The sequence below is a fragment of the Platichthys flesus genome, chromosome 19 (assembly GCF_949316205.1).
Source record: "Platichthys flesus chromosome 19, fPlaFle2.1, whole genome shotgun sequence".
In the NCBI taxonomy this organism is placed as follows: domain Eukaryota; kingdom Metazoa; phylum Chordata; class Actinopteri; order Pleuronectiformes; family Pleuronectidae; genus Platichthys; species Platichthys flesus.
In genome coordinates this window covers 12,249,843-12,532,590 of record NC_084963.1, presented here as the reverse complement: position 1 = coordinate 12,532,590, position 282,748 = coordinate 12,249,843, and the positions used below count along the sequence as shown (strand labels likewise).

The 282,748-nt window shown below is 41.6% G+C and overlaps 19 protein-coding genes across 32 annotated transcripts in view; 10 read left to right on the top strand and 9 right to left on the bottom strand.

The window, feature by feature from the left end:
- The window catches only part of csgalnact1a (chondroitin sulfate N-acetylgalactosaminyltransferase 1a), a 35,643-nt gene extending 7,955 nt beyond the window's left edge, over positions 1-27,688 (bottom strand). The window contains exons 1-4 of the mRNA XM_062413332.1: positions 27,564-27,688; positions 13,385-14,672; positions 9,405-9,621; positions 6,843-6,944 (exon numbers count right to left, since the gene is read on the bottom strand). Of these exons, the coding sequence (XP_062269316.1) occupies positions 6,843-6,944; positions 9,405-9,621; positions 13,385-14,192 (1,127 nt within the window). The 5' untranslated portion in view covers positions 14,193-14,672; positions 27,564-27,688. The remainder of the gene's footprint in view (positions 1-6,842; positions 6,945-9,404; positions 9,622-13,384; positions 14,673-27,563) is intronic.
- Positions 27,689-31,138: 3,450 nt separating this feature from the next.
- On the bottom strand, positions 31,139-33,289 carry nxnl2 (nucleoredoxin like 2). The gene is made up of 2 exons (XM_062413242.1): positions 32,679-33,289; positions 31,139-31,909 (listed from the first exon to the last, which is right to left on the bottom strand). The coding sequence occupies exons 1-2, from the start codon at positions 32,978-32,980 to the stop codon at positions 31,741-31,743; spliced, it is 471 nt and encodes a 156-aa protein (XP_062269226.1). The 5' UTR covers positions 32,981-33,289; the 3' UTR covers positions 31,139-31,740.
- An 885-nt stretch (positions 33,290-34,174) lies between these two features.
- On the top strand, positions 34,175-35,469 carry gng10 (guanine nucleotide binding protein (G protein), gamma 10). Its single transcript, XM_062413243.1, has 3 exons — positions 34,175-34,408; positions 35,098-35,225; positions 35,329-35,469. Exons 1-2 carry the CDS (start codon positions 34,328-34,330, stop codon positions 35,221-35,223), a joined length of 207 nt encoding a protein of 68 aa, XP_062269227.1. The 5' UTR covers positions 34,175-34,327; the 3' UTR covers positions 35,224-35,225; positions 35,329-35,469.
- A 2,362-nt stretch (positions 35,470-37,831) lies between these two features.
- On the top strand, positions 37,832-43,673 carry btc (betacellulin, epidermal growth factor family member). Of its 2 annotated transcripts, none has more exons than XM_062413314.1 (5): positions 37,832-38,225; positions 38,994-39,101; positions 41,720-41,837; positions 42,118-42,264; positions 42,451-43,673. In XM_062413314.1, exons 1-5 carry the CDS (start codon positions 38,186-38,188, stop codon positions 42,584-42,586), a joined length of 549 nt encoding a protein of 182 aa, XP_062269298.1. In that variant the 5' UTR covers positions 37,832-38,185; the 3' UTR covers positions 42,587-43,673. The 2 variants fall into 2 exon arrangements, with proteins under 2 accessions (XP_062269298.1, XP_062269297.1); XM_062413313.1 differs by having other exon boundaries at positions 37,842-38,225; positions 41,717-41,837.
- A 2,800-nt stretch (positions 43,674-46,473) lies between these two features.
- Positions 46,474-48,241, top strand: rxfp3 (relaxin family peptide receptor 3). Its single transcript, XM_062413042.1, has one exon. The coding sequence runs from the start codon at positions 46,741-46,743 to the stop codon at positions 47,968-47,970; it is 1,230 nt and encodes a 409-aa protein (XP_062269026.1). The 5' UTR covers positions 46,474-46,740; the 3' UTR covers positions 47,971-48,241.
- Positions 48,242-50,833: 2,592 nt separating this feature from the next.
- Positions 50,834-71,328, bottom strand: slc45a2 (solute carrier family 45 member 2). Its single transcript, XM_062413006.1, has 7 exons — positions 70,586-71,328; positions 67,849-68,025; positions 62,018-62,385; positions 60,218-60,361; positions 56,614-56,737; positions 53,243-53,448; positions 50,834-51,106 (listed from the first exon to the last, which is right to left on the bottom strand). Exons 1-7 carry the CDS (start codon positions 71,055-71,057, stop codon positions 50,885-50,887), a joined length of 1,713 nt encoding a protein of 570 aa, XP_062268990.1. The 5' UTR covers positions 71,058-71,328; the 3' UTR covers positions 50,834-50,884.
- Positions 71,329-78,623: 7,295 nt separating this feature from the next.
- amacr (alpha-methylacyl-CoA racemase) lies at positions 78,624-94,392 on the bottom strand. 2 transcript variants are annotated; one of them, XM_062413166.1, is made up of 7 exons: positions 93,967-94,392; positions 92,643-92,867; positions 91,839-92,095; positions 90,732-90,875; positions 87,641-87,801; positions 81,736-81,922; positions 78,624-79,233 (listed from the first exon to the last, which is right to left on the bottom strand). In XM_062413166.1, exons 2-7 carry the CDS (start codon positions 92,696-92,698, stop codon positions 78,824-78,826), a joined length of 1,215 nt encoding a protein of 404 aa, XP_062269150.1. In that variant the 5' UTR covers positions 92,699-92,867; positions 93,967-94,392; the 3' UTR covers positions 78,624-78,823. The 2 variants fall into 2 exon arrangements, with proteins under 2 accessions (XP_062269150.1, XP_062269151.1); XM_062413167.1 differs by lacking the exon at positions 92,643-92,867.
- A 17,410-nt stretch (positions 94,393-111,802) lies between these two features.
- On the top strand, positions 111,803-131,965 carry LOC133975250 (lysosome membrane protein 2-like). 2 transcript variants are annotated; one of them, XM_062413158.1, is made up of 13 exons: positions 111,803-112,257; positions 118,897-119,054; positions 120,156-120,303; positions 120,474-120,665; positions 120,798-120,889; positions 121,442-121,561; positions 125,072-125,250; positions 127,526-127,644; positions 128,114-128,187; positions 128,290-128,341; positions 128,930-129,082; positions 129,247-129,288; positions 129,555-131,965. In XM_062413158.1, the coding sequence occupies exons 1-13, from the start codon at positions 112,135-112,137 to the stop codon at positions 129,663-129,665; spliced, it is 1,563 nt and encodes a 520-aa protein (XP_062269142.1). In that variant the 5' UTR covers positions 111,803-112,134; the 3' UTR covers positions 129,666-131,965. The 2 variants fall into 2 exon arrangements, with proteins under 2 accessions (XP_062269142.1, XP_062269143.1); XM_062413159.1 differs by lacking the exon at positions 129,247-129,288.
- Positions 131,966-133,347: 1,382 nt separating this feature from the next.
- On the top strand, positions 133,348-141,866 carry nup54 (nucleoporin 54). Of its 4 annotated transcripts, XM_062413087.1 has the most exons (15): positions 133,348-133,481; positions 134,489-134,596; positions 135,762-135,845; positions 136,030-136,065; positions 136,607-136,693; positions 137,091-137,249; positions 138,189-138,406; positions 138,502-138,689; positions 138,855-139,051; positions 139,167-139,221; positions 139,983-140,076; positions 140,221-140,328; positions 140,549-140,668; positions 140,883-140,993; positions 141,451-141,866. In XM_062413087.1, the coding sequence occupies exons 1-15, from the start codon at positions 133,376-133,378 to the stop codon at positions 141,577-141,579; spliced, it is 1,800 nt and encodes a 599-aa protein (XP_062269071.1). In that variant the 5' UTR covers positions 133,348-133,375; the 3' UTR covers positions 141,580-141,866. The 4 variants fall into 4 exon arrangements, with proteins under 4 accessions (XP_062269071.1, XP_062269073.1, XP_062269072.1 ...); XM_062413089.1 differs by lacking the exon at positions 134,489-134,596; XM_062413088.1 differs by lacking the exon at positions 136,030-136,065 and having other exon boundaries at positions 133,349-133,481.
- A 377-nt stretch (positions 141,867-142,243) lies between these two features.
- Positions 142,244-150,905, bottom strand: LOC133975535 (serine/threonine-protein phosphatase with EF-hands 2-like). 2 transcript variants are annotated; one of them, XM_062413505.1, is made up of 20 exons: positions 150,324-150,902; positions 149,979-150,044; positions 149,736-149,878; positions 149,529-149,656; positions 148,834-148,888; positions 148,500-148,675; positions 148,251-148,365; positions 148,112-148,158; positions 147,866-148,032; positions 147,704-147,740; positions 147,008-147,157; positions 146,101-146,442; positions 145,790-145,975; positions 145,527-145,669; positions 145,328-145,434; positions 144,935-145,098; positions 144,733-144,820; positions 144,067-144,367; positions 143,437-143,624; positions 142,244-143,282 (listed from the first exon to the last, which is right to left on the bottom strand). In XM_062413505.1, exons 5-18 carry the CDS (start codon positions 148,862-148,864, stop codon positions 144,183-144,185), a joined length of 1,938 nt encoding a protein of 645 aa, XP_062269489.1. In that variant the 5' UTR covers positions 148,865-148,888; positions 149,529-149,656; positions 149,736-149,878; positions 149,979-150,044; positions 150,324-150,902; the 3' UTR covers positions 142,244-143,282; positions 143,437-143,624; positions 144,067-144,182. The 2 variants fall into 2 exon arrangements, with proteins under 2 accessions (XP_062269489.1, XP_062269488.1); XM_062413504.1 differs by having other exon boundaries at positions 149,529-149,878; positions 150,324-150,905.
- Positions 150,906-156,132: 5,227 nt separating this feature from the next.
- On the top strand, positions 156,133-159,965 carry LOC133975533 (bone morphogenetic protein 5-like). The gene is made up of 5 exons (XM_062413503.1): positions 156,133-156,954; positions 157,167-157,315; positions 157,410-157,487; positions 157,822-157,952; positions 158,367-159,965. Exons 1-5 carry the CDS (start codon positions 156,851-156,853, stop codon positions 158,502-158,504), a joined length of 600 nt encoding a protein of 199 aa, XP_062269487.1. The 5' UTR covers positions 156,133-156,850; the 3' UTR covers positions 158,505-159,965.
- Positions 159,966-160,120: 155 nt separating this feature from the next.
- On the top strand, positions 160,121-163,014 carry LOC133975532 (uncharacterized). The gene is made up of 2 exons (XM_062413502.1): positions 160,121-160,589; positions 160,800-163,014. The coding sequence occupies exons 1-2, from the start codon at positions 160,352-160,354 to the stop codon at positions 161,165-161,167; spliced, it is 606 nt and encodes a 201-aa protein (XP_062269486.1). The 5' UTR covers positions 160,121-160,351; the 3' UTR covers positions 161,168-163,014.
- Positions 163,015-165,499: 2,485 nt separating this feature from the next.
- LOC133975626 (bone morphogenetic protein 6-like) lies at positions 165,500-173,713 on the top strand. The gene is made up of 6 exons (XM_062413625.1): positions 165,500-165,677; positions 170,688-171,007; positions 171,378-171,526; positions 171,622-171,699; positions 171,821-171,951; positions 172,656-173,713. Exons 2-6 carry the CDS (start codon positions 170,904-170,906, stop codon positions 172,791-172,793), a joined length of 600 nt encoding a protein of 199 aa, XP_062269609.1. The 5' UTR covers positions 165,500-165,677; positions 170,688-170,903; the 3' UTR covers positions 172,794-173,713.
- A 227-nt stretch (positions 173,714-173,940) lies between these two features.
- Positions 173,941-177,476, top strand: LOC133975531 (uncharacterized). The gene is made up of 2 exons (XM_062413501.1): positions 173,941-174,333; positions 174,544-177,476. Exons 1-2 carry the CDS (start codon positions 174,021-174,023, stop codon positions 174,909-174,911), a joined length of 681 nt encoding a protein of 226 aa, XP_062269485.1. The 5' UTR covers positions 173,941-174,020; the 3' UTR covers positions 174,912-177,476.
- A 1,754-nt stretch (positions 177,477-179,230) lies between these two features.
- Positions 179,231-198,272, top strand: aff1 (AF4/FMR2 family, member 1). Its single transcript, XM_062412529.1, has 19 exons — positions 179,231-179,459; positions 182,664-182,784; positions 183,915-184,751; positions 187,956-187,997; positions 188,745-188,831; positions 189,013-189,046; positions 190,355-190,418; positions 190,622-190,754; positions 190,845-191,855; positions 191,939-192,027; positions 192,141-192,354; positions 192,472-192,566; positions 193,047-193,110; positions 193,220-193,356; positions 193,529-193,600; positions 194,380-194,473; positions 194,647-194,690; positions 194,803-195,041; positions 195,360-198,272. Exons 1-19 carry the CDS (start codon positions 179,407-179,409, stop codon positions 195,482-195,484), a joined length of 3,555 nt encoding a protein of 1,184 aa, XP_062268513.1. The 5' UTR covers positions 179,231-179,406; the 3' UTR covers positions 195,485-198,272.
- A 1-nt stretch (position 198,273) lies between these two features.
- On the bottom strand, positions 198,274-217,578 carry LOC133975351 (macrophage mannose receptor 1). Its single transcript, XM_062413282.1, has 50 exons — positions 217,518-217,578; positions 215,171-215,316; positions 214,949-215,061; positions 214,737-214,867; positions 213,986-214,209; positions 213,765-213,871; positions 213,555-213,673; positions 213,319-213,454; positions 212,655-212,737; positions 212,401-212,520; positions 212,215-212,316; positions 211,974-212,132; positions 211,780-211,862; positions 211,433-211,577; positions 211,288-211,332; positions 211,007-211,174; positions 210,483-210,602; positions 210,184-210,294; positions 210,042-210,074; positions 209,785-209,947; positions 209,192-209,334; positions 208,971-209,105; positions 208,675-208,832; positions 207,985-208,129; positions 207,832-207,886; positions 207,643-207,709; positions 206,642-206,775; positions 206,483-206,526; positions 206,172-206,345; positions 205,497-205,651; positions 205,138-205,251; positions 204,891-205,006; positions 204,230-204,384; positions 203,936-204,141; positions 203,686-203,863; positions 203,384-203,608; positions 203,113-203,282; positions 202,950-203,020; positions 202,135-202,235; positions 201,902-202,021; positions 201,178-201,315; positions 200,941-201,095; positions 200,746-200,845; positions 200,388-200,623; positions 199,926-200,109; positions 199,544-199,792; positions 199,245-199,427; positions 199,033-199,092; positions 198,635-198,780; positions 198,274-198,552 (listed from the first exon to the last, which is right to left on the bottom strand). Exons 1-50 carry the CDS (start codon positions 217,576-217,578, stop codon positions 198,508-198,510), a joined length of 6,531 nt encoding a protein of 2,176 aa, XP_062269266.1. The 3' UTR covers positions 198,274-198,507.
- Positions 217,579-218,992: 1,414 nt separating this feature from the next.
- On the bottom strand, positions 218,993-228,789 carry klhl8 (kelch-like family member 8). Of its 3 annotated transcripts, none has more exons than XM_062413078.1 (12): positions 228,706-228,789; positions 226,212-226,431; positions 226,006-226,067; positions 225,237-225,402; positions 224,270-224,590; positions 223,836-224,022; positions 223,257-223,400; positions 222,775-222,886; positions 222,053-222,221; positions 221,809-221,968; positions 221,096-221,297; positions 218,993-220,769 (listed from the first exon to the last, which is right to left on the bottom strand). In XM_062413078.1, the coding sequence occupies exons 2-12, from the start codon at positions 226,407-226,409 to the stop codon at positions 220,646-220,648; spliced, it is 1,845 nt and encodes a 614-aa protein (XP_062269062.1). In that variant the 5' UTR covers positions 226,410-226,431; positions 228,706-228,789; the 3' UTR covers positions 218,993-220,645. The 3 variants fall into 3 exon arrangements, with proteins under 3 accessions (XP_062269062.1, XP_062269061.1, XP_062269063.1); XM_062413077.1 differs by lacking the exon at positions 228,706-228,789 and adding an exon at positions 227,358-227,753; XM_062413079.1 differs by lacking the exon at positions 228,706-228,789 and adding an exon at positions 227,358-227,752 and having other exon boundaries at positions 224,441-224,590.
- Positions 228,790-230,413: 1,624 nt separating this feature from the next.
- On the bottom strand, positions 230,414-235,479 carry sdad1 (SDA1 domain containing 1). The gene is made up of 22 exons (XM_062413168.1): positions 235,274-235,479; positions 235,056-235,160; positions 234,875-234,973; positions 234,558-234,668; positions 234,226-234,297; positions 234,020-234,120; positions 233,877-233,934; positions 233,719-233,793; positions 233,546-233,647; positions 233,365-233,434; positions 233,162-233,265; positions 232,785-232,842; positions 232,648-232,706; positions 232,491-232,567; positions 232,239-232,336; positions 232,079-232,155; positions 231,799-231,931; positions 231,584-231,678; positions 231,304-231,494; positions 231,070-231,154; positions 230,734-230,895; positions 230,414-230,648 (listed from the first exon to the last, which is right to left on the bottom strand). Exons 1-22 carry the CDS (start codon positions 235,361-235,363, stop codon positions 230,601-230,603), a joined length of 2,070 nt encoding a protein of 689 aa, XP_062269152.1. The 5' UTR covers positions 235,364-235,479; the 3' UTR covers positions 230,414-230,600.
- Positions 235,480-237,048: 1,569 nt separating this feature from the next.
- Positions 237,049-280,866, bottom strand: ptpn13 (protein tyrosine phosphatase non-receptor type 13). 5 transcript variants are annotated; one of them, XM_062412932.1, is made up of 49 exons: positions 280,553-280,866; positions 274,815-274,934; positions 270,979-271,145; positions 269,506-269,571; positions 267,744-267,929; positions 267,431-267,518; positions 264,729-265,355; positions 259,595-259,687; positions 257,326-257,425; positions 255,893-256,106; positions 254,257-254,331; positions 253,975-254,146; positions 253,468-253,618; positions 253,230-253,368; positions 252,906-253,058; positions 252,272-252,454; positions 251,994-252,156; positions 250,846-251,281; positions 250,167-250,273; positions 249,838-249,891; positions 249,181-249,270; positions 248,951-249,058; positions 248,449-248,580; positions 247,818-248,302; positions 247,275-247,406; positions 245,706-245,799; positions 245,021-245,106; positions 244,771-244,939; positions 243,733-243,950; positions 243,537-243,635; positions 243,057-243,433; positions 242,802-242,961; positions 242,523-242,678; positions 242,228-242,399; positions 241,918-242,128; positions 241,681-241,766; positions 241,535-241,596; positions 241,023-241,178; positions 240,562-240,727; positions 240,373-240,462; positions 240,118-240,221; positions 239,961-240,016; positions 239,762-239,868; positions 239,292-239,440; positions 239,119-239,209; positions 238,696-239,033; positions 238,394-238,609; positions 238,236-238,298; positions 237,049-237,658 (listed from the first exon to the last, which is right to left on the bottom strand). In XM_062412932.1, exons 2-49 carry the CDS (start codon positions 274,927-274,929, stop codon positions 237,581-237,583), a joined length of 7,740 nt encoding a protein of 2,579 aa, XP_062268916.1. In that variant the 5' UTR covers positions 274,930-274,934; positions 280,553-280,866; the 3' UTR covers positions 237,049-237,580. The 5 variants fall into 5 exon arrangements, with proteins under 5 accessions (XP_062268916.1, XP_062268917.1, XP_062268918.1 ...); XM_062412933.1 differs by having other exon boundaries at positions 247,290-247,406; XM_062412934.1 differs by having other exon boundaries at positions 248,449-248,544.
- Positions 280,867-282,748: the final 1,882 nt, after the last annotated feature.

Genomic DNA, 282,748 nt, shown 5'->3' with positions numbered 1-282,748 from the left:
GGCAGAACAAACAGGATCAAACCTCCTCTCTCATTCATGTGAGGCCGTGGAACAGAACACGTCGGGGACAGACGTACACGGCTTTGTTGGAGGAAACAGGGACGACCGGAGGAAACGTGGTCGGTTTGTTTTTGCCCGAGGCAGCTTGAATCACACTCCCCATAGTTCCCTCTCACTGTGCGTTTGTGTCTGGGAATATTGTGTATCTGGGTATAATAATGTGTGCTACTGGGAAAAAATACTTTTGTCTCACTTCCACTATTTTAGCCTCTCCCAAAATAATATTTTCTTCTTATCCTGAGTGGCTCTAAAAAACCCAGAGCAACATAAACACAACGCCACTTATGAGCATGTTATTTGTCTGTGTGAAAAGCAGCTCCTGTCAACATTCCAAAAATGTCCAATGACTTCAAGTGCTGTGTGAAATATTCAGGTCAAATGAGGACGCGTCCTTAAACATCTGACTGTGTGAGTTTACGTACGGTCAGTCGGAGTCCAGTCTCCTCGTCCGTCCGCACTTCATGAATCCAAACAGAGTCAATCTGTTCCACAGTCTACACAGAGTCCCAGGAGACGTGGACCCAGCCCACTGGCACTGAACCGTCCAGCACAGATGGCAGAGACCGTGCACAATAGCTCCGATTGTCTCACACAATGTAAACGCAACACCACGTTCCCATGTTGACTCAGTCTCAACTTTAAAGGGGCTCATTTGTCAGAGATGAAGAAAATATTAAAACTCTTTTTGTTTTGACGGAAAAGTTTGGCATTTTGAAGGTTTTGCTTCTTTGCTTTCTGTCTGTTAGAAGTTTATTTAGAAGACTACTCTCTGCTTAGCTTAGTATAAAGACAGATTCTTCTGTTCCCAGTCTTTATGGTCAGCTACATGTATGGTATACAGATCATAGACTGTAAATAAAGATGGACGACATGACAGCCGCCAAAAAGTGATGCCAAATTGTCTGGATCGCCACCTGGTGGTGGTCTGCAGTACAGGTCATAAGATCTTCCTCATCTATGTTAGTGGATAGGACATTGACCAAACTAAAAAGTACACGTCAAACAGGTTTCTGTGATTTTGGTTAGTCCTTATCAAACAGATTTTTGTCCAAGAGATAATCTAGTTTTTTAATACTTATTTGATGAGGTGGACCATCATGATAGAGATAGAGACTTCTTGCACATTCTCTGGCTCCAGGTGCACAAGATGGCAGCGTTCGTATCCAGGATATTTTGGCTTAATTTCTGGATGGCGGGAGGAGGCGGAGAACCATCATCCATCACTTTAAATAGTTTCTACAGACATCTAACTCTTGGCAAGAAAGTAGTACCGAGCTTTTCTGTTATCCAAAGCACTGAACAATTTTCAAAAATACACTTGTGCATGTTTACTTTTTAAATTAAATGAAGTGGGATATTGGTCATTAATCATTTATTGTGATGATATTTCCATGATTAAAATACACTGAGGGCGTAATTGTCGAGGTTGATATATTGTTCATTAATCCCTTAAAGACGGTCTCTGATAGAGTCTCCAATTAATCTAACCTGCATTTCATTGGAGATTCTGTTAGATAAATAGAGTAGATGAATGGTTTATGTGTGTTGGCCTATGTGTGTTACAATAATTCTTACAGACAGACAGGCTCTACTTTTGTGTGTCATGTGGGAAAGTGAGCTTACATCCTGCACTGTCTCTGTTTTCTGTATTACTTTTTATATCCTGCTCTTTTTCTTCCGTCTTTGCCAAAGGCACCAGCACCCGTATTATGGCCTGAAATAGTCAGTTTGTTTACTGCAGGCGTGATGACTGGTACCTAGTAGCGGCTAAATTGTTGAATCTGTGTCAGGGTGAGAAGCTTGTAAAGAGCTGTCATGTTGTGTCTCAGCAGCGCGGCTAATCCTGTTAGTTCTGCTCAGGACAGGCAGCGGAGACCCGATTTCCTTTAGCTTTCCCTGGGAATTTCTGCCTCTGTGTAACAATTTGTGTGTATTAACGTGTGTGGGGTTATTGCTGGAGGACTGACTGCAGGTCATGGTGTCTACTGAATGTGAGAAGACAGTGACTGTAAGCCCTTATATATGCGTGGCCAAAACCAGGCTTCTTTTTTAATCTCAACACATTTCTCAGATACCAGAGAAGCATGCTTGGATTTTTAGCCGTGGCATCGCTCTCTGAATATTAAAGTCAGTCGGCTCATCACTTTGATCCAGACTGAAAATCTCTATAAAACAGATTGCAATTACATTTGTGCAATTATTTAAACCAAAGATATAAAAGTGGATGATGCTTCCTCCCTCTATCCAGAAATTATAATCCTGTGCCAAAGAGTAAGAGATTGCCACTAATAAATCAATCTCAGATGTTTATTAAAACCAAAATCAACGGGTCACAATGAGCTCTTAAACACACATCAGTGTTACGAGAACTAACCAAAATAATAATCTATTTACCGACAATTTAATATTAACCATGTCCCATCGACTAACATGGAGGAGGCAGGATTTATGACCTATACTGTAGCGAGCCACCAGGGTGGAATCAAGACACTGGCTTCACTATCGGTAGGCCATCATGTACTCTATCTTTAACTACCCTCTATGATTCATGCCCCCCGAAGGATAAATCATAATCCTAATGACCTCAGTGATCCTCTGTTCCTTCAAAACAACTTTTTAAGTAATTCATGTTCCCCAGAGGACAAAGGATGGCCAAGGATCAACATGTTAGCATTGCTGTGAACATTATTCCTGCTGATGTTAGCTCAGAGCCCTGCTGTGCACATATCACATATCCACACAGAGCTGCTCGATATCTTGTGGCCCTGTAAAATACATTTCATTTCTAAAACCGAATTCCTCTTCATCGCTCTGTGTTTCCAATACTGGTCAGTGGTTTTCTTCTACCTTGGCATTTTGCATGCGCGCAATACATTTTTAAGGTGGGAGGTGTGTCCTCTCTGGGCTACTGTAGAAGAAGCTAACAGCGGGCTGGGGAATCAGTAGTCCGTGCATGTGATGGAGAGTCGAGCTATAGACTTGTTGTGATCACTCTCAGGCTGTGCCCTCGGGCAAGTTATTAACACTGAGCAATTTGCTGAGTGGGTCCATACTGGCGATCTGCAAAGACACATGCTTTCTCTGATATGAATACTCAGACGTCTTTCTAACCTCCTCTCTGATTTGCGTCTCATCTAATCGACTCATAATCTTCTCTCCGTGACCTTCTGCTGAACATTATCTTCTCGCTTCCCCAGATCTGTCAGAGGCTCCACGGAGAGTCGCTGACCTACGTGTGAACAGAATGAAATGCCACGGCAGCACGACAGGCTCGTTTGAGAGGCTGAAACTTGGTAAGAAAGACAGATCTGAAAGGCAGTGGCGTCTCTGTCTGTCCAAACTTTTCGTCCCTCTCTATTTATGAACACGTCCAGTTTGGTTTGAGATGGTTGTTTAAAGTTATTTTTCCCACCCTCAGAAAATTTGCCTCTGCCTTGCTCTCACATCTACTTTTCACACATCTCCTCTGTTTTCCCCGGAGTGATCATCTCTGCTTCTGAAGCACAGTAATTATTTATATATATTGACGGGTATCTCTTTAGAACAGGTCAACTCATTCTTCTTCCAGCTTTGCACACAGCCTCCCTCTTGTTCTCATTTTCACTCTGTATCTCACATTGTATAGGATCTTTATTCTTGCGTATGTTCAAGGCTCAGAAATGTACATCTCCCCAATGGATTCAGCTTCAGTTCCGGGCTTTGAAGAACAGACGTGTAAGCAATTTCCGTGGCTAATTCTATCTGCCTTAATAGATATTCCTGGTGTCTCCCTGAACGCTTGACTGCAGCTCTAAATTTCCTGAAAGATTGCCCTCGTTACCTTTATTCCATCAGTAGAGTCCCAACTTTCATTCAAATTCGTCAAATACAATCCATGAATAATTTTCTGGGAAATAAAATGAAATCTTGCAGTGTTAAATAAAGTGATAAACTATTCTGGATCTACCCTCTGATCCGGATCCACACCTAAATTTAATCTTCCTTGATCCAGTACTGCATCCTACCACCAAACTAAACGGAAACAACCTCCTTTGCCGGGGTTGGTAAACATTTTTTTTTTTATATCCCATTGAATCCAAGAGAGGGGTGGAGAGGCCATACTTGAAAATTTGCCACAAGAAGTTTATAATGGCTGCTGATAGTCTTGCCAATACTGTAAGGGCTGACAGCTAGGAGTTAGAGCACCGCCCTATTAGGTGGGATTGGAGAGCTCCCCCCCTTTATAAGGAAAGGTGCAGGCAATTACTTTCTCTTTGTCTGATGCCTGGTAGGTGGTGACTGCTGTGTTCGTGCAGGTCAGGGCGACTGGGGGAAGGGGAGGTTTTATTTTTCCGACTTAAATCTAATGAGGTTACTTATACATTCAGTTTTGTTACTATGCCTCAACCCTAATTTCTGTCGTCCCATGTTTGAGAGAAGATTCAGGATTCGCCTCTCACCTGTTTGAGCCGCAGTACAGCGACAGCCATTGTCGCTGTAAAGTAGGGACCCATATTGAGCGAGGTAATATTTAAAAGCAACGTAAAGGGCGATTTCCCTCAAAAGTATTTGGTTGCAGTTGGATGACTGACCTCCTCTCCCCCTCTTAAGGGCCAGACTGCTGCTGTGCCTACACCAGTGTTATCTGGCCACTAGTTTCTGCATTAACCCTTCAATCATTGTGTTGATTGCTTCTTTTTTTTAAAATATTTTATTGTGACCCTGAACTAACCTGTGGTGGTCACTTGAACAGTGTTTGTTCTTGCAGTGTAAGTTGCAGTGGTAGGGATCAGTTTGCTCATGTGGTGTCTATTAGGGTTTGCGATAGAATGTGCCCTTGGTAAGTACACTGCCTACATGTTGTCCTATTTATCTTGAAGTGTGTTGTTTCTCTGTTGTTTCAGTATTTCCGTTTTAGCTTTTATAAACATTAGGAAATAGAAGTTTTGTTTTTACTTATAATCTTCTGTCTTTTTTCCTTTCTCAGGTCCTCATTATTATGTGAACTGAATGCACGTCTCCCGCTCTTCTTGAAGCCCCAAAATTTGATTGTCATGCACACTGAGTTCATTGGGGTCTGGTACGACTCATAGGTTGCTTTAAAGACAGATTTGTCAGCCTAAACACTGTGCCGGGTCACAGTGCCTTTATCTGAGAATTGAAGTGGTGCTTCTAAAAAGCAGAGTGTGTGACTGCATGTGATTCCACAGCAGAAAAAGGACAAACGGCTTGAGGTGACTTGGGAGCGGACGCAAACTAAACCAGTTTCTGGAGGTGAATATAATTTGTGGGAAGGGCAGCGTAGAATCGGATCAGCTAATGATGCCATCACTGCTGGGAACAGATATTGACTTTTGTGATTGAGGACGTACGTGAGTGTGTTTACTTGCCTTCTGAGTGAGGAGCGTGGTTGACCCTTAACTCTTTTAGACACCACCACACCCAGAGAACACTTAATCCTGATATAGTGCTACATTATGTATGTTTTTGCGCTGTCCCAGTCTCAACCTTCACAACATCTTGACAGAAACGGGACTGGAACTCGAAAAATAAAAATGTGTTGCAGCTCAGCTGAACAGATTAGGCAGACGATAAAAAGCAATTGTGATAATTGAATCATTCTTCAACTCATTCATCAAGTAGAGGCGGTGGTCTAGTGGCAGAAACTTGGACTATGGGCAGAAAAGGTCTCTGGTTCGACTCCAAGGAGAAACAACAAAAGACGAACCTGGATTGATCTGTCCAAAAATCCAAGAGAATTCTCCCTACCCTGTCTAGTGCCCCTGAGCAAGGCACCTTACTCCCCCAACATCTGCTCCCCGGGAGCTCTACATGGCTGCTCACTGCTCTGTGTGTCCTGCTCCAGATGGGTTAAAGGCAGAGGATAAATTTACCCACCTAAGCATGAGTGTGTTGTGCATGTGTTTGGTATAAATAAACGTATCTTATCTTAATCTATCCAACATTCAATACAAATTATGTGAGAATTGGCTTGTACTTGGTTTTAAAACTCAACTTGGGGCCGACTGAAATATCTACAAAAAACACTAGTTTGAGTGCGGTGAACATTCATGATCCCAAAAGGAGGAATCCTGACTTTGAATATACCCTAACCCTATTCCTTATTTTACAGAATTGATCGATCCCGAAATACTTCATTGCAATATATAAGTGTGTTGAATATGTTCCTGCTGGCTCTTTGTGTTCTTCTCTCTACAGCCACAGGCTTTGCTTTCTTTATGTTTCATGTGACACTTCACTAGGAGACACGGAGAGACAAAGAGGCTCAGTGTGATACTGGAGATAGTCCGACCGATTCAAGGCCACACAAAAACCCTCAGGGCTGGGAAATCGACAAGCGTCACCATAGCAACTCCCTCGGGGAACTGTGGCTCAGTCCACAGTGGATCTGACTCGCGATCAGCCACCTCCCCTGTGGCGTTGGCGTCCAGGTCCTGCGAGAGGGTTAGCATGAGTCACGGCCGATCACGGGCCTGTTATGATTTATCTGTGTCGGCTGGGAGCGCTCAGCCCCTTGGCATGGGTGGCACACTGCTCCATTATTCATCAGCCAGATGACTGGCTGTGGCACGGTGCCGACCCAGGGTGTGTGTGTTTTGTAGGTGTCGTGAAATGAGAGCGACAGATTACAAAACGTGAGCGGGGTTTCTGTGGCATGTGGGGAAATAGTGAAAGAGTATTTTTCCAGCAGTTATCTTTTTTTTACTTCTTAAATATCTTTCCATCTTCTGCGTTTGTGGCTCCAATTCAATGATCTGATCTTGGCTGCAGTTTCAACCCACCTGGACGTGTTCTCCAGAGTGCTGCGGACTTCGCTCATCTGCTCCTTCCCAAAATACACCACCGTCAGATGGACTCGGCCGTCCTGCCGCACGCACACCTCTCTGCACGTATACACAAACACAAAGAGGAAGGGACAATATGGATGAAAGCATTCTCAAAGTGAGCAGGGGACATTACAGGAAGGAAGAGCACTGGGAACAAATGATAGGTTTTAAACAGGAGGCCTGCAGAGGTTTCAATCTTTCAAAAAATAACTTATCTTAAAAAGTCCAACATTATTGTATTTTTCACTCCCCTTGTCATAAATGAATTAAAAAGTTAATATCTTTGTATCTTGATGACTGTGCCTTTTGTAACTATTGCCTGACATTTATTAACCAAAGGAACAATTAGTCAATCAAAAAGCCTGCAACCCTGACTGTCCTCATTCTGACTCTGTGTTATAGCAGACATTGTGTGTGAGTGCACAGAGACCAGGTGGCAGATGCCTGCGAGTGCTTTGATGGAGACGTGTCAAATGCATCACACACATGCTGAAGTCTAATTCCCCTCCTCTGCTCAGGAGACTCCAGACACGCACACATTTGTCAGAATGTCGCCCAGAAGCACTTGAGAGAAATTATCTTGTAAAACTAGATGAACACGAGATGCTTTAAGATGACTGAGTACGTGCCGAGAATACTGAGTGGTCATGAAAAATCCGAGGCTCTCTATCATTAGAAGTACATTTATTTTTTAGTTTGGGTTATGAATGAAGCATTCCTAATTTTGTCACTCAGACAACAGAATATTAACAAAACATTTCTAATAATTTGATCATGTGTCCAAAATATGCCGTTAAACTCCACAGAGTCTAGCTAATAGTGTTTGCAGTTTGTTGACGCTTGTGAATTCACATATCATCTCTGTATCCTGCACTGGGGAGGCAATTTCACAGTGAATCAAGAATGCAGTCATTTTCGAGCATCTCACAACCATCATCTCAACTCACACGCGCACCCCCACACAAACACACACACACAGTTTATCCTAGAAGACCGTTAATATGTATGAGGGTAAAGAGTTTGCTCAGCCACTTGCAGAGCCTTTCAAGCAAGTATACACTCCTTGCCATGCTTTATATCAACGTCTGCTGGTCTGCCCGGGGGGGTATTTTAATGGGCTGCAACACTGCTACTAAGCAGGATTTACCATGTAAAAACAGCTGTGATAAGCAGCCGTGGCAGCACAATAAATCACACACATTAAAGAGGATGTTGCCTCAGCTGATGGTGAAAGAGTGTGGCGCTGGAACAAGCTGCTGCTGCTGCTGCTGCTGTTCGCTGATGATTTCTGAACGCATTTCAAATTATGATTTTTATTTTAATGACAGCAATTAAGTGATAAAGTTTAATTTGACCCTGCAGCTGCAGGGATCCATGAAAAGAAAATCAAACCTTTGTGCTTTTTCTTTTTCATAAATTCTTTATCGTATCCAGAGAGTATAGCCTGGATCTGTTTGTGATGCATCAAAAATGTATGGGGTCTGTGAAACCTTTCCTGTGAACATGTAAGCTGATTTCAGACATGCAATGAATGTGTAGCCCGGAGGAGCTCTATGTGAAACAGCAAATAATAACTTTATTTGTATAGCACTTATCTGAGCCAGGGAATTAAGTGCTTCACAAACGAAATCCATGGCAAAAAGATGAATGAAATGTCCAAGTAAGTTGCTCCCATCATTTTCTGGAACTTTTCCTGCTCGACCCCCGAGTCTGTCTGAGTGATCCCATGTGAGAGTACAGGAGGAAAAATGTCTGCAACATTCACCGCAAGCGTGTGGGCATAGTGATGAAGTTTTTAACACATGACCCAAAACAGAAAATACAAAGAAAATGCAAATATCTCAGAATGAAAAAGAGGCTCCTTAGGCTACACTTAGAAGATTATGACAAAGATTTTCACTCGGAAGTAAAACAAGAGTTTGACGATAGGCCTGTGGTGATGTGCTGCAGAACACACCACATGTCTGACTTGGGCAAACTCTTGCTGCGTTCCTTTTATATGAGACACATCTCAAATACATGGTATGCTGACCCAATTTCCTGGACATTTTTCTGGAGTTCGTGTCCGAAAATGGCTCTGGTGACAGATGCAGAGATGGGAGCTGTTATTCATGTTCTTGTCTGAGTCATTTAACTCTCTCTCATATTATTTGCATTGTGATTATGCCTACCAGCACAAAAATAAATTAACTGATAACACTGTGTGTGCAGTTTCAAAATGTTAATTACATGTTTCTGCAGAAAAAGAAAAAAAACCTCCCTCATGTTAATTTCCTTTCCTCTAATCCCCTCCACTTCTTGTCGCTGTCTGCCTGATCCCCAATTAAAATGTAAAACTGGAATAAACTCTGGATTTGAATTGCTGAGTATCACATTTATGTGAATTAGTTATGCTGAAAACCTCCTTGAATAATTTGATTACAGTGATGCTTCCGTTTCTGTCACATTGTTTGTGTTACGGTGAAATCGGAAGAAGAGCAAAGAAAACATGATGAGAAGCGGAAGGTTCGGTCTCACCTGAAGTTCTGCATGAACTGTTTGAACTTGTCTGTGCGCCGGGACAGCGGGACAACGATGTTGATGGGGACGTTTGATGTGTCCACCCTCTCGTTTTTCACTTTCATCAGCGGTCCAAAGGGACGGAACAGGACCAGGCGTCTGAATTCATTACTCGACTCCCCTCTGAAGGTCAGCTCGTACAGCGCCCCTTTGTCCCTCTCTGTGCGAGTGATACCTGATTGATGAGACAAAGAGACATGAAGTCAGTACCTAAAAAAACCTACGTGCAAATTCAATGGAACAGTCGGGGAAATTTGCTCATTTTAAACTCTACAGCAAAGAGATGTTTTTAGCTTAGCATAAATACTGAAGGCAGATGGTGAGAGCTAGCCTAGCTCTGTCAAAAGTTCTAGCATGTTTTACATCCATGCTACATAAGGCAGTACCATAGAATGCATATAAAGATGGATGACATGATCGCTCTCCAAAAGTGAAGCCAAAACATCTCAATCGCCGTCTGATGGCTGGCTGCAGTATAGATCATAAATCCTCCCTACTCCATGTGAGCCCATCGGACATCGGCCAAACTAAATAGGTCAAAATAACATTTCTGCCAGTTTAGGTATTCTCATCGTACTGATGTATGGTTAGCAGATTTAAAACGTTAGCATGCTAACATTTACCGATTACAGAAGCTTCATAACACTTGGGTCATAAAATATTCTAAAACTAGTATAATTTTCTCAAATAACCCTGAGGGGGACACAAATATCTGCCACAAGTTAGAGGAGCGATACTGCTACCATTGGCCTTTAATCAATGCAGTTATACAATACTGAACCAAGTTGTGTTTTACAAGTTTACAAACTGTGTTAAGGCTTCCTCTACTTCCATGTTTATGCTAAGCTAAGCTAATGGTCTCTAAGCTCCATACATTTATATTGAATGCTGTTAAATTACATTTGCTTTCAGGGCTTATCAGTCAGAAAGCCTTGAAGGCAAACTTCTCCCTTGAGCATTAACTGAGAGTGGTATTGATCTTGTCTTTGAGCTCTCAGTGAGAAAACATCTTTCACAAAGTTTAAGTGTAATTCATATAATGAGCTTTAATGTTAGACTTTGGTTTCTCTGCCTGTTGTTCCTCTGCCTGTCGTTCCTCTGCGCGTTTACTTTGCCGCAATGATTAGGTTTTTAGGTTTTTATTTCTCCCAGGTGTGGCACTCGTTTAGGTCCCATGAGATTTTTCCATTTGCGTTGGTTGATATCAAATTCTGAAAATTACAATAATATCATTCAAGGGAAAATCCCTTTTAGCATCGCCTCATCAATATTTCTTTGTTCTTTGTGAGTCATCGGTTCTCTGATAGCTACTGTGTGTATAACAACGAGGGCAAATGAGGCAACATGAGTCATTGTCCATGCTGACTGCTGCTGGCCAAAGAGCAATAACTGTTCATACACATATGACACATAAACACTGAGAGAAATGCTATTATGGTGATCCGGACCAATATCCTTATTTCATGCAATACGTCCGCTGGTTTTCCTGTGAGAAAGTTGCTTTTCAATTACCCAGGTACTAGTAGGGTTATTACTTTCAAATTGACCTGCTGAGGTCAATGGGAAGGGAAATGGGGATATGGAAAGTAAGAAGTGAAACCAGTCTGAAAAAGAAATAGAGAGTGAGGAAGAAAACACAACACTGGAGGTGCACAGGCTTCGAGGAGATAAGTAAAAGACCAGACACACACACACAGATAGAAGTCGATCGAATACAATGACGGAGAAAGAGCGAGAACAGATAAGTAGCTGTGGGTAAAGATCCAAAGTCTGATAGCAGCTTTCCGTTTAGGTTGGGGAGCTTCCTGTGATGGGAGGCCTCGATCCCCAAAGGGACGTGATAAGTTTCAGTTTAGTAGATATTTTGAAGAATTTAGACTAAATGCCTTCACTTCCTGTCTCCGTCTTTCTGTCTAAACTGCTTCCCTCTGTCCCTTTCTGTGAGCACAGACCTCAATGGTTGGAGAGGTCATTTTGCATACCTCCACTGTTTGTGTGCAGTTTCAGCTCACTAGCCTGTGTGTGTAGCCTCTGACAGCCGACAGCCAACATGACTGCCTTTCTCCTGTCTGGCTAAAGCTGACAAAAAAAGAAGCTGTGTTTTCCCAATTTGCTTAAAATCGATGGGTAAATCCATTAAAGGGCACTCACTGCGAAATACCAGCAGGAGAGAGTCGCTATTTCATTAAAAGCACGCTGCACTCTCCTGCTGTCTCGCTCAGGATTTTTGGAGGCTGTTTATGTGAATGCACACACGGATGCGCACAAATGTATGCACATCTATTAAGATTGCCGTCGCGTAAACACACACTTAGAACACACAAGACCACACACAGGCTCATGTAGACGTTAGAGGCTCCATAGTGACCTGCGGCTCATTTCCTCTAAGCCAGGTGCACCTCCGCCCACTCACACACTGAGGGATGGTCACCCCACAAGAGGAGATCACACACACAAACACACACACACACACACACACACATGGTTAAGTTCAGCTATCCTTGTTAGGACTTTGCATTGACTTCCATTCATTGTGGACAGCCTAACCAAAACCTAATTTGTCATCTTAAGCAAAACCCCAAAACCAGTTCATGCCCTAACCTTAACCTAACCACACTTCACATCTTACCCATAATCATAACAGGGAGCTCAGAAATGACGATTTGCCTCAGAACCAGGCTTTGGTCCCCATGAGTCTATTGGTCCTGACAAGGTTAGTGTTAATACTGGAAAAGGTCCTACAGAGGTAACACACACACAAACACAAACCCACACACAAACACAGACACACACACATGCAATAATAGCACGTTTGAAGAGATGCTGCACAGTGAATGAGGAGCAGCTGTGTTCATTTCCTGAGCTTGTGATCAGAGCTGAGTCCAAGAGGATATCCTGGCTGCGCCCGTACACGACAACACCAACTTGTTTCTGACCTTCCAGGGATTCATGTTTCAAAAAGAAAACTCCAACAACATCACAGTAACTGCAGGTAGAAGAAGAAACTGAAGTATAGTTATTCTGGGAAAGAAAACAAACTCGTCAATAATAGAAATGGAATACATATGGAAAGGTTCAGGTTTGCAAGACTGTCTCCAAGGAATTATGTTTACTTATTTGATTTTCCCAATTACCTTGTGCCGTCAGGTGTTACGTTATTATCTACGAGACAAAGGGAGGGAGAGAGAGAGAGGAGAGAGAGAGAGAGAGAGAGAGAGAGAGAGAGAGAGAGAGAGAGAGAGAGAGAGAGAGAGAGAGACAGAGACTTCGGTTGCCAGAAAACAAATTAACTCAGACTTATCACGTGTACTCTGATTGGCTGTGGCGATCAAAGATGAAACCTTTAATCATTCCCTGGAGTAGTTGCACAGCGGGTGGTAGAGGTGGATGGTGCAAGAATTGAGTCTATGACTGTTTATGTTTGATTTAGGCAACAGTAGCAGGTTATGGTTTAATAAATATGTTGTGTTCAAGACCAGCCAAAGCTGTTGCAGGTGCAGCAAAACCACATTTTGCCAGAAAATTTCACATTAAGAATCAACCTTTTCCCACTTACCAGGTACTATAATGAACAATTCCTTGTTATATTAATATACATTTTAACGCAAGACACATTATGATTCCTTTTAAATGTATTTATTTTGATAAGAAATGCTTTATGGATATTTCTAGTGCCCTTTTCCACTGATCAAAAAACCCATTAACATCTGGCTTTTGTCTGCAAATGGGTGCGATCGACATCCACTCCCAGGTCAAATGACTCATCTTCTTTAGTTTGCAGATCTAGACGCTGACGCTGCACTTTATGAACGTTATGACACACATCGTATTTCCCAGCGTTGGCCAGAGTTTTCACCCACTTAAAAAACCTGCATACACCCACTAATTTTGGTGTCAAGAGTTGGAAGAGACAAGGTTGAGATTTGAAGTGTTCTTACCTTCTATGAAGTCGGACGGTGCGTAAACTTTGCTACTTTGCGTCTTCTCTGCTGCGCCCCTGCCGTCCTGGGTTGGGGCAGCGTTGAGGCTGTGCAGGGCCGTCTCCAGCACGTCCCCCAGCTCCTCCCTCTTGTCCTTCCTCACCGGCTTCTCCTCAGGGTGACGCGTCAGGCCCATCTCCAGCTGGTACACCCTCTGCAGCGTGAAACTCTCAAATGGCACCACCGCATACTCGCTGGGCAGCCGGATGCCGGCAGTCACCTCAGCCTTTGAGAGCTGGCTCCTCAGGAAGTCCTGGAGATCGGCTTGCTGGCTCTTGGCTCCTTGAGTCTCTCCGAGGCCGCCTCCCTGGGAGCCGACACCAGTTTCCGGTCCCTCTGCGGGGCCTCCTCTCTTAAGGCTCTCCTGCACACCTTTCAGCTGCTGGCTGCGCTCCTGCAAAGCCTCCTTCAGCTGTGCAATCTCTTTCTTCAGGGAGGAGATGTGGTGTCGGTGCTGCTCCTCACGCTCTTGGAGGAGCACCTGGTACGACTGGACACTCGCTGATCCTCCGCTTTGAGCAGGCCCCACTCCGGCTCCTCCTGTCCCACCGGCCCCCGCTCCCACTCCCGGTCCTGTGCCCCCCAGGCTGGGGTGATTTGATCCAGCGCGGGGTAACGCATGACTCAGTGGCGGGTCATCGGAGTGTGGGGGGCTGCAGGTCATCACGTAGAGCAGTGACAGGGAGCAGCAGAGGAGCACCAGCGCGCCCCCAACTCGAGAGACCCAGGTTAGAAGTCCACGCCGCAACATAGCTGTATGTAGCATCAAACCTCACCACACACAAACCCACACACACATCCACACGGAGAATATCAAGTAACCTCACACTCTCCAGCATCTATGATAAGAGTCCATTTGTGATTATGTTCCATCACCCGGCGAGGAGGCGGACTACTTATCGGTATGAGGTCATTTAATCTGAATTAGGTCATTGCCTCTCCACCGCCTGCGATTGTTTTGTCATTGGCAAAATAAATATATGAAGGTCACAAGCGTCTAAAAAAGCACTTTTCCCCTCTCTGCTGCAGCAATCATCTCCATGGTGTGAAAGAGGAGCGTCCCAGACGCTGTTACATCATCTATCACTCATACGTGACTCATCATTTCACATGTGCTCAGTCAGTCCATAACGTCCTCTTCCTGTCTGCCCGCCTGTGTCTCTGATGCACTGAGAAAAAAGGTTTTACGTTGCATGAGAAAGCGACTCCTCAGAGGTCGGCGGGAGGTTCTCCATGTTGCTGTTTCCTGAAGGAGGGAGACAGAGAGGTTTGTCGTCAGAGAGATAATCACCCTTGGCATCTTCTCCTCCACAAACTCCATCTCTAGTGAAACAAATCAGGAACACGCCACGCCTGCTTTAACATGTTAGTTTAGGATGGCAGAGAGTTCAACAGCCGACGCCAAACCAAGCATTCCTCAGGGACGGCAGCTCCTGGAAAACAATGTTGTCACTGATGTCTCTGAATATGAGGCTGTGTGCAGGGCTGTGTGTTTTAAAAAGTGTAGCGAGTTTGTGTTCAGTAGATACAGAGCAAAGAAACTAGGACAAACAGTACCTGCAGTATATATATATATATATATATATATATATACAAGTGGTGAATTACGTGTTATACTGCCAGACTTCTCTCTGTTCATTTCTTTATTTCACTTCTTTATCAACAGAGTGTCCTGGGATACAATGTCTGTTTTTTGAGTGACCTGAAATGACATCCTCGCATATTTAAGACCGTTACATCCATCATGAAGCATGTTAATGCCTCTGCTCTGGTGATGTCCAGCAGCTTGAGACGTTATGTTTTAGGGTTTTCTATGTGTTTCTTTGTCCCACATGATATCTGAAGAGCATCACAAGGATATTTCTTCAAATTTGGTAGAAATGTTCAGTTGGCCACAAAGATGAACTGATTTCGAGGTCAAGGGTCAAGATTATTGGGACCTAACCAGTTAATTTTGGTCTCATTATCTTAAGAACGCCTCAAGACAATCTATTCAATTTGGGCTCAAATGTTCTCTTAGGATCACAGATTAATTGATTAGACTTGGGAGGTCGATGGTCAAAGGTCATGGCGACCTCACAATTTGTGTTTTTGACCTTTTTCTGGAGGACACTGAAACCACCTTCACCTGCACTGATTGGACGGTGCTAGCTGTCAATTACACCGCATCTACGCCCCAATGCATACTGCGCTTCATCGTCCTCATTTTCCTCTAAATGGGACCGCAATTTACTAAAAGAAGATCCTGCTGTATCGACCAAGACATGAAACTAGAGAACTAGATGCTACACTGTGGATGGAAACGTTATAAGTCAAGTGAGAAGTTGAGTCTCATAGACTTGTACAGAGACTTACCTCTTTTATGCAGGTTTCAGACTCGTCCACACTGGCTTAACTTTAAAGACTCATTGTCTATTTTTGTCTACCGTCTGACTTAAAGCGTCATTCTTCTGATATTAGTTTTTTTCTTACTAAGTAAAAGTTTTCACTCTATTTCTCTGAAAATTGTTCAAGTGAAACTATCTTCAAATAGAAAGATCCCTCTGTGGTTGAGAAACTCTTTAACTTATCTGTTTATTTTCAAGGATCACAACCAAAAATACGGATGATATGTCATAATGTCACATACAAATATAGCCCAAAATACAAGATGGTAGATGTTGTCTCATATCTAAAACTAGAAAAGTTATTTCCTGGGAAGTTGTTTTCGTGTTTGAGTTACACTGCGTATCTGTAAATGTATCTCTGTGTATCAGTCTTGGTCTCTTGACTCCCCACACAGTCAGCTCTTTTACAGCGCTGCCAGGAGCCAAGACTAATGAAAGGATCAGTATATGGCAGGAGTGAATACTGGACTGTGCTCCCACAGACGGCTGAATCAGGGGAGACAGGGCGTCTCTCCAACAGGACCTCCACTGACGACTCTGAAAATGTTTGGGGAGAGGACGCTGGGCGGTGGGGGGAGCGGGTGAGTCAGTGCTGGAGGGCGAAATATACCTGCTATACCTGATGGAGCATCATCCCTCATTTAAAGGAAAATCCTTGTGATGTCAGTCTAAGGAGCCATAAGCCCTCATACAAAGTATGGTACGCCATTAATGCAGAGGTGGCACTTCAATCACTTTCTTTGTTTGTTTCACGAGCTGCCCTCGGTAGTCTCGAACATATGCTGGGAACCACCTTTAAATAATGACATCGCTTCTCCTCGATGACTTTGACTTTTCCACTTTCACGACTTCCTGTAACACACGCAGCTACACTTGAACTAATGCCAGAGAGAGTGACCAGGAACCAGCGGCTGAAATGAAAGCAAGCACTTAGCTCTGACATTGTGAAGGTCAATTTGCCTTTTCATTTTTTCCTGGCGAGCAAATGCACCACTTTGCGTTTCAACTACAGTAAACCTCTGAGGTTTTTCAGTCACAGCAGGAGCTGAGCGACGTCCTTATCACAACACCAAAACTATAACGTTCCACAACCAAATTTGTAATGACTTTGAGGCAACTTTCATTCTTTTGAGATAGATATACACTTTGTGACGCCACATAAAACAGGCATATTAGCTTGCTTTCATTATCATTTAATGGAATAGTCATTTATCAGATGCCTGGAAATTTAGAAAAATATAAATGTTAATTATTTGAGTAGCCCATATTCACTAATCACTCTGTATCTTATGCCTTAGCAAGGTGCAGAGCTCTCTGTCTTTAACCATCGAGCCATCTTTTTATGACATTAAGAAGAAAAGAAAAAAACTTGGAAACCTCAGAGAGGGCTGTGTGTGATGGCTCCCTCTCCCAGGACGGACACAATTGAGCAGATGTCGCTTGACCGCAAAAAAACAATCAGCCAGTGTGACTCAAGTGAAAGCAAAAAAGTAAATAAATAAAAGGAGAGTACCAATCAATAGAGCACAAACCTGCCGAGGTCCATTGTGAAACCAAATTTCACAAGCTCATAAATACCCTTAAAAATGTTTTTGTTTTTAGAAAAAGTCTAAAAAATCCCCTTTCTGACACTGGATCCATTCCTCAAACAGGACCTGCTGCCAGATTGAACGGCTCCTTTAATGGCCCATGTCTCCCACTGTGTCATGGAAATCCGTTCAGTGTTTTATATGTAATCCTGATGGAAAATGATTTGTGGATTTTGTTAAATCTATTGTTTCCCCTATGCTTCTTTATGCTAAGCAAAACTAACAGTCTGTTGGTTTCATTTTTCCAATTGCTGCACATGCTTATATATGAAAGTGACATTAATCTTCTCATCTTACTCTCTGCAGGGAAACCAATAAATGTATTTCAACACATGTTCATGTATAACTTCAAACATTTGATTGACTATTGCTGTTGATCTGTTTTCTGTTCAACTACTGATGTTAAACCTGACACTTAAACCTTAATGATGCACAGCTGTATCTGACGGCGCTTTCATTCCCCTGTGACAACTGAGGAGACGCGCTGCTTTTAGAAACAACTGTCAGTCGCGTCACCCAAACACAAAGGAAGCAAAGATCCTCGGTGTGGAGGCGAGGAGATATGAGAAACGGATTCACCGCCGCTGAGAGGAAACTGGTGTGATGGAGATTTATGAGCAGAGACTTCTCGGTCAATCCCTCTGAATGAATGTGTTGATTCGGGCCTGGTTATTTGACTCCCCGTGGGGATAGGCATGGCTGCAACACGGCAACACTGGCTCCTCAATAATCACGATGGATTTTATTGGTGGTGAGATGTCTGAACAGGCGTCTCCAGTTTCCTGCTTTGTGTCACTGTAGCTGTTCTCATCTTTAGTATTTTTTTTGGAATCAGCATGTTTGAGGTGTGTCTTTTACACATTGTTCCATCTGTTTATCAGTTTTCATTGTGTTAAGGAGGTAGTGGTAAATACTCCTCTTTGCACAGACACAATAGCACATTGTAGAATTGGGTGGTGGTTGTTATTATATTCTTGGTTCATGGAAGAGTTTGACCACCAAACATAAAAATTATGATTTCTGGTCCCAACTCGTCATTCTGGATTGAAATCAGGGTGACTTGTTTTTCCATGGCTGACAGATGATGTGTCTTTAATTGATGCCAAACCGCATTTGCTTTTTCTCAAGTGGGCTGACGCTGGATTTCTGAAGTCAACAGCCTTATGTCATTTGATAAACACAAAACACAAACTGTTTTTATATGGATTCCTCAGAGTTGGTTGTCAAGGAATTGTGACCAAGACATTTTACATTTGAGAAATAAACTTGATCTCTGAGTATGTAATTGTAATGTTTCTAAATCAACTATTTGCTAACAAGATATTCTGTTGTTTGTTGCTTGGCAGGTAATTCACAGCGGATTTTAAGAGCCAATTTGCTGAAAATAATTACCTGCTGTTAAAAAACTGGGTAATGAGAGCTGTTAATGAGGTCTGACTCTTTATGGGTTGAAGTCCCCAACTCTCATTAAATCCTTTTTCAATGTAAAAAAGAAAAAAATGTATCTATTAGTTGGTCAGTCGACAACTTTGGTTCAAACCGAAATGATCATGTCACCCTCAGGATGATCAATAAGCATATTGACTTTAACATTTGGTTCAAAGCACCTCAGTGTTCTACATTCAGCTGCAGAGAAATGCTAACATGTGCTGCTGACTATTTGTGATTAAGATTAGATTAAGATTTAGATGCATTTATTCATCCCAAACACATGCACAGACATGCAAAGGCACACTCATGCAGGTAGGGAAATTTAACCTCTGCTTTTGACCCATCTGGTGCAGGACACACAGAGCAGTGAGCGACCATGTACGGCGCTCGGGAGCTGAAGTTGGGGGAGTAAGGTGCCTTGCTCAGGGGGCACTAGACAGGGTAATGAGACTCTTGGATTTTTGGACAGATCAATCCAGGTTTGTCTTTTGTTGTCTCTCCGTGGAGTCGAACCAGAGACGAACCAGAGACCTTCTCTGCCCATAGTCCAAGTTTCTGCCACTAGACCACCGCCTCTCTTAAAGCTTAATGAGGTCGCCCCTGTATGATGTTGCCCCTGTAACCTTAACTCTTACAATTGACACAGTTGAAAAGTATTATTATCATTTTACCCAAAGCTGCAGCTCCCCTTGGATTTATACAATGTGATGGATCATTGTTTTGCTTTTCAATGTTCAACTTTACTGTTTTGGTTAACCCTCATGCATTGTTTTTAGTTTAAAAGGTTATTATCGCTCTGTATACGGCCGATATTCAGCTCAGGGGTTGGTGGAGACCCAAACCAGAGCTAACAGAGAATATATACTAGACTTCCATTCATCAGGTGGGTAGATGCATGGCTCCTAATGAACGCTAGTGCTGCTCTACAACTGAAGGTTGTGTAAATAAACATCCAAGATTACCATATCAACTGAATAGCAGATAGTGGGTTCTTTTGTTTTCGTAACTTGCAAGATTTAAACTTCAGCCAAGAACCAGGGAGATTTCCAGTAAACCCAAACTGTCAATGTTTTCTCCGAGAGGAAATTACACCATTATACTGTGTAAGCTCTCGTGTGGCAACTTGCCACAACAACCCTGCCGTGACTTCGACAGACACTAGGGACATTTATAAATTATTTTAGAGCACATTCGTATTTTCAGTACAAACAACAGGGACAAAATTCAACCCAACATAAAATGGAAGAGCTCCAGTTTTCTCTCTGTATGGGACTGTGACTTCCCTCTCTGACCCGGAGCATGAGAGAACTGATAACAGCTTCCTGCTGTTTGTTACAACCTCTAACTGTCCATGTTCCCCTGACACAGACTCCAACAAAGATCTCATGGAACTTCATTTGACAAACTCTGCTTTGCATAACAGAACTAACAGGTCTACCTACATGCAAAAGAATTACTGTCAAGCCTTGTTTACCAGCAGAGGAACAAGGCAGAAGATCCATTTCTATGGATACGACTTCCTCAGATTACAAAAGTGATAAATGTGTTTTCAGGCGTAACACATATATCATTCTCTCTGCTAGAGACTGGAGCCGGCGGTGCAGGGAGGAGAGTCGGGAGAGGTCAGAGAAAGAGAGATGAAATAAATAATCATCCTGTCATTAAGAAGAATAAAACGATGAAGGGGGAAGAGAGTGATTTATTTGGTGGCTCGAGATATTTCCAAAGCAGAGGTCTCCAGCCTCCAAAACCATTTCCTCCCCTCCCGCTGCAGCTTCCTGCACACAAGGCGGGTGTGCGTGTGTGTGTGTGTGTGTGTGTTTGTGTGTTTGTGTGTTTGTGTGTGTGTATTTGTGTACTTCAGTCTATGTGGGAATAAGTGTGTGTGTTTGTATCTGGTCCATTAGTAGTATTGAGTGAGGAGTGTAAGAGCGGCACGAAACTGCTGTCGCAAAACAGAACGAATCAATTTCTCCTCAGGACTAAATGCCCCATTTCTGTTTGACCCTCGCAGTGGTGCAGCAGAAATCACACACAAGTGACAGGTTATGTACGTTTGTGCCACGGCCGACACAGGTCGACCTTTAAATGACCATCAAATGTGTGAGGCGTTCGAGAAACGACCCTGTGACCCTCTCGTCGAAACAAACGTGGCATCTCAGTCCTGCTGTCGGACTGAGAGAGGAGGCGGGTTTTGCTCTCTGCTGGGGTTCAAGCTCCCTCTTGGAGATATGCACTGACAACACACGGTAAATACGATCAAAGACGGAAGCTACTTGCTGATGCATTCATCGAGACGGTGGGAGTGTGTGTTTGCGGGCGCATGAGGATATGTGAGTGAGAGATTGCATTAGAGAGACCACAGAGAAGATAAGGTATTTCGGCTTTAAAGGGTCATACTATAGTTTTTGCAGATTTCAGCTCTCAAACTGCAAAACCTGCACTTCACATGGTGGCTGACAAAATTCAAATGCAGGCTCGGGAGGTTAAGATGATTCAAATAATTTGTTCCCCCTTTGAAACCATTGCTTTCCATTGCAGCGTATAAAAATCTATTAACGGATTCATGAAACTTGCTTGAGTTGGGTAATCCATTGCAGTGAACATTAATTCTGCAATGAGGTTTTTCAGTGTTTCATAGCGATAAATGCAGAGTTTATCCGTTTAAAGGAGCGATCCAGTCATCACTAAACGCCATAGTGCCCAAAATATCCTAAAAAGGTAAAATAATTTTTGGTGCAATTTGTTTTTTGAGCTTCTCACAGCGCTGATGTGTCCAAAGTACATGTTGGGGTGATGGGAGCTTATGGAGCAATGAGTGAAAACTGCAACTGGTCAGCATGGACTGCTTCTGTTGTCTGCAGGTTGTTTGAAATGAAGATTATGTGCCTTTATCGTAGGATTTAACTAACACACAAATAGACAAAACCATTTACTGCAAAAGCCACTGTTCACCATGATCTCTGGTCAAGTGTATGTAACAACAGTAATGCTGCGACCGCATGGAATCATCTATGTCTGTTTGTCTGTTTTTTTTGGTTTATGTTACCTGGATTACGGCAGAACAACCAAACTGATTTCCCTGGTGGAGGGATGAAGGCCGAGCTCCGAGCCCTGAGGAGCACCCATCAAATTTAGGTGCGGATGTGGATTAGGCGGCGGATCCAATAAATGATGATATAAACATTGTTTATGTTATCAGACAACTTCCACTTGGCGTGCTCCGCCACACGATGCATCTATTGCCCTTCTGTCAGTCCCATGAGGAGGATCCCTCACATCTGGCTCCCTCTGAGGTCTTTATGTTTGTTTTCACTGCTCGTTTTTTATATGAAAAGTGACATTAATCTTGAGACATTAAGGGCAGAATCTGGGTTATACAAACACAATTTGAATGATTCAATGATTGAATTATTGATTGATTGACCCCCTCTTCTCTTTAATATTTTGACTACACTACACAGGCATGTGGAGGATTGATGGAGGGACTTGCTTTATATCACATAGTAAATGAAAGAATAAAAAACATAGTTACTGTGAATGTAATTAATGACATGACCAGATTACTTAAGACACATCTGTGGTGCAATCAATGCAATAATCTGATGCTGAGCTACAACTCTAAACCTAACTCTTTAACTCCTTGTATCAACCATAAATGACTTGTAGTTCCTGGTATCTCCCAAACACTTAATCCTCCTTTCCACCCTAAGGAAACAGTAGACCTATGTTATTTTACAGCAGACACTTGGACTTGTCACAGCAGGAAATGCACATGTAACTATAAATCCAACAACAGTTTAAATGCATTACGTATCAAATTCCAGGGAGCCTGTATTTTACAGTCACAGGAATCTGAAACCATAACCAACACCTCCTCCCTTCTCTCCCTCCTTCCTTCACTCCCTCCCTCCCTGAGTCAAACGCAGCCTTCCTTACACTTTTTAGAATCACCTGTGTTCTCTCTGCGATGACCCGCCGACATGTCGACCCTGGAAAGAAATGTTTAAAGTGACTCTTTGTTCGACCGTCCATACTTGATAAAAGCTCAGATAGCTGTTACTCCAACTCCCCCGACGTACAACACAGGGTTATTGTTTAAAATGTGAGGTCTATTTAAAACGCACAGAGATAACCTCTCATGACACCGTCAGGGGGCATTTTCCTCACACTTGACAAAGACATCACACATCTGCACTCGCAGACTGAGCAGCAGTCAGAACGAGGAGCGGGCAGCAGGTCGACCAATTGGAACTGCTTACAACACATAACTTCACAAGAATAATCGAGAAAAATCTGTCATTCAGACTTGAGTTTAACCACAGAGGGGTTCCACAAGTCAATTAAAGTGTAAACTTACAAAATAAATGGAGGTTTAAATTGTGGATTGGTCCTTCAATAAAAAGCCAAATTCTGCCTTCTCTTTAAATGTGTACTCCCCAACCCCCCCCCCCCCCCCCCTCCCCTTCACATCCATTAAGTCCAACATGTTTACATGAGAGTGCATGGATGCATTCATCTTTTAAACAGTACCCCTCCCCCCTCACACACATCCACTCTCTCACTGCAAACAACCTGACGAGCCGCACAACTCCTCACATCCAAACTCCTCTCCACGTCTACGTCTCTCTCTCCGTGTCTCCCCGCAGTTAAGGTCAAGGGCGTTTAATGCATTGACGTTGGCCTCCGTGAATGTTGAGGGCTTCCTCACAGGCAGATCTGTCTGAACCTGCCCCCCCAGGCTACCACTCTGTAAAACTAAGGAATGTCCTTTGGAGATGGAAACGAGGAGGAGAGATTCATTAAGATACATTTTAAGAATTAGTGTGAAAAAGGGAAGGCGGTGAGAGCGCCCACAGATTACTTGAGGGGAGAGACTAAGCAGTTAGATTAGACACATAGGGTGAGGAGAAAAATAAGAGCAGGGAGTGAGCGTGAGGGAGGGGAGGAAAGAGAAAGAGAGAGAGAGAGGAAGAGAAGGCTTTCTTTGATGTCTCTTGTCCCCTCAGGTGATTCTCCCTCCCTTTCATTAGGGGCCGGTTTCTCCGGATCCTTCCTGTCAGCGTGCCATCTGGAAGGCCCCTAAAAAAAAAAAACACTACCAAACACTACACCCCTCTACTTACTATACAAGCGTCCTGTTTGCCACTCCCCCCTCCTCCCCCCCTTCTCCTTTTCTGCGGTTGGTCCTCAAAGTGTTCCATGTCTTCGCCGTTAGGTTAGATAGTGTGGATGAAATTTTAATGGTCCCCATGGGGAAAGTGGGTCAGTGGCCCAGACAGATGGATGGACGGATGGATAGATCTTCTTTTTTTTTTTTTTTACAATAAACAGTGGATAAAAAGACTTGAACTCCCACTGCAGTTCCCTAAACTCTCATAAACTGTTCTTGTGCCCAAGGGTTTTGTGCAAACTTGCCTACAAAAACCACTGTACACTACCTGCCCAGCAACAAACAGCCAACTAGTTGGTGAACGAACTGGTTGACAAAGAGCCAAATATTCTTGAGAACTGGTGGAGACCAAAACATAAATACAAGGACAATGAATATTGGACTTACATTCATCAAGCGACTTCAAGTAAATGTTACTGTTTTTACCATGTCGAAAACCATTGGCCAATATGTACAATATTGTATATTCACCTAAAAAATGGTGAACCCAATAAAGCAGCTGGTAGATAAAGTGACAAATATTATTGGGCACTGGTGGTGAACAAAACATAGCTACCATATCAGGTGAAAGACCAGCAACACCAATAAACATCAGTGCAAATAAATGCTATGTTGTACCATGTGAAAAAGAAGACTGTATAATATATTAGGTCCAGAAATGGTGAACACAACGAAGCATTAAATAAATAAAGTGCCTAATATATTAATGGGAACTGGTGAAGACCAAAACATTGCAATAAGAACATGAATATTAGAGTTATATTTGTTACTTGACTCCAACTTGATTATTATGTCAAAAAAGACTAATGGCCAATATATAGCCAGTGTCAGTCAGGTTATATATTCAATATATCAGATTTTTATTTATTCCAGCAATATGTGACATATCTTTGCTTCTTCTGAATACTCAATGTACAGAATGCACATATTGTACATATTTCATTTTTGATTTTGTAAATCTTTCGAAGCTTATATTTCTAACCCACAGGAGCTATTGTAACAAACACAATTTCCTCCTGGAATTCATAAAGTATTTCTGATTCTGATTCTGATTCTGATAAGGGACCAGATAGAATTACGTTGTTTGTTCATAGCCCATCTCACAATGCTTCGATAATCACATATGAAGAATCTCTAGTCACTCTGATTTCAATCCAGAATGAAGAGCGGGAACAACAAACCTTGATTTGAATGTTTGGTGATCAAAAGAACAATCTGTGATCCACACCAAAACACTGGTCTCTTCCAAAAAATCCAAAACTATGACAACAACCACCACTAGATAACAATACAATGGGCTGTCTATGCTGACAGGACAAGCTGTCGCTCACGTCTGCATAATCATGGTGCAGTATAATAAATCTTATTCTGTACAGAAAGACACTCCCTTCACATGCCCCGCAGTTCCTGAGTCTGATTTTACAAGCGAGCAATTATGAGTCTCTGATAACATACAATACAACAACATCTGTTCGTCTCTCTGCACATCCTCACCTTTTCCGACTCCATGCCATGTGAGTGTAACAGAGGTTGACTCAATTCATCTTGTGCAAAGCGCCCGAGCTCGTTACTTCCCTCTTCCTCACCGGACAGTCAACCACCACACAGCGGTTATTTCATTACATGCGAAGGTAGAGAGAGGCTTGTGGTTTGGGCTTTTGTGATGTTTACAGCAACAACTGCAGCCTGAAGCCGCTCCACCTTCTGCCGCTGACACCTTCAACGCCGGTTTGCGTGAGTGAAATCCCTCCAGGCGATGTACCCTTCAGTGGCAAACCATTTGATTTAATAGAGTTTTATAAAGTGGCTTCCTCCAAATGAGCAAAGCCAACTGTAACATCATCAGGGGTAATTTGTCAATACGCTGCAGGGACGTTACATCACAGCCATTGAAATGTCAGTGGGTAAATATCCTGAAAGACTCTGTCATCTGATCCGTGAAACATGAGAATGCATGTGGAGTGGAGAACACACACGATCCCGGACTCAGACATGCGCTGAACTCCGCAGAACCTCTGTGTGTTCTTCAGAGGAGGGGCGTGTCAGAGGCTCTGGATTATCTGCGGACGTTCTCCGCCTGGCCTCCTCGTGTAAAGTCAGCAGAAAGTTGGAAGAATCTGATGTGAGAACCGCTGGATTCACCGCAAGCGCATTGGAGGATTTGTTGCTGCTGTGAATGCATCTGTGCAACTGTGTTATTTTGGCCGCTAAAATATGAGTAGCCTTTTAGTGGCTAAATTTGGACCAATGAAATTGCGATATCGTCCAGTCATACAGAACAAAACAAAACAATAACTTGTGCCCCTTATCATGGGACACTGTCCCAAGCCGACACTATTTTTGTTAAACTTCAAAGTTTAAACATTGTGGTTTGCAATTTGCTCAAGATGAAAAACCATATCGCTTTACAAGGAACTATAGCCTCTCTGCACTAATGCGTTACCTTACAATAGCATGGAGTTGGGGGGGAGGGATGCCTTTTTTCAGGCCAGAGCAATGGCCCCCTCAAAACGACTGTGAACGCCCCTGATACACACGGAAACACACGCACACACACACAGTATGGATCACATATACGGAGCGTCTTAAAAAGGGGAACTTTCTCTTCCAGGCACAGAAGCACATATATGTCATCACGTATCACATCATTCCAACTCCAGTTTATCAGCCGCAGAGGGACGGAGGCTCAGTCGTTTACCCTGAGATTATTACAGTGCACTGTAATGTACACACTCTCCAAAGGCTGCCTTGCTAAACAACCTGAAATCCCACATAATCTCCACTTTCATTGTTCCAATATGAGAAAAACAACTCGCAGGCCAAATATTTCCGGGTGCTGGGTGCCTGTTAGTGAGGGCACTAAACAGGATTAGAGCTGTTTCCCCGTTAGAGATCTGCTCTCTCTCTCTCTCTCTCTCTCTCTCTCTCTCTCTCTCTCTCTCTCTCTCTCTCTCTCTCTCTCTCTCTCTCTCTCTCAGTATGCTGTGTGTAGTGGATGTGCATGTGAGTGAGGTGTCCAGAGTGAAGCCGGCACTTTCACTGAGTACATGTCATTTTATTATGTGGAACCACTTCTAAAGGCTGTGGGTGGATTTGTCTCCTCTAATTCCTCCATATCACTTGCTCTCAGGTGACTCACATGTTGACAAGGCGGCTGCTCTCAACAATATTATCTCTTTTACTTTGAAGACAACTTGCCACAAATCCATTGATTAGTTTGTACATAATCTTATTAGGTAAATAGGAGAACACTTAATCACAGACAACAGAAGATTATGTATTATTTCCAGTGTTTGCTTTTATGGTCAGTTTTTTATGTATGGAAAGAATTCCAATTAATTGAATTCAAATTGATAGTTAATTAATTCATGACGCCATATTAAAAGTAGATAAATATCACTTATAATTAACTTTAAGTTTAAATTGAGTGACAACTTACAACAAGCACCCTGTTAAGATATTAGTATTTTTATTAGAATTCATATAGGATGGTTGTATTGGCATGGCTACATCTGTCATATCCCTCCAGTGTGATCCCTCTCCCCCGCTCAGCTCACCTCTCTGCAGCGGGCCTTGCTTCAGTCCATCCCGGGTGGAGGTTTTGTTTCTGTCCCGGTGCTGCGGTCCCGGTCCCCGGTCCCGTCCTGCAGCCGTCCGCCGGTCCACAGCTCACAGAGCGCGGGGAGCAGCTTGAGCGTGTGTACCACCGAGCACCGTGAAGCTGACCGGAGACCGGCCGAGCACCTCCGTAAAATGAGGGGAGGCTGCCCTTCAAAATAAAATTCACCAGCAGTTGTCGCTCAGTAATAAACTCAAACTGCGTGAGTTTATAGTTTATTATTTATGTGATGGTTAAATATCATGGATATAGGCCTTTTAATGACCTAACATTCTGTCCAGTGCACATTATAACCTTGATGCTGAAACTATTTATTCATTGATTTTAATTAAATCAATTTATCTGAATCATAGATTTAGATCAAACCTGCAGTGTCCAATAAATAAATAAAACCAAATGAAATATAAAAGTAGGTCTCAAGGCTGACTTATTTGGGCTTTGGGAGGTGCAGCACTGCATTCAAATACTGTAATATAAACATAATCTTAAGGCTTAAAACTGTGAAGGAATCTTTCTTGGTTCATGACTGACCTGGTAAACATCTTTAAAAATGTATCTGATAAGTGATGTTAGTAGTTCTTCCCCAAGACCCAAATAGCAACCGCTTAAAGGGATAGTTAATCCAAAAATGTGTAATTATGCAGTTTGAGGAAAATTCAAATGTCTGGGTTTTACGGACGCTTGGATGAAACCACAGGAGCAGGATGAAGGTGTTTTATGTTTTTTTCGATTCAATTCTATTAGATTTGGCTGCAACTCTGTTTACCCCTGAAACTCCACAAGTGGTTTGTGGACTCAAACCCTTAGCCCACCATTAACCTATCAGGATAGTGGTGACGAGATAATGAGTGTGTTTTCCTTTTTCTGTGAACTATCCCTTTAATATATAATAGATCATTATTCTTCATTTATATCCTAGCTATTCTGAAATCAGAAAAAATAAACATCCAAGCCGTGATTGTGGATCATGATTGTTGATCCTGATCGTCGTGGCAGTTGATCATGGATAATGATTAAAACTAGATTGCTTAGATGTACAATATGCCCTTGTAGCCGTCCATCAAGTGAGCTGCAGTGTTGTTTTATTTTGAAGGCTTTCAGTGGAAACTCTGTCGCTACCATGTTGAGCTTGACTGGCGCTCCCTCCGTGCAGGTCCGCCGGTCCACCCAGCTCTGCACCTCCCTCCCTCCCCGCCTGCCCTCACATAAAGACGGCCTTGTTAGTTGCTTCAAGACACCGTTAAAGCAGCAGGAAACACTGCTGCCTTTCATTGGTGCAGCCGGACAGAAGTCCTGACTGACTCCCAATGTGAAGTCCACATAAAGATCTGTCTTCATTTCCACTCATCTGAGGCCCTGTGGCTCTCAATCAGGCAGGAGGCAAATATCAAGAGGAGCTGAGGAGACATCACATGTAGTGTCAGTGTGACGAAGCCAGGGAGAACTGTTTCAGTCACACAAGTGAAAGAAGCAGCAACAGTCCAGAATGTTCAAAGCTATAGTTAAAACTTCAGATAAACAATAAATATGATCATAATAATCATAATTTAAATTTCAGTTTAAATCAATCCTGAAACCAACTGGAGCCATAGCAAAAATAATACAATAGGTGTGATCGTTGCGATTGATGTGATCAGATCTCTTAGTTCTAGTTAAGAGCCTATAGCTGCTGAATTTTGTAGCTTGAATTTCTGTATATCATATTATTGAGTTTCAATTATTGATGCATAATGTGTTCGGGAACTTTGAAGTAACTACTGGACATTAGAGTCTCTCAACTTCAAAATAAAGGTTTCAGGTTTTAACATCACACGGGTTGAAGTTGCACATTAGACCATATTGGCCCTCAGTCGAGTCTCAAGGCCCCAAATTAACTTGGTTAAGCTGTTGCCCTTGGCCTTTGACCTATCAGGTGAAAACCTTCCAAAGTAATGATTCCACCAAGGCTGGTGAAAATGTGCTGTTAAGTTGTTTTGCACACACATGCACACACACGCACACACAGGTGTGTCTCCATACGATTTCAGAGGACATTACATTTACTTATTGTAATTTCCTGGAGACTTAATCCAACTTTAATCATAGTAACAACTTGACTCACCTTAACTTAACCTTTACCTTAACCATAACCATAACCTCAACTTAACATAGTCAAGAAATCCAGACTGAAAGTGACTTTCAGGTAATTTATTCAGTGTTTGTTGTAGTTTTTCTTCTCTTCCAGTTACGAACCTTTTGTGTCTTTGCAGCCGTTTGCATCCTCTTGGAAGTTTTTGTATTTTCCTTTGTGTGGCTGGTTTTGTGTCTCTCATCATGGTTTGGATCATTTTACCGCAATATAGTCATTTTTGTGCTTACATGTCTCTGTTGTCCTGTTGTGTCTCTGTAATTGTCTGTAAAGTTGCTTTCACTCTTTGTAGTTTGTTATTTTTTATGTTATTTGAATCCAAACATTTTGCGTCTCTTTGCAGCTGCTGTGTGGTTTTTCTTTGCCTCCCTGTCGTCATCATTATGTTGTTTCACATCTAGTTGTGGTCATTTAATTGACTTTCCAACAGGAAATGATAACAGCCACTTCCTGCTGAGGCTCTGATCCCTCGGGGCCTCTGGGCCTGAGCCACATTGGCCCGCTCACTAATCCATGCATGGATTTTACAGTAAAGTGGGCCAATAAAAACAGTGTAGTATTAGTATCACAGTGCACATACATTATGCTGAAGAAACTCAAACAGTTCAGTATCAGTTACCTGGAGCAGAGTGGGGGATTTAAATTGGGTGAGAAACCACATCATCATGATCCTCTAGTATAAATGAGCAGACGTCAAATCGATCAAACTGCTGGTGATGTGTCTGCTGACATGTATTCACATTATGTAGTCATCAGGTGTAGTGTGTGAGAGACGCAGGGTAAACTGACCTCAAAGCAGGTAAAATCAAGAGACGTGGACACCTTATCAATTTCAAAAATGAAAACATGGTGACCCCGTGTGGTAGAAAATGAAACAGCAACCTTCATAAATCTGAAAAGAGGCACACCACAGGGAATATGATACTCACTACTGTGGATCAGCGAAGTTTGCGTTCTACTGGATAATACACGTCTACTGCGAAACGAGTTGTTATGTCTCTAAGACAATTGGCCTTTGATGATGCAACACGTAAATGAACGGAGCCTCGGGACTCGACCTGGTGTGACATGGTGTTCTTCTGAAAAACCTGCAGCTTCAAATAAAAACAAAGCAGAACGAGCTGGAGACGTCGGCCTGAGCTGGCTCATTATAATGTCATCACACATGTTGGATGTTTTTGTGTACAACGTGATAACAGCAGTGTCAGCCTGCACACGAGAGAAAGGCAATTAGGACCAAGGATGTGGATGTGCCAGCGTGTTGGAAACAGTGTCCTGTGGGCCTTCTGCATTTTAACGATGCAAAGGGGAATTACTCCGCTTGCAAAGTGCGGGACGTAAACAACGACCACAACGTGAGATGCACACAATAAAAATGAATGAAATCCACAGAATATATATGTATATTTTAACAATTAACATTCTTAGCAACTCATAAAAAAACAGGATATAAAAAATATACAGGCAGCTCAATGTAGAACTACAAGTCAAACTTTTGGAAACATACAAAGGCAAGCTCTCTGAAGAGAGGCTGTCTTCACTGCAGGTGGGATTCAGCTGTATGTTCAATTAGTGCAATAGCTTATAAAGAACATTAGTTCAATATCCTTTTTAACAATGCAAATTTACTGTAGCCGGTTTCCATTATTAACAATAAAGAACGGATTTCCTAAAGCCCAACGACAGAGAAGCCTGAGATTTCTCTTAAATGCATAGGATCATTGGTTGAAGACAATTTTAAAAAGATCTAATCATGACTTGTGAGGAGTTCAATCTTTCCTTTTGAAGGATTGTACAGTGCTTCAGAGTTTAAGTGTCCAATATAGAACCAGAAAAAGCAAAAAAGAGAGAGAAATCTAAATTAAACAGATTATTGTGTAACAGTAATGCTTCTGGATCATTCCTATCCCTTTTAGCCCGGACACAGGAATTCTTCACTTTGGTTTCGCTCAGGCCTCGCTGTGGTTCCTTAACGTGAAGTCGTCTCCTAACCATTAAAGTTCTGAAAGACCTCGGCAGCGTCCAGCCAGGACCTGAAGCAGGCCAGGCCTCGGTCTCTGATCTGTTTCCGGCCCTTTTCCGTGATCACGTCTCCGTTCTCCTTCACGATCACCAGTTTGGGCACCGACGTGATATTGAAACGCTGCTTCAACTCACTGAGAGAAAAAAGAGACAGAGGCAAGGTCTACTTTTAAAAAGATACACATGGAAGAACTCTACCGCTGTGCTCCTTCTAAGATGTATATGCTTGAACCTGATGGAACAAGAAGTTGATTTGTATTTACTCATTACTTAAAGTACTGTATTTGTAGTACTTATGTACAAATCTGAGGTATACAGAAAATAGAATTGGCCTCACTTTGACCTGCTATAGGATTAAAAGGCCGCTTGCTTCCCAAAGAAAGATCTTAATCCATTAGCTAATTAATTGAGTTGTTAATTAATGAGGAATTAATCATCAACTCTTTTTAAGGCTGATTCATGGTTTCGTCACCTTTTGAATGGTAAACATTTCAGCTTCTTCTTAAATATTAGGATAAACTGCTTCTCTTTGTCAAATATGATTTTCATCTAACGTGTGCACTTCTATGACACTTTGAATTTGGGGACATGTTCTAGCTCTAGTTGAAAAGACAAAAACATTGTTGTATTGCCATCGAATGGAATTGGACAATTATATTGTGATGATTATGACTTATTGCCTAAAATAAAGCACGAGATGATCATTGACGAGATCAGACTATAAACCAGTTTGAGATGAAGTTTGCGTCCTCAAATAAACCTAATCCCTGACAGGGTGACCCTCACAAGCATTTTACATAATCCGGAGCACAGCCTAAGTCTCAGTATAGACACTCAGTGTTAGAGAGTTCTGTTTGTTGGAGGTTTGACGTTAAACTCGTTGACTTTCATTGCAATACTGACTGTTTGTATTCGTCCGTCCAGGGCAGAGCCAGCCAGTCCCCGTGCATGTCGTGGTAGTACTCCACCATGTCATCGCTGGACTTGTCGGAGGAGACGAACACGATCTCGAACTGTGCCGGAGGTTCGCCCTCCTCCACCAGCTCCGTGTAGAAGTCGCACAGGACGGGGGTGAAGTCCCGACAGGGCGGACACCACCCGGCGGAGAAGTAGATCCCCACCACCTTGTTCCTCAGCGCCTCCTCCGGGTCCACGATGTCCCCGTCCTTGTTGAGGAGGGTCCTCCCGGTGAACACCTCCACCATGTCTGCCCCAGCCTCGGGTCGCACTCCTCACAGCAAGACTCCCAACTTTAGTTTAACTCATTCTGGTCAACACCTCCGCCTTGTTTACCGGTAGGAGACGAAGAAGAGGAGAGGGAGGACGCTCTGATTCTCTGAAGAAGTCTGACCCACTTTCTTTAAACCTTCACCTCTCTGTGAAATCTACTTACATCCGATCCCCTTAATCACCGCCGGACCAATGAGGAGGCGAGAAAACAGTGTTGTGTTCCCTCGAGCACGTGGTTGTCAGGGAGGAGACACTCGTTCTACACCGCAACACTTCCGGGTTGGACTTCCGGGTTGTGCGACGTGATTCCAGAGTGGGACGCGCGGTGAGTTACGTTTTCTCTCGTGAGTCAGAGGTTTACCAACAAAAACGTGTCTGTGTGTATGTGTGTGCGTGTGATCCTCAGTGTGATGAAAACAAACAATGCAACAACGTAACACAACAGCGTGTCAACAAACACAGTTACACTGGGAACAAACTTCATAATAATGTCTTATAATCACAAACTGAATATAAAGAGCTTAAAATGCATCCTTGTTGACACCACAGTGAACATTTCAGGTTTATAGAAGTAGCAATAACCTAAACACACGTACCAATGTACAATAAACATATTCATGAAGAAAGCAAACAAAAGGAAAATTAATAAACACAATAAATAAAACAAAAAAAAGCACAACACCTCAAACAATAGCACATAAACAAGTTATCAAGTCACTGTTGTCACTGATAAATTATCAATAAAAACAAAGTGAAGTTCAACAATAAAAACTGATAAAAGTATGATGAAGGTATAGGCCTAAATATCTTCCATAACGCAAACCCACACACACGGAGTTGCACATTTTCTTGTGACCTATATTTGGTGCCGGAGGACAGAGTGTATTAAGAAGTGTGCTTTGCTATAAAACATAAAGCTCACTAATAAAATGGCATCAAATACATAGGAAAAACAGATGTATCTGAATTCTTGTTATGGGGTCTTAAACTTTTGAAAGCGCTTTAGGAAGGCCATTTCAAAGTGTGTGTGTGTGGGTGTGTGTGTGTGTGTGTGTGTGTGTGTGTGTGTGTGTGTGTGTGTGTGTGTGTGTGTGTGTGTGTGTGTGTGTGTGTGTGTGTGTGTGTGTGTGTGCACGAGGAAGGCAGTGTGCTTCCTTGTCTCTGTAGAAGTGAAGGACTGAGTTCATTTGGAAGGAAACCCAGCCGCTCTGTTCTTGTCCGGCTTTCTCTGCCCATTAGTTGAGTCAACTGCTGCGTTGAAAGAGTGAAGGGACTTTCTTTTAACAAGGAATTCTTCTTTCCCAAAACAATTTCTCAAGAACATGACCTCTAATTCCAATTTATCCAACATGCGACGGCTGGTGGAACAACTGAAGCTTGAGGCCAGTGTGGAACGAATCAAGGTAAAGAAGATATTTAACCGAGAATGGAAAAAGATGAAGAATCAAAGAGCGTTACATGCAGTTGGGGGTTAAATAACTTACTTTTCACAATTTCTTATACTGTATTAATTAAATATGACCAATGGAAATAAGATATTTTGTATTTTATACAAAATATAGATTTTGTATGAGCATGGTCATTTCTTTCCGTTGGTGGACCTACCTATCCGATTTGGGTTGTCGTGTTGTTGAAAATCTTCCTCAAGTATCAAACTTTCTTAGTCCTTTTACGTCGTAGTTCATTATGGAGAACCCCCTCATTATTAGTGTGATGCTAATAAACCATCATCATGTCTTCAAGTCATAAGTTTCTCATTTTCTAACAGGCATTGCATTTAAACATTTAATGAAAATGAATTAATAGTCAAGCTTACAGTAATCCATCAAGATGACAGTTGAAGGGACTGATGAAGTGCAGCTCTTTTCTAGAAGGGAAGTGATCAAAAAGTTAATTGAAGTGCTGACAATATAAAGAGATTTTGCTGCAGGGGCCTTTTCTTCAACTCGGCAACCCAAAAGTAATAATGATCACTGGCTGTTAACTGATCGATAAAGTGTGAGTGAATGACTTATTAATAAATACATCAATTAATGCACGTTAGACCTGTAAAAAAAGGGAAACTCATCAGAAAGTGATACCATGTTCCCAGGTGTCCCAGGCGGCTGCAGAGCTGCAGCAGTACTGTCTGCAGAACGCGGGCAAAGACGCCCTGCTGGTCGGAGTCCCCACAGGCAGCAACCCCTTCAGAGAGCCCCGCTCCTGTGCTGTCGTGTGAAGGTCCGAGTCCACACAAGTTTACTGACTTTGTTTGTGAGTAAACATCTTTGGTCTGTGGCTGACTTTACAATAAGGAGTCAAACGTTTTGCCCTTTTTTTGCAGAGGAAGAAGAAGTGGACACGTCTGTGGCATCTCCCCCAGTGAAGATTATGCTTAGTTTTTTAGGCCATTTTTCACCTCTATTTTAATGTTTTTAAGAGAAACCTTTTGACTATTTTCAAATAAATTTCTTTTTTTACCACATCACTGTACTGTCATTCCATTTCTCAGCATATACCAGTGCATTATGTACTTCATAGTCTATATTGTAACACCTTTTGAAGGCTGTATTAGTTGATCGCTGCTTTACACAGTGGACAGAGGAGCAAAAGAGTGATTAAGCGGATGTTTATAGGCAGGCTCTAAATTACACCCTGTAATCTCTCTGTGTCGGAGCTTCCCGACATCCAGTCTAAGTTAGGAACCCGGCTATGGAGAGGAAACAGGGTTTCCTGTCTCAAACTGCAAAGACACTCTGAACAGAGTTACGTCCCTCTCAGCCTCTCAACCTTACAGCCTTTTGGACGTGTTTATACTCTTATACTTAAGTTCAAGGTTCTAGAATAAAAATTATTATGGTGTAGATATTGCATATATATATATCTTGTGGGCAATTATGCTTTAGTGTTTATAGGTATTTAAGTCATGCCTGATTATTTTATTTATTTGCACGTAAACTATGTCATGCAGATCTTGATTCATAGACGTGTGAAGATGTAGAAAGTCTCAGATTCTGTCTAAATCTGCCTAAAAGACGTCTAGTCAGTCATGGGGTGGCTCTGTGCTTTGTCACTTCCTTTTCCTCTCAGGACATTATCTCTGTACGAGTCTCAATAGTTTTCCCACTTTAGTGCCTCCTTGCCTACAAAACCTTAAAAAAAATACAGAACAACAAGGACATGGGATGTTCCTCCTTTTGGAAGCAGAATTAATTCTTATGTGATCAAAAACATTGAACGTTTGCAAAAAGAAGAACATAAATCGCTACGTCAAATGTATCTTTAATGTTATTGCAGCGTAGAATAAAACTAAAAAACACCAACAAACTAATATTAAAACTTTTACTTAAGCCGTGCTTTGAGTTATATATTTAAGAAGAAGGTATCACAGCTACGATAGCCAAACAGTATATGCTCCTACAATGATCACATAGTTTACAGGAAAATAATGTGATTTACTCAACCTCCTGCTATGAGGAGGTTGGTGGACCAGCGGCCTCTGATCTCAGATGTGGCTTGAAGATAACGAATTGAAATACTGGGCAGCTCACAAGGGGTTAATTTAGTTAGTTTTCAAAGTCTCAGTTGGCAGTTTTCTCTTTTACAATAATCAAACAGATTCGTGCACAGCTTGACGTTTTTGGCACAGGCCACATGTTTTTCATGTTCTCTCTGAGGTTTTTCCATCCTGTTGCCAAAGGGGTCAACGTTTCTCATATGCAGATTTAATCATCATAGGAAAAGTATGCGAGAGGCATGGACAACACTTTTGATGGCTGGTCATACATAGATATTGTAAAAATCAAAGTGATTATGACATCATAAAAACAAGCCAGAAGCTTACAATGTAAGGTGTCAGGACATGTTGAAAGTATCTATTTATTTCATAGGAGGACCAAGGTGACTTGTGCCATCTGCTGGTCATGTTTACAGGATGATATTTTCAGCTTTCAAAATATCCTCCTATTTCCAAATTCAAATATCTTTCTTCATTTAAAGAAACTGAACACCAAAATGGAAATACTCAACTACTGAATTAAGTCCTGGATTTAAAATTATACTTGGGTAAAATATATAAGTTTTATCAGCGCAAAACACTTAAATGATAAAAATCATGAATTGACTTGCTCAGTTTGGGGGGCAGCATGTAACTACTCTACTATTCATTGTTATGTAACAAGACAATTGCCACTGTTGAAAAAATGTGTAAGAAACAATGCTGTAACATTAGGTTACATGCTTTACAAATTTGATTCAGCCAGTCAAATTTAATCAAATTTTCGTTGTATAGCCCATATTCACAATTGGCCTCATAGGCCTTAATAAGTTGCAACATCCTCTGCGTTTAACCCTCGACAAGAATGAGGAAAAGCTACCAAAGAAAACCCCTGCCAGTTAATTCTGCAGAAAAACATCTCCCTCCCTTTGAAATGTGTTGGCGGAGGTACAAAGTGTAATGGAATGAAACTTCTCAGGAAAAGCAAAGATCATTAATCGCTACCACTGAAACGTTCCCTTTAAATATTCCTCCAGCTGAGACATACTCTGCAGGGGTCAGTCTGGATCGAGGCCAGATGTTACAGTGGTGTTACTCATCCTCTGATTCTGTCCCTCCTCCTATTTGTCTGCTCTCTATTGGTCCAGGAAACCTTCAGAAGTCATACAAAAACACTTCATTCAATGGATAAAAGAAATCTATTTGGAAAGTGATTTGCTGTTGAACAGGTTCTTGGCGGTGAATGCTCCGTCTTTCACTTCATTCTAAAAAAACAAGGAACGTTTCGGGTGTACAGGTGCAGCTGCCCTCTGACAAGGAAATAACCTGTGTGGCTTGAATGGAGCTGGTGTTCTCCTTTAAAGGTGTGGGCGGGGAGCAGGGAGCAGAGTTGGGTTTCAGTGCCACCCCCCTTTTTTCTATTCTCACACTCACACTGTATTTGCAGTCCAGTCCCAGTCCATGCAGGGAGCCACTTTGGGCTGCGTGTGCGCTTTGATTAAAGCCTCAGACTTTTCAGACCATGGGTTTAAACGCCATCAATGAAGGAGCCCGACACAACACGTCACTGGGGAACTTTCACAGCGTGTCCACACCTTTTTCAAAGGTCATCGACCTCTGAGAAAGCACTGATCCAGTTTGACTTCTACTCGCCAATGACACTGAACTTTCAGTTTTTGGATGAGCACTTTTATCCTGTGAGGAGATGGCCAAGGTGTATAGACTCTATGTGGGAATAATAACAGGTAAGACTTGTGTTGTTTCACCATCTCACTTGAATCTGTGCTCACTTTTAAACAGAGGGATGTGTTTATAACATAGTAATTATTGTCTAGAATCATACTTGAGTTTTGCAGCCTCAGAGAGACACAGAGTTTACATATGATCACTTATAATACATCTTCGTAGTGACAGTTACACATCTGGGGACATATATATATAGATAGAATGTGACTGTATGGGTTAATTCTGTATTGTTTATACAGTTGGTGCACTTATTCGATAGCCTCATGCTTTCTGAATGGCCCACCCTGTCAGGTTTGAAGAAATCTCTCTTCCTGCTGAGCATTATTTGTAGAGTAGTGTGGGTTAGTAATTCAAATTAACCATCCATGCGATATTTATATATGCTAATCATTGTCAAAACTAGTGCCCCTTATGTGAAATGACACAAGACACGAGGCAGGAGTGGGCGTGAACGAGCGGAAACACCGCTTTCTCTCTAACAAGGCCAGCTGGCATCCTGACTCACTCATAACCCAGATTAGGATTTTGAAAATGTTTATCTCTTAGGTGATGCTATACATTTAACAAATTGGTTTTAATATTTGAGCATTTTGCATCATCTGTTTGTGTGTGTGTGTGTGTGTGTGTGTGTGTGTGTGTGTGTGTGTGTGTGTGTGTGTGTGTGTGTGTGTGTGTGTGTGTGTGTGTGTGTGTGTGTGTGTGTGTGTGTGTGTGTGTGTGTGTGTGTGTGTGTGTGATGTGTTTCCTCTTTGTGTTTCTTCCCGCAGCTCTGGCCTTTTGCAAATACTGCATCGCAGAGGGGAACGCCACCGTGGAGTCCACCAATCCAACTAGAGACGACTGTCATCACCATGGCAACAGAGACAATTGCACAGGTAGATATGGACAGGAGGCGAGGGGCAGGTTCCCCCGCAGGTGTCACAAAAGGCTATTTTTTCCTGGAACGTTCAAGTTGGACAAAACACATTGTTGGATATGAACATGCAAACACAAATTTACACAAGTACATCTCACCTGGAAAGGAAGAAATCGGCAAGAACACAGAGATAGAGGCATTTCATTGTGGAGCTTGTCCAGCCAGCCGGACTGTGTTGCACCAGTTATTCATGAATCCATCATTAAGTTTAAACTTAAAGTCTTTCTAAAAGTCTGACTAGTGAGCTTTTAAATATAGTCTTAAGGAATCTTATGACACATGCAGTGCAACCTCATCAAGACCAATAAACTTTGTAAACAAGAAGTCATTATGGGGTAGTAGAAATCCTAATAATAACAGTTTTAGAAGAACAAAAGATATTTCATGACTTTTGCAGGCTTAAGTGAGAAAATGGTTTTGTATGTCTGCATGTAGAAATAGGCCACGTGTTTCCAGTAAGTTCCGGCAGTTTAAATGATTAGAAAATGTCTAAATGAGCATTTACCAAGCTTCAGGTCAGACATTCAAATTGCACCATACAGGGTCACAGCAGGACACCATTGTTGTGGGGTTTTCCTTTTGGTTCAGTTGAATATACAGCTGTAACTCATGGCTGTTACTGACATTATTCAGTAATAATCTCCACTTAATAAGTCATCGTCATGGTGCAGTGCATTTTAATTCAACAACGTGTAAAACATCACTTGATAAAACGAGGCTAGGACCTCCAAGCGTGCACACTGTCAGGCGACTCAAATGGCAAATGTACAAACTATAATACAATAGTGGATCTTCAACTTTCTCAATCAACAAACCAATAAAACAAAATAGTAATACACAACACATAGCCTAAGCCAATGTAATACTGTCTGGCAAGAAATTTGCTAAAAACAACAATTGCTACTGTATTAGTGTTAGTTTAACTTCTGGTTAAAACTCTGTCTAATTGCAGCTTTCAATTACCTTTAAACATTACGCAGTTAGCGCCAAATCTGATATAAAGTTCAACTGTCTCAGTCATAAATACAACTTGATTGAGGTTAAAGTTGTTAACAAATGTTCAAATTAGAAATACGTTTTATTATAAACATCTTCATCAAAATTCACATTTTTTTTTATGAATTGCTCAACATTTTGGGACACACAAAGTTTATAACACGATTGATAACATTTTAATTTGCTAAACAAACAGCTTTGACTAGCAGCTATAGCTTAACTTAGCTTAGCATAGCATTAAGACTGAAAATGGAGGGAAACACATTTTCATCTCTCTAAAACCACAAAATGTTGCTTCTACCATTCATTCTTTTTAAATATTCAACGGACACGATTGGTATTTATCCTCTCATCTTAACCAACTCTTGTCAAGAAAGCAAATAAACATACCCGAGTTATTCCTTTAAACTTTGTAACTGGATATTTATCTTTTCACCGCTGAGGTCATGTTGCAGTGAACAACCGAAGCGCTCTCCTTGATGTCACCTGAACAGCAGTGTTGTTTTACGAGAGCGCTTTCAACTATGACCTCAAGGGAATGACTTGTAAAGATAGCGGCGGCCTGTGGTTAGTGGTGGCCATAAGGTCAGCGTTATGGCCAACCAGCAGCTGCAGGGTGTGTGTTGCTGTGTGATGGTTATCTGTCTATAGATGTGAAATGGAGTTTAAATCATCATGTGCTTCATGTAGTGAGGAATGATATTAATTGATAAGTGAGACCCGATGACACCAGGCGTTTGCTGGCACTGAGAGGCCCGGCTTCCTCCATGGATCGTATTGCACACGGCCTATTTATATCACGGCATGCCAGGAGGCGAAGAAGTGAGTCAAAGAAGCAAGCTCACGAAACAAGACCACTGAAACAACTTTAGGATGTTAGCTTGTTGCTTTATTAACCAAGGTCAATTGAGAAGATTAACACATGACACTCACACTTATGGTCAAGCGATGACGCCCTCTAGCGAGAATACTTGCTTTTTTCCATTTGGGTTGCAGTTGTGATGCTATTACACTTGTTGTTATCATTGTTGTGTGTATTAAACTGAGCCTTTACCTAACCAAACCCTGCTGGCTATAAAACAGCCAGTGGTGCTGGGTAAATACCTGAGCTTAGCATAAAGGCTGCCTGCAGGGGGAAGCAGCTAGCCTAGATCCGTCGTGAAGTACTAGATTTCACCTAACAGCACCACAGGTGTTATTTTTTGAGGATTTATGTTGTGGGATTATTTGGAGCTGAGATCATTTGTACTTGTAGCCGTCCAACTGTTTCCCTGTTTTCAGGCCTGTGCCAGCTGCAGGCTTACAATGAACAAATAGATACTGCAGGAGAGGGATATTGATCCTCTCACCGCCTACCAAGAATCCAAGGGGATTTCCAAAGTACTGACTTGGTTGGATGCCCAAAGTAATGATGGAGTCATTTGTAACGTCTGTATGCTGCAGTGGATATATTTACTGTCTTTCCCTTCCAAAAACTGCCCAAGAGATCCCAAACATACAGCTAGGGGAGGTGAACTTAAACTGGAACACAAATGCTGCACTTAACAGAAGTTGAATATGATTATTCATTTTCTCCAGTAGACCCAAGAGATACAGAGCCGTGGGGCGGCCACTTCTCAAGATGTCCTGAAGAACTAACGCACTACTGTATCCACGGGGAGTGTCGTTACATTGAAGAACAGAAGGCACCGTCTTGCAGGTGAGAAACAATGGCTGCTGAAAGATGGAGTAACTGACACCTGCAGGTTGGTAATTGTACATTGTTATAAAGTAGAGTAAAGAGAAACCTGGCACAACAACTATGGCGTAAGATGGTCTCAATACAGAATGGATGAAAGAGACACTGCTTGATTGAGGCCGCTTTCATCGTTTGCGTTCTTGCGGTATAATGGGTTTTGAATAGGTATTATCCCTCTATAGTTGGAGAAGCAGACAAACAGCAGGCTATGAAAGTAATCTTTAGTTTTGTCTTGCCGCAGGTGTCACAAGGGTTACATGGGCTCCAGGTGTGGATATTTGGACCTGGACTGGCGGAAAGGAGAGAGACAACAAATCATAATTGCATGCGTCATTGGCGGGCTCGTGCTGCTCATTCTTCTCATAGTGTTCATCTGCGTCTGTTCACAGTAAGCCTTTCTGTGTGTGTGTGTGTGTGTGTGTGTGTGTGTGTGTGTGTGTGTGTGTGTGTCAAACCATTAAGTGTTTTTCCTGATATGTGGAATTATTCCTATAAAACCGATGTTTCTGTTATTTCTGCTGCATATACGATAAGTACGTGGCACCTGGGTTTGATATATTTGTTTCTCCGACAGTCGTAGGAGCAGACTGTGTCCATGGAGGGGCCGACAGAGGGAAGAACGGAGGAACGGGTCAGAGAAGCTTGGCATGATGGATACGCAACCGGTCCCACCAGACTCAACCGCGCCACCTGAAACGAACACTGTGTGAGGAGTTGGCATGAGTCTGTGTGTCTGGGGAACTGTTTAGATATGAGAGGAGCTGTCCTCCATGTGGCAGCTGCTGCCTTTTGTCTCACAGTAACGGCAGCTTGGGGTCTCTGAGCTGGACAGGACGGAGGCCTGCTCAGAGGGAAGGACATTTGTGGATATAATATGTCTCTGGCTATGGTCACTCAAGCTGGAGCACATGCAGTTCACCCCCCTTCTCCTAAAATTGCGCCCTGTCTTGGAGGACAAAGGAGATACCTCCCTGGATTTATGATAAACAACAAGTTGGGGATGAGTGTCTGGGTGGACGTGCGCTGGCAAGGACACTTTTTTCCACTACAGGAAGTTGTAGCCTGCCCCTGCTGCCTGCACAGATCTTTTCATCAATTGTTGCTATACCGGAAAGAAGTCGTGACAGGAGCTGACAGCCAGTGACAATTGATGAGGTTATTGTCTGTGTGGGAGACAGTGAGACTGAGAGGAAAGTGACTTGAGTCTATGTTCTCTTTGGGGAATTATAGCAAGCTAAGAAATCCTTGAAGGTAGAGAGATACAAGTACCAGCAGCTACAGCATGTACTGTGGTTTTATGTGACATTATTTCTACCCTGTTTACTGCTGCTTTTTCTTGCTCTGGTGTCAATTCACAAATGCACAGTCAAAATCGTATTGATCACTTATTCCTCTGTGCACAGCAATGTCTCCACGGAAAACTCACGCAGAATATTGTTACTGGTCAACGCAAGCAATTCAAGAGGAGCCTCACGTATTACTAAAGGCTGCATGTCTGGTACGGCCGAGGAGGACGAGGACAAGGGGAACTTGTGCTGGAGGATTTTTTTGATCTGTATATTTGGAGCCGGCCAGCTCCAAATATACAGATCTGCAGCGGCAGAACAGCTTGGCCTGTGTGCGGAGGCTCAGCCAAAGTGAAAGTGCTCCACTGTATGAAACACTTTCCAAACTGCCGGTGACGTGTGTCTGTGTGTGTGCATTACTTCTGCATCTAAATGTAGAATGAGGACGCTTAAGAGGGAGTCGGTGAAGTCTGCTCCTGCTCTTTCCGTTAATAAATATGTCTATTCTGTATTTGCTGTCCGTTTTAAATGATTGGAAAGAATCGAACAGAAAAGGTCACTGCATGCATGGGCCTTATCTTTGCAGTATTACTACGCAAACAAAGTGGCAAGGAAATGATTGCGCTCCCTTTCAGGTGATTGTACTTTGGTTACGTTTTTTTATTGTGTTGTTGCTATGGTGTTGTGTATAACCACCTTGGGACCGCAGCAAGAGCAAAGACATTCCTGCTGTGAACATAGAGTATCGACCATTATCTCATCCCTGCTCATTGATACTCACACTGTTGCCAATGTATTCTTTAAAACGTGTGTGTGTGTGTGTGTGTGTGAGGAACTGAACCAGTCAGTGTGTGAGGATATAAATGAATGAAACGGATACACACAGCATGTATAACTATTATTTAATGCATTTAACTCAGCTTTACTGTCTTATGTATTATGAGGTGGTTCGTAACTCTTCAGGGGTTTTACTCAATATCTTCATTTGAATTTGAAACTGTTAAGACAGGTGCATGCACACAAAGTTCGAAACAAAACAGAAAGTGATCTAATAAGTTTCACAGGTGCTAATGCACTTTTATTTGTTACCTTTGGATGGAGCCATCTTGGCCGTTTCACCCTGCTTCCAGTCTTTATGCTAAGATAAGCCCAGCTGACCGCCTGCACAGACATGAGAGCTCTGTGGCTCCTCTTATCTAAGTCTTGGCAGGCAAATAAGAGTCTTTCCAAAAAACTATTCATCTCAGTTGCGGGCTCCTGCTCGTTCTATCTGTTCTCCACCAACTGTGTCTCCCTGCAAGCTGTTACTTAATTGTTCACGGTTTTAGTAACGAGCACGTTCGAAATCCCTCTTGAATCTATGTCATCAATCAATACCTTGATGTGTTTGATGTGTAATTCATCGTTGCTTATGATTAACATGTTTTAAGCTTCTAACCACACATTAGTAATGGATTTGGTCAGGCTCTGGTGGAAGTTAATGTGTTTCGCTGTGCGCCAGCTGCAATTCATTTAGCAGAGGCAGGAACCTGGTTGATGTGCTTTTGGCTCCTCTTGCCGTGCACTGCTTTTCCTCAGGATGCCTACAAAACTGAGCTTTTTTCATATTCTATATGCCAGGGCGAATATGAAGTTAACTCGGAGAAGAATTCATCAAAATGAATGAATCAAAATGCAAGAGTGCCAAGAAGTGATGCAGCATGTTTCCCAGAGCTACTGCTATTTTTAGATCAAACTGACATTCAGACAGCTACACTAATCCAGAAGGTTTATGTTCAACAATCTATTCTCTTCTCTGTCTACAACCAAGCTTTTAGGATCTTTGACCTAATTCCAGGTGACCTGTGTGTGGCTGCCATCACAACAGTGACAGCTGTGGAATGCTGGAGTTTCAATATGAGGGGTGTGTCATGCGGAACTTGGAAATATGAGGCTGATAAGACAGACAGATACTGTGGATGTTTGTTTTGGAGCAGAGGTGCAGTAAAAAAAACTCTCTTTCATTAATCTGCCATGTTATTTAGAAACATGTCAAACTGTGACTGTAAGCTCCAGTGGACCTGTTGTGGATATGAGACTTTGGATGACACACACTGATTCACACTGACTGCTAATGACTCCATCTGTTCTCCTGTGGTATGCCTGCGAGCGGCTGGCTGCAGCAGCTGAATGCCGAACACACTGACAGAGAGACACCGCACCTCACAGATCAGCAGCGGACAGGGGACAGGAGCGAGGGGAGTTGTTCGGCCAGGTCATGTGTTGTGTGTCCCTCCCCTGTCCCATGTGTTTGTGTTCAGTTTTTGTAGTGAGTATGACCACCACTGGAGGTCAGCAAAACACTACAGCCCTCACAGATATTTCAATTCACCAAATGCTGATAACTAAGAAAGATACATTTGCTCAGGTAATTTACTAAAGTGGAATTTTACGGTACTTTACAAACAATTCCATTTCAAGCATCCCTTCTTCTTCCAGTTTACATTCCAGAGTTTCAGAGGGATATACATATAGCATTGTTTTTTATTTTCAGTCATTGTTATCAAGTTGGAATGGTCGGATCCTTAGAAATAAAGAAAATAAATAATAATATTTACTGCTCTAAATTTATTTGACATTATGCAAATTAGGTTTGCTGATTCGTTTCATAATGAGCATATTAAACTATGTGACACATCGTAAGTCACTTCTTATTATGACAATGCTTCTGTCATAATAAGACTAAAGCCTAAACACCAGTATAAGTCAAGGACCCTTACTTATACTTTTATACTTACACGAATGTTTAATGCAGGACTTTGGTATTGAAAGATAAATGGATGGATGGATGGATTGAATACTAATAATTGTATATATAGAGGGAAAGGTGTAGTGCCTTGCTTGTTATATATGATACTATATATTATTTGAGCATTAAGCTTATTTGATGATATATTGATCCTTTATGCATGCCATGCCTCACTGGGAATGTAATTTACCCTCCTCAGCTTGTCCGTCCTCTTTGTATATCTCTGGTCACCACCTCATTCTTCCTCAATCCATTGTTTTTATTATTTACTCTCATCCTTACCCTCTTTTCTTTTTTCATCTGTGCCATCATGCAAGGTGAACACTGGGCAACGCTGACGGAGCAGTATGGCTATACACTGCTGTCCCTCGGCCAATGGGAAGTGGGAAAAATTGGAAGCACAATTAAAAGGAATGGATCCACCCACCCCTCTCCCTCCCTCCCCCCTCCTCTTCTTTAACAACATGGCTTCTAATCAGAGCCAGGCTCCTAGTTGGTCACGACGCTTTCTTCACGGTTGAAGTGCTGAAACGCGCGCAGAAAAGCTCATAGCAACATTGAGACCTGATGAGCAGCTCCGATACAGGCGCAGCGATATTTTTCTTTTCTTCCCATTGATTCAAGGAAAGTTGAGCACCGTTTTTTAATGTGGCTATAGACGTTCTTTTTTATTAAAATAGAGGCTTGCCCAAGTGCGTAATATCCAAAGATGGTTCGAGTTTTACAGGAGGTGAAGCTGCTGGATCTACTGGCATGACTTTACTGAATATCACCTGGGGATCAAGTTAAAATGTCTGGGGAATTTATCGGAGGTCTGTACGAAGACTCGGCGGGAACAGGGACTAACTTCAGCTTCGTTTTTAACGCGACCAACCGCTCCACCTCCGCCGACAGTTCCCACCTGTCAGATTTAGGGAAAACGGACTTCGTGGGAGATGGCGCCGCGGTTGTGCGGATTATCATCTCAGTCATTTACTCTCTGGTCTGCGCGCTCGGGCTGGTCGGGAACTTGCTGGTCCTGTACCTGATGAAGTCTAAGCGCGTGTGGAAGAAGTCCTCCATCAACCTCTTCGTGACAAGTTTGGCGGTGACAGATTTCCAGTTCGTGCTGACGCTGCCGTTCTGGGCGGTGGAGAACGCGCTGGACTTCACTTGGCTCTTCGGCAAAGCCATGTGCAAGATAGTGTCCTATGTGACGGCCATGAACATGTACGCCAGCGTGTTTTTCCTCACGGCCATGAGCGTGGCCCGGTACTGGTCGCTGGCCTCCGCGCTGAAGGGCAGGCGGCGGCGGACGCACTGCTGCTCGGCGCGCTGCATCACGGTCCTCATCTGGTTCGCCGCTGTCTTCGCCGCGCTGCCGCACGCAGTCTTCTCCACAACCGTCAGCGTCTCCAACGAGGACCTGTGCCTCGTGAAATTCCCCGAAACCAACGGAAGCGCGCAGTTCTGGCTCGGGCTCTATCACTCTCAGAAAGTGCTGCTGGGCTTCGTGGTGCCTCTGGGCATCATCTGCGCCTGCTACCTGCTCCTCCTGCGCTTCATCACGTCCAAAAACAGCAACACCTCCAGCGCCAAGCGACGCGCCAAGGTCACCAAGTCCGTCACCATAGTTGTGCTGTCCTTCTTCCTCTGCTGGCTGCCCAACCAGGCGCTCACAGCCTGGGGCATCCTCATCAAACTCAACGTGGTCCACTTCAGCTACGAGTACTACACCACGCAGGTGTACGTCTTCCCCGTGTCCGTGTGCCTGGCGCACTCCAACAGCTGCCTGAACCCCATCCTGTACTGCCTGATGAGGCGGGAGTTCAGGAAAGCGCTGAAAAAGCTCTTCTGGCAGGTGACTTCGCCCACCCTCACCACCATCAGGCCGATCACAGCCACGACAAAGCCAGAGACGGACGGACAGGGACGCGTCCTGGTCCCCCTCGGCGCGCCCGAGGAGGCCCCTGTTGTGTTTTATCCTCCGGGAGCAGTGATGTACAATGACAGGAGAGATCTGCCACGAAACAGCACTTAGTCTAAAGTGCCACGGACTGTGTATTTTAATGCTCTGTGAGTTTTATTATATGTGTTAATGTTAATGGACATCATCTCACAGTTGGCAGAGGGGCTGCGGTGTGCGTCCAGCTTGGATGTGCGTAATTGGCGTGAAGAGCGCAAACAGAAACTGGCCTGTAAACCACCATCCTCTCAGTTAATCACATTGGCTCCTGCTTGTCTGTCACTTTGCCCACTTCGTCTCTGTGCTTTGCTCTCAGCTACTCTTTAAAATAAAAGAGGGGAGGGCCTTTTCTCTTGTGCCATATTTGTTTAAATGTCAAATGCGCAAAGTAAAGTGCATGGATAAAAAAGAGCGGCTTGCTGGTCCTTGTCTTTGGTCAGAGGGACAGTGTGTGCTACCGTGGCCAGTATTCATTAATTCATTCGTTCAGTTCGGACCGCAAATGAATCCCTATCCTCATGTTTGAGTCAACGAGTTTCACACCTTACTGGTAATTGATTTAGACAACGTTAGTGAATGCTTAGAGTAAATAATGAATGTGTCGTGAGCAAAACATCACCTGCACACCAAACATTCCAAAAAGGTGATTTATAGCATTACAGCAGTTCCATCACAAACAAACTAAAGTAATGTACATTAGAGATTAGAATAACATTCTCCTACACTAATTTGTATAAACACAAGGAGAGAAATTCCTCATTATTTTACTAATTCACTTTGTTTAATGATTCTTTTCTCAGGGAGTTTGAGTCTAGCTCAGACTTTGTTTTCTTAAATTTTGTAATTAAATTGATCTGTGGCCCACATTGATGTGGCTGGTACCCGTGGTGCATAGCTTGGCTGAGTAACAGAACTCTGAAGTCAAACCGCAGTATCAGTATTCGATAAGTTGCCCTTTTGAGAGCATTTTGGATTTTTCTTAAATCGTGATCAAGCATCTGAAAACTTGCTGTGTTGTGCACACACACGAGAGAGGCCTCATTAAAAATCAGCCACGCAGACGCACATCTGAGACGTAATTGTTTCATAGTTTATGCAGAACTCCCTTGAAATTACTTAAATGAACATAACTTCTAAATGATTTTGGGCCATCTAATACAGCCCATTAACTTCTAATTTGTTTGCTTCCTCATCTCGATCCGATAAGAAAAGAAAAGGGAGGAACTTGCCATTAAAAAGACCTTAAACTCACAATCCTTTATTTTCTATTTCTATTTGCCATTTAAGCAAAAAAAAAGGTTTAAATGGCAAATAGAAAGGAGGAGGCTCAACAAGTGCAAGTGCATATCCCTTTTAAATGTCAAGTTGAGAATAACTTCAGAAGGTTGGTCGATCGACTTAATACTCAATTTTCACATTTCAACCCAGCACAACATTTATCTAATTTCTCTTAGTGCCTGCAGGAATTCAAACCAGTTACTATCCAGTCAAACACACACAGAACCTTGAACTATTGTGGTTTAATGGGATAGGATTTCATAATGTGTATTCGACTTTTTGCAGTCAAGCAGCAACTGTGATTTTTAATAAGAAATGTACAAACACCTTATTCCAAATATCACCCTATACAGGTGGCAAATCACCACAACAATAACACAATATTGTCCTTCTGGAGCTCAGCAGCACTGACCTTTAACGTAACCACCAGATAACAGAAGGTTCAGGACTTAATCAAATGCCATGGTTCAATTCTGTCTCCAACTTTAAGAATCTGATGAAATTAGAAACAGAATCCCATGCATATCTGACGAAGATAGAAGTCTCACCAACCCTTTTTAATATTCCCCACCGTCAGATCGACACAGCTGTAGTTTTATTTATTTTCTTAATTAAGCTAAAGGCGTAGGGGCTAATTTCATGCACCTTCCACAGTCTTATCTGATATCAAATGAACAAAACGCACCTCACACACACAAACACACACACAAACACACACATACAAACACAAAGCATTTAATCTGTTATTGGAGGAAAAATGACTCTAATCATACTTAGAAATGGGAGACAAGCTAATATCTCGATTGATCCCCAGGGTGCTTTGAAATACATTTTCAAACAATTGTAGATATTATGTGGATTTACATTCGAAATTACATTTGATTTGGCCCGATTCACAGCGATTAACAACTGAAGCCTAGGCAATGTGGATGGAGCTATTTGTGGTGTCGTCAAAGACAGCAACTGACCTCTGTAGACGTCATAAAAGAGGGAAAAGAGGCTTTGAAAAGTGAGGGAGCCATTGATTTCGCTCCCTCGGCCTGGAAGCAGAAGCGGAGTTATAATGAGGAGGTAGCAGAGATCATGAGCATTTGAAAAACTCTCAGCAGAGAAAAACAGCCATTAAGTTCCGAGCTCTGCACATGCTGTCCATCATTCTGCTCAGTGAGGCTCAAACAGCAAATTGAAGTTACAGCATGTAGGTTTTGAATCTATAATAAATGAATTGGGTATGGACATTTTCTAGAGTTTTCCCATTTACATATAAAGAAAACGCAGCAGGAAGTATGGCAGAGAAATGCATATATTTTTTCCCTCAATCACATGTTTTTGTTTACAGCACGTTGACTGCAGCGTTTGCCCTTATCGCCGAATGTTCCCAAGTTTCATCCCCTCATCCTCCTCAGCCTCCTTCATGTTCACTCCTGTTGTGTGTTAGAAACATCATCGCTGTGGATTTTACAGATATATGCCCACTGTATTCTCACAGAAGCACACTTGGACCTTTTGGGGGGCTTTTCCCATCAGCCCCAAAGTAAAAGTTATCGAGCCCCTCTGGAAAATTTCAGGAGCATATCAGGAGCTAAGTGCTTGACTGTTAAAATTAAATTAAAGGAATCGATAAAAACATCAAAGGCATTTCATAGATATATTTAAGAATCTTTATTTATTAAAACAAATACCATTTAAAACACATTTTACATGAGCAGAGTCATTCCACGTATCTGATGAAGAGGGCGATGAAGATGCAGCCTAACAGAGACACGGACGAGGCCGAGAGGACCACCACTATAACGCTTCCTGCCAGGTTGACCAGGGCGCCGAGCCCCGCGCCCACGATGATCTGAGCCAGCTGGACCATGCAGGTGAGCGCGGCGCAGTCCACACCGGTGCCCCGTTGAGTTTCTTTGAGTCCCTGCATCGCCAATTGTTCCTGGAAGAGGGGATGATTGGAAAAGAGGTGGAGGGGGAAGAAGAGCGATATTTGACGTTATTAATCACTCCAGAACCAGAGATGTCCATGGCAGAAAGCAATCAGTACTGTGGGGAAATGGATTCGCTGGCACCTCGGGCGATTAAATGTTGAATGTCATCACCAGCCAACTTGATTTAGCTTAACAAGGAATTAATTGAGCACATGAGGACCCATCAAAGCTGCTATTGACATTTTTCAACAGCAGCCTAATTGAACTTATTGTTTTCTTAGTATGATCTTTATTGGATTATTCATTTTGCAGTGGTTTTATGAGCAGCTGTCAGTTGCCAATTATTCCATACTGTTCTGAATGGGAGTAACTTTGTATAAAATGGCAAATGAATGAGTTCCAGTTGTCATCCAGCAAAATTAAGTTATAATTTTTTCAGAGGCCTTTAGGAAAAATTGAAAAACCCATTTTCTTCCAGGTCTGCACTCTCCTGATATAAAAACACACTTTGATAAATGCCAGAGACTTGGCACGGGGAGTTTTAAACATGAGCTCCACAAATTATGTTGGGAACCACGTCTCCTGCAAACCTCTGCTGCCAAAATTGTTGCAGTCAATAGTAGCCTCTAGTATGGTGCTCCCAGTGTGTCAAGTACACTGGGGATAAACTGGTCAATAGCTTCTGTGACCAAAACCGAAATCTGGATGTTTATATTGACAGGTATATTGAGCTCAGCGTGTGAATGGGCAAAAACTATTTTTTTAAGTTTACTGCTATATAGTAAAATATGTATATGTTGCATAGTAATGTTTCAGAGATCTTTAGGTTGAATCCATGTTTAATATAAATTTAAGCATTACATGATCAAATAAAAGTTTGCATGTGAAATCTTTGTCAGCTGTGTCTTACTCACTTACTCTCTTTTAAATATAAAAATGTTGACTTGTCTATTTGGTCCTGTCCTCATTCTCCGCAACTACATATTTGAGTTGTGCAACAACGTTTACATAGTAACACCGATCATTATATCATGTCATTTTATGGTTGTTATAAAACCTGTTTTCCTGGACAACATCATTATCACTGGTTGAATTATCTTAGTGTAATAAAGTAAATTGGTTTATAGGGGCTATTAACTATTTTTTAGATATGAAGGTAATTTGAGCCATCTCAATGAATTACTCTTCAGTCAGGGAACATAATCATGAGTAAGGACTTTTGTTGGACTGGAGGTAGTTCTCTAGGGTAATCTCCGCTTTGTGTTGAGACTCAAAGCCAGGAAGGGACTTGTGACAGACAGCCTCCAGTTGCATTGTGGGAAACCTATGGGAAACCTGAACCCTAAAAGTAGAAGGAGTATTTACAAATGAAAAGCATTGGAATGGATATACATATCCTGCACGCCTGCTGTATATATCCAGATCGGGCAATGGCAACTTTCGCTTGGTTTATCCAATTAAGATGTAGGCTGTGTCTCTAATGATATTTGCTTGATCCTCCCATATGATTTTTTTCAATCCTAGTTTGAAGCCTACTCTACATAGGCTGTAAATGCTTTGTAAATTATGAAAATGATTATTTGTTTTTTAAAATAGTTGTAAATTAATCCACAACTCATTGCACTTCTAGTAGACATTCTTTATATGGCTCCCTTTGCTTGTATTATCTGTAGTGTTATGTGAATCAACACCTTTGACTACAGGCTGCCTCCTAGTAAACACCCTTTAGAAATAAACTGACTGACAGTCATGGGTGAAAGGTTCCCGGCTGAGCTTTTGGCCCCTTGCTGCACCTTGCAACGTTCTTTGATGTGTTTTACGAGTGGGTCCTTGGTTTGTGGTTAGTTTGATGCATGTTGATTTGAACGTGAATGTACAGTCCTGAGGAGTTTTGGTGGGTAACAGTGAATACAAAAATATAACATTGTTTGTTTTTAAGAAATCGCCGCAGGCCACTGTCACACTGAAGAAGGCTTAATCGAAATACTTATGCATTTTTTCCTCTGTCGTAAAATGTGTCATTGAAAACCAGGGCTCATCCTAACTAATCTGAGAGTTGCTCACATCCCAGCTCTCTTTATGTCTTTGGTTGTCTTTTGATCATTTGCATTTAAACCTTGAAAAGAAATAAAGCATCTCTTTACCTGTTCTTCACGCTGATACTCTGCTATGAGGTTGAATGGGATGGTGTAGAGCGTACTGGACATGACACCGAACACGGTGCACAGGATGAGCGTGGCAATGATGTTGGGGAAGAGGCCAATCAGGCTGGTGCCCATACCGAACACAAAGTAGCCCATGAAGTATAATCCTTTCAGGCCGATGTATGGGAGAAGCCAACGCTGCACATCTGAAAACACACAAACACAGAGGAGGTCACTTATACGGTGTTAAGAATGGTTGGCGTCACCTGGGCCCAGTTTAAACAGAAACTAAACAACCATTAAACAAATGCAGAACTTAACACATGAGGGTTCATGACTCAGCAGTTTACAAATTGTCAGTCTGCCTTCCGCTTTGAGGTCTTGACTTTACAGTTTGCACAGCAACTCAATACATTCCACAAAGTGCTATCCATCCATCCATCCATCCATCCATCCATCCATCCTGCATCCATCCATTGACCCAACCCGCTTATCCTTTGAGAATCCTTGAGGGCTGGAGCCAATTCCAGTTGACATTGACTAAGAAGTAGTCTCGGCTTGTTTAGTACATCATGTGAAAATCACTGTCACCTTGAACCAGCTCAGAAATAAAGCAGTTTGGCCTGATAGTCTACATGAGAAAAAAAAACAGAACAGTCATATATTCTCATTGAACAGCCAAATCTGATATGACTGACAAAGGTCTTCATCAGGTATATTCCTGTAAGACACCACCACAAGACAGCAATTTACACTTTCACAAGAAGAACAACCGATCACATGTGATCTCACGTGTGTTTCCAAAAATGTAAGTCAACTGGAGGTCTCTAAACTGATGATTTGAATTGTCAACTTTCAGGGGGCAGCTGTTGTCCCTTATCGCCCATGTGGTTTAGCTTCTGCGTTAAGCCATGTTTGGTTTATGGTAATTTAGTTTAACAGACACATGTGATGTGGCCATAACTATTTCAGTGTATGTACTTGGGGTTCAGTGTATGTACTTGGGGTTCATTATGAAGCTGCAGAGGGTCAGAGTACAGCTAAGTACGGGGCCCCTCATACTCGGCCCCGGACACACTGCGAAAAAGAATGTGGTCCTGTGTGTCCCTCCCAGTCCACCTCTGAATGTGATGTTAAGCCTCTTTTCCACTGGCCTAAAAACCCACTAACACAGTGACATCTGTCTTTTTTCTGCAATGGCGTATGGATGGATACATTCATCCTCTGCTCCCAGGTCAGATGTCTCTGTGGTGAAAACAGGTTTCCATCTGCTCTAGTTCTGATCGACGGTGATAGAAACAAGACACCCTGGAGAGTTCACTAACTTCTTCTTTACTTAGAAAGTCTAGACGCTGCACCTTTTCCGGCAGAGCGTTATGACACATACTGAACTCCCGTGCATTGTCGCGTAAATAGCCGCGAAGTTTTGTGTTCTTATTTTTATGTGTGTCTCCGGCACAACGTTGCACCGTGCAAGATGCAACTCTGGCAAGAGCTTTTCAGTTTCTGGCAAGTATATGACATCGAACATAATTCATCAGTAAAAAAAAAAACATAGGGCAAACTCCTGTTGTGGAAATGGGAAAAGAGTCAATCGCATTTTTTAGTGAGTTTAGTGCATAAATCCACTTATTATGGTTTTAAAGAAGTATGAGTGATAAAGTCTCAAATATGTCCTCCATGCATCTTGGGTGTGTTCATAACTTAGAGCTGTGACCAGATCCCTCAGGACTGATGTAACACGCCTCTTGTATGACTGTGATATTTAATGAAGCCAAATACGAAATTCAGGGAATTAGACTTCGTCTTTTTTTAGCACTGCACCTCTCTGAGATGTTGCCATAGTGTTGACGTCCCTGCAGCATGAAAGCTGACTGGACGTGTAATTGACTGTCTAGAGTAGCAACAAAAACTTCAACAACCAGACTATGAATAGAGCCAGACCCCCCCCCCCCCCTCAGGTGCAGCATCAATGGCTTCATTATTTGTCCAAACTGTTATTTTCCTTACTTTTCACAATATAGCAGACATTCTGTTTGGACTTTAAATCAATACATGTCAGCCCTCCTCTGGGAAAAAAGTCTTTCATTCAGGCAGCGACTGCTAATGGCAGGCTGACGCATGTCCTGCAAGAAGAGAGGTAAGTGATTGTTGCCCGTAGCGACATCGTTTCCCCACACTAGCTCATCGTCCTTCCCAGGAGCAAATGATGTCGCTGCAGGATGGGCTGATTTTAATTAAGAGTGGCTTTAATGATCAATGTGGAAACAACCACCCACACCATTCTCCCGCCACTCAGCCACACAACGGCAAGAACAATCAAGTGAGTCTCTTCGAATGATTTGGTTTTCTGTGTGAGTTGGTCGTGAACACAATGTGATTGCGATGATACCGTGCCCCTTTTTTTTTTTTGTCTCCTTCGAACATTCACATGGCTGGTGGAGAAAGAAAGAGAACCCGAGGATTCAATAACAGCTTGGCTCTAATTTTGATCAGTGACTTCAAACAGACCCTTCTCCGTAGCCGATCAGACCCGGACGGTGTTCAGAGGGAACATTGAGCCATTCGTCTTCCTGACGGAACAGCTGGAGGTCGTGCAGGATCTGAATCCACATGAATGATTTTCTTTGTGTTTTGTGATTTGCATCTACTGCGCATCAGCTGCTGGACAACCTCCCTGACATTTTGCTGGAAAAGCATATTCTGACATGAGCCTTTTTCCAGGGGTGTCTTTCATATATGCAGAACGCAGCAGGGGGTTCTCTAAACATTTTTGTTTTGCCTCCATCTCTAGACATTTTACCAGGTGGGCTGGCAGAAAAAGCAGCCCTAAATCGGGATGCTCTTTTCACCCTACACTTCCCTTTTGAGGAGATATCTTCATGTTGATAGCTGTTCGACACCCCCCTCCTCCCCCCTTCTATTTTTTTATACCTTCCGTAGTGTTTTCTCTTCCCAACCATTTAATCCTAAATTTCATGCCACAAAACGTGTGTTCCCATCAGGGCTGCAGAGCGTCGCTTCCTCTTCAATGTCCAACCATGTGACCATACTAACGGTCCTGCGTGGCCTGGAACAAACTGATTAGAGATGCTCACCAGCTCATCTGAACCCTTTTTAAGTCTTTGGTTGTTTTCCTGGCTTTTACCCCACATTTGCATATTCTTTTACAACCTTCAGTATGCATGCTGGAATCACATATCAATCAATCAATCAACAACAACACATTTATCCACGTCATGAGTTAAATTGGTGATATTGCTTTTTTTACATTTGAGAGCATTAGATAAAGAGCGTCTCATGTTTTGAGGCAAATTTCCACATAAATAGAGGTAATTCCACATCCGTTCACTTGTTGCACGTGTACTTACAGGAGTAGAGAGCTGACGACACAGCGTTTATACACAGTCCCCAGCAGCCCACCTCTACTCCTCTCTCATATGTGGCGTAGGCTGTCGAGTTGTGCTCTGCGTAAGGGTTTCCCCTGTATACAATCTGCAAAAAAAGAGGAAAGAAGACAGTGGTCATTTCCGGAGGAGAAACAGTAAGAAGGCTGCTATATACATTCAGGGTCATTACTTTCAATTACTGGTGCTGGTACAGAGGAAGAAGGCAAGCGTCTGCAGCACATTGGATTAACAAGGGGATATTTCAGAGGAGAGGAGAAATACATTTTAATCTAGAGTTGCATTAGTTCTTGAAAACAGAGCTGGGTCGCAGCAGAGTTAAATTACCGTGTAATGTAAAATGCATGGTGCTGTTTATGCGGTGCAGTAACAAATAAGAACACACAAGAGCATATAAAATATATATATGTGTATATATATGATACATTACTGCAGTGTAACAGAGAAAAAGAAAGATTGAAGTGTGAAGAAGGTTGCTCCACTCTACAGGGATTTGAATGAGACATTTTTTTTTTTTTTATCTGACCCCTGTGACCTGTTGACCTTTGTCAAGTGCACAAACCCGAAAGTTTTATATGTTTGAGGAGTTTGTATGTTCTCCATGTGTTTGCGTGGGTCTACTCTGGCTTCCTCCCACAACACGCTAAGCTGCATATTGTGGGAGGAAGCCAGAGCATTGGAGACTCCCAGTCGCCGTAGCTGTGAATATTTGTTGTCCAACGTGTTTAATGTACAATGTCCAAGTTGTAGCCTTTTAGTGTTGAATCCTGTCACTGAACCTACATCAAATACCGAAAATGCAGTTTTTGCTGGTACCTTATTCTTACAGGGACATAAACTAAAAGTTATATTACAGAGTACTACAGCTGCTTTAAAGCCAGATAATCATAAAAGCTGACGTCTAACCACTGAGCTTCTCATCTAAATATTGGCCGTCTTTTTTTTAACCAACTGGAGGCGCATTCCCTGTAACTCAACATGGGAGCCACCTGCTACATATTTCTTATCCACGATAACAAGGTCTGCAATTTCAGATTTTGAGCCGGTGCATTAGGTGTTAGTGAAGCGTGGCGTTGGCTGTTGCGTCGCAGCGTGAAGTGCATCCTTTGATCAGCATTCACACTGTGACACCCTGCAGCATTTCTCCTTATTTTTACGTCAACACAGGATTACACATACATAAAGGCAGCCCCCCACCACCACCACCACCCTGCTCCACCTATCTCCCGCCACAGAAACAGGGATTAATGGAGCATGTCACTCACAATTCATCTCATTTCATTGTGTCACTTTGCCTTATTTGAGTCGTGTTAAGGGACGACAAATAATGATTATCTCATAAAGGTCGACTGTTAATAATTAGCTCATTGTATTTAATACCTGAATTCTAGTGGAAAATTACTTGATAACACGAGGCAAATAAAGTAATTTAACCTGCACATTTGAGTTGATGGAAACACTCCAGATTCAGCTCTTCTCCCCGGGCTGCTTCTGTGCTTATGAGAAACATCTGCTCTCAGGTTTCTCCTCTGATTGACAAATTCTCTGGTTGTCGACAAATTAAATTGTCCACCCCTCGTCTCCTACGCATGTCAGCAGTTGCGTGACTGTAAGATGCAGAATTTAACTGCACAACAGCTGTTAGCAAACACAACAAGGTCGGCAACGCACGCATCTGATTATTCAAGTCGCGTTCTAAGCTGGTAGCCGTGGCTAATGTCGCCTTCTTCCTCCAGAAGGGGGTCATGTGATAGGATGAAAACACCATGTCAGGAAGCGGTTATGAGCATCCAGGTCTTCTTTCCCAAACATCCCCTGACTAAAACTCTAAACGGGAACAGCAGCATTTCCGACTACTCGTGGTTAAGTATCTGTAGCAGAGTTAAAGGGTTTTCGAACGAAAAAGTAGTAATAGGGATGTAGCCTGAGCACACTATGCGTCACTGTCTGGTGATGGGGGGGTTGCCGCCTCTTCATCTATCGGCTGTGCTGTCTGAGCGGGGCACACAGAATCATCAAGGCCTGGAGCAAACCAGCACTCAGCCTGTTCGCCAGACAGAAACGGAGTCACCCAACTGCAGCATCTCATTACGAAACAACAGGTTGATGAAGCGCCTCTATACCTGCAGGCCTTCAGGCTCCTGATTAACCACTTCCAACACCTCAGTGAGCAGCTTATCTCAACCACTGATGTATTGGTTACTACACCTGCATGCTATGAAGGACTCAGATGAGACCATGTGCAATCCCACTGTATATAGAATCCTTTTTGTGCCTCATTATATATCTCTTACTTTTTTGAGATAACGCCTATTTCTATTATTAATGATCTATTTCTTTGGTGAGGTTATGGATAGCTGTTCAAAACACCCCCAGGTTATTGTGGTACAGTTGTTCTTGAATTATTATGCTAACTGAATATGCTAATTAAAATGTAAAATTCAGATGCCTTGTGAAATTTGAAAGATCTTAACTAATGATCACGTTCATGATTAATCAATGAGTTGTTTTATCTATCAGGCGTTAGGAAGTTTAAACTTTCTGTCAAGTGCTCAGCCTGTGTGTGTGTGTGTGTGTGTGTGTGTGTGTCAGGCTGTGTGTGGTCACCTATCCCCCAAAACTCCTCCGGTCTCTATACTTCCAATCATGCCATCCAAATATAGACCAATCCAACCTTCACCTCATCGCCAACGTTGTTCAAACTCGTGGTTAAACGCTTCTGTGTTTTTTTGTCTCCTAACATGAATTTAGCGTGTTCAGGATTCCTTCAGCCGGCGTACTGCACCACCAACGCAAGGCAACATCCACAGGAACACGTTTTTGTTTCAAATGTATCTCTGTGTCCTGGCACGTGCATGCTAATGAGGCAGATGTCTGAAAAAGATCCAATCTGAAAGCGATTGTGGGTCCCTGCGTCATCGTTTCCAACTTTAGAGTTTTCAGACCAAAATGGGGCCAGCAGCGATTCCAAAGAACCATCGCTCTGTCTCACCCTTCCCTGAAACACTCCGAGATGACCCTGAACTCTAGAGCACAGACTCCTGGAATCACTTTAGTCAGGTGCCTTTTGGTAGTTGAGTAAGTTCACATATTGACTTGGTTTACACCTTTTCAGCTGTTGTTAAATCATTGTGTTTTTCCTTCCCTTCTCTCCACTACCTCTCATTGAGTCGATCCTCTTTGTAAAAGCTGAACATGAGTCTTGAAAATGTTTCTTTCCGCCCTCTAATGTGCTCGGGTAAAAAAAAATCCTATAACAGTTTCTCAAAGGTGCCATAGGTGACACTTTGAAGTGTCTACTTTGGTCTGGTCTAAAAATATTCCCTAACAATGTGGAGGAGTCACACTCTGGAGGCTGACACAAGCACAATGCATTTTTAATTAACTGATTATAAAAACTAAAATCATGAGCCGTAAATGACAGCGACACTAATGACGGCAATTCACTCAAGTCTCTTGGAGTGAGTGGGAAATGAGCAGTGATTAGGAGCCTCACACAGAACACAAACAGGCCGGCGGGCCATTTGTCATTGACCCTATGCTGCAGACGCACACACAAAATCCGTACCTGTCCCATGAAATCGGTGAAGAAGAGCATGTTGCAGAGGAAGGCCGTCCATCCCAGTAGGTGACTGACACACAGGCAGCGATAGTGGCTTGGCATGTTCATGATGGCTTTCATCATCGACCGGAATGTCATCCTCTTCTGCGCCTGCAGGTAGACACGCAAGCATCACACACATCACTGCCAAGAGCAACAACACTAACAGGATTATTTAACAATTATTTATTATATGTATATTTATGTATAAATCAGCCCTATCTCCTAGCCCCTATTACTCTAATGGTATTTACACGGCAAGCTGCGCTTAATCACACATCTGACGACAGCTAAATCAAAACACTGTCTGCCCCCTCAAGATGTTCAGCAAAGGAATGAACAACGATCTCCGATGAATCACACTGAGGATGTCGCCCAAGGGTCGGAAACAGTATAATAAAGGATTAAGAGGCAAACTTAAAATGCCGGAAAAAAATATCGACAAAAAATCCCTCTGAAACACTCGATCATGAATCACAAATCACCCAGAAAGTCTTTTTGATTTGTGAAGCACTAAATTAATAGAAAGACGAGGACTATCATTGATAAACGATGGACTGTCAGAGATGATTCATCTTAACTCGTAAGATCCAAACTCCTCTGGTACACTCTTCTCTTTATAGTGTTTATTGAAGCTCAGCTAGAAGGGATTGATGATCGAGTTTATAGAATAAAAAAGATGTAATATATCAGTACACGCTGACTAATTCCATGCATAATGCAGGAAATTGTCTCACTGGGTTACACCCCCCATTACGACATGAAAGATTCAGCAGGTTATTTGAGGAGTTTTGTCCTAAGGGAAAAGCCTCATTAACCACTTGAACTTGGAAAACTCCCTAATATTCACATTTCCACCTGTGAGCGGCTTCAAACTTGAGAATATTTTTGGTGGTGGAGATAGTGAGACGGGTCTTATGGCCTTGGCCCTATTTTCAGAAGTTCATGATCCCCAGAGGATGGATCCTAATGGTTTTGATGAGTCATTGGTTTGACATCTGGCATTTTTTGTGTTACTGCCTGGTGTTTATGGCAATCCAATCAGATTCCGCCATGATCTCAATTAGCCAATCACGCTGTTGCTGCCAAACTTGAAATCTGTTCTCTCTCTCTCTCACTGTCGGCTGTAATGGTCTAAAGGGGTCTGTCTGTATTTACCTTCACAGGACAGTTGAGTCTGTATTTACTTTCACAAACAGATTAATACATTGCAGGCACAGCCGTCAGGGACAGTTAACTTGCCCAAGGACACTACGGCATGCAGAAGTAAATTCCACTCCACCTCCCCAGCCCCAACCGCCAGCTGTCCTTTCAGTGATTCACTGCGACCCTCCTAGGTCCCTTCAACTCCCGCCAGTGTCTGGACCCCATTAGGATTACATTCACATTGCAGCCAGACCCCCATTCAACCTGGACATCTCGAGGGGGTCTCAACGACCAACAAACTCTCATTCACCTTTGCTTATTCTCCATGGCAATAAAGTTTCAATTTTTCAATTGAAGTCTCGCCTGTTTGAAGTATTGGAATGATTGCAATGGAAATTTACACAGACATTTGTGTTCCCCTCGGCGTGACTCCCTATCATCACTGTGTCAGGACTTCACACAACTACACTGCACGTCCGTTCTCTGTCCTTTCCCTGCACATGCAATGCATTTCTATGACCAGGGTGAGCAGTAGTTCAGAAAATTGAATGACGAGTTTGACCTAAAGAAGAATTGAAATATTTGTATCCAGAGAAAATGTTCACCCTGCACATCACATACCTCTTTGTTCGGCTGCTTGGCACTGGAGGTGACAGAGTTGGCTTCGCCCAGAGCAGAGAACGACCTCGGCCTAAGGTCCGGGACCGACGCCGGGACGACGGTGGGGACGAGCTCTTTAGACATTGATCCGTAACCATTGCTGTGGGATCCCAGCGCGCGCAGGGCACTGGAAGATGACGAGTCGCTGGCCGATGGGTCCTTGCCCAGAGCCTGCTCTGGAATACTGAAGAGGTGCACAGTGAGGAAGATGCCCCAGGTCAGCGCTGCGAAGAAGTAGATGACTTGATACTCAGAGCCCAGCAGCTGCCCCAGCACGGAATGACCCCAGTCCATGGCCCCCACCAGGTAACCACAGGCCCCGCCCAGGCCTGAAACGCACACAGGCAGAGGTTAAGGCCCCATGCAGATAGAAAAATTGCAATTATTACAAAGAGAAAATACGCCCTCAGATGCTGCTATATCCTATATATCCTATACTCTTCCAGTATATTTAATAGAGGCAACTATAAGGAGAGTGTGGTCCTTCACGTCAATAGAATGAGACACAGCCTCAAGGCTACATGGTGTCTGATGGCATGTTTAGTAGAATCACAATTCTGTTGTGGTGGTACCTGACCTGTCTTGTTGTTGCGGAAGCATTTCTATTATGAAAAGTTCTCCTCAGTGTGTGTGTGTGTGTTTGTGTTTGTCTGGCAAGTACTATCGTATAATCCTACACCTTCGGTCGATAAACTAGATCAACAGTTTTTTTGTTCCACTTTGGGGGAACAGGAATATGTATAGTGAAGCTTATTTTTGGATATTCTGCCATCAATTCACAGGCTTGTTCTTCACATTTTCTTCTTCAAAGTTTATTTTGCAGTATTTGTAGTTGTTTTTGTGTAGTTGAGTCTTCGTCCTTCACAGCCGTAAAAAACACAAAAAAAATGGAAATAATAATGATTGAAGTGCATTTATAGTTCTGTCACAAAAGCACTTAATTTGTTTTCAAGGCAGGATGAGGTCAATATTGAACCGTGGATTTGTCGAGGGTAGTTCTCTTAACCTTGTAATTACTGTTGCAACATTCTCCATTGTGATGCTCTCATAAACGCTCCCATCTTTTCTCCAGGTACACCAGGTTCATAAAGAAATACCGATCTGCTCAACTGAAGACTTTTAATTGTCCGTTTATCCTTTGTTCACACAAATCATTGTAGATTCAGAAAACAAAGCGAGTGTTTTTCCTTTTTTTTATATTATTTACAGTAGATGAAAAAATATAAATGACACGTAGTAGAGCAAATTCATCCTCAAAGACCAAACATTTCACCAAATGTATCTCACTATTATCATAGAAAAATTAAAGGAAGGCACGAATTATTCTGATGATCTGCACCAAACTTTTCAAACTCATAGATCAAAATAATAAATGAATGGGCAAATAAACACAAAACCGAAATCAAGGAAAGTAAATATTTGGAAAACGTTGAGGACACTGAGGAAAGAGGTTAGAGTTTATGGTTATGGGAAAGTGTGTCAAAATGTTGAGGATATTGAAGAGATATTGATGGAATTAAGATTTTTCTTTTTTTAAGAAAAATTGAGGAACAAGGTTAAAGAAAGAAAATGTTGACAAAAAACGTGGCTGAAAACTTGAGCTTCGCGGGTCAATGTATTTGATTGATAGCAGCGATTCATCAAGCTGCTGTCCCCTGAGCAGCAGGCCTCTACAGTCAGTAACTGTTGTGTACTTTTCTACATTACAGTCCCGTTTCACTTGCCTCTGCATGACCTCCGTTTGTGTGCGGCGTCACACACCCCACTGATTCAGGATCCGTCTCAGCTGTCTTTCTGTGTCTCTGATGTCCTCTTGAGCACAAAACTTTCAGCCCCCACAATAGCTCCGACGTTTTTGTGTTGCAGCACAATAGAGCAAAACAGAGACATCGCTGTGACTCACTGTGAGCGAGGAGGAGATTTTAAATTCTGATCCAGGTGCAACTGAATTTAAATAGGCCATCAAAACTTCAGCAGATTCACACAACAGCAGCAAAAACTGTTTCCTGTAAAACCTAATGAAGCTCACAGTTTTCACCTTAAGTTGCTTTTAAGGGGAGAATAACAAACCTTTTCAAAGTTCTGGCTTTACAGTCCAGAACTTTGTTCACACCAGCACACCGGTGAGGCTATGATCAGGCTGAATGTGCTTATGGATAATATGATTGATATTGTCTCATTGTGAATGTAGCAAGATATAATAATGGCCTTGTTTACCATGTCCAGAGATGTTCAATTCAACTGAACTGACAATATGCTGTCACCATGATGGCTAAAACCCCACAATCTCTGTTCAGACAAGCTTTTTAGTCATTTCAGTAATGACATCTGTCAATTGAAACGCAAGTTACCATTCACATGCCATTCAGATTGTCTGCTCTGCATTTGGTTGCTCAGTTCCCGAGGCTCGAAACGTAATGGGGAGAGGTGTGAGAGCAGGGAGTTCTTGATGAGACGGAGCTGGAAGAAAGATGTAGCAACACTTTGCATTCAGCATTGGTGGTTGTGTTGTGAAAGATAAGACCCTATCTGGAAGCCAACGTGGCAACTGCCAGCTGTTTCTGCTCGTCCATACTAAATGCAGCCGCAGAGTTTTCCAACAATAACCCGGGCACCAGCAGAATTTCCAAAAGTTCTGAAGCGGTGAGGACGCCGTGCCAGGTGAATTTGAAAGTCAACCTTATTCACTTGTGTAGCATATGAGCTTATTGCTTTGCAAGGCAATGCAAGACTGGCCAGCAATGCATACACAAATTTGAACTTGCTTTTGGCAACATGGAATACAGGTATAAAAAAAAAGGTGGTGGGTTAGTCTGAGTCTGAACCTGCTGTGGATACATAGAGGAGATCATTATTTTATTTTCTAGGGTCCTTCTTTCCGAATTTCCCGCCTCCGACATTTCAGATACAAATAACAACATTGGTTGAGAAGGTACAAGATCATTACAAACATCTGGAGGGAGCAGGCTACACAGCAGCGGGTGAGTGTTAGTACGCCGACTGACGTTCTCGTTGTTGAGACGACTTTGAGCAGTTTGTTTACTTTCTGAGAGTCTTCACAGTTTGTCAGGAGCTTTGAGCGGCATCTCACTAATAACAGTCAACTCTGAAAAAGAGTACTTTGCTTCCGCCACTATATGCAATCTACCGCATCTACTGTTTGTTTTCCACTTTATTCGAGAGTGTGTTGTTTCGGTTAGAGAGCAGGATGATTACACGGTCAGATTTTGTAATGTTTTTGTGTTAACGTGTGCTTTGTGCTGCTCTCAAACTGAGAGACCACGCTCTTGAATAAATAAAATAAAATAGAGGGTAATAAAACAACACAGAAGCAGGCTGATATTAACATTATAAACAGCCCTTGTTCTGAACTCAAAAGTTTTAACATGAGGCTGAACGCACTAGTGAACTTAACAAAGTCAGAATTTCCGGCAAATATCACAGCAGTTCACTAAGGTGATTTATTTACTTACTGATGCATTCAAACAGTGGAGCGATAACTTCACTTTGACAATACGATCGAGTTTTAGAGGTTGAAGTCATTATGCTTTGCAGTGATTTGTTCATAAACCAAAGTTTTGGACAGATTCAAAATGTGGCCAGATTAAACTATTGATACTGTCACGAATGTGTCCACCTCAGGGTGGCAATAGATGAAAAGGTAACAGGATCACATACGTCTTTAAGATTGTGGTTCTGATTTATGAAAATCCATCAGAGAGATAGACCCTATTTTGGTTTAAATCAAAATGGGGATTGGGGGAAATTGATGATGCCATCCATAGAATGATTCATGGATCTTCATGAAAAGAAATCGTGTGTGTAAATTGCGTTCAGATCCAAATAAAAAACCCGGATGTAAGGAATGTGAAAATGGTTCCACGTGTGCTCCATCTTTTGTGTCCCTAACGTGTGTCTGTAGAAAGTAACCAATGACCTGTGCGCTGTTGTCAGAGCCTGTGAAAGTATTGCTAATAGTGTTTCACAACCGGAATTTACTCCCAGGGTTCAGCGCGCTTGATTAGCCTTATGGAAAAAAACAAAACAGTACATGAATCACTGAGTAACATACCACAGCTTCTTGCTCCCACCTCCTCAGACCTCACATGCCAGCAGTGCAGGGAGTCATGTGCCTGGCCTCTGTCTCTCCCTCAGCCCAGACCCATGACTGCAGCACATGACTAGCTCAGGGCTGGATTACAGCCTGCTCACACCACCCAGTGCCTGCTGATAGCTGAGCCAGTGCACACACCAAAAACACCAACACCAAGCAATGTACGGAATTACGTTTTCTTAATTCTCTACGGTTTCCCCTCATTCGAAACATGCAGCATCCGTTGAGGTTAGGTGCATCACAGATAGAGTTTGAAAGGAGAATATCAAAATATGACTTTTCCCACATGACAGCTGTGTTAATCACAGAATTATGCAGCCCTCAGTTTTCTAATTCTAATTTAACAGTATTAACTCAGCTCGTTTTTGCTAATCATATACCTAGTGAAATATTTTGCTGTTATTCAACTAAGTGGGGTGGAGTGGGTCCTCAAGTGGCCAACTGAAAAACTCTTTAAGAACAAAAAGAAAAGATGCATTTGCTGTGTCTCATCACAGATTAAGAGTCTATTTATCAACCTCACTACATGAAGGGAGGCGGGCTGATGGGTTGAACAGGGGACAACATGTAGGCATTTATCTGTATCACAGTCGCTGGCAACTCCTCTCTCTCTAAACCCACACGATGAAGGGAGTCCCCTCAGAAAGAGTGAGATTCCCTGAGAGATTTATTATAAAACGAAGCGTTTATTTATTCTAAGCCGTAAAACCAAGAGAGGGTATATAATTCACAAATAAGTGTATTGGCAAGATTTCAGTGACAACCTGGATAAACAATTATCACATTCTAATGTGGAGCAGCCGGGTGCAGCAAGCATGCCAGCAAGTGACAAGTGAAAATGTCTAAAAACGCATTTCACAATGATAAAGAAAGCGACAAAACCAGAGGTGAAAACCCTGATGGAGGTTAAAGTGATTTCAGAAAAGGAGGGAAGCTGAACCTGGGAAATAATTATCTGTGGTGTCATCGTGCGGAGTGAGTCCTCTCACACATACTTGTCATCCTTTTAACGTACATTGATATTTAACAGCAGATTTAAGTTAATTCCCATTATTCAGGAAAAGGATTAATGCTTTGTATATTTATTTGATAGTTTTTAAACTACGATAATCATTCATTCTGTATAACATAATGCAACGTTTATTCTGTATTCAACTTGTGTCCTCCTTTTAGCTTATGGTAGCATTTTGACTACAATGTGCTGTTAAAAATAGCTCGTCATCAGTGCTCTCATCTAACTTGTGTAAGGAAAGTTACAAAAGCCCGAACTGAAGTGACCTTTGTCCTCTCCTTGCCTCTTGTAAGTAGACTAAGTAGACAGACATGCAGCCAACACACAGACAACAACACAGTTTCTTGAAATCTTCACAGTGTGTGCTACCTCCGCCCACATGCCTGTATTCAGTCACACCAGATCCAGCTGAACTCTGAGAACGGCTGCCATATGCTGGTCTTGAGTTTAACGACACGCTCTCACCTAAAAGTTGCCCAAAGGGCAATATTACCACTGAAACACTCACCCAGCAAATAATGAATGCTGATTTATTCAAGGTTAATCCATCAAGATGCACAGCGTAAACAACCACGGAGGAAATGCTGGTCGCAGAAATAATCATAAATAATCACAGATAAACGCAATGTGTGGCGGAGCAGCAGCAGCAGCTATTAAATTACAGACCTGTTAGGAGCGCGTGGTAGTGCAGCCCTCGCTCCTTGTCCTGATGCGAGCACACGTCAAACAGATAGGCCTTGATGGGCCCGTCGATGAAGTCGGCAGCGAAGTCAAACAGCACGACGCCGAACATCACCACCACGATGGCCCATACCCTCCTCTCCGACCTGTCAATCACCAGAGCTGCAAAACAGAACGAAGCCGAGGATTTAAATCATAATAATAAGCTCAGCATCAATATATTCATTTTACAGAGGTGTCAAATGTTTCCAGGTGCACTGGAATGAATAATCGACATCACCGGAAACAGGAATCCCAGTGGAAACGCGCAGAGACAGACAATGTGAACAGCTCTCACCCCAAAGAAACCAATTATTTGTGACGGGTGACAAAAGTAGAAGCCTGACTGAGGGATGGCCAGTCGAGTTCTCTGTTCTCTTCAACACAACTGGAGATCGCTACAGAATTATAATCACCTGCAAAGCACATGTAAATTAAAACAAGAATTTGTAATTTTCCACATTTATACTTCTAGATTAAAGTATAGAAGAGTGTGATTAGTTTGCATGGGTTTTCTTGAGTCTAAATATCCTGTGGGTGTGAATGTGACTGTGAATGGTTGTTTGTCTTTATGCCTCCATCCTGTGATTCACTGGTGACTTGTCCTGGTGTAACCTCTCGCCCAATGTCAGCTGGAATTGAAGCCAACCACCAAGTGGATGGATGGATGGTTGTTTGGTTAGTTATTTAATTGGTTGGTTGGTGGGTGGGTGGTCAGTCGGGAGCTCAGTCAGGCATTGGTTGGTTTGATGGATGGATGGATGGAAAGATGGTTGGTTGGTTGGTTGATTGGTTGATTGAGAGCTCAGGCAGGCGTTGGTTGGTTTGATGGATGGATGGTTGGTTGGTGGGCTTGGTTCGGCGCTCAGGCAGTCGTTGGTTGGTTGGTTGGTTTGATTGATGGATGGATGGTTGGTTGGTTGGTTGGTTGGGTTGGTTGAGAGCTCAGGCAGTCGTTGGTTGGTTGGTTGATTGATGGATGGATGGTTGGTTGGTTGGTTGGTTGGGTTGGTTGAGAGCTCAGGCAGTCGTTGGTTGGTTGGTTTGATGGATGGATGGATGGATGGTTGTTGGGTTTGGTTCGGCGCTCAGGCAGTAGTTGGTTGATGGTTTGATTGATTGATGGATGAAGTAGGTTTCAAGTCATGAAACTCAGTCACAATGAGTTACATCAGCACCTCCTGACACGCTGTCTCTTGGAATCTGACCCATTTCTAGGAAATATACAATTTAAAGACCTCAGAGCAATTCATGTGCAACAAGAAGCCGTTCTTCTTTTTCTCTCAGATTAAATGGAGGGGCAGCTACAACAATGCAAACATTATGCCACACATGATTCCTGCAGCATTTACGACAGCCCCCCAGAAACCCAGAGAATGTAATCAGCTTATCAGGCGTTCGTCAGGAGAAGGGAAATACTTCATCGTCCTCATGATGATGATAGAACATTTCAGAAAGTAAAAGGGACCTTGATCCGCCAGACTAATTAATAATTTATTGTAGCCCTAAAATCACAACTAGTATACTTTGCACATTTCATTCCTAATTTTCATGTGTAGCAGGCTGTTAAAAACTACATTTCGGATGATTTAAAATCCTGTCCAGTAATTTTCTCTCATCCTCTTATCGTTTAATTAAAAGACACGATCAGGATATAGCTAATGATGTGTTTTCAAGCCCCATGATCCCAAGTTAACACCACCAACTGTGAAAATCAAAAGTTGGCGAGACATGTGAATGTGCACTTAACTCCTCTGTGATCCGGCGGAGCTGCTCAGCGGGAACCAAATCGGCACCACAGCAGCTCAGCAGTAAATCCACTCACTTATCTTCTTCTTCTTTTCTTCTTCTTTTCCAGAACTTCATGACTCACAACTTTTTTTCTTCTTGTGATGTCGCCCGGGCCCCCCGGCAGATTTCCATGTAACGGTTTGGGTGTTTTAAACGTTATCAGCCACCACTTCAAAGTGAAGGCACAATGAGATTTCCCCGGTCATACTTCACCATCTATCTGCGCTGCATCGGGCTCACAACAACATGTTGAACTTCGGTCACATGTTACCGGTACTAGCCTGCCAGAACATCGCAGCCTAACATTTAACAAGTTTAATCTTTCTTTAATTTCCCTGATGGTGTGTCTGGTTTTTCCCACTGAGAGAGAACAGACGCTGGTACAGTTCGGAGCCTGAGCCTTAAAAAGTCAGGGCGATAAGACGAAGCCCGAGGGCACAAACATAAAAGCTATAATCATTGTATCAGTGAGGGGGGAAAAAATCCATTAAAAATCACAGGCCTTAACGATGGTACACAATGGCAGAAACCAGCTGATGTTATGCGAGGGTATGCTGACAGAAACATCAAGATAAAAAACGCTGCACATTTACGAGACAGGTCACAATTCCTATTTTTTGCATATTTCCAAACAAGAGCAGAATTGAGATCAAAGTGCTGTCAAATTTCCACAGCGTCTTCTGCAATGTGACTGTTTCTCCGAGATGAAAAGAAATGATTAATAATTCTCTTCTTATTTCCCTTCGATCAAAGCAACAGCCGGCTCCAAAACAAGAACCCATTTTCTCATATGACAGGACAAAAAATGTACGGCAACTCCCACCCTTTCCCCCACTGTCTGGCTCTTGAAATGACAAAAAACACTCCCAACCAATCCCAACCGATCCCTCACCTGAGACGACAGCATCTCCATTGAGGAACAGGGTGAGTCCCATGAGCATGAGGATGCCCAGGACCACGATGTAAGGCCTTCGCCGGCCCCATGACGAGCGGCAGTAGTCACTTGCCGAGCCTATGATGGGCTGTAGCAGGAAGCCCAGGATGGGGCTGAGCAGCCACACCAGGCTGTACAGGCTTTGGGGAAGGCCCACGCTCAGAAGCACCGGTGTGACAAAGGCCGCCTCCACGGCGTAGCAAAATTCCCTCCCAAACATGACCATGCCGTGAAGGATGAGGCGGCCCCGAGAGCGCCTCAGGGGCTCCACGGCCCCAAAAACGGCGCTCTCGCCACTGTCCATGTAGTCCTGTTTGAAGCCAGTGTGGTCTGTCGAGTACTGGTCCAAGGAAGAGGTGATGTGTTTGCCAGGCTCCGGGACCTGGCAGGCCTGGGGCCGCACAGACTGGTCCTCTGAGAGAAGCGTCATGGATGAGAGCGGGGAAAGAGGGATGCAAGGAGAGAGGGAGGAGGAGAGAAAGAATAAAAAAAAGGAGAAAAGAGGAGATTTGGATAAAAGAACGGGACAGTGTTGTGGTGCCCCTCTGAATCAGCCAGGTGATGAAAAAAACAGGCCAAACGCCCAGAATCCTCGTACTGGTGCTGAGCTGATGCTAATCCTCCTCTCTACTGCATAGCTGAGCAAGGAGTCCACACGGCTTTACTTTACACTCAGCTCTGAGCGGAGCAAAGTTGAACTTAATGAAGAGGAGAAGGAGAGGGGAGGAGAGAGGGAAGTGGGTGTTTTTTGGAGATTCTTGGAGGTCTCTTGTCTTGGAAGCACTATAGTTAAGGCCAGGGGCGGCTCGGGGCTGTGTGTCTGTCACATGTGTTGTGAAAGGGTTATTTATTCTGCAAACAGTGGTGATTAGACAGTGGTAGTCAATTGTTTTAATGAGTATAGATGCTGCTCTTTAAGACAGAAGGCCATTACCAGTGTGTTTTATTACTTTAATTTGAACTTTAAAGGGCATTTTTTTAACAGTTATGATTTGAGGGGATGGGGGAATGTGGGGCCTAACATGTGTGGCATAAACTTACATGTACACTTTAATGTTTAAAATGAAAAGAAATTGTCTAATAATGTAAATTTCTGCAACGCCTGTTTTCATAATCTTTCTGAAATGCTCCATTTTCACTCATCAAGAAAAAGACCAGCCTCCTCTGATTGGTCAAATGACACACTCTTTCGTGATTGGTCAGCAGCTCAGAGCACGTGTGGCAAACGTCATGCCACTGACCTTGAGGCTTCCCAAACAGTCGTACACACTGACACCACTTTAGCCACGAGAACAATGGTGCCGGCTCTGCAGTGACATGAAACTTGTGATGTAGATCATAAAGAGGTGAAAAAAAGCTTGGAATCCAAATGAGGTATTTCTGACATTTACGGAGTTCCTTTGGGAGAAGTCAACTCTCTTTACTTCAGACTTTGGGAATTTTTTCACACAAAAAGCTGCATACTACATACATACAACTATACTGTGAAGAATAAAAAGAAATGTACATATATTAACTACCCATGTGTAGGGTATGCATTGCCCCTATGAAGCCAAATTATATGGAATTGAAAAAAAGATTAAGTATAAATACACTTTTTATTTTCCGAAGTTTGAGATCAAGACTTATTATTATTTATATTATTATTTTAACATTTTTGAATGTGCCTGATTTGGCTCCATATGTCTCCAGTGCGTCTCATTTTAAAGGTTCAGCGATTAAAATCGAGTGACATCTAGTGGTGAAACTTTGCGTTGCAGCTGAATACCCCTCACCTCATCTGCTCCTTCCAAACATGAGAGAGAACCTGTGGTAGCCTTCAGCTGTGATACACACTCTAAAGGTGTTGAGTTTGTCCTGTTTGGACGACTGTGAAAAGAATGACAGCCTCAAACGAGGACCCGTTCCTGAAATAAAGTATTTATATATAAAGGGCCTGTTCCGGTGTAAGGAGCACAACAATTCGTACAATTTAGATGAAAACATCACTAGGATTATTCTTAATTCGATTTCTGCCAATAGATCCCTTTCACCTAAATCCTCCACACAGAACCTTTAATGTGCACAAAGAATCTCATTTTTGAGTGAGTGGTAGTGGTAGTGGTATGTGCGCGCATGTGTGGTCGCATGAGATTGCTCCTTCTCATGTGGTCTCGTAGATCCTAAGAAGTGGGCCAATCCATGTCAACAGAGTCAAGAGATGAGGAGTTTTTGTTGAATGTGCCATGGGATCATCATGTGCTCGCTTGAGCTGTAGAGAAGTATGATGATGCAGAGGAAATGCCTCTGTGGACACAAACCTACCGAACAATGATCACTGAAGAAATTCTAAACTAATACAAAAATAAAATGGCAGTTGAATGTTTATAGGGACATTTTTTATTACATAATTACAGTTTTAGTAAGCATGTGAATTAAATACGGAATGGAATTTAAAGAGAATTAATTCACATTGTAATTAACTGATCCTCATCAAAGTTGACGTTCATGAGTCGCATGTGCCCCTGCGATGCAAGGAGCTGTTTGCCCCTGAAGCCACCCGATGTGCAAATTCTTCCCCAAACAATGACTTCACAAGGGCTCTTCTGTGGTGTGTTCCAACAGCACTTTAAGCTAATCAAGTGATAATGCATGTGATCCCTGTGGAGGGATGCTGCTCAGAAACAGAAAGGTGGGAGCAGTCAGCAGGAAGGAGGAGCAGGAGGCCCAAGGAGAAAAGATCTGTTTTGTTCCTTTAATGCTAAGGTTGGGTGAGGAGGAAAATAGGAGAATGGCTACTCATGTGAGAGATACCTCAGTGCTGACGCCCTGACCCTCACGTGGTCTCCGCTCCAGTTTCTGATCCCCCTTCTATCACCATGGCTGAGCCCGTGAGAAGTGGCACAGTGACTGCAGTGAGGGATCCTGAAACGTTTCAGTCTTTCTTTAAGAAACAAATATTGGTTACCTGTGCACTATGTTAAGTAAGTATATAGTTAGTAAGTATTGAATCTTGAATATCTTTTATAATTAAAATGGAAACTTTTTGCAATTTTTTATAGACCAAATAATGAATGGTCAAACCAGAAAAATAATTTTGAATTTTGATAGAAAATAAACATGTAGTTAACATAGTGAAAAAAAAGATCACACTATTGCTCCTTATTTAAACTTATTCTCACTGCAGTATATGTGCTAAAAGTTGAGTCTGACAATTAGTCTGTTGCTAGAGTGCTTTAGATGCTAATAAGAAGTTCCTAGCCACCAAGATTAATTCCTTGCCCAATGTCAGCTGGGATTGGCTCCGGCTCCCCCTGTGACCCTGAACAGATTGATGGATGGATGGTTGATGGTTGGCTGGGTGGCTGGCTATATAGACACACAACATACATGGTGAAAACTTCTAAGCTTAAAGGGATAGCTCAAAAATGAAAGTTCATACACGATAAGATATCTGCAGTTACTTGGTTAGTGGTGAGTAGTAATGAGTGAAATTCCAATTTCTGGGTGAACAATCCCTATAAGTTCTTCGAGTAATTGCCATGTCTGCTCCATATTCTCCATGAAAAACTCACTGCTTACTGGAGATTAAAACACAATTCAACTCACATACACATTTAAGGATTTGAAGCCGCCACTAATCTCCCGCTATGCCCTGGGCTTGGCCTGGCAAGGTGAGAGTCAGGTGTCCTGAATCACACAGCGGACATTCCTCACATACTTGTGTGCCTTAAGGTCTCACACACCACAACAGAGTGTGTAGTACCACCATGAACAAAGCCGACGGCTGATGGCGAAAACAGCCTGGTGCTAAAGCGGTGGGAGCGATTATGCCGGCGTCTTCGGCGACACATGACGCTCGGCTGCACGCTCTGAGGGAGATGAAGGTTTCTTCAAAGGCCATTGCGGACCACAGCAGTGCCCATAGGTTGCTTAGTGACGGTCGGTGATCCGTGTCCATGCTGGGAAGAAAATTGTGGATCAATTTGTGACCACGTCCAAAACACTCAACACAGAGAACAGCAAATTGGAGAGATATGACAACCCATTCCAACATAGCATGGACAAACATCAGCTTCCAAGTACGTTCGACCTGAAAAGTAAAGTTTGATGTTTTCAAACTAGCACCAAGAGACGTTTAGCTTAGCTCCGCATGGCCTTGCCCATAGTACACAAAGCGGCATCCATTGGCTCCAGCTAAAGAACATTTCCAGCATATCTTCAGCAGCTCAAACTGAGACCAGGCCATTATTTTGTGTCCTTTGATTTTTAATTCAAGTAACCTAGTGTTACGTGACATAAATAATTCCCATAAAACCTCAAATCGTTGCTTTCACATTTCACTTTTGGACGGAGCCAGACACGAGTTTTGAATCTTATCTTTAGTTATCTACGTTCTCATCTATAGCTCCCGGCTAAAGATTGAAAGGTTAGATCACCAATATTACATAAAAGACATTTTGTCTCTGCTCAGCTGGTATCTCTCGATAAAAAGATAATTGTAATGTTATATAGAGATGCTTTGTGGTATTTGCCATTGACAAATGGCCCGTCTCCTGCAGTGTATGGATCTTAAAGCAGAGGGAGTGATGAATAATGATCAGCCAATTGTAGAATGACAAGTACAAAAAAAAAAAAAATGCATTTCACTGCTTCTCAGAGCTTAAAGTTTTGTGTGTAAATTGTTTCCAGTCAATCATCCAAAACCCCTTTTTAATACCTTATATATGTGATAAACAAATATCTTAGAAGCTGGAAACTGCAAATATTTGACAAATAACTTAAAATGAACTGATCATTGAACAGGGTAATTTTCTTTATATGTGATCCTTCCACTCCAAGCCTTGAGAATATCAACATTGGAAATGTTTTATATTATTCAACATATTTACTGAGCCTCAATTATGCACACAGTAGCTTGGGTGAGAGACGATGATTGGTTTGCAAAAGTAACTCCACGGGAAACGTGATTGCTGGAAAATGTATTATTTATCTGTTGGTCAATCTATTAATTTGTCTTTAATCAAGACAGAACACAGCAGGATGAAATCCAGCGGAGTCTAACGCTGCAGAGGGGAAGAGGAGGAGAGACAGTTTTATAATCCTAAATTTCACTTTCTGAACATTTTGATATTCCTCTCACCCAAGAAACCTTGGCCAGATCATCTCCAACTACGTCTTGTTAGAAACCATCAGGGACAAGGCATAAAATGTTTTATTCTCCTGTGTGTGTGTGTATGTGTGTGTGTGTGTGTGTACGATCCAGCTTTTTCAAGTTTTGCACAAATCCAAGTGCTCCTTTTTCATTCATATCTGTTATATTGAAGCGAGCCAATGAAAAAACATACAATTTCTGCTCATTTCAGGGGTCAGCTTGAGTTTACTGATTATTCAGAGCTTAAAAAAAATTGGCTCATGACAATATGCACAGTGGAATTAACCGATAATCTGCATTGTATCCTATTATTACCTAAAACCCACGGGCTTACCGCCCAGCCACAAAGTCAGTTAAAAGTCATTCCGACCCTTGGCGTCTGTCATGTTGTTCCAGTGTGCAGCTGCTGCCTGCTTCTGTGCAGCCATAATGGAATGTTTTTTTCTGTGCTCACTTCGCTGAATCTCAAATATGCTACTGGTTTGAATTTAAATGTAGCTCCTGTGGGGAAGGCTAAGTTTGTGTTTTTTTCATAAATCTTCTCCACTTCCTTTCACTCTCCAGAAATGAAGGGAAAAACACGAACACTGAGGTTGTGCAGCAGTGTACACTCCACGATCATCCTCAGCAGCCAGCCACCAGGTGGCGATCAAGACATTTTGGTTTTACTTACTTACATTAAGTCTATGTAGTTTCAATAATCACAGCGCTGGATGTTGAGTGTGTCGCCCTTTACTTTGACTTTGAACATACACTCATCACATTTCATTTCTTTAATTGTCAGAAGAATTCCTGACCCACTGGTCCTCAGTCATTTAATCATTCAAATCTTAGGCAGCACCGACTGGGCTGCATTGAATTACTAATGGAGACCCCCCATAGTGATGTCACTCACTGGTTTATGCAAAGCCATGTTGAAGGCCCATCTGCATGCCGAAGTATCCTTGTGCAAGATGCTGAACCCCGAATGGCCCCCCCATAGAATAACAAAATGCTGCGAATAGATGCACTGTATAAATGTGTGTGTGAATGGGTGAATGTAAAACTGTACTGTAAAGTGCTTTGAGTGGTCATCAAGACTAGAAAAGCGCTATATAAATAGAAAACCATTTACCATTTAATTGGAGGAGTTGGGGCTGTGGGGCCTGACTGGGAGCTTGAGAACAAGGAGTGAACAAGCTGTCAATCACATATTATCACGCCCGACCTATACCAAGCTTCATCCTCTATTTGACTCTCAACGGGAGCATAATTCACTGTATTTGCATCATGCTGTACTGCAGAAGATGTTAAACTAGACATGATAAACAAACTCTATGAGAAAATGTTTACTGATGTTATGTATCAAGATAGAAGTAAAGTGATTTTCTTATGGAATAGACTTAGAGAAACTCATCCGTCGCCCCCTGCTGCACATTCGAGAGAACACAGGTTTCAAGCACGTCCCCATGGGTTTCACTTTCCATCTTTACACATAGCTTGACTGAATCAATTACAAGTATTAACATCAATGACATGTTGTTACCGTTCATCCAGGTGACTTCAAACTTGGTGGATTTGTAACTGAAGACATCAGGAAGTGTCGTATAGGTTTTGTGGATGAGGAGCTTTCTAGAGAAATCAAAGGAACAAGAGCTAAACAGACAGATGGAGATTTCTGGAATTAAGTTTTTCATACTTTAATTATTGTTTGAGAGGCAGTGCAAACAGATGAATAAGCTGATCTTATCATTTCTGCCAGAGCGGCTCAAGCCTCTTAGGCTTAGACTTCACTTGTATAAATGTCTTTTAATAAAATATTGATTATTGACTTAAATCACAGCCAAGCTAAAAAAAAACATAATCCTTAGGTCACCTGTTGGTTTTACTTTATCTTTTTTTTATTTCATTCTTTAATAATACTCTATTGCTAGTCTTCATCCGCTGTTCATTTAGTGACCTTGAATTTAAACTCTGCTGAACTGTGTTATCATATTTCCCAGTGTAAAATTACAACACTGTAGAAAAACTTTATTTTTCCTATCTGCACTTCCCTTGTTTATGTATAATAATACCTGTGTAGAATGACAGGTGGCATCAAATTCATATTTCAAAACGTACGTCATTTAATCCTCCCTTTGTCTTTATACATAAACCAGAACCATTTTGTATGTAGTTGAGGCGAATGAAGAGAATAAAAGATTGTGGGAGCTTTGTTGGGTGTGTCCCTTGCTCTCTTTGATCACTCTGTGTTGATGCTGCTGAATTCATGATTAGGATGCTCTTATTAACATATTCATGTTTGGGCTGTCAGACACAGGGAGGAGTGCAGAACTTGATTTGCAGCTAATCAAGATGACCTGGTATGCGCGCACACACTGTCAACCTACTGTGCTGCGGATGAATTTATTATTCTGTTGTCACAACATCAGCAGAAAGAGGCAAGCATAAACAGAGGGAAAGCACAGGAGCTGAGCTGTGAGCTGGGCTCATAGGCTGTACATGAAGATGGACGACCTGACGGATACCTGAAAGTGAGACCAAAGTGATCTGGAGGCTGGCTGCAGTACAGGTCATAAATAACGGCTCCTTCTTGTCAACAGATGGGACATGGACAAAACTAAAAAGTCAAAGAACCCTTCAAAAAAGTGTTTTCTCTGTACAGTGGGAGGAAGTAGAGACATGACGTCCATCTTTATTTACAGTATATGGTCGGCTGGAATAAAAACAAGTGAACATAGAGAAAGTTTCATGTTTAAAGGCTTTGCAGGGCTCATAAAGATTTAATAAGATCTTTTTAAAAATATGTAAAATGCGGGCTTATTACCTGGTTCATGATCATATCGCTCAGTGTGTGAAAGAATGATGGAAAACCAGTAAAGATATGTGCAAAAATTATGATTTATTCATTTGTTTAGTATTTTACTCAGAAGACGGCATTGCACTAAAGGATAGAAAAGGCAGCAGTGAAAATGGTATGATTTATTTATGAACATAGCATAGTTTGAACGGCATCCTCCAGATCAATTATTTATACAAGTTAGAGGATTATTCAGGTCTGGATTTGACTTGTTCTTGTTCCTTTAAAGCTTCGCCTTGGCAGCATTACACTCTACAACCCCAGCTGCGAGCATCTGCTTTATCTCTGCTGATGTAAAGCCGTACTGCTCCAAGACCTCGACCGTGTGTTCCCCGATCCCCGGGTCGGAGGTGAGGCAAGGCACCGCAGGAGTCCGAGAGAGCACGGGGGCTGGGCGGGGGCTTTCCTCCCCGTCGGAGTCCGTCATGAAAGAGGCTCTTTCCTGGTTATGTGGGTGTGAGCTCACCTGGTCGAAAGACAACACAGGTGTCACACAGGCGTCCGTCCCGTCAAAAATCCCGGACCAGTCCGCCTGGGACTTTGAGGCAAAACGCTCTGTGAATATCCGTCGCAGCTCTGGCCAATCACTGAAGCTCATCTGAGAGGGCAACTCTGCAGGGTCCAGCTCTAAACCTGTGAAAAAGGAAATGGAAAATCACGAGTCTATAGCAGGACAGGATGTAACATGACAAATGTCTTAGGTCTCAGAGAAGTGGGCACCTGCTGTTCCATCCTGATAGCCTGTCAAATTTAGAGTGCACAAAGTCGTTCAGGTTGAAGGTAATTTTTTTCCATCTGCGTCAGCAAAGTTCAAGTTATCATTTCTTCCCACGAAGTGCAGAGTATTCACTTAACTGAACCAACATTTTATCAGTGACCACATTTTTTAAACTGTATATTTGCTACATTCTGATGTAGGAATGTCGGTGGGAAGGAACATCATGTGGGATTGAATGTGACAACGTACAGAGGACAGGACCAAGACAGTATATCTGTATCTACCTTACAGAGGTACTGCTTGAATATTTATACATTTGTTTTGTATTACATTATTGAAATTACTTTAGAAAAGCCTTTTGCTGTAATTCATTTCAGTAACGTAGACTGTTAAAGTAAGAGCTGGCGTTTATTTGGTTGTACTGAGAAATTGAAAAGGTAAAAAATTGGAGATATATATTGTAGTGATATCGGTGGTTGCAGGTACTTCCATCAGTGTATCATGTGACAGAGTTTTCTTTTCTCAGTGTACAAAGATGTGCAGTATTTAACGTGTGTTTGTATTTTGGATGTGACATTATCTGTTGTAATTATGAGCAGTGTTCTGAAAAAGTGAACTCATTAAAGAGGTATTAGGTTAGAGCAAGACTCCGGAACATGAAATGATTTGTTTGGGCTGAAGAGAGCCAGCAGTGTGATCCCTTCTGGGGGTGAAGACTGTAGCGTAGAGGTTGAGGGGCTCATGAACCTGTGATACCTGCTCAGGATGCAGAGCATTTCCCAAACAGGCAAACGCTGTAACCATCCCACCACCACCGAGAGGAGAGACTTGCAACATCCCATTCTAAGTAGCTCTGTAGCAAAGCATTGCTGCTCAATAAACATGTTCATCACTGCTAACATTTGCTAAAACTTTGTGTATTGACGTCACTCCTTGCCTAATGAGCATTTTACATTTACGTCTTTCACTGAAGTGTGATTGACATCCTGCAGGTGTCTTCCCTGCTTTTAGAGCTTAACAATGATGGATCCCAGCATGAGACTGGACACAGTGTTCCAGTCCAAACAGCATTTGTTTGGCTACTTCATTAATCTTGTTGCTACTGACTGAATTAACAATCTCATCAATATGTCCATAGTTGTCAGGCAGGTGGGGCACAACTTACTCTAAGCTGACTGGGTTTGTTAATGCTATTCACTTACTCAGGGTAACTCAATAGTGAAACTCCTTCAATCCCCTGGTCGTACAGGGAAGAGAAATAACTGTGTTATCCAATTTATTGAATGACACTTTCCAAAAAGGGGCCCAAAAGTTCAGACACCTGTGATGGAACAGAAGTTATAACCAGAAGTCACAAGGAGGACCTGGATAGCAACTGTGGACGAGGTGTTTTGCGAGAGGATCAACAGTTCGCAAGAGCCAGCACACGTCCACATCCTGAGGGTGAACAGCACCTTCATGCTGCCTTCATGCTGTATGCACATCACAGTATCCTATTGATGCATACATGTCACGTTTCGAACAGTGACCGGTTGCATAGGAAAGGCTTTTTGTTTCAGACGTCAAACTTTAACAATTCTTTCACGGCCAGGCGATGGGGGTTGAAGCGTTTGTTCCTCTCATGCTGTGCCCTCGCTGTGTCCTAGTCGTTCCCCCTTGGGGTTTTCTTATTGTCACTGACATGGCACAGCACGAATTATACAAGCCAGCACTGTAATAGGTTTATATATATTAGAATGCGTCTCCACATGTGATAGCTTACCTCCCTGCTCTTTATGCAAATAACCATGTGTACCCTGTCTGTTCACAAATAGCAAATGATGTTGCTTTTGTCCACTAATTGCTATGACCGATGTGTTCTTTGTCAACATGTGTGTGTCTGTGTGAAGGGAGAGAAAGAGCGAGGGGGACAGCTAAGTGATGAGCGGCATCAGATAGCAAATGTTACCCTTTTTGAAGAAGAAAATCTAAATCAATATGCGGCGGTCAGTGTTAATATTGTGGTGGTGGCCACAGATAAGAGAAGAGTAAAAATACATTGGGTCCACTGGGACTGTAGCCGGACAGAGGACGTCAGCTGAGTAGGTGGTCCGTCGATTGTGGACCAGGACACATTACAATCAATCAAATTGTATTTGGGTAGCCCATATTCACAAATCATAATTTGCGTCAGGGATTTTTTACACGGTGGGCCTTCCTCTTTCCTTAACCCTCGAGTACGGCTAGCAAGAAGTACCGAAAAAAACCTGCAGAGAGAGCCCCATGTGAAGGATCCCTCTCCCAGGACAGACAGCAGGGGAATAGTATGGAACAGAGCACGTCAACAAAATAACAACATTTACATCGAGCATGTGTGTCAGGAACAGGATCCCACAAGTTTATTCCAGATATTCACTGCATATTTGTATAATACTCACCTTGCAGTAGCTGTGTGTAGAACTGTGGTTCTATGGCACCCACAGCCATGAATTTTCCATCTGCAGTCCGGTACGTATCGTAGAACGGCGCTCCACTGTCCAACATGTTCTCCCCTCTAGGGCGGTCCCACATCCCAATACGACGAGATTTCCATATAAAAGAACCCACATAGGCAGCTCCTTCCACCTGAGTGCAGAGGAGGAGAGGAGAAGGAGAGAACACAAGGTCAGAGAAGATTTGGATTAAATTAAATTATAGCATAATATATAAAATTATACTTTCTATGGAAAGTGAATATAAAGCGCCCTGTGTACGCTAAAAAGAAGAGCTGTTCATTTAGTTATTCATGTGTTACTCTGCAGGCTGCCATAGCCGAACAAGGAGGGTATTTCTGTGTGTGTGCGCGTGTGTGTGTGTGTGTGTGTGTGTGTGTGTGTGTGTGTGTGTGTGTGTGTGTGTGTGTGTGTGTGTGTGTGTGTGTGTGTGTGTGTGTGTGTGTGTGTGTGTGTGTGTGTGTGTGTGTGTGTACGTGTGCAAAGTAACTCAAGACATGGATGGATTTCACTTACTTATGATTAACTTGTGGTGCGGCTTGGTCAACTGATAAGTTCAATAAACACATGGTCTGAAAAGCCCATTTACCGAGATATCACTGCCGGTAAAAGAGCTTCTTTGGCAATCTAGAGCCTTTATTGATTCACATTATTTCCCCAATATATGACAAGTGACGTCATGAAGAAGTCACAGAGGAAACCCTAAATCCCAAAAGCATTTTGGAAGTAGAATGGCACTCAGTAGAGCACATACCTCAGCACAGGCAGCTTAAATTCAGCACATTGCACAAACTCATAGATCAGAGGACCATAATTATGCCTATAATAAAAAAAAAAAATCCTTTCACAAAGCTAGAGGGAATCGCTAGAGTCGTTTCTGCATAATCCAGCTAATTGACAGAACAAGCAAATGCAGATAAAACCCTAGTCATCTCGGTGGAGGTAATTATACCATCCTTTATGACATAATACACAAACTGAAGCTTATATACTGTAGATTCAAAAATATATTTTGGGATCATATGGTAGGAATGAAATAAGAAGGTCAGAAAATGATGTCATATCATATATTTGTTTGACATTGCAAGATTTGCAAGACATTTTTCAACATTTTCACCAACTTCTCAGAGAATAATTCATGGCTCTTGATGGAAAAAAGAATCTGACACATTTAGGCGACTGATATCTATAAGGGTGTGAAATGTGCTGCAGCTTGATTTAATCGAAGGTCACTGTTGGGCAGAATTATACGCGCTCTATTCATTCATTCATTCATGCATACATACATACATACATACACAAGAGTAATCTCAATAAAAATGCAAACAACCTCCTGTGTTCTATTACATACATTTTCACAGTGTAGCAGAACTTGATATGCTTGAGTGGATTCCAGCAGCAGATCAAACAAGCAAAAGATTTGTGAGTATATAATATACCCAGACGGTGAAATGTCAAGCTGCTGTAATAACAATAGGCTGTGGCCCTGGTTCAATACTTAGGAAAGATTGGAAAAATACTGCATTTCAGGAACTATTCATTCTCCTGACATTGACTGGGTTCTCGTCAATGTCTTTGAGTCTTTCATATGTTCACAAACATCTCTGCTGCAGCTGCTCAATCCATGAAAACACCTCGATCAGACCAAGGTTTATCAAGTGCAGATTCAAATGATGCTCTTGCTTTGATTTCCCCGGTGGGACAGTGAAAAAAAATAGCAAAAATCACTGTCCCTGAAAGAGTCAAGATGTCGTTCTATGCCGCACCCGAGCGAGGCTGCAGGACTATTTTCACACGTGCTGTTGCTGAATGCAGCCCATTCAAATCACTCTAGCCTGTGGCGTGCGTGCTACTTATCGAAAGAACTGAAGACCAGTCAACAGAAGGTGGGGGGGTGTAAATGTCTGAAGAAGCAGCACACACTGGACTTTATAATGGCTCAATTACTTTGTACTTAACTTGCTCCTCCGTGACTCATCAGGGACAAAGCACGGAGGGGGAAAGAGCTCTGACACTGGTCAGCACCTCTTAAGGGAATAATAAGCACGCCTACTTGGACAGAAAAAGGCAATAATCTAGTAGCTAACATTTGCTGTTAATTAACAGAATGTGACTTATAGCAATTAACATGGACAAAGGTACATTCAATATTCTGTCTCTTTTCAATCTAAAAAAAAATGGTGAAATAGTGAAATATCTGGTTCTTTAGCTGCTAATGCTCCACAGTAACCGTGCCTATCTGCTGGTTGGTAATGTGAAGGTGTACAGGGACATCTTAGAGCTGTTATTTTTTGGGAGGGCTGAAATCCCCTACACACTTTGCATCTAAATGTGCTAAAAGGTGTGAGTTAAGGTTTAGATATGAGTGTCAGTCTTGTTTTAAACTTGCTCAGTGGGTAAACTACCTTGTGTTCTGCCAATGCACTGGCATACTGGGGTGGCTCTCTCATGTCTTCAGGATGAAGGATTGCTGAGTGGACTGTATTAATATAATTAATAACGTTCTTTCTTTAAGGGCTCAGGTGGCGCTGTCAGATCTTTGGAGCACATTGTGTTAAAAACGTGTGCTCAGCCCTGAAGCGTCATGTTTGATAGTTTTGACACAGATGGTGCAGTAATTACGATTGCATCTGACTATGAAAGTGAAATGTTTACGGACAACATATTGGTTTTCTACCAAAATAATTGGTGTTGCTGTATAATTTCTATTTGTAGCAGCTACATTGTTTTAATGCCTTTTTGAAGTTGTGGGGACTCACAACACTTGATTAAGGTTTGGGAAAGAGGTTTAAGCTATTATGAGGTTTAGAAGAGAAAATCTTCCTAGTGAAACATATTTATCTGTTTATTTATCTATATTACATATTTTAACTGTAACCATGATCTTTCCCTACAGGACCCTGGTCTCTTTAATAACACTCCAGCACTCTATTCACGCACCATCTAGCCCAAATACTTCATTGCGATTCTGCAGAGGTTCATTAAAAAAAACTGTTTTGTTTTCCTCAATGGGTTAAAGATGATGTTTCCAACGCTGATTCCTGCCAGGTATCATTTTTGAATTAATTTCCTAAAAAAGTGTGGGCTCTTGATTAATTCATTGTTGTGTGCACACTGTGTAAACTCTCAATCTCACTGGGGTGAGGCCTGTTATAAAGTAATTTTAACAGGAGGTGAGGGAATAATGGTAAATATGAATTAATTAAATTACTTAACAATAAAAAATAACCTAAAAGGGTCCTCAGTAGAGTGTGTACCTCCTCCACAGAACATTCCAATTAAATTCAAGCAAGCCGCAGTAAAAAGGAACCCAGAAATATATTAGTCCTCTAAATATGACAAAGAAACCAACCCGTGGACAGGGGTGAAAACATAACCTCTTCGGTGGAGGAAATAAACAGTATCTTAATTTACTTTTATGTCTGACAATCTCTGCAAAAAGTGAATATTATAAATCCTATGAAAGTTCAAATTCAAGGCAGTGCTGTTATATTGAAATGCAAAAGTTTGTACCTGATAAAGTGGCTGAAAAGTGACTCCAGGAAGAGAGATCTGAAGCCACATATTGTAATTACATCATCGACTGTTTCACTCAGACCCCGTGGGCGAGTCTAATGAGTCAGATAAAAGACCTGATGCAGACGTCCTGTAGGTGGTCGAAAGCATTAAACTGTATCTGGTAGTGTTTAATATGCAGTTTATGCCTTACCACCTATCATGCTGGGAAAATCATTATAAAAATGAGAAGAACTGGCATAGATCTGAGGGAACAAGGTGGAGAGTCCAAAGGTTCCAGAGACAGCAAACTTGGAGATGTAGCTTTTATCTGATCACTAGAGGCAACACTTCCCACGCTCAATTATGAATATTTATATTAAATAAAGTAATGCAAGCTTTAAAAATTGAAAGTCAGTTGTAAAGAAACAAAAAATAGATAATAAGTTGTCAGTACAGTGTGTTCTATCTATCATTTAAAGGGGGGGGGGGGGGGGGGGGGGTGGCAGTAAAACAGAAACTGAATTCTGCATAAATACTGTATTCATCATAACCAAACAAAAGTTCACATGCTCTATATACAACTATATAAAGCACATCCACGTAAATGTATTTTGTATACTGCTATATATAAACTAGGGTGTTTAAGTCCAAGTGACAACTGACTAGTGGCAGAATAATTGGACTATGAGCAGAAAGTTACGGTCATCGGACTGGAAGGTCGCTGGTTCGATTCCTCGCTGTGACAATACACCATACCTGCCAGGACAACACCCGGATCTGTTCCAAAGTCCAAAGAGCACTCTCCCTACCCCCACTGTCTAAGTGCCCCTGAGCAAGGCACCTTACTCCCCTAACATCTGCTCCCCGGGCGCTGTGCATGACTGCCGACTGCTCTGGGTGTCCTGTGATGTTCACCAGACGGGACAAAAGCAGAAGACAAATTTCCCCACTCTGCATATTGTGTGTGTGTTTGGGATCAATAAATGTATCTTATCTTATCTTATCAAAATTTGAGGTAAGAATTGAGATTTCATCCAAAAACATATTTTACGGGGCCACCGTGATTGTGACCTTTGACCACCCAAAGCGTTTCCCATTAACCATCCAGACTGTGGTGTCTGATGTTTTTTCCCGTCCATGCAGACGGTCAGACCTCGTAGTTTCCGCTGCAGTAGTGGAACCAACGCAGTTCCTTATCACACACGATAACTTATCTTTCACTCTTCACTCCGTGTACCTGCTGCACGCGAGAGAGGCCTTTGGGCGCAGACACTCCCATGACTGCCATATTGGAGAGATTATGTGGGAAACATTGCTAATTGAACATTTGTTGCCATTTGGAAGGATTCTCTCAATGTGTTGTTAAGATAACACGTTATAGAGCAAAAAAAGGGGGGTTTGTGAGGTCACAGTGACCTTGACTTTGAAATCTAAATTAGACTCATGTTTTTTTTTGAATTGACGTGAATGTTTGTGGCAGAGGTAATGAGATTCCCTACTGGTGTTTCCGATACATCACGTTGACAAGAACATGAGGTCTCCATCGACCATTGGCCCCCGAATTGGAATAAGTTCATCTTTGAATCCAACTGAAAATGTTTTGGCAAATTGGATGAATCACTAAAATGTGATGTATGGATGGAAAGACAATCACAAAACATAATGCCTCTGGTCACACGGCTGTCGCTGGTACAGAGGCAGATAAAGAGGGAATTACTGAGAGTTTTTCCGAAATTGTAACTTCCCAGCTTTTTTTTAGCCAGTGGAGGTCAGAAAGCAGAATTCACACACATTTCAAATAGCTTCACCAAGGGCTTTTTAAATTATCCAAAATAAATTATCAGAGTCTCAAAGTCTGCGGCAGCGTAGTGCCCCATCGCCTCAAAATATCCTACACTGCAATACAGAATAAACATTGTTTGGGTAATTACTTCTGATGCTTTTCTGAATTGTAAACTCTTGCCTCGGAGGAGCATAAAGTTCTTTGTGTTGTTTGATGAATCTTCCACTTGGTTTACACTTATCCTCTCACTGGTACCCGTAGCAGTACAGCCCCATTAACGCAGCACCTTGCATACAGTCTGTGTGCAGGAGGGCGGCTGTCAGTTTGATTGTGGCCTGACCCCGGCCCGAAGCATTCCCCGTCTGCTTTTTATGCAAAGCGTCTCCACTGTAAATTTCTTAAGGTGCATTTTTGCTGACACCAGTCGAAAAAAATACCTTAGCATATTTGGGGAAAGTTAAAAGAAGACAACGTATCTATCCGTGTTTCTATAAAAACAACACGTTCTGTGGAGCCGTTGGTGAATCAGTGCCACAGCACACGTTTACTACAATCTGATAATGTGTTTACCATGCTCGCATCGATGATCTGTCCTTTCCCAGACTTTGTCCTCTCCAGCAGCGCCAGGACAATCCCCAGGGCGCAGGTCAGGCCACCGCCTGCAAAGTCTGCTACCAGATTCAGTGGAGCGTAGGGCTTCTCCCCGCTGCGACCCAGCAGGGATAAAAGGCCTGTTGGGGAAAAGAGAAGAGAAGAGCTTAACACAAAGTGGAACGACAGCCTCGCAGGAGGAAGAGTAATTGAATTGTGGCCAGACCAATAAAAAGGAGAATCAGTTAGTCGTAAGTGCCTGATTGAAACCGGGAGAGGGGCAAATAGAAACTGAGGGAAAAACAAAAACAAGGCAAGGTTATCAGCCCCTGAGAACAGAAATGTTTTTATTGTGAATAAGGCAGCGAAGCTCTAACAGGACACAATTGTAAACAACACCGTCTAAGATTTGATATTTATCAACCACATAAGTAAAGTGCCGTCTACTTAACTTGAACTTTCTTTACTTTCTTCTACTCTGGGAGTGAAAGATGTAAACTAACTCTGGCAGGTGTCTGCAAAAACCTTGCGGCCCCTCTACTTTAAACCTCTTTTACACTAAAATCAGCAGGTATGCGTAGGTTCCTTTAAACCCGGGGAAACACAGCGAATAACTTGTTTTCAGTTGTCAGGGGAGAGAAGTTTGTCTTTCGGATTATTTCCCACAGTGACTTGTGTTCAAGGTCAAGAATGCACCACATTCCTACAAAATAACTCATTCTGTATTCCCATATGTTTATTTATAGTTATTGATTACCGCTCTGAATATTACTATTGTAAAATTTAATAATTGATCTTAAAATGTCACAAGCTTGTTTTCAATGTATTAGCCGAATGAAGGTAGCCTGGATGCCAGACGAACTTAGCCCCTCCTACAACATTTGAGGTCGGAAAGTTCGGTCTGGAGTCGCTCCGTTGGGGAGAAATTATGCCCGGTTCGAAAGTGACCGGACCAATCAGATTGTCAGGGCGGGCTTTATACGATTATGGACAGATGATCAACGGTAACGTAATCAACCACGTCATCAAAGTGCCCTTGGGTTGAATTCGTTTTCAACAAACATGCCTGCCGCTGGAGAGCTGAGATGTGTAGATGCTGCCATTGAGTCTGTTTCAGAAGACATCGACAGCGCATTCATTTTGAAAGAGGAACAGAGAACGTGGAGGCGACGCCAAAGCACCGCGCTAATCCCTATCGCCCCGGCGCTTGGCTGTTCACACCGGACACTGAAGCGACGCTGGACCGCCGGGCAGCTCTAATAATATCCCCCGTTGATCCAGTAGATTAAAAGCATATACTTACTTGTTGCTCCAACATTAAGCAACAGCGTCCCAACATTTGTCTTTTTTGGTGTTGTCTTTATACAACATGTTCCGAGGATCATACAACTCACTGCACTTCTCCACTTCAATTATCAATTTAATGTCATCCATGTTTAAGAACGTCTCCACTGTTTGCTCCGTTAAATGTCTGGTGTCGGGGGTAAATTACGTATTCTCCACTCAAGCCTATGTGGAGAATACGTAGCCCCCCCCCCCCCCCCCCCCCCTCTCTCGTTTTATCTTTATTACTGCTTGTGTGGCTGTAGTGGATGGGCAGAGGAGGACATTTAATAATGTCAATGGTAAAATTAAAACTCCCGGACAACAGAAGGGGACTTCAAAGTATGGGATGCATATTTCATCATTTATGTCATATAAAATATGTCATCAATATAGTTTAAGATCGTTTCTCCGTGGGTTTCCCGGCGCGATACACTCGCGTCAAGTGCAAAGAATAGTCTAGACACCAAAACGATCGCTGCACGGCGCTTCAGCCTCCAGGGAGACCCGCACAAAGGTTTAACATGGGAGTGGATAGGAGCCAGCTGTTATTTAAGGCTTAGCTGCGCTTAAGAGTCGCTTCAGAGTCCGGTGTGAACCCTGCGTTAGTAAATAACTCACAATGAGTCGCTTAACATACGTCACATACTACGTTGCTCTGATTGGTTGAAGGTCTATCCAATTGAGACAAGAGGCTTTTTCTTTTCTGGTTCGGTTGAAACACGCCCCTTTATCACAGCCCAATGGAGCGGTATCAGACTCACATTCAGGCTAGAATGAAGGTCATTTTTAAAGCAAAACTTCCTATTGGGGTTGCCCGGTGAATCAACAACTGACGGAAACATTTATAATGGGACAAACAGACTTTATCAGTATATATAAGGAAAGTATAAAAAGGGAAAACAAACCCTCATTAAAACCTTTAGGTTTGTAGTTGTGAGGGCTGGGTCGGATAAAGGGGCTTGTCCTGGTTTACTGAATAGCTTTCATTATTTAAACTCAGTGAGTATTCAGAAAGTATTCCTCGCTTTGGCTTTGAAATAACAATATGGCTGGGGTACCTGCATAACACAGTGGTACCTGAAGAGATGTACATATATGTACGCATAAGAATTTGTTTTTTGTTATCAAATATACATTGTCACCGGAACATCATCCGCGCTTCACAAATGGTCACGTCTCGGACAATCCAGGAAAATATCCAGAACCAATATTCCGGACGTTTCCTCGATTTTTCCGGCCGTTTTCAGAGTTCATGTCTGGAAACAGCTTCAACGTGTCATGCACTTAATGAATATTTCACTCAGTTTTTAGCTTTGAGTTATATACAAATTTTAAGTTGTAAACTCATGACGGGATTCAAAAGAGCTTAACTACAATAAGTAGATTTGAATTTGACAAAATCAGCCTGTGTGAACTTTCCAAAAGTCAGGTTTTAAAATGTCGGTGTTTCCAAAAAAGTCAGGCTTAGTGCAGAAGTGATTAGACAGGTACAGGGAGAAATCAAACCATGTGAAAGAAAAGGTTGAATTCCTGCAGAGAGTCAGTAGAGAGTTTATTGTGTTGACATTTGAGCAGGAATTCAGTCTTTTTATTTCACACGTTTCCTAGGGTTATTAAAAAACCAAGAACGGTGACAGTGAGTCACACCCTTCTTTTCATCCGTATGAATACCTGATGCTGTTCCATGAACCTGCGATCTAATGTAATATCGGTGAGTATTGAGTCTCCACAAGTGTGTTATTACCCGACATGGCGAGGTAGTTGATGTCATGCCCAGCTGCAGTGGCATAGGAGCCACTCTGTCCATATCCAGTCAGCCGAGCGTAGATCAGACGAGGGTTCTCCTTGAGCAGCTCCTGAGGTCCGAGGCCCAGCTTCTCCATCACACCTAGGCCGAGACAAGGAAGATGTGAAAATATAAATGTTATCTCCATGATGAAGATCATAGAGCATCTGGGTATACGCTGGCTCTCTATCGGTTTAAACCAGGTCGTCGTAGCCTCGCTTTAGATCTTGGATTCATACAATTTTCTTTCTTCTAAAGTCTGTGAAATGTGACAGAATATGCATCATCATTAAATATGACATTCTCTTCTCGGGTGGATTCATTTAGACTATTTGAGCATGAAACAAGCAACAATTTAAGGAAAGGCTAAAAACATTACTGTGAATCTTTATCTGTGGAGGGGGGCCATGATCCCAAGCTGGGAAAATATCAATGAAAAAGACTCATTTAAACTAAGCAAGGCGATCTTCTATCTTCCAGTTCTCGCCATCTCTTGACTTGACCAGCTCATTTTCTCTTTTCATCTCATCACAACCGGACATCTTGCACCAATCATCTGTCAGCTGTCATAGTTTCAGATGTTCTCTCTCCACTCTCTGTCATTCAGCTGTCGGCTCAGCTGAATGACAGCTGAGTGACGTAAACTCAGCTGTCAGAATATGGACAGAGTGCACCCCCCCCCCCCCCCAACCCACCCATTCCTGCACCATGCCGAGACGTCCCTTTCACCCATCCAATCAGAAGCCCCTCATGAATCTCCTTGAAAAGCAATGCACATAATTCATAGGCCTGCTTCCAAGGTGTTCTGCTTCCCTCTGGGGTCTTAGTCTATTCCTCTGTTCACAATCCATTTGATTTCAATCTAATTGACTTAATTATTATTTGTTCCTCTACAACTCTCTCCGGATTTAACTTGTATAGAGTAATTAAAGCTATTTCCAACTCGAGCAGTTACAAAATGTTACACATCAGTAATAGCGAACAACGTGATGTATATGATTATACTGTACTTTGGCCCTAAAAAAGGACTTTGCTTTAGGGTCACGTAAGCGCCAGGGGACTGACCTTTACGATAGGGCTCCAGGACCACATCAGACTGGACGCAGAGCTTCCTCAGCAGGTCTACGCCCTTCGGAGTCTTCAGGTTAATGGACACAGATAGCTTCCCCCTCGCCTGTGTGTCCAGAGCCATGGCGACCTTGGTCCGGTCCACACGGATCACCTTGGCCCCGAAGTCGGCCAGGATCATGCCACAGAACGGTGCTGGAGCCAGGCCCGCCAGCTCGATTACTCTCACACCAGCCAGCGCCATGATGAACGGACTACAGGGTAGAATATAAGAAACACCTCTGAGTACAATGTAACACAATGCAACACCACAGTTAGGAATTTCACAAGTAAATACTATTATTAATGGGAGGTTTCCACAGCAAAATATTTTTTTACAAATAGCTGAAACAAACAATTATCCCCATGACAGCAGCCCTCTATTCTGCCCTGAGCCTCGGGTTGCCTTGTGTGTGTTCCTTGATAATTGCCTCTGTGCGAGCTTGTTAGACCGAACGCTCCTATTGTAGATATATTTGTATTATAGTATAGTATTTTGTATTATTTGGGGTATATAACATGTGCCTTTAAAAAGTACGAATACTTGGCACCCAGACCAGGTAAGAAAAAATAAATGTGTAGTATTGTCCAACCAGTGAAGGCTGAATACTTAAATACTATAATATATATATATATTTTTTATAGTGTTTTGATGCAGGTTGTTGACTTGCAAAGGGTTCATGCATTATGTATTCAAACGCAGGGCTAAGATATTTCAAAATCTGTTGTTGCGAGTCCAGGGAATCCTGTATCCGCATCTACCAGAGGGTAGGAGAGAGATCAAGGCGTTGAGGGCGTGTAGTGTTCATTATGATCATAATGGGATTCCCCAGGCACCACTGGGTGTTAATCTCCTGCAGGCCGGACAGTGCGGACCCAGTGATGTGCTCTGTGTGCTGCGCACCACCCTCCCAGGGGCCTTGGGATCCAAAGCAGAGTTTCCAAGAAGAGATGAATCAACGAGAAGCTCTTGAACTGAGAGGATTGCTGTGCAGATAGACATCTCTTTGTTAGTTAGATCGTTTTGAGTGAGAGTCGAGTTTATTTACAAGCTAAAAAAAAAATGAGGGTGGCGTCTGGGTACAGCATGCAGGGACAGGACATGACCTAAACACTCTCCTGTGGATAATATCTAATAAATGTTTGTGTTAAGTACATCAACACTGGTGCAGGCCGTTATCCCCAGAGCTCTCGAATCTAATTATCTTTCCATGTTGACATTCGTCTGCATCTGTGTATGTCACCTCTTTTTTCATCCTGAGGTAATCCTACTCTGATCCGTCCACTCGCTCACTGTGTATTTTCCAAATTTGTTCCTTCTGTATTCTCACATGGGCTCACTGACTCATTGCCCTAAACTTTTTCTTGGGCAGGAAAAGTTCAGGAAAATGTCTGGAGAAAGAGACTTGGACATTTCCTTCGTCAAATGAGATCGGACTTCAGAAATGCTGGTGGTTTAAAGACAAATGGTGGTCACACCAAATACTGATATACTGCACTACAAGGTAAAGTGGTTTTTTTTTTTAAAGCATCCTCACTTTTCTCTTTGCAGTTTGCAACCTGCTGTAGAAAAAAGAGCAAACACAGAGAAGTTATATTTTATGGTTTTCTATCGTTTCACCTACAGCTGCAGGGACTTTAAACCTGAGTAAAGTTCAAGTCAGCTATCTCACTTTATTAGGTCCAAAGTGACAGACTTTAAGAAGTGCTGCAGAGGTTTGTTTAGAACCCTGTTTGTTCAAATAGTTTATTATTTTTAAAAGGATTATAAAAGACACATGCACTTAAATGCAAACTGCTCTCCTGCAGATGTTTTTAACAATGTAATATTGTTGTGTTAATTGCCAAAAGAAAGTTTGAGAGGAAACCAATGTTGCATGTTAGAGCAGTATTATTATGGCAGTAAACATATAGCAGTGAGTCAAAGTGAAGCCTCTGACCACAGTTCAGTCTCACCTGTGTTTACAAGTAGAGGACAAGACTCCTTTGCTAGGAGGTGGACTGTTTGTTTGTTTACATGTTATTAGACTATATAAACATATAGCAGGGAGTCGAAGGGAAGCCTCTGACCACAGCTGAGTCTTACCTGGAATTATAAATGGAGGGCAGGACTCCTCTGCTGCAGGTTTACAGCACGTACTGTTATTGTGAGTCTGCTGAAGGTGGAGTGATCTGGATCTGTCACAGTCCCGGCGGAGGAGCACAAGGTAGCGACTCAACCACCGCACACATACAGCTGACGGTGACACACGCTTCAAACAGCTACTATCGATCAATCCGCAGTTTGAGGCACTCACTTCCGCTACACAACAAGTGGTGGAGCCACAGCCTCCCAGTGACCTCTGGTTTCATTCGGGCTCTTCTGTCCCCCCAGTTCTGCTCAGCTATCGTGCTTCTGGATATAAACAGCTGGAGGTTGAACCGGAGACTCCGTGGTGTCGATACCCAGAGCCGACTCCGCCGACACGGGAGTTATTCGGTCGGCGCCGGTGAGGGAATAAAGTGCACCCTGTTCCTGCGTGACTGCCGTGACGTCAGCGCGATGGTGGAGAGGCTTCTGGGAAATTGAGTCTTTTATGATTTCACTTCACTCCAATTAAGAGAGAGAAACATATTTGACTAAAGCTACTTCTATTATGCCGATTTGAGAAAAACAGCACATTTAATTACCTTTATAATGATTTTGATACATAATTGATGTAATGAAATTAAACTTAAATATTAGATAAAATTTGGAAAATCTGGATTTGCTGAATATATCATATCATCGATTGCATAAGATTTGATTAACTTCCAAGAGCTAATAACAACATATTAACACATAATACAGTATAAATCATATATATATATATATATATATATATTTAATGATACTGTCATGTTAGAGCAGTTGGAACAAGCTGCCACGAGACATTTCCTTGGGATAAATAAAGTCTTATCTTATCTTATCTTATCTTATCTCGTCCCTTTCCCCTAAAATATATTAACATATTTATATAATTTATAACTTGATAACACATAGTAAATAAGCCAATATCTGAAGTGCATGTGATAATTAAAAATCACTTTAAAACCAACAAAAATCCCTTCACTTAAGACTGATGTACTGGGCATCGGCTTTGTTCAGACCTGGTATTAACATCTGTCTGAGGTGATTTGATTGAAGGTGGACGGCTGTAAATACAGATGTGAATGCACCAGGAAGCATCAAAGAACCATTTAAGATCATGCGGTGACATTGTTGCGTCCTGGCCAGCATTGAAGGATCGGCAATACTCATCTGACATCCTCTGACCTGCAACCGTTTCATCATGAACACAGAATATTTTTACACTTTGTACTGTTTTCACATATCTTGATTTATTTGTGTCCTCGACCACAACATCAACACTGACCAGCACATAATGATTTTCCATTTTTCTATTGCTTTTTACTTTTCTTTCATCAAAGTAAAAGCCACACGCAGTGCATTGATCCGCTCAGCATCTCCTTGCCCCCTCTCTCTCTCTCTCTTCACACAAGCTCATTTCTGTCAGTGGACCAATATGTCTTTGTCAGACTGACTCAAAAGAGCATCACAAGTATTTGCGACCAGAAATTAATTACGTGTTTATTTTCCGTACAGAGCAGGAGAGTGATTTCAGTGACAAGTGTTCACAAAGATGCATGTGGAGACACGTTCTCATGCCACGTGGGAACTGATGAGCTGTGCATACGTTGATTATTATTTTTAAATGGGTACATAGAGTGCATTCAAAAAGACAGTGATGCCCTTCAGCCCTTTTTCTGTTTTATTTGATAAGATCAGAAAAGTTAGAAAACGATCCATGTGAAATAAATAAGTAAATAGATAAAACAAATAAATGATTTTTCACAGAAGAAGAAAAATTGACCCCAGCAAAGGAAAAACAATCACTGACCTTTCGGTGATTTTGTATATTCAGGAAGTAACATTTTAAACAATTGAAGTGATGAGGAGTGCGAATAACTTTAATTATTCTGTACCCTGGCATATCGCAACGTGATCTATTTTCACTTGTTCAGTGGATGGTATTCATAAAACTTAGTGGTATAATTATTACTCTGCAGTGTATCTCCAAGTGAGATTTAAGGCTGATTGGTCAGAGATCAAGTCGACAATAATGTGATAATGATAATTATACATTCTCCAAGATATCTACTTAAATAATAGATCCAGAGAGATAAACCAAAAGTTATACTGGTCAGGAAATGAGTGCCCATCATTTGATATCACTCCAGATATATCTGCATCCCACATGACTATAGTCACGACCCTAAGGATTCTATAGATACTAAACTCATTTCAGATTATATGTTGGTATGATCATGTGGCAATGCAATATCATAAAGACCTCACCATGGCATTACTGCAATATTAAAAGGTTTTATTGCTTGAACTGGGTATTTTCAGCGTGTGCTGGGTATGTCTCCCTCCCTGATGTTTTTCATTTCATTTCATTCCTTTAGGTGCATCAGAGGAGATAAGAGAAATTAACTTTATAGGAGCTGTGGCCTTTTAAAATCCCGTTCCTGCTAAAGAAATGGATTTACCCCTGTGACTCCCTTGGCTAGATAAGAGAAAGTTCCATTTCCTTTTTTTTTCAATAAAGCCCCTGCTGTGCAATTAAACACAATAAACATCCCTGCTCACCGTATTGTTTAAAAGAATATCATGAAATGTATCGATTTTTTCCCATCTTGATCCTATTTTCCAGATTCATCAGTGTTCTGTAATATAGTGACTCAGCAGAAAGTGTTTTTAAAGAGAGATAAATGCACGGTGGCACTTTTGCCATTCATTAATCCACTGCTCGGTCTCATGTCTTACTTCTTATATTGTGTTAGTACTCAATTTAATTAAAGGTTATTTATTCATGGCAGAGTCAACAGCTCCAGGACTCTGACTAACTCATAAGGGCCATATTAGAACGCATATTACATCTGATAACATATATGCTCTTGGTTTCATTTCCTTAATTTATTTATTTATCTATTTTACAAATATACTTTCCATTATGGTGACAGAGCAGGGGCAAACAAAACACATCAGACATGCACAGCAAAAGATAATTAACATAAATCCATTTGTTTGATCTGTGAGCAAGTTCTTGTATTGAATCATGGGAATTGTGACTTTGATTTTCTCTTAATCCTGCTTTTATATTGATTTCTCTGGTGGGGATATTGATCAGGCTGCACTTGTCGCTGACATTATCGGAAGAAAAAACAAGCCTCCCGGAGATGGATAACAGCTGTGCTTATTCCATGGTTACCAAACACCTAAAATGAATGAAATGTCAATTTTTACATAACCCAGATGGAAGCCGACGTGGGCGGACACCAGATTATGCCAGATTTACATGGATCATTTAAAAAATGGCAGATATATATTGAAGAGCGATTGAATGGTGTGCCTGCTGAGCGTGTTTTTCCCCAGCACTTTCATGAAGAAAGTTGAGTGAAGAAAAGAGATGAAAGAAAACGTGTAGGCCTCTTTGTGAATGAGGGGAAATTTAGTCCTCACATTCAGCTACTACCTAGCAGATGATTGCAGCTCGCAGCAGAGTTATCGCTTATGAGTCACCGGATTTATTGAGTCGACTGTGGCAGCCATCTTTGGCATGAAAACTAAGCTTTAAATGAGGAAAAAGGCACTAAATTATAAAAATGTATAGAGAACGATCGCTCCTCTATAGACACCACTGCAACACATTTAAAACTGAACCAGATATCTCCTGGTTGACAGGAGAAATGACTTTGATCTGCACAGTCAAGTTGTTGATTTTCCTTCTTCGTTATTCTGACGAGTGCAGCACCCATTAATTCTAAACCGTCCTGTTTGTGACCCTCTGCTCTCTCGTCCTGTGTCAGTGCTCCGGAGCTGCTGCAGAATTATTCCATGTCATTAGTGAGTCCTCCTGAAACTGTTCAACAATACAGTGTCTTTTTATTGTAATTGTGCAGTCGATAAGATGTACGGGAAATGGGCAAGACATGCGACAGACAGACAAATGTTTGTGGAGTTAGGAAGATGAGCCATGGATCTTCTTGGTTTTAGGATCAACACACACACACTTAATCCAAGGAGATGTGCTGCTGCTGCTGCTGCGTCTCTTCCTGAAAGAAAAGTGGCTCCGGATGTAGGATGTAGAGCTCTGTCATCTGCCAATTGAAGGTTTGTTGCCCAGTCCTCAGTCCCTCTTTTCTCTATGCGGTTGATTAAAAATGTTGTATAAGTGACGAGTAATTCAGCCGTGTCACAAAGCATTTCCTCCTCTACATTCACAATTGAACCCCCCTCCTTTGTCCTGAGGTTATTTAGAAAATAGTTTAGTTTTTTTTTCTGAAAATAACTAATTTATATTCATTTGCAGTAGATAGAAGTTGTTCAGGATGTAGGTGGACGTGAGTAAAATGATAACTTAGCCACTTCGGGTGGGCGTTAATGTGATGTATTTTGATATTCTGGTTCAAATTCAGTTGAGATTCACTCACATCATGCAGTCCACACCTCTCTTTGCGGATCAGGAGGTTCATTAATAATGACGAAATATCAAGGAATTACGAACTGTTCAAACTCGGAAGATTTGTGCTTCTATCTACTGTGTTTATTATGTTCGCATATCGTAGTTACCTGCAACTTCACCTGGTCACTGTGGTCGGCTCGGCTCAGTTTGTCCATCTTAAAACAAAATGTCCAGTTGTCTGTTTTGTAGCTGACTGCAAATCATCGAAATACAGAAACTTTGAGATGATTCATAATTTGTGCCTGCAATAGCAAGTGAGAGAGAGTAGAGGAGGATGTGCTATGGATTTGACTCTGCTTGGAGACAGATCTGACCCTGCGGTGTACAAGGAGGACTTCCTTTTCTGCAGGAACAAGACTGGTTTATCAACAAGGCTACGTGAGCAACCAGGCCCCAGTGGTCCATAGATCTGCAGGTCCCTTTATCAGCCTGGTTTCACTGGAGTACAGAGTTTTATTAATCCAACTGACAATGTGCTCGGGAGAATACAACTCTAAAACGGGATAACAGGGGCCAGGCTGCTCAGTTTTGTCTGATTGCACCCAAGGACTTTATTCAGTTTTCAGAAACTATTAAAATTAATGCAATAACTGGGATAGAGGTTAATGAAATGTTTTGAGACATTAAAAATGTATCAAGGTACACAATGAAACGAGTTGGGTGAGCATTCTCATGGGTAATCAATACAAATACCGGGTATTTGAATTGCATTAGGCTTCGATGTTAATAATCTACAAGAGATGCGGTGACTCCCTTCTCTAATCATATCATTACTATGAATGTACATGTAAGTAAACATAAATACTCACAAGGAAAGAGAAAACACTCATATATATCTGCATTGCAACTGCTGAAACTACATTGGCTTATTCAACTTCCCTTCATTAGCATCAAAGGATTCTGGTGTTACACGTATTCATCGGCAATTAGCAAATCTTCTGATTCGAGAAGCTCTTCAAACGTTTCCATTTGCCCTGGCAGGCTTTACTTAGAGGACTGATCTACAGCATTGTGAGTCACACAAAACCAGACTTTGCCGAATGGTTAAGACTAAGCACCAAGGGAGGTATTATGGAAATTGGTCCAATTGAATATGCATATATAATATATATGTATAATATATGTGTACACATGTTTATGTATATATGTTTATAATTTATATTAAAAAAAATGTTTCCTCCTCTATAGGTTATTGTTTTAGGTTTATTTTACTGGGGCTGATAGGTGTACTTTGCGTAACAGGGTGCTTTTGTTCTTTAGTAACAATTTTGACTGTCATCAAACTCCATTACTAAAACATTTAGTCATTCAGGAGAGAGTATTGACTAAATCAGAGTTTCATGAATTGGTTTTTCGACTCAAATTAAAAGGAAAGACAAGAATGATAATGCAACTAATAACACAACAAATGCAAATTACTAATTTATTGAAAACCATCTTATTGGTGTGAGCACATTTGTGGTAAAAGCTCCACCTTGGATTTGGAAACTGTCCCACAGGCCAACTGACCGTATGAAGGAAGGTTGATCCTAATACATGCTCGTCATTCAACTAGAGGGATAGGGTTTAAAAAGCTAAAGCCATTTGCCACAGTGGGTTGTTTCTCCACTAAGGTTAAACTGCGTGGCCCCTGTTACACCACATCAACAGCTCCGACTGGAGTCAGATCCTCTGGTATGTTTATGGTACGACAGCAGCACGAAGGAGCACAGGCTCATGGGTCGAGTCATTTCTGTAGGGACACTGGTTCCGGGGCCCTGCATGGATCTGCAGAGCCAGGGGCTGGAGGTGAGGGCCAGCTGATAGGATAGGATGCTGCAGAGCTCTGCTGCCCTCTGTTGGCTATGCATACAAACCAAACTGTACTTTGCCAATGAGTGTTAAAACTGATAATCTCTATTTTACCTGCAGGTGCGAAGGCGGACTTCAAAGCTCAGTGTGAAGTGTGTGTGCGATTTGACACTAAGAAGGATTTGAGAGCATCCCTGTGGCGGGTTAGGGAGCCTCCTAGCGTGTGGTCGCTTGCCTTGATGATGCAAAATGATTGGGTGTACCTTCTTCATCATCAAAGTGTTTCACAGTGTTGAATTCAGATGCATGACAGGGATGCACTGCAGCCTTATTGGTAGAAATGGTCAGCTCATAAAAGTCAAATGGTGGATATGAAAAGAATACGTTTTGCATAAACCAGTAGCAGGTTTTCCCAGTTGATGTGAGGCGATGAACCAAATATACGTTCGGTTACCTGGAGTGTAATTTGTGTAACGAACAGGAAGTATGTCTTTTGTTTAAACCAGATAAAGCCAGTGTCACACAAAGCCTGGTCGATTAAGAAACGTTTTTCAGAGGAGTACTGCACATGGAGACTTGACCCAAACCCCATCCAATATAATACTTTTGGGATGAACTGCACAACGACTTCAACTTGTAGAAAGTCTTGAACATGGGGAGTTGAAAAAAATATTAGACGAAAACAAGACAAGAGCATTAGGCTAAGAATTAGTTTTCTTATTTCATAATAATAATAATAATAAAAGAATACAGTTTAAAGGTCGAGCAGCTCAATGTTTCATTTAGAAATACTGTAGTGCAGCCATTCCCTAACTTAAGAAGGCTGCGGCCCAATTTGAAAACTGAAAAATTTGTGTGGCCCACCCACACCTTTAATCACTGTATGATCCACACACAGGACTAGAATCATACATATTATACATTTTATAACAAAAATAATTGTACATGAACGCAGGCATAAGCAGTGCAAATCCATTAACATCCACACTTAATCGTAACAATTTGCATATGGAGGACCATACATGACATAAGTAAAAATAAATAAATAAATAAATGTATAAATAAATACAGAAATAAATAAATAAATGAATAAATAAAAATGGAAATAAATAAATAAATACAGAAATAAATAAATAAATATGTATATACCAAAAGAAATGTCAAAAGAAATGTCTTAAATATATTTTAACATTTATTTTTTCCCTGATACATTTCCTTTGCATTTGCAGTGTCCTTATGCTAATGAGAAAGGCGGGCCTAGCCGCAGTCTCATGCAGGATTGGTCACAGGAGTGTAATGATCCAGCCCTACTACTTCTGCCTTTCAATGCTGGTGTCCAGTAGCTGTTTGGGACGTTGAGCCAGTTCACACTTAAAATGAACTAGTTCAAGTTCAGAGGGTTAGTTAAGGTTATTTTTTATTGGGATGATTTAGCTGTCAGTAGTCCTGACTGTGAGCGTCACGTCTCGTGTTGTACTGAGCACAAGGAGCGAGCCGAGAGGAGGAGGAGGAAACAGAAACTCCAGCTCGGTACAAACCACCTGCCGCCTCTGCTCTGAACATGAAGCCGCTGATCTCTGAGCAGATGTGACCAGAGAAGCTCTGTGTTTTCACTGTTTCCACTGTTCCACAGAGTCACTAACTGCCTGCTTCACGGTGAAGAGCTCAATCTCAGTCACTGCCCGTGTCTCTGAGCGAGTGTGTGGCGGAGCGCAGGGGCTGTGTGTGTGTAGCTCAGTTGACCAATCCTGCTGGAGACTGAGGTTAGGCCCGCCTTTCTCATTAGCATAAGGACACTGAAATCGAAAAATAAAAGTTGGAATAAATGTGGAAATAAATAAATAAATATGGAAATAAATGCAGAATTAAATAAATCAATGTCTTAAACTTATTTCCACATTTATTTATTTATTTCCACTTTTATTGCAACTTTTATTTATTTCCACATTTATTTATTTCCACATTTCAGTGTCCTTATGCTAATGAGAAAGGCGGGCCTAACCTCAGTCTCCAGCAGGATTGGTCAACTGAGCTACACACACACAGCCCCTGCGCTCCGTCACACACTCGCTCAGAGACACGGGCAGTGACTGAGATTGAGCTCTTCACCGTGAAGCAGCCAGTTAGTGACTCTGTGGAACAGTGGAAACAGTGAAAACACAGAGCTTCTCTGGTCACATCTGCTCAGAGATCAGCGGCTTCATGATCAGAGCAGAGGCGGCAGGTGGTTTGTACCGAGCTGGAGTTTCTGTTTCCTCCTCCTCCTCTCGGCTCGATCATTGTGCTCAGTAGAACAGGAGACGTGACGGTCACAGTCAGGACTACTGACAGCTAAATCATCCCAATAAAAAATAACCTTAACTAACCCTCTGAACTTGAACTAGTTCATTTTAAGTGTGAACTGGCTCAACGTCCCAAACAGCTACTGGACACCAGCATTGAAAGGCAGAAGTAGTAGGGCTGGATCATTACACTCCTGTGACCAATCCTGCATGAGACTGCGGCTAGGCCCGCCTTTCTCATTAGCATAAGGACACTGCAAATGCAAAGGAAATGTATCAGGGAAAAAATAAATGTTAAAATATATTTAAGACATTTCTTTTGACATTTCTTTTGGTATTAACATATTTATTTATTTATTTCTGTATTTATTTATTTATTTCCATTTTTATTTATTCATTTATTTATTTATTTCTGTATTTATTTATACATTTATTTATTTATTTATTTTTACTTATGTCATGTATGGTCCTCCATATTTGCAAAGCAACCAATGTAAAAAAAACATTCAGTGCACATAGGGTATTGTTAAACAATATATTCTTACTGTTTGTATAATAGAGCACAACAAGGATATCTGGGAGAAGAAAAACACAATGAGGAATAATCAAATATACATAAGGCGTTTCAGCCTTTTTTTAAAAGATGCTCGAGGCTTGGATAAATATTGTCCCTGTTTAGTTTCTAAACGGCGGCGGCGCACTTTACATGGTCCCAGGGTCTTGTTAGCTTCCATCTCAGCACTCAGCACACACACAGGCTTTGGGGTTGTCCTCTGGGCCTGCGGACAGGTTCTCACGGGATTCCTTTCTGCGAGTCCTCTTTTTAGTTTTGAATGATTCAGTTAGACTTTCTGATTCCTCTTCGTCATTAGAAGCTTTCCTCTGCTCCATCTTACTCGACCCAGCAGACAACAAAGTTCTCCCTCACCTATGATTCCCCTCTCATGATGCGTTCAGGTGTTAATGTGAAGGTCAGATTGCTATATAGAATAAAATAAGTACAATGTGGAATTTAAATGTCATGTCATTGTTTCATTACCTGCTGTGTTTTTTTTTTAATCAATCATAAATGTTTGGTGGTATTAAACGCTTACTAACAAATCTGAAACTTTTTTATCCAATTATTTTCTGATGAGCTCTCACGGCCCACCTGCAGTGGCTTCACAGCCCATCAGGGGGCCACGGCCCACACTTTGGGAATGACTGCTGTGCTGAAATTGAGAATTAGTCCAACTGTGATAAACGGATTAAAAAGGACATATACATGAACTAACTAAATGTTGTTGTTTTTTTTGCTTATTTGAGCAAAACGGATCTAATGATTTAATGTCCAATTTAATATATTTAAAAAAAATGATTCTGAAGCAGCAGGCTACTTTGTTAAAGCTAAGATACTTTTAGCATAGTCTGGTGTTTCTTATTATGATCAAGTTTAGCTGCTATTGTATGTGGTATTATAAGATGAATTATGCGTGGAGCATAAAATTTGATTTTAATTACAGGAAACTGAAGAGGTTGACACTAACTTTAATTTAGTACACTATAAATGTTTCGTAATTTCAGAAAGTCTTCAGAAAGTCAGTCTTACTCAAGTGTTTTGCTGTTTTATATATCCGGCAGTGTTTCAAAAGCAAAGTGCTCATCCCACTAATGGTCCCTAATAGGGTCTTCTAACTGCGTAGCAAGGCAGAGTTCAGCATGGCTCGAGCTATTTCCTGACCCGCACACATGCACAATCACTTAAAAAGTACAGTAACCGATTCTATAAATATCATTATGCATTTATCTGTCTTTGTCGAGCAATGACGTTCAGGGCTTTAATGTACAAGCCCCTAAGTCCAGCTACTTCATTGGAGTTAAGTGTGAGTTTGACACTACATCACACATCGTAGCATATATCGTTGTTTTAGTTTAACAGTGAATATAATAGCACCTGTCAAGTCAAGTCAATTTTATATCATAGGACACTTTTTTATAGAGCTGGCTTGTATTCTTTATAATATAGTTTACAGAGATGAACCATAATAAACATGTGCGCAACAATTGCACTATTCTTTAATTTATAGTATGATTATCATTGTTTCCCTTTAAGAAAGACAGGATGTTGGCTGATTGCTCTCTCTGTCAAAAACTTTCTCAAAAGCAACGTTAACAAGTACGGGAGTGAGAGGAAATTAGCTATGGCTCCCAGAGGATCACTTATAAAAACTTGAATGACACCGCCGGACCTTTCCTATGTTACTGCACTGAGTGCTAATGTGTGCCTAATGGCTGACATTGTTATCAAGCAAAAAATACTTGTTTTCACTCAGTTTGCTATGGATACTTGACATTTTTTTAACCTTTTCCTGCCGTATTGCTATGAGACCTAAATGTCAATTAACAAGCAGTAGTGGAAGTTCCACTATTCTAAAGTAAAAGTGCCCAAAAACAAGGTCTTAAAGTATTACATTCACTTTAAAGTAAAGTAACTTTGTGTATCAAATTATAATTAAACATTCTGAAGGGCTGGGTCCCTCCAAAGTTTCATAGAATTAATCTAAGGGGTCATGAAATGATTAATGATTCTGTGACACCCATGACCTTAACCTTTTTTCCTCAAAATATTACCATCACGTTGATGTTCTTAATCTTGATCAGTATTACAGCTGTTGGATAAAAGCCACAGAGTTTCTCTCTAAAATATTAAGCACCATCTATTAAAACATAATAAGTAATAGCACAAGTATTTAGTTCTTGTTGGACATATCTCTTCTATGTCCAATGAAGGCAAAACAAAGGTTAAATGTTTCAGCAACATTTACATGAGCCCAGTAATCTAAACTGAAACTAAACAGACACTCCTGGTGTATGCTGTCACACCCTGCAGTAAAAGCCAACATAAACTTTCACTTAGTTATAAAGTTGGTCATAAACTTTAATTCCCATCGATGTGAGGAAAACTCAGCTGCAGTGTGTCATATTTACCTGTTAGAGGAAATGCACACCGTTCAGTGATGTTCATTGTATTTAAATAAATGAACAATGGACTTCCTTGTGAATTTGAACTTGTATTCACATTTTTAACTAATATTGACCAATGCAGGTTTTTATCAGCAACGGTTAAAGGTAGAAATACCTCAAATATTTGTCTAGGTTCAAGGCTTGTTGGGTTTTAAAGTTTTGCAGAACTGAAAACACTAACCTGGAGGCATTTGTCTTCTTTCACTGCAAGGTATCAGCATCTCTGACAGCAGTTATTCTCTACTGATAACTTCCTTCTTTCCATGATTCACACAATGGTCCTGGTTAAATAATTTGAATAAAACATGAGCAGACTATGCTTAAAAGAGCAGACAAGTTGAATAGACTAAAGATATGACGTATATGATATAACTAAATCCAAGGTATGGATAGGAAATGATTGTATGACTCTATATTTGGCTTTGAGGGCTGATGATGAGCACGCTATCTATTGTTATCGTCTGTTTTTTTGTTCATAAAGAAATTCTACCTTGGTGTTTCCTTGGCGTGCGGAGCTCAGGATGTGCTCCGAGAGGTCTAATGTCATAGGCACCGACATAAACCTGTCCCTGCTGCTGAGGAAAACAAGACCATAAAAGAGAGGTGTTCAAAATGTCCATTACGGTAAGGGGATATTTTCACTAATTTTTTGTCATTGATTTCCTTTCATATATAAGGGTTTTCCATAAGAAATCTGCCCCTCAAACGAAGATACAGACATGTGGGATATTTTTCCTGCAACCTAATTATGTTTTAAACTCAGGGCTGGCTTACATTCTCACATTCTTTTCATAAGTAGAAGTACAGATAATTGTGTGACTTATATTTTGATAACTCGGCAAAACGAACACAGTTGTTTATAGGCCACCCAAAATAGGACTGTTTTCCTCTTGTGTACAACCTGCACAGTGCTGGTACAGAGAAAGAAAGACAGAATCTATGTGCACAGTCTAGTTAAGCTGCAAGCCAAATTCCAGACAGAATAATAAAGACTGAACTGTGTTGATTAAGTCCCTTAAGTCCCTGCCCTGACGATCAAACTCAAGATGACTAAGGCTTATTGAGGAGGAAGTGAAAGTTATAATTAAGATCATTAGCGGTACAGCCCCTCGACCTGGCCAACCACGGCAGCCCGACCATCCTCTGGGCCTCGCAATGCACACGCTGTGCGTAAAAGCGTGCGGTGCACCAACCCCCGCTGCTCATGCAATGGATGGGGAATGTCTTGCTTCTCCGAGTCTGTTCCGTCGTTGTCAGCAATGTTTCCTGTTTCCCTTTCTTCATCCATGTCGCTGCTGTTATTTTTCTCTGTATCACAAACTGTCCGCTCACTCGACCCCTTCTCTCCCCGGTTCACTTCCCCTGTTGTTATGACGTCTTTTACGTTGTGTCTTCATCCGTCGAGGTTGAAGCAAGTAACGAGCCAGATTTGAGAATGTAAGGAGTAGAAAGTACAGATATTTGAGTTCAAATGTAGGGAGTAAAAGTAAAAAGTCGTCAGGAATATAGATACTCAAGTAAAAGTACAGATACCGGGAAAATCGACTCAAGTACAGTAACAGAGTGTTACTTTTGCACAATTATGATCTTGGACATACTGATTGAGCAACAGTCAGATCTCTCCAGACTTGTTTAGTATCGAAAGGGCTTATTAAGAAAAGAATGTTTATTAGACAAATACTGGACTATTTACTGTTTTGGACATTTTTGGTTGTTGTTTATTTATTGTTTTTTTGATATGTCTGTACAGACAGCCAAGCTGACTAACGACTCAATACCATATTCATATTGTCGGTGCTGTGATGGCTATTATTAGATATACTATTAAATCAGCAGATGAGAATATCGCTTATTGTTTTAAACAAAACAATTGTTTATCCACAAAGTAAATAAAGCGGCCCTAGAACATACTTAATTGGAAATGCAGACAGCTTGTAACAATGGGGCCAGATGTGTTCTGCTATCAGCTTGGCCAAGTTGAGACAAAGGTCATCTCAAGGAAAAAAATATTCAGATGCTGGATATGTTTAGGTACATAACCAAATATTCAATGTAATAGAGATGTATATTTAAAAAGTAAAAGTAATTATTAATGTGTTTCCCTGATATCCCTCAAATTCTTTATTAAACGGTCTAACAATAGTAACAAGGGTCAGCATCAATCTGTGTCAAACAAGTGTCACCTTTGTCTGCGGTGGGTGTGGTGCAGTAGTAGTCCGCTCCAATGTTTCCTATCCTGTCTCCTTACAGTGCGTGGCAAAACATTAGGAAGTGTGATAAACATACCGTCCGTGGAAAAGGACATGATACATCCTGTACCAAGACGATCGGGGCCTCAGAGTGGAACAGGGGTGATGTAGGATATGTAACTTTCCCACATGACATCAAAGTAATATCATGTTTAACCTCAAGGTATAAGACACGACAGCGTGTGTGTCGATTAGACTTGAATTTACCACGATAGAACAGCAAATATGGCTTCTCCTTTCGGAAATAGATTTTAAATTTTCAAATACAGATATCCCTATGACGTTTATTGTGTTTATTTCATCATTTAAAATGTCTCAAAGTGCTGCATATCGACTCCATGCAAACAGGTTGTTGGCTAGATAAACATGTTGAAATAAACTTCTCATACCTTGTAAAGCTTCCAGTTTCCAACTTCAGCAGACTGTCGATGGTAGGTTATGGGCAGGGAGCTGCGTGGTTCGTTCTGAAGACACTTAAATAAGTTATTTTTTCGAAAGGCTATTTTGACTTTCACACTACAGGTGTCCTCTCACAGTCTCGACAGCGTAAGAAGTGCCCATGATGATGTGTGAGAAGAGGACAAATGTCTCTGACAGATTGTTCTCAGATCCAGTACAATCTGGATTTTTTTATCAGGATGAGCACAGAGCTCAATATTGTAGTGAAGCATTGGAGTGATAGTCACAAGAGAATGATCGGTAACAGTAGTGGCAGTATTACCATGGTCTGACATTTTGTGCAAACAGTAGCATTATTCAAAATTGTCGTCTTCTACCACGCATGGTGGCGCCGCATCCGACTAAGGAACGCTTTGTTTGTTGGCAACGCCATGCAGCATTTCTCCAGGGACCCCCCCCCCCCCCCCCATGTATCTTGTATGACTCTCAAAGATCAAGCAAGCAAAGACCCCCACCTAAAATTTCACAAAAGGTTTACAAAACAGAACACCTGTCTCAAAGATGAAGATAAAAATCTACCAGCCAACTCATTGGAAAGATTTCCTAAGATATACTGCACTATCCCGGAAGATATCTGTATACAGTAGTGTTTGACCTTACAGCTGCTAATGTGTACATAAGAAAGACCTGTGTTATAAACACCTTTTCCTTGACATGAGTATGAGCTATTCTTACCTTGGCATTAGACCCGAATACTTAACTTCGCTGTGGTCTTAAATTAACCGAGAACCACGGCCAGAACGCCTGTGTGTACACAGCTCATCAGGTCAGACACAATGAGGGGTAATAAATGAGAGAGCACAACAACCTACAGTATGTGCATGGATGGACCTACAGCGACTTCAGGAGAAAATGACTGAGCTGGGTATACACAGTACTTTCTCTTTCTTTTGATATATTTGTTTTTGCCACATTTATTTTTTATCCTTATTTAACAGAAAGTCAAATCAATTTGCAGCAGTAAACAAACAGGGGACTGATCCAACTCAACTAACAAGATAACTAATAACTCGATGGTGGGTGCATGGTGTTTTTTTAAATCCACTCAAGCTTCTGCACAAACAGATAAACAGATGTAGGCACCAAGCCTGCTCAGTATATCCTCTGCATGTTTCCCAGACTGTTATCTGCTCATGCATGTGCACTGTAACGATAAGTAGTTACGCACTGTACAACTACAGTCAGTTATTCTGTGCACGTTGTAGCCACTAGTTCTGTAGTGTGTTACTGTGTGCAGCTCCTGCACATAGTTTGCAGGTGATGCATTCAAGGGGCTTTAGGAAGCTACGTAACTACTAATAGCTTGAGGCGATGCATCATAAGGGACATCTGTAACTGTGTTAACTACTGAAATATCCTGGGTTACACCATTATCATTATGGTCGTACCCTGGACCCAAATTCAAATGTCTCCACAGGTTCACTGCTTTCACTAAACACTGTGTTTATGTCAATTTTATTTATTCATCTACTTCATCTTTATTTATGACTGTTGGAAGAGCAAGAGTAATCACCTGCACCATTAAAGTAATAAAAGGCTGATTTGGGCATTGGTATAAGCAACACAGCTACAACCCATTAAATTGACAATGGGTGTGTTAGTGTGCGAAGGATCAAGCATTGACAATGTCAATAATATTGGCTCTACCAAGGCGGTTCGGGCACCGAATCTAATTCTGCTTAGGCCCCCAAAAAGGCTATGACCTGCTCTGGTTGCACAACATCACTTTCCACAAGAGCAGAGTGAAGTGTATATTACAAGAGAAATGGTCAGATTCATTGAATCCAACAAAGACCCACTACAAACACGACTTTCCAGTAACTTGAGCCTGTAATTTGGAGGTGGTTAAACTCTACGTATATATCCTATTACATCAGTCATTGTTTCCTTGCACAATGGCAACTGGAAGTGATTACATTTTCCTGTTATGTTTAACATAAGTGTGGTGTTTACACACAGCTGTTTTAGGCTAAAGACGCCTACACAATGCAAACTACAGGAGGAAATCCTGAGACAATAGGCATATTTCCTATAGCCTATTTATAAAAGAAAATTAGGACAGCAGATGAAAAGAGCTCTTGATTATTTTTCAATTGTTATTCTTTGAAGTTATGGTCAGTAGGTAGCCTATATTTTGTCTGTGTTTTGTCGTGTATGAGTTGAGTTATTTGCACTGTGGCTATTAGACAAAACACCAGTGGTGTATAAAGTACTTGAAAGACATACTTGAGTAAAAGTATGATATGAAGTATAAAAGGAAAATGCCTTCAGTCAAAGTCTTAAAGTAGCCCATTTAAAAAGTTTTCATAGTAGGCCTACACAGAAACAAAATATTCCAAAATGGTTTTCTCCAGGCTTAATATCTATATATATATAGATATAACAAAACATATAGATATGGTGTATAAATTAAAAATTGTTGAACCCCAGATGCTGAGGTTCAAATAGTATTGGACTCATATTCAGATTTGAATTTGTAATGAGTAACTAGGTGTCCAATGTCGATGTAACGGAGTAAAAGTATATATCTTTTCTTTCAAATGTATTGGAGTAAAAGTGGAAGTCATGATAAATATAAATATTGTGTCTGGGTTTGGCCTTGTCCACTCTACACCACCTGCTGAGCACCAAACAGCAGACAGATACAACGAGTGGTGTATTTAGGTTTTTAAGTCCCAGAGAGATTTACCTCTGTGTTTCAGGGTCGATGACACCATGTCGGATGTGTTGCGTTGTTTCACTGATTCACCTCAGGGCTGTGTGGTTTGACCTTTATACATTCTGCTCACCAGCAAAAGCAGAAGTCCCACAGTATACAGCTGACAGGACTCATAGTCACAGGTTGACCCTGATGGAATATCCTCTTCCAATGAAGCCAATGGCTGCAGCATTATGACTTGACTTCCTATTAACTTATTACAAACAAGATCAGGTCAGGGTCACACTGAGTCAAATTGGCCACCATTGGTATTAAGCCGCCTGATCTATTGTCTTCAAGAAAGCAGTTTTAAAGGCTCCTTGCACCTCAGAAACAATGCAAAGAGAAACTCTTACCAATGTTTTATATTTTACAAGCCTTTAAGGTAACCTGTAGTTTTTCTGAGGTTCTTAACCCTAACCCTAACAATGGAAATACCTCAACACTACTCTTGAGTGCAGTACTTGAGTAAATGTGCTTGATATTTGGAGTTCCTCAATGTGGTGTCACATTTGTCGCACATTTAGCAGCATGTGATGACACATCAACTGTGAGCCAGATCACTCTCTACTCGACTCCCACTGCTTCCTTGCCTTGACTTGTGTGTCTGCCCCCCCTCCATGCTTGACCTCATACGAACTTTGCAAAACAAAAAAATCCTCTTGTTTGCACCAGACCATGGTCCCAGGTGCAGAGCCATGAAGTTTTGGTCTCACAAAATGTTGCTCCTGCAGGCGCCTTAATATCCCATAATAACTCCCCACATGAGTGACCCAACCTACCCCCAAGCCCCCACCACATCACTCCCTCAGCACACTGGTCTGGACCAATCAGCGCTTCCCTCGCTCGGCGGGAGGGTGCGTCTGTAGGACCGCTACAAATACGGCGCGGCTCTAGTATATGTATCGCTCACGCGCTCCCGGGGGTCGCCACTCGAGACGCAGAGTAGGGACCGCGTGGTGCACGACTTCGTTTTAGAACCGAGAGAAAACACACGCAGCCGTGCGCGACTCGGGAGCTACTCCAACAACTCCCATCGGCACTTTTCTTTTAAAGCGGCTCCTCGGACAACACTGGCCAAAAACTTTATTTCAACTAAAGAGCATCAGCGGGGAAATAAACCAAGAGCAGAGCTGTTCACCCGCAGCTTTCTCGAATCGGCGTCTGAGGACTGAAGACAAGTCCTCCTCCGTCCTCTGAGGGTCTCGTGCAGCACCTGCAGCCATGACACGGAGGTCCTGCGCGATCTACGCGGTGGGGACCATCTGCGCAGGTCTGCTGATCACGGGCATCGGTCTGTTTGTGTTCCAGACTTTCCGCACGGTGATGCACAACCGACTCAAGAAGGTAAACAAACAAACAAACAGACAGACAGACAGACAGACAGACTGATAAAGTTCACCCTCGTGTCTTCGTGACGTGTGCAGGGGCAGTACGTGTGACTGCTCTCATGCATCCGCTCTTCCGATGAAGTGAGAACAAGCTGAGTGTGCGATTACAGACTGCTGAGAATGATGAGTTCCTTCCAAATGACTCTTTTAAACAACAGAGCTTAAAACAAGTTTTGAATCTTAAAATGTCTTCAACCAATTAAAAAATCTAAAGTATGGCTCAACTTTCTGATAAGGCACCATTCATAAAAGCTTCATAGGCTGTAATTTATAGGGTTATTAACGCTGATAACTAGTTTATCTCTCGTTAACAAACAGTATTTGAGTTACCAGGTTGAAAATGGAATACATTTTGTTCGGATAACACTTACAACAGTGCTCGAAGACACTTTACAGGATTACAAATAACAGTAAGCCGATATAAACAATCATTATCACTCATTGAAATATAAGATACAGGTCATAATCATATTTTAAAGCAAGTTTGGGAACTCCACTGTATTCTGCCGGTATTCTACCAGTATTCTTTTTTCTCTATGGAGACCATAGGACTGGTCCATATGGCCGAAAAAAATCTAGTTATAAAATCTGAGGTCGATCAATTATGTTTTAGTCAGGTTGTGTCTAACACATAATTGGCTAAAGCTGACACATAAGTCAGGTTTTGCCATTGTTAATAAGCCATTATCAGCAAAGTCAGTCGCCTATGAGGGTTCTACAATAGCCCATCAATCCTGTATTTATGAACTTTAATAATCTGTTTACATGTTGATTTTTGTGCAAACAGGTTCTTCTCAAATCCACCTGGAAAGCCAAGCATTGCATATTACGTAGTATTTACATATGTTGCCTTATCAGACGGTGACACGAAAAGGTTTGCACCTCACCCAGTCACACCATGTACTGTTTGCAAATAACTAGGTTAAGCTGGAGGTGTGTGGCTGTACTAGTGCCAACCTCTAACGCTCACTAGGATACAGAGACGTTCGATCTCACCGGATATCTTCACTATTGATCAGTCAGCCGGTTAAAGTCTTTACGTTTAGACGGTGAAGATTTAGGAAAACATGCCTCTGGCTTTGTGGAGCTGCAGATGACGTCTTGTTGTGTTCAACTAAATCGAAGAGTAATCAACTCGTAATGAATATATGACAAAGGAAGTAAGAAATTCTTCTAATTGTAAATGGTTTGTATTTATATAGCGTTTTTCTAGTCTTGGTTACCACTCAAAGCACATTTTTTTCTATGAGGGGAAATTAGGGGTTCAGGATCTTGCCTAAGGACACTTCAGTACGCAGATGAGGAAGACTTGGATCCAATTGCTGACGAGCGCTCTACCCTGTAGAATCAGAAAACATGGCCAATTAGTTATTTTCCTTTCCCAATTAACTGAACTGATTTGACCAGAAAATACAAAAAAAAGTTGATTATTTTGTGGGAACATACTAATCGGGTTGATGAATTGCAGCAGCAAAACCAACTTGTCAGTTTATTATAATTAACTATCTTGTAGTTCTGCAACTGTGTGTTGGGATTTCTCATTGAACTTGACAGTGTGTTGCTCCTACAAGTAGCTCAACCTCCCTCGGATGGAGGAGGAAAGGTCAAGGGTTCAGTGACCCGCACTGTGCAGCCAGACTTTCTCTTTCTCACACTTTGATAACCCATTTAGAAACAGTGCATCTTTCAGCACAATGCGTGACCTTGTGTTGAAACACTTCCTCTGTTCCCAGCAGACGGTAGATCCAGGACTCCTGATGAGCCAGTGGTGTGGACTTCTGCCCTCACTACTTGTCATTATAACATGAGTTGGTTCATAGTCATATTCCAAAGCTAAGAATAAGCAAAGGGCTGGGTCAGAATTGCTTGTTTTGGTATTGGTTGGTATTTTTTACCACATGTCAAAAGAAAAAGCTGCTGAGTCGGCTGCTGAGTCGGCTGCTGAGAGCAAATCAGCACATCCCGAGAAAAAGACTGAGTTCCTGTACTCATGGGGAGTTTTTGACTACGTCCCTGTAACGTCATGCATCAAAGATGAAGTTTGAATTAAGTCAGGCTATGGCAGGATTTACAAAGCCTCACCTTAGCTGCTTTCAGATACGCCCTGAAGTCTGGACATTTTACTGGGGGAATTTCCTGGAAAATATTATTTCAGTGGTATCTGAAAGCAAAGAAATATTTGAGTGGGAGTCTGTAGCATATTCCCTTAGCTGATAGATATCCATAGCACAGTTACAAACCAAAAATGATATGTTAATATGCAGCTAAGATTTTCTCGAGCATAGGTATAGATCATGATGACATGTTAATATCTTAAGGCGCCTTGAATCTTAAGTTCAAACCTTTAAGTATTATCTACAGATGTGTTCAGTGTGTTTCTCCTTGTCTGAACTGTCCTTGAACTGCCTATGGAATAATCAGAGGAGAGATGGTTTGCAGCGGATCCTTAAATCTTAAGGTACGACACATTCCCAAATTTAGGCAGAAGGCCCGGTTGTGTGACATCATTTTATCTCTAGGTTTGTAGTAAGCAACACCCCTATAAAACGCCTTGCCTTGCTGAGTCAAGTCGGATTTTCACTATTCGGCCTGTGTGATTTCTCCGGGCACACCATGGTGCCCGTCTGACCTGTGAAACTTCTGTGTAATAAATTCTGTTATGCTGCAAGTTCTGGGTCTGCGTCTCCTCTCTTCAAACACCGACCTCAACAAGACCCTGCTGCTGGAAAGATACGATAAGTGCATTTGAGAACACAACAGGAAAACGAGTGGCCGTGTTCAAGACGTTTCTAACACCACAAGGATGTAAAACTGAAAAATAACTGAGAGAAAAAAAAAAAGAGATTAAAGAGGTTTTTGCTGATAAGTGGTTGATGACACGAGGGTGAATTTGATGCAGTCGTGGCCTTCTGCTCAGCTGGTCACTGATTTTAACCTGGTGAACGGACGTTTGAATTTGTTAACATGAGGGCTCTCTTGCAGGTCTCACTCTTTTCTCATTGGGCCCGCTCAGTTTTATCCTGCAGCTCTCAGTTCCTCCAGAGGTGCAGTAATCAATGAACGTTTGTTGCATCAATAAACATGCAATGGACCCTTCTGTTCACTTTGTATTGTTTCTCATTCACAGTGCTTCTAATTGTTTTATTTTAACTGTTTCCTATTCATTGACCTGCATTATTTATTTCAACTTGTAAAGCCCCTTGTAACTGAGTTTTGAAAGGGGCTCTATAGGTAAAGCTTATTATTGCTATTACTATTTCAAAACTAATCATTGTAAATTTCAATCCAGAGGTTTCCTGGATTTCCAGTGTTTTAGATAGGGAAGTTATCGTTCCCAGAAGGTTCAGTTAACTTTGATAACAGAGAAAAAAAAATGCGTTGTTGGCCTGTATTCAATATTATCATATGGCACACCTTCATCCTTATTTTCCTATCAAACCGGCCTAGTGTGTATCAAATGGCTTTTATCAGAGGCTTATTGACTTTAGAGGTCAGGAAACGTATTCTCAAGGTCTTCCTGGTCAGGGAGTTGGTGGTAATGCTGAGAACAAAGCGACTTTAAGAAAACGTGACCTTATAGAGATGTTTACGGACAAGCGAAAACCTTCTTTTAATTCTGAAAATGTTTACATTTTTTCCACATTTCTAATGTAACAATCTGAATCTGGCAACTTAACGAAGAAACCACCTGGACTGGCGTAAGATCCCCCGACATGTGTTCAAACGTGATAAAATGCTGCTGATGTCACGACCTTCACCTTTTTGAACATGTCATGCTGTTGAAGTTCATGCAGTGGCAGGCAGCAGTACAATCTTCAACATAGACAAACAGTTGTTTTATTCTGCATGTAACCACGACGTGTGGTTGATTTGATCATTACTGCAGTTTATACTTTGACAGACACATAGGACCAGGTAATCAGGTTTACACGAGGCTCTCCAGTCACCAACTAGTAAGTGCTTATATCACAAACTAGTTAACAAATTCTTCCATCTCATTATTCCTTCTTGCTAATTACATAGGTTATGTTTTTGTTTGTTTGTTATTTAGTAGGATTTTTCGCAAAAATAGCTGGACGGATTACCACGAAACTTGCTGAGAGGATGTGGTTTGCGTCAGGGGGGGAAACATAAAAATGTTAGTGCGGATGCAGCAAACATTTTTTTTTCTTTCTTTAACGTTGAGACAATGTGTTTGTAACGTTCACCGATTTCCCAGGATATAATAAATGGATCTTGATGAATAAATCAGGCATGTTTATAGATATATCGGAAAGAACCCGTTACATCTTGTGCTCGATCCAGACCAGTCATTTTTTACACATTTTCTTCAAATTGTAAGATGATATTTTCATGAATTTCACAGGAAATAATCCATGATATTTATGAAGTGTGTGAAATTTGGTGCAGCTTGATCGAATTTAAGATGACGGATGGACCTTGGCGAGGAATGAGCTCTACTGTTTCTACATAGTTTAAATCTACAGGGTCAGGGAAACAGGATCTAGGTCCCAAGCACAGAGTTGTGAAAGTAGTTTCCCTCTCTCAAGAGTATTTATTACATGATAGTGTCAAAGTCCATTTTGTATATATATTACAGCCGTATCAAGTTACTGCCTTATCCCGGTTGCATCAGTTTGAAGGATCTCTTTCACACTGCTTGGTTTATTGGGAAAGTGTCTGGATTGGCAGCCACTATTATGAAAACGATTTTTGCAGAACATATTACACCAAAAGATGCTCTGGGTCATTTAGACATGGTGAAAGAACAAATTCTTACAAAGAGAAATAATGCTTTGTGCCAAATTTTGCTTTAAGCTAAATGCTTATCGCAGCATGCTAACGTGTTGACAATTTCAATGCTAAGATGCCGATGTTTAGCAGATGTTATGCTAACTATCTTAATCGTTGTTGCCGTGCGAACAATTAGTGATGAGCAAATAAACACATTGTGACCATGTCCATTTGTGTAATCCTCATCTGACCGTGACTGTCTGTCCTATTTTTCATCGCATTCAATTATTTTTGTAATTTCATTCAATCGCCAATGATTTTTTCATTCTGGTCCAAACTGTTGTTATTGAGACCAGCCCGTTTCGAGAATGCAAAGCCTGTGCACCACGACCGGAGGATTTGAAGAATAGCCTCTTGCTGTTGCCAGTGTTATTCACACCTATGTGTTAGCCCGTCTCCACATCAAAGAGGTAGCATATTGTATTTGTTTATTCACCTGCTACTTGTGTTTTCGTGTGGGGAGTGGTGTAAACGCTGAGATGAGAGAGTTTCTCTGTTCCTGTTTTCCACGCGGGGTTCCGTGCAGCGTGCTGGGCGGCTTGCCATGGCAGGCCGAAGCCTAAAGAGGATGACATAGAAACTCCACGCTGTCCCTTCCTCTATCCAAGGTGACAGCTTTATTGTCCTTGACTACTCAGCTAAACTTGTGTCTCTGAATAAGTATGAGGGAACCCGGAGGAGGAGGGGTCCGCCGCCCCGAACTGATGGCAACCATTGGTTGGCTGTCTCTCAGGGGATTGTTTCATGTCTAGATCTCGCTTTCAACTTTAACACAAATCCGACACAATTAGGCCAACGCCAGATATCCTCCTCATGTGTCTTGTTGCTCACGCCAATACTTGCCCCCATCTTGCGTCTCTCACTCCCTGTTTTCCAGAGTCTCGACAGATTCCTGCAGGTGAATCAGGGCGTCGTGGACCGGAGGCGGTGAGATCTGTGGAGACACAGAGTTTGTGGCTGCGCTTCACTATCGGGGGCCTCATAACGCCCGGTGCTGAGGAATGTGGCTCAGATGATTAGGGTCGCGGTCCCGTGCAGCCAGTGGGCACGCAGCTCTCCACATCACATGATTTGTCGGTGCCCCCCCCCCCTCTCCAATGTAGCCCATTGTCAGTAGCAACCACTGACAATGCCACTGTGAAAGGGTCTCCCCCTAATACCATTCATGTGTGCAGCCAATGCGTTTGTCTTAATCTCAGGCAGCCTCTGCCCTCCGTGACCCCCCCCCCCCCCAAGGATGTTTTTGTTCCATGGCTTGTTTTTACTCGGAACAGACTGTGGAGACTCCAAACTCAAAACACGTGTTAGCTCTTCACCAAGATTTCTGCACCTTTTTAACACACCATCGCTTAATAGGGACAGTGCGAAGACTTGACAAATGCAAAAATCAGTTCCAGCCTACAAATTAATCAACTTTCCTTTTCAAAGGCGTTCTTCATTGTTAGTGATCTGATGCAAAAAATCCTTGAATGACCTTAACTGGATTTAAACTGCCTTTTTATCTTCCCATCCATTCATTGATCCTCTGCTGCTTATCCAGCTCCAGGTTGTGGATAAATAAATATCAGTCCCCTATCTTTCATCTATATCCATGAAGTATTCTCTGGTAAACCATCATCAAAAGGTGAATGGGTTCTTCCTTGAGTGATGCCCCACCCCACCACAACACTAAACAGAAATTGGTTGTGTTTTCTTTTACATAAACCGACGAACCACCAAACAAACAGATGAAAACACGAGTAAACTCCTGTTAATGCTGCTGAATTAAATGGGCATCAATATTCTCTTTACGTTTTAACAGGAGCTTATTTTGGTTGAGGGCAGCCGTGTGTTCGATTCCTGGAAAACCCCTCCCCCTCCAGTCTACATGGAGTTCTTCTTCTTCAACGTGACCAATGTGGATGAGTTCCTGAAGGGGGCCAAGCCAGAGGTCACCCAGGTCGGACCATACACATACAGGTAGGAGGCGAGTGCTCACCACTGCTCACGCAGAAGTCTCACCGGCTCACATGCGTGTCTCTAGTGAAATTTATGGGTTTCAAAATCTGTAACACGTCGTCAAATATCAGTGGTTGCATGGGCGGGAGGTGATGATCTTCGCGGGTCAGCCACCAATTCCACTGATTCCTTGGGGATCACTGTAAGATAGATATAAGGCCTCAAAGATAAGTAAAGAAAAGAAATGGGTTTGCATAATTTCAACAGCACATGTTCCCAAATCAACCCGTGTAGCTCTTTTATATATATTCTCTCATGTCTTCTTGTTTGGTTCACATCTGCAACAAGCCATAAAGCCTCCTGCTCCTCAGCTGCTGCTTCTTTTGCTTCAGCTTTTGTGTTCTGTTCGGTCCCTATCCGAGCAGACAGCTGTGTATCTATGGTATGTTTCCCACATCCTGCTCTGTCTGTCATGTGAATCCTTTCCCCAGATACTTTATTTATAGGTTTTGAGGTTACAGAACAAATAGCAAAAACAGAAACACTTAAGTAGTACAGTCACACCGGACCCCCACCCTCAGGACCCTGGTGGAAAAGAAAACCAAAAAAAAAATACTAGATATAAATAGGTTGCTGATATGTACACGTCATCTCTTTTTTTTTTAAATAAATGTTATATATATATTTTTTTATTTATTGAATTCTTTCTACTTTTATTAGTTGATTAATGTTTTAACGTCTACATACATTTTTTCGTTTGTTAATATTATACATGGTATTTCTACTTATATTTATTTTGAATTATTGACATATTTTTACATGTATTCAGGTATTTCTGTGTCCGTATATCATTGAGTTAGACGGGCTTAACTCCGTCTAAAGCCTGATTGGTTGCAGCCATGTGATCATCAGGTCTACTACTCCTGTCCGGAGTTGGGTGGCATTCGGGAGCTTTTGCCTTTAGCTCAGTATTATCAGCAGCTTAGCGAAATGAAAGTTGCTGCTGCTCAGTTAAACCTAATGACGCCTGTGATATTAACCTAAATTCCTTTTAACTGCTCTGTGACGGGAGCAATTCGAAAAAAAACGTAATGAATCGGATGTCTTGTTGTGTTTGCACAGGGAGTACAGGTACAAGGACAACGTGACTATGGTGGAGAATGGCACGAGGGTGTCTGCGTACAATACCAAGAGCTTTGTGTTCCTGCGGGAGAGGTCGGCTGGGGATCCAGCTGTGGATCTCATCACCACGGTCAACATCCCGGCGTGGGTGAGTCGTGACACTTAAACAAACAGAGGAAAGTGCACGTCCAAGTGGGGGAAAGTGGAGTGTGTTTTCTCTTACGACGTGCATGATTTACTGCATTTTGTTTCCTCAATCCCACGTCGCCCTGCATTAACATCTCCTGCACCACTCTGCGCCGTTTTTCCCGTCTGCAGGCCGTGATGAACAAAGCGTCTGTGAGTTTCTGGAAATCGTCCATGGCGAACGTCATGATGAACGCCGTTCGATCTGGCTTCTTCACCAACCGCACCGTGGATGAGCTGCTGTGGGGCTACGAAGACCCCCTGCTGGTCCGCGTCAGCGCCAGCGCACCTGAAGTGGGGAAGGTCTTTGGCCTCATGTACAAGGCATGTGCACCGACACAAATAATAACAGCTGATCAACCCCAGCTGCACTTTTTTTGTCATTTTCTTCTTTACGAAAAAACGAAGATGTATGTAGTTTTTTTTTAAATGTCTTAAATGTTGTGATCTATCCAGAAAAACGGGAGTAACGACGGGGAGTTTGTCTACCACACCGGGGAGCAGAACTACATGGACTATGGCCGGGTCCAAACGTGGAAAGGCCAAAGGTAGAACTGTCGCACCGTCGAACAAACACGCTGACGATACTTCACTGGGTAACCTTTGGGTTTAAACCTTTGGGTTTCTCAAATCTGCTGCTTTTTGCCAGTTACAGCCGAGTTTGTTGTTTGTGTGGGCTGGTAGCACAGAACACAGGACGTCCTAGTACTTGGAATGCCTTAATAATGTCTTTTAAAGTGACCCTTGCGAGCCCGTTTTGCTGTCTCAGTTCCCTCGGCTTCCGTTCCCCTGCAGCAATTCTCTTCACTACTCCTGGGAAACACTTTTGAGATAAATACATCTTTCATTAGCAGAACATTGTCATTTGCTGTTACCAAGATGGGGTTGATAAGAGGGAGTTTTACTTTTACCCTGATAAAAAAAAAAAAACCGTTGTCGCTTTACAGAAAGTGTAGATTTCTCAGAAGCATTTCGCCAGTGCCCATTGAGAGATACTCTGTGTCAACTCGATGCTTGTTTTAACTGCATAAAGATTCTCCTGATGCCGCTTTTAAAAAGACATGAGACGCTCACGCTTGTGACACAATGTTGTTCTGCAGCCAGCTGACGTTCTGGAAGACTGACGACAGCAACAGCATCAACGGATCTGATGGAAGTGCTTTCCATCCCCTGCTGGAGAAGAATGAACGTATTTACATCTTCACCCCGGACCTCTGCAGGTAAACCCCAGCACCACAGTGTCTCGTCTGGGCTCACTTCAACATTGAAGACATTCAGGTCAAAGTAATAAGCCTCCAGTCTTCCTAGCCACGTGAGCGATACACTCCTTGGACTTTTCCCCTAGCGCCACCAGGAAACCTGAATTAAAAGTTTTTCCAATACTTTGATTTACGACCGAATCCCGTCAGAATAACTGTGCTGTTTTGCGCTAATTAGCCAATGAGAGTATGCAAGCTGAGACATTGAAAATAGTAAATCATAACCTACTAAAAATCTGCAATTCAGGAGGATTATCCATTAATATAAGTAGCCAGCCCATAGACTGTATGGATTTTTGGGGGATATGATGCATTGTTAAAAATTTGCCATTTATTTGACAGGGAAATGTAATTTATCCTAGATATTTTCCAGTTTAGCCATAAACTTTAAGATAAATATCTATAAATAAAAAAAGAAAACACAAATACAACCGAATCTATCGAAAATAAATGCATAGAAATCGTTAAAAACATGAAATCACATCTTTGTAAAGTTTGTATTGATCATGGTAAACACAAATAACGATAATAATAAACTACACTTTCTTGTGGAGAAAACAACATAATGACAATATTTGCAACAGCTGTCACATTTTTTATATTTTGTTATAGCATAAAAAGTTTGTTATTATTATAGTTATTATTAAGTTATATTAGATATCAGTTTATATTAACAAATATAAACAATATAAATAGCTCCCGGTAAATCTCATATTGGCCATTGATCGGGCTCTAGTGTTTCCACTTGCATTGTGTTTGTCCTGCTGTAACCTCTTGGCCCATATAAAATGTTACCTGATGGTGTGGTCATAAGTTCTGAAGTGATGGCTATATCTGGTACACGACCTAAACTAAACACATTTTGGACTGTCCCCAACAGAGCGGGGGGGGGGTCATATCTGGTATGGTATGTTCAAAGGCTTTGGATCCCAGGGATTCTAATCATAACATCCTGCTCACTTACAAACAGCTCCACAGGTGACCTGTGTTTCCTCACTGACGCTTTGCTGCCTATATTATAAGGTCTTATTAAAAGATGGAACATTTCCAGTATACACAGAACGGAAAGGCTGACAGAATGAAGAAAGTGGCAGTTAAGAGTTAATGGTTGCCAACAAGTGCATTACGTGGGAAAGAGAAGCTGGAGAAGACTCTGTCCTCGAGCAGCTGTAACAAACTATTTCCGTCATGTTTTTCTTGTGAAGTGGCCTGAATGCATCCGCCCAGTTGTTCAAATGTGGAATTTCACTTCTCAGAAGGACCTTTTCCCAGGCATGTTTAGCTCCAATGCTCTTGAGGACAAGGATATCTTCAACGGAAGCTCGAAAGTTAAAGAGAATGCGACTCACAGGGCAACTAACGGATGAATATTTCCTTTGGGTTATGCTGTATTTCGAAATAAGTGGGCAGGCTTTACTGGTGTTTCTGCTGATGATGAGAGCCTCTATTTTAGAAATTAACCTTGACCTAAATAAAATAGCACCGTGTGGACATCTTAACCTTTTTATTGTTTTAGCATGGAAAGAATCCATCGGACTGGTTTTAGCCTTTGACGCGGATTGGACGCGTGTCAAAAACCCCTCTCCCACATGCTTGCTGAACTCTTTCACCTAGTTCTCCATCGCCTGGTGGCTTCATCACTGTTGTCGGTGTTACTGGACTAAAGGCAGAAGGCAGCTTCCCTGTTTCCTGTCATTTTCACCATTATCTGAAGAGTTCAACGGAGTCATGTGTGCTCACCCCTGACACACACACCTCGACACGGGGATTTTCCGTCCCTGTAGGAGCAGCGTTGAAACATGTGTTTAGCTTGATGACATCTGGGACTGATCTGCAGGACACATAAGGTGCTAGAAGAATTTGCGTCTGTGACCATGTTACAGACAGCTGAGACACAAACCTCAGATTTTTGACTTATTGCAGACAGGTGTCCTCGCTCTAATAGCTTTTGCCACATGTAAATCTTTTTCATGTAGGCGTGATCTTTTTCAAATGTGGTTTTCAAATTCAAATTTATAGGCGCCTGATTGATTTCACAGAAGAAACAAGAGCAATAAAACAGAAGCAAGGTTTTAATTCTCTCATTCAAAAAAGAGAAAGTCAAAACAAACAGCACAGACTCAGGCGTTGTCCACACTACATCTTTTAGAACAGACATTTTCCCTCTGTTTTAAAACAGAATCTGAGTTCACCCGACCTTCAATATACTAAATATCTCCATCCAGGTAATGTCATAAAAAACTGATTAAAATCGTTCAAATGAGCATGTTATTTACTCAGCTGCAAACTTTTAATTCAACCTTACATTTCACAGAGCCACACGGGGCACATGCAAAGTATCGATTTCCAAATGCTCTGTTTTACATGATACATTTACATTTACATGATGAGACAGATACACAGAAACCCTTGTTTTTGGAAAATCTGCCATTTGGAATGTTTCCAATGTGCTTCTGCTCTAATGCAAACTTTACAACTGTAGATATTACTCATACTACTACATTTTTACATCTCTCCCCTGCCCCCTTGCACCTGTCTGATCTGCTGGGCTGTTCGGAATCTTGGCCCCCACACACTGAAGGGATTTACGTCCCAGAAAAAGCATGTTTTTGTTTTTCTGACATTACCTGACAATGTACGTCTCTCATGCCCGGCAGCACAAGGCAGAGGCCCTCCGTCCTGCTCCGGTGAAGAGACACATCAGTCTTTTGAGTTGGCTTCTCCAGCGAAGGTCAAGGGAAAGGTCTTTACAGTATTGTTGCACAATTGGTGGGCTGCGTTAGCCAAGACCCGAGTCCTCCCCGCCAGTTGGCAGACGCTGTATAGGCCCCTTTGTTCTGGCTGAGAACCGTCGGGATTCTCTTGACAGGACAGAGCAGCAGATACCCAGCACACAGCTCACAGTAATGGGACTCTGTTGGAAGCTGTAAAACACAGCAACTTAAAAAAAAAAAAAAAAATTGTATTCCCACTCCCAGTACAAAAGGAAAGTTCAAAATCAACCCACACTATTAATTAGGTATTTTAGAGTTTAGAACCCCCCCCAACATGATTTCATCCATTTTTGTCTTTTGAAAGTCAGTCATATGTCTTTAGTGTTAACAGAGGTGCTTTGTTCAAAAGTTCCCTTTCTTGTGATTCACAATTTGTATCAATAAAAGTGCAGAGGTTAACTGAGTAAAACTATTTACAACAGGGAAGTTCATTTCAGGAAGCGAAATGTTTCCAAATTATTATAAATCATTTCCGAAAAGACACATATTTCAACACAAATCTAATAGAGTGTTCAATGTTTTTCAATTCAGAGTGTGAATGGCATTTTCCATTAGCAACTCATGGAAACATAAAAATCAGAAAAGTGCCTTCTTCAGGATAAGGTCAATAGTCAGATTATTGGTGTCCTGCTGTTAAAATGCCTGCAGGACTATAAAAAGCATGTGAATTAATCTTTAACTGTTGAACTGTCTCCAGGTCGATCTACATGGAGATGGAAAAAGAAGTGGAGGTGAAGGGAATCCCGGCGTACCGCTTCACGCCACCGAGTTCTGTGTTGGCCAGCAAGGAGGAGAACCCGGCCAATGAGGGTTTCTGCGTCACCCCTAAGGAGTGCCTGGGAACGGGCCTCCTTAAAGTCAGCCCCTGTCGGAACGGTACATGTCAGCTTCTACAAAAATATTTTCTCTCTATCGCACTTCCACACACAGTCCCTGTTGACACAACTCAGGATTTATCTATTCCCCTCTCTCCCTTATCTCATGCATCCTACACAAGACCAACACAACTTTACTTTGAAGCTCCTTAAGATCCTTGATAATTGTTGTTCCTTCCTTTTTATATTTTATATTTTTAACCGATAACTAGGGACACAGTAGTTCTTACATGTCCTCCTTTAGTCTTTCTCTCCTGCTTTCACCATTGCTGCTAATACTCCTTGAGTGACCCATGTGACACAGCTCTCTCCACACCTCTGGCACCATCTGACCATGACTGGCCTGGTAGCCGAGGGGGCGGTAAGCCCTGTCACCTGATTCTGGCCTGGTATATGACCAGGCATTGTCTCAGTGGCTCGCAGTTGTCCTCAGGTTCCCTCTCATAGACCAGTACTAGCGCTTTGAACATGTTTTCTAAATGTACTTAAAATACTGAATAATTTTTTTTTTTAAATGTATTTTATTACCTTTGTAGGACCTTTTTTACTTTGTTTGGGTATTAAGAGAAACTTGAAACGTCTTATTTTCTGGTGTCGAATAACTGTTTTGTTTTGAACCTGAGGACAAATCGACAAGTGCAAACTAGTCATTGCAGAACAGCGTGAAAAGATTGTTGACGGTGATTAGAACAGACGTGGTGCATTAGTGCGTGCGAGCTGAATTTCATGGCGTAATGAAACGAGAGGAAAGCAAAGGCTGCGGTTCAGATAATCATTCATGAGTTAATTGGGTTAAAAAGAGGCGCAGGCACTGGTAAACTTTCAATCAAAAATAAAGTCCCAGTGCCGACCCGTAAAGATCAAGACCAACATGTTGGATCTAAAGAGTGAGGAAGATTTAGTGCGGCTTTCATGTGTTTAGGAATAAACACAGTGATTAATGGCGCTGTTAAGTACGGCAGTACAAATATGTGCATGTGTGCGTGTTTGCCCTATGTTGACCTTGAAGGTCGTTACAGGAACAACCTCTCAGTTGACTCCGGGTGTCCAATGTTTTTGTCGAACGTCAGTTGCCAAACACGGGAGCAGGAAAACGCTCACCTCTGCCCCACTTCAACAGCACCAGCCCCACCACCGCGTAACTGTGCCACTGTCTGACCCTGCTGTCGCTGCACACACACACACACACACACAAAGCTGGACCACAGTCCATCAGAGTTACTGAAGTCCAAAATATGCACAAGTGGAATTTCACCAAAAATGCCTTCATCAAGCGTACTGTTGCTTATCGCGACCAAGACAATGGTGTCGAAATACAATTTGTCTCCGGTCGACGTTTGGAAGAAGGAACTCAGCAAAGTTTACAGGAGTCATTAATTAGTTTTGTGACAGAACCGGGGAGTTATGTTCCATTTATGTGCCCATTGTTTATATCCATTGGAAGACTGACCTGGAGTCACCCGGCTCGTGTCCTCAAGATGAAGGTCAGTTTATATCTCGTCATCTTATCCCGGGGACTCTCTTTGAGGTCTCTCCAGTGTCCGGATAAGATCAGCAGGAAGCGTGAAACCTTTGCTGTCAGATAGGGACAGGGGAGGATTTGAGCCGCTCCGTCGTAGTGTTTATTCTCCGTGAGACTGTAGATTAAGGCTGTCAGTCTTCTCTCGCCATTCCAATCTCCTTTCTTATTAGTTCTATTGTGGGAGTTCTATTAAAATTGAGAGTGAACATGATGTGTGAATCATACCATCGACCGTGCACCTTTCAAAAGAGTTGCAATGTATATATCCAACGAATATGTCCATACATCCAGTGAAGTGCAGTTTTTTCTCGTGGCCGCTCTCTTTTTCTCTCTCTCTCTCACATTGTGTGTATGATCCCTGCTTTACAAATCAGCATATTAACTCTTAAAGACTGATATTCGTAACGATATAATCACTCTTTCCAGGTGAACCGTAGAGATCATCTTAGTATTGTTGGGTGCTACGTGATGATATGTATGTTGACAAAAGAAGTCTCACTGATAAATATGTGAATTAGCCAAACTGACTGTACCGTGAGGAGACATCTCACGTCCCTCCTGTCACATTTAGTTTTTCATGTCTCATCAAACCGCAATTAAAGACGGGGCAAAAGTGTCACAGAGGATGAAGAATGCAATTTGTCAAAGTCGACGACGTGAGTTTTGTTGTGGCTCGTGAAAGTCACTTTCGTTTTTTTTGTTCATCTCAGGGTGATATTGTGTCTCCTCTAAATTCCCTCTCCTCCTCACGCAGGTGCCCCAGTAGTCGCCTCCTTCCCCCACTTCTACCTGGGAGAGGAACGATATGCGGCTGCCATCAAGGGGATGTCCCCACAGAGAGAGCATCACCAAACGTTCCTGGACCTCAACCCGGTAAGGTCAGCGGGCCGCAGGTGGTCAGCGTCAGGAGCTCAGATTAGTAACATTCCTGCATTTAGATGCACTGCTACACCATCTAGTGGCATATAAGCGTTACTACATCATCTGCATTGTTCTCATCAATATCCTCATTTTACTCTAAAGACTGTTTGTAAAGATGGACAACAAACAAATAAAGCCAACGTGTCTTGATCGCCCCCTGGTTGTTGGTTACAGTATAGGTCATGATCCATACCGAGTGCTACTGCGTAGACTCCAAGTGCACAAGATGGCAGAGCTGGTAACATGGATACTTAGGCTTCTTTTCTGAAAAATGGGAGGAAGATGCGTTGTCCATCTTTGTTTGCAGTCTGTGCTTGACAGTCAAATAAACTAAGCACATGCATACTCTCATTCTGTTCCACTACTACATTTTATTAAGTTTCCTGTTTTGTTTCACATGCTTATTATTATTTGCCCACAGACCACCGGAGTGATTGTACGTGCAAACAAGAGAGCACAGATCAACATCTTGATCCAAAAATTGTCCGGATTCCCGTGAGTAGCTGCACCCAAACACCAGCCGAGCACTGTTAACTCTGTGTGTGAGTCTGTGCTGTTTGATGTATGACGGCGTCAAACTCCTTTCCCTCACAACAGGAAAACAAGAGGCTTCAATGACACAATCTTCCCTGTCATGTTCCTCAATGAGGTAAGAGACATCAAATAAACTTAATAACACACACACACGTGTGTCCTCTAATTGCTGGGACATCATCCTTTAGTTTTTCTATTCTTATGCAGAAAATTTTAAAGTTATCACTTGGACTCAATGATGAACTGGTTAGATTTCAGAGGTCAGAGGTCACAGTCTCGAAAAAAATTTATGTAGAACGAAACTACAGTGGTTGCCAGAAATGTACAACCACAGTATGGTTATTCTAATTGTTTCTAAGTGTATTACTTTTAAGCTTATATATTTCTATTTTATTCTATACTATTTCATATTTATTCCGTTCTTATTTACCTGTGTTTATTCTGAAGTTGGGCTGCTGTAAGAACCAAATTTCTCTTATAGGAATCAGTAGAGTAAAGGATTTTCTGATCTTATCTTATCTTCTTGTTGTCCAGACTTAATTTATCGTATCATGTTGTGTCCTGTGTTATTTTATCGTGTTGTGTTTTGTCCTATCTTATCTTATCTTATCTTATCTTATCTTATCTTACCTTATCTTATCTTGTCTTATCTTATCTTATCTTACCTAATGATGCATCTGTGGACTTGTCTTTTAACACACAGAGTGTGGTCATAGACGACGCGTCCGCGGCGAGAGTACACAAGCTTCTGAGTATTGTCAAGGTAGTGTCCAACTTCCCACTCATCATCGTGGGCCTGGGTGTCATCATGTTCTTGGTCCTCGTCGTCCTCCTGGTCATCGACCGCAGACAGAAGGTACCACACCTCTTCACCTCATTTCACTTTAACGACTCACACTTTACTGGCTTGGTTTCTAATATGCAATTAGTGTTCATTTAAGTGTCACTCGTTCAGTTGCTTTAACCACACACTAATGGCTCCGTGCATGTGTATTTGTCACTGTGTGTGTCTCTGTGCAGAATGAAGTTAAGCGCATTGTGTTTACCAAGGCTCAATATGCTGTAAGTTACTTTGCTTTGTTTATCTATATTATTTTCTGCCTAATTGAAACTAATGTCTAATTTGATGTATTAGTTATGTGTCTTAGTGCAGCTTGAATCCCATGTTTCAGTTTGCAGACAGACGACTATCCATGTCTATGAAGCTTTTCAAGGACATAGACTTTTTTTTTATTATCTCCAAAGCTCAAGTGAGATGAGAGTTCTAATGTTGCTTTTTTTTCATCCTTGATCTAATACGGTTTGTTATTCTCAATCTAAAACTACAGACCTCTGCTGAAGAGGACACCTCCTACTCTCCGGTCAACGACAAGGAGAAGGACGATTCCCAAAATGGAACCTTTATTGGTTTGACAGCGAAAGCCGACCCACAAGCCTGAGCAGAAGGAGGGAGGGGAAGATTAGAGAGAAGCTTTGTACATCGACAATCTTCACTGTTACAAATCAAGGTTTGGGGTTTCTGGAGAGAGAAAAACAATCCACCATGGAAAAAACGTCAAAATCCTTTTTATAATTGGAAATCTGTTTGTTTTACTTTCGGGGCCGGATGGGGGTAGAGGGCAGAAGATAGTTATAGTCTCTATATATAGACTTTATATAAAGATAGACGACATGACGGCTCCCCAGAAACCAAGCCAGAGCTTCTTGACCGGTGGCTGCAGTGTAGGTCATAAATCACCGCCTCCTCCGTATTAGTGGATGTGACATTTCTGTCATTTTAGGTCGTTCATATCACACTGGTGTTTGTTTTGCAAATCTTTTCTGTTAAGTTTGGTTTAAATTTGCTATTTGACGCTATAAAATTGGTTGAAACATTATGATTGACAGCTGAGACTGACTGATCAGTCGAGCATGTGCTACTGCAGCTCTCTACCCCCAATCGCTACTGCGCTGTTCTTATCCAGGATATTTTGGCTTCATTTCTGGATAGTGGGAGAAAGGGGCGACACGTTATCCATCTTTATTTGCAGTCTATTTTCTGATACCTACAGTGGCGTATGTACTTAGTTTTACTCATAGAGAACTGCCTAAGGTCTAGGACTCAATCCTGGGTGTGACAGGCTACAGTACTTCTCACTGTTGGGTTTTAATCAGTTGCTGATTGCGTCAAGTTCTTGACGACCGGCTGCAGTCCTGATGGAGAACACACACGCTGTGTCCGTCCTAAACAAACGAGACCCGCCCTTTATAACCCGAGGCGTGGGATGATTATGTTTCATACTGTAGCCTCACCTCGTTCTCTGTTTGCCAACATTTGTTTCTTGTCTTGCTCTGAGCTTTTACTGACTGACTACACAACAGGGCATAGAGGGGGATTTGGGACCACAGTCATGAGATCCAGATTGTTTCGTTTCTTGGGATATCATACCTCACTCTCAGGGGGCCTCTGCTTTGATACCGTCACAGCAAGAGAAAGGAGAAACACAGGCAGCACGTGTTCTCTGAAATCAATCCAGTATTACTATCATTCACTTTCATTGCAGCCTCAAAGTAACATTTGATTGGCTCATTATTATTTTATCTATATGTGCGTTCTACTTCGTTGTAGCCGTACTTGAAAAGCCCTTCGGAGCGCGGCGTGTGTGTGTGTATATACAGTCTAAGATGTCCTGAACTGCTCACATTCCTCTCACTGTATGATGGGAATGAATATCAGATAAAACGCTGTATATTTTGGATACTTAAATATTTTGGAAAATAAGACATCCTTCTCTTTTTGTTTGTAAATGTTAGTGTAGAAATGTGTTGAATGAAGGATGTTTTGAGTCAGAGCTTCACATTTGTCTCCTAGTGCCATATCACAATCGGGATGATTCTGAATTTAAGTGTTGATGCTACAGTATTGTACAATAGCTGTATCAAAGTGTAATTCAACTTATTATCGTTTCATGGAAATGTGCTTTTATGATGCTGTTGTTGTGGCCTTACTAGTATCTCTGGTGCTGAATAAGACACTCAACCCTTTTTAAAATTGTTACAGGGTTTATGAAGGATGCGGGCGCTTCCGTGTGTCCAGCCATAGCAAGTCAAAAAACGTGTGATTGATCAATATTAAGAAATGCTGTTACTGTGCCTTGGAAACAATCAGTGTTACTGTGTCACGTTTGCCTTTATGGTTTTCACATATTCTGAGAAAAAGAGTTCCTACATTTGAACTGTGATGGGGTCCGCGTTTATTTCTGCTTCTTCTTATAGTTGGAACATTTTCTAAACAAGTTACTTCAGCTGCAAACAATAGTGGAGAAGCTGTAAAATGTTTCACTTAGAGACTTTTTGCTTCCTCGAGTGATTATACTGTTTGGTGTGTACTTAAAAGTATGCACATATTAAAACTGAACGAGAATAGAATTATTTTTTTCGAGTGCATAAAGTAGTTTAATAAATTCACATGAGTAATTTTGATGATTAAAAAAAAAAACAAAAAAACAAACACACTATAACTTGATATTAATGTAGTGGTGAAATAGGATGAGTCATTTTTGCTACACAGATAAAAACCAAAACAAAGGAAGCAGAGTACAGCTTGTACACAGCAATATTTTGTGCCATACTTCAGATTGTACTTTCAGAAATGATCCAGAAAATCATGTGTTGTTCTGATTGTCAGCCATTTTTTCAAGCTTTGACTGTTAATACCGTTTAAACTGTGTGCACGAGAAATAAAAGTAGTTTCAATAAATGTGTGTTTTCATCATTTATGCTCATTGTTGTGAAGATAGCCGTTAGAAATCCATATGATTACATAGGAAAGGTAGTGAGAGATACTTGTTTAAAGTCTTTACTGTATTGTAATGATATAGTTTAAGTCATTTTTCAAGTAATTATAGATTTGATCAAGTTTCATCAGCTCACCTGAATCAACATGACATGTCGGACATTGAACAATTCCCAGCTTCAGCTTGAAGTCCTGTCTACATGAGCCTAAACAAAGATGTGCTACACACAGCACAGTATTGCACCATCAGACATTCTCTACTGCTGCACAAGTTTGATTGTGGATTCATTATAAATGATTTCTGTGATTAAGGGCGGTTTAAAAAAGGAGCTGGGAAATGGAATATATTTGAAGGTTGCAGAATCATTCAAGATACACAGCAGAATAAAAAAGTGTTTCTATAATCATTATTTGGTGTTACCCTACATTTTCCCGCTGGCAGTTGCTGTGTCATAATGATCACCCTTGTGACCCTAATTGAGGAAGTAAACAGTCATTAGCTTTGTCTGCTAGGATGTCAGTATTGCATCGGATGTAAAGCAGTTTTTTTTTGGTGAAATTTATGTTTCGCCATAAACATTAGCAGTGTCTTCTTCTCTCTCTAAAGATGTATGAACATAGGAATACATATATATTTGAAGGTTAATTTATCATAATGAAAATTAAATCAAACTCAAAATCTCCACTTCTGTAGCTCTTACATATCAAATCTTCGAGTTGCATTCATTTCTATAATCTAGAGGTTTTTAGAAGGGGTTTGTTCATGTTCACAGCCTCATTTATAGAACAGTTTAATTGTAAAACAAATACAAATATTTAACTATCAAGTATTTAAATATAGAGGGCCAATCCTCGGGTAAAGAAACAACAATTCGTACAATTAGATGATCACAAACTTGTGGAAACCTCTCAATGATTACTTTATATTCAATTCCTGCCAATAATTCCCTTTCACTTAAACATTACACACTGAACCTGTAACATTCAGTCTACAGTACAGAGCCAACCCCTACATGGTGCCTCTGTGGCCACTAGAGGACACAGAGGAGCCCTGAAATATCCTACAAGAAAGCTTGAAATGTTTTTTCTTTGTATGTCATTTGTTACTATACTCAAAAATATGTTTTATAACTATTTGTCCAACTACTGCTGAATACTTCAATCAGCTCTCACTGCCTCGGTCAGATCAACAAAGCTGTCATTTAAACTTGACAATAATCAACAGTATTGGTGGTGCCCAGGCAGCGGGGCCCTCACTTACACTTCTTCTTATAGGGCCACATAAAGGCGCGTGCGGGCCCTGGTGCTGCTGACCCCTGCTGTAGCTTGTGGACACCTCTCACACCCTGACCACAGAGGTCGCTGATTCAGTGAATGGTAATTGCATCAACTCAAGAGGAAAGAGAAGAAGAAGAACTACTTCCGGTGACAGTCAACATGGCGTTTAATTTTGGCGGTGCCGCTGGCAGCACAGCCGCAAGTGAGTGGGTTTTAAATACATTTGAGAGTATTTCAATGAGGCTGGAGATAAGCTCCGCTTTGACCGCGAAGGGGGCGTCGCTCCGGTATGTTTACATTAACGGTAAATGTAAACAGTTAGCCATTAGCTCACATCGAGCTGCTGTAGCATGAGCATCAGCTACCGGCTAATGATAAACTCCACGGGGAATGCTCGCTGCGATGTGACGACACGTCAAGTTTACTGTACAACCACACATGTAGTTGCTCCTTCTCAATTTAAAGTCGACCAGTTAGCTTTTATTATTATTATTATCCATACATTATTCGCTGTTGTGGTTAGCAGAAGCTTACGAGTTGTGTTTATCAATGTGACGTAGCGTTTGTGGTTGATTGGAAAAAGATGAGCGAAGTGATCAACTGACAGTCGTATAACACACAGCATCATCTGTGCTCTTGTGAAGGACTCATTTGTTGTTACTCGTTGTGTTAAAGTAAGCTAGTTAACATGTATTTTTATTGTTATTCTTACATCGTTAGCTTAGCTGTTTTTTTGCAATCACTCTTTAACGAGCTAGTGTTTATCAATGTGAGCTAATGTTTGTTATTGATTAGGGGAATCCTGCAGTAGCTCCACTGTCTCAGAACACCCAGAACCCACAGCATCATCTGTGTTCTTGTGAAGGCCACACATGTTAGACAATGTCATTTTAAAGTAGGCTGGGTAACGAATATATGTTAATTTTAGAAAAGGTGTTGAATTAAACTTTATTTAATCAGGCGGTCACATTGAGACCATGGTCTCTTTTCCAAGAGAGACCTGAGAAACAAGAAACATTCACAATCAACAACGAACAATTAAAGACGAGCAGCAAATACACTTATTGCCACTTGCTAACGAGCTAATGTCAATTATCAATTTAAGCAAAGGATTGTTGTAGATTTTATAGTGATGAGTGTAACGCTGCACTGTAGCTGTACTGTCCTAGAAATCCCAGCATTCACAGCACTCTCTGTTTCCCTACAAAGGCGCCCCCGGGTTTTCATTCGGTTCATTTGGTGCAAAGACCACAGCATCCACAGCGTTTGGCTTTGGCCCCTCAGCCACCACCACCACAGCCTCATCCGGATTTGGCAGTAAGTCCACTTCCCTGATCCTGATCCTCACTGCCAGAGGTTCCTCCGCTCCCTTGTGACCCGTCGTCATCACGGCCTGCATGGCGATCAGAAGTCACTGGAGAGACATACCAGTGGTGCTGTCTGAGCCACTGGGTCAAAGACCATTGGTAGCAGTTGGGAGTTAACCAGATGTGTAGTTGAGTCAGATGCCATCTTGAGTTATCTGATCTGAAGTGGTCAGATCTAACTTATGGTCTTACTGCACCCAACCGTGTCCTCAATGCATCCGGAGGTCTGATCATTCAGACTACATTAAGGGGCTGGTGTCGGACCCATGTGGCCTCACTCTTTTCACTGTGTAAACGCAAAATCCGTGCTGGGCCGCATATGAATGATAACCTACTCAGCTGACGTCCTCTGCCCCTCTACAGTTACACAATGAATCAAATGTATTTTACGCTTCTCAGTTTCCTTACGTTCATTTGTTTATGGCCAGAATAGAATGATAGATTTCCTTACATAAGTGTTTCTTCGTAGCAAAGCTGCCAGAGATTCATTCAGCCCCTCCTCGCTCTTTCTCTCTCCTTCTTGTGTCCACACACACAGAAACATTGTCATTGGACACATCTGTCAGCTAAGGCTGCATAAAAACAATGTCCTTTTGTCTCTGTTAACACAAATGACAGACGTAATTATTTGCATATTGAGCATGTGAGATCCGATCACAAGTTGCCACAAGAGACACATTCAGGACACATTTTAGTGTGATGTAAACACATGTAATAAAAGCTGTCTTCTTATGATGTGATCACCCAGAACAGATGTTTATACCCGTTCTGTACAAGGGCTTCATATTGAAGATTTAGATGGGCATCTCTGCAAAGCCTCATCAGTCCTGTTTTTAGTCTAAAATAAATGCATATTCTCAATAATTGTAAAATCAGATATTAATATTAGATTAAGAACATAATTGTGGTTTGCAATATAATATTTGGCCTTAACAAAAGATAAGAAGAGCGAGACCATGAATGTATTAAGGTATAATACAGCATAATATCTGTCACAGTAGAAACAGTACGAAGCGAAACAGCTTTTCATATCAGATGTTGCCCATTTATTTTTGTTGCCAATACAAAACAATGTTCACTAGTTGCACTCAAGTGAAAATGTGTATTCTCTGAAGCTCTTACAGCCCCTGGATTTGGGGCAGCCACCAGCACTGCTGCTGCACCAGCCACCGGATTTGGTTTTGGCTCCACCAACACTGGTAAGATACCGTACAAAGTTATTTATAAAGCATGTGGGTTTGATGTTATTCTTGAGCTCTATCTTTTTTAAGGCACTTAACAACTGTTGTTTACAGTCACTAAGCCCCTATTATTCCTGATGACCTGACCTCTACTCCTCCATGTCATTCTCTCTTTCTTGCTGCCTGCCTGCACTGGTTGCAGGATTTGGGGGGCTGGGAGCTGGAAACACCACGGCTGGTGGGTTTAGTTTTGGGGGGTTTGGTTTAAATGCCAACCCGGCAGCAATCAGCTTTAATGTGGGGTGCTTTGGTACAGCAACCACCACTGGCACTGTATTCAATTTTGGTAATAGCCTGGCTAGCACAGGTAGATGACCTTTGATTGATTACTCTGTACCGTCTGTGCCTGTAAACACACATTTCCATCCATATTCACGTCTCTGGTGCAGTGATTTGTCATCTCACTCAGTGATTTATCTCATCACACATGATGCATTGTTGTTTCCATTTGCATGAAGAGACACAATTTTAAATGATGCACCAATTTAATTTGATTGCTGTTGATAGCCACTCAATTTTCACTGTAAATGTAAGACAGAAGAAAAGTATCAAGTAGGAAATGGAAAGAAAATTCACTTCTCCTTTTTATGAAATGAAATATGATTATTTTTCTACTTCTACTGACATCAAATAGTCTGCAATTTCATTCTGTCATTCTCTCGCCTCTTCTTGTGTCTCGTCTTCTGTCTCATTTCGCTTGATCTGCTCTGTTTTATCAGGCACATTCGGTGGCTTTGGAGCGACTGCAACCACTGCTGCTGCACCAGGGTCTACTTTTAGCTTTGCTGCTCCCACCAACACGACAGGTCTGCTTCCTTCATATGTCTTTAATTCAACATAACCCCTTAAGATATAATGAGACTAGAAAAGGTTAAATCATGGAAATTATTGTTATTGCGTAATCCTGCTGACAGACAGACGGACGAAAACGCTACCCTCTCTGGCAGAGGTCTTAGGACACCATTCCAAGAATGCAATATTTGATCCCTCAGTCTTCTTGACCATTCTCCCAAAATGTTGCTTACTGCCTCATGCTCAGCTTTTAATTTAAATGGCAACATGTATAGAAGCTTCCACTAGATGTCTCACTCACTCCACCCCAACATGAGTCCGTTTGCAGTGATCCTTCAGCAAAACCGGCAGCTTCTTTCTGTAGACAGTGGATTATGTTTTCTCACTGTGCTGGACCACACTTCTCTTTAGGAGGCCTGTTTGGTAACACACAGAACAAAGGCTTTGGATTCTCCTCTGGGCTTGGCACTGCAACCGCGCCCGGGACAACAGGATTTGGGACGAGTTTAGGAACATCTGGTCTTGGAGGGTTTGGAGGCTTTAATATCCAGCCAACCCAGCAGCAGCAAGGTAAGAGATCAAAGTTCCCAATACCACTTTTAGTGTCAAGATTTAAACATGCTAATGACCAATGTTTGTAATCTCGCATTTTAAATCCAAGCAAAGGCTAATAATTATGGGGCGACGCGGTGATGTCATCGACTATGTGAATACGCCGAATTGCTTTCTGGCGTCAACGCGTCGTAAAGAAGGTGTCCCTGCCTAGACAAAACATGGATTCACCAGTAGAGCATAGGCCACCAATAGGTGGACCACAGTCCGCATCTGGACCCGGACGCTGTTCTATACAGACTCAGACCTATTTTAAGATTTTGACGCAGCATTCTATTTTATTCTGGCAACTTTTCCTGTATTTACGGTAGTCTTATTTTAACATGTGCAGCTTTTTTCATTTTTACGGTACTAAATCCTGGCCGCACACACTAGATTCTACTTCTCTCGCTGTATAACAGAAACGTTAAAGCTGTTTCGTTATTATTTGTTAAGATTGTTCATATGGTTCATGTTGTTATATATTTAGAAAAAAGAAGAAAAGGGGAAACTCAAACTAAATCTTTTTTTTACTTCTAGAATTAAGCATTTTATTTTATGTTTTTTCAAAAGCTCTTTATTTTGTTTTTAAATGGAAACCTTATTTTACTTTAAACAAGAAAATAATGTTTATTTGTAGTTTTTTTATTATTATTAGAGTACCATCCAGTTTAATGTGAATATTAATAATAAACATTGTGGAAATATAATTGAATTGTACTTTCTTTATTTATTTGAGTCAGTTTTGGACTTCATACAGACATTTACCATGCATCTTAGACATGCTGTTTCTGACCTTTGCTTGAGAAAATAGGGTTATAAGTTCAATAAAATATTAATCCAGCAATAAAAGATAATAGTACATAGACATTATGTTGTTTCAGATAATATATTTCTACATCTCTTCCACTGCATCAGGAGGCTTGTTTGGCCAGCAGCAGAGTCAGCCTCAGCCCACTCAGCTTTACCAGCAGGTCACCGCACTGTCAGCGCCCACCTTGTTGGGAGATGAGCGTGACTCCATCTTGGCCAAATGGAACCAGCTGCAGGCTTACTGGGGCACCGGGAAGGGCTACTACAGCAACAACAACCCACCTGTGGACTTCACCCAGGAGAACCCATTCTGCAGGTTCAAGGTAAAAAGAAGGAGTTCACTAGAGAAGTTGCAAGTGTTCTTTGGTTCATTTGAGGTTGAATAACATGGTAGTGGTCTGTGTCTTGTGTTTCTTAGGCAGTGGGCTATAGCTGTGTTCCAGTCAGCAAGGATGAGGATGGTTTAGTGGTTTTGATTCTCGCTAGGAAGGAAGCTGATGTACGAGTGCAGCAGCAGCACCTGGTGGAGTCTATCCATAAGGTGCTGGGAAACAATCAAACACTCACTGTCAATGTGGATGGTGTCAAAGCCCTGCCGAATGACCAGTAGGTGTTTATAAAATGTCAAACGGTACTGCTTCTACACATATGGTTTCCACGTCACTAATGCAATTTAATGGGGATTTTTCAGAAACAATATTAGACAAATTTGGATTAATATCAGCTCATTATTTACGAGGGGTCTTCTTTGATGTGTCCCCTGTCCCCCAGGACCGAGGTGATCATTTACGTGGTGGAGCGTTCCCTTAATGGCACCTCCAAGCGGATCCCCGCCAGCACACTCTTCGTTTTTTTGGAGCAGAACAACGTCAAGGTCCAGCTCTCACAGATCGGAGTGGCCATGTCGGTCACACGCACAGAGTTGTCTCCAGCACAGCTCAAACAGCTGCTGCAAAATGCTCCTGCAGGTACAAGTGTTATTCGTACACATGTTCCTGTCGTCCTCTCACTGTTTCAACAAAATGTTGGTCTGTGATTTATTGCATCTTGAATTGTAAGCAAGATCTTGTCTCTTCCTATTAGGAGTGGACCCTATCATTTGGGAGCAGGCCAAGGTAGACAACCCTGAACCAGATAAGTAAGTCAATTAAGAAAATATATTCAGGCCATAGTGTATGAATAATGTGTAGAGGGGAGAACAGAAAAAACAAAAAACTGAGTTTCTTGAAATCTTCCAGTTGCTTCTTTTAATCACCCTATCAAAATCGTATGTCCTATGACACCGCTTTACAAAATAAAATGTGTTAAGCGAGACACCATACTGGAAACCAGATCAAGCAGTTCCAGTATCTTAAAACCTCCCAAAGAAATGTATAGTTATCAGAAATATTTTCACATATATCAAACTAGTGTCCAAACAGAGCTTTAATCAGACATTGGACCACTGGTTTGACGCACAGTCAGAATGACCACAGTTATCAGAGTAACCCATATTAAAAACACTAGAATTTTCCTTTAAGGGCTGATTTCAATGAGGCTTCACGTCTGTGCAGCGGCCCGTGTTCGATTCCGACATGCAGCGCTTTGCTACATGTCTTCCCCCGCTCTCTCCCTGCTTTTCATTTATTTGTATAGCCCGTATTCACAAATCAAAATTTGCATCATAAGACTTGGCAGGGTGCGATGCTTGACCCAAAATGGTTCAAAGCAATGTTAACTCCACTTGATGCCAAATATCATAACAGGAATATGATATAGACTAGAGTATTAAAATAGTGTTTAACACCCTTGATTGTTCTTATATGGTGCCTGCCCAATGGTCCTTAGACCATGAAATCCAGTCAATGAAAAGCTGCAGCCGCATTTTATCACTAAGAGTCTTGTGGTGTTTTTCTTCAGGTTAATCCCAGTTCCTATGGTGGGTTTTAAGGAGCTCCTTCGCAGACTGCAGACCCAGGACCAGATGACCAAACAGCATCAGACAAGAGTGGATGTAAGTCAAGTGAAAACTCTGCTGCTTACTTCTCTAAATCTTGAGTGGAAAAGGCACTGGACACGGTGAATACAATTTAAAATCTGTGAGAAAACGTCCTCCCTCTTTTCACTCATGAACACACATGCATGTATGGCCCTACAGATAATCTCCAATGACATCAGTGATCTGCAGAAGAACCAGGCCACCACAGTAGCAAAGATCGCCCAGTACAAGAGGAAACTGATGGACCTCTCTCACAGAGTGCTGCAGGTAATCGCCTCTTTTTTCTAACTTGATTCTGTGAACATTTGTTGGCTGTTGCTGCCTCTTCTTTTCCAAGATTGGTAAGATGAATTGTGTCGACTACCATGATGACCTCACAGGGTTTGAATGAAGGCCCTGGTACCGTCTTCTTTATCTTTTCTGCTTCAATCATTCATACATATTTATCTCTCCTCCTCTTCCTCCTCCTCTGCTGTTTTCTTGGCAGGTGCTGATTAAACAGGAGATTCAGAGAAAAAGTGGTTACGCTATCCAGGTGGATGAGGAGCATCTCAGGGTGCAGCTGGACACGATTCAGTCTGAACTCAATGCCCCCACACAGTTCAAGGCAAGTGTTTCTAACCTGTAGCAGTTTCTAGTTCACTCTGCATCAAGTACTGATATTTTTATTCATTAATCAGGCTTTTTTCTCTTGAAAGGCTATTATTAAGTACACAATACTGCAGTCACACAATCAGTAAAGTGTCAATATATTTTGAGAATGCTGTTGGGCTTTGTGCTGCTGTTGGAGATCATAGTACTAATTTTTTCTTATCTTCCAGGGTCGTTTGAATGAATTAATGTCGCAGATCCGGATGCAGAACCACTTTGGAGCAGTGAGATCGGAGGAGCGCTACAGTGTAGATGCAGACCTTCTCAGAGAAATCAAACAAGTGAGATTATTTTTATCATCCCATTAGTCCTGTCTATGGTCTGTATTTATCAAGTTATTCCAAGGAAAGCTGCTGAAAGTTAAAAAGAGCAGCGGTTCCTTGAATGTTAATTACCTTCATTGTGCAAGTGACATCCAGTTTGTGCTATGGGTGATTAAAGTGTCATTATAGGTTCTGGTGTTGTAGGACTTGGTGTATATTCAAGTAACAGCCAATAAAAATGTCACTTTTTCTAACCCTAACCCTAACCCTTACCCTTACCCTAACCCTAACCCTAACCCTCCCCTCATGGGATACAGTATGTGGAGCGATGCTTGCTAGCTAGTTCAGGCAGCCAGCTTGAGCGGCGCTGCTCCAATCATGTGACATACCTCACACTCCACAATCATCTATAATGTATTTTATAAAAAGGTTCTGGCCTCAACTGAACCACTGTTGACTTTTCTCTCACTCTCAGCACTTGAAGCAGCAGCAGGACGGTTTAAGTCATTTGATCAGCGTCATCAAAGACGACTTGGAGGACATCAAACTTATCGAGCACGGGCTGAGCGACAGTGGGCACTTGAGAGGAGGCGTCCTGAGCTGATTCTACACAAAGGGCATCTGAACATTTTCCATAGAAAGATCTGTTTAATGTAATTACTCAGGACAGGTCCTACTGTCTGTACCAGCTTAAGGTAAAGACTCAACATCTAATAATAGCTGGCTTCCCTTATGGCTGATCAGATTAAGGATATGCGACTATACGTATGCCGTCATTTAAACAAGACGTGGGATTGAGTGTGTCATGATTGACAACATTGTAAATACATCTTTGTATTTCCTTTTTTATGCTGTTTAGAATATTATTAAAATTTCATTTACATTGAAAAATAGTCTCTCACTTCATCTCTTTCCTCATCTATATACTTGTTTTTATTCGGAAGGTTGTAAACATTTGCAGTTGTCGTCGCTGTGTTTACGTCAGGAGGCTAACCCTTTCCAACACCTCATCAAAGCAGGGCTTGAGTTGATAGGATTCATGTCCTGGGCTCACGTCCTCACACGTGTGAGAGAATGATTGGCAGTTGAACTTATTAAGCAGCTTTCAAGGATGGATAATATCACCTCACGCAGAAGGGTCATCCCCCTCCTAAGGGTCTGAGCTACATGCTGGTGTTGAGACCACAGGTAGAAAGAAAGTAAACTTACACATTTGGTGAAGTAGTTGTTATACTGTATTGTTATACTTCAAATAACCAAGACCACAAAATAACAGTAATAACTAATATCAAGTAATGGATTGACAACACACCCATACGTTGCTGTGAATTCTAATTTTTGTTGCCACATTTAAGTATTTTGTTCTTTTTAGTTAAAACTTTTCTCAATGAACTATTTAGTCCTTAAAATCGTGAAAACTCATCAAATCTATACTGAAGGCATAAAATATCATTTTTGACAACTGAATGTTGGGAAGATTTGACCCAGTTAAGCGTTAAAAATTACTTAATTGAATAATATGAATACATGAATACATTTCTGCTGATTTATTGAGGAGGTACGACACATCACAGGAGACGCCTCAAGAGGCACAGGCTTGATCACCTCAGAGAGGCAGAACAGGAATATCAGGAACCTCTTCATCGATGTAAAGTTGTTTCCATACTGTCCTCCAGCCTGTTAACCACCTACTCCAGGATCCCTGTGGTCAACATTCAGTTGAATGTCTGATCCAAAACAGACCTGACATAGATGTGGAGCACAAAGGAGTTAGTTTGTTCTATCAAAGTGTTCCTGGCGTCTTCAATGCTGCCATTGTTAAGATATTTGTGAGTAATGAAGTCAGACAGTGTCTCCATCTCCTGCTCTGTGACTGATCCCCTGCTTAAGGAATAAGAGTGGGTTCAGTCTGTTCACTGATTGGTTGCGGCTATGTGACGACTTTCACAGTGGGCTCTGGCGGGATGGTGCCGCCTGAGGTTGAACCTTCAGTCTGGAGCTCCACAGCTGGTCGGTCCGGAGGACTCACTCTTTGTCACGTCAACAGTTTTTCTCAGTTAGAGAATAATCCTGTGTGACGTCTTCTCCTGCTTGGAGAGAGCATCCATTTGTCCAAAGTGAGGTTCCATCACTTCCTTCGCTGGGACTTTCTCCAGATCCTGGCTGATGAAGTGGAGGAGTTCCCACTGACACTGAATGTGAAGTGCCGACTGAGCGACGGGAAGCTTTCCCCTTAACAAGCTTCCTCTTCAGTTGATCAGGGACCCTCTCGTCCCTGCATCTGATCACTCCTGCCTCCTTCTGGACCTGAAGAGATGGAAACAATGAGGACACTTTATTCAGACAAACTCAACACAGTCAACAGTGATCATGCTGAATATCAGAACAGGTAAAAACTGGTAAGGAAAGAAGGTAAGCGACAGTAATAAGATTAGCTTCCAGTCAAAGATGCATAACTTACTGTTGGTTTGTCTCAACATGGCCTCTCTAAAAAATCAGCTCCACTACGTCTGTCAAACTCTCCTCTCTGTCCACCGTCACTTCTTTCAGCTGTGCCCTCACGTCAAAGGTGTCGTTATTGGGCTTCTCTTGCTTCTCTTGCTTCTCTTCAGCTTAACTGTGGTTTGGCTGCATCTTCTCCTCAATGCTCTGGGTGGAAGAAAGCCAAAAGTTGTTTCCACCTGAGAACAAAGCGGCAGCAACGACGGCAAGATGACGGCTCTTCTTCCTCTTTTTCGTTTTCCTCGTGGAGGCTGATAGCATGGTCCCCATGGCAACAATAAACTACATTAAGGATCAGATGTAAAATAATAAACAAAAAGTGAACGGAGTCATTATGGGTGTGATGACTGTAATATAGGAGCAAAGACAGGATCATGTATTTTATGTTTTTTTTATTACATAACTAAACAGGTAATCCAGAAATTTTGCACAATCTCAAAAAAAATGTATACCTTACACTTCTTGGATAAACATGATTGAAAAATGCATATTGTAAAATAATTTGATCAGCCAACAGTCTAAGAGGTAAAGAGGTAGAAAAGGTCTAGTATGCACTCTGTTAGCCCCCCCCCCCCCCCCCCCAGCTCACACAGATGAGATGCTACTGGTTCTGAATCCCCACAGATGAGTGTCCCAGTGTATTTGTGGCAGTTCTCAAAGCAGCAGATCAGCAGCTACAGCAGCTTCAGCTCCTGGTCCAGCCTCTCAGGTATGTGAGGAGAGGTCCACCAGCCGGAAGGCCTCCATGAACTCATTGATGTCGATGCTCCCATCCTTGTTGAAGTCGATGCTCTGGGCCAGGTCTGCGATGGCCTCGCCGCTGATCTCCGTCTTCAGATGCGAGCTCAGCAGCTTCCAGGTCTGACGAAACTCTTCGAAAGAGATCGAACCTGCAAGGCGACATGGAGTCCATGGTCATAGATATGATCCAGTGCAATTGGGCGTGGATTTAAATACAAACATGGATTGTGTGGATTTCCATGTGGTTCTGTATATCTCTAGTTGTATCACTATATGGCCAAAGATACACAATGGATTTGGATCATAATTTAAGGCCCTGTTTAGGCATGCGTTCCACTGTGAATCGTTTTTTAGTATCTGAGGAGTATGTCAATCTCTTATAGGTACACCGCTGTGGTAAGACCACATAGAAAAGCAGGGGTGTTATATTCCCAGCCAATGGAAGGAAAGCCAGGAAAAATCAGAGAAAGCCAATGAGGGTGTGTTTGAGAATTAGGCTGAGCTTCTTACTGACCAGAATGATCTGTGTCTATGATTCGAAAGATGGTTTCCAGGTTTGAATGGTTCTTGTACATAGTCTCCAGGATGCTGGTGTCAGATATCTGTAATGGAATAGGCACATTTATAACTATTATGCAGTTCTGTGTGTCTAGGATGAGAAACAAATGAAGAAAACACACACACACACACACAGATTCCAATCAAGTTAGACTGACCTCTAGTTTGGGCTCAGTGATGGAGAGCTCCCTTATCCACTGCTGGTAATCTACCATATTGTACTGGGTGCTGCTGACAAGCTGAGGGCGGAGCACCCTCCAGGGCAGACCCAGCTTCAGCGCATTCTCTGTGGCACTGGCCCAGTGCCTCAGACTGATCATCCCTAAGACACGTAACAGAGCTAGGTTATTGTTACTAAACCACTCTTTACATCCTGATACACTTATAAAATTAGTAATAAACAGACTGTATGTAAAGATGGACAACAAGACTGCTCCCCAGAGAAACTGGAGACATGTCGTACATCTTTGTTTACAGTCGATAGTAATGACATTATATTGTTTTATATCAGGGTGTTAAAATTAATCTTTACTGCTCAGTGTATTCTTTACCTGTGTTGTTAGGATCAAACTCCTGGAAAGCTCTGATGAGATCTGACTTATGCACAAACAGTTGTTCCCTCAGGGCCCGTAGCGCTGATCTCTCCGTCCAGCCAACACTGACAAGGAACACGAAGAGAAAAAAACAATTGAATTCAACTGTATAACTTGGAACAACTGGGAAAACAAACGGTGAAATCCTTATCTTAACCTTTGTCTCAGGGTGAGCTCTCTGCATGTCCGGCTGGCCTGGTACTGAATGAAGTGTGGGACCAGGTCAGGACCCATTCTGATGTAGGCTCCTCTGTTGCTGCCCTCCTCATAGTAGTTTGAGGCCGAAAATATTGTCAGCACCTGGATGCAACACAAGACTCTTGGTAAATGCTAACTTATTAACAGTAGCAGCAGTCCAAGGCTACACATACTTATCTCTCCCTTCAAAAATCGATGAGCTGTGTGGCTGTTTGTGTTCACCTTGCGGTTGTGGCAGAACTCGTAGCCGTCCTGTTTGCACTCATGGGAGCGGATGAGGAGCTGCAGGTTGTGTCTCCTCAGCACCTCCTCAGTGACGTCTGGACCCCAGTAGCAGCCTCCACCTCGCACCTCATTGGGAACGCAGCCATTTTGGGGCATGGGGTCACTCCACAACATGTCCACTATCTGGTTGGATGAACCACATATGGGACAAACCCTGCATGTTTCAAATCACCTGGCGAAGGACTGTCAGAAATGGTTTCCATCAACCCAAACAATTGGTGTGATGGATTTTCTTGCCCCAATTTTACCTGTTTCCACTCATGCTCGTCTGTCTCTGTTGTCGCCCTGCACTCTGGGTCAGAGTCAGATCTCTGCAGCTCACCATAGGGCTGGTCAAACCCAGCCAGCCTGCGCCTCCTCTTGAGCTCCTCCTCCACCGACCAACTGAGCTGACGGCTCATTGGCAGGTTGTGCAGGGAGCGGCGAGGTAGGTTATACCACTGAGGTGGCGACGAGCGGTGGTGGCTAAAAGAGCACACTCGACGCCTGGCTTCCACTGGACCACTAGCTTCTCTGTCATTGTTGTTCATGGTTTTACCACCGTTTACTGCATGATGGGTCGTCTTCGGAGGCCTGAGGGCCGACACGTACTGCACAAATTCAAAAACACACACCTTGATCACACAAACACATCTGTCTGGGAAATGTTCTGATAATATCCCGAGATTTGCAGCACAAAATGTATTAAATTAAAGGGGACATACTCATATTCAGGTTAATAATTTTAACTTTGTTTACATACTCAGTTTACTGTTACAGTTTATGTTCATTGCTGCAGCTCCTCTTTTCAGCCTGTGTCTGAAACACTTGGTTTTCAGCTCCTGTCTCTTTAAAGCCCACCTCCTGTTATTACCCAGTCTGTTGTGATTGTTCAACCGCTTCCAGGACGTGTATGTAAAATCAGCCTCCTCTCTCACTTTGCTTTGTTAAGTCGACGTGACCGACTAGCCGTTTGTCGTGCATGTGAAGGTTTGGCACATCAAAAATGGTGCAGAAGTATCAGCTGGACCACCAGCTTTTTTTTGAGGGGCCTCAGCGTTTTCTGAAATGGACTTTGGGCTTTTTAACTACACAGTTACTGAGAAAAAGCCTATAGCGCACCAGAAGAAAAAACATAGTATGTCTCCTTTGATTGATGCCGAAGTCCTCTCTTACTTTGTGTCTGTCCACTCTGGCTATCATGTTGAGGTCTGTCGTGTCGGAGATCCCTCCGTGCACTACCAGGACCTTATGATCGATCACTGTGGCCAGGGGCAGCCAGCTGAAGATCTTCTTGAGAAGCTTCAGGATCTTCTTGCCATGCACCTGCAGACCAAGTCATGAACTCAATATCTTATTTGTGTGTCTTTTGTCATGAAGTTTTAGTTGCTCTTTGAATTGTAGTAACTTTGGTGATCTGGTTAAAATATCAGTTTGTCCAGTGTTTTGGTTCATGATCAAATACCTGCAAAACTAATGACCTTGTCCTCAGCTATGCTTTGTGTTTAGTGCAAATCAGGATATGGTAGCATGCTGGCACAAAAATGCTATATATCATACTATACTACATTTGCAGCCAAACAGAGCTACTAGCATAGTTCTAAAGTCTTAGTAAATGGCATAAAAATATCAAAACCAGCAATATGCTAGCCCATCTCTAAATAACTTCTGTAGCACCTATGGCCATTTGTTCCTTTCGGAATTCATAAATCTTTAAAAACAGCTCACAAAGATAAAGATTTCCAGGTTTACTGAGGGTACTACTCAAACTAATACTTTATTAGGGAATTAAAGGATAAATAGTTCTTCCACCATAGAAGACAGAGTGATGTCCTTAAATAATGTGGTTAAAGCTAAATGAATAAGACCTACCCTGTATTTGCCCAGAACTTCTTTAGTGAAACCATATCTGGAGAATACAAAATAAGCAGATTAGTGTATTCATCACCTGTAGGTTGAATATAAACAGAATGCTGGGTGTATAAAGTTGTGCGAAGCATTACTCGGTATTACTAGCACTATGGTCCTCTGTACCTCATGTTAACAATGTGGTCCTCATGGTTCCCTCTGTTAAGGTGCACGTCATTGGGGTAGACCAGCAGGAACCCAAACAGGATGAGCAGGATCTCCAAGGAGTTTTTGCCCCGATCCACAAAGTCTCCGTTGAAGACATACGGTTTCTCGGAGGACGGCAAACCATTCTGGACGGATCAAGTTCGAGGTCTTAATAAAGGTTAACATCGCTCACTGACAACGTGCTGATGTGCATACTGTGAACACCTTATAGAATATCAACAGCAGGTCCTCGAGGTGCCCGTGCAAGTCTCCTGGGGAGGAACGATAAAGTGTTGATGATCAAAATAATGTATGAGAAAATAAAGGGACAAAGTGTGTCTGTGGAAGGTCTGCTGCTCTGTACCGCATATGGTAATCTCCTTCGTATGGCAGGTGGAGACATGATTGATGTTGGTAAGAATTCTCAGGAGTCTCCAGGTCTCTCCGAGAAGCTGCAGAACGTAGCGAGCATGGAGCAGCTACTGGGGGGAAAGGAATCAAGTATGAATAAACAGTGCCACAGAGAGAGGCAGATACGTTTCTGGTTTCAAAGCTGAAACCAGAAACCAAAAGCACAGAAAGCAGAGTGACCTTTCTGTGCCCGTGTGCCTACTTGTTTGTGCTTGAAGGCCTCCACCAGCTTCGACACCTCGCAGAAGGTCATGGGGAAGGTCAGGTGGGGGCCGGCATAGCTGTCTGGCACCTCGACGCTCTCGCAGCAGAAATACCTCTCCCACTCTGTGTGGTGGCAGATTTCATTCTCGCGAAAGATGTGCGATATGAGGTTTCCTGCGTAAAAAAGCCAGAGAGGGGAGAGAGAAGGCAGGTGGGTTCAGTTGCGGCAAGGGAAAGCCACTTTGCGGTCCTGAGCAGCGGCGAGCTGACTGTCAGTTATCTGATGAAAGGTCATTGAATTAGAACAGGAGCTGAGATCTTCGTTGTCTTACTCTCACTGCTGGCTGGGGTGAAGTGGTGCATCAGGAAGCCAAAGAAATTGTAGAGCTGTAGGACGAGATGAGAGAAAATGAAACAATGAAAGAAAAATGTCAGGGGTGAAAAGCTTCTCGGACAGCAGCTGTGTGAGGCTGTGTAGTCAAGGCTAAATAATACAATTTGGGTCAGGGTTAGATGGTAATTAATATGTAAAAGTGTGCTATTGTGCATGAGGAAACTGTTCTTTTTCTAATGACAAATAAATCATCTTTTTATTTGCGGATTCTTAAGCCTGATCCGTTGCTCCTATTTAAGCCAGTTTCTTAGTAGATGAATTTAAAAACATGACATGCTGGTGCTTTCAGATAAAGAGTCAGGTGATCACCGAAGTGATTTATCCACCATGGACTCTGAATATCTGTAGAGTGTCATTGCAGTCCGTCAAACATTTCACCATGAACCACACATGTCAGCTTTATGCTAGTGCTAGATGGAAAGGTGAAGGGATCACCCCACACATTATCATCAATCCTCTGGAGACCATGAATGAATCATGGCCTTCCATCCAGTAGTTGTACAGATATTTTGCAAAGTGGTGAACGGACATTGTTTCCCATCGTCTTTCATCCACCATGACGCTAGCAAGGCTCAGATTACAGCTAGTGAAATGGTCACATCAAGGATCAGTTCATCTTTCTTATGTGCAAACCTTAATCTGGTCCTGCTCTCCTGCGTATTCAATGGATTGGAAGATGTTCCACGTGCACCTGCGTCTCACCTCCAGCCGGGCCACGTACTGACGGTACCAGCGCTGGATCAACAGAGCCGCCCTGATTGCTGGGAAAGAGAAGAGGAGAGTCAATGCTACTCTTCCTCTGTCATGTTGCAATGCTTTCATTTACTGTGTCAGACTCACCAGTGGCAGCTTCACAGAGCGTAGTAAAATGAATAGAGAATGCAGATGTTCTGTGAGTTAACTCAAATAATGCATTAGGTTTAAACACAGGTGTAAAGACATGTGGGAATAAAACTGATGTTCACCTGGAACTGAGATGGTCACTGAAAAAGGGAACAAGAGACAATTATTTCAGTGTTCAGGACATTTCAGGGTAAACTTTGTTTGACTATTCAACAAAATGTTTGTGGATAAAGGGAGCACCTCTGTCACATTTCTTCAGCCGTAATTCCGATTTTCGCATGCCACTTCCCATGACCCTTGTTTTCACTGTCAGAGACAAAGATACTTTGTGAGATATCTGACCTTGAGTTTTTGCAACCTGTGAATAATGCAATAATAGAACAGTAGAACCGATTTTCCCGTAATTTTATCATTTTCATTTCAGATGAAGTTGTTAAGAATGTCTATTTTGAATAATTTTAATAAATCTAATTGTTATTAGTTATAATTACTGGATTTTTGTTTCTTACAGCATCATTGCAAAAGTATGAAGAGAATCATTAGTTTAGTCAAGAAATGAATGTTTTCAAATCAGAACATCCTTACCTGCCCTTGCTACATTTTTTCCATCCCTTCCTCTCACTCCCTCAGACACGTTGTTTATTTTCTCCTGCAGATTTTCCAGCCACAAATCATCTGTGGGACTTTTCCACTTCCCACACACAGCCGCACCTGTCCCAGTGTCTGTAAATCTATTGCATGTCCCGTCCCTGAAGCTACACACTCACAAAAGTCAGAAACAAACACACACTGGTGAAAATGCTCATGAGTTGCTGGGAGAGGTGTCTCGGACAAACCCTGTGATCACTTGAACAAAACAACATGCAAAGTGGATTAGGATTAAAACCTTACTACGCCTGGCATCTACGCTGAATAAACAGATGAGCGCTCTGATAAAGGGCAGCAGCTGCTTTGAAAGCAGGTTGTGTCGAATCAATGTGAATAATATGACAGCTGCTACTGCAATTCTACTTTCCCTATCTCCATGACCAGTAAGCACTGGTTAGAATGATCCTTCTATTCCCAATACATGCATTCATGTAGGTCAGGGGTTTTCAACTGGTTTTGTCACAGGGACCACCATTCTAACTAGAAAGTAATCCGCGGCCCACTGATGTGCCTACGCGCGCGCGTGTCTATGTGTGTGTGTGCGTGTGCGCACAAGTGGATAGAAGGAAGTATTAACATTTGGTTTTCCATGTTGTTTTATTTAAAACCTGTGTGTCTAGAGCTCTCCTAAGAAATTGTTTCTCAACCAGCGAACATGGTAAAGTTGACAGTTATTGCAATTAATTGTTTTGGCTATTATGCCAATTTATTTTTCTCATTACAAAGTATTTGTTTTTCACTCTTTTGTTTTATTTAAGATTTTCATTATTTATCTGCCCTTTTGGGCCTTCTTTTTGGGAAAATCAAAATTCCCATCATACAAACTACATCTCCAAGACCTCCTAAGAGTTTTTCTACCTAGCTCAACCACTCTTCTACATCTAACTTTATCACACAAGCACAGGGGAAAACTACTGGCAGTTTTTAGCCCTAAGCCGGTTTCAAGGTTCCCCTCATCACTTTTATATTATTTTAGACATATTTTTCTTATTTTTCTTATTTTTCATGATATTCAAGAGTAATCTGGAAATGTGTTGAAATATCAAAGCAAATTTCGCGGACCCCCTGCAATGCCGTCGCGGACCACCAGGGGGGCCGCGGACCCCTGGTTGAAAACCCCTGATGTAGGTAACAGAATAAATATTATTTGAAAACATATCATGTGCAATCATTGTTTATTTCACTCGTCCATTCTGAACACAGCAGAATATGTAGCTTCAGATGCTTCAGCTGCAGATGCTGATGGCCGTGTTCTGGTTCTGCTTGACCTTGATTGTGACCAGTTAGTTTTTCAGGGTTGTTGACATGTCCAAACAGATGGTGGGCATAAGTGTCTGTCCACAAAAACAGCCGGGGGAACAAGTGGATCAGGGAGGATGCTCAGAAAAAAGAAGTTGCACTTAAGGTTAATAGGATCTTCCCTAACACAAACAACATCCTTTCACCCCTTTTGGCAGTGTCCTGCAGTTTTTGTACAACCTTGTTAACTATATTATTTCAATATCATGTGAAATATCCAATATTCATAACTCCTTTGACGATCACTACCTACTGCAGCTATTGCTTAGTTTCACTGTCACATGTAACTTGTTCATTTTATTCTGGTTTCTATTCTTATTTCTTTAGGCACTGGATCTTCATTCATCTGCATAAACAATGTTTTTATTTCATTTATAATGCACTAACTATATATTTATATTAATTTTTCACTCATATTTTCCGAATTCAAACTTTTTTTGTTTTACTCACTCTTCTCTATTTAATTAAATATTGTTGATACTGTCATCTTGGAGCAAGCTGGCACAAGGTTCAGTGTGTAGAATTCTGGGACATCTAGTGGTGAAGTTGCATATTGCAGCAGAATGCTGCTCACCTCCCCCCCCCCCCCTCCCCCTTCCTAACCTGTGGTAGTCTTCAGTAAATATAAACTCACTCTAAACTATAAAATCTAAACAGTGTTTAGTTTGTCCAGTCTGGGTTACTGTAAAAAAAACAAGATGGCGGCCTCCATAGAGAGGACCCGCTGCCGATGTAAATATAAAGTCTTTACATCTAAAGGGCCCATTCTAGGGTAAAGAAAACAACATTTTGTACAATTTAAGTTAAACAAACTTTAGTGAAAACCTCAATAGGATTATTTTATATTTGATTTCAGGCAATAGATCCCTTTCACCTAAATCTTACACACTGAACATTTAACAAGTAGATGAAAAAAAACACAATTCAGACTAAACCTCCTGGAGGGTGTCGAAATAAGATATTTATTGAAATAACTAATAATTAACTAATCCCTGATGCAATATTGAACTCTGTTGATAGCAGCCTATGAAAAGTCACAGAGCCTTTTTACAATCTGACCCTACATTACCTCATCAGAAACAACGCATTATGCCATTTACAAAGTTTTTAATACAGGACATTTCAGCTATAGGCTCTATTTGCATCTTTGGTTTAATTTAGATAGATATTATAACTCTGCTTTCCACTCACCCGGTTCCTGTCTGTTAGTGTCATTTAATTCATTTATTAAGTCGTGCGTAATTATTTATTCCACAATAAATAACTTTTATTGTGACTTATAAAACATTGGGTCCCTTTACTCCTCATTAGCTGATTTGTACCAGTATTATATTGAATTACATTGTAATACCTGTTCCTGTTATTTTGTCCCGCTGCTGCACTAATAAAATGAATATCTGGTTGAACTGATATGTATTTCAAAATGTATCTCTATAGTAAAATGTCCTGTCCTCCTACATTAAACCCAGCTTTATTTGATTTTTTTATGAATCCATATAAGATTAAACATCCATGAAAAGGAGCAATCTTCCAAAAACACCTTGTGAAACTCCCAGGTTGTGTTTGTGTGTGTTGAAATATATTTCAAGAATGCCATCTCTGTTGTCTGCATCGTGAATCCTCCGCAGTCCTTCATCTGTGCATAAAGGCTCTTTGTGATCCCACCATGCAGGAGCAGCTGCTGTGTGCTTTGACTCCCCCAGTGTAACTGTGGTGTCCTGTCATTTTAGTTTGTTAATTTCAGTCTGTGTGTTTTCTATTTCCTGTTTTATTTTGTAGCCTTGCTCTCACTGTCTTGTTTCAGCTTCTCGGTGTCTCACTTCCTGTCTTTGATTGTGCTCTCCAATCCTCATGTGTTTCACCTGGTGTAATTGCCCCGGCCTTCCTGCTCTGTATTTAAGCCTCTGTTTCCCTTTGTCTGGTGTCGGGTTGTACTCGTTGTTTCCTCCACACGTCGAGAGAGATGGTTTGTTTGTTCCTGCGGTTTCGACCAGCTCCTTCTGCTTCCTCATTCCTTGTTCTCAGTGCGCCTTGTCGCCAGTGTTACTTTTGTAAGTGTTCTTGTTTTTTTTTTGTCTTGTTAAAGACGTTTTTGTATATTAAATCCCCTTTTTGTTATAACCTTTGCATCCTGGGTCCATCTCCTCCCTCAAACCGTCACAGTAACCACACAAGGAAGTCGTGGGAGAGCTGAGGTACTCAAGGCCTGAGCTCAATCATGTGTGTGTTCATAAACAATATGGCTGAGGATACTGTATATTGTTATAAGAGTCGACAAAACCCATAAAAAAAAGGTTGTTGAAGATTTATAATACATGTATAGTATCTTTCTGAGGCATTTCTCTTGTATTATTATTATTGGAGGGGGTCAACAGCATATTTTTCTATCTTTGTAGGGGTACTTGAACTCTGCACTAAAACATCTGGATATATAGGTTTTTAGGAAATATACTCAAATATAAAGAATAAATATATTTGTTTGTTTAAGTTGTGGATGACTACACATTCGTGACTATTTAGTAGCAGGACATTACATTCAAAATAACTACAGTGCTCATGTTCTTCATCATGAAGGAGTAAATAAATATATTTATCAAGTACTATCAAGTGAGCAGTATAATGATTGGTTGGTCAGTTGGTTTGTTGATTTATTTAGTTAGGATTTACTTCTTGACAACAACAAAAACCCGCAATAATTGTGTTGCAGTGTTTTTAGAGAACTAAAAGGAGTGTTCCAGCATAGAGAAGCTGAGCTGATTAAAGACCTTTGGTGCAGAGTCTCACAATGTTGTTCAGACATGTCAGACATCTTGGGCAAGATCTCAACACGTATTTGTGATATGATGCCAAGATATTTTACCGAGGTCACCAAGTGCTTTGGGGTTATGAAAGATTTGACTGTTGAAAAATAAATCAGTTCTTTGTTTATGGAAAAGTCCAAAGGCAACAATCCAAACCTCCAAACTTCAACCTTTCCGAACTTTATTAGATTCTGATAATATAAATACTGTAGAGCTGGTTGAGAAGGGGCCAGTTTAAACTCCTTAATATGCAGTAAGGTAATTTAATCCTGTGGTCTGGAGGTGGGTAAGGGGTTGTGAGGTAAATACTGGCATGCGACAGATGAACAAGTTCTGCTACCTAAATGTGTATTCATTGTTTGGTCTTCAGACCATTGTTCATTTGTTGATTGATGATTGAATAAGATCATCTGAGTGGTTTAGAGGAGGTGTGTCTCCTCTATAGAATTGCTTACAACAGACATCTGAAACAAGACAAGAGGCCTGCAGCCACACACTGTTGTTAAATGCATTCCATGTTTGAAACCAGTAAGATTGGCAACAGATATATGCATTTATGCAATATAAATCTGGGAAATTATTAGGGACTATGACTATCAGATACATGTAGTGGGGTTCATAGCACAAAGTTATCTTCATTTAACTGAGATGTAGGTATTTAGAACATTCTTTTTTTTATTTCAGCTTTTCATAAAAAGTTTGCTGGTTGGCAGTTGGTTGGCTGTTGGTTGGTTGTTTGCTTGGTTGGTTTGGTGGCTGGTTGCTTGCTTGGTTTAGTGGCTGGTTTGTTAGCTGTTGGTCGGTTGGTTGGTTGGTTGGTTTGGTGGCTGTTGGTTAACTGGTTTGTTGGTTTGTTGGTTTGTTGGTTGTTTGGGTGGTTGGTTGGTTGGTTGGATGTTGGTTGGCTATTCGTTGGTTGGTTGGTGGTTGCTAGCAAGATTATGCAATAAAAACATTGTGGAGGGACAGGGCCAAGGCCTGGAAAGAATCCTCTAAATTTGAATGCAGATCTGATCTTTTTTTTACTGCTGCTATTCTTTAGCTATTTTGAATGACATAAAAATAATTGAGGAAATCAGACCACTTCCCTGTTTTCTTTTATCTGTGTACTATAAGAACTAGAGGATTGTTCAGTCCTGGCCGAGAGCTAGGACAATAAAGTGAAGACACTGCCTGGATCTACATGTGCTACAAAAGACAGTTTTGCAAGTCTTGTATCAGCTCGAACCGAGCATTCCTTTGGCACTGTTAGCTATCTTAGCTGAATATCTAGAGCAGCATTCAAACTGGGTATTATGGGCTGCATGGAAACGTTTCATTCTAGCCCCTTTTTAGGCCTCTCTGAGAAGAAGAGAGAGCAGCTCAGGACTTTGGACCATTTCTCATGGTCCAAACTGGCTCACATAACTGTCAATGCTGCCAGGCCTTTTCAATTTTTTCCCTCTGACTTTCACATATTAGAATCACCTTCAGCAATCATTACTTTATGTTGTACATTTCTTTTGTCCAGGTCCCGTCCTTGAATAAACACTATATTGTAAAATATTTATCAAGGGAGATTTCTGCCTTTAATATCAGGCCAGAAAAGGGAGTTGTGATAGAAACTGATAACTGCCCATGTGCAGAAATGAATGGACAGCTTGTGTTTCAATGTTTTGAGACCTTCTCGTGGCAACATGTGTAAAAATAGGCTGTCTTTGTTGACTTTGCGCAATTCTCTGGAATCCTTTCCCGTCTTTCAGCCAAGATTTCAGATGTGTTTGTGGGCTGTGCTCTCTCTAAATGTAGATTTGGGTTCATTTGAAGGGTCAGCCATTTTTCAAACCCACACAGCTTTATTAAAAAATGCAAAGATAACAATCTATTATACTGATATTGATGAATTAGATGATTTCAACAACCTTAAAGCCTCAGTGCATAAAGGAAATCAGAATGGTAAAACTGTGTGTTGCAAGGAATAGGGTAAACACAAGCTTTACAATGTTGTCATTTGTGGATCTCTTGTCATAATTCAACAAGTGTATTGTGGTATGAAATGTCCTCATGTGGCTTGCCATATATCTTCTTTTTTTTCTTCTCACCCCTCATTGCTGAGTGTATTAACGTCTCTCTCTCTCCTGGGTTGTCGTCCTCTTCTCTTTCACACAGAACAGGGGGACAAGAAGACAACAATGTTAAGTATCTCAAGGCCAAGCTGGGCTACAAGAAGATAAAAACCCAGGTTCCCAGGCCTTGACAAGCAAAACGTTGCGCAGCATCCTCATCTCGTCACTCCTATCTCCAGCCTCCGACCAGACGGACAGAACCAACTGCAAGCGACCTCTTTTGCCTGACTCGAAAAGCTAATTCACCCAGCTCATCACCATGTCCTTTGCGTTCACCGTCTCCATAATGCTTCTGGGCTCTTCGGCTGTGGTTGCGTTTGTCTTGCAGCCATCCAATGAAGAACCTGCAACCTCTGCCATCAGGTCAGTATCACACTTGTTTACACACACGAAAAGTATGAATCATTCTGTCACGTCAGATAAGTCATTTCCAACAGCTGCAGTGCTCTAGACTTGCAGATGACATTGATCTGTGCTGATGCATGTATGATGAGGCATTCACATGCATTCTGTAAAACACTTCTATGTGTTTCTATGTAACCCGTTTTAATATTGTATTTAAATGTGATGTTCAGTTGCCATGGCGAGTCATTGGAGTCCATCAGGAAGAGTCTCCTTAGGGCTCTCAACCTGGAGGCCGAGCCTCGGCTTCCTGCTGGCGGGCTGCACGCTATCAGAGAGCAATGGCAGCGCACCAATTCTCACAGAGCCAAAGTTGCTGCAGGTGAGTGGAATCCTGCACTCATGATGACCACAAACAAAGTCACACTTTTCCAACTTGAGCTGGATTCCTTGTGGCTTTTTTCCTGTTGTTGCAGCTGCAGCAGCCCCTGACTCACGTGATGGAGAAAACCGTCTGAGGTGCTGCTCCGTGGCCTCTGAGATCTTCATGAAAGGTACCAATTCAATGTGTGTGGATGTAAATGACATATATATATATATATATATATATATATATATATATATATATATATATATATATATATATATATATATATATATATATATCTTCTCAGAGAGGCCTAAAAAGGGGTTAGAATGAAACGTTTCCATGCAGCCCATAATACCCAGTTTGAATGCTGCTCTAGATATTCAGCTAAGATAGCTAACAGTGCCAAAGGAATGCTCGGTTCGAGCTGATACAAGACTTGCAAAACTGTCTTTTATATATATATATATGTACGAAAAATATAACAATAATAATAACATAAATTATTTTGTTTGGTATAGATCTGGGCTGGGAACACTGGGTGATCCATCCCTCCAGCCTCACCATTGTTCAGTGTGCACTCTGCAACCGTGAGATGAACACCGTGCAATGTCCATCATCCCACACCAATGGCCAGAAAGCCGACTTACAGGTATATTTCCCTCAGGTGTTAAAATACTAAAATAAAAGTATTTATTGTGCGAAAATAAATAAATACCTGCAAACCCTGGTTATTTCCATGTTCCACTGCTGTGCATGAGTTTATCTGTCTGTTGCCATTAGTTATGCCTGGTTTGACTCTGCAACCACATTTGTAATTTAATTATTCTCACTGGCATTTGCCCTAATATTGGTCTGATTCATTCATCTTTTTAAATTTGTTTGCATGTTATACACTTGATTTTTCTCTATTAAACTTTAAGTAAATGTCTATTATTTCATTAATTGTCTTCAATAAACTGAACTTTGCCTTGTTTCGGTCTATTTGGACAGTTTCTTCACTCTGAATAATTACAAACCGTGTCACAATGCCTGACTCCTCCACCTCTCTTTGTTTGTTCTGCAGGTCCAGGTGCCATGTTGTCAGCCCAGCTCCCAGGAATTGGTGCCCGTCGTCTATGTGGACGAGTCCAGCACTGTCGTCATTTCCTCTGTGCAGCTGACCCGCAGCTGCGGCTGTGGACCTGGAGCCAACAGAGAGTAAAGTTGTTTTCCTGTCACATCTTTTAGCCACTTGGAACGTAAACAAAAAATAGAACCGTTTAAAGTAGAATATACCTCTAGGTGCAGGCCTATATTCTCTTACAAACACTTATGTTGCTTTTTCAACTCTGAGCGTGGGAACCTAAGTTTTGCATTCCTGTGCCTCTGCTCTAGCCAGAAAAAAGAGATACAAGGGCGTAGCACAGATTTTTCGAGTCACTCGACCACAAAACTGATTTACAATTATATGCTCTTTTAATAGCTGTGGTGAGAGAAGGGGATTACTGAGCTCGATCAAACATGACTGGTCTCAAATTACAATCTATTTCATGTGATATTGTTTTTAATAAAGAGTTACCAGTTTGATTTTGCAGGTGAATAAAAAAGATAATTTCTGCAGACGAATCCAAGTATTTCTCTTGCAACAAGTTAGAAACAGAGATGTGAAATGCAGCTGACACCAGTTTATCTTTTAAACAGGTCATGAGTCCACAGTGTTATTTATAGTCACTAACAGTCACCTAGTGTCCCCTCCAAAAAACTGAGACAGTCTGAAGCCAATCTTCTCTCTGATCTGTTTTCCTCACATGGAAATCAATCCCAAACGGCCAAATTGCATCATATTAAAAATAGACTTAAAAGCAATAAATGAAATACAGGCTCGTAGTTATGATGCTTAGACATTTTGCAGAGAGATTAACAAGAGCATATTATCTTCAGATCAAACTCCCTGCACCTAAAAGTCTGGCTAAATTAAAAACATCTGTTTCGTACTTTTCCACAAACCTCCATTTGCAATGTTCCATCTTCATGTTTTTTTTTTTTTAAAGGACAATGCTGCCCCCCTCCCAAAAAACTGGGACAATGAAAGAATAATTATTAGTTTTATGATATATAAAATGTTTGCAACAAAACAAAGTTGCTTTGTATCTATTTGTGGGCAAAGAAACATCTGCATTTAATCCTGATAAATACATCCAAGTGTGAACGTTTCTATATTTCACATTGCATGTATTCACATGGTAGTGATCTGTAATTTTCAGTATTTAATCATTAAGATTTAATCCTGGCACACAAAAGTGGCATTCAAATGAAATGGGGTTATATCGTTTTTTTTTTGTGTCAGTGCTATTATTGCTTCATATATATAATGTATTAATCCTTATCATATTATCCCATGTACACAACTTTAACAGCTCACTTCTCATGATATTTTATAGTTCTCAGTTGTTTGCTTGTATTCTCCCACTCACTTCATTGAGTTACCTCACCATTCACTTTTCAAGTATTGTTTTTGTTTTTTATGAGTGAGCTGTGAGTCACCTGAAATGAATCAATAGACTTAGATCGCATGCAAAATGTTTTATTGTGCATATATCTATGATTTAGCATCTTAATCATTTGTACAAATCAGTGATTTCTCTTTGGCATTTTTTGAATAAAGATAATTGATATCAACAAATTTTCCTTGCTTGGTTTTCCCTTTTATTTGATCTTTTGTGAAATCATTTCCTTGTGACAGTAATTTGGGATTTCATGACATGGCCAACGGTTACATGCCACGTCCAGAGGGAGGGAAATAGCAGAGGAGAAAATGTTGGCACTGAAAACCAGGCGTTGTTCAGGGGAAGAGAAACTTGTTGCGCACTTTTGAACAAGCCTTCAATATATTCAGTTGCTGGGTGTGCGTCTGCACTCTGAGCTTTTATGAATCTCCCCCTGGCTGCAAAGGACTATACTTATGATTCTCAAGTCGTGCAGGCAAGAAATTGATTCCAGATTACGGAAAAACAACTGATCCACGAGAGGACAACAGGATTTGGGCCTGCAGCTCAGCATTGACAAAAAATGTCAAAATATGTAATTTTGTGGATGTGTGTTGGTGTACTGTCCACACTTTTGCCGGCTGTGGGGGCCGTTGAATGTTCGAATGAGATGGAAACACAACTGAGACTGAGACCAAGCCTGAGCTCCAGAGCCGGGCCACAGCTGACCAACTGCTTACTGGAGTGCACCCGGATGACATACTACAATAAACTGCAAATTCAGGACAATAACAACATACGGCTTAAAGACTCCACAGAAGGTAAGCAGCCTTGGAGACATTGTCATTGAGGGTTTGCTGCAAAATAAAATCTTGTGAGAAGCGCTTGTTCTAAAAATAACCAGCGCTTTGTGTTGAGACTATCAAGTGAGTCATTATCCTACGTGAGTGACTGGCATTGGCCTCTGTTTTGTTAGTCTGCATATGTAACTATCTGCTGTGTGATGGCCTTCATATATCATCTCTTCACAGGAGACCTCGGGGAATACTGCTGGTCTAAGGAGCTCAAGTGTACCCTGGGGGAGAGCTTTCTGCGTGCCTATGTGGTGTTGCCCATGGATATATCTGCTGCTGGACACGAGCAGTTGGAAGTGATAGCCAGTGCCCCCGTTGCCACCAAACTGCACATACACGCCAGCCCCACCACAGTCCCAGAGAGCTGCGGCCTGCGTTACGATGTCACAGAGCACTTCGGCACAGGGGAGTCAGAGACGTCATTCTGCGTCAAGCTCAGCACCCAGGAAGACATCCTGGGGGACAGCGTTCTCAGATGTCCCCCCTATCTGGTCACCTTCTGGAAGAGAGGTCCAAACCAGTCCAACCAACAAGGTGATGGATAAAACATCAGCGATGGAATAAGTTCTCAGAACTTTTACCTTGGAAAAAAAGCACTACTGCATTAAATTGTTACTTTAGTACACGTATGTAAGTACACGTATGTAAGTACACGTATGTAAGTACAATCTATAGCCCAAAAGTATCTTGTTATACTTCGATATGATGTATTTTTTTTCTAAATCTTATTAATGAATTTAGGTCTAAGCAGCTTTTTACAGTTGTAGTTTGTTGAGGTTAAGTTGATTTATAATAATTGGATATAAGGTTGCAACTAATAATGATAGTTATTATGTATTAATCTCCTTGTTTTTTTCCTAATGGATTAATTGTCTTTTCCAAGTTAGAAAACATCACAAATAGCACAATACCATTTTCCAAATCTAAATTATCAAACATAAAAGCAAATTCTCACATCTGCGATTGTGACAAAACTGTCATTACAGAATGAAAATGACACAAAAAATAATTGGCAATTAATTTTCTGCCAAACACCTAAACAAATTTTACATAATGTCATAAAAAGCTATGCTTATATGCAAAACTCTGCATTTGTTAAAAATCTATAGTTATTAAAAACAATCAAAACAAAACACCTTATCAATATCACAACATAAAGTATTATTACGTCGAAATACAGTATTTAATTACAAATACTTCAAATTTGTACTTCAGCACAGTGCTTGAGTAAAAGAGATTATGGTTACATTCCACAGCTGTTATTGCAAGGTTAACTGAACACTGGCTGGTGGTGGGGGTTTATTCAACATGGTTTATATAAGCTATTAACTTTATAAGAACTGCATCTGAATATGTTAAAGTTCGACTTATATTATAACCACAACCAACGACACAGACAGTTATTGGTAAATCGATGCAGGATCAGAATGTAATTTATTGAGATGCTACTAAGATATTGATAATGGGCCCTCTGGAGGTTTGTTTTTGTATAGGTTCAATTTGAACTTTTCCTCTTTATATTGTTCTGTGTGACGGATTTTGTTGACAAAGGATGTTTTTGTTATATTTACTTTATGTACGTGATGCAGTAATATATCATTTTGCTTCTTTTATTTTATGGTCAACATTAACTTTCTTTGGATGTGGTTTTCTAAGACAGATGTTTTGGACGCCGAGTAAATGATGTTTCCTTTATGTGATGTTAAAAGAATGTTCTGGTTTTAAAAGTCCTTTTTTGATCACAGAAAGTAGATTTATATCACTTTGCATGAATCTATGTTACAGACGAATAGATGTTCACCAGAAAAGCTGCAAGGAATGGTTAGTGTTTTGTTAGATGAATTCACTGGCAATAAGAGTCATGCAAAAGGTCCCTGTTACATGAAGAATGTAAGTATGAGATGTTAATTGTTGTAGGTGTGCATGTAAACTTTATTTTCCTTTTACACTACCTGTTTATTGTGTGTCAGTGTTATAATTATTAAAAAATTACATTACAACCAATGCATACCTGATTCCTTTTACAATTAACTGCAAAACAAATTAACAAATACTTTTTGACAAATTGTGTGGGAATCTTCTGAGATACAAAGTATTATTATATTTGGAATACTAATAGTGCAAACTATCTGTGTGTATCATGTGTTTGTCTGATTACTGTTCACCTGTATATTAGCCTGTGTCACTGTGTGTTTGCCTGGTTGTGATATTATGTGAAGTCTCAATCATCCTGCCACTGATCGTGTGCTCAAAATGGAAACATGAAACAAGAAAGCATGGAGTACCACCTACTGGCTTTTAATTATTTCATTTTTCATGACATTATAAGGTAAACTTTGTTTGACTATTCAACAAAATGTTTGTGAATAAAGGGAGCACCTCTTTCACATTTCTTCAGCCGTAGTTCCGATTTTCTCATGCCACTTCCCATGATCCTTGTTTTCACTGAAGGAGACAAAGATACTTTGTGAGATATCTGACCTTGAGTTTTGCAACCTGTGAATAATGCAATAATAGAGAGGTAAAACCTATTTTCCTGTCATTTTATCAATTTCATTTCAGATTTTGAAGTTGTTAAGAATGTCTATTTTGAATAATTATAATAAATCTAATAGGTTATAACTTATAATTATTGGATTTTGTTTCTTACGGCATCATTGCAAAAGTATGAACAGAGTTATTAGTTTTATCAAAAAATGAATGTTGCCAAATCAGAATTTTGTCCATCCCTTCCTCTCACTCCCTCAGACACATTGTTTATTTTCTCCTGCAGATTTTCCAGCACTAATCATCTGTGGGACTTTTCCACTTCCCACACACAGCCGCACCTGTCCCAGTGTCTGTAAATCTATTGCATGTCCCATCCCTGCAGCCACACACTCTAAAAAGTCAGAAACAAACACACACTGGTGAAAATGCTCATGAGTTGCTGGGATTAAGATTAAAACCTTACTACACCTGGCATCTACACTGAGTCAACAGATGAGCGCTCTGGTAAAGGGCAGCAGTTGCTTTGAAAGCAGGTTGTGTTGGCCTGTGCCATCAATGTGAATAATATGACAGCTGCTACTTCCACCCTACTTTCCCAATCTTCATAAATGCATTCATGTAGGTAACAGAATAAATATTATTTGAAAACATATAATGTGCAATCATTGTTTATTTCACTCGTCCATCCTGAACACAGCAGAATATGTAGCTTCAGAGGCTTCAGCTGCAGATGCTGATGGCGTGTTCTGGTTCTGCTTGACCTTGATGGTTACCAGTGAGTTTTTGAGGGTTGTTGACATGTCCAAACATATGTTGGGCATAAGTGTCTGTCCACAAAAACAGCCGGGGGAACAAGTGGATCAGGGAGGATGCTCAGAAAAAAGAAGTTGCACTTAAGGTTAATAGGATCTTCCCTAACGCAAACAACATCCTTTCACCCCTTGTGGCAATGTCCTGCAGTTTTTGTACAACCTTGCTAACTATATTATTTCAATATCATGTGAATTATCCAATATTCATAACTTCATTGATGATCGCTACCTACTGCAGCTTTTGCTTAGTTTCACTGTCTCATGTAACTTGTTCATTTTATTCTGGTTTCTATTCTTATTTCTTTAGGCACTGGATCTTCATTAATCTGTATAAACAATGTTTTTATTTAATTTACAAAGCACTATATATTCGTATATAAATTTTTCACTTATATTTTCTCAATTCAAACTCTTGGGTTTTACTCACTCTTCTCTATTATATTATATATTGTTGATACTGTCATCTTGGCGCAATTTGGCACAAGGTTCAGTGTGTAGAATTCAGGGACATCTAGTGGTGAAGTTGCATATTGCAGCAGAATGCTGCTCACCTCACCCTCCCCTTCCCAACCTGTGGTATAGCCTTCAGTGAATATATACAACAATATACAATCTATAACTATAAACTATCAAATCTAAACAGTGTTTAGTTTGTCCAGTCTGGGTTACTGTAAAAAAACAAGATGGCGGCCTCCTTGAGAGGACCCGCTGCCGATGTAAATATAAAGTCTTTAACTCTAAATGGCCCATTCTAGGGTAAAGAAAACAACATTTTGTACAATTTAGATGAAACAAACTTTAGTGAAAACTTCACTTTGATTATTTTATATTTAATTTCTGCCCATAGATCCCTTACACCTAAATCTTACACACTGAACATTTAACTAGTAGAAGAACAAACAAACCATTTCAGACTAAACCTCCTGGAGGGTGTCGAAATGAGCTATTTATTTAAATAACTAATAATTAACTAATCCCTAATGCAATATTGAACTCTGTTGATAGCAGTCTATGAAATGTCATAGAGCCTTTTTACAAAATGACATGAACAATCTGCAAAAATAGGGTAAACTAACACTACTTTACGTCATCAGAAACAACACATTATGCCCTTTACAAAGTTTTTAATACAAGACATTTCAGCTTTAGGTTCTATTTGCATCTTTGGTTTAATACACATAGATACTTGTATATCTGCTTTTTACTCACCCGGTTCCTGTCTGTTAGTGTCATTTCATTCATTTATTAATTCGTGCGTAATTATTTATCCACAATAAACTAATTTTATTATAATTTAAAAAATATCGGGTTTTACGTTGGTTCCCTTTACTCCTCATGAGCTGATTTGTACCAGTATTATATTGAATTACATTGTATTACCTGTTCCTGTTATTTTGTTTTGTTATTTGGTTGAACTGATATGCATTAAAATGTTTTGTCCACCTACATTAAACCCAGCCCTATTTATTTAGTTTTTATAAATCCATAAATGATTAAACATCCACGAAAAGCATCAATCTTCCAAAAACACCTTGTGAAACTCCCAGGTTGTGTTTGTGTGTGTTGAAATATATTTCAATAATGCCGTCTCTGTTGTCTGCATCGTGAATCCTCCACAGTCCTTCATCTTTGCATAAAGGCTCTTTGTGATCCCACCATGCAGGAGCAGCTGCCGTGTGCTTTGACTCCCCAAGTGTAACCACACGAGGAAGTCGTGGGAGAGCTGTGGTACTCAAGGCCTGAGCTCAATCATGTGAGTGTTCATAAACAATATGGGTGAGTATACTGTATATTGTTATAAGAGTCGACAAAACCCATAAAAAAAGGTTTTTGAAGATTTATAATACATGTCTAGTATCTTTCTGAGGCATTTCGCTTGTATTATTATCATTGGAGGGGGTCAACAGCATATTTTTCTATCTTTGTAGGGGTACTTGACCTCTGCACTGAAACATCTGGACATTTAGAAAATCTACTCAAATACAAAGAATAAATATATTTGTTAGGGACTATTTTAAGTTGTGGATGACTACACATTCGTGACTATTTAGTAGCAGGACAGTACATTCAAAATAACTACAGTGCTCATGTTCTTCATAATGAAAGAGTAAATAAGTTTATTAATCAAGTACTGTCAAGTGAGCAGTAAAATTATTGGTTGGTTAGTTGGTTTGTTGATTTATTTAGTTAGGATTTACTTCTTGACAACAACAAAAACCCGCAATAATTGTGTTGCAGTGTTTTTAGAGACCTAAAAGGCAAATTCCAGGAGTGTTCCAGCAAAGAGAAGCTGAGCTGATTAAAGACCTTTGGTGCGGAGTCTCACAATGTTGTTCAGACATGTCAGACATCTTGGGCAAGATCTCGACACGTATTTGTGATACGATGCCCAGATAATTTACTGAGGTCACCAAGTGCTTTGCGGTTATGAAAGAATTGACTGTGGAAAAAGAAATCAGCTCTTCGTTTATGGAAAAGTCCAAATGCAACAATCCAAACCTCCAAACTTCAACCTTTTCCAACTTTATTAGATACTGATGATATAAATTCTGTAGAGCTGGTTGAGACGGGGCCAGTTTAAACTCCTTCATATGCAGTCAGGTAGTTTAATCCTGTGGTCTGGTAGTAGGTTAGGGGTTGTGAGGTAAATACTAGCATGGGACTGATGAACAAGTTCTGCTACATAAATGTGTATTCATTGTTTGGTCTTCAGACCATTTTTTATTTGTTTATTGATGATTGAATAAGATCATCTGAGCGGTTTGACTATGACTATCAGATACATGTAGTGGGGTTCATACCAAAAAATGATCTTCATTCAACGGAGATGTAGATATTTAGAACATTCTTGTTTTCTTATTTAAGCTTTACATAAAAGTTCGCTGGTTGGCTTTTGGTTGGTTGGTTAGCTGTTGGTTGGTTGGTTAGTTGGTAGGTTGGTTGGTTGGTTAGTTGGTAGGTTGGTTGGTTGGATTGTTGGTTGGTTGGTTAGTTTGTTGGTTTGTTGATTTGTTGATTTGTTGGTTTGTTGGTTTGTTGGTTTGTTGATTTGTTTGTTTGTTGGTTGGTTTGTTGGTTTGTTGGTTTGTTGGTTTGTTGGTTGGTTTGTTGGTTTGTTGGTTGGTTGGTTGTTTGGTTGGATTGTTGGTTTGTTGGTTTATTGGTTGGTTTGTTGGTTTGTTGGTTTGTTGGTTTGTTGGTTTGTTGATTTGTTGATTTGTTGGTTTGTTGATTTGTTGGTTTGTTGGTTTGTTGGTTGGTTGGTTGGTTTGTTGGTCTGTCGGTTTGTTGGTTTGTTGGTTTGTTGGTTTGTTGGTTGGTTGGTTGGTTGGTTGGTTGGTTGGTTGGTTGGTTTGTTAGTTTTTTGGTTTGTTGGTTTGTTGGTATCGTATATTTGATGCAGCCGAGAGGTCAATGATGTTGTAGAAGTTGTTGATGATGAAGGAAGGATTCCGGGGGCCCAGTAGTTTCAGTGTAACAAAGTTTATTACAAGAAATTACAGGTCGGGACGGGCATCTAGATACCCGGAGACACACAGCCAATAGTGAAAGTCTGACGTGCTGGGGTCTTACACACATTTATATAGGGAGTTTGGTTCCACCCATGACTTCAGGTAAAACACATCCCACATGGGATTTCTGACTAAATAAGGGCCTGTTTCTGTGTCCGAACATGAAGACACACAGATCAGGAACATTCCTTCTTAACCCATCCATTAGCTGGTCAGAGATAATTCCCTAATTCAAAAGTAATCCCAAAAAGTCAGAGTGCAAATAACACGAACACCTGGAGGACTCTCAGAGAATGTCTGAGAGTCCAGAAGTATATAAGCCTGTCTTTGTGTTTAAGACACGTCCCAACATGGTCTACTCTAACGAATATACACCACATTGGTTTGTTGGTTTGTTGGTTTGTTGGTTTGTTGGTTTGTTGGTTGGTTTGTTGGTTTGTTGGTTTGTTGGTTTGTTGGTTTGTTGGTATGTTGGTTGGTTGGTTGGTTGGTTGGTTGGTTGGTTGGTTGGTTGGTTGGTTGGTTGGTTGGTTGGTTTGTTGGTTTGTTGGTTTGTTGGTTGGTTTGTTTGGTTTGTTGGTTTGTTGGTTTGTTGGTTGATTTGTTGGTTTGTTGGTTTGTTGGTTTGATGGTTTGTTGGTTGGTTTGTTGGTTTGTTGGTTTGTTGGTTGGTTTGTTGGTTGGTTGGTTTGTTGGTTGGTTTGTTGGTTGGTTGGTTTTGTTACTTTTTTAGTTTGTTGGTTTGTTGGTTTGGTGGTTTGTTGGTTTGTTGGTATGTTGGTTTGTTGGTTGGTTTGTTGGTTGGTTTGTTGGTTTGTTGGTTTGTTGGTTGGTTTGTTGGTTTGTTGGTTTGTTGGTTTGATGGTTTGTTGAGTGGTTTGTTGGTTTGTTGGTTTGTTTGTTGGTTTGTTGATTTGATGGTTTGTTGGTTGGTTTGTTGGGTTGTTGGTTGGTTTGTTGGTTGGTTGGTTTTGTTAGTTTTTTAGTTTGTTGGTTTGTTGGTTTGTTGGTTTGTTGGTATGTTGGTTTGTTGGTTTGTTGGTTGGTTTGTTGGTTTGTTGGTTGGTTTGTTGGTTTGTTGGTTTGTTGGTTGGTTTGTTGGTTGGTTGGTTGGTTTTGTTAGTTTTTTAGTTTGTTGGTTTGTTGGTTTGTTGGTTTGTTGGTATGTTGGTTTGTTGGTTGGTTTGTTGGTTTGTTGGTTGGTTTGTTGGTTTGTTGGTTTGTTGGTTTGATGGTTTGTTGGTTGGTTTGTTGGTTTGTTGGTTTGTTGGTTGGTTTGTTGGTTGGTTGGTTTTGTTAGTTTTTTAGTTTGTTTGTTTGTTGGTTTGTTGGTATGTTGGTTGGTTTGTTGGTTTGTTGGTTGGTTTGTTGGTTTGTTTGTTGGTTTGTTGTTTTGTTGGTTTGTTGGTTTGATGGTTTGTTGGTTGGTTTGTTTGTTGGTTTGTTGGTTTGTTGGTTTGATGGTTTGTTGGTTTGTTGGTTGGTTGGTTGGTTGTTTGGTTTGTTGGTTTGTTGGTTTGTTGGTTGGTTTGTTGGTTTGTTGGTTGGTTTGTTGGTTTGTTGGTTTGTTGGTTTGATGGTTTGTAGGTTGGTTTGTTGGTTTGTTGGTTTGTTGGTTGGTTTGTTGGTTGGTTGGTTTTGTTGGTATGTTGGTTGTTTGTTTGGTTGGTTGGCTGGTTGGGTTGTTAGTTTTTTGGTTGGTTGGTTGGTTTGTTGGTTTGTTGGTTTGTTGGTTTGTTGGTTGTTTGGGTGGTTGGTTGGCTGGTTGTGGGTTTGTTGGATGTTTGTTGGCTATTCATTGATTGGCTGGCTGCTGTTAGCAAGATTATGCAAAAAAAAGTTGTTGGAGAGACAGGGCCTTGTCCTGGAAAGAATCCTCTAAATTTTAATGCAGATCTGAGACTAAGAGTGGAGCCAAGATTTGTTTAGTTTTTTACTGCTGCTATTCTTTTGTTATTTTGAATGACATATAAATAATTGAGGTAATCAGACCACTTCCTTGTTTTCTTTTATCTGTCAACTATAAGAACTAGAGTATTGTTCCGTCCTGGCCCAAAGCATGCACTCTAACATCAGGGTATGATAGAGAGAGAGCTTGGACAATAAATTGAAGACACTGCCTGGATCTACATGTGCTACAAAAGACAGTTTTGCAAGTCTTGTATCAGCTCGTACTGAGCATTCGTTTGGCACTGTTAGCTATCTTAGCTGAATATCTAGAGCAACATTCAAACTGGGTATTATGGGCTGCATGGAAAAGTTTCAGTCTAACCAATTTTTAGGCCTCTATGATGAAAAGAGAGGGCAACTCAGGACTTGAAGTAATCATTCCTCGCAATTTCCCATGGTCCAAACTGGCTCACATAACTGTCAATGCTGCCAGGCCTTTTAATTATTTTCCTCTGACTTTCACATATTAGAATCACCTTCAGCAATCATCACTTTATGTTGTACATTTCTTTCATCCGGGTCCCGTCCTTGAGTAAACACTGTAGAGGAATAATATTGTTAACATATTTATCAAGGGAGATTTCTGCCTTTAATATCAGGCCAGAAAAGGGAGTTTCGATAAAAACTGATAACTGCCCATGTGCAGAAATGAAAGGACAGCTTGTGTTTCATTGTTTGAGACCTTCTCATGGCAACATGTGTAAAAATAGGCTGTCTTTGTTGACTTTGTGCAGTTCTCTGGATTTCTTAATCATCTTTCAGCCAAGATTTCAGATCTTGAGGGCTGTGCTCTCTCTAAATGTAGATTTGGGTTCATTTGAAGGGTTCGGACATTGTTCAAACCCACACAGCTTTAATCAAAATTCAAAGATAACAAATAAACCAGAATGAAATGACATCTAGAATTATCTTGAATTGCAGCAGTTTAGCATATTTAGAAGGTTTCGGTTTGGAACACATACTGCTTTAATGCAGAGCATTTAAGTCAAAACACAGATACTATATCTATTAAACTGATATTAATGAATAAGATGATTTTAACAACCTTAAAGCCTCAGTGCATAAAGGAAATCAGAATGGTAAAACTGTGTGTTATAAGGAATAGGGTAAACCAGTGGAACACAAGCTTTACAATGTTCTCATTTGTGGATCTCTTGTCATAATTCGACAAGTGTATTGTGGTATGAAATGTCCTCATGTGGCTTGCCATATATCTTCTTTTTTTTCTTCTCACCCCTCTTTGCTGAGTGTATTAACGTCTCTCTCTCTCCTGGGTCGTCCTCCTCTTCTCTTTCACACAGAACAGGGGGACAAGAAGACAACAATGTTAAGTATCTCAAGGCCAAGCTGGGCTACAAGAAGATAAAAACCCAGGTTCCCAGGCCTTGACAAACAATACGTTGCACAGCATCCTCATCTCGTCACTCCTATCTCCAGCCTCCGACCAGACGGACAGAACCAACTGCAAGCGACCTCTTTTGCCTGACTCGAAAAGCGAATCCACCCAGCTCATCACCATGTCCTTTGCGTTCACCGTCTCCATAATGCTTCTGGGCTCTTCGGCCGTGGTTGCATTTGTCTTGCAGCCATCCAATGAAGAACCTGCAACCTCTGCCATCAGGTCAGTATCACACTAGTTTACACACACGCCCGTATGCAATGAGTTATTGTATATTGTAGGGCTTTAGATTTTATGCAGGGAACAATGAAAACATTCTTACCCACAAAACATTTTGAAACATTTTGTCAGGTCAGAGAAATAATTTCCATCAACTGCAGTGCTCTAGACTTGCAGATGACATTGATCTGTGCTGATGCATGTATGATGAGGCGTTCAGATGCATTCTGTAAAATACAGTGTTCCTTTTGTTATTCAGGGCCGCAATGAATGTCCGGTTGTTTGACTACAATGTTAAATGTTTGATATTTTTTGTACTTCTATGTGTTTCTGTGTAATCTATTTTAGTATTGTATTTAAATGTGATGTTCAGTTGCCATGGCGAGTCATTGGAGTCCATCAGGAAGAGTCTCCTTAGGGCTCTCAACCTGGAGGCCGAGCCTCGGCTTCCTGCTGGCGGGCTGCACGCTATCAGAGAGCAATGGCAGCGCACCACTTCTCACAGAGCCAAAGTTGCTGCAGGTGAGTGGAATCCTGCACTCATGATGACCACAAACAAAATCACACTTTTCCAACTTGAGCTGGATTCCTTGTGGCTTTTTTTTCTGTTGTTGCAGCTGCAGCAGCCCCTGACTCACGTGATGGAGAAAACCGTCTGAGGTGCTGCTCGGTGGCCTCTGAGATCTTCATGAAAGGTACCAATTCAATGTGTGTGGATGTAAATTATATATATACATATATATATATATATATATATATATATATATATGAAAAATATAACAATAATGATAATATCAATTATTTTGTTTGGTATAGATCTGGGCTGGGACAATTGGGTGATCCATCCCTCCAGCCTCACCATTGTTCAGTGTGCACTCTGCAACCCTGAGATGAACACCGTGCAATGTCCATCATCCCACACCAATGGCCAGGAGGCCGACTCACAGGTATATTTCTCCCAGGTGTTAAAATATTTATTATGTGAAATAAGTAAATACCAGCAAACCCCAATTATTTCATGTTGCACTGCCGTGCATGTGTGTATAAGAAGTAAACATATATTGTAACATTGAAGTAAATATATCAATTCAAATCACATCATACCTAACAATGTTTCTACAAAGAGCAAGCACCTGACCTGTCTGGTTGGATTTGGGAAATGGGGGAAGAGGAAAAAGAAAGAAAAAGTGAATAGATATAGAAAGAAACAATTTTGTGACTGTTTAAGTACATTGAAACTGATATATTACTCTGTTATAAATACGTACTTTAGTAGATGGTTACTTTTCACTACTGTCCCTGCAGAGCTGGCTGCAGAGTGTATCTGTCTCTGTTGCCATTAGTTATGCCTGGTTTGACTCTGCATCCTTTGAAATAAGGTTTTAGAAATACCACATTTGTAATTTAATTATTCTCACTGGTATTTGCACAAATATTGGTCTGAATCAGTTAGCTTTTTAAATTTGTTTGCATGTAATACACTTGATTTTTCTCTATTAAACTTTAAGTAAATGTCTATTATTTCATTAATTGTCTACAATAAACTGAACTTTGCCTTAGTTCGGTCTATTTGGACAGTTTATTCACTCTGAATAATTACAAACCGTGTCACAATGCCTGACTCCTCCACCTCTCTTTGTATGTTCTGCAGGTCCAGGTGCCATGTTGTCAGCCCAGCTCCCAGGAATTGGTGCCCGTCATCTACGTGGACGAGTCCAGCACTGTCGTCATTTCCTCTGTGCAGCTGACCCGCAGCTGCGGCTGTGGACCTGGAGCCAACAGAGAGTAAAGTAGTTTCCCTGTCACATCTTTTAGCCACTTGGAACGTAAACAAAAAATAGAACCGTTTAAAGTAGAATATACCTCTAGGTGCAGGCCTATATTCTCTTACAAACACTTATGTTACTTTTTCAACTCTGAGCGTGGGAACCTAAGTTTTGCATTTCTGTGCCTCTGCTCTAGCCAGAAAAAAGAGATACAAGGGCGTAGCACAGATTTTTCGAGTCACTCGACCACAAAACTGATTTACAATTATATGCTCTTTTAATAGCTGTGGTGAGAGAAGGGGATTACTGAGCTCGATCAAACATGACTGGTCTCAAATTACAATCTATTTCATGTGATATTGTTTTTAATAAAGAGTTAACAGTTTGATTTTGCAGGTGAATAAAAAAGATAATTTCTGCAGACGAATCCAAGTATTTCTCTTGCAACAAGTTAGAAACAGAGATGTGAAATGCAGCTGACACCAGTTTATCTTTTAAACAGGTCATGAGTCCACAGTGTTATTTATAGTCACTAACAGTCACCTAGTGTCCCCTCCAAAAAACTGAGACAGTCTGAAGCCAATATTCTCTCTGATCTGTTTTCCTTTCATGGAAATCAATCCCAAACGGCCAAATTGCATCATTAAAAATAGACTTAAAAGCAATAAATGAAATACAGGCTCGTAACTAAGATGCTTAGACATTTTGCAGAGAGATAACAAGAGCATATTATCTTCAGGTCAAACTCCCTGCACCTAAAAGTCTGGCTAAATCTTTTAGGTCTGGCATCTGTTTTTTACTTTTCCACAAACCTCCATTTGCAATGTTCCATCTTCATGTTTCTCCAAGTAGATCGCATGCAAAGTGTTTGTATATGCACAAAATTGTGCATATACCGATGATTCAGCATCTTAATCATATGTACAAAGTCACTGATTTCTCTCTTGCATTTTTTTAATAAAGATAATAGATATCAACAAACTTTCTTTGCTTGGTTTTCCCTTTTATTTGATATTTTGTGAAATCATTTCCTTGCGACAGTAATTTGGGATTTCATGACTGGCTGACGGTTACATGCCAAGTCGGAGAAATAGCAGAGGAGAAAATGTTGGCACTGAAAACCAGGCATGGTTCAGGGGAAGAGAAACATGTTGTGCACTTTTGAACAAGCTTTTAATATATTCAGTTGCTGGGTGTGCTGCTGAAGTGGAGACTTCACCTATGATTCTCAAGTCTTGCAAGCAAGAAAAATGTATCCCAGATTACGGAAAACAACTGATCCACGAGAGGACAGGATTTGGGCCTGCAGCTCCGCATTGACAGCACAGAAAATGTTTGTCATTTTGTGGATGTGTGTTGGTGTACTGTCCACACTTTTGCCGGCTGTGGGGGCCGTCGAATGTTCGAATGAGATGGAAACACAACTGAGACTGAGACCAAGCCTGAGCTCCAGAGCCGGGCCACAGCTGACCAACTGCTTACTGGAGTGCACCCGGATGACATACTACAATAAACTGCAAATTCAGGACAATAACAACATACGGCTTAAAGACTCCACAGATGGTAAGCAGCCTTGGAGACATTGTCATTGAGGGTTTGCTGCAAAATAAAATCTTGTGAGAAGAGCTTGTTCTAAAAATAACCAGCGCTTTGTGTTGAGACTATCAAGTGAGTCATTATCCTACGTGAGTGACTGACATTGGCCTCTGTTTTGTTAGTCTGCATATGTAACTATCTGCTGTGTGATGGCCTTCATATATCATCTCTTCACAGGAGACCTCGGGGAATACTGCTGGTCTAAGGAGCTCAAGTGTACCCTGGGGGAGAGCTTTCTGCGTGCCTATGTGGTGTTGCCCATGGATATATCTGCTGCTGGACACGAGCAGTTGGAAGTGATAGCCAGTGCCCCCGTTGCCACCAAACTGCACCTACACGCCAGCCCCACCACAATCCCAGAGCGCTGCGGCCTGCGTTACGATGTCACAGAGCACTTCAGCACAGGGGAGTCAGAGACGTCATTCTGCGTCAAGCTCAGCACCCAGGAAGACATCCTTGGGGACAGCGTTCTCAGATGTCCCCCCTATCTGGTCACCTTCTGGAAGAGAGGTCCAAACCAGTCCAACCAACAAGGTGATGGATAAAACATCAGCGATGGAATAAGTTCTCAGAACTTTTACCTTAGAAAAAAAGCACTTTAGTACACGTATGTAAGTAAACGTATATAAGTACAATCTAGAGCCCAAAAGTATCTAGCTATACTTTTATATGATGTATTTTTTAGATCAATCTTATTAATGAATAAGTGTGCAAGCAGCTTTTTACAGTTGTAGTTTGTTGAGGTTAAGTTGATTTATAATAATTGGATATAAGGTTGCAACTAATAATGACAGTCATTATGTATTAATCTCCTTGTTTTTTTCCTAATTGATTAATTGTCTTTTCCAAGTTAGAAAACATCACAAATAGCACAATACCATTTACCAAATCTAAAAATTATTAAACATAAAAGCAGCAAATTCCTACAGCTGCAACTTTGACAAAACTGTCAAAACAGAATAAAAAATGATACAAACAATAGTTGCCAATAAATGTTCTGTCAAACATCTGAACAAATTATACATAATGTTACTTATTCAATCTAAAATAAAGCATTGTATTTCATAAAAATCTATGCTTATATGCAAAACTCTGCATTTCTTAAACATCTTTATTTAATAGATACAATCAAAACAAAATATTCCTCATCAAAATAAAAATTTAAAGTATAATTACGACGAAATACAGTATTCAAGCACAAATACTTAGTACTAAATTTGTAGTTGAGCACAATGCTTGAGTAAAGAGATTATAGTTACATTCCACAGCTGTTAAGTACAAGGTTAACTGAATACTGGCTGGCGGTGGGGTTTATTTAACATGGGTTTATATAAGTTATTAACTTGATAAAAACTGCATCTAAGTATTTTAAAGTTCAATTTATAATATAACCACAACAAACAACACAGACAGTTATTGGTAAATCGATGCAGGATCAGAATGTAATTTATTCGAATGCTACTAAGATATTGATTATGGGCCCTTTGGAGGTTTGTTTGTTCTGTGTGACGGATTTTTGTTGACAAAGGATGTTTTTTTTATATTTACTGTACGCAGAGTAAACAGTATTTATGTCTTTCAGTCTCCTGTAGGTGACGTTTAAAGAATGTTCTTATTTTGAAAGTCCTTTTTTGATCACTGAAAGTAGATTTGGATCACTTTGCATGAATCTATGTTACAGACAAATAGATGTTTACCAGAAAAGCTGCAATGAATGGTGAGTGTTCTGTTAGATGGTTTCATTGGCAATAAGAGTCGTGCAAAAGGTCCCTGTTACATGAAATAAACAACGTAAGTATGAGAAATAAATTATTGTAAGTGTGCATGGAAACTTTATTTTCCTTTTACACCAAATGTTTATTGTGTGTCAGTATTATAAATATTAAAAGGTTACATAACAACCAATACAAACCCGATTCCTATTACAATTAACTGCAAAACAAATTAAGCAAAACAAATGAACAAATACTTTTGGACAAATTGTGTGGGAATCTTCTGAGATACAAAGTATGATTATATTTGGAATACTACTAGTACAAACTATCTGTGTGTATCCTGTATGTGTTTTCCTGATTACTGGTCACATGTATATTAGCCTGTGTCACTGTGTGTTAGCATGGTTGTGATATTATGTGAAGTCTCCATCATCCTGCCACTGATTGTGTGCTCAAAATGGAAACAAGAAAGCATGGAGTACCATCTACTGGCTTTCATGTGAAATAACAGAAATACAGAAATATTGTACTCAACACTCTCCAACCACTGGATGGCAAACTAGTCATAGGGCAATATTGTGTGTGTGTGTGTGTGTGTGTGTGTGTGTTTGTGTCTGTGTGTGCAACCAGCAATGTGTATCAAACACTAGAAGGTACTAGTTTTCTTAAGCTTTTATGCAGTGGATAATCACAACTTATGATGTCATCATTAAAGCCAAATTTGTTAAGGAACTAATTTTATTTCGGATATAATTTTATCTCCAGGATATGAGCAAAACCATATTAAGAATAAAAACCAGGATATGAATGTTCATGTAAACATACATATATTTGACTCTATAACAACTATTAAACAGTCACAGAAATCGTGTCTTATATAATCGTACACTTACAGTCAAGTGCACATTCATTGGCACATGTCTATCAGCTGTCCTGAGCCTCTGCTCAGGTCTAAATGAAGGATAGTGGTGTTGGTATGCTCTGTTGGCACACGCTCAGGAGCTTTGTAACATAACCACGCATGGTGAGTGTCCAGTAACTGACCCTTCTCCAAAGCCTGAGTTGCAAGAACAGCTACACGAGGACATGCAAGCTAAGTGTTTTTTTTTTTTAACCCCAGGTCAAACTGCTTTCTAAAATTTTATTGTTGAAAAGCTTTAAATGATTTCTAGGTTGTCTGCTGCAGGCCAAGAGTAGAGCTGGTCATCAAAACTGGTACCACAGCTTTACGGTGTGTCAGGACAAGTGAGGCCTGCTTCGATATGTTTGGTCAGAAGAGTGAATCCCTGCTGGTTTCATCAGACCTGTGACTATGTGTGACACTGCACTGACAACCTATAGAAATGTTGGGACCAATGTTTTGTATATGCTAAATTAAAGCATTTTTGTGACCAAGTTTTTTTCCGTATTTCATTCATTTTGGAGGTAACAACTCATATAATGGTTTCATAAAATAAAGTTACTAAAGTTACATCTATTTACTTGGGCAATCCCATAAACCGTATGTGCATTGCTGTAGATTCACATATTGACATAGAATAAACAAAAATAACCCAAATTTATAAATAAGCAGATCATTTCAATGATACATACACACATATACTCAGGATGAGACCCGGTATAAATTAAAGCATTGATATTTGTTTTATTATATTTGGTGTCATTATAAATTATAAATAAATACAAATTTCTTGATACAGTCAAAATGTATTATGATTCCAGTTGTACATTGGACATGAGCTGAGATAAATATTGACTTATTAAATTCCTATTCATTATGATAATATGACAGCAGGTGGTGAATCTGCCATTTACACTGGAGGCCAACTTGGAGCCAAATTTTTTGGGGGTTTTATGCTATTTAACAGTTTTACTACAAACTTGACTTGACACAAGAAAGAAAACACAAATACAAACACATATGTAGAACTTGAAATGAGAAAAGAAAATAGGGTATTGTTACATAAAGTATAAATCTAAATGCATTTTTCCTGCATTGTTTATTCTGTTAAATAAAACTTAAAACATAAACACTTATATCAATATGTCTGTGAGGACTCATGTCAGCTGATCGCCAATTGATATGTTCATATATGGATACTTTTATAGCTTTTAAGGCTCATTGTCTATTGGTAGTGTGTGTGTCAGGACCTGAATGAACACTAGCAGAAATCGGCTTAACAAGTAAAACACAAATACAACCAATCATGCTTGAAATAAGAGAATAAATATTTGTTTGTTTTGTTAATAAAACATAAAGATAAATGCACAGTTTCCTACATTTGCTCTGTATAATACACGTTTTAATATTAGTGCATATCTGCAAACAGGGCCACTAATATCAATTTGTCTGTGAAGGCTCATACTGGTAGATATTAATAGACTATATACACATACTATAAGAATACATTCTTAGGCTGGTTGCAGTAAGAACCTGAATGATCCACACCAAGAATTAAGTTAAAAAAAAAAAAAAAAATCTATGTCATTTACTTTCAAGGTTTGTATAATTTAGATTTTTCCATTTTTGTGATGTTCAGACTGGGACAGTGATGGGGATGGACTGAGACAGACACTGGGACAGTGATAGGGAAATTGATGGGGACAGACTGAGACAGTGATGGGGACAGACTGAAACAGTGATATGGATAGTGATGGGTTCAGGTTCAGGCTGAGACACTGATGGGGACAGATGGAGACAACTGAGACAGTGATGGGTTCAGGGACAGACAGGAACAGTGATGGGGACAGATTGAGACAAATGAGACAGTGATGGGTTCAGGGACAGACAGGGACAGTGATGGGTTTGAACCATAGACTGTAGGTCCAGACTGAGACAGTGACGGGCAAAGACGGTGTCAGACAAAACCAGTTCTGGTCTTATGCAGGTAAACATACAGTATGTAATGACTGTACCATATCTGGCACGCAGGGGTCATGGTTGAAACTCTGGCCAAACTGAGGTAGTAAAGAAGAAACTTTGATTAATAAAGATCTCAACGGGAGGATTTGTCGAACTCATGACACATTTTAAGCTTTTGCGGTGAAACGAGCGCTTCAGGGGTGTTTGGTGACATGTGTGTGCAGCATTGAGTGTATAAATCCCAGCCTCGTCCCCGGGCGGCTGAATAGAGTAGAACAATCCAGCAGCACCAGTAGCGGCGGCGGCGGCTGAGACAGGATCGACCCGGACACAGCTCCACTGTTAGCAGACAACTATCGCACCCAGGCGGCCTGACAGTCGCTTTAAATGGACGGAGCCTCCTCAGCACTGGGCGATGTGAGCGGCTGAGCGAAGCGGCTCGGTGAGGACTGTCACAAAGCCATGACAGCCAACTTCAGCTGCGGGGAGAGGCGCGCCATGGCATCCCAGCCGAGGTAGGCAGACACACAGCGGCGGCGGCTGCTGCTAGCTGCTAGCTGCGGGACGTTAGCCTCCCCAGCCCAGACTGGTAGTAATTAGCCAGGGAGCGTTTTAGTCTCACACGCACACACACGCAGTCAGTGTAGCTGGGCTTGACACCGCATCAAAAGTGGAGTTTTATGTAGTTCGAAACTCAGTTCAAACTGCGAGGAGTTGTTGTTGTGCTTTAGCTTGTTCGTGTGTCCGGGCAAGGAGCTGGAATCTGCTGTGATTTCCACCAGCTGCTCTGTTTCCACCGCACGATCTAAGCAAATTCACGGTTAAAGTTCATGTCACGGACCCACGGTAGTCTCTCCCCCCCAGTGTTGGAATAACTGGGATTCAGTTGGAAAACCGCAGAGCTCAGGGTTGAACACGGTGCTCAGTGGCCGATACTTTCATTTAACAACGATCTAAGCAGGACCTGGTCAAAATACCAGGACAACAACATGGAACGATATCGATAATAATCGCGATGTCGGTGTCATGTTACAGTTTTGACTTTAAAGACTCAAGCTTTTAAACTCTTCTTCATGAGCAGAGAATGATGAACTGCAAATCATTTTCAAATCAGCCAAGTGGTATACCAATCTTACTGTGCTTAGACGATGCATTCATATATCCATATTTACTGTACCTTCTGATGCATTGCGATTGATTAACATTATATTGTTGTTCTTGTTGAGATTGTTTAGAGTGCAGCAGTGACCGCCCACTTTTAAAAACAGTTCTGCTTCCAGAGGTATATTTCCCATAAATTTTCTCCCTCGACGTTTCAAAAAATCCATCAGATATAGATTTAAAATTGAATTTCAACACTTCAACACTGACATTGTTCGAACGCCACTCCAGAATGGCTGTTGCGCCCTCATAAAATTCCTTCTCATTTTTTTCCATCGACATGTTAGAATATCTTGCAGAAATTGATTATTTCTTCTGATAGAAGTTGAAATACGACAATTATTTCCCACTAACAGTTTCTCCTTTGACATCACAGAAAATCCGTATGAAAATATTTTTTCTGCCATTGACTAGAATTAAAGTATTATGATTATTATGATTATATTTTAAATGTCTGAAAGAGACAAGTAAGACTGCCCACTTTTAAAACAGCTCTGGTTCCGACAGTAAATTTCACATCCCTAACCCTGCTCCCCTGAAATTTCAGAAAATCCTTTTATATATATACATATATTCTTTTTTTTGACGGAGCGAAGCAGTGACTGCCCACTTTCTGATCAGCTCTGGCTCTACATGTATATTTCAAATTATTTTTCTCCATTTATGCTTCAGAAAATCCATATGACACTCATATTTGCTCTTCAATAAAATTAAAAATAATTATTGCTATTGTTTCAGTGCAACTGTGTCATGCATGTGCTTTATTCTGGTCGTTATTAAACCTTTTATCAGTCAGCTTTTTGTATAATAGGTAAACTGGTATCCTCTGGGTTCTGTCATTCACCATGTCAGGGTATCTGCAGGTAGTTTCCTCAATAAGGCCTTAGATGGTATGGAAAATCGTACATTTCATGCAGCTGTTTTGGAAGTTTTAACTGTCGTGCACAGAAACTTTTTTTTTTTTTTTGTATCTGTTTAAAGACAGCCTTAATAAATACTAGGATTGCCGTGATGGTGGATTGTACAGCTGGAGGTGGTTTAATCCTGTTAAGTGGAGTTTCAGTCAGTGCCATCAGATCTGCAGCAGACATTGTTGCTATTTCTAGCCACAGTAGCTTGGAATCTCATAAAATCATAATCAATGAATTAATTAATTGAAGGCCTTTATTGTCCCTACTGGTTTTCTGAACATAGGAAATGTAATAAATTACATATTATGCAGCCAAACCCAGACTCTAAATTCAATTAAATTGGTTGTTAATTCAGCAAATGATAACTTGTTTTAAAGGAACATGCTTCTTTTGCGGAGCTTTACAGTTGTATGGTTTAATCTTTGTGCTCTCTTGTTAAAATACAGATTTTTTTGCAGATTAAATTATTATAGGTTGCTCATTGTCGAGATTTAATCATGCATGCTAATTCTGGACAGTTTTGTATCAAGCTAATAAAAAAACTCAAATGTATCTCAGGCGCAGTTTCTAATATATATCCGATATATGTAGATGTACTGCAGTGCTTACGCAATATATAAGCACAGTGAGAAGGTATAGCACATCTGTCTCTTATTTGTAAAATGTTTTTTTTTGCTTCCCTCAGGAACAAAACATCTGTCTTTAATCTTGAAAAAATTTTATTTGAATATTTGGCCATATTGCTCAGTCCCATCATCAGTACTGACAGTCGTCAACAAAACCTATGTTTCATGTTTGGTTTTTAGGACTAGACAGTGTCTGAAATACAGACTCGTTACTTTCCCCCTGGGTCTGTGTGACTTGGCAATGCCACTTTTTGATGTCCTTGTAGCTGGTCCAGTCTCTCTGCTACCATAATGAGTGAGTGCTCATCTGTTTGGCTCAGTCTCAAATCTGCATAGCCAGACTTGTTGCCATGGAAGTGTCCCTCTGGGAGGGTAATCAACACTTTATTTTGGCAGGAAAATCACAACATTTCGAACTGTAGATTCAAGTGTTCAGTTCACGCCAGCATATTTAAAGGGGGCTGGCTGCTGTTCCACAGTATAATTTACAAAGAGTAAACTATTTCTTTTTACCTTTGGCATCCTATCAAGAACAATATTTGTTATTATCCATTTGATGCATGTACTGGATAGGCAGCTAGTCGCCTTTGGGGACTAGAGAGAACAGATGTGAATGTTTTGGTGAATCCTCATGGCATCTGTGAGTCTAATTACACTTGTCTAGATTTGATGGGCACTCTCTGCTCTCCCCCTAGACGCCGCTGCCGCGCCCCTCAGGTAGATAAGACTGTGATAAAGATGCCATTTATTTGCAGTCTCTAAATGTTTGGTATCGTCAGACGAAAAGTCCTTATTCTGAGGTTTATAAGAATTTGAAGTCGTTATACAAAATCTAAAATCCAGATGTAAGGAACAGGCGATTCTCCCATCAGCCACCAAGACTAAGAGCATGTCATTCATGTTTGTGTGATTGATGGATTTTCATTTAAATATGATATCTATCCCCACCTCTGGCATTTAAAAGGATAATTGTATTTATTTAGTGTCATAGTGTAAATGATCTCAAAAATTATTCTTTTAGTGTATACAATGAAGAAAGGCACCTTCTTCGTCTCCGAGCATGGAAATTGAGGAACCAAGAAGCCAGCCAAGCCAAAGAACTCAACCCTGAGAAAGTGCCTCTCTTTGCAGAACCATATAAGGTAAGAGGAGCTGATTGTAACTGTTGTAACAGTTCAATACCACAACAGTACTGTGTGCATTTCTACTACAACTTGTGAGGAACAGTTAAACTCTGGCGCAGCCTCATGATTGTTGGTCCAGAACATTAAACATATTTACTGCCCAGTGATTAATGATCAGGTAGAATGCAATAAATATGCTAAAGGTTTACTTCAACAATTGTTATTAATGGAGAAACAATGAGAGACTAATTGGAAAATGTATGGTTTGGTTTCAGAGGTCAGTCAAAGACAAGGATATTTGCTGCAACATTTTTCGGGCAAATGGGAAATGAATGATAGTTACAAATATAATGTAAAGCAGCAATATAGATACATTAATTGTACTAGTTTCTTTCTTGAAAACCATGATGAATAATGTTTTATTCTTTACTAGAAATCGCAGTGCTCTTTCCTATGTATTGGCCAAATGTAGAGATTTTGCAAAAGAATATCAACTTTACAGTTTGAATAGATGGATATTTTATTTGCAGAGGAGCTGGCTGGATTTCCCCCCCAATCTTGAGTTATGGCTATACTCTTCTTCTAAAGCTACAGATGAACTCCCTAGTCTACATAAAAGAGCAGAAAAACCCAGGGCAAACAAATAGAGCAGCAAATCAGTAGCTGAGTGCAGGTGCACAGTAATATTTGAAGGAGCCTCAGATGAGCTTATCAATGTTTTTTTCAGCTTCCTCTATTCCTTCATCTGTAACAGTGAAGGGAACAACATATATATTTTGAAAAATAAGGAGAACATTTTGGTGACATTCCAAGAACCACACGGTTGTTTGTAGATAACATTAAAATCTTTGCGTTGAAATTTTTTTCCTGTAACAAGTATCAGTTGAGAATACAAGGAAGTGCAGTCAGACAGGGAAACATTTTTCAGAGACTCCAGAAACACTGAAGAAGAAATTCAGAGAAAACATCAATGAGGAATTTATGCTTGTTTTCATGTGAAAATGTACTCTAATCACTAGGGTGTTCCGCTGATTTCTTACAACCAAGGACTAAATATGTTGTAATCATGTTTAAAAATGAACTTTTTTTTAACTGAGATACCTTGTTCATCTTTGCCACAGCTTAATGTTTGTACCCTCTCATTGTAGACAAACAAAGGAGACGAGCTTTCCAATCGGATCCAGAGGATGCTGGGCAGTTACGAAGATGTGAACAATCCATGTCCCCTCACCATCGAGCCTTCATCCATTCCTAGTTATGTAACTGTCTCGCAGTCAGATCAGGGTCAGACATACACAGATAAATCAACCAAAGGTCCATTCCACAACCAGGTCCATTACATGCCACCCTTAAACCAGAAATGCCCCTCTAGCAGCAGTTACTCCTCCCAGCCTATGACGATGTCCGCATCGTCTTCTCCACACGGACATGGACATGGACATTCATCCACTGTCTTAAAGACTTCCTCGAACCACAGTCATCCTGGAAAATCAGGGCATCAACAGAAGAAGACTGAAGTCTTCTCTGATGTCAAGGTACACTTTAGCCTTCCCCAGGAAATGTCTGCTCAGTCTCCTGATGTTAAGCCGCAAGCGTTCCTACATTCCAGTAACGACAACAGCACTGACACCAAGGATACCTTTGATAGACATCAGCATCAGGAGTTCTCAGACCCTCCATCTGGGTCCACCAGCACCATGGACTTTACCATGCTGAACATTAAGCTGTCTCCTAAGGATGCAGCTGTGACTCAAGCCACCAAAACAAACGCACTACCCCCTCAAACTTTCCCCCCACTCCTGTCGTCTAAGCAGCCCAGCGTAGTCATGAACCCCAAGCCAACAGCCTATGTGCGCCCCATGGATGGTCAGGACCAGGTGCTCAGTGATTCGCCTGAGCTGAAACCTTCTCCACAGCCATATGCACCATTGTTAATCAGCAAGTCCAATCTGGGGAAAATAAAGATACTGCCACAGTTCTTGGAGGTGAGTGTATTATCCTAGGTCTAATAGAAGTGAAATTATATCTTATTGTCTAAAATGTAATATTGGTTGTAGAACAGGGCAACAGTTGTTATGATGAGAAGATCAACAGCACATTTATATCTGTACGGTAAATATAAAGCTACAATCTATAGGCAGTTAGCCTAGCTTGGCATAGCTTGGAAATGGAGCAAAGTGTGTTTATTATTAGTTTTAGGAAAACGGTAGGTGGATATATTTTCACAGACCCAGGTTTTTCTGATGCCTCCCGTTTCCAGTCTTAAAGATTAACAAAGCTATGCAGGTGCTGGCTATAACTTCATGTTTAGTACACAAACACAAGTGGTATCAAACTTTGACCAAGCCATTCAATGGAATTTTCCAAAATGTTGAAACGTCCTTTTTAATAAAATAGCAAGAGGGTTAGAATGAAAACCAAAGCCTATCTCTAAACTAGTGGAGACTTTAAAACTCCAATTGTGTATCACCTTTTAGAGGTGGCTTAAACAGTATAACAACTTGAATGGCAGTCAGTGGAGTGCATACTGTACCTCCACCAAGGGTAAACAGTCTCCTTTAATTCAAACATGCTGCACCCAATTTCACACACTCCAAAAAATCTGTAACCCTAACCCATATTTTTTACCCCATCGAGTCGGAATTATTTCCTGTGAAAATGTTCAAAAACTCCACATCTTGCAATGTCTTTCATACCCACACATACGTACATATACATGCACTTAATGTTGAACCCTCTTGCTGAGGTCGTAGGTTTGGTTGCAACCTGGCTCTGCTATGTATCTTGTTCATTCTCCTCATTTTAAGCACACAATCGTGACAATAAAGGTAAAGTGCCTAAAAAACATCAAAACATAAATGAAAAATGTAGCAAAATGTACACAACCCAAGTAACAGCTAGCTCAACTAGATTTTTAATGGGGTCTTTGAATAATATTTTCTTTAATTTAGTTGTAATCTGAAAGTTTAGTTTAACTGTGGCTTATACTTCAACTACACAATTCAGTATAGACCTGTACTTAAGCATGTAGAATTTACTGCAGTCCAAAATATGGGAATGATTCCTGCTATTTGAAGAAAGTGGTTTAGCTTTTGAAGGACTAAACTTACTTGTTCAATAATGGATGCTCTGATGTAGTGCGCATGATTGTGATATTTCTTGAAGCTTGTGTGGTGCTTCCAGGAACTGTGGGGGAGGTGGTTTAACAAGGATAGTCCTACCGATAACTTCTCTGCACTCATGTCTGGGCTTTGAATATACCGTGCATTAGTCCACGAGCGTTTTGTGTCTGCTGATTCCAGGCTGGTCTGTGAAGTCTCCTCGTAGTTTGGCTGTTTCTGCTTGACTGCTCAGGCATTTAAAAAAGGCCTTGGACTCTATTGTTTTGGAGTATTTGGCTGAACTCCAGTTCAACTCTATTCATCCCTTCCCTGTCACACGTAAACACACACACACACATTCAGCCCTTGCACCTGCAGCTCTCTGCAACTCCCCCTTACTCTCCTGCAGCAGCAGAGCAGTGTTGAATTTGCTGCTGTTTTCGAGGCTGGGACTAATCCAGTGCAGAATAGCTGAGCAGTGACTCATTCCCCTTTTGCTCACAAGCCCTGAGTTCACATCTGGACTCTGTCGTGCAGTTTCTCTCTGAGGATGAGTTCGGGCAACAATACATGACAGGGAGAAGTAATGTGTTTAGCAGTTGTGCTTTCTACCAAAATGGATCAATGTAGCTGTCGGGGGTCAGAGAGCAGACTTCCTTGATCAAACAGTGTCGAGACAATATCAATCAGGAATCTAGTTTACTGTCCGACTGGTGTGACCAGTGAAAATGTGTGATGGTGATACTGAGCAGATTATGTTTGCATTAGCATGGATATAATCACATTACTGCGTGGTTCTGGAGTGCATAAGACATTTTGTGAAGCATATAAACAAAACAGAAAAAACTAATTCCCTGCTTGATACCTGGATTTTACATTTCATCAAATACCAACCTCAGATCAGATACCAGCACATTAAAAAAACTTTAACAGTTGTATATACTAACCCTGTAGGGAAGAGTTTAATGCTATCGTTGTTGAATGGCCTGACTCAGGTTAAACCCTTTGAATAACAAATACAAGGAGAGACTGAATGCCATAGAACTTGTTTTATCATCCAGATAGACAGTATTTGCAAGTGGTAGTACAGTGCTGCTGCTGTAATGGAGCGGTGGAGAAGAAGTGATTTCCAGGAAAAGAACATTGCAGTTTTATCTGAGTGAAACTAATAGTATTAGTTAGCATGTTTTGGTGGTATCTGGGGGGCATTTCGGCATCTGAATTTCTCATATCAATACATTGTTCCCAGAAAATACATTATATATATTATCCACCATGCATTTTTCAGCATGTAGTCTCATTTTCTTACTCACTCAGGTGCATAGCATACTATAAGTGGTGAGCCACCTGCAATATATGTTTTTTGTGTGTATACATGACCTTAGCTGCCTCTGATACCCTTCACCCCTTGGATCAGCAGAACAATAAATTATCTTTGTCACCAACTTGCATTACTGCTCTTGGGGCCCATTCACTCTGACCTTAACTCAAACATTGTCCATTTAGAAGGAAAACCCAAAAGAGAGGTCTGAAAACAAAGTGAAACGCAGGCTGTTGACTCATTCACTCAGTGTTTATGCGACGTTGGGGTTGGCCTATGCTGCTGCCTGAATCAGGTTATTGCATCACTGTTTGAGGTTGTAGTTGGTAGAGATGTTGTGTACGACTGCTTTATGTTGACAGATGTGTCTAAGGTTTTGTTCACTCCGTTCTATTAAGGTTAGTTGAGGATTTTTATCTTCTCTGGACTGCCAGTGCTTATAGGCCTGTAGCACAAGGACAAAAGTGTACATCTTTGACATTCTAGATAGAATAAATTCACAACACTTTAAACTAATCTGTGCTTTTACTATGCTGTATGTACTGTAATTTCCCTAGAGATTATATCCAGAGATTATCTGCCATGAATCAGATTGTAAGATAAATGACAGCCTCTTGTAATGCAAGTGAGGAATCTGAGATTGTGAAAGGAATATTTTATGTCTGTTTGATTTGTTTCACCCCCATATTAAATCATCATTTTATAATTGCACGTATATTTTTCATGGTGATTTCAGAAACTCATATTTCTTTCGTTCCTTTCTACAGACAAGGACAAATGAAGCTCAGTGTGTTGAGGACATCTTGAGGGTAGGTTCATCTGTTAACATTTTAATTCATGACTCACTGCTGTCCTACATCTGTAATTATGGTAACAGCCTATTTTTATCTCACATATTAGTTCAAAACACATCAAATAACACCCAAAACTGTGCATGATAACTGACTCTATTACTGTGTATGCCACCCAACCAAGTAGAATTCACACACATGCTAGTAAAGCTGCTAAATGCTATGCACATGCAACTTTTACTAATGCAAAAATGATCCCATTCCAAATAATATATCAAATGATATCAATATCAAACTGAAATTGACAGTAAACATACATGTAAGACCAAACAAAACTATTGGTAGCACTCACTGATATAGAAAGGAGAAAATGGAGTGAATTAAGTATCATATAATCTAAAAGGTGGATAAGTTAATATTTCAGTAGATATTTGTTTATTTTACATCATTTGAATAGTTTTGGTTTGTTAAAATGTCAATAAATTATTGAATCAAGATGTATTATGAATTAATTCTCTTGGGAATAAATTAATTTCAATAGCTGCTGATAAACTTTTCTGTAGCTCTACTATTACAATTGTCTCCTTTGGTTGCTTTACAATATTATCGTTATCAGTGCAGTAATTTGTTTTATGTTTTTTATATAAAAGTGTGAAGAGAGCCCATCTGCATGAATTACTGTTGGTTATATGAAGACAAGCATCTGTTTTGTAGTTGGACTTTGTTTGTTGGCTCCTAACACATATGACACTCTTTATTTAACAGGAAATGACCCACTCATGGCCTCCTCTTCTGACAGATATACCCACAACGAGCATAGACAAACCCTCCAAATCCCTGTTCTCAGCCAAGGTTAGTTCCCAAAGGTTTCCAGTAATTGAAATCTATCTTGATATCATGCATACTCGTTCAACAAAGGTTGGTAATTGACTAAGTTATTAGTTCAGTGTAAATGTAGCTCCAAGGGTACAAACTTAATTGAAACATATCTATGTCTTATATTAAAGCTTGTTTTGTTTTTCTGTCCAAACAGGAAGCAGTGCACGTCTCTTCATGCCCAGGACAAAGTGAGTAATGAGGGAAGTGAGCAAAGTACAAATCAGGCAGAGAACAAGGATTAAAAAATAAATAAATAAGCAATCAAACATCGAATAGGAACAAGGATTGACTCTTAAATGTCCGTAGATGTTTTTTAGCAGACATATTGATTAGTCATCATATCACTTTCTCTTTTCGACCTTTTAATATTCATGGTTTTAAAGCAGTGTCTCTGTTCTACATAACTTGCTTCTTCAAAGCAATGTTTCTATGGTAACTTGTAGTGCCAGATTCCCTTATTCTGTGAGTTGACCACAAAATGCCAGAGGAGAGAAACAGGCCTACAATTTGATCTCAAATTAACATCATCTCGGGGAGAAGAGGCTGGCATATCGCAGAGAGGAGGGGGAACTTTCTTTAAATCTCTCACTCCTTTCTTTTAGGACTCTTCTTTTTTTGTTAGACTTTTATTGTTTTAATCCATCTCATACTGTACCTACTTCAGCTCATTCATTCCTCATGTTTGCTTAATGAGTCGTTGACTTTAAGTGCTTCTTCTGAAAAATGAGTCGGAACTTCTCTTTACATTCTTCGAGCTGTTTAAGTACACACCAGAAAATCCAGGGTGCTTTATTTTAGGGCTATAAACCCGCCCATGAAAATGGAGAAAAACAAAAGCTCATGTTTTCTTCATTCAGTGATCACAATACGTGTTAATTTAACAGCGCAACATATGAGTTCAAAAGCCAGACTCTAGTATTCAGAGTTAAGATACACTTAAACTTTGTGGTAAAATTCAACTGTCAAACTTTGTGGTAAAATTCAACTGTCAACCAGTGTTTAAACAGCATATTTTATCATCAGTCAGCACTACTTCAAGTCACCTACACTAAAAGAAGATGTTTTCATCCCTGTCCGTTTGTTTGTTGGTTGGTTTGTTTGGTTGTAAGCAAACAAAAACAAGACAAAACATCTGAATGTATTTCCACTTGGTGGAAGGATGGGGTCAGGAAAGAACAAATCAATTTTACTGTAGATCTGGTTCAGGGGGCGGATCCAGGATCAGTTTTTTTCACTTGCTTAAACATGGTGTTTTTTTTCAACATTTTCACTTGTTTTCCTGCCATTGATTCTTAGATCTTAATGAAAAAATATCCTTGAATTATGTCTATTTGCTTAAGGGGCATTTTAGTTCACTACTGAAGATTAGTCGGAATCAGGTTAGTCCGTAAAGTATTAGTGGGGGAAAAAAGCTCAGATGCAATGAGTGATCCACATTAGTGTTTACTGACATGTACTTATGTTGCCTCCTTTTGTTTGTTTGCTTTTCTCTCCAGAAAGTTGTGTCTCTCCTTCTCCTCCTACAGATCCACTGCAGCACAACCAGCAGAGCGCCTTATCGTAAGTGACTTAGCTCCTCTATAGGACATTTTGTTTGCTGTCATTTTAAAACACCACAGAAGATAAGGAACTAAACTTTCAGGCCCAGCCACTGGAATTAACTGAACTTAAAAGAGACTTTTATACACTTGCAGCTTCCATGCAGTTTAATAAAGCTATAAAGACTTATATATACCTATAAAAATTTGTCTGTTTTCAACCAGCCTCAAAGCTGCGGCACATTCCAGCGGGGTAGAGTCAGCCAGCTCTAGCGACTCAGAGAGCACCTCAAGATCAGAGTCGGACAGTGAAAGCACCACAGGAGAGCCCCCAGTGAGCAGCATAGTTAAAACTGAGGTAAATTCTTGTTAGTTTGTTCGCATTAAAGGTTGAATGTACATTCTCAGAACTATTTCTTTTTGCTCTTCCTCGTTTGTCTTTTTGTAGCCTGATGCTCCAGCGGTGAGCCGTGGTGACTGGCAGTTGGGGAACTGGATCAGAACCAACCAACAGAACTCGAGCACTGACTGTCAAGGTGGTACGCATGTCTCTGAGAGCCCCTCTCACAAACGACTGTTGCCCACTCAAAGCTCCAAGCACTCCAGCGTAGAAGTGGTCGACCCCACCAGGGATTCTAAGCCTCAGCTTCCTACTCACAAAAATGAGCTTGGTGACAACCATGCAAAACTCCAGCAGTGCAGAGAAAGCCATCAGGACAACCATCACCAGCAGAGTAGCAAAAAATGCCCTTCTGCTGATTCCAGGAGACCGTCATGCAAGACGCACTCCTTGAAGCCAGCAAAGGAGGGCCGCCAGGATCCCATTGAAGCAGCCGTCAGGGTTAAGTGTGAGGACGTCGTAGCCACAGGAGGCAAAGACCTGGGTTTCACAGACAGGCCCAAGGTAAAGACGAAAACAAGACACTGCAAGAAAAGCAAGGATGGTGACTCTAAACATGACAGCAAAAGGACTTCTAAACACATGTCCCTTGACAAGCGGAAGGTTGGATCCAAGCCTGAAGTCAAGGTGGTTCTGAAAAGTCTTTGTCAATCTTGTGGGGTGAAATATCCCAACCCTTGCTCCTGCCCCACACAGACTCCTGCTCAGCCTGAAGAGCCATCTCCCGACCAACCAGTAAAAATCCCCTGTAGCAAACCCAAGGCAGAGACTATCTGCCAGAAGGGAAACAAGAGACCTAAAAAATCATCCCAAAAACACTCAGAGAAGAGAGCGCAAACAGCCAATGGTTCTCAGGACCTCCACAGGCCTCCCATATCCCTGCTGGTGAGGATCGATCTAGGTCTGCTCTCAAGGGTCCCCCAGACATCCGGCAACGAGCAGAAGATACCCAGCAACGCAAAGAGACCAGCGCTGGTTGTCGAGCCGGATGGAGGGGGCGGTGATGTCTCTATAACACACAAACCCAGCAAAAGCAGCAAAAAAAGCACAATTCCAAATGTGAGAAAGGTCCAGGGCTGAGCATGCGTTTACATAATCAAAGTTCTGTTTTAATTTATAATGTGTGTTTTGTTGTCTTCTAGGTTGAGGGAGACAACAAAAATCTACCAAGGAAGAAAAGGCGGCTGGAAAACAAGAATACCTCTTCAGCACATCCTTCTATCAAAATGGAGTAGGTACCCTCAAACAGAAACCTCCTATATTTGTCTGCCACAGGTAAAAGGATGGCGTCTATGTTTGAGTCAGTTCAGTCTGATCACACAGGCTCTCTGGTCTTTTCTGCAGAAGCTCCGGCAATCCAGCTGAGGATCGGGAGACAAAGAAGGCCAAGAAGAAGCCTGTGTTAACAACACTCAAAGACTCAGCTAAAGACTCAAAGATACACAAACGCTGCTCTACGGAGACACTGGAGTCCAGTAAGGAGGCTGCAAAGAGCAAGGACTCCGGCAAGCACAAGAAGAGGAGTGAAAAACACACAGAGCGCCTCCACTCTGAAAAGGTAACTGTCAACACACGAGCACCTGCTGTAAGCATCAAATGAGTGTATTGCGTTTTAGTGATTTCTTTCCAGTGGAGAAGTTTATTAATTAATTTTTCCACGACCGAACGTTTCCAGCTAAAGCCTCCAAAGTTCTGCCCCACGGTCCCATCGTCTTCACAGTCCAACAAGGCAGTTTTGATCAATAGGCCCTTGCTCAGGTTTGAGGACAGGTGAGATTTCCTTTAAGTAGAGCTGTTAGAACTTTAGTGAACTTTTGATGTTTTATAAAATCTTGCGGCCCCTGACCCTAAATTGCTGTACGTTCAGTTTAGTCCAACAAAAACGTCTGACATTGTAATGACAGATTTATAAAGGACAGAGCTGGTTTTAGCTTTGAACAGAAAATTTAAACATGATTCTGGTGGTGGTTGTTACTGACTATGACTTATGGTAGGACTGCTCTCCCACTTTGAGTGTCACACTCATCATTATAACAATGTTTTCACAGTGAAAAGCTCAATATGGGCACAGGTCCCTCTCTCCTGTCAATCAACTGCAAATAACTCTTCAATACAACCCAACTCATCAGAGATCTATAGAGTCTATATACAGTTTTATTCTAATCAAATTGGTGCCACAGTTCTAATTCTCATTTAAATGAATCTGTTGTTGTGTTGTTCCTCATTTCGTTCTGGTCCTTTCTCCTGCAGGCCGTATCCAGTGAAGCAATCCATAAAGGAGGCAAAACGGCTGAAGCACAAAGCAGATGCAGAGGTGGGGTTCTGTTTTGGTTCTGAATTTATTTTCCAAACTGTAATGAAATATGAACAGGCCTTCAAATAAACAATAACTACTGCATTTGTTTGTTGCTCCTTCTCTACAGTCAGATAAGCTCAGTAAAGCTTTCAACTACCTGGATGCTGTCATGTTCTTTGTTGAGAGCGGCATTGCTATGGAAAAAGATCCACAGATTTCTATGTCTTCCTACACCATGTTTGAAGAGACAGTCGACCTCCTCAAGTAAGAACCAACTTCCATTATTACCTATAATTATGAGTTTGAATCTTTGCAAAACCATATAGGCTCCTCCACCTTCTCGTGGACACATTCATTAAAATGTTCTTGTTTTAATTTCAGCTGAATGTTTTTGCTCCATAACTGCTTTTGATTTGTGCATTTTTCACTCTCACAGGTTTATCCTGAAACTTAAAAACACAGTGGACCCTTCTGCTCCGCCCTCAGAAAAGGACTTTTTAGTTTTATGGTAAGTGGATGCTGAATGTGCTGTTTCCCCTGACATCAGAAAATCTAATGAGGTTCCCCTAACATCACAGGTTAAAGCTTTTAATCCTGGTTTTTAACTTTTATATTTGTTTTGGCTCTTGAGGGCCGTATACATTTACATTGACTAATTTCAGAGAGGGTTTGATTGAACTAGAGTTTGTGGAGCTGTTCTGTTAATTATATAACAGAACCTTGAAACATTTCTGAAACATGATGTTGTGTGCTAGTTAGTAGGTGCCAGTGTATCGCTTATTTAGATGGACCATGTAAAAAAAAAAATCATCTTTTTCAATATTTATGACAATAACTGCTCGTCTCATTGACACATGATGAGTTTGGCACATTGGCTTTACAACATAAAATTAGCTTTATTTCCCTAATATCACTTGATATAATATTACCACAAAATGCTGCAGAGACAGGAAATCCCAACGTTTTAATAAGAAAACAAATGACATTTGCGTCCAGGTGGATTTATCCTCGCAGTTGAATGTTTTCTCTTTGGACACTTCTGTGTTAAGTGTAGATATTGAAAATATTTGTGTTACTAATATACATGGTTTTGATTGTCTCCATAACCTTTAATGGACAAGCTGGATGGATGCATGCGTGGATAGAGGGATAAACAAAACATGATTACAACTTAATACGGGCTCCCTGCAGCTAATAGACAGTGTCCTATACTATATCTTTTGTTTACTGTAATAACTTATGTGAATCATGAATCATTATTGAATGACAATTAATTGTTTCTTGTAGTTTGAGGTGCCAGTCTCTCCTGCAGATGGCCATGTTTCGCCACAAATACAAAACTGCACTCAAGTATTCAAAGACACTGACTGATCACTTCACTGTGAGTATTAACACATTGCCACACTTCCTAAATGACAGGATTATTTAGAAAATACTTGGTTAACAGATGTGTTAATTAAGTAGTTGTACTGAAGTAGAAGAGCAGCAGTTATACACGTTGTCAATCCAGGAGTTAGTTTTTATTTTGCTTTGCCATTTATATTTCCCTTTAAGAATTCTGCTCAGGCAACACATGATCCTTCTGTCTTCACATCAAGGTAAGTCATCTATTGGCCTTGTTGCATTCACTTCCACATTGTGTAAAAAGTCGACAGCTGACGTCTTTTCATTAACACTCCCCTCTGTGTCGCACCTGTCTCCCTCTTTTAGTGCTGCAGACACCCCGTCCCCGATGCCTGACATCCCGTCTCCTGCCAGCACATCCACAAGCTCAGGTCCCGGATCCAACCACAGTGGCAGCGGGTCGATAGCGGGCCCCCTCAGTGGCATGGTGGCGGTTCCCCAGGCTATAGAACAAATAGCTTTCACCTACGTCAAAATCACCTCGTTATTCGTAAGCGCTCATGACCTCTGGGAGCAGGCGGAGCTGCTGGCAGATAAAGGCAGCGGTAAGGATGGATGGGAAAGAGACGGTGTTACATGTCATGTGTTAATGGGGTGTGAATGCATCTGTTCTTATTCGTAAAGTTACACTTATGCTTAAGTACACACTTACTTGTTTACTTGTTTCCCCCTGTTTTTATAGCTACAAGTAATCAATTAAAAACCAAATTTAGTTCCACTTTACAATCCACTAACAATGGGTGAGGTGGATTTCTGACCGACGCTTCTTTCAGAGAGGAGTTAGAAACCGTGTCAGTCAGTGTTGTATTACTCCTCAGGGGAATGAGCTGCTGTCTCACTCATGGTTTTCATGTGTGTTGTAGGTTTGCTGACGTCGCTGGACACGGTTATGGGCCCACTGAGTCAAACCTCAACTCTGAACACTATGGTCCGATATACACGACAGGGCGTCTACTGGCTGAGGCTGGACAGCCAAAAGGTAAAGTGACCAACAGCCTGCTCCCCCTGCTGGACACCTACACCCCCTGCTGGACACCTACACCCCCCCCCCCCCCCTCCGCCTCCACTTCACTTCAGTGTGCTTCACCGTGATCCCCACCTCAACTGTCCCTCAGGCGTCTTGTTCCTTTCCTTCACAAGGACGTCGCTTTACAAACACATGGATGTCAACTCATGTTTGTTTTTAATGCTTACACAACACTGAACATTGCACTCGCAATTTATTCTTTTCTCTAATGTTCACTTTTGGAGTCTCTTTATTTCTCTCTGATTTCATGTCTCGGAAGGTTTAACTTTCCTCCTTGTTCCTCTGTCAGCTGATGTTATGGAAATGTCAGGGCTTTATTCAAGAGTTACCTTAACTAGATCTGGATTGAAATCATCAGATTAACTCAAAGTGCCATTTGGTGGTGGTGGAAGCACATTTGACGACCTGAATAATACGAAAAACTATAGGCACTTAGATCATTGTTCATTTTTTGATTCATCACTTCCCAACAAATTTTGTTTTATTTCTCTTAAAAAGAGATTTAAGAGATTTTCCCTGCTCCAGTCTGAAAGATTGTTTGATTTTGGTCACAGGGAGTCTTTCTTTCTCCCACAAATCTGGATCCTTTTGTATGAGACTCATGAGAAACCTAGTTTGCATGTCACTTTTCATCAAGTCAAATATTACTGACAAAAAGTTCATGAAGTTGGTTGCAAAAGCACCAGAGTGTAACTTTAAGTCAGCATTACGTTAATTCATTTCAGCTTGTTCCTTGTTTGCTTCAAATTGTCAATATTTTCAATGCCGTCACATTTCTCGTGCAATAAGAATAAGTGCATTGTTAACAAAAAACAAAAAAAAGTGCCATACTGGTGATGAGACATAAGATGAAATACATTCACTGCATGTAGTTTTGATTATGTGCAGATTAATGAGACAAAGATCAATCTGGACACAGTAAATTCAAACAGAGCAGAGAAGCTCCTTTTTAATTTATGTAATTTAAGTAAGCATTGTTGTTTAAGGTCTGACCTCTTTGCTCCTGAATGAAATGTGTCTCATTTGCGTGTCGGAGCGACTGATGGTAGGAAACCTCAGAGACGTGAGAGACCGGTGACCCGTGTTGCAGATGCTGTTTCTGGCTGTAGCACTGTCGGTAGTAATGACTGAGGGTGACTTATTTGTCCATCCAAAGTTGAATTTATTTTATTCTCATCATCCCGTTACAGAATTTGCACTTTTGCCCTTTTTTCAGTAAAACATCTTAAATGACAGGTTCGTTTTTCTGTGTTTTGTCCTAAAATCGATTTTCACATCTTTCCATTTGTCCACACTGTCTGTGAACAGATCCGTTCTAAAGGGGAAGATAAACTTCAAAGTTAATCCTAAACTATTATGAGGCTTGAGCAGCCTGAGTCCAACAAACCTAGGAGGGCATTTTGTAAAGTGAGACCTCATAGACCAGAAATAATGATGGTGTGTCCTCTTTCTCCCATTTAAAAGAATGAGAGGCTTCGCATGGAGTTAAACTTTGGTGAACCTTGACCTACGATGTACACTTTGCATTCATGAATGTGTGACTGTGTCATAGGAAGGATTCTTTATTCAGTCAGTATGAACAGAGGGAACCAGTATTTCACTTCGGTTTACCCATGGGCATGTTGGTATTGTTTAAATATAGAATTTAAAAACATTGAACTTGGCCTTTTAAGCACAGATGTGTCTTACAGCAACTCAACTTTCCAGAACCCCCAAAAAACGGAATCATGACATCCCTGACTTTGCGTACACACAGTTGTGGATTTAATGGTTTTAATTGGCTGCGTTTATCATGGACGACCACAATCATTTAACTGAAAAGAAACTACATTTGTGTTCCCTTGTTTGTTTTTGCACTAGTAGGCTGCAGCCCTACATGTTTCCTACACTAAAGTTGAGAAGAATAAATGGCCAACTGTAGCTTATTTAAAAAAAAAAAAAAAAAATTAACACCTTTTGTGAGTATTTCTAATTAATTAAATTTGTACAGAAAAACACCACGTTCCCGAGACCGGCAGGACTGTGTTAGTTTTCACTCTCTGTTTGTTGTATCTTAATTCTCAGCAATAAAGTCTGAGCTTCTTTAGCTCAATATTTGAATCAGTGGATGTCATGATCTAGTTGTCGTTGGGTCTTATTGATTCACTGGGGGGTAAATACAATCAGTATAAAATCAACTATTCGAGAAAGGAAACATTGGTTTAGCTAAACACATTCAAATATTGAATTTTTCTTGAAATTAGCCTCGTAAGGTTGGGAGATTTAGTTGCCCGACTCAGTTCATGTGTGTCCATGTAATTATTGGCAAAAAAGGGCTGAGCAAGGACCACAAAGTGTTCCTGGATTTATGTTTCTCCTATTCACGATTGTTTTTACCATATGCCACGGAAGGAGAGATTATGTTTACATACATATGATTACATATTGTATTGATCTTTACACTGCACAAGAAGTGAAAACGCAAAACCTGGCATTCGACATTCATGACTAGTGCAATCTTTTTTTCTTTTTTTTTTTTTGATGTGCCTGGGTCTTGTCTTTCCAACCTGTGGCTTTGTTTTCATCACCGGGTGTCGGTGCTTCATTTCTGAATTTCTCTGAAAACAAGTTTACACTTCTTGTCCAAATTATCATTTACTGGAAAAATGATCACATAGGTTTTTGAAGGATGCTTTTTTTTTCCTTTTTGTGAAATATGTAAAGAATTTGTGTTGCAGTGTACACAGATGAATTAAACACTGGAAATGAACTCATTGTTGACTTTTCTTTTACTCCACACAATTTCATATTTGGTGGTGAAAGACATCAAACTAAGAGAATGTATGGAATTTTCTGAATGAGTCTTGACATGTGTTGCAATAATTCCTGGAAACATGACATGTTCTAGTTTATAAAGATACCTGTATATACAATAGCATTTCATCGCATGAAACTACATTATTACTGATTTGTTTAAATTCACTGTACAAAACTTGGATGGTGTTTTATGTGTCGGAGTCTCCTTCGAAGTTGGGGTTGTTGAAAGCAGGCTGAAAAAAAAACAAGAACGACAAATTTGGGCACATCGTTCTCAACACTGAACCAATCCTTCTTGGCTGATCGATAACTCACCACATCAATGACGGTGACTTTGCGCGTTGGCAGGCTAATGGCGCTTAGTTTATAACCGCGCACCCTGAAGAGGTAGAACAGCCCTCCAGCTATCAAGATGAGCATCACCAAGGCTGCGATGACGGCACCGGCTATCACGCCTCCATCTGTACAGAGACACAGGCGTCGTACACCAGACAAGTCACATGATCAGCAAAGACGTACGATTTATCCTCGAGGGACCATGAGTGTCGGGTTTTGGGCAATGTATCCAAGAGTGACATTTTAGTGTGGATCAAAGAAGCAACGGAGAAACGTTTGCGATCCATCAGATTGGTTAAAACTCGAGTTATCAAAGCAGGCCAAAAGAAAACACACACATGTTAAGGAAGTTGGATTCAGCACTTTTTCACACTTACCGTTGACACCTGGACCATCGGTGGGGAAAATCGGATTCCCGCCATCATCTGTTGTGTAATCTGAAAGAGAGTGTTACAAGAATCTGTTTAGTTTTTCATCAAATCCCTGTAAAAAATCTTTTCTTTAATTTCCTCAGAGCCCTGAAAACAGAAATAAAACACAGAGCCTTTTATATTTCTTTAGAATATATAGATTTCCTTCTTCTCCTTACACTGGCGGTGGCGACACGCGAACCCTCTCTTCTGCAGGCAGTTGTTGTCGTTCCAGCGCCCGTCGCCATACATCTCCACGCAGTTCTCCTCGGCCACGTCCCCGGGGTGAAAGGCCATGTTGGGTTCACTGGGAGCCCAGTTCAGGAAGCCCAGAGACGTCTTATCTGTCCAGCCCCAGCCAACTGAAAAACCCAACACGCAAAGGTTCAGGCGTGTATTTGTCATTTATCAGCCATCAGTTATCGTCCATGTCGGAAAGACGAGGTATCGTGGTTCCTCTGTCCACGGCTGCACTCACAGTTGCGGTCCCTGGTGAGTCCGATCCAGATGTTGTGATGTTTGGTATAGTTGAGGTTCCTGATGAACTCCACCTCCGCTCGGCTGTGGATGGACGCCAGCTCTGCCCTGACTTCCTGGCAGTAGTGTCGGGCGTCCGGCCAGGAGAAGCCCGTCTGCTGGTTGTACACAAAGTAACAGTGGCGGCCATAGGGGATCCAGAAAGGCAGACACTTCCCATCACCAGGGACGGGAGTGGGTGGCGGGGTCTCTGAGGAAGTTACGTTCAATGAACCAGTTTTTATCAACAGTTCAAGCTTTAGACTGTGAATCAAAGCTCCGGATCCCTGTTACAGAACCAGCTGGGACGGAGAGGGAGGGAAAAGCGAAGGTGTGAGTTGTACCTGAGGAGATCTTGCAGATGTAAGGCTTGGCCTGGTCACACTTGGTGTCGTTCCAGGTCCCGTGGAACCCGCGTGACGCGTGCATGCTCACGCAGCCCTCGTCCTTAATGTTGCTCGGCTCTCCTGGGCCCCACTGGGTGAAAAACACGGGCCAGCCGTCTGTCCACGTGTACGAGCTGTCATCCTGCATCACAAGACAGTGGGAGCTTTGTTTCCCCCTGTGAAGTCGTTTTCCTAGTGAAACTTGATGGTATAACTTTGTAAATAACTAAGATAAGATAAATGCAGTACTTTAACTTCTGATTGTTATATTGTTTGTTAAGAACTGAGATTAGTTGAGCTTTTTAATAAATAAAAATAAGGATTTGAGGATATATTTGTTAGCAAGGACTCTCCGTTTTCAGGGGCTATAATTAGTTTTAAGTCTGTAGGTACTTCAGTCTGACTGTTGTGTATTTCCACCTTGCGCCTGAGTCCGATCCAGGCGTCGGCTCTGCCCTGCAGCACCACTCCCGCGACGAAGGCCTGGTCGTAGCTCATGTCGATGCTCGCCAGGTTCCCTCCCTGGTGCTCGCAGGCTTTCTGAGCCGCGTCCCAGGTCGCAGGCTCCTCCACCAGCTTGTAGCAGTTCTGATACCAGGAGACGTAGCCCACCGGGCAGGGGCTCTGGGTTGGGGGTGGAGGCGCGATGCTGCTGGCTGACGTGGAGCGAGATGGAGAAATATATATTTTAGTTCGGGCCTGAACCGGGATGATTTAGCTGCATCAATGATTTAAATTGGTTTTAGGTGGATGAATGACGACTGGGCTTGTTACTGACATTTCTGCCTGTAGCAGATGAAGCTGTGATTCTTGTGACAGGCGTCGTCGTTCCACTTGCCCGTCACCAGGGGGCCGTGACTCAATGCCACACAGTGTTCCTGTTCAGAGAGTTAAAAGCTGAAATGTAATATAGTTTGAACCTGCTTTGCTCCACTTATCATAGAAATAAAGCAGGTTATTAAAGAATCCTCACCGTTCCTCCTGCATTGTTGGGCTCCTTGTCTTTCCAGTTGGTGTAGAGCACTGGGCTGACCCCGTCGCTCCAGGTGTACTGGTTCTCTGCCAAGAGATCGGACAGGCCGATCCAGGTGGGGAGCTCCAGGTCCCTCAGGTAGCTGGACACAAAGTCTACAGGAGACGATTAAACTATTGAAACACTCTGAGCTGGACTCATTCATTCTTTGAGAGAGTACTTCCCTTCTGCGCTCACCATTCTCATACTGGTCATCAATAACCGCCAGCTCTCCGCCTTGGTCTTTGCACCAGCTCCGGGCGAAGGACCAGTTGCCTTTAAGATCATTTTTCTTCCCTTTGAACAGGAAGCACTTGTCCTTGAAACGCATCCAACCTGCGGAGAGCGAAGGGGGAAAGAAGCAACTTCCAGCTAACAACACATACGTCTTGACTCCTGTACACAAAAATTGTGTATGTGAGACAAATGATTTACATCTGCTCGTCACTGAGAGGTGGGCAATGAAGATTAAAGCTTAATGTACAGACTACGTCGTTTTATTTATAAAAAATATACAAAACAATATCCAACATCATCCCGAAGTGTTGCTGATTATTTATTTGAATTATTGATTATTGGATTTTATCCCATATTTTGTCTCAGTAGCAGCTGGGAACTGTAGTTTTTAGCAAACACTGATCAAACAGTAGTAGATTGTGTGTTTATTCGGAATCTGTTTTCTGCAGAGGATTAATACGTGACACACTGACGCTCTATGGCTCAGAGGGATGAACTGGATCAGGCCTTGATGAATCAGAGGATACATTAGTTAGTTAGTGGATATATTCTTTTCATGGTATTTACTGACAATAAGAATAGATTATATCAAGTATGCATATCTATACATATAATCTGTGTTGTTTTATTTATGAACTATATCAATTTGTGTGTTTTATGTCTCTATTTAAGATGTGTATGTTACCTTCAGGGCAGTTCCCCTCCCAGGGCTGTGTGGGTGGAGGAGGGGTGTGGTTGTCTCCGGGGAGCTTCTTGCAGACGTAACCTGCTGCGGCCCGACCACAGTTGGCATCGTTCCATCCACCTAAAAAAAAACAGAACTCAGTGTAAATACCCAGCGGGGGGGGGGGGGGTGTTAGGTAAACACGCACAGTTCATAAACAGATGACTTTCTGATTATTTAGGAAATTTCAGTACCTTGATGTCTGTTCATATAAGCACACTGCTCCTCCCCGTTGGCGTTGTTGGGCTCACCCGAGGCCCAGTGAGTGTACGTCACAGGGGAGTGGTCCATCCAGCTGTGAGGATAAAACACACACATCTTGGCATTGACCTTTTGTATCAACGACACAAAAATATACATGGTTTCTGGAGCAGATCTTGCTTTGTGGCTTATAATCATACAGTTTGACTTGAAAACCACCCCTTGAGGAAATGAATGTTAATAACAAAGGACTCTCGGCACTTTAACGTGACACAGTTCATCCAAATGTGTTGTGAGTCTAAATGACTTTTCATTATTCACTGTAGAGCATCTAAAGAATGTCTAACGTCACACCTTCATCACAGTCCACACGTTCAAATCTGAGCTGTATGATGCAGCAAAAAACTGCCCTCAGTACAGCAAAAACTTCTGCTAAGGCCCGAGAATCCATTCAAATTAAAACAAGTCTTAGAGGTAAGGCCACATTATCGTAGCAAATAGAGCTAGAAACCTGTAACAACCACCATCCTCGAACTGGGAAAACAGAGAGGCTGAAAAAACCTTCTCCTCAAAGGAAAACGTCCTATCCCACGATGTCAAAGTAAAAGGGAAAGAATTCCCTGAGCCACACCACATCCTTCCACTCAATGTTGTGGTATTAAATCCAGTAATTTTTGTGTAATCCTGCTCACTAACAGACAAAGAGCTGCAGATGAAAATAAAACCTCCTTTGACAGAGCAATTTTTTTTTGATTTTATCATTCCCTTTAAATTTGACCCAAACTAAATCCCGACCCTTTATACATACAGGTACTGTCCGTTCGCAATGCCGATCATCCTCAATCCGATCCAGGCTGCAGTGACACGCCCTGTCCCCACCTGGAAAAAGAACATGCAACATATTCAACATATCCAACATATTCTACTGTGCATTTGCTGTGTAGAGGTTGTGAAATCAATCCAATGAATACCATGGTGTTGACGAAGGCCTGTTCCTCTTTGCTGTGGATGGAGACGAGCGAGGCTTTCTCATGGTAGCAGCGCGTGATGGCCGTGTGGAAGTCCACCACGTCGGTGTCGTTGTAGTAGTAACAGATGTTGTTGTTCTTCCTCCAGCCAACGTTGGTTCCGCAGTCGGGGGCTGAGGGGTGAGGCGTGAGAAAGAAAGTGTGTTAGAATTATAATGTAAAATAGATCTGGCCTTATAAAAGCAGAAACATGACTTGGAGGGGAAGAGTTTACCTGGGAGTGGAGGGGGGGGCACGGGGGGCAGGATGGGGGTCCTTCCCTTAGTGATCATGCATATCCAGTCCTGGTGAGCGTCACAGTTGAGGTCGTTCCACCAGGAGGACGTCCCATTGGCGCTGCTCACCATCTCCACACAGTCCTCGCGGTCCTCGTGGTCGTTGGGTTCCCCGTGGCCCCAGTTGGTGTGGGACAGAGGTGAGCCGTCACTCCAAGTATGACCTAGAAAGCAGTCTCATTATTTGGATCCCCATAAGCCTCCACCGGGGTTCATCCTGTGCAACACGCATCCTACCCACCTCCCTCTGTGGGGTTGTGCTTGAGGCCGATCCACTTTGTGCTGCCTTTGCTGTACAGAGACAGGAACTCCTCCTGCTCCTGGTTGTGGATGCTGACCAGATCGGCCCCTCTGGACACGCAGTCCTCGTGTGCGGCTCCCCAGCTCTTCTTCAGGGACCAGTCCACATTGTGGAAGAGCTGAAAGCCAATAAATCAGTTATCATAAAGACATTTTTGGTTCTACGGTGTTTCATTTTCTGCCCGATTTACCTTGTAACAGTTCCTGAAGTGAGGCAGGCCCGTCCAGCCCTCAGCACAGCCCTGCGCGGGAGGAGGAGTCGGGGGTCTGGTGGGTGGGGTGATGTCCGGCCTGGGTCTCTCACAGATGAAGGCGAGCTTCTCAGAGCACTGCTTGTCATCCCAGAAACCACCAATCGGCCCGGTTGTCATAGCGACACAGGTCCCATCCCCGCTATCTACAGATGGGGTAAAAAAAAAAGGGAAAATCAGGGTTTTTCCCGCCGTGTCCCCCTTGTCCTGTTCTGGTCGGTGTTTGTTGTGTACCTGGCTGGTCTCTGTCCCAGTGAGTGAAGGACAGAGGGGAGCCGTTGTCCCAGATGTAGTCCACCCCTCCAGATGTGCCTCCGCGAGCCCGCAGGCCCAGCCACCACATCCCTGTTTTTCCCGACAACTCCACGGTGAAATGCGCCTGCTCATAACTACAAGGGAAGAGGAATTTGTCAGTGTGATAAAATCTCATAAACGAGACTGTATCAGCACTCATAATGGCCATTGCAAGAGTTTAAGTAGAAAAACGTAATTAAATAAGAAGGAATTATTGAATTAATTGAAGAGATGATGAAGGACAGGGGGTGCAGGTGAATACAAGTAAAACAGAAAGACTCGCGAGGTTGCCATGACCTTTGACCTCCAAATTCATGTCATCCTTGAGTCCTGGTGAATGCTTGTTTTCAAAAAAAATCTAAATTGACCAAATATGAAGAGATCTCTAGAGGTGTCCCTGAGATACAACGTTCACAAGAATGGGACGAGCGGACAAACTGTCGCCGGCTTGAAGGCATTATGCTTTTCAGGATGTCTGGGTCACGGATCTTCACAAACAACTTAAATAGCTAAACAATGAAGTCTTTCAAAACAACCGTTGCAGAATACTGGTGGTGGGAAAGACATCTCTCCTGTTTGAACTGGCTCTTTTCAGACTTACATGTCTCCGATGTGCAGCAGGAAGCCTTTCTGCTCCGTGCAGAAGACCTTAGCATCCGACCAGCTCTGGGGGGTCTCCTCCATCCAGTAGCAGGCGTAGCCGTAAGCATCCCACCCCTGATATACGCATTAGAGTCATGAGCTTATTACAGCCCCCCCAACCCGTGCACACAACCGACACCACAGCTATGAATAAGTATTGTGTAAATCAGTTTCTGTTTAAAAGGCATAAATAAAACACGTGGTACCTGAGGACATCCGTATTGGGTGGGTTTCACGGAGGGCAGGGGGTAATGGTCTTTGGGTGTTTTGCATATGTAGGTGTTGAGCTCTGAACAGGAGGCGTCGTTCCATCGTCCAGTCTGGAACAGAGAGAGAACAAAGGACTTGATTTTCACTGCAAAAAATGAATAATGCGGCGGAATTCTATGTGTAGTGTAAATCTCTCTCTCTCTCTCTCTCTCTCTCTCTCTCTCTCTCTCTCTCTCTCTCTCTCTCTCTCTCTCTCTCTCTCTCTCTCTCTCTCTCTCTCTCTCTCTCTCTCTCTCTCTCTCTCTCTCTCTCTCTCTCTCTCTCTCTCTCTCTCTCTCTCTCGGTCTCGTCTCACCTGGTGTAACATCTCAACACAGTTTTCGCTGAAGCCGCCGTGGTTGTTGGGTTCCCCCGGAGCCCAGTAGGTGAAGGTGACCATATGCATGTCCGACCAGGCGAACATACCCGTCAAGAACAGGTCGTTCAGACCGGTCCACACATCATTGGTAGCTTATGAAGGAAGAAATGGTAAATTATGGTTGACTTAAAGCACTTTTCTCATTGTATCTGCAAAGCGCTTTGCGTTACAGTCACATGACCGTCAGGGGCAATTTGAGGTTCGGTGTGTTGACCAGAGACTCTTGAGCATGCGAACTAGAGAAGAAGATGAACGGACACACTTTTAAGTAACCTTTTGTTAGAGTCATATTTTTTTTTAAGACAGACATGCCTTTGGTTTAAATAGATTTTTTTATTTTTTTTATTTGAACTGCTATATTTATTCATTTTAATTATTGTTTGGCCAGGCGTTGGCTGGGACTATATGACCTGTAATTGTGTATTTTTTCTTCGATACTTTCAGACATTTTGGAACCATTTTTGTCGATGCTTCCAACTCTTTGTTGATTCATAAATAATTCAAGTTTAAACTGTCCTTAAAACCTTCACTTCTACCTCCGTTCAACAGTCTCACATCCTACAACATCATCTTCACATCAAACCAGATTTCCTCTGTGGTTTTTCACCGTACCCATGTACATGTAACTCTCCAGCCAGGTCTGCTCAGTCATGGAGAGGATGGAGACGAGTTCAGCTCCCAGGCTCCTGCAGGTGTCGCGGGCATCGTGCCACGTCTTTCTGTCTTCGAATGGTTTGTAGCAGAAGTCCCCGAACTCATACCAGTCCGGCCCAGAGCACCTCAGCTCTGCAGAGGACAGAAGAGAAGGGAAAATATACAACACACAAAACCTTTAAGTTTTATTTAAACATATATAAATAGGGCCTGTTTAGAGGAAATACAAAACAACAATTCAAATGACTATAAATGCATGGAAAACTCACCCCCATCTGCAAATATGTACGATACAGCATAGTCTCCATCGTATCTTGAGAAAGTAAACTCATTAATGAAACCTCACTGGTCTGTTGCAATAAATTACCAAAAAATGAATTAAGGATGAAGCTCAAGTTTGAGCCTGGACTCGACTGGACTAGACGTACTGTCTGGAGGTGATGCCGTTCCTGGTGGAACCGGGGTAGAGGTCCTGGCCCGCAGCTTTCAACAAAGTGCATTCTCCACCAATTTCGTCTAGTATCACTCCAGCGTGGATCGCTGCTGCACAGATGTTTGAGTCCTGTTGCGTAGAATTTTGTGCTGGATTTAAACTCATCAAATCAACCAACACAGAAATTCTACTGCACTCATACACTGACACTTATGGTAAACGCATCCAAACCACCCAGAAAGGGGACGGCAAAGGAGTACTCGAAATTAGGGGAAGAACACATGTGGGCCTACGTCCGGTTTTCGAAAAAAACTGTTGACATGGAGCCGATAAAAAAATGCATCATTGAAAAAATGATTTCTTGCTTTGAAAAATCTCTTAATCTATACTGTAAAAATGTTTGCTCTTCAGTATATTTAAAGTCAGAGAGGTCCTGAACACAGGCATATCAGTCTCACTCTGAGGTTATTGAGCAAAGTGTTTTTATAGAACTTGGAAATATCCTGAAATGAACTGATTTGATTGTACACATGTTGGACTTTACTTTGAAAAATGTCTTAATCTATACAGTAAATATGTTCGATATTCAGTACATTGATATTTGAGAGGTCATGAACACAGGCATATCAGTCTCTCTCTGGAATTATTGAGCAAAGTGTTTTTACAGTACTTTGAAATATCCTGAAATGAGCTACTTGAAGCTAAAAATGTGTGACTTTTATTTTGTCAAATCTCTAAACTGATAGAGTCAAAATGCTATTCATAAAAATGACACGTGCGACGATATATACTTCTTGTGAATATAATCCAATCCATTTCTTTTTCAGTTATATATTTTGTATTTGCTCCATGTCAACAGTTTATTTTGAAAAAAACGCTTTGGATGCGTTTACCATAAATGTCAGTAAATGCGCGCAGTAGAATTTCTGTGTCGGCTGATTTGACCACAGGGACGCGAGTGTCGGCTGGCTTGAATCGCAGTAGAAAGTCACCTACCCCACGATACACAGAGGTGCCATAGACGCTGTAATATGCCTTGGCACAGCCCGCAGGACAGTGGACACTGACGTAGACATGAGATTTTTATAATCAATACAAATATCAAATAAATATCATTGTAACACAAACAGATTAGAAATGTCACATCAGTACATGTGTATAAATATTATTTCAGGTTCCACTTACGTCATTCGATCATTGGCAAGGTTGAAGTTGGGCTTTGTGACGCATGCAATCGCATCTGTTGGACCACAAAGCCTTTCAGTGTTTACATGTGAAAGCACAGGGCAGTATCACATATCGTTTTCACAATTTTGCTGGTAACAACAAGTGTCTCACATTCTGGGGTGCATCCCAGGACATCAAATCGAAGGCCCGCCTCTCCGCTAAAGTCCAGCGGGAGGATACGGACGTACTGGGCTACCAAAGGTGAACCCAGAAGCTGAGTGTCGGGGGTGTTTCTGTCTGTTGAACCTGGGAGAAACTAGAAAGAAGGGAAGTCCAGAATCACCACCTGTGTTCCTCCTTCACTGTTTGGCTGCTAAAGTAACACTGTGTATCTTTTAGTCAGCAACAGCGCCCTCTGCTGCCACACACGGTGAATCATTCTCCTGGGCTCTGTGTCAGAGCGATCAAGTGGTTTTCAATCCTATCCACAGCTTCCTGAATCAAAGAGCTGCTGCTGTGATAAAGACAGCAAATTCTGTGTAGAATTCTTCACATTTGAAAAGTTTCCTGGCTGAGTCAATTCAGATTTTCAATGACTTCTGAGCTGATCTACAGTTCAGCATCACTCTTGATTTCCTGGGCTTGATTCTGACTTACACTTCTTCCCTTCTCACATGAGATCGTACCCACTCAACAAAGTTACATGAAGCTAAGAAAGCGGGACAGGGTGAGGAGAGGGAATGAAAATGGCCCAGTTCTCTCAGTTCCAAGTCAGTGAAGCATCAGACTCATTTTGAAGCTGCCATCTTCAACCTCAGCCCCTGGCAAAACTCAAGACGGTGTTAGTCTCAGTTTACTCACCCGCCCGTCGCCTGTGTAATCAGTCCAGTTTGCTCCGTCCATACTGTGCTGGATCTTGAATTTAGTGAGCCAGTGGTCATTTTGAGGACAACCCTGGATCACTACCCCTGTCACCTTTCTGGTCTGGCCCAGGTCCACCTGGATCCAGCTGGAAGTTGCTGGAGAAATAACAGTTAATGTTAGATTGACTTGATGACACCAGTTTGTCCCATTTTCTGACTTAAGCTGAACTTCAACAGAAATAAAGAAGCTATTTGGTGCCAAAAAGCAAAACAGTACTTCACATGTGTACGTACGGTTTCCTGAAGGCATCCAGCAGGAGTTCCCATTCAAACGGGCTTTGTTGGGAGTGAAAGCCCCAGTGTAGGAGGAAGCAGAGAGCTGGGAGTCTGTGATGTTTCCATCCTCGACACCCAGGCCGTGAAGACACACTGGGAGCAGCCGGATCACAGCACGTTAGAGGATCTGACTGATGAAGGACAATCCCGATAGGACAAGAACACGAATGGGAGACTACCTTTTTGTTCACAGCTGTAGACGATCTCCATGTATTTGGAAACGGCCGGGCAGGGGTCCTCCTCCGTGTGGGCGTACACGAAGCAGAAGGGTCGGTTGTCACACGACTTCCTTACCATCGGGAGGACACCTTCCACTGTGCAGCTTTCTGCACAGATTGACGAGAACGTTTGGTGGAGCAAACAACAGCAGAGGGGAATCATCAGGATTTACATGAAGCAGTTAGTTACCAGTCAGGAGGCAATGACACACACTGACAGCTGGCCTTTTAATGGTCTCTTTAAACCTTTTGGGATTTTAGCTACTAACGTCTTATAGTTCTGTTGTTCGACTGCTCACCCGTCGTTCGTCACAATCTTCACACGCCCGCCCTTCCCACAACAAATCCAATTCAAAGTCAAAATCCCACCATGACCAGGCCCCCTTCTTCTCCCACCTCCTCTCACCTCCTCTCACCTCCACTCAGCATTTTCTGCCCCCTCCCTCTGGAACTCTCGCCCCAAAACAAATCAGAGACTGCACTTAACCGTCCGAGCCATGTGGATTTTACATTTATAGTGTTTTTCGCTTTTATCTGCTCTGTGTTCTCTGAACCTATGTGTAGTTCCTTTCGCTACAGCACCTGTTGATCCACCCAGATGTGGACAGATGTCATCACTCTTCCGTCCGTAGAAGGCGGACTGGATGTTGATGACACTTTCTTCTGGACAGTGGAGGACGGCGGAGGAGTCCTGGCACACCAGCGCTGTCATGAAACCTGTAGCAGCCAGACGTTACCCATCAAGTGAACTGTGAACCGAATATAACTGATCATAACCCATTTAATAGCAATAACAGTGAGGTATCATTACCATCGTGGGGTGGAGGAGGCTCGGGCAGGTTTCCTGACAGGAGAAACATCAGTATGGTTTTAACAAGATTTATCGATACTCTGTTTATTGTCTTAGTTTTCAATTTTGGACCAGTGGCAACATTGTTTGCCACACGTCTCACCTCTCCGCTTGCAGATGTATCCTCTGTTGTTCTCACAGTTGTCATCATTCCAGTAGCCACTGTTAATAACTATAGAAAGGCAGTCTTCCCCATAGTAGTCGTCTGGGTTACCTGTGAAAGAAGACAAAAAGGAGGAAGAGAATCTGAGTCTTCCTCACACCCCTCTCTCCATCTCCAACTCTTCTCAATCCCCCTTTCTCATCTGATAACAGAAGGGGAACGATTTTCATTGATTTCTCCAAGTGTCTGAATGAACTATCACAGATATTATGTGAGATATATTTGTGTTTGGTATGAACCTGCGCTCCAGCGAATGTATCTGAACGGAGAGCCGTCCATCCACTCCCAGCCGCTCTCAGTGATGGAGTCATGGCCGCCCATCCACAGTGAGATCCCTGTGGGACTCGTCTGGATCACCCCTGGGTAAGATAACAGAAATATATTAATGCAATCATTCAATCTATCCATCCATCTATCCATCTATCCATCTATCCATCTATATATCAATCTTTTATAACTCTATCTTTCTATCTATCACTCTATCTTTCTATCTATGTTACCTGTGATGTACACTTTTTGTTCATGAGCAACCCAAACCGGGTCTGATCATGAGATTAGATTTCCTGAAGAAACAATGACATTATAATAGGCTGTAATATTGAATGTTCTGTATTTAGATCCTCACCCACCTGATAAGTATAATAAGACATTACTGGACAGACACAATAAGTGTAGATATGTAATATGCACTATGTCAATGTATAAAAACAGGCTGAATTCAGAAAATAATAATAATTGGAATAGAGACGTGAGGAAGTGGCACCCTGTATGAAGGCTTGCTCGTAGGGATCAGTGATACTGATGAGGTCTCCTCCCTGGTTGACGCAGTCGGCTCGAGCCTCGGCCCACGTCCTCATGGACAGGTAGTTGAACAGGTAGCAGTAGTCGTTGAAAGGGTCCGACATCCAGGAACCACATTTATCATTCCATCCTGCAACAAATTTAGCAGACAGCTTTAAAATAGACACATCCAGATTAACACACACGTTTGAGCCGTCTCTGAAGAAGGCTGAGCTTTAACGATCAGTGTAGTATAAAGGTAACCTGGTCCAGATGTTGGGGGCTGGGGAGGAGGTCCTTGTCCCTTGGCTGTGAAGAGACAAGACAAAGATGAACTCCAAACTAGGATATGAATGCAACAAGAGGCCCAAGGATTGAGCATCAAGGGAGAAAGATGAGAGGATCAGACCTTTTTTGCAGATATATTCCTTGGTGGCAGAGCAGATGTCATCATTTAGTTTGCCAGCTTCAGCGTGAGTCATGCCTCTGAGGTGCACACAGTCCTCGTTATCCTCCGAGTTATCGGGCTGGTTGGATTCCCAAAGAAGGAAGTCCTGAGATCCAGAACAAAAATATATATTAAATGCTTTATCACAAGCAGCATCAGTCTTTGCCAAGGCCTTTTTGAACACAGACAATTGGACAGAACAGGCTCTCCGCAGGAAATCCACAGATTTGGATTTGCATTGCTCTACAAAATTAATTAGTGATTCATTTTTCCAAAAAGCTAATATTACTTCTGTCTTTATCACTCACTGTTGGAGTTCCATCGGTGTACACAAACTGGTTTTCAACATTGATGTCATTCAAACCGACCCAGGACTCTGCCGGCATGTGAGCTGCAAAAGAAGAAAAGAACAAGATCAGCAAGTTCATTTAAAGGAACAGTTTTTAGCTCCTTCAGTTTTTCTCTCCTCCATATGGACCATATTCTCTCTTTTGTAGCTCACCGGTCAGGAAGCTCAGTTCTTCCTGTGAGTGGAAGCTGGCCAGGTGACCCTGCTCTCTGCTGCAGTGGGCCTCAGCATCGTGCCAGTTCTTCACCATCTCAGTCTCGAAATGATAGCAGAAGTCCCCGTACAACAAGTGTCCAGGATCACAGTGGGAATCTGAAGCAAACAAATTAAAAGGTTATTGACAAACCTTTAACGAGACGGTGTGCCAAAAATTGTTTTATTCAGTCCGACTGACCAGGAGGTGAGGTTGGTTTCGTATTCTGTCCACCCGTCATCTCACAGACGTAACCCAAGCTCTTGAAGCAGTTGGTCGTTTCCCATTTGCCATCATAGTTTCCTGGAAGAGAACGTGGACTCAGCTGATGTGGACGTCAGAAGACGCCTCGGTGTCAGTTTAGAGCTGGAAGAGTGTGTGTCCTACCTGTGAAGATCTGTCCACAGTCCCAGACACCTGCAGTGTTTCTGGGCCAGCCGGGACCATAGTTCGAAAAAGTAACTGCGGATTTATCCACCCACCTGAAGTCTCCATCCTGGTCTTTATCTGGTAACGTCACAAACCAGAGGGGGAAAAGACATTGAAGGGGCGTGTTCACACATCACATTTACTGTGAAGATAACAACGCATCTTTTCTATGGTTTCATGGTGAGCATTAAAACATTCAGTGTGCAGAGAACCTGATAAACCGATCCAGATGTCAGGGATGTCCACTTGGTGAAAGTCTGGAAGTTTACCGTTTATGTAGAACTGTTCTTCTTGACTGCAAACGAGGAACGGGAAAAACATTTAACAGCAACTCACTATGTGATTCAGAGATTACAACCATGAAGATTGTGTCCTACGACTGTAGAGTGGATACATTGCAGTACAATGATACATTGAAACTGTTGCTTTAAATAAGCTTTCATTGGGTGATCTCCCCATGGCCTTGTCTAACTAATGTGGATATTTTGCAAAACAAACTTTTTCCTTTGCGTTTGGTCTCCTCCACATGACAACAGCGATATAAGTAAAAGACCATTTTCAAATCTCTACAACTGGCTGAGGAGATAAGTTCACATTGTTCTTCTCTGGTATTTGATGAATCAACTCCTTTATTGCCACCTACTGGACTGGCAGGCTTGGTTTGAGCGTTTGCAGTCAGTTTTGTGTTCCCGTCTCAATGGAGATATTTTATAACACAAGGATCGTGTTAATTTTGACTTATTTATTTATTCGCCACAACAAATTTAGGGATATTTAGGGTCTATAGATCCGCGCAATTCCCTGAGGATCAGTTGGAGACCAAAGTAGAGCGAAAAGTAGAATATTAAAACTGTTATCCATTGTGTTCTTCCTTACCTGTCTATAATCAGCAGGTGTGCCCCCATATCCGAGCACTTGGTGAGGGCGTCGTGCCAGGTGGTCAAGAGGTTGATGTTACTGACCAGCCAATAACAAGAGCCGGCGAAGCTCGACCAGCCATCGGGGCAGATGGCTGGAGGAGGAACACGACAGGAAAAAGATTATTTTACTTTGATCGTATCACCGGAGCTCGACGACTCTTATCTGTGTAGTTCTCAAACGAGCCAGCTTACTGTTCAGTGGTCGTTTACACATGTACGGACGCTCGTATCTGCACACATGTGACCGCCACTCCCCGAATCGATCCGACGCATCTTTGATTATGGCAGCACATGAGCCCGACTGTGTGTCACTGTCAGAGAACAGACCTGTTTAAAGCATGACTGCACAAATGGAAGGATGAACGGAAACGACAGGTGTGTGTGTTATACGTCACATCTTACACTGTAGGTTCACCGCCGGCCCAGTTTGTGTAAGCCTCTGTGTTAGCGTCACTCCAGGTGAACTGGCTGTTTCCCACTTCAACTTGACAGGACATCTTGTTGCATTTCTGAAGACACAAAGTGAATCTTCACACTGATTCATAGTCAATTTTAATGCAACGATACTGAAGGAATTCAGGGAGAAGAGAAAGTGAAGGTTCTTTCGCTGGTTTTCCTCTCACCAGTGTGGAGAACCCAATCCAGAGGTCAAACCGTGACTGGTCCAGTGTCCCTGTGACGTACTGCTCTTCGGCTGCGGAGGTGATGGACAGCAGGTCCCCTCCGTCCTGCACGCAGTCGAGTCTGGCTGCTGACCAGCTCTTCCTCGTGTCGGCCTTCAGCTTGTAGCAGTTGGAACCGTACGGCCTCCACCCGTTGGCCAGGTCACACTGTGGCCCAGGGTTGGCTGCGGGGGGGAAATATAGTGTGATTAATCCTGTCAGTGAGAGAGGTCTGAGTCTATCAGCTTTTCCTTTGGCGGGTTCGGTCAAAATCTAATTCAGCTTTTAAAAAAATGGTTTCATGTTTAAATGATTGAACATTTCAGACCTGAAACATAAGGTGAAGTTCAAAAAACAATCAAATGTCCTGATTGTTCCAAACAGGAAGTGTTTCAATCTATTACTGGCTTAGCTTTTTTGTTTTGTGATTTCATAGGAATGCAGAAAACCTAAACACAAGATGTATTTGGTAGAGTTTAAATGTACCCTATCGTATACTTTAATCAATCAATTATAAAAATTAAGGTTATTATATTTGCCACAAGCTGAAATTAGGTTCGAAAAGGTATATTTTTGTATAGTGAAGTTAAAGTTCTTAGTCAGCCTGCATGAGATTCAAGTTTGTACAAGTTTTTGTAGAAGAGGGTGAGAATACACAACGACAAAGAGGGAAAGGGTCTAAATCACTATGGATACTAGTGGGCGGACTTACGGTTGAGGTGCTTGCAGATGTATTTCCTCGCCACGCTGCAGTCTTCATCGTTCCATTGTCCAAAGCTGGACCCGACCACTTGACCACAGTCCTCGTCGTTCCAGTTGTCAGGCTGGCCTTGCCTCCAGTCTCTGAAACAGCAGAGAGGAAACCAAACTTATAATGTACTTTTGAGTTTCGTGTGACATGAGAGATTTAAGAGTGTTACTTACGATAGATACTCGATGAAAGGACTCCCATCGCTCCACTCCCACACGCCCTCTGACACTCGGTCATTCAGGCCAATCCAGAAGCTGTCTGTGCTGATTTGTGTTCTCACCCACAGCTAGAGAAAACACACCCGGCAATACATCAACCCAGTGTGAGAAATAACAACATGTGGGATGTCTGCGTGTGTGTGTGTGTGTGTGTGTCTGTGTCTGTGTGTAGCTCACCCTCTCATGAATGTCCTGAATGCTCATCAAGTTGCTGTTCTGCTCCAGACAAAATGCATTGGCGTCCAACCAGGACTTTGTGTCGGTTGAGAAGAAGTAGCATTTGCTCTCATACTCCCTCCAGCCCTGCTGACACTGACCACGGGCTGAACATACAACAAAAGCATGTTTTTGTTTTGTTTTTTATTACAAAAGAATTTAAAGTACAAAAGAACAGAGCAAAGTAATAATGTAAAGCAGCTCATGTTAAAATATATACAAATAATAAACGATATTAGATGACTCTTTGTGAATTATCCCCTTGTGGACGAATGTCGCGAATTCGTCCTCAAACCCCATTCCGGTCTTAATGCCGCCGAGGTGACGATTGTGCCTAATGGTGCAAATACTACACAGACCAAGGAAGGTATTGGAAGCACTCTGCCGCCATCTAGTGGTCGGAGTGGAAAATATATACAAGCCCCTTGGGACTGTGCAGCAAAGTTATTTTGAGGTATTAAGCTGTATTTGAAATACTGTGATGATGGAACAGCAATGATTGTACAGAAAAATATGTTGTTATTCAATTTCAAGCAAAAGCAGCATCAATCTACATACCAGAGACCGGAAAATGTGTTAAATTAAGGTTATGCCCCAGTATGCCTAATGTCGCTTATTTGCATCATATCTTAATTTCATATCTATTGTATATGATATATTGAAATTAACAATCTCCAATTAATTAAGCATCTGTATGACAGCCAAAAACATAAATAATATTTTTTTTATATAATTGGAAATTAATTCAGGCATTAAGGGGTTATGTTGAAGAAGAAACGAGTTATGTGTTTTATAAATGTCAACAGCAGCTTTCTGAGTAAAAGATAAACATATTGCCTTCGTTGTGATGTCTTAAGTTTATATTTCTGTCCAAGTGTTTGTTTGCTATTCAATGTTGTATCAATAACATATTTAAAAATGTTCATGTTAATCGAGGGGGGGGGGGTTACATCTAAACTGTCTGTTGATATAATAATAATATTTGGGCTTTTAAAAACCAACCACTAGTAGTAAATGCAGACTTGTGTTACAGACATGATGGGGTATTTTAATCAAAGAAAATCCAGGATGTGAGTAATCTGATTACTTCCGGTGGCTGATCAGTAAAACAAGAAGAAGCTGCTGATGTGTTATTTCTCAAGATGGTGAATGGCAAACCTCAGCACCGCACACAAATATTTGGGTAATGTTTGACTTTAACAACTTTACAGACACTATAGAGTCACATGTTTAGCACGAGAGAAGCTGCTCTGGTCGCCTTCTTCTCCACCTGCAATGATGAAGACTAGGAGGTCTGATACAAAATAAAGTGAGAGTTGTTTTTTAATTTGTTTAAACTATTTCACAATCTAAGATCTTCGGTGATACAAATGCGTCATCTCTATTTTCTGATAAGATGATTCATTTCTTTCAAATTTCACTCTAAGCGTTTTGCATTCGCTTGAAAAAAGTCTGTTTTTCTGAGATAAGTTTTCTTAAAAAAAAGAAAAAAAAATGAAGACCATGATAGAATGTGTATTTTGTTTCATTATTTTCAATTTAATACTTTTATCAAGTAAATCATCCTCTTGAAAAATAAACATCATACAGCTTAGGGACTTATACAATTTTTTTTGTTTTGATCGACTTGATTTATTAGTCAAATTAAGATTATTGCATATTTTTGGAGCCGAATCTTAGTTTTATAAATTGTTATCAAATCAAATAAAAAACTTCCACTTGCTGTAAAAGTGCAGCCATATACAGGGGACACAAAATAATAACCTTAGGGAAAGACTTTTTATTTATTTTCAAGTGAATGCAATACGGCTTTCATAGAAATTACTAATATTGTAGTACTTTTTTTATTTCTTTCCATCTTATATTGTGAAAAACACAACCCTCTTTTAATACTTTTATCAAGTAAATTATCATGTTGAAAAATAAACATCATATGTGTTTTTTTTTAATTGTGTTATTTAAAAATTGTGCAAACACAAACATCATACAGCTTAGGGACTTATACAATTTTTTTTTGTTTTGATCAACTTGATTTATTAGTCAAATTAAGATTATTGAATATTTTTGGAGCCGAATGTTAGTTTTATAAATTGTTAACAGATCAAATAAAAAACTTCCACTTGCTGTGAAAGTGCCGCCATATACAGAGGACACAAAATAATAACCTTAGGGAAATACTTTTTAGTTATTTTCAAGTGAATGCAATACGGCTTTCATAGAAATTACTAATATTTTATTACTTTTTTTAAAGTTTTTTTATCTTTTTTGATAATACCGCACTTAAAATCAAAGAAACAAAGAGACTCACCACAAATAAGAAGAGCAGCGAAGCAGAGCAGCTGCAAGAGGTGTCTTTGTCCCCCATCCATTTGCACTAGTTCTATATTCACCTCTCAAGGTGAGTTACTAAACATCCTAATAGAGTTAATGTGGTTTTTCTCCAAACTTCTCCCAGAGTCTGGCAATGTGTGTGTTTGTGTGTGTCTGTTTGTGTCTGTGATGTGTTCCAGCTGCCAGTCATCAGACTTCTGAGCATCTTCTCTTTGGTTTGTCTCTTTTCAGCATCTGACAAGGGTCCAAAGACTGAAAGCAGTAAAACACAGATGATAGACATTTTGACCTCTTGACTCATTTCCTACAACCTGCTGCCGTTTGTCACCAAATAAAAACATTAGTGCCTGAAAACAAAGTTGTTATTTTCATTCCACTGTCTGCAAGATTGAGGATAAAACCTTTGACAGTTACATATAAGAAGTGTGACATAATGTTTATATTTTAAGAACAATATGGCTAATTTGATCCTTTTTCATTGAAATGAGTGACTCTTTTCTTGTGTCTTACGAGTATTAATAGAACTTCTAAATAAATAAAAGGTAATTCCTTATGTTTACTAAATCACAACTGTTGATAATGAGTTGCGTGGTAAAGGCCAGAGAAGTGAAAAGACACATTACATGATGAAACCACAATGTCAGGGTATGTAAACAATATGAGGAACCGTGTGGATCTCAATGAAAAACTGACGAGTGTAAATCCCATCTGATACAGTGAAACCACAAAGTCCAGGAGTTTATAACAACCTCATGTCAGCTGTCAATAAAGTTCATACTGTGGAGCCTCTGCCTTAAACTGTTACTTTTTAACTCAGTTTAATTGGACGTTAGAAAACCATTATCATAAACTTAAAATCTCATTTATACAATTTGTTGTATTGATTGTATTGCTCAGCCGACATATCACTTTGACTTGAGGCTTTAAAATGTCTAATGGTAGAAAAGGTAGAATATTACGAATTGTCACAAGGAAGAGAAAGAAACGTCAAGATGACAACTAACACAAACTGTGTTTTAAGGCTGAATTTTCACAGATAAACGTCGAGGAGGACGTGTTTTCACTGCTGTTAGCTGGTCTTTGAGCAGGATTGTGCAAAAGCCACTGAAAGGATTTGGTACAAGCCCAAGAAGTACTTCTTCCCTTTTGGACTGGATTCATTTAAGATTGTAGATTTTAGATTGTAGAAGTTTCTTTTGCAGATCAGGTATAATGCTCCAGATTATGTGTATCAAAATAAGTTTTTCTGATCTGTGCTTGGCCTCAATATATGTACATGCAATATGTTGATAAAGCAGCTGATCAGCCCTAGCAGACGAATGCGCTCTCAGATGAGGCTCTAGTTTCATAAAGCTGCAGGAACTCGGCCGGCGAAGGTTTTTCAGTTTGTTCTCAGTTCCGACTGGAAGGAAACTGTGCCTGTTACTGGGGAAAAAAGAGGAATCCCACCAATAAACTTTACACGTAACTTTATTGTACCAATTTATTCCAATACCATGTGAATAAAAAGCACAAGAGGGAAGCAGCCAAAAGGAGGAAGAACAACACAAAGTACAGTCAAATTTACAAAAGACTCGGTCTCATTTGCGAACAAGGTTGGCAACATCAGTTGTGGAGTAAAAAGTTCTGATAGTATTAATAATGATAGGACACAAATTGTGCAATTATGTCTATACCTCTAGTATAAATCGTATATAGAATTTCTGTTTTATAGTCATGACTCAGCCTTTTCTGAAAAAACAAGTGTTGCTAGAAATTATGACGTTTTTTCATTTAAATGACAGAAACAGGCGTGAGTGAAAAATAAGCATCTTCAAACTCAAGACATGAATAACATGAAATTCTCCATTTAGGACAAAAATATACTCAGACTTCGTATCTATTCTAGGAAAATAGTGCACAGCAATGGATTAGATAGTGTCATAATGAATATTACCAAGGATACACCCATTTTATAATACAAAAATGTCCATATATTAAAATATAACAGAACCGTCTGCAGAGACAAACCTCAGCTGAATCTCAAACACATATGAAAACTCTGACTAAGATTACTGACAGTCCAGCTATCGTCAAACGCAAATATTAAATTGAAATCTGCCGTCACTTTGATTACATTTCTCCACAATAATGTAAACTGAAAAAGAAGTGGGGACGTGCATCGTATTGCTCTGATCGGTCCTTCACTCTCGGCTTTTTAGCTGTCAAACGTTTCTCACACCTGAGGACGAGGTAAAAGCGGCTGACGCATATTGGTTTGTGTTTGGCACTTGCATCAGCTCGATTCCCCCGGTACCTTCTGCCCAAGTGACTGACTTGTCGAGTCAGCCATTAATGATTGTTCAAACACATTAACAGTCCCAGCTGCTGTGATCCAGCTTAAAGCAGCTGGACCTGCAGATAGAAACAGTCCTTTAGATTCAAATTCACCATAAAGAAAAGAACATAGGAATCTTGGAAATCTATTTGACTACTTTATCCTACTTGACACTGATTGCTGATGAAAGTGTTACAATTCCACACGCTGCACTGCAAACAAGGTGTTGAATCCAGTATGCCTAAATTCTTTCTCTGAGAATAAAGAAACCACAAAGCAGAGCCAAAGAGAAATCCAGAGATAGTCTGAGGCAGTAAACATCGGAAATCTTTTCATACTGGCCCACTACATAGCCCATTATCTATTATGTGCACGGTTAAGGAACCTAGTGGTCCTGATCCGAGCTCAACTCTCACCTTCGAAAGGTTAGTCGCAAATATTCTGACTCCGCTTCTATTTTCCCTTTTTTCTTTTAAGTCAAAATTATGTCGAGAAAGTAAAACAAAAGAAAGTACAGTACAAAATACTACATCACTGATTGCAAATAACACCAGCACGGGTCGAGAACAATGTCTTGAATGTGTCAGAGAAGATTTGTCAGGCGTGAAATCTCTCTCCTATTCCTCCGTCAGAGTGCAAACTGAACATCAGCCTTCACCAGTTTGAGGCCGATGCTCAGAGAGTGTTGACATGAACAACGTGTGCTTCTTGTGCTGTGTTGCCTGTGCAGTGATCAGAGCTGATGGCGACCGGGCAAGTCGGCCGCCTGGCGCTGAGGGGAGCGGAGGTCACATGCAGTTGACCACGTTGCTGGAGCCCTGGCCGACGTCCCTGATCTTGCTGACGTGAGACTTGCAGACGGCCACGCCGGCTCCGGCCCGGCAGTGAGACACTGATCCCACCAGCTCCCACCTGAACGGCACACACACACAGATTTAAAACAACACTCCGAGCGGAAAACATATTAACCATCTTAACTCTTATAACTCTTATTTAAATGAAAGCATTGTAATTATTCAAGTATGTATAATGTTTTAACTAATATTATATTTACACCAGTTTAATGCTCAGATAATGTCATTGTGATTCTATTGGATACTTAACGTGTTTTGTACTGATGGGTTTTCACCAGAAAAAGGTTCTAACTATTAAAAAGAGCTATTTAATTATCACGCAATGAAGTTTGCTGTACGTGAAGAACACATGCCATCACATGTCCTCATCCATCGCCTCCTCACCTGTTCATTCGAGGCTCAAACGCCTCCACTGTGTTCAAGTAGATGTTCCCATTGTGGCCCCCGACTGCGAACACTCGCCCCATGACGGTGGCTACCCCAACTCCACCGCGAGGGGTTGTCAGCTCCGACACGTACTCCCAGCGGTGCATTCGAGGGTCAAATCTCTCCACGGAGCTCAGGGGGGAGTTGTCATCAAAACCACCTTCGGAAAGTGACAAACAAGGTAAAGGGTGTTCCAGCAGGAGAATGACGGGTATCATGATACTTCACAGAACGTGATAAGGACACATGTTGCCAGAAAAACATCATGCTCAGGTGGAAATGTTTGCAAAAGTGTGAGTTGGATTATGTTGAGTCATTCAAAAGGCAAAAGGCCACCACAGACGTTTGAATGAACCTTGAATGACTCGTCAGATTCAAGTGGAACAATAACAAAGATCTCATCTTTAAATTTTGTGAATAAGTTACCAGAAACTTTTGTCTTGCCCACATTTGTGTGGTGCACTTAGGCCTATCACACGGGTGTAAAACAAACAAACACCAGTAATACGAGCAGGGTTATCAAATCAGGACAAATTACATCTGCAAGCTTCTGTATACGGCTCCAAAGAATGTAATCTCTCCACAAATCAAATCTGAGGAGAAGAGAATAACTGGTGTTTGGAATCCAAACCGACAGACCTCCGTCTGCTTAGTGAATTTATTTCCCTCACCCACGACATAGAGGCAGCCATTCAGTTTGCTGACTCCATTCCCGGCCCGCCGCTGGCCCATCTCGCTGACCTCTGTCCATTTGTTGAGGTGAGGGTTGAACCGCTCCACGCTGGAGAGTGACGCCACGCCGTCGTTGCCTCCCACCGCGTACACAAAGCTCTGGCATGAAGAGGATACAGAGCACTGTGTTGATACCGTGCTAGACATCAGTCATAACTTATCGTCTTCCCTCTTCGGTCTTACCCCCAACGCCACAGATCCCACCCCTCCTCTCGGCGTGTTCATCGGGGCCACGGCGCTCCAGCAGTCGCTCTCGATGTCGTAACGCTCCACGTCGTTGAAGCACGAGTTGTCGTCCAGGCCTCCGATAGCGTAGATGGGACCTCCGAGAGCGGCCAGGGCGATGCCCCTCCTGAGAAACACACATCCTTTTTACCCAGCACTCTCAGTAATTGTAAGGGTGCGTGGTAAATGGTAAATTGGAGGAAATGCAGGTTAGCTATAAATTATTTCGTAAAGTAAATCAGACTTTCCCTGAGGTGGAAAAGGAGGAATATCTTTTAAACGAACAGGAAATAACGAAATGAGATTCTGCTCAACACAGGAGAGTTAACAGCTGCCATCGAGCCAGCAGTATGAATCATTTCCAGGCTTTCAGTATAATCCTTACATTACAAATTTGAAATGACTTTGTCCAGCTTAGTGGATGTAGCCCCAAGACAATCCGACTGGCTTTGTTCATTTTTGGCAAGCTCCACCGCCGCGATTTCAAGATGTGTAAGATTCCTTCTCTCGGGCACGGTGATGCTCAGAATGAGAGATTACATAGGAAGCCGAGGGCTGTTGTTAGAAAACTCGGTTTTTCCTATACAGATTCAAATCTGAGTGTTGTTCTCACATCCATTCAGTCTGGAACGCTTTGGGAAAATCTAAATTAACAGTCACTATATTGCAGCATCATGTACCTCTTAGTGTTCATCGAAGCTTTCATCATCCATTTGTTGGTGAGGGGGTCGAACATCTCCATGTCGCCTAAGTGCTCGTTACCATCATGGCCTCCAACAGCATAGACTTTGCCTACGAGGGTAAATCAACGGATATGAAGATGAGTCTTTATGATCGTGTGAACAGATCAGCCATTACAAATAATGGGCACGATTTTATTTCAGAATAATCTATGAAAAAGTAGCAATTAAAATACAAAGAACACAAAGAATGCAATAAAACTTAACAGACGATAAATGGTAAGTAATACAATACAATTTAAGACGTTTTTGCTATAAGACAATGGGCTAAAATGATTACGAGGCTTTCATAATAAAGATGTATTTTAAGAAAAGAAACATTTTACTGATTCTGCAAGCCCCCAATATGTATTATTTACATTTACATAAACTGTATATAGTATCCGTCTCAATATATATAAATTTATATATATTTCTCTTACCTCCGACAGATATCACACCCACATGACGTCGTCTGCTGTTCATTTCTGGGCCGAAAAACCAGCTGTTCTTAGTGATGGAGTAGCACTCGATGCTGCGAAATGGATCACCTGAGCCCCCCCGGCCACCCACACAGAACAAAACCCCTAAAAGAAAGGTAAAAAAAAAAGATGTTACACATCTTACACTTTATGTTCATAGAACAGCTGAGGTAAAAACATCAAATACATTTAGAGGCTAAACCTTTTTTTTTTCCATTCCACAACTAACATTGCTGTGGGGATAAATTTGGATAGAAAACAAAAGAAATAAACTAAGGAACTCATGGACAAATGTAAGATTAGTGTGGCTAATGAATGGCAAAGATTCAAATTGGCTCTACTAGACTTACTTGGGCTTTTTCCACTTTATGCTTTAATTATACAAATGAGAGTAAACCTTTTAAAACTCAAGCATCCAGACATACAGTGTCATGAAGATAGTTGTGTTTTCCTTTAGAGGAACAAAAAAGTGCTGAATGTTGCTACAAATACCATAAAAATGGGTAGTTATTCAGAGGCCCAACCCAACCATAAAAGTACCTGCAGTGTGTTTCCGGGGTACGGTGTGGATCGAATACTCAAAGTCAGGCACCACCTTGTTGCAGAGGTGGAGGTGGTAGTTCCTGGCTTCGTCCATCAGGTCACGACAACTCAAGTTACCTTTGATCATCTCGTCCTTCGCCACAGTTCCAGTCAGGAACTCGACGGGCAGCAGGGGGAGGCGCACCTGAGGGAACCATCATATAATGTACTGTGATTGTAAAAAAGGTTACATAAAAGCTGCACACGGTTTATGCAACACTTATTTCATGCACAGTTATGTAGCTTAACGTTCAGTTAATGAGTAAAAGTGTTTATGACATAGGAAGTGTTTCAAAAGACAAATCCCAAACATGCAGAGAGACAACAATGATAAATTAACATTCAGCCCAACCAAACCATATCCTCCTGTTCCAAGTGATGCCGCCTCTAACCTGAGACATGATCTCGTCCAGCCAGGCCTCGTGGTGCTGCGGGTTTGCTTTCAGCCATTTCACTGCGGCGTTATACACCTGTGTCTCTGAGTGGATATTGAGCTCACTCGAGGACAATAACGTGCGCAAGTGCTGGGGAGACACACAAGTGAAGTCCTCACACTCCACTACCTCGATGAAATGCTCGCAGGCATAGCGGTCGGCCATGTCCATCAGGTCCACACGATTGTGGCTCTCGGCAAAAGTCCGAACTGCCAGGCAGTTGGTGGGGTGGAAGTGGGCCTTCATGTACTCACAGCAAGCTCTCGCCACCAACTCCACCTAACAGAGTCAGGCAGTAATGGAAATCCCTCTGTGTGTAAATGGTGTTATATGGAAAGACTCTTGTAACATTTGAAAGTGCTGAATGAAATGTTTGGAGATCACTATACTTCCATAGGACATATTTACATGGAAACCAATATTCCGACATTAACCCGATTAGGACCATAGTCTGAATGAGACGCTGTCCGTTAAGCTTTTTTAGATCATCTTTATCCAAATAAGGTTTTACTCAGAAAGCAATAAAATAATTAAGAGTATTCAGACCTTAGTCACATTGTGTGGATATGTATTGCATTACAAAGTATATATGGAGCATTCTGCGACACTGTAATACAGCAGTTACCAGACGCATGCCCTGGGTTCAAGTGTAAACAAGTAGTAGGAATTGTAATGTCCATAATGTTGACATGAGTCACAATTAGACTCTGTTCTGTAACATGTAAACACAAATACGGATAGAATATTCTATAAGCAACTCAAGTAAACATCATCATCAAAATAGATCTTATTCAGGTCAATGGTCGGACTAATGCTGTCCATGTTAACATAGTCACTGACCGAGCAGAACTCCTTCAGTCAAGTCAAATAAGGAGACCACTAAGCTCACACTGCCTGTTGATTGGTTACATGTGTGTGTGTTTACCTGAAGGATGCAGGCAGCATAGAGCAGTGGCTGGACATTGTCCACTGTTAACGTGAGCTTGGAGGAGTAGGCGAAATGCACCAGGTCCTGGATGGCATCCCCATCAAAGTCCTTGATCTCTATCAGATTCTGTTTGGCCTCAGACATCTCTGACAGGAACATGGCCCTGCAAGAAGAAACATCCACTTAGACTAGGACGAGGTGAAATACAGGATCAAATCATCTTTAAGAGACTGCTCCACTGATGGCCACTCGTTAAATATGGAGGTCACCACGTTACATATAATTTCACCCACACTAAAAGTTTGTCCAGACTTTATATGAGTGCTGTAGCAATCAATGCATTTTAGTTGATATCGAATGTGGTTGTTCTGCTATTACAGTGTGATGTGTTATCTATATGATGTGATGTATGTTTTCTTCCAGATTTAAACATACAAGAGAGAATATGTGTCATGTTTCCATCAAGGCCTCTTCATGTAGATGAGCGCAACAGAAGAGTCTTTGATTTTTTTCCTGACACTGAAACTTTTCATCAAGCCTCGAGAGTTTACAGACAGATCTTTAATGCATTCATTTCAGTGTGTTTAATCAGAGCTGAAAGCATATCCAGCATGTGATGTGTGGTGTTTAGAACTGCTCCCATTAAACCACTATGGAAAATCAGAGTCCATAAGGAACTAAAAACTACTTTCTTACACTTTTTGCTGCACTGAAAATTCATAATTAAGGTTTCAATGTTAAAATAAAGGTGACAAATTGAACATACCGGAAGTAAGGGATGACACAAGCCAGCACCAGCTTGTGACATGGTATCAACCTGCTGCCAACCTAGAGAATAGACACAAAAAAACTGATTTTTGCAGCTATTTAGAGATAGTGGATAAGATAAGATGCTTTTTAAAATCATAGAGTATCAGCTGTGACAAAAGAACGAGACAAACTTGTCACTTGAGTCCACGCAGGGTGACTCACCTTCAGCGTGACGTCGCAGAGCTCCCCCACTTCATAGAAGTGCCTGAGGGAGTTGTGGAAGTCCTTCCACGCCTCGTGAGCCTCGAAGACAAAGGAGCCATCGGGCTCGCAGTTTGCTTTCGGTGCCTTGTTTACTGGCCGCTTCTCCTTGGGCTTCAGTTGCTTGGCATGGTCTGGCACCACATCCCCTGGTGCCATAGCTGGCTACAGGAAACAATACCTACAGGAGAGATGAACCACTTATTAAATCACACATTGGAAACTCACTGGATTGTTTTGCTCCTCTGTAGGAGATATTGTTTGCTGACTTAAAGTAGTATAGCTGTATTAGGTTTCATTGAAACTAATGGTTGTTTTAACTTAACCTTTCTTTAATTATGGTAAAAACAACACTAAATTGTTAAACATATGCCCTAAAATATTTAGGATCTCACTCTGACAAATTGTAGTCACAACTTAGTTGTATAGGTGCTGTAGAAATACATTTGTATTATTCTATTAATAAATGTGAACCAAGATATTTTGCTGCATGTCCCTGGAACCGAAACAATTTGTCCTTGAAAATTCTGACATTCATTTGAGTGTATTTTTGTGTGAAAATGTATTATTTTCTAATTCCTTATGTGATGGCAAATTTAAAATTGATGCGTTTTGATCCTTAGATCCTAAGACTTATTTAAATCCAAAAACTCTGATAGGCATCTTTTGATATTTTTCAATCTGGACATATAACCTAGAGCCTAGAAGTACTGCTTTTTACAATATAGTTACATGGAGAGGTCGTTAACAACAGTATTCAATTATTGCCCATGGAAAAGTAGGCCAGATTTTAACAGCACCATGCAAGAACAACTCACTGTCTACAACGAGAAAACACAACTCGGTGCAAATAACATTCTATCCGCTTAAACGGAGGAGACAAAAGGGGAACTGCTGTTAGGGGGGATCGCCTGCAAGCCGAGCAAGTTTGGTCAGTAGCAGCCCCCCCCCCCCCCCCCAACACCACCACCACCACCACTTGCAGTGTCACTTCATATTAACTCATTTAGCGAAGACTAATGCAAAAAGGGGAAAAACAACAACGAGCAAATCACTCCAAGATTAAGTAGCACACCAACAGGGCAATCAAACCATAAAAACTCCTACCTATTGCTGAGTCTGATGAAAAATCTCCACAGAGAACCGATGAAGTGAGAGCGGAGCGCCAGAGGCCGAAGCTCCACCCACACCCTACAGATGATGTACTGTCTCTCTCTTTGAAGCTATGCCTCTGAAAGTGAATAGACTCAGTGTGTCGCCCCCTCATCACTAGTCCCCTCAGCTTTGAGAGCTGAGAACATCCAGTCCCATCAAATGCACGGATTCCACTGCTGCTCCACTTTGAAAGCCCGACGACAGATTCCTTTCTCGATACTGTTTACGCTCTCAGCACATCAAGCGATTTGTAATACTCGCGTTCTTCAAATACAGACCCAGGATGAGTTGGAGCCCTTTTATAGATGGTAACGTCATCAGACAGTGATCTATTATTTATTATGAGTAAGTGGAGCGAGAGAGTCAATAATTTAAAGGGATGTATTGCGCAACTGCCCCACTCCGCTGCGTACAAATGGGAAAAACCATAACAAGCACCACTTTGAACATCCTTCTGTGCATCTTTGTGTCCGGCATATATAAAGAGCGATTCCCACTAGGCAACCTGCACGCAATGTTAGACATAAAAAACGGATCTGAAGGAATATTAGAGTCCCAGAATATCACTTTTCGATCATTGAGGTACTATTTGCTGGTTTACAGTGGTGCATCTTAACAACTGGTGTATGCAAGCATTTAGATCTAGCTGATCAAACAGGTCCTCACTGCTCCACCATGTATCACACGTGTTATTATATCAGGTCATGAAGGTGTGTTATGGCTTATGTTTGTAATAAAGTTGATAACTTTGTTCAGCCATTACTGGACACTGGACGATCTGGGGTTGATTTAAGTAAATATTAAAGACAGCAGCTTTAATACAAAGACAGCACATGATCTGTTTACTGTGAGTGACAGCTCGCACCTTCAGACGTCATTCAGAATAATCGGGCTCATCTTATTATTTCAGAGTGACACCACCAACATGCTCGTACATGTATTATAGACAGGGTAGCATAGCATAACCATCAACAACAATGTGCACCAGCAAACACGGGTCAACATTTAATACAGTAAATGAGTGTGGTTGTGTTTGTGAGTCACTGGGTTGTTAACGTTACCCACATTCACAGCTAACTATGCTAAATGTGTCTTTGTGACATATGTAGCTAGCTAGACCTCAGAGTACACTAGTGCTTGGCTTGCTAGCTAACTGTAGCTAGCAGGCAGGCTAGCACGCGCAGCTCACGTTCACGATTTAACCACGAGTTTAGCGAAAACACTGAAAGTGCGAGGCCACAAGCGACGGTGAAGCGTCGAGGAGCCTCGGTGTGTGGAGAAATGTGTTTAACTTAGATACCTCATGTCGCAGCAGCGAATTAAGATGCCGGCTTCTCTGAGTGGAATGTTTGTTGTGCTTCCAGGTGCTTCATGGGAAGTGTAGTTTTACAGCGTCACCTGAAGGATACAAAGTTTTAATATCCAGTTCTACGATGCTACCGGAAATATACGTTATGGCCAAAGTAATGTTACTAAGACCTGCACGGGAGTACACATTGGAGGTACTTTTACTTTAATCAAAACTAATTATTTGTAGATCTAATTTAACATATGAAAACATGAATAGAGCTTATATCATATGATGCATTTGTGACATCACATCATACGAAGAATCAACAAGAGATGAAATAGTTTTGTTGTAATGAGTACTCCTTGTGCTAGTTGATGGGAACAATATGTAATTCATTTGTTCACCGAAAATAAACAAGAAGGTTTTGCATGAATTTTCTGAAATACATTTAATGAAAAGTGTCCCACACTGTGATTCTTGCAAGGCGTCAGAAGCCATGGCTGGAAACTACTGGGTTATTCTCTAACAATAGCTTTTTAAAGCATGTTAAATCATCCAGTATCTAAAATCCAAATATAGAAAAGTAACTTTTAAGTACGGCTGTCAAATATATGTAGTAAAGTAGAGAATACAATACAATACATAATATGTACATCTTCTTGTTATGCTTAGGAATGAGCAGGTGGTGTGGCCTAGTGGGTAGAATGGTCGTTCTCCAACAAGAAAGGTAGGGGGTTCGGATCCCACTCTTCCCCATCTGCATGCCCAAGTGTCCTTGGCAAGATACTGACCCCTAAAATTGAAAGAGCGTTAAACATCTATTAGTCCTTTGTTAAAAAATGTATGTGTGCCATACACCAGGGCTACAGCTGGTTTAAAAGTCCTAATGCTGAGGGGACAATGATCTTAAAGAGGACAGAGATTGAAGCATTACAATAATTTAACTTCAGCTTCAATGTAATGAAACATGTCACAAATGTTTTTTCTGTCATTAAAACCAACTTATTGCACAAAACTTTCACTCTGCTCTGTTGTAAAACACACACGTTCACTGTTTATTTTGTCTTCGATCTCAATGGACAGATTTTAACAAACACTGACATTAAAAAAAAAGTGTATAACTTTACAGAACGTACAAAGTGAGGACAAGCTAGACTGTCATAACACTTGTTATATAATTATATTGGCCAATAATGTTTCCCCTACACATTAACGACACCGTCACAGACTGATTAATCCGGATCTGAGCCGTTTACTGTTTATGGCTGCTGTGTGAGCATTTCTCTGATCCACCTTAAAAACACTAATCAGAATTATTGTAATCAAGTCATTATTATTTCAATCTTCATTGAAATGTAGCCACTAGTTATTCATAACAATAATAAACTCCTCAAGTACATGGCTGCAAAACTGAACTATCACATTCAGCTAAAAACTGTCCTTGTACTAGTGTGACTATATATTACACCACAGTTTATATGAATGGGATCAGGTCAGTAGTTTGAAAGTAAATATTTCTTCTCTTTTTCAATGCCTGTGATCTAATGAACAAAAAATATACATTTTATCATCAAAAATCAGAGCTGCTTTTTGCTGCCTGCATGGAGCGAGTAGAGCAGATCAAAAAATATACGGGATCAATTGGCCATTTATCAACGCAAGAAAAACAACAGGATAATGATTTTTCTCCACAATTGAATTAACATACTCACGTTCACACAATTAAAAAGTTTATTTCAGAACAGAGTACACCTATGCAGTTCCTCCACTGAATATAATACATTAATGAGCTGACATAGTTTGCAGGCCACTGAAGGATGAATAATATTTGACATAGTCAAAGATCAGGGTTGTGACGACCATCATCATCATCATCATCATCATCATCATCATCTCCACGTGTCCTAATGGTGCTGCTTCTTCCTCTTCAGGAGAGCATCTCGTAGAGCGATCTGAAACACAAAGACCAAATATCTTTAGTGGAAATGTAAGAGTGAGTACAATCAAATGGAGCAGCCGCTCGGTCTGACGTGTTACCTGTCTGTCTCTAAAGGAGCGTTTGCCCTTGGTTCGAACGTTCTGACTGTGTCTCATCATCATGAAGTTCTTGGTCTTCCTCTTCTCCTTGTTGCTGGTGCTGGCGTGTGAGTTTAGTTTGGAATGCTTCCTAACAAAATCCTTCCGGTCGCCTCGTCCCTCCTGGAAAATCAAACACATCCTCAGGGGTTTTTATATTATTATTTAGACAAAACAAATAATGTGAATAATGAAAATGTTGTTAATAGTTTTCCCCCCATTTTATAAACTGAATAAATGAGTCACTGGTTTATCAGCTGCTTTGGTATCAGTCCACAGTAAACACAGGCTTTTTACCATTGCTGTTGCCAGACGTGTTTCCTTGTCTGATTTGGGTTTTTTATGCAGTTTCTCGATGTTTCTCAAAGTCAGCAGCTCCCCCCTGCAAGATTCAGAAACAAATACAAAAATATATCAATTCTAATGGATAAACCTGACATAACAGTGATGACAACCTTATTTCAAGGAGTAGGAGACGACAGAGAACTGCCTTTAACATGAAACAGTTCATCTTTGTAACATCTCTTTCACCTGTTGTCCTCTTCATCGTCACTCATCACGATCTTCCTCTTCTGGCCCTTGCCCGGCGCATTGTTCACCTCCTTGGCTATCTGCACCATACGGATCTTCTTGAACTCATCCTGCGTGAGGAGCCGGCTGCCACTGACGGCAGCTGCCTTCGCCTTTCGTTCCTCCACCGGAATACTCTGAAGCTTCTCCGCCTGAAACAAGCACAGGAAACTCTGACATTAAAACAAAGTTCCTGTGTGTAATCTTACCCCAACAGCTCAACAAGACCAGTTACTCTCACCATTTCTCCTACGTCTTCATCAGCCGAGTGGTGAACGTCCACCCACTCCCCGTCTTCATCATCATCATCACCTATACTGGCGCTCTCCCAGCCTTCTGTTGTACAACAGGACAAATATGCATCCTTTATATTGATTATCCATCATCTCATACACAAACTCTATTAGATGTTTTTATCTTGTAGTTAAGATTAGAAAAATTCAATCAACTGCTGACCTCTGTCCTCCTCTCCCTCTTTCTTCTCCTCCCCTTCCACCTCCAGGACTTCAGCTCCAGGGATGTAGTCTTTAGATTCAATTTCTCCGTAGTCTCTGATTTTAGCCTCTGTCGACGCCTCTGTGGGTCTCCCCTGGTCAACAAGAAGCACATTCAAAGTTACAGAGATGTAGCTTTGTCACAGTAAGAGTTGGAGATTCAGTTCCAAACACGCTCCTCAGCAGTAGGTGAGTAAGCAAAAGGCATTTTTAAAATTCTTTCAAAAATTCATTGTACTCACCCTGTCCCTCTTCAGCAACATCTGTGGATCCAGATTCCTGAAGAGCTGGATCAGTCCCCGAGCCGACATCATCACATCTGAGGGGAACACAAACACACTGTGAGTGAATGAACACACATGTGCATGATGTGGTCGATATACAACGTGTAGAAAAACTCACTCTTGTCTTTGTGGTTCTTGTACAGAGCCAGGTCCTGGAGCAGATCTTCGTTGATGGCGAGGGGACAACGAGCGGTCAGTTCCTTGATGGCATTGATACTGGAGCACAAGGAGAGGAGAACTGTGCTGTAAATCCATGAAGTAATACTAAGCACTGTAGTTACAGCTTGCTTTTCTCTACGTTTTCCTATCATATAATCATATTGACTCTCATTAACTGTAACGAGAAAAAGGAGACATGGAAGCCTCTTACCCCACACACATGACCTCCCCAGAGTTTCTGTCAGTCACAAAGTTATTTGCGATGGTCATGATGACGGGTTCGATGACCTGCACGAGTAGGAAATACAGCGTTAACAGTGCTCAAGTGTTTATTAACTGACTGAATCACGGTGTAGATCATAACGTACCTCCGGAGGAACGAGCTGGTGAGACGCCTGGGCAGCACACAGCAGAATCTTTGTCACTTCTACAAAAGAGCAAAGACGGTTTTAGATGTGTCATCAGCTCAGGTTTTAAAACGTCATTATCGGAGATTAAGTTTCACCTCTTTGATGAGGCTGAAGAAACCTCTGGATGAAGGGATAGAAATTAAAGAGGAAGAGCTGTAGATGGAAAAGAACAGAGTGTAAGAATCGATACAGAATATTCCATCTATAATTCTATGTAATATGTCCACACAGCCCAGGTAGACACATACACAACAGCTAGGTTTATTAGCAAAATAATGAGTTAACAATATCAATCAACAATAATTTGTCCCTCCTCGTCCCCCTACAAATCGTCTACTGCAGCTTTATTTGAGGTAACTTCCAGCATTGGTCTTTGTATCAGAACCGTTTTTTTCTCTTTATAAAAATATCATTTAAGAACATGTTTCCCCCCCCCGCTAAAAATAAAAATAACAACATGATTAGGCATTACCTCGTGGATTCCAACCAGTCTGGATATGAGCTCCATCATCATGATCTTCACCTCGAAGCGCTCCTTAGAGCTTTCCAACTGTTTCAACAGTTTCTCTGAGAAATCTTTACAAATAAAAAAGGAGATATTAGATAGTTGTGGTAATGTTCTAAATGACATCGGACATATTTATGTGGTACTGTGAAGAGGGGAGCTGAGCTTACCTTGAGGATCATGAATTAGGTGAATAGCGGAAAAGTTGAACACCTCCACTTTAGCCTTTTTCTTGTGTTTCTGTTCAAAACCACACGAGTATTGAAAATTAAAACAGTGACCTCAGTTTTCCTGAACATGTGTGTAAGAACACCAGTTGTGTGTGTGTCTTAGTAGTCACAACAACGGTACCTTGAGAACTTTCATTGCTTTTTCCATCTTCTTCTTGTTTTTGGAGGTTTTCCTGCCTGTGGAGTATTTCACCATCACATCTCGGGTTGTTGGTCCCTCTGGCTGGAAAACAAGATGGACTATAAGACATGTTTGTGTCTCTAACACCACTAATCGAAGGCTGTGATGCTTACCTCTGAGTCTGAATCGCTGTCGTTCTTTTCATCTTCATCTTTGCCCAGGAAGAATTTAAGACCTGCCACAACGATCTAGGGACGGGGAGATGCAGGTGAGCATACATGTACAACATCGTTTTTTTTAAGTGACGGCTGTCAAGTGAAAACAAACAGACCTTTGTCACTTTACAGAAACACGCCGTTGTAATGACGTTAACTGTTTTCGCGTCGTTCCTGTGAAACAAACAAAAAGACGATCAGGTCAAGAACTCCCCTCCGCTTGACAATCTCTCTTCAGTGTGTAAATCGTGACTCTCACCATATGTTTCTTTTGTAAAGCTCCGCCATCACATCTAAAGAGATCTTGGCTGCGATGGGATTACTGTCTCTCAGCATGGTGTACATGAAGTTCTGTAATGTCTGAAACACACACGACACGATAACAAAGGGAGTGAGTGGTGGCTGTTTGAACCCAGACCGTCACATGTGAAGTGCACAGGGCGCGATTGCGTTGTTTATACTTACTGTGTTGACCTTGTTGTTTTTGTGCTTTGCGTTGATGTTTTTGATATCAACAACAATGTGTGTGTACAGTGTCTGGAGAGAAAAGAGGAAACAACACAATCAGAGAGTTACAGCTTATTTACAACAAATACATACTTTTAAAAACTTACTTACAAAATACTTAGAAATAGGCAATTATGTATTGATAAACAGAAAATACTACAACCACATAAAAATCGAATGACCATCTAAACCCGCCTTTCTTTACTTATAAGGACAGACTAGACTTGGATCTCTAATAGGCTGTTGGAGCTTGTTCCTGCTGTAGCTGTTTGGGGGCTGAGCGCTCTCACCTTCCTCAGCAGCTTATCGTGACATCGCAGCAGCTCAAAGAAGAGCTCCAGGAGACAAGTGGGGTCGATCAGATTCTTGTTCCTCAGGAGAATCAGAGCTTTGCAGAAGGTCTTACCAGGAGAGGAGAGGAGATGGGGGGGTCACACATGTGAACAATAACATGTCAGTGCTATGCGACATACATATCAACAAGCTCCATTTCATATCAATCAAATATACTTTCTTGTCCCCATCGGGCCAAAGCGAGAATAAAAATGTAAGCATTGCACCTGCCCTGAAAACACTTGAAAATATAATATGTATATAATATCCTCACCATTCTTAAGTCAGGCTGCAGGACTGTGTGGAAACTCAGCAGTAACCCGGACAGCTCCTGGGGGAAGCCGGACAGCTGCTGCAGGTAGCAGTGACTGACCTGAGGGACAACAAGTCTCCTGTTAGCACGTTTCACATCCCTGATCAGCACGACTCACTGCGAACACACGTTCATATGTCACCTGAGATAAAAACATGACGAGCTCCGCCAGCTCCTTGTTGGGTTTGTCCGGCTGCAGCTTGAAGATGTGGACATTGGACTGGTAGTGTCGGAACTGCTGGGAGAACTGGAGCACACACACAGGAACACAGGTACGAGGGTTTAGTGACAAGTCTAGGAATAGAACATGCGAGTGTGCGAGCTAGCAGCTTTAGCAGCCTCTCGGCTAACAACACTCACCTCCTCTACGTACGACTGCGGATCCCGTTTGATGAGGTTCTGCAGTTGTGGTAAGTTGTTTGGCAGTTTGTTGCTCTGTCGACCAGACATGGTTTAAGATGTTTTAAGAACCCGTTCTATTGAAAAAAATGATAATACAGAACTTTTCACAAGATAAACGTGGCGACAGTGCGGGCATCCATTAAAGGTACCAACAGGAAGCAGCGTAACGTCACGTCCGTTTCATTAAAAGGGGACGTTCGTGTTTTCTATGGTCCATGATCACATTATAGAATCATTAGTGTAATAATTGGTGCATCTGTCTCCCCACATGTGAACGACTTTGTTGTCAGTGATGAGCAAATCATTTCTCCTTCAAATGTCCTGTTTTATTTAATCAACCATCCACAACCCAGAGATATTCAGTTAATCAAAGTTTAAAACTGGTAGCTTTACGTTTTTTGGCACTTTTTCAAGAGTTGATCGTTCAGTTGTTCAATCAGAAATGGTCTGTCAACCAAATTATTGAATACTGTTGTAGCTCTTAGATATTACCGATATGAAATCAAATATATACTAAAATCAGGATTGCTCAAACCTGGAAAGTACCAACTATAAAATACAATTTCAAAATGGCCACTAAATGCAAAATAGCAGGCGTCCTGTTGCTTTTTTCAAATTGCACCTCCAGACGTTTTTGTTTGTCTGGTCATGGTATACATGTGTATCAATTTTGTGAAGATCGGTCAATATGAATGCAATCCAGGGATCTCGGGGGGCACCGTTGAGCTATTTTGCCACGCCCCTTGAACATTTCTCCAGAATATGTACATTTTCACCACTTTCTAATTTTCTGCAAATTTTGGTAAGAATTTTAGCATGTTAAAGCCAATTCATTTGCCTGAAAAAAAAAAAAAAAATAATCCTTACAATTTCAATAGGGCCTCACTGTCTGTCAGTGCTCCGACCCTAATAATCCTTACAAATATACTTATCAAGCCACGAGAAATTTATTTTGTTTGTCTGGTAGAGTTGGTATGATCCAAAAAACTATTGTACCCCAGGATGTCAAGGATTGATCTACAATAAAGTGATCGTGACTTAGCTGACCTCCTGCACTACTCCGGTGTGCACTACTCTCATTCCATCCACCGTGTGCCTATGACTGCATACTGTGTGGTACTGTGTATGTTTTGAGTACTTATTATTTTGCGTACTTATATGTTCTGTCTACATATGTTTACATTGGGGATCAGAGAGAAAATGCATTTCAAGCCTATCTTTGTCCTGTATGTATGTCAGATGAGGCATTAAGCTGACTTTGACTTGACTCCTGCTCTCTGTTACAGTATTTTCAGCCAATTACATCCAGTCTTCCATCAAATAGCTTCAAAGTGTAGATTCATTCAGGGCAACTATGTGTAATCAATACATATACATCCACACAGGTAGCTGTAAAGTATAAGTTAACTGATTATTAAATTATCATGATTGTTTTCGGGAGCTGACAATGTAAGAGTCACTTTTGAAGAATATATATTAATTTATGTGTTCATATTTCATGATATCTACACAGACAGTGTATAAAATATACATGTATGTTAATAATTAAGTTTTGAGAACGTTTGGATGAACAAGGTTGAAAAGGGATGGAAACTTCTCTACAAATCATGAATGGAAACAGTAAGGCTCCACTTTCTGGGTCATTTCAAAACTATTCCAAAAAGGTTGACGTGCAAAGTGACAAAAAAACTGAAATTGTTTTCCTTTAAATGAAAATGTCTGCTATGCACCATTTAAAATGTATCCAGTTTAATTTTCAGGAGATGAATATGTACACTTTTAATTTCATCATTTACCTAAGGCAGTGAGCAATTACTGTAAAATAGATTTACAAAGCAAATACTGACAAAGTATTCTGTCAAGGCATGTTCCAGCATTAAAATAGGATTCATATTACACAAGTACAAATTTGTTCCACATAAAATATGAGATCATTGATCACTTTTATAATTATTTTAGAATATCCAAGAATTGAAAAAAAAAAAAAAACATAAGTGTTCTCTTGTAGGTGACAACAGGAAATACAATCAGCAGTTCTCGTAAATGCATTGACAGGGAGTAGCAGCCAAAGAGAGAAAACTCAAAAAAGCAAACATAAAAATATAGACTTCTTAAAAGGATTTGCTCTCGAGGAGCCGAACATTTTAAGGCATTTTAAAAACATGTAGTGTAAATTTGGCAATTTCTGCCTGTGTCAACTCTGCATTTTAGTTTTGCTCTGGTGATAACAGTCGCCCAGCACGCGTTGTCGATATGTGGCGTCTCCTATCCCGAGATGCTTTCCTCTGCTTGAAGGCACCTGAGGACGTAGAGGATCACTTGATAGCAAAAGATATATTGGTCCTGTGGGATAAAAAGAGGAAACATGTGAATTCAAGGCTACATCCATACTTATAATGAATATTAACTAATAATACAATTTATTTCACTGTGCCTTCGTGAGCACCCAGGGAGAACTTACAATAAATCATCAATAAACACAAATAAATGTAAACCAAGGTTATAATCAAATTAAGAGATACATCCCAAATATATCATATTTATTGTTTGTTATTATTAGTATAAAATCTCTATTTCATCAATTGTCTCTTGGTTAAATTTGAAATTTTGCACTTGGAAAAGTACCATATGAATTAAGATTATTATTATTCATGAACACTGTGTACGTGTGTGTCGTCGTAAACAGGCAGCTGATTACGTACTCTGCAGTTTGTCTAGTTACAGAAATGACTACAAACAAGGTGCAGCAAGGTTTAAAGTAAAATTAAGAATTTAACTCCGACCAAAGCTAAGGTGGAACCTATTAGTAATGATTTGCCTTCAGCACTGGAGGTATTTAAAACCAAAATATAGTTTGTGTGGTTGTAGCCACAGAGAGCCCAGCAGGGTTAAGGGTTACAACAAATAAAAAAAAACTCACCTCTGTCTGGACCATTCCCTGCCTCTGAAGTCGCATGTTCCTGACGACATCTGAAATATCAAACTACAAAACAAAAAGGAATTCTTATCATCTGGAAATGAACAAATAAGAATATAATAGAATATGTGAGTAAACAAGGTAAAGAGAGTAAAACTTACATCGGCATCTTTACTGATGAGACCCAGAACCACGTCTATGCAGATGAGGGTTCCTGAACGGCCGATGCCGGCGCTGCAGTGTGTGATTATCGGCCCCGACCGATGAACGTGCCTCATGTAGGAAATAAACGTGAGCAGCTGCTCGGGCTGTGACGGCGTCCCGTGGTCGGGCCATCCCGTGTAGTTCAGATGAGTCACAAGCTGGATCTCATTGGTCTGAGGAAGGAACATACTCATTAGACATGGGTGAAAACTTTAATTTATTAGAAGAGAAATATCAAATTAAAATGTACTATGCTTACCAGGACGTCTTTGAGCTCAATGAGTCGGATGACAAAGTTGTCCAGATACTGGTCTTTGATCAGCGTGACCTGCAACCTGTCGTCCACCATCTCTGCCGTCCTCCAGGTGTCCGGCCAGTACCGCTGACACTTCACCTTGCCGCCCTCGACCTCTTGGGTCATCATGGCGATCACGTTGGACTTCTGCTCCCAAACCATTTGCCAAAAGTCGCCCAGAGTGGTGGGCAAAGGTCCCTGGCAGGCGATGTACATGAAGTTCTCATCCTTCACCGGCATGTTGACAAAGTTGGCGTTGATGTAGCCCCCGTCGTTGCCCAGCATAACTCGAGTGGTGTCAACTGGTAGAGATAAACACGTTAAAAATTCACATTTGCATATTTATTTGAAAAACCTTCAAGAGATGAGATAGGAGACTTTTCTTACAGGGAACGATATTCTTGTAGCGATTCTTCTTCTTGTTCTCCTTCGTCTGACCTATTAAACAGTCATCCAGTGGCTGGAGGTTTTGAAGATTCTGTCGAGGGTAGAAAACTTTATTGAAACCAGATGAATCACAATCAATTTACAGGCGACCGACATTCAAAGTAGCTCCTTACCTCAAACTCCTGCAGCGGGACCTTCTGCTCCAGGAGGCCCCTCATCATGCGGACCACCGTGTTGAGCTTCGGTCCCGTGTACTGGCCGTCAGGCACCACTTTGACCAGCGGCAGAGAGGTCAGCTCGTCCTCTGTGATGATTGGCCCGTCTGGCACAAAATGAAGATTCATGTACATACCACTTTAAAAAAATGTTTACCATGCAGAGACAATTCATTTTTTTCACTTTGACATAGTACACCAATATATTGCAGACCAAAAATACATGGATCACGCTCAATGATTAGACTTTTATAAAACATAAAAGGAAACACAAATACATCTATATAGTGGTGGTGTTTCTTTAGACTCCATCCTCAATGCTCTCAAATTGTATGCGTGAATCTAGATTTTATCTTTATTTACGAGTAGTTTAACGCCCCTTCTAAAATCTAATTTAAAGTCCACAGTTTGGAGAAAGTCGGTCTTACCCTCTCTTGATTTGGAGTTCAAGTTCTCAATCGGCAATTCATCACTTCCCCATGTGATTTCATCCTCCTCTGGCTGTCCAGCGCTCATTTGCAGATAGCTGTTTATTCTAAAAACACAAGGAGTGATTGGAAGTGAATACAGTGAAAAAAGTGTATGTATAAAAATGTGACAGGTTTACATCCAAAGTCAAAATCGTACTTTTCATTTCTTGGGTCGTCAACACTCTCCTCTTGCCATTCCGCTTTTCTTGAACTCTGATTATACAAACATTTAAATCAGTAATAAATAATAATAAAAGAAACATCAGATATGATCAAAAAATGAGTTTATAAAGTTTGGCTGGTTTGCGTTGTACCTCAGGGGAGTCTTCAGGTAGAGAAGAGCCATCACAGTCTGTGTCCTCAGAGAAATCTGCACTGTGCTCCGCCTCCCTCCTCTGCGCCGGATCATCTTCATAGTCTGTTTGTGAAACAGGGAAATGTCATCTATTTAGTAAACTTCACTTCATTTACAAACAAATTCATTAATGCTCTTTGTAAAATTCCAAAGGTATCAGTACTGCTGCATTGGGAGTTTCAGTAAATCTTCCAGCCTATACTGTGGACTCTACCTATTGGTGGTATGGGAGGGAAGCCGCCAGATTTCATCTCATCGTGAGGAGAACCCAGCTTCGTCTTCACCCCACTGTCCTCGCTCAGATCTGAAGCAGCAGCAGGACACAAAGAATTACATCTTGAGATCTTTCCTAAACGGAAAAAGCATTTCTCCTGTAACATTTTATTTTAGGTCGCGGTTTTACCTGTGTTTTCATTGCACATGTCAGAGTTGATGGGCAGATAGGCGAGGTATGTGTTTGGGCTCTGGTCTGGCGGTCTGGACACTATGAGATGCACCAGGCCTTTAGCTTTACGGATGGTGGTGACGGCCTTGGTGTGGGACACACCTGTCATTAGCTCTTCATTCACCTACAACAAATGATTAAAAATGATTGGGTGGTTTCAGAGCAAGAGACTTAGTTTATTACACATATAAACACATGATAATTTTTAGTACAAACAATTATAAACCAGTGTTACTAGAATGAATGTTTTCTATTTCCTGTATCTGCTATTATGTATGTATTAATGAGATAAGATGAGATGGGGACTTTTGCTGTGTTACACATTAAAGAGGACAGCCCCCCCCCACAAAACAAACAACAACAGTAAAGTAATAATAAGTAAAGATGCAAATGAGCATCAAATGTCGAACATCACTCACTTTCAGCAGCCTGTCTCCCACTTGCAGTTGCCCCGAGGACTCTGCTATCCCTCCTGGAGTGATGGATTTCACAAAGATCCCCCTCTCCCCCCCGATCACAGAGAAACCCAGACCTCCGGCCTGCGGCTTGTCCAGATCCAGCTGTATAATTTCCTCCTGCACATTACACAACAATATATGATCCTCTTCAGTTCATGATTCAAAATTGAGCTAAACATGCCAGAAAAACTTAGATTCATGCCAACAGTCTTGCTTTTAATGATAGTGATCATAATATTTAAGAAGTTGGAATATTGATCTTGTTACGCATGTCTCGATCGACATGTATTTATCTTGGCTTTATCATTGTTTTCCTTCGCTATAGACACACCAACAACTTGTCTAGCCACTTGCTTGGAGTTATTAAAAGAAATAACAATAAATGAAACCGAAGAATGTTTTAATTTAAGTATTACAACAGACTATAATGAGCAATAAATACATATTAAGAAAATAGTTAACTAAAAACCCACCTCTAAGGGACAAAGTGCTGCGAGACCCTCTGTATCTCTTGATTCCTCCTCTGTAAGAAAACCTTTAACAGAAAATAGTGTTGTTATTATATGCAAAATAAAAAAAGTTTAAAATGTCACAGATGCCCCATTCAGGGGAAACGTACCATTCATGCCGGATGAAACCTTGGGGCTGATGTTGTCATGAAAATAGAAACCTTTCTGCCCAGATGGAAAAACAGGCTTTCCATCCCTTTGAGCCAGAAGAAAAAAAAGACAAGTTATTTAAATTATGGCATGTAAAGCATCTTCAGCTAAAAAGAACCTTCTGTGATGCCAACACCAACCCAGCGTGAAAAATTCCATTTAGGCTACACCTGTCATTTTGTGTTAGAGCAGATTACCTTGTGGCCTTGAGCGTCAGGTCGTCGAGGGAGAGCTCCAGCAGCCTCTCGTTCTCGCTGAGTGTCAGGTCCTGGGTGGGAGCGCCGCTGATGTAGTGGATTAAATCGAGTGGTTTCAGGCTGCCTTCGTTGAAGGCCGGTGATCCTGGCAGGACGTCTTTTACAAACAAGACTCCATACACGCTGTCGCTGCCGCCGTCCAGAACCAAACCTGGGGATGGGAAGGGGGGAAGAGCAGTTCACGTGTGACTTAAAGCCACACCAATAAACAGTGGACATGAGGAGCCTTGATTTCGGGCTGTTTACACACCCAGTGGTTCTTGGTTGTCCTTGAAACAGATGTCCGGCAGCAAGTGGGCTTCAATGGGGGGTTTGGGAGCCTCCAGGACCCTCCCCACAGTTAAATCAACTAACCGAGGGGCAGCACGCACCAGGTTGACCACTTCAGTGTGACCCATGCTACTCACATCTGTGTCGTTCACCTGGAGATAGTAAATAAAGGATTCCATTTATTATGGAATTACAAACCTTTTTTTGGTTTCTCGCTGGGAGTTAGACGTGAAGATTGATACCAAATGAACAAGGGGTGAGTTAAGAATTCGTACCATAATCATTCTGTCTCCAGGCCTGAGTTGTCCATTTGACTTGGCTGGATCCTGGACGATGTCATGGATGTAACAGCCATGATCATTACCTTTGGTGAGGGTGAAGCCTAAGCTGCCCTTTTCAGACTTCATCAAGGACACACTCAGCTCAACCTCCTAACAACAGAGAAGAATCTAAGTTACTGGAATGAGTCAATCTTTCGATGCACAGTGTAGTTCAACCTTGTCTTTGAAAGATTTCACAGGGTTCCTTAGGATCTTCCCTTCCTCTGTTCTTACCGGAACAAACTCCTCTATGTCCTGTCCATTGCCAGACATGGTGAGGTTTAAGGGCAGAGGCAGTGGAGGAGGTAGTGGATCAGGGCTTGGGGCAGAGTGGGAGGACAGCATCGGTAGGGAGGGGGACTCCAGATCAGTTGTGACAGGGGATGATGGATGCCTGTGAAAACAACCACCAAGACAAATTCATTTAATATACTAGAATAACTGATTAACACAAATGATGTGACCATCGATCCAACAGAGTTCAGGTACCTGTGGCTGAGGTCTGATCTTTGCATGTTTGGGGAGTAGAAGGCTGAGTGAGCGATCTCGTCCAGGTGACCGGTGCTGTCGTAGCGTCCCATTCCCAGGTTGCTACCGGGGTTGTGGTAGAGGCTCTGCTCCCATGTCTGCCTGCTGTGCTCCATGGCGCTCGGGCTGAAGGCTTCCTCCACCTCCTCATCCCCGTCTGTGCTGTCGCTGTAGCTGTTACGTCGGCCGGGGGTTTTGATCAGCAGCCTCTCCAGGGCCTCCTCCACGGCGCCCTGAATCCTATTGGCCTGCAGAGCCGGCGGAGAGGCCTTCCTGCCTATGCTCGGGCTCGGCTCTACCTGGGTCAGCACCTGCTTTCGGGGGGATGGCATGGGTGTCTGAGGAGAAATAAATAACATTAAACAAAGTTTTGAGCAACTGGTGATACTTGAAAGTTCACAATAGAAGTAAGGGTCAAATTAATATTATTCACGGACTCACCACGGCTGAATGGTCCATCTCAGGAAGAATACCATGTTCAGGTCTACAGAGGAGTAAAGTCACCTCCTGACCTGTTCCTCGTAAAGCTGATATCACCTCCTACGTGCAGACACACACAACTCCAAATTAATTATCAAACGACCCTTCTTTCTTTTATATCAAGCTGTGATGCAGAGGGATAAGCCGTCGGACGTACATGTTGCGAGAGTCCTTTCAGGGGCGTTTGATTGACCCGCATGATGATGTCGCCCACGTTGATGCGACCGCTCTCTGCGGCCGGTTGACCGGGAAACAGCTTTTTAACTCGCACCATGCTGGAGCCGGGGGGAGGTTCACCGGGGATGTTCTCCTCTCGACTAAAACTGAAGCCCAGCCCTGAGGTGTTCTTCAGGAGAAGAACCTCAAACACATTGTCTGTGGAGACAAGGGCACAAATTGAAAAACTGACAGTAAGAAAATTGGGAATGTGGATGAGCACAAGCAGCCTTTGGTCCGGGACGAGATAAAAAAATGTTGTGCAACTATTCAGAGAAGCTGCCCTATAACGTGCAGATCAGAACCTGTTTAATAGTACTGTACAGTTTCCAAAGAGTGAGACTCTATAACTCACTAAAAACACGCACACATCAAGTATTTTCCTGCAGGCAACACATTTTCCACCTGACACAAGAATAGTCATAAAAGAAAAAGTTTATGTAAATCTTTTTCAGTCCATTGACTCTGGTTTTCTGGTTACTCACAGTAATCTAAATCTAAAGTTGATGCAAAGTTCGTAGTAAATATCTGCAGAGCGGCATAATGGGATGTAACAAAGTACATTTACTTTGGTACATTTTTCAAGTCACTGTCCTTTACTATAGTAGATATATTTTAGTTTTCCCGTTTACTCACTACATACATCAGCAAAGATCTGTATTTTATACACGACCACATTCGATTAGTGCTTTTAAGTTTCTACTAACTACTAGCATCTAGTGCTACTCGTATTGCTAGATACTAGTTGATGCTGTGTCTACTCATCAGTGTGATGGTGTCCTTCATGCAGACCAGATGCTGAGATGTAAATAGTCAGCAGTGAGCTGCTAAAGGGTTGTACACACACTCATTTGGTTTCATGTAGAAGAAATTATCTTTGTCACACTGTTAAAGAAAATAAATAAACACTTATGTATGGTGTGCTATAATGGGGTTTCCTTTGAGTGCACTGTAATGACCCTTTACTGTGTCCTCTCACCTTGTGTGATAAAGCTGTACTCTGGTTTCACTTTGACCTCCGGCGGCTGCTCTCTGTTCTTGGCCTGTTCTCGGTTGCTGCCGGCATGAGGTGGAGTGCGCTGAGGTGTGAGGGGAGTCTGGATTCTGTCTGCAGGCGGGTGACCCTTCTCCAGCAGCAAGTGCACTGTCTGAGGGAGCAAATGTTTTACGTGGTGTTACTGAATGAACAGCTTGTGGGAAAGACGCTCAACGTAAATGTCATGGCTCACCTGCCCAGTGTCCCTGAGAGACTCTACCGCCTGCTGATGAGTGGCTCCCTCCAGACTCCTTCCATTGACGGCCACGACGCGGTCACCTGAGTACGGGACAGACGCAGAGTGGTTGAAGCAACACTATGTAAGTATTACTGAGCAACAGCGCCCTCTGCAGCCACATGTGGTGATTCATTCTGTTGGGCTCCGTGTTTGAGGGGTTTTTACGAAAAGAAAAATCTAAGAATATCAATATCTGGAGCTCCAAAAGCGTAGTCACTGACGTACAAGTGAACGTTGAATATTACCCATGATTCTCGATGTCCTGAACTAAAAAGCTGCAGATGTATAAAAAATAGACCAAAAGATTTGAGATAAACGCTGGTTTTTAATGACTTGTTAGTTATTTTTTATCCATCTCATCAGCAGTTGAGCATTTCTCTTGAACTTTTTGGGCCTGATTCTGGAAGTTAAAGCTGCGACTATATTTCAATTCCACATTTCTCACAGATCATCCCCAATCAACAAAGTTACATAGAGCAAGAACAGATGTTCAGGGTGAAGAGTGGAAGTGACAGCGGCACCATTCTCCCCAGTCACCTAACATCACAATCATTTTAAAGCTGCTATTTACAGATGAAAAGTTTCATTGTGTCGCTTTATGACACATGTCTATCTGTGATGTGAGTGTCCAGGCTCTTACCTTTCTGTATCCTTCCATCCAGCTCTGCTGCACCTGACGGAATGATGGCTTTGACGTAGATGCCTCCATGACGAACGGTTGTGTTGACTCCGCCCTGAGAAACAACACACAACTCTTAGTCTAGTCGAACAAAGAGAAATTAGTGGGACTTGTATTTTCTATGGGGGTTGATGTGAGGTGTGGAGGGTTTTTGATACAACTGCTTTGTGATAAATGCTTTGCCTTTGCTGTTGGTTCTAAAGTATGAATTTGGTATATTATGGTATATATAGTTTGTATTTATGAACAATAACTGACAGGTTTTGTTAGCATTTGCAAGTGCTGACATTTTTGGTAGCTACTGGGGTGTCAGTTGCTTCATTCCCTCTTTAAAAAGATTTTGCACGGGAATAAACGTTTCTGGTTTGACCAATCCCGTTTGAGCCGGCTGTGGTTGCCCACAGGTAAACAGTCCCTGTGGAGAACTAAAGAGAAGGAACACGTTGATCGAAAAGCATCGGCGATCTGCTTTTCTTTTTACCTGCATTCCTAAGATCAGCCAATAGAAATTAGAAAGTGGACCTCATCATTACTGGTAAAACTTGTTCCAACAGAATGAACATTTATATTTTCAGCTGTTCATTTTCAGTCCTGGTTTCCCCACTCAGTCTGGCAGCACTATTTCTTTGAGGACAAGAATGTATCTTACATTCGCGTGTCCGAAAAAGTGACTTAATGGCTGAAAACATTGTTAAAAACAGGCCTTGATCCTCAGAATAACTTTGCAATGAGCCAACTCAAAATATTCAGTCCCAGCCTCAAGTGCCAGGAACCATAATGCTGTTTTTTTAAACCTTGTTGACAACCAACATGGTTATTTATCTTGTGGTTTGTTTGAATTTTGTAATTACCCCTAATGCAACAGTTAAACAAAGCGTTTATCATTTCACAATAATGACTTTAGTTCTAAATGAAATGAAAAATCCTCCACTGTGATGTTACTGACAATATCACTGAGGTTAAATCTAAACATCAATGTTAATTTTCCATTCAGTGCCCTTTTTTAGTTTTGATAATCTTGAGGTGAATTTCACTTTCAGTTTTCAGTGACTGTCTTGCTGATGCAACACGACACTCAATCAGTAATTATTCTGAACACAAACACAAATCTGACAGCAATCCTGGTCTGAAGACACACAGTCGAGTGATTTGTTATGGAGTACATTAATCCATTCCAATCAATACAGCGTTGAAAATCTGTTAAAAAGAAATGGTGTTAGTGGCATGTTAGTGGCAAAGCTCTTTGCAGTTAGTAAGCAGTCATGAGAGAGCTCACTCCTGTTCAAATTGTCCATGCTCCTCACTGTGAACGGGACTTTTAGTGTCTTATGATTAAAAACATAAAGATGCGATGCAAAGTTAGTTTGATGGACAAATACTCTCACGAGAGCTTCTAGATCTGACTACACCCACCGTAACATAAGCAAACCAAACCAAGCTACATCTAAACACCTTCACAAAAGGCGCACACACACACAACAGTGACAAGATGAGGGGGGGAAAGGGGGAAAAACAAGAGAGGATGAAAACCTTGCCGAACAGTACCGTGACACTTATGCCCAGGCTGCTGTCTTTTTTGGACAGCTCAATGTCAACTAGTTCTCCTGGTCGGAGACTATTGACCCCTGGGGCATTACCATTTACATTTTCCACGATGTGTTCCTGCAAACAAAGAACAGGGTTTTAAGTGGAATTATCACAAGCTGGAACATGCAGTGAGAAACAAGGGACGAAGGGGGAGTGAGAAAGTTGAACTGCATAAGAGCAGTTCATAGATTCAGGGTAAGACATGCAGTGTTCAGGTAACAAACTGCCTGGCATTGACACTGTGAATGCAATGATAGGCCAAGTTTATATACAGCAGGCAGTTAGTTGTGCCAAGCATCTGACAGCTAATGTGTGATGCTTGTTTACGGAAGAACCAATGTTCTCCTATTCCATGGAAGAAAGTTGATTTGTATTTGCTGCACCAGGACAAAAACCTCTGAGTTTGATTTATAAATCTTCCTCATAGACACGTACCCATGTAAAATAGAATTTAGAGCAATGAATTCATCAACACAATGGTCGCACCTTTTTGACTTTGTGTTTCTCTTGACTATTGGAATACGTCTCCTCATCCATGTCTGAATCCCCCCAGTCGGAGTGCTCGGAAACTTTGGGAGCTTCTGCCACTTTAGCTTTTCTGGTTTTGGGAGGCAGAGCCGGCGGCGCAGGATCCATGTCCACGTTAGGTTCTGGTCTCAGATGTTGGGAAGAGGATGCAACTGTGGGAACAGCCGCAACTCTATCTAGGCACTGTTGAACTCCGTTAACAGGGGGCTGGCTGATTTTCGCGAAAGTGCTCATCCTGGAGTCCTGAGAACTGAAGCTGGAGTGCTGGGGGACAGTGGACGAGGCAGCTGATGGTGGACCAGGACTATCGGGTGGAGGGCTGGGGCTTCTCGTTTCCATCTGCTCCTCCGACGAGATATCAACGTCTGCTTCTCGTCTCAGGGCAGATCTAAGTGCAGTCAGTGAAGACTTGGCCTGGTTGGGGACATGGCTTGAAGAAGACTCTGTTCAAAAAGACCAAGAAGAACCACTTTAGACGCAAGGAGTAAAAGTGAGAGAAAACGCTGATGTGTGTGATACACTCCTTACATGACCACAAGAAACAACTCTGACACACAACTTAACAATTCATTCATGTCCCTGCTGTTACCTTTGTAGAGCCTCTCCTTGGGCTGTGACACCACCAGAGTGATGTCATCCGGAGCTTTCTGAAGGATTTCGAGCGTGGAGGCGTGAGAGAGCCCATCTAGGTTTAATTCATTCACAGAGATCAGCCGGTCACCTGCGTGCAACATTACCGCTGTCACTCGCATGGAAGATGAATAAGTGGCAAGAGAAAAAACATTTCACAGGAAAAACACTAGAATGGCACTCTGTAGAATGCATACTTCTACCAATGACCAATAGATCAAGCTGCACCAAATTGCACATTGTTGTTTGAGTGTGCTGGATCTTTTTTTCATTAAGATCGATTAATTATTTACTGGAAAAAAATAAAAATGATCTTGCATTGTTTTTCTGAATCCTTCACCAAGATTTTTGCATTATCTTGCTTACACACAAACCAACACATAAATGGACATGGGGGGTTAAAAAAAAAAAAGTTCAATCCACTCATTTGAGAGAGTGAGGGTGGCACAGCAGAGGCCTACCAGGTTTGAGGCAGCCGTTGACGTCAGCAGGACCCCCAGGAGTGATGGAGCTAATGATGGTACCAAGATCCGAACGACCAGAGTTCTCCCCTCCAACAACCTGGAACCCTGGCGAGCACATGAAAGCAGAACTAGATATAAACACCATGCTCACAAACACAATATATCAGTGGAAAAACAAAAAGACTAAGTTGTTATTTCTAGAAAATGCATTTAGGGTTGAACTTTACCTAGGCCATATTTCACATCTTTCTTCAGGTTTACAGTTGTGATCTCTCTCTCTGGGGACGGTAAGGCATTGAGCTTTTTCATGAGGGAATCTATGCAAAGCAAAGACACATGGCATTTACTGGGAGATACCATAAATGCATTGCATGAGCTCAGTCGTTTTTGACCGAGGCATATGGCAGCAGTGGAAATCTGGTGAATTAATTTCACAAGGGATTTACGGTAGGCCACTCAGAGCGCATTGGAGTATGTGCACTGTAATAATTAATCAGCTCGGACAGGCAAACAGCGAGGCTGAATGGCCCCTACTTTAGCACCATTGGCTAATGGGCCTGAAGAGATGTTCTAAGCTTGGATGAAAGGGAAGGTCGCGAGTTCAGTGCCAAGTATGGAGCTATTAAATGGTGGGAGCAGGGCCAGAGTTCAGTTCCGCAGGCAGGCTGCACCGAGCGGACAGAGACTTAATTCTAAAATTACGTAACTGTGGTTTAGGGGTCTTTTTCGGGCTCACATATCCGTGCTTGGCTGTGCCGCCATCAACATATGGTTCAACAGATTGACGGGGAGGATTAAGAAATGTTATAAAATGAGTGATGGTGGAGAGTGTTGGGATATTTACTGCATTTTGCATGTGTGGAAAAATGACAGTTAATACCTACCATTAACAGAGGCTGGGGTTGAGGGGGGGGCCGAGGAGCTGTTCATACTGACCCCTGGAGGAAGAACGAAAGAGGTCAGCAAGGCCTTTGCTTTGGCTTTTGTGCACTACACAAAACAACGACAACTACATGTCTATCTCCGCCAAGTAAGGGTGAACTACTTTAGCATGTTTTTATTTTCTGTTTTCCAGAATATATATCCTGATTCTCTACTAGAGCTAGCGTTACATGAAATAGATTTATATGAGATGGTTTTCCCGGTAGGTACTGGACACAATAACCAGCTTCACCAGTGATGAGAAACATTCCTCACAGGCGATCATCCTTACCTACTACATAAGCTTGGCCATTGTCCTCCATGGAAGAAGAGTCAGATTCTTTCTTGGACATGCTGAGGCTCCAGGTCGGGCTGCTGTAGGACGCTGTGCTGAATGACCTAGGATGGAGAGAGCGAGCAGGAGGAGACGATTGAAACTTTCCTCACTGTTAGAGGAGAGAGGTATCAAAAAGGGATGGTAATAATGTTGACGTCTGTATATTTTTTTAATGTACAGAATCTGATCAAATTTGAAATCCCACGTCATCTGTAAAATATACACCAGAGGGAGCAATTGGCGTAAAAAACATGTTTGTTATTGATGACAATAAGATCACACACACAGGTAAGCACAACAACGCACAGGCACATTTGAGAGAACACACACACAAACCTCCAGAGGTTTAATTAGAGTTTTCTGTGTGTCTGTAGTGTACAACAGAGCCAAAGCCCTGGTAACGGGTCTTATCTTAGTAACCTCTGTCTTGAAAGTGAGCTCGGAGACTCTGACAGTGAAAACTTCAAAGGGGTACAAGTGAAGTAAAAACAGCCTAACATTAGTCCAGTTTCTGTGTAGTGCTGATGGAGGAGAGCAGTCACATAGCAAAGTAGTCTGCCATTTTATTTAGTGCTACTGTCTTCAAATATATTTATGTATTTGGACATCAGTCATTTTACTTCTCTAAACTCACTTGTCCTGTTGCTGCATCAGAGAGTCCGTGTCGGAGCTGGCTCGCTGGTGTTGCTGGAAGTGAGGGGCCACTTGGTTGGGCTGTGGCTGACTCGGTCCACTGTGCGACTGGCCACGATGTGACTCTGCCACTCTGTACTCTGGAGACTCCGGCATCTGCCCGAGGTTGTGGTGAGAGCGGCTCATTGTTCGGGGGTTGGAAAGGGACGTGGAGGCCACGGGATTGAAACCCGGGAAGCAAAGTCTGTCTTGGACAATCATATGGCCGGAGGGTGGCTTGTTGAGGGCCACCTCCGAGTACGAGATCCTCTTCAGTTGGTCTGGGTTGGAGCGCGTTGATAAGGTGGGGGCCAGACTGCCTGAGCTGAAGGTCCTTCCCACCGAGTCTCCACTGCGATGGTCAAGAGACTGCTGCAGAATGCTCAGGGGGGAGTTCTCTGATGAACAGGAAGGAAATGCAAACCACAAAATGAGTGAACTGTTAATAATAATAATTCTTACTGATATGTTCATTTATTATTGTAGAAAGCAGTCTGAGATAATTCATGTTTGGATAGATATTTAGGTACTGACCTCTAAACTGGTAATTAAATCAGTTTTCTGGATATATCCATCTCAATCATTATGGCTACGTCTCGACCAAAGACTGTGTATAAACATCTGATAGCTCTTAAAAGTTAAGCCCAATCATATTGACCCGGTGGCAGGGCTGCAGCATAGTTCAAAGACTTAACCCTGGTCTAAGTAAAAGAGATCAATCCAAGAAATACAGCATTGAAAAGACAAACCACCACTTAAATATCATAAATGACATGATTAATTGACACCCTACATAATAATTGATGTGTAGAGGTTTAGAACTAAAACTTAAACAGAGATCAGACAGGACTCATGGTGTTTGACACCAGATGGCAATAATCTGTCTTAATGTTCGGGACATTTTTGGGTGGGCATTAGGTTTTATCTGGAGAAAATGTGCAAACTGTCTGACATGTGTAGCTGTCATTTTCAGAAGGTTTATATTTTTATGGACATGTCACTTTCAGGTCTACTTTATGAATGTTTCTCTCTGGGATTTTTTTTAGGAAATTCTGAATAAAATAATATTTACAGCTATCTTAGCCTTGTGTTCTGTTATGTATCTCCTACCTAACTCCTGCAGCTCCTGGTTGTTTTGGCGGGCCTTCATCTGCAGGTGGAACTTGTGCTGATCGGAGCAGAGCTGGAGCAGATACTGACACGTCTTGTTGCTGTCTGTCTGAAACAGATGCTTGATCCCATCTGATGTGTTCTGCAGGCAAACCTTCTTTTTCTTCAGGGAGACAAGATAAAAACGCAAAAGTGAAAATGAGGACAGACTAAACTCTTTCACAGTAAATAAATTGCAGGTGACAGTTTAATTTCCGATAACAGAGACGGGTACATACTGCAAAGGAAATCTTTTTCGTGTCCCTCCAGGGGAACCTTAGCACAGGGGTACGGTTTCCGTTAAGGACTTCAAAGATGAGCACCCCTTTGGAAAAGACACCCAGCATGATGCCTGTCTGAGACCTCTTCTCAGGAAGCACCCGATGAAAGTGGACTCCGTACTCGGTCAGCCTCTGGCTCACCTTTAGGACGACAAATAAAGGGAGTCTTTAATACCCACAGTGCTGATATATACTACATGAAATGATACAACTTTTTAGAGGTTTCTCCATTGGGTCAGTAATCCAATATATACAATCTGATGTTGTTCAGTGCCATGAATCAAAAAAGAGCTCCTTTCAGAAGCCTGAAAAATTCGATAGCACCATATGAATAGACAGGATAAATGCACTAACACTACACAGGTACTTTTTTTTGTGGACACTAACATTTATTTTTTATTCTGCTGCCAAATTTGACTCATTCCTGAAACTTCTGCCATTTGGAGCACTTGAAACTTTCCTCACGTTAGTCAAAAAATAAGCAGTTCTGCTAAAAACCACTAAACCACAAGAAGTGTAGCAATAACTGAGAACATATTGGGACTTGCACATTGTCAAAAACTTGATTCCTGTGTACTTTAGTCCTGCTGACCTCAATGAATTCAGACTCTGCCTCCAACTCAGACACTCCGTAGTAGTTTCTGTGAAGTTTAGGCAGCTCCTCTTTGAGGGTCGCTTGGTCCACCTTATCCAGGATGGTTGCAGGCAGGTAGTGTTCCAGTCGGAAATAGGTCTTCCCATGGAGCTAAGGCACAGACGTTATTACCATTCATTTGCTGGTTCATGAAGTTTATTTTAATCAAAACAATATGTAACCTTATATCTTTTGTTTCTTTACTTTACCCCCACAGTATACAAGCTATATAATGATCAAAAATATTTTTAGCTGTCGAGATGCATTATAGAAATGTGTTACCTCAGGTTGGTAGTCCCCGAATTCATTCTGCAGCGCCAGTGACGAAAGTACCATGGCATTCTCTATGTCACAGCGCATCCTCTCCTCCAAGATATCCTTCCGCAGCTGTAGATAGTACTGATGTTTGGTCATGGCATGCCTGATTAGCCACAGGAAAACAAAGTCGTTTATTTTACAACTGATATGCCAACATCAAGGTGTAGTGTTCTACAACATAGAAACCAACACAGATACTCACTGAATGAGACCGATGTCCTCAAGGAAGAATTTGATGCGTAAGAAAAGGTTAAAAGGCACGTCACTTTTCTTCTTCTTAGGATCCTCCTTCCATCCGTCTGGGGCCACTTTGGAGAGTTTGGCATCGGGATCGACGAAGAAGAATTCAGTTTCTGCGTGTGGAATTTTTTGGAGGAGAGAGTGGAATAGGTGAATGAAGGGGAATCAATCAGTGAAGTACCGCATTTTTGAATGAGACGTAGGAGAGTGTAGGAAATTAAAAGACCATCAACCTTTGAACTAAACTAATCAAGTGACATCTAATATGAATGATTTATGATCCCTGAGTTTCAAACTTTCAGAAGGAACTATCTTCTCTAGGATAAATGTGATGCTTTCATGCACAACCCTGGACTCTTTTATTCTGTGAGAGTATCCGAGACTTACTGGGTGTAACTAATAATATCTCCACAACACACACATTTGACCACCTCTAACCACACACGTACACAGGTACAACATACTGTACCTCTGAGGTATGCAAGGCCGAAGAGATGGTGCTCCACAAGCCCGATGTGGGCAACCACCATGTCAAGGACGTCCTTACACACCGCCTTGATGTCACAGCTCACCTCCAGCTTTTGGCCATTCAGCAGTACCACACCCACCTTTCTCTGCACATCCTCTATCTTCCCACGTTTCTTGCGTGCAGAAAGGAAAAAGGAGGGAGTGACGAATTGTAAGGGGTAAATAAAGCAGCTCCCATCACACATAGAGATCATCGGCTCTAAAAACAGATTTACATCCTCACCATTATTGAAGAGGGAACAGATAAGGCTACGCAGGGCTCGCTGGACATCTTCACGAACTCAGGCCCAAGGAAGTTCTGCCATTGGTGCAAAGATAAAGAGCAAGTGTCAAATGGAGACCTTTATTTGAACCAGAATGCTGAAGGAGTATTTTCAACCTGAGACTTGTTTTCATACATTTAATATTCATATATGCAATTATGCCACCTGCTTGCGTTTCATCCTCGGTTGTGAATGCTGATCTAAGATACATAACTTCTGTGAAACATGTATCACTTCCTATCTTCGTGGGAACACTAACACTCCTGGCTCAAACCAGTTTTATGAGATGCTCCTGTCGCAAAACGTCAATGACAGCAGCTCATGCGTTGCTTTTGTTGTGTTGGGTGTCTGTTGTTCAGTCTCACCAGCAGTGGACGAGCAAGATTCCTTTAAATCAGCTTGAAGAATTTTGTTTTACGCACTGAAAATCCCCACATGCTACATTTCATCATTTAAAAATCTCCCGTAAACACACTGCAGCAAATATGTCTTGCCTTTAGTACAATTAATTACAATCAACCTAACTTATTTGAATGCACTGCTAACATTCGCAAAGTTGTTGCTATGTTTACCCCCTTGCACTAACACATTTTCTAAATTGGCAATAGCAGGCTGAATAAATCAGACCATGCCCAAAAAAATCCCATATATCCCACAACCCACATATTTGTAATTAACATAAGGATGCTGAGGTGAATTATGTCTTCCAGTCAGCAGTTTGTATTAACAGGACATCCAGTGAGCACAGTATCAACAACCTTGTTGCCAGGGAGCTCATGCAAATTAAAATTGTCCATCCATCATCAGATATTCCAACATAAACAAGTTTCAAGCAATTGAGAGTCCGGCCTCCGATCCAGGGAGTTCCCACTGCAGAGTGTGTGTTGAAATGATGTCTTTTAACCACTTTATGGAGTTGGCTGTGTCATGCGTGTGCAGTCTACATCTCCATAGCTACAAAGGAAGTTTTGTGTATAAAGCAAATTAATGCTGACTGGCCTAAGTAACTTAATGATCCTCTAAGCTGACAACTCCATAAAGATATCTTTGTGTCTGTTGATCCAAACAAAATGAAACTATTTTACCATCAAATAACAGCTTTGAAATATTTTTGATGGTACACTGACTTGTAATAGGGAGAATGGAGCCTCTGCCATTCCTACTCAGCGCCTCAAACGCCTGTTCACACACTATGTAACTGTGGAGAGAGGGAGCGATCTCCCATGAGAAGTGACGGACTGAATCAACGTCAATGGCTAGAACTGCCAAAATCAGGACCGGTAACTGTGAGAGTGGTGCCAAGCTGTAGATGAGCTAAAAAAAACTTAGTAGACACCAGTCCTGCTCAATGTTCATTGAGTAAACCTTTTGAACCTCAGCTACAGGAAGCCGGGGATCATGAGGAATAGACACCATTTGTCCGTGCAGGCATTGCACTGGTCAAGCAATTGCTAGGTTTTGTTTTCTCTAAATGACAGATGCTTATCCACTCAAACTCCCAGACCAACAGAATTGCCACTTGTGTCTGCAGAAGCCAGTGTTGATCAGCAGAAGTTGCATAGTGTTGCTTTAAGTCATGAGCTGTGCAGAGCAGACCTTGGGTTTGCGGAGTGGCAGAGAAGAGGTGAAGAGGGGGTCTCGAAGGTCGAGCATGGAGGTGCGCGATGGGGCCAGGGGTTCGTCTGCGGAGTAGAGGTTGGCCCTGGACAGCCTGCTGGCCAGGTGGGCCTGGAGCCGCTGCACCTCCTCCTCCTGCTTCTGGAGGAGCAGCTCGGCGCCACCCAGACCTTCATCAGCTCCTTCATACTGCCTGCAGGGAGGAGAGCAGAGGGAGTGTCAGAACGATCTGATATTGCCAAAAAGCTGAATAATAACAGCTGTTATCTGCAGATGTCTGTTGTTTGATGTGTGACACCTTGTGGGATTCTGCTTTGATTTGTAGGCTCTCTTTGAATGTGCCATAACAGAAAAGAATTAACGGTATCAATGAGAGGTAGACACGCCGAAAAAAAATGTGTTTACACAGGAGAGACATCAAATACTACTACGACGACTACCAGTGCTCTGTGCTGTGGAACGGATTAAAAACTTCTGTGAGCAGGCACGGCAACAGCAGGCGGTTAAAGTCTGTAATGCCAGAGATTAGAGAAGACAGGGATTGTTGAATGTGGATGTCGCATTAGATGACCTCACTAGCGAAGCATGGGGATGACCCTGCTGTGCCACACCAGCTGTGTGACGAGCAAACAGGTCGCACATCGGTGACTCCTCTGCTCTGTTTGTCACATATGAACATTTCGATTCCAGACACACACAAACGCCCATGCAGTGGGGCAGATGGGGAAATTCATGTAAACAACATTTACCACCCAGACTTAACAATGAAAGCAGTTATTAAATCAGCCCTTACATAAGGCACATTAGTGCAGCGAGAAACAAACACCTGGTGCAGCCACTGCGGAGGCTTAATAATCTGCAGGGGAGGTGGGGGCGGAGGGGTTACATAAAGCCCCACACACATTCAACCAATCCTTTTTGTACAATGACTTCGATTTTTTCATGTCCCTGGTTTATATTGCCTAAAAAATGGAAACGGTCTAGACTAGATAGTAGTAGTTGTTTAACAATCTCTGTCAAATATGGACATGAAAAATTGAAGTGGCATAGAAATAAATTCAACCTGAACTATTGAGGTTGGGGTCTGTAACATCCAATAAGGGGCAGATTATTATATGAATTACCGAGTAACTGTAGGTTGGCTTTTTAAGGGGAATATTAATTTATGTTTTTTTCACCTGAACCGGTTATGAATACCAACGACTGATGTGACATTATACATTATTTATTCGCAAGTTAATATAATGTATTTGTGTACCCAATTTTCCATGTATATTTATTATGAAATCTACTATGATTTGCATTTCTGTATGAAGAAATCAGAAGAAACAGCCTAGGGGCATCACTGGCAAATAACCAACACTAGTGATGTGTTGTTAAATATCCGCCTGTACACAACAGGTGTGCGTTACCTGTGCCTGTGTGTGTTGTGACTCGTCAGCGTCAGGACATCGTGTTCAGAGGAAAGTGCCAGCTGGGAGCCGAACCGCCGCGCCTCGCTCGGCTTCTTTGCTGGAAGAGAGACGTGGGAATATGAGCTGTGCACACAAACACTCAAAAGGAGGAAATTGTGTCTTCACATGTACACAATCAAACACGCACCCCTTCTGGATGCAGACACGTGCATGAACATGTGTTGAGGGAGGTGGAATATTCAAGGAAAGTTAGGCTAAATGAGAACCACAAATTAGATCTCTGTTGCCCTGTGTAGTAATTGTGTGGGAAAGACCTCAGCTGCATTACTGAATGACAGAACCAAAATATACTGAGTCAAGCACTGCCCCATCTAGTGCATTAAAAACCTTTCTGTGCATAAGAGCTATTACTTACTGCTTTTTGTTTTTGAACGTGATCAACATATTTCAGCCATTCCCAAATGAAATTGGCATTTTTCCCACGAAGGTTTCAACTGTAAACAGCTGTCTCAACTCAGTGCAAACATGACGACAGTGTTAAATGGAGCATGGGTGTTAGGTGAGCTTGAATAAATGTGCATTTGACCTTTGTCAGCTCTGTCTCCCTCTGCACTGACAATTGTAAGTATATTAACCTTCTGGGTGCTGGTCTGGAATCATTATAAAAACAACAGCATGTCAGAGAACACATTAAAACTATCTACAAGAGTAAATCCTGTGCCAGTGCAGTTTCTCAGCGTGTGTGAAGTAAAATGGAAAATTCCTAACACCAGTGACACATCGTAGTACTAGACTTTCATGTGAATGCCAAAATGAGAATAAACTAGCTGGACTGAAAATGGTTGACGTCCTCACCCAAAAGGAAACAGTGAGGACACATTCAGAAAGTATCAAAGCCAAACTGCTGTGTTAAAAGGACCCTATAATATTTAAATTGTTTGGGAATCTGATCTGGATGCCATAAGTCTCCCTATAGGGGAACTGGAGGAGGTTTCTGAATTAAGATCAATACAAGCATCAGGTCTCAATAGTAAGAGAATATTTAAAAAATAAAAGACACAAAGAAATGTGTCCTACTAAGATAATCATCTTCAGTATCTCCGATGTCTTTCCAGACCCTGATAACTTATCACACAATGTAGACTATCAATAGATCTCTGAATTCTTCCTTGTTGTTATTCCCTTTCCCTTTACTTTGTTCCCTTTTGTTCATTTCAGCAGGACATTGGAAGTCGATATATCAAATAACACAGTGACCTGAGATATTACAGCATACACGTCGGATACTCCAGTTGCTCAGTTTGGAATTTTTTAATCTGAGCTGCAGCCATGGCTCTGTTTCCCACTTGAAACCGTAAACCAGCTGAATGTTCCCGACACTTATCTGTGTTTGAAGTCTTGTTTATATTTATCGCACGATTCTTATTTTGCATGGAAAGCGAAGGTATTTAATCTTGTGCAATCCTGCGTAAGTGAGGACATTATCTAATTCCTCTAGTGGCACCAGGTGAAAGTCTGACTGCAGCTTTCTCTCTTCAGCTTCTTAAAATAAAAGGGGGTGGTGGTGCACCCCTTGCAGACAAGGCTCGCCCTGTAGGGTTTGGATCGTAAGACAGCAGGAAATCTGGCTTTGAGCAGGACAGACAAGAGGAAATAGTCACTGGAGACACAGAATAATTGATATCCTTTGCCGGAGGGTCCGAGTCCAGGGTTCGGAGCCCAGACTGCTGCTGGTTTAATGGTGAAATGCCCTCACCGTCTCAGGTGTAAATCAGTCCTGCATTAGATTGGCTAAAAAAGTGGAAATCAGCAGGGCTCCAGGTCCACAGAAACACAAATGAGATCCATGTATCTAAGCGAGGCTGCTCTGTTAGTCCTTTTGTTTTTCAATTTGGTTTGTTGTTATATGAATGTTACAACTGGAATGGAGCAGTTTTGCTCTTTTGAAAATCTTAGTTTTTTTCATCTTTACTTCATCTCTGCTTCAAGCACAGAACCAAAAGTGAGATTTGATTTGAAAGAAAAACTAAATATTGAGAAACGGACAAATGGTAAGGGTACAAGACTTACATAATACAGAAATATGTTAAGAGTTAAGAAACTACGCATCCCAGAAACCAGTGCAAATGATCCCGGCCAACAACCTCAAGCCACTTCTAGATTTTAACCCTTGATTTTCACCCCTTCAGTCTCTTTTCCTTTCCCTTTAGAAAACGAAAATAAAAAATAATATAAATATAAAAAGGGACACAGAGGCATAATTTACCTTGTCTGTAGTCTGGATCTGAGGAGGCCACTGAGGGGCTTTCACTGGATGAACTGTAATCACTGTTGTACCGCTGGTGGGTGTGGACTGGGTCTGAGGGGAGGATAGTTCAAATAAATCATAAAACACAAACCATGCAGCAGTTTTAGTAAATAATCGATGAAATAAGTAAATGAAACAAACATAACCTCCATGCACATTAGATGACCTACAATGGTTACATGGAATCGTTGGCCGTTTGTTTGTGGGGAATGTTAAAATAAAGCCATTTGTTCTTAAACGTCAAACAACAGAGAATTTTACAAAAACATCTTTCACAAGACTTTGACGGCATGAAACTGACGAGCGCCTGTTTTCTTTTACAGGACTGTCTCTGTCACCTATAACCCAAACCGGTAGACCGAGACACACAGAGCAGGAATTAGTCATGCTGTTGATAAACACTCCTGGTGAAAGCCATGTAACTTCACTGGAAAGCAGCTTTGGCACAAGTATATGCAGGCAAGCCTCCTTTCGGGTTAACAGAGCATTTTGCTGAGGGTGTAATCTCTCGTCTTGCTTGACTGGGTGAACCATAGCAAGTACAGACCAGTTCACCACAACCATTTCCTCATCTCAGAGGTGCACTGCCTCATCATCTCAATAATGGACTCAGATTTTGGTGCAACACAGGAAAACAACATGAGCAAACATCCCGAAACAGTCTGAGCCTAGACCTGATGTGCCTCGTGAGCCTCTTCCTTGTACGTGGAACCTGAAAGTCCTGCTCCTCAGTACCAGCTGCATAGCTCGTCTGAGTGGCATTCCCCAGTCACTGCTCAGGCATTTAGGTCGCCAGCGTTTCACAGCACAACAGTCTTCTCTTTGTAATGATGTCTATCTTATTCAAACATCATAAAGAAAAAAAAACATCAGGGCCCAGCAGCAACTTTAATTTTACTAAGAAGAAGGAGGAGAACAGGTCACCCAAAATAGGTTTCCATCATCTGCTGTTTGGTGACTCATTGGTTCCTCGACTGCTTTAAAAGGTTCAGAGGACCAGACAATGTTTTTACAATGACACCCATAAGAGAGACATGCATCACTTGCCCTACGCTGTCCACAATTTTGGTCAAGAGTCATCAGAATGTTTCGAGAAATCTAAAAAAATATTTTAATTAAGTAAAAAAACAAAACAAGGATCAGCATTTCATCATGACCTAAAAAAAAAACCTCAGAGCACATGGAGGAAGGCGAATCGTAGAGGGTCACAGCTAATTAGAGAGATTAACACAGAGGTTTTGCAGATAATGTTTGAGTGAGTGAGCGACGGGTCTAGATAAACATGTTCCGCATCCCTCCCTCTCTGTGCTTCTCCCCACAGACGTCTTTTGTTTATTTGCAAGGCAAATTGAATAATAATGGATAAAAGATGAAGAAAGATAAACCCTACATCCTTTAAATGAGTATGAATGGTAAAGTACCGTCAAAAACATCTATAGATAAATTCCAGAGCGAGGAGGATTGTAGGCACTTTTAGAATTCTCTACAATACTTAGTTCTATCAATTAGAAGTCATTATTAGAAGTCACATTTGTGTAAATATCTTATGAGGATGTTGTTCAACACAATAAGCCAATAGTTTTTTAATCTCAATTTATTTTAAAGGGCAGAGAACGTAAACTGACGCATATTTTGTCATCTACCTCTGAAATTTCTTACCCAAGAATGACCCTCTCAGCTGACATAGTTGCAACACTTCCATATCACAACATGCCATTGAACGCACCACCGATTATGTTTAAATGAAACGCTTTGCTATGTGTTAGGCTTCCTTCTTGGCTGAACTCAGCTTAGGAGGTAATTTATACAGACTTACTTCCTACTCGGCTCTATCATGTTTTCCTTACTGAAATCAGACCCACTTGCTGGAAAGACCTGCACTTATCTCCCTCCTCCCTTTAACCTTATCTTCTTGTTACCTCTTCCGTGACCGTGTTTCTTTAGTCCCCCTCTCCCCGATTCCTCAAAAAAACTGATACTTTGACACCAGTTTTCTCTGAGAACATAAACAGACTCCACAAGCTTTGCCTTTTTGGGGTGTTCAAGCTGAGAAGAGACACAAACTCAGGCCGTGAGGTTATTTAATTTCTGGTGGTCCCAGTGGGGAGGGAGGAACTCCCTTTAAAGCGTAGGGTAATAGCTTACAGGAACCCCTCAAGTTTCCAAAACGTTAACATGCCTCAGAAGAAAAGAATAACAGACAGTGTACAGTTACAATTTTAAGAGCAGGAAAAAATAATCATTAATTTATAAATGCCTGTTAACAGCATTTCCATATTTCTTGTGAATCTTGTGTTGAACATGTTTCATGATGTAAAGAGGAAATGAATCAAGCAGCTGATTAAAATGGATAAAAAAAGCCTTATTATAAAATCCCTGGGAGCACTCTATAATCACTCCTGTTGTAGCCTCCGGAGTCAGCGAACCAAAGATAATTATGAAAATTTGGGGGCTGTGCTTTTTGTGAGAAAACCTTCCCCCGGGGAAGGGGCAGTGTTCTGTGTTTGTTGTCCATGCTGGACCAGCCCGGCTGAGAGCCACATGACCCGCTGCCAAGTGCCTGAAAAGTCCAATAACGTTAGGAATTCCCTCATCCGCTACGCATGACTCCAATTACAGTCGGTAGGTCTAAGAGGAAACTTTCTACCGATTCAAGCAACTTGGCAGCAAAAAAAAATTAAGGGGAGGAGGAGGGGGGGTGAGACATGGGGGACAAGATACAAACATGCCCATGCACACACAGGCATGCACGCACACGACATTTAGTAATGTTCCTCTAATCCATATTTATAGGGTTTAACATATTTTTTTAAATACACACACAAAACACAGAGAAGCAGTTGGGTGAAACCTGAGAGCACTGACCACTGCTGCGCCATCACTTTCCTGTAGAAAAGAACAGAAGAAAGTAAGAAAGAGGGAGAGAGAGAAGGGGGTCTCTGCCAAGTACATCCAGGCCCGCAAATGGTCTGTGCTTAATTAGGCCCCATTCATATTATAGCAAAACAGAGCTGGGATGGAATACAACAATATTTTGCCTCAGTCTTTGTCTCTCTCAGTCACTTCAGATGGAATAAAACATTCCTCTTTGTCAGCATGGAGTCTAACATCAATCTAAGTTTTATATTAATTAGAAGAGACTGACACAGAAAACAAACACGACCCTGTCAATCTTCTCAGCAAACACAAACTCACACACACACACACACACACACTGTGATATCTTGGACATTAAACAGGGGCTCGCCACCAATTGAATTTTCTTGCTCTAACACTCGGCCAGTTGGAGAAGCTTAACTTCTTTCTTTACACAATCATATGAGAGAGAGAAAAACATAGCGTCCCTGATTACAATCGGCAAAAGGCAAACGGGGAGGGTTGGAGAGGAAGGAGTTGCTGAGGATAAAAAGCCACAGTTGAGGAAAAGAATGCTTGGATGGTGGTTTGGTCAGCATAAAAAAAGGCCAAAACATTGCCCTAAAATCAGGGAGACTTGACGTTGGGAGGTAGAGAATTGGGGGTGGAAGAGGAGGTGAAAGTCAGTGGTTCACTGGGTGAAACCTTCACTGCACCCCCCAGCAGACCCATGTAGCCACATGTGACTCTTTGCATACAGCTTGCTTGCATATGGAGACTTTACTAAGAATTCAATAAGCTCTTGAGGAACATGTAAAGCTCTTGGGCATGACTGCTGACATATTTAACAATTGTTGGTTGGGGTATGTGTGTGAAATTCTGTGTGCATGCATGCTCTTGATTGATTGTGTGTGTGTGGGGTTATTAACTATATTTGCCCATATTACTTATATTTGTTTGTTTACAGCCATATGTAAAAAAAGAAAAGAAGAGAGGGACCTTGTTTTATAGCAGGTGTGACAGTAAGCAGCGGGCTAGAATCAAGCTGGCCTGTAATTAGAATTGACAATTTGCAAACCGCTCTACCCGTGACTCATATATTCTGTCTAAACAGTGCTGCCCAGCCACCACCATTGATACTGCATTCATGCCAGCACCCAGCTCCCATACCACATGGTAGTTACAGATGGACACATAACCTGCAAACCAGCCCCGGGCGTCTGTCTGCTCACGTCATCCTTATCCACGTCACGTATTCACCTCTCAGATCGACCCAGCTGATGCCTCTCTGCATTCTTCTTTCGCTCAACCAGCGTTAACCACATGATAAATTCATATCATAAAAGGCATATTCACTGTTGCTGTAGCCTGAGCACTACAAGTCCTGACAAAGCACCGGCACCGCACATTACACAATAACGACACATGAATCGGATGTGTCACAAAAAACCCATTATCTCGAAATAATAATGAATTCATGCGTGTAATCTGCTCTGATGACGAAAAGCAAAAAAGGTGCGGAAAGGAATGATTGTAGTGAAGCTGTAACTGCGTTTGAACATTTTGCAGGTTGAGTTGGGGGAGGGAAGGATTTCAGCTCGTTCGGCTCAGATGTGACACTCAGTAGCCTATCATTTAAATGTGAGTGGATCACGGTACTTATTAATTAATCAATTACAATCATGTGCATAGTGCTTATCTGAGATTCAAGCAATATCAGACAGCCATTATATTGAACAAATCAATCGTATTATAAGCGTCACACCTCATACTGAGAGACCATGAGTGACGATTATTCTTAGTCAGTGGTGAATTCCCCTCCTACTATCAGCAAAAGCCAAGGACAGAAATAGCTGTAAAAGAAGGAAAAACCTTGAGAGATAAATTCCATCCATGAATGCTTTCTCACCTCCGAACACTTTGCTAATCACAGCACAAAGAGGGTGGGATAGACAAATTTAGGATTTCAGAAAGTTATAGAAGTTGCTCAACTCAGCCGCGAAATGTAGAGACGGTGTTGGCATGAATCATCTGACAAAAACTCCTGGGGAAGCACACTGGCTCCATTAGAGCCAAGTCCCTTGTATCAGTTTGATTTACACACTGTCCCAGTAGCATCAGACACACTGTAAATTTCAAAAGGAACTTCTCAGACATTAACCCATAAAACTTAACCCTGAGGACTTAAAATCAAAGCATAAAAGCACGTTAATGCATGTTAAGAAAGTGCACTCACCATCTACTGCGTGCCTTAGCACCTGAAGTTTCCTCTGTCTCTCCTTGATCCTGTCATAGGCGCCAGGAAGGCCTGAGCCCACCGACATGGCTGAATGGTGATGAGGCTTCCTGCTCTTCAGCCCCGTAAACTCAGGGTAGAAAGAGTCCTTCTCCCTGGATGGCCTCAATGCCAATTTGTGCCTCCCTATAGAGTGGGTACTTAGAGCAGAGCTGCCCCTTCGAGCATCCTCCAGTGCCCCAAAACGAAGAGCATCTGGGTCTATGCAGGCCAAGTCAACAGAGGAAGCCCAAGTCTTCCTGGCTTGAATGGGGCCTAAATCACCAGTGTGGTAGGGTAAAGACCTCCGGTCCAGTTCCACCGGCCGGCCTTTTTGCTGTGGGTGAAGAGGGTGCAGGTAGGGATAGGAGTGCTGGTGGTGAAGTGAGGGGTGTTTGGAGTAAAGTTCCGTGGGGGATTCGGAGCTGTGGTGATAGTCAGACAGGTGATACTGCTGGGCTGCCCCCTCCTCGCCCTTCAACAGGCCCTGTAGGGATCCCATGGAGCGACTGAGGCCCCGGTTAAGAGATGTCTGCTCCTGAGTCCTGGCTCGATAGCGCTCCAGAACCCTGGGGGCGGCGCTCCTCCCTGAGAACAAGGGACAAACAAAAGTTTGAATAAACCTTACGCTGCAAAATGTTGCAAATCACAAACTAAAACACACAATTATTAACTGGAATACTGGCAAAGCATATAGAGATATATTCTGAAGGAAAACACTCCCAAACAAACATTATGTGTTAACATTATGTGAATTTATTATGTGAGAAGGGATAATCAATGATTTTGATTTGAATAAAGTCGAAGTTCTGACTGCATCAGCACGACACAGTAACTAAACACAAAGCTGTCGGCCATAGACGTCCCCTGCTCTGATGCCCTCCCTGGCCCTCTACAGCCCGAGCACCTGCTGCCGGCCTCTCACAGCCCCTCTACTGAAAGATTCAGTGCTGCTACTGTAAATGAATAATTGGATAGGCATTCAGCACGTCCTCAGATTCCCCAATCAGAGCGTGAAAGGGATACAGCAGACAATGCAAACGTGTGACCAGCCTGACGTGGCCTCCCCCTCTGATTAAATGATGGTTTTGTGCAGCACCACAACCACATGTTGATAAATGCTTCCTTCCACTGTTGTGATCCTGTTCTGAAACCAAGAGCTTTGTTTCAGAAACTTCCTTCTTGAATTCAACATTTTCATTTCATTATGTCAGGCCCTAACCAAATGCAGCAGAATCAGAAGCAGCAATAGGAAGTTACTGTTGTGAAGCCCCATGCGGATGCAATGTAGCTGCATTCATTTAGTTAAATAAGACAAAGTAAACCAACAAAAGCACAAGAAAAGGCAATTTAGGAAACACGATGTGCGGCTCTGAGCTTTAGGGAGTTCCTACTGTGTATGCACGTCTGTTTTGTGCTGTAGCTTATTTCCCCCCCATTACCTAAAGACAAACAATAGAACAGAGTAAACTGTGCCACAATAACAAATCATCCAGCCCATCAATCACTCCTTTATTTTGTATTACTAAATAATGAATGTGGATTTCTTTGACTGTATAATCTCCACCAATGACGGCTCAGGAGGCCGACGTGTGCATGACAAGAGCAAAAAACAAGACGAAGGGATGCAGAAATGAGAGAGCAGAGGGAGACGCTAGGTCCTGTAAAAATGCTGCATGTGGTGGTTTAATCTACAAAGCACATGCTCAGTCTTAACACATCAAAGATGGAGCCCAGGGAGGCACACAAGGCACAGAAAAACATCACGGTGTTGCCATCATATGGAAGACAGCGGCGATGAACTGGCAAACATAAAAATATCTATCGTGAAAACAAAAGACAGACAATGTCTGAGTTCCCTTAGCAGCAATTACAACTTGAAAGCACTGGAATACAGAAGGGAAGGAGCCGCTCCTTGAGAAGAAGGACGTTCAAGAACTGAGTAATACTCTTTGCATGTACTTTCCCTGGGGCGGGCTGCAGCCGCAGAGACAAAGCACTGATACAAACAGCAGCAGCAGCTTCACTGGTGACTCCAAAATATGCATCTGTAATCAATGCCATACCATGCTTACATAATCGGGAATAAAGCCATGCTCGCTCTGTGTTCTCCTCGCCACGGCCTGGAAAAATGCCGGAGTTCTCTCAGAAAACCACTGGGAGGATTTGGTCATATTTTCCTGAATTAAATACGATTCAAGGTTGTACTTCTGCTGCTTTTAAAATCTTTCCCTCCAGAAAGCCAGGACATGAGCGATGAATAGCTTGACAACCGGGAAGGCATCTAGATCCAACTTTTAATATATAAACAATATATCCAACCACACACCATCAACTGATCAAAGCCTTGATTACTTTTTGGATCTAAATATCACGTTAAATATTCTCATCATTATCTCAAAATAACCTACTTATCCAGAGTCTGGTGACTTGTTCCGGTTCCAGGCTCTGATACATTTTGTCACTCACATGAAGATAAGGAAGCATATGGGTGGCCTGCTTTGTATTAAACAGAAACCATTATCATGAACTACTGGTAGGAAATAGATTTAAAATCACTGCGTAAATAAATTACTTTCTACACCATTAAAAACTTCCTCTATACATGTAAAATTCAGATCTAGTTGCCCTGTGTTGAGTGTGCGAGGGCAAGCTCATCTTACCCAAGGGTAAACCTTTTCCCCTCAGCCTCTCTCGAATCTCCTTACTCCGCTCCGGAAGAGACTCTCTATCAGTCAACAGACCGTCCAGCTGAGGAAAAAAGACAAAGACAGGGGAAGTAAAGGGAGTGAAAACAAAGATGGAGGTAAGAGAGTTTTTTCCATTTGACAGTCATCCATCCTAAAATTGTGGTCGAGCATCACTAGCCCCATTATCTGAGCAGTTAACTCGCAGGTTTTCTGGAAGATTCTAAAAGATAGACAATAGACAATTGAGGGTTGTGTTGTGTTGTAGTTCCATGACTTAAGTGTGTACCTGAGAAAGGCTGCCCAGTACCAAGCGGACCAGTTTTCGGATGTAGGAGAAGGGAGGGTCACAGGTGGAGTTTCGGATGTGTTTGCTGCAGATGTCCAGCACCGTGCGCAGCGACATTCGACTTATTGTGACGTCATCGCACATGTTGAGGAGCAGGCTGTTCAGGTGTTCCCCCAACTTCATAGGCTACATCACAAACAAAATCACAGATAACATACAGTGATGAGAGCAGGTACTCATCAAGGTACTGTTGAGTCTTAGGCATCTCTGAAGCTGATATCTGTATCATCATGTAGATTTCTTTGTGTTCAGATAACGAGGCACAAACCCACAACCTACTTTTAAATCTCCATCTATGAATGAATTTCTTCTGAATTATGACTTCATTCTCGTAAAATTAAATTTCTTCTCCTACGTAAAATACTTTGCATTGTACACAGAAAAAAAACATTTTCATTAATGTGGATTTTGTGGCTTTGGCTCAGAGAAGTTATCTGACTCAGGGGTTGGTGTTGCAGAGTGAATAAGAGTATTGCCAAGATATATATACACTCCTGTGTTTTCGTTTCCAAAAGAATAAATGTTTATGATCGTCCATCTCCTGACGAAACATCATAAGAGGGAGGTGTTTGAGGAGGCTAAAAGTCTTCTACAACTATCTACAGCTGAGTATCACTCTCTTTTTTATAAACTCACTTTTGAGTAGTCCAATCTCTGCTGAAAATCTTCACTGTAATTCGTCCAGCAACTATACCCAGCCGACATATTCTGCTTCCCTTGGAAGCATGCCACATTACTGAGGCTGGAAGTGGTTGAACCTCTGTTTCACTAAGAATCTCCAGAGTTTCGTTGCATGACTGAAAGCAGCTTTGGACTTAAAGTGTCTGAATAGCCAGGGTTTCAAATGCATGTCTTTTGCTGGACACTTCTTTCCATTGTTTGAATGCGTCAGAAATTATAACATGTTGTATTTGATTTTAAGATTGTTACAAACTACAGCGATGTTTGAAGAAAATTATACGATTAGAGATGATTGAGCCTGAGCTCTTAAGTAAAGCGAAGCGGATGAATAACTATGAGTGCAAGTTACGTTGTCTCCCTGTGGCCGGCACTTTCTCACAGTTCTGAACGCGCCATGAGGATTGGGTTTTACACCTGGCTTGCTCTTACTGAGATATGAACACATTGTGAAAGAGGACTATTTGCACATTCAAATCTATTCCAGAGTGCGTAGAGCTTGCACGTTTTTCTTATCAAGATGGGACATTCAGATAAAGATAAAAAAGGCAGATGCTGAGAAACTGCTGCTTTCAGAAAAGTTATGAAGCATTTGGGCTACATTAGTATGACTGAAATATGGAACTCCTTGAAGTATTATAAATTGTGTGTTACCACACACTTATTCTACACACTATGCACATTTTCATGATGCCAGTGTGATGTGAAAATTAAAACTTGAGTTTTGGTTTATGTCCACCTCACTCACATGGGAGATATTATCAAACCTTGACAATGAATTTGCTTTGGATTGTTAACTGTTTCAGTTTTTAATATGCAAAGTGGTCCCTCCTGATAGTCTCTTTTCCTAGTTTCAGTCCGGTTGTAGTGAAAGGGTTAGTTTTTGAAAGCATAAAGGCCAAAATCATTTGTTGAGTTTATTGGAAATGAATTCATTTCCGTCATCATCATGAGGTTAATCACGAAATGTATATGTTTCCTTATTGTATCCATTTGTAGGACAGTGTCTGTAGTTATGATTTACCTGACTTTGGGGGATCTCGTAATCCGCTCCCCAGAACAGGGTCATCCCCAGAGAGTACATGTGCATCTGTAAAAACAAAAAAACAATTCTTACGTTACAGAAGCTCTTACGCCCATCAGTCCCCTTAAAGTTAAATCAAGTTCTCACTGAGTTTGACTGATTGTCCCTGTTGTTTTTTGATCAACAGTCAAAAATTATACATGGGGAAAATTGTAAAAATGTGGAAAAAAAATATTGTGCTAATTTAGAGAAAGTGAAAAAAACATTCAGATTGCTTCGAAACCAAACCAACAAACGGACAGAGGGGAAAACATAACCTCCCTGGTGGAGGTAATAAAAGTAAAGAAATAGAAAGATGAGTAATATAAAGGTTTTGATGCATTCAGATTCACTAGGCATTGAACCCTGTTGAAATAAGTCGAACTTTCTCATGTGTATGACAGAGAGAGACAGACCAGTGCTCACTAACTGCTGGTGTAATAAAAGGAATTCATTCTTCTTCTCTGGGAATGAAAAAAAACAGGGGCTTTCAGTCTAAATCCAAAAACATTTTCCATTTTCCTGTCCTTATTACTCTGCACTCATTACTTGGAGAGAAGTCACTTCCCCTGAATGTTGAGCTTGGTAGAGGAAAGAATAATTCAGGGATTGCCAAAGAATGCAGCACACTCGTCTAGGTCTTTTAGGAGCAGATCTCAAAACGCAAATTTAAAAACGCACTCGCGCCTTCAGAAAATGTGGAAACTTATAAGGCTCCCTTTAAATGCAGCGATAACCACCGCACAAGATGAGAATAAGTGAAAGGAAAAATGGGGGCATTCGCAGCTGACGTATATTTACCCAGTGTCTGATAATGAGAGAAACAGATTATACTTTCTACACTGAAATAACTTGGCTGGGGAGACGGGCCTAGGGCTGGAAAACTGACTCAGCACAAATCTGTGTTGAGGTCTGCGGGGCTGTGCCAGAAACAGGAATCCAGTCATGCAAGCTCTGGGCTCCTCCGCCAGAGGGGCAGGGATGAATTGTGGGGGGGGGGGAGGGATATGTAAAATAAGTCATATCTCGCAATGCAGGAAATAATAATATGGTTGCTCTTGTTCTGAATCTTGCTGTTGCACAATTCATCCATCACCACAAGAGAGGGTTTCTACAGCCATAACTCCAGCTTGAGCATATAATGACAAGATCTATTGGACAGAGTAGATCAAATGAAATTATAATAAATGAAAGAAAAGATAAAGCAGTTCACCAGTTGAACACAAACTATGTAGAAATATGTCAGTCGTAGGGAAGCTGGACGCAAAAAAAATACTTGTGCCTGCATATGTGCAATTTTATACCAAAGTGTCCTAACACATAAGCACTAACATAAGATGTGGGTGATATAATGCACAATAATGAAGCATTAGAAATTATACACTTGTACGATTGTGAGTTTCTTTCATCACATGGGTTGTGTTAAGTTTGTACCTTCTCAATGTCCGAGACTGAAGTCAAGGAAAGCCCCTCCAGGACCTCAGGGGCTGTGAACGCTCTCAAGTCCTGCTGGGTCACATATTCGTCCGTGAATGAGATGTTGCCCGAGGGCATGAGCAAGAGGGACCAGGGAGAGATGATGAAGCCCATGGCTGAAGGGTCTGGAGGGGGAAACAGATAATTAAACCACTGGAGATATGATCAGGAACAAAAACAGGATAACAAATACAACAACGTGTTGGAATTCCATTATTTGGATTCTTAGCAATTATCACAAAAACATACACGCACTGTTAAAGTGAAGTACTGTGTTTTAAAGCATCCAATATTGTCCGAGCATTAACTGCCTAACTGCAGACAAATCGGACCACAGTGAATGTTTCTCGCTGAGGCTTTTGGAGTTTATGGAAATTCAAGATGACTGAAGTAAACAAAAACACATGTTGCTTTCTTAGCCTGCAAGAAAATAACTGTTGAGGCATGGAAACAGAGAGGAACTGCTACACAGCGTAATTCTCTTTTCCTACAAAGCCACAGCCAGCACTTTGGTCAGAGAATGTTTTAAAAATACACAAAGGAATGTTTGAGCAGTGCTGCAAAATTCTTTTCTTCGACTGATACTCGACTCGGAGAGAAGCGCAGAAAAATGAACAGCCGAACTGGGAATCAAGGCACCAAATATCTGCTTTCGAAACCTGGAATTTACTATGTAAATACAAGTTTCCTGTTTAAAACACAAAGTGAACATTTGGAGATCCTGCTCAAAAGTAGAGTGGGTTACTAGGTGTATCCCACTCGGAACGTTTGCTCGGGAGAAGCAATAACAGAGCTGAGCAGAAGTTCATGACTCAGCCTGAGCAAATACTGTACGTTTTGTATTTTGGGATGAATTACAAAGGAAACAACTTTTTCTGCAGATAAACTGAACTGAAACCATACAGGATTTAACAGAACCACTCATGTAAATATCAGACTTGAATATGTACCATACAAGTGTACAATTGCAAGTTCTTTATCTGATAACAATGTTATTCATCGGCCTGATAAGTCGCTATCTGAGCTTATTAGGAGCATGGGAATTATCATGATCCATCACAGTGATAGGTCCTCCCACAAAAGTAGATGCTGACAAACTGCACTGTGAACCATGCATTCAATTCCCACAGCAGACACGCCACTGGAGAGTGACAGATGTGGAGAAGTAGATAACCCCGGTGAGTTCCACAAACACAGCAGAGCAGAACGAAGACGAGGTAAACAGGAGACGAAGAAACGGACAAATGTAGAAGGCACTGGTTTCTGTATGATCCTACATAATATGAAGATGGGAACATGAGGAGGAATCGCTCTGACAAATCTGAAAAGTTCACACATCACCTATTCAAACAAATCAGTCAAACAGTAACCATACACTACTGTTTAACCACAGGGGAAATGTGTGCTAATGGTTAAGTGTTCGACAAGGTGACTCCACTCACAATATTTGGAAAGGTAAATTTAGCCTCCATACAACACAGCAGAACACACTGACAGAAACAAAAAAATAAATCTTTATAAGTCGGAAACATAGCACAGTATTTTATTGTTGTTATGCTATTTTAAGTATAAACCAGCGAAGACTCAACTTCTCCATGACTCTTAATAGCTGAATAGGTCATCTAACAGATGAAAATGTTTTAAATGGCCACCATTATTTATCCACTCTTGTGGTAAACATACTTCTTTACATAGCTCGGTGACTATATAATAGCTGGTTCCAACATCTGCTCTTCAAATTTTAGCCTCACTCAGCAGTCTAAAACTGTACGTGTACACGAGAGGCCACAATTTGCTCAGTATAGCTACACAACTACACACTGGAGGAAAGAAAGGGGGAGGGGTAATCAACCATCACAATCACTGCAGCACAATGTCATGCGCAGATTAATTCATCTAAAACCTCGGTTCCCAAACTGGGGTACATGTACCCCCAGGGGTACGCAAAGTGGTTCAGGGGGTACATGGGGAGAACATTTTATTTGCGTTTTCAAAGTGAAAAAGACCATTACATTTTCAAACTGAGCTATAAATAATCATGCATTATTAAATAGTCTAAATAGCCAAGTCGCATTGCCAAAAATACTCATGTATACCCATAATCTGTAAAATAATTACACTGCCAATAAAAGTTACAGGTAGGTTAGTGACCGTTAGTAAAAACGAGGGATGGGCATAATTAAGCGACAATCGATTAATTGATCCTTAAGAATTTCCTAGATGACATTTTGTCATAGACATAATTCTGTTGCGTTCACTGCCAACACTGCAAAGCTATACGTCTCCATGAGCGCCTGAGGAGTCCACTGCTCTCTTCAAGTAGGAGGTCTAGCTCCAAAGCTAGCCCCTTCGGACCCAGACAGCGCTGGCTTTGGGTGAGGGGTGACAACCACCGGACTGAGAGGTCGAGAACCGTAAAATCCAGCTAGCTCACAGCGGCTAGCTGCACTCTCATCGGGGCTTAAGAGAACAGCAGCGCATATTTTCAAGTGTAACCAGTGAGCGGTTCCCGTTTAACTGCCACAAGAGTTGTTCACCTTGTAATAAAGACCTATATTTTCACTGCATTTTAACAGAGCAAATAGTGCATTTTACTATAAAATATTAACGATTAATCAAAAATCGATCGTTAATTCTCCTGACAATCGATTAGGAACTGACAATCATGATTAACAACTGATTGATAACTGACAATCAATAGATTCCAACAGCTTCTCACAAATGTGTGAGCCCAGAGCTTGCATGACCGGAATCTGTCAACAACTGTGGAATTTAAGGTCAAACCGATTACTTCAGGAACCCACGGTCCGATCTTGGCTACTTTTCAATGGCAACAATGAGGAATATTATTGTTGACTTATTTAAAGTTGACATAATCAGCAGCACCAATGTGTCGAATGGAAACGGCAACAACACCTTTGGCCTTTAATAAACATACAAGGTTGTGCGACGGCCTCTGACTCATATCCTGTCTGACGTCTCCATAGTTACGCTTCTGTTAGCCAGCCGTTGTGGAAGTTTCCTTTATTTACAAAGACCCACTGTCACAGGACAACTTTATCTCCCTCGGCCTTCAAGGACGACCAATGACTAATGAGGACGATACAAACACAACTACCCACACTACCATCTTACAAAAGATGCTGACAATTAAATAACTACACAGTTTAAATGTGAATCATATCATCTATAAAATAAAAGGTAACTTTAACGAGATGAACATTAACCTAGAAAGCAGTAACCTTCATGCCAGGTTCCTGCAGGTTGCAACAAATACAATTTTAGAACCTACGTATATCAACTATGACAGACAAGAAGGAATATCCATAAAAGTCCATGAATTATACTTCAACATAATTGACAGCAAGGTGAAGAAGTATAGAGCAGAGTAACCCTCATAAACTACAGGCTGCAACAAGTGCTCTGCGATAAATTCAGACCAGTGTGATTGTAGACTTTCAAGCTTGACTGAAGAAGTGTTAAATTAACTTTAACAATATAAAGGCCTACTTAAACCTACTCAAGACATAATAAGTAACATTTTCACATATTTAAGACGTTGTAAAGGCTAAAATCCAGTATATTGAATTAAACACAATGCATTACATGGGATTCGATATCGGGCAATTAACAAATGTTAAAAAACGGTTAGAAGAATTACAGAGAAGGTTGTTAAAAAAGTAAATAAAGGAAAGGTGGGACATAGGAAAGTGGTGTATGTAAGAAAGTGTTTTGTGCATGTACACTCATTCCAAGGAAACGTCTCTAAGAACTTGATTCCACATGTTCAATACCTTTATGAAAGAGTTCTTGGAGGCTCTCCGCACTCTGGCTGAGCACCGCCCAGACCTCCTCCTCCTGGAGCGGACCTCCTCGGACCTCCAGGGCTTCGGCCAGAGACACATGCATCTTCCCTGTGTACAAAGTGAAAAGGAGACAACTGATTTATACCAGACAATGATTACGCACACAAACACATAAATAAGCTTAAACCATAAAAACAGGAGAGAATAGCTAAAGCTGTCTGTGCTGCTATATGACAGGATCCTCTGGCACAAGGTAAGACGGAGAACATCTGCACCTCACATCATGTATGTCTTCTATACTTTTATATTTAACTTCCCAGGCTGGGTTGGGATCATTGATACATTTGGCACATTCAGTTCAGATCAACGTTTTGTTCTTTGTCATGCCCTAAAGTAAACTCCTGCATCAGTGTCTTATCCTTGTCTGCAGCGGAAGAAGAGCTACACATGCAGACACATCCTGCTTTACATGAGTTACTTTCAACTAAGTGGCAATGTCCAACTATTTTGAGTGTTACTCTGTCACAACCGGATAAAATGCTAAAATAAAACTTGACAGGCGTAGTTGAGATCAAAATGAAGGCTGAGTTCAAAGATGGGTGTGGTCGGAGCCATGACAACTAAGTGGGTTGAGCAAGAGAGTGTTTTCTTGTTGTGACTTCAATTTCTCATTTGCATGAGGAGGAATTTGTTGAGTGCAAAAATATGGTCGCAGCATTTCAGAGTTTCTATTGAGACAAAATAAAGTACATATCGTGCATAAAAGTCAGTGTTTCCTAAACAATTTTTTCCAGTTTATCATGCTTATCAAAACAACCCAAAACACAAAGTGCTCAGGAACGCAAAAGCACAGAGTAAAAGAAATCCCTCTCAATTAAAACAATTACAGAAATATTCTATTGCATGAAAAATAAGCTATTTAACTCTTGACCTCTGCAACATCATAAACATAGTGAGCGTGATTCATTGCTGCACTTTATCTACCTTGGTTTGGAGAATGATTTTGTCAGGGCATCATGATATGGACAGTTATTTCATTGGCCCCATTTTTTACTTTGTTTAAAAAAAGGTTTGGCCTAGCAGAGGTTATGATTGGCCTATTGGCCAGCGAGGCCTGTACCATTATGGAGGAAAATCTTTATGTGCATAAAAACAAACTATATGACAAGATTCTGCATAACCTCCAGTGCAAATACGAGGTCTTTTACAAGCCATTTTGCACAGCACCTAAATCAAGTGATCAGAAAAAGTATGCTGAGAGTTCTTGAATAATGAAACCTTGAAAACGCCCCAAGTCAATTCAAATACCTTTTTTTTTGTTCCTCCTCTTTATACGATACCTAAAAAAACAACCTTTGGTTCAGTGTGCAGGCACCAAATTTACCCGGCCAAGTGACAGTCATGGTACAATTTAACAAGAAACTTGTGAAACCGGATTTAACTGAAAACAAATCCATCATTTTAACACTGACAGCTTTTCTGATGTTCGGAACTTTTGAAGCTGATTTTTCCCGACAAAAATCTCAGCAAACCCACATTAAACACCACACTGAATCTAGTTGGACTTGTCTCATCCCAGCTGTTACTCATGACTTCATAAATCTAAAAAACGTTTAGCCCATGACTTAAAAGACAAAGCAAACGAAAAGACATCCAAACAGGAAACAAGTCTTAACCTTTATGCAAGAGCGAGCAAACATCAGCCATGTGTGGGATCAGTACCAGAGATTATGAGAGGACATTTGTTCATCATTCGTTGTCTATGGCACAACTTTCCACAACAACCTTAAAATAGTTTCCACAGTCTTTCAATGCAAAACTAAAGAGCTTGGCAGGTGCACAGATTTAGCTCCCAAAAAAAGAGCTTAACAGCGACAAGTGAAATGTGTCGGACTGTGTTCTGTGATATTGTTTTCTTGACGTTCTGCTAACAGCAATGCACCTGCAGGTTTGAGTCCTGGTCTCGGACCATATATTACATTACATTACATTTCATTTAGCTGACGCTTTTATCCAAAGCGACTTACAATAAGTGCATTCAAACCCGAGGGTACACACCAAGGACGACAAGAATCAAGAAAGTACAATTTCTTCAAAATAAAGCCAAACTACAAAGTGCTTTAAGTAAGTGCCATTTAAGTGCTACTAAAGTGTTAGTTTCAAAAGTTGTTAGTAGTTTTTTTTTAGTTTTTTTTTATTCAAGGTAAATATATGGCCATAATGTTTATTCGTTTGTTTATTCATTTGTTTCATATATTCACAGACGTTTGGTATCACGTAAAAGCACGAGCCACATTGCTCTGTGTAAGTGTTTGCAAGTCAACCAGAAGTCCATTCATTCTGGGAGCCTCTGTGCCTCTTCGCCTCACGTACATTGAAAAAATTTAAACTAAAAACTATAAAAAGGGGCTTCATGCTGTATGCTTTGGCAAAACTCATCACAATACTGGCTACAAATCTGTCAGGTCGGCCTCCTTATGGACCTACTGGTCATGTTTTAGCCACAATAATGCTTCATGCACATATTCCTCACATAAACTGTAAAGATGGCCGACCGGACTGCTCCCCAAAAGTGAAGCCAAAGACTCTTGATCACCACTTGGAAGCCTCAACAGTTTTTATGTAGTTTCAGGTCTTCCTTATCAGAATGTATGGAAGAGTTCTTTTTCTCATGAGTTTGGTTTTAATCAGTTATTTGCTGTAATATAACAAGAGTGATAACGGGAGGATTGACAGCTGAAACTGTCCCGTGATTGGTTGAACACATGTATTGACAAGACCTTGCTACCATGACTCCGTCCATGTGAAGGAAAGAAAATAAGCAGGGTTTGAAGATAGTTCTCTCTTTCAATTTAGACTGTCACTGAATTTGTTAAGAAATATAATCTAGGAACCAAATCTCACCTATTTTTTGACAATCTATCCAACAGTTCTTATTTCAGATATTCGGTCCAGAGAGGTTGATACAATGAAAACAAATTCAAAGTTGAAGTTACATTTTGAAACGCAGCATAACCAGTTTAGTTGCGTTGGCATAAAAAGACAAATCTGAGAATGGCACTCCTCTGAAAGCATCTTCCCATAAATGAGTCAGCAGCATTATTGGTGTCAGCGAAACGGATCTGAAGGAAATATGTGAAACAACATCCTTCCTGTGACGCGGAGAAGAGAGTTAATGAGGCAGAGGACTAATAGTTTATGCAGGAATGCAGGTTAACCATTCTAGTCCATTGGAGGCGTGAAGTGTGAGGCGAAGTGGGTTACTACCCATCTTGCTCATTACCCATGAGAATGGGGAGAGCCGGTGCTGTGAAGACCGATTGTTTTGTGGCCCTTGTTATTTCAGCAGAGACCTACAGTGGAATGTTTTTTATCCGTGCTGAGGCTGCGGCGCAGGCCAGCTCCTCTCTCATTGGACTATGGTCATACTCATTATTGAGGGGGCTTAGGAGGCAACGGCCCAAAACAGTGAGAGCAGACAGCCTTCCCCACTTCAGCGCCTCATTCTCTCCCTCTTTCATCAAACAGTGGGGATGTTTGTTCCTAGGTATTCCCACATATTCCCACACTATAACTAGAGCAAAAAAAAACAACTAAACATGGCTTAAGTCCGCTGCTGCTGCAAAGTGTTTGACAGTCAGTCACAAGGATTTTGAGAAAATAATCCTGGAAACGTGATAGTCTTCTTTACTCAGCACTTAAGTGAAGCTTTTCCTTTCCTCCCACCTTCCTGTCTGAGACACAACTGCAACCCATGAAATGAAACAGAAAACAACAACCTGAAACCTAGCACTTCGGCTGAATAACCCAGAAGGTAGAAACAATTTCAGGTTCTGCTTCCTTTCAATGTTCATCCCTTCTCCATTTGGAACGAAAAAAAAGGCCGGAGAAGCACATACATCTTTCTTTCCGTTATCCAAAATCTTAAAAAAACCCCAGAGTTGCTGCACTTTTGAAGCAATCACCCATAAAAACACGCCAGATTCCACTTCTTCTTCCAAAAGCATAACTCATAACACAAGATATGAGCAGGAATTTGCTCATATCCTCCAAACATCACAACTGTGGTCTCAGCTGGCAAACACATTTGGAACAGAAGCTGGCGAGGAGAGGATCTCGGTGCCAGCGCTGAGGTGAAGTCGATACGTGCCAGGAAAAATTCAACGACAAACTCTGAGTGAACCTCTCTTCCCAGAATCATAACGCATTGTGCAGGCGGCGAGAGCACATGAATACAAATTTCAAACACACGGCATCCAGGAAGGTCTGGATCTGACTGTCCTCTCGACAGGGGTAATGATGTAAGAAGTGATGTTTTCAGAGAACATCAACAAACCGAGAGCAGACAGCTGAAATGTTAAACTGCAGACGCACAGGTTAGGAACCTGACGCTAAAGTACCATCTTCAATGTGTTCTTCCCAGTGACACAAGTAGAACCACTGGGCCTGTGTTTACAGACATGCCGTCCTCGTGTTTCCTGTCAGGAAAACAGTAGCGGGAATGGTGCACGACACAACTGGTGACTCACCTAAATCAAAGGGTAAACCCAGTGGCTGGTTTTCATTAATTGTACCCCCGCTCACAACCGGGGCAATTTGCCCACACGCTTTTCCAGATTTTCTATTAAACGCAGGGTCTCCCCCCCCTCCCCTTGATGGACAGAACATTGCCCAATACATCACCGAACCCTGCATCTCCAGCTATGGAGCGGTTCTGTCTTAAGCCACCCTGGACGTTGGGTTTCTCAGCAGTGCCAGGGACGGGGGGGAGGAGGAGGAGGAGGAAGAAGAAGGAGGAGGAGGAGGAAGAGAGCCACGACTATCCATGATTATCAGCCCAACTCTGGACCGACAGCCCTCACTTCTCATTTTGGTCTCGACCTCATCCGCTCCATTTCTGTTAATCACAGGGTTGCTGTGAATACCGTGACATGCAGAGCAGGGTTTTGAAAAGAAAAGAAAAACCTCACTCCAGCTACCCCCCCCCCCCTTCTTCCGCCTCTTTACCCAACACACAAACCCAGCCCACTGGCCATTTTTCCTATGATGATGCTCACACCATCTCCACCAGAGCCACGCAGGACGGGAACGGATCATCTCGCTCCATCACATTGTTTCTTCCTTTAGTCTTAAATGACACAGATTCACAAAAGAAACATCCCGACCTTTGACCTTTGAGTCAGCTTTGCTACATTTCTATGGTGATGGGGGGGAGGGGGAGCGACTGGGCTTCTTGCAACCCCCCCCCAATAAAATGTTCAGCCAGCGCTGACACTTTTAGACTCTGGAGTGCAGCATGCATGTCGTGGTCAGGGTTGCAGAAATAATGCAGGAGAATGAACTTTGAAGAAGTTTGTTGGGTGGGACACCATGTTGTGGGCTCTCATGGCTGCTTCATGGGGGGGGGTCACTAGTGTGGTCAAAGATGCTTCATGTCATTTGTTGTGACTTCAATGCCACACACACACACACACACAGCAGAAGTTCCTGGTTAAACATAGAGAGTAAGAGTTTAAGTTGCTAACAGCCTTGCTAATGCTTTTTTTTAATCATGGGATAAAACAGACAAACAGACTTTAGCGCGGCAGCAGCAACCGACTCAAGCCCCTCAGCTTTCCCGGGGGAGAGAGAGAGCGAGTAGCTGACAGCGGCTACGCCAAACTTCGCTGGAAAAACGATTAACTTCACAAATAATAGTTTTTTTGAGCGGCTAATGGGAAACTTACCGGAGAGGACGAGCTACAGAAACACTCGGGAGGGAAAGGTTCGTACTCCGGCGAGGCTTATGTGTGCGCACACCAGCGGGAGCCGACGCCATCCCGTCCACAAAGCAACATCTTGGCTCCGACGCGGCGAGGAGTCACGCACAAACACAGCCGGGCAACAGGTCTTTCCTCCCGGTCCCCAGCGGTGACTTCGCCCTACGGAGACCAGCGGCTGCACGGCGGCTTTTCTCCTCCGGATTAAAAAAAGATAAAGTAATACAAAATCTCCACTTAAGCTCCGAAGTCGCGTTTGACGGCCACTGCTCGGCTCTGAGCGGCCGTGTTACTGCTGAGCAGCCGAGTAACCCCTCCCTCAGGCCGGGGAGCGTGGGCTGGCTGGGAGTGACTGGGAGTAACTGGGAGTAACCAGACACCTGACTGTCCACCGTCGTTTCTATAGTAACACACACACAGACACACAACTGGGAGGAAATGTTTGATTATGGAGAAGATGGTTTGATCAGTGTGAGTTTAGGTCACAAACCTCCCTCACCCTCTGAACTCTTTCCCTCCAGTGACTGAACTTATTTGTTTAAATCAATAGCTGATAATACAAACCTCCGATCAGAGACATCATCATCTTATGTCTTATTTTACATCCCTGGAGTTTGTTGGGAGGAGGAGCTGACAATTTACTAAGTATGTAACCAAATATGTATGTCAAGATTAGGTTCTTTTTTTTTACGGTGGCCCTGAAGTGCAACGATAAATCCCAAAGACGACGACAAATCATAAAACACAACCTTACATCAAGAGACATAGGGGCAAATCACACAATCTGACAAATCACGTAACCCAACAACGAACCACAACAATTCACCACAAAAGACAACAACAAATCACAAACACGACAAATCACTATACACACATTCCTTTCTTGCAGCTGTGTTATATATTTGCTGTTGTGTTTCATGATTTTTGTGTTTTTGCATTTTTTTATTTCCTGTTGTGTCAAGGACTTCCTATATTTTCTTTCCCATGACATCAAAGTTGCCTGACAGTCGTTTCAAGCGGTCCGGAAGCAATTCACAGTTGAGCACTTCCTTCCCATGGTGCACTTCAAAGTTGCTGCCCCACATTCATGGACTGTCTTGTGCCATCTTGTGGCATTTAGTGGTCAGTACATGCTGCCTCTAAACAATGGTGGCTGTGGTGAAAGGCCTATCTCTCTGTATCTCTGCCTGCCACAGCCTGTCGGTGTTAAGAATGCATGATCATTATCTCCAGTGATAAGAAGTGGCGGTGGTTTGTCTCTCTAGATAAAGAATGTTCATGTTGTCCAGCAATTTAGAGGCTTTGAGTGATAACAGAATGTGTTGCTGACTGATCACCCATCAGTCTTGGGCAGGAATCCGATGCCTTGCCCCCATCCATTTGGGGGTTGGTGGGACTCAGTGTCAACAGGACATGCTTATATCACCAGTTCTTACTACTTAGCGCCACCTTGTTTGATAAAGAATGATATGATTTCTGACTGTTTTGACACTTTTAGCATGTTACTTTTGACCTTTTTCAAATTTGAATTGAATGTTTCAGTAAAAGGCCCAGAAAAATTGAATGTGACTGGTACTGTGCAACAGAGCAGAATTACAAAACAGAAAATTTAATCACATAGATTTTGTCACGGAATAAGCATTTTAGTTTCTCAGCATCATCAACAATCTGTGAATAAAACACCACCGTTACAAATATTCGTTCTCCTCATGTATGGCACAGAGTAATCTGATTAAATGGTGAACATTCCTGTTGCAACACAAGACAAGTAGCTCCATTGTTGGCTGTAGGAATTGTGAATTGCAGTCAGTGGCATGTAATGGTTTAAATAGTTTTGAATTCACCTCATCTAGAAAAATTTACAACACAATATTGTTTTTTAAACGGCATTTTCCAGAAAAGGAGGAGAATGTGTTGAGTGACTGGAGGGTTGGGTGCTGCCCCGCGTGTATGTGAGCTGTCCTGAACTTTTACCAGGAGCTTTTCCCATTGGCCACAAAGAGTGCGGTATATATGATCACTGTTATAAACCTTTCTCATGTTTGAGGCATTTCCTGCAGTTTTCTAACTTGTAGCAGCATGGAAAAGTCGTCAGATAAACCGCTGCCAAAATGATGTGTTATCTCTGTAAAACAATAGTCTTTAATCTCTGTGCTTCACCTC

What these genes read in the sequence shown, in the direction of transcription:
- nxnl2 (XM_062413242.1), bottom strand. Translation starts at nt 32,980, where the DNA reads ATGGTGGAGGTGTTCACCGGGAGGACCCTCCTCAACAAGGACGGGGAC. An exon ending in TGGACGGACGAATACAAACA is followed by an intron (nt 31,910 to 32,678) that starts GTCAGTATTGCA and finishes TTTTTCTCTCAG; the next exon opens with TGAGTTGAAGCAGCGTTTCA.
- gng10 (XM_062413243.1), top strand. Translation starts at nt 34,328, where the DNA reads ATGACCTCTAATTCCAATTTATCCAACATGCGACGGCTGGTGGAACAA. An exon ending in CCAGTGTGGAACGAATCAAG is followed by an intron (nt 34,409 to 35,097) that starts GTAAAGAAGATA and finishes CCATGTTCCCAG; the next exon opens with GTGTCCCAGGCGGCTGCAGA.
- btc (XM_062413313.1), top strand. Translation starts at nt 38,186, where the DNA reads ATGGCCAAGGTGTATAGACTCTATGTGGGAATAATAACAG. An exon ending in CTATGTGGGAATAATAACAG is followed by an intron (nt 38,226 to 38,993) that starts GTAAGACTTGTG and finishes TTCTTCCCGCAG; the next exon opens with CTCTGGCCTTTTGCAAATAC. An exon ending in CAGAAGGCACCGTCTTGCAG is followed by an intron (nt 41,838 to 42,117) that starts GTGAGAAACAAT and finishes GTCTTGCCGCAG; the next exon opens with GTGTCACAAGGGTTACATGG.
- rxfp3 (XM_062413042.1), top strand. Translation starts at nt 46,741, where the DNA reads ATGTCTGGGGAATTTATCGGAGGTCTGTACGAAGACTCGGCGGGAACA.
- slc45a2 (XM_062413006.1), bottom strand. Translation starts at nt 71,057, where the DNA reads ATGACGCTTCTCTCAGAGGACCAGTCTGTGCGGCCCCAGGCCTGCCAG. An exon ending in TCACCGATTTCATGGGACAG is followed by an intron (nt 56,738 to 60,217) that starts GTACGGATTTTG and finishes CTTTTTTTGCAG; the next exon opens with ATTGTATACAGGGGAAACCC. An exon ending in AGTATCAGCGTGAAGAACAG is followed by an intron (nt 51,107 to 53,242) that starts GTAAAGAGATGC and finishes CCCCTCTTCCAG; the next exon opens with GAACAATTGGCGATGCAGGG.
- amacr (XM_062413166.1), bottom strand. Translation starts at nt 92,698, where the DNA reads ATGATCATAATGAACACTACACGCCCTCAACGCCTTGATCTCTCTCCT. An exon ending in GATCTCTCTCCTACCCTCTG is followed by an intron (nt 92,096 to 92,642) that starts GTAGATGCGGAT and finishes TCTACCCTGTAG; the next exon opens with TCCGTTCATCATGGCGCTGG. An exon ending in CTACACACAGCTACTGCAAG is followed by an intron (nt 79,234 to 81,735) that starts GTGAGTATTATA and finishes CCTTTTTCACAG; the next exon opens with GTTTAGAGCTGGACCCTGCA.
- LOC133975250 (XM_062413158.1), top strand. Translation starts at nt 112,135, where the DNA reads ATGACACGGAGGTCCTGCGCGATCTACGCGGTGGGGACCATCTGCGCA. An exon ending in GTCGGACCATACACATACAG is followed by an intron (nt 119,055 to 120,155) that starts GTAGGAGGCGAG and finishes GTGTTTGCACAG; the next exon opens with GGAGTACAGGTACAAGGACA. An exon ending in TCATCGACCGCAGACAGAAG is followed by an intron (nt 129,083 to 129,246) that starts GTACCACACCTC and finishes GTCTCTGTGCAG; the next exon opens with AATGAAGTTAAGCGCATTGT.
- nup54 (XM_062413087.1), top strand. Translation starts at nt 133,376, where the DNA reads ATGGTAATTGCATCAACTCAAGAGGAAAGAGAAGAAGAAGAACTACTT. An exon ending in TGCTCCCACCAACACGACAG is followed by an intron (nt 136,694 to 137,090) that starts GTCTGCTTCCTT and finishes ACTTCTCTTTAG; the next exon opens with GAGGCCTGTTTGGTAACACA. An exon ending in ATGCCCCCACACAGTTCAAG is followed by an intron (nt 140,669 to 140,882) that starts GCAAGTGTTTCT and finishes CTTATCTTCCAG; the next exon opens with GGTCGTTTGAATGAATTAAT.
- LOC133975535 (XM_062413504.1), bottom strand. Translation starts at nt 149,717, where the DNA reads ATGAAAGCATTGCAACATGACAGAGGAAGAGTAGCATTGACTCTCCTC. An exon ending in AAGTTCTGGGCAAATACAGG is followed by an intron (nt 147,158 to 147,703) that starts GTAGGTCTTATT and finishes CTTGGTCTGCAG; the next exon opens with GTGCATGGCAAGAAGATCCT. An exon ending in GTTTGATCCTAACAACACAG is followed by an intron (nt 145,099 to 145,327) that starts GTAAAGAATACA and finishes TACGTGTCTTAG; the next exon opens with GGATGATCAGTCTGAGGCAC.
- LOC133975533 (XM_062413503.1), top strand. Translation starts at nt 156,851, where the DNA reads ATGTCCTTTGCGTTCACCGTCTCCATAATGCTTCTGGGCTCTTCGGCT. An exon ending in CCTGCAACCTCTGCCATCAG is followed by an intron (nt 156,955 to 157,166) that starts GTCAGTATCACA and finishes TGTGATGTTCAG; the next exon opens with TTGCCATGGCGAGTCATTGG. An exon ending in GCCAGAAAGCCGACTTACAG is followed by an intron (nt 157,953 to 158,366) that starts GTATATTTCCCT and finishes TTTGTTCTGCAG; the next exon opens with GTCCAGGTGCCATGTTGTCA.
- LOC133975532 (XM_062413502.1), top strand. Translation starts at nt 160,352, where the DNA reads ATGTCAAAATATGTAATTTTGTGGATGTGTGTTGGTGTACTGTCCACA. An exon ending in GCTTAAAGACTCCACAGAAG is followed by an intron (nt 160,590 to 160,799) that starts GTAAGCAGCCTT and finishes ATCTCTTCACAG; the next exon opens with GAGACCTCGGGGAATACTGC.
- LOC133975626 (XM_062413625.1), top strand. Translation starts at nt 170,904, where the DNA reads ATGTCCTTTGCGTTCACCGTCTCCATAATGCTTCTGGGCTCTTCGGCC. An exon ending in CTCTGAGATCTTCATGAAAG is followed by an intron (nt 171,700 to 171,820) that starts GTACCAATTCAA and finishes TGTTTGGTATAG; the next exon opens with ATCTGGGCTGGGACAATTGG. An exon ending in GCCAGGAGGCCGACTCACAG is followed by an intron (nt 171,952 to 172,655) that starts GTATATTTCTCC and finishes TATGTTCTGCAG; the next exon opens with GTCCAGGTGCCATGTTGTCA.
- LOC133975531 (XM_062413501.1), top strand. Translation starts at nt 174,021, where the DNA reads ATGTATCCCAGATTACGGAAAACAACTGATCCACGAGAGGACAGGATT. An exon ending in GCTTAAAGACTCCACAGATG is followed by an intron (nt 174,334 to 174,543) that starts GTAAGCAGCCTT and finishes ATCTCTTCACAG; the next exon opens with GAGACCTCGGGGAATACTGC.
- aff1 (XM_062412529.1), top strand. Translation starts at nt 179,407, where the DNA reads ATGACAGCCAACTTCAGCTGCGGGGAGAGGCGCGCCATGGCATCCCAG. An exon ending in CATCCTTCTATCAAAATGGA is followed by an intron (nt 192,028 to 192,140) that starts GTAGGTACCCTC and finishes TCTTTTCTGCAG; the next exon opens with AAGCTCCGGCAATCCAGCTG. An exon ending in CCTTCTGTCTTCACATCAAG is followed by an intron (nt 194,691 to 194,802) that starts GTAAGTCATCTA and finishes TCCCTCTTTTAG; the next exon opens with TGCTGCAGACACCCCGTCCC.
- LOC133975351 (XM_062413282.1), bottom strand. Translation starts at nt 217,578, where the DNA reads ATGGATGGGGGACAAAGACACCTCTTGCAGCTGCTCTGCTTCGCTGCT. An exon ending in CATCTGCAAGCACCTCAACC is followed by an intron (nt 214,210 to 214,736) that starts GTAAGTCCGCCC and finishes TCCCCCCCGCAG; the next exon opens with CCAACCCTGGGCCACAGTGT. An exon ending in AGGCCTTCGTCAACACCATG is followed by an intron (nt 203,021 to 203,112) that starts GTATTCATTGGA and finishes TTCTTTTTCCAG; the next exon opens with GTGGGGACAGGGCGTGTCAC.
- klhl8 (XM_062413078.1), bottom strand. Translation starts at nt 226,409, where the DNA reads ATGGCACCAGGGGATGTGGTGCCAGACCATGCCAAGCAACTGAAGCCC. An exon ending in GGGTGTGATATCTGTCGGAG is followed by an intron (nt 222,887 to 223,256) that starts GTAAGAGAAATA and finishes TTACCCTCGTAG; the next exon opens with GCAAAGTCTATGCTGTTGGA. An exon ending in TGGCTGCCTCTATGTCGTGG is followed by an intron (nt 221,298 to 221,808) that starts GTGAGGGAAATA and finishes CACTTTCCGAAG; the next exon opens with GTGGTTTTGATGACAACTCC.
- sdad1 (XM_062413168.1), bottom strand. Translation starts at nt 235,363, where the DNA reads ATGTCTGGTCGACAGAGCAACAAACTGCCAAACAACTTACCACAACTG. An exon ending in ACGATAAGCTGCTGAGGAAG is followed by an intron (nt 234,298 to 234,557) that starts GTGAGAGCGCTC and finishes TTTTCTCTCCAG; the next exon opens with ACACTGTACACACACATTGT. An exon ending in TCTTCAGCCTCATCAAAGAG is followed by an intron (nt 232,707 to 232,784) that starts GTGAAACTTAAT and finishes GCTCTTTTGTAG; the next exon opens with AAGTGACAAAGATTCTGCTG.
- ptpn13 (XM_062412932.1), bottom strand. Translation starts at nt 274,929, where the DNA reads ATGCATGTGTCTCTGGCCGAAGCCCTGGAGGTCCGAGGAGGTCCGCTC. An exon ending in GGATGGAAGGATACAGAAAG is followed by an intron (nt 245,107 to 245,705) that starts GTAAGAGCCTGG and finishes TCCCGTACTCAG; the next exon opens with GTGACCGCGTCGTGGCCGTC. An exon ending in CTGACGCTCAAGGCCACAAG is followed by an intron (nt 241,767 to 241,917) that starts GTAATCTGCTCT and finishes TCTGGCTCAAAG; the next exon opens with GGATGGAAAGCCTGTTTTTC.